The sequence below is a fragment of the Myodes glareolus genome, chromosome 8 (assembly GCF_982192425.1).
Source record: "Myodes glareolus chromosome 8, mMyoGla1.1, whole genome shotgun sequence".
Lineage (NCBI taxonomy): Eukaryota > Metazoa > Chordata > Mammalia > Rodentia > Cricetidae > Myodes > Myodes glareolus.
This window is the reverse complement of record NC_142033.1, coordinates 1,174,613-1,462,970: the sequence shown is the minus strand read 5'-3', so window position 1 is coordinate 1,462,970 and position 288,358 is coordinate 1,174,613. Positions and strand designations below refer to the sequence as shown.

Here is a 288,358-nt window from a genome sequence, read left to right as displayed (position 1 = left end):
ACACACACACACACACTCTTTCTCTCATACACACAATATACATATAAATAAAAATAAAAAGACAAAACTATAAAAACAATCTGGGCAGTGGTGGTACACGCCTTTAATCCCAGTACTTGGGAGGAACTCTTGTGAGTTCAAGACCAACCTGGTCTTTAGTGCAAGTTTCAAGACAACCAGAGCAACACAAAGAACCTTGTCTCAAAAATAGAAACAAAACAAACAAGCAAACAGACTACAAAGACAGGAAAACCCGAGTTGCTTCCAGGAGTTAAGGTGGGGACAGAACAGAAAGACAAAGTACAGGAGATATTTGAACAGAGGGACCACTCTGTGTGTTATTACCATTGTGGGTATACTCCATGTACCTGTAGAACTGTTGAACTTGAAAAGTGAGACAACGTATCCAAGTTAAAATAGAATTATCTCGAGGAGGGAAAATTCCAAGAAGGAAAGCAGACCAGGGCAGTAAAACCTAACATGTTATAAATAAGTGAAACTTTCTCACTGAAGCAGGTAGTGGGAGAAGGCACTGACCTTAAGTAGCTTTCAATATGTCTAGAATCCAAAGACAAAAGGCAAAAGCAATGCTCATGAGAAATCACTTTAGTTGATAGAGACTGTGCTGTACGTTTTTTTTTTTTTAACATTAACTTGATAGAGACTATAGCCATTTGAAAGTTGGAAACCTAAAATGAAAAAAAATATATCTCTAGCCAGGTGGCTGTGATGCACGTTTTTAATCCCAGAACTCAGGAGGCAGGAGGCTCTCTATGAGTTTATGGCCAACCTGGTCTACAGAGTGAGTTCTAGAATAGCCAAGACTACACAGAGAAACCTTGTCTTGAAAAACATAAATAAACAAATGGTGCGGGAGAATTGTCTGTATTCTGTCAATCATGTTTTAAATAAACGCTGATTGGCCAGGCAGGAGGTGTAGGTGGGGAAACCAGACAGGAAGTGGAAATGATGCAAGGAGAGCAGGAGAATTCTGGGGAGGAGGAAGTTGATTCCTCCCACTCCTGCCCAGACCACCGAAGCAGCAGGATGTAACCTGCCCCACTGAAAAAGGTACTGAGCCACATGGCTAAAATAGATCAGAAAAATGGGTTAATCAAGATGTGAGAGTTAGCCAGTAAGAAGCCTGACCTAAAGGGCCAATCAGCATTATAACTTATAGAGATCTCTTGTGTGGTTGATTTTCTCTGGGGCCTGCCGGCTATGGGGTACCAGGCGGGAACAGAAAACACAAACAAGCAGGCCCTACATGCTATAAATAAATAAATAAATAAATAAATAAATAAAGTGCATTAGGTTGAAGTTAATAAAATTAGTACATTAACTATAGACTTCAGTTAATAATGTATCAATATTGGTTCAACTTTTGTAACAAATGCAATGCATCCTATTAATGTTGGATGGCAATAATAGCAGAAACTAATTTCATAGTTTTTATAAATTTTGCTATTTTCTCAATTTTTCTGTGATTGATAATCTGTTCTATAAAATGAAATCTTTAAAACTTTTAACACATATTTATAATTAGATAATATGAAGTCTAATAACTTTCTAAGTTAGTGAAAACATAAATTATTGTCAGTATAACCTAAATATAATGATGGTCTTTGTTGTAATTTTAAAAAATTGAGAGGTGAGTAGATGGATAGCTCAAAATTAAGAGGATTAGTTCTCTTCCAGAGGACCTGGGTTTGGTCTCCGGCATCCACATGATGACTCACAACCATTAGCAATTCCAGTTTCAGAGGATCTGACGCCCTCCCCTGACTTCCGCAGGCACTAAGCAAAACATGGTGCAAAAACATGTGCGCTAAAACTCTTGTGTTTACACTAAACAAAATAAATAAATCTGGTTTTTTTTTAGAGGTTTATTTTATTTTCACTACCAAATGAACACAATTCAATATAGGATCCCTACCTAAAAGCAGCGCGCTCTTGAGGAGTCAGTACTCCTGCTTAATTTTCAAGCTACCTCTCCACCTATACTGCAATTTATTTAAAATATTTTAAATTTTTATTTTAAAATATTTTAATTTCTATGGTGGTTTCCCTTCCCCCAACTCCTTCCAGATCCTCTCTACCTCCCCATCCACCCAAAGCCACACCTTTTCTCTCACTCTGTCTTATTAGAATATAGACAGCTAGGTTCTCACTCAGCTACCCAGGCTGTCCTGGAACTCACTAAGTAGCCCCAGACTGGTGTCAAACCCTTGGGGATCTTCCTCCTCAGCCTCTCAAGTGCTAGGATTACAAGGGGGAGCCATCACATGCAGTCCTTATTGTAATGTGTTCCAATTAATTAGACAGAGAATTATATGATGCTTACTATGTGATAAATACTGTTTTGTTGTTGTTTCTCAAGACAGGGTTTTCTGTGTTGCCCTGGACGACCATGCTGGCCTCAAACTCAAGAAATTCACCTACCTCTGCCTTCCAAGAGCTGGGCTAAGGGCGTGTGCCACCATGTATTCTAAGTGTCCTATACATATTAACTCAGTCAATTCTATTATTCTTTTTATTTTCCAGTGCCGGCATTGACTGGATCGCTGAGTCCTAGTCCCAGCCAGGCGGCCTTTTTGTGTACAGAGATCTGAGACCTGGGCCAGTCACACAGCTCTTGCCCAGGTTCAGACAGCCAGTAAGTGTTTGTATCTAGGGAGCCTGAGTCTAGAGATTATGTTCTTAACTTCTAGACTGTATGGCTTCTCTTATTCAAAGAAAACTTTGGAAAATGATTTTAAGTGAAAGCCTTGCCCACTGCATCAGAAAAACACGTGCTGACGGAAATATTACCAGCCACTAGAGGGCGGCAAAACCCTTACAAGGTTGCCTTTAAAAAAGTCTCTCAATATTTATTTATTTATATGCTGTTTTTTCGACAGTGTTTCTTGCAGCCCAGGCTGGCCTCCATCTTTTTATGTAGCCAATGATGGCATTATGCGTCTGAACCATGCCTGATTTTAAGCTTTTTTTAGTGGGGAGGGGATGCGACAGGCAGGATGTCATATTTTATGAGACAGGGTCCAGGCTGGCTCTGGAATCATCACAATCCTCCTGCCTTCATCTCCTGAGTGCTAGGATTACAAGCACTGGCCACAAAACATGGCTTGAATTTCTTTTCTTAATGGTAAATCTGGAATCATGGGGATAGAAAGATGGCTCAGGCATTAAAGACACTTTCTGCCAAGTCTGATGACTTTAATCCAATTCCCAAGACCCACATGATTTCTGCAGATTCTCTGAGTTGTTTGAGTGTGTATATACACAAGCACATATGTGCATAAATACGTGTAGTTGAAAGAAGAAGAATCCCGAGGCTGGAGAGGTCCCTCCATGTGTTAAAAGCACTTTTGTTTTTGCAGAGAACAGGGGTTTGATTGCCAGAATTCACATGGTGGCTTACACTCCTTAACTCAAATCACACAGGAGTTGATGCTCCCTTCTGACCTCCTCAGGCAGCAGGCATACACATGATGTACAGATATGCATGTGAACAAGACAGTCATACATATAAGATAAAAGAAAGAAGGAAAGGGAGGGAGGGAGAGGGAAGAGGGAAGGGGAAAGGAAGGAAGGAAGGAAGGAAGGAAGGAAGGAAGGAAGGAAGGAAGGAAGGAAGGAAGGAAGAACCCTAATAAGCTCTTTGAGATGATGTACCCTTCAGTTTTCAGCACTCAGGAGGTAGATGCAGGAGGGTTCGAAAGCCAAGTTCATCCTCAGCTACATACTGAGTTTGAGGCCGGTGTATATTGCATAAGTCCCTGTTTTGTGGTGTTTCACTCTCTTGGCTTTCTGGAGGGACCACCACCCAGCTCCCAAATAAATCACACAAACAGAGGCTTCTTCTTAGTTATGAATGCCCAGGTTTAGCTTGGCTTGTTTCTTGCCAGCTTTTCTTAACTTACGTTATCCCACTTACCCTTTGCCTCTGGGCTTTTATCTTTCTAATTTATGAATATCTTACTTTCCTTCTTACTCAGTGGCTTGCTGTGTAGCTGGGAGGCTGTGTGGCTGGGAGGCTGTGTAGCTGGGAGGCTGTGTGGCTGTGTAGCTGGGAGGCTGGGTGGCTGGGAGGCTGTGGAGCTGGGAGGCTGGGTGGCTGGGAGGCTGGGTGGCTGGGAGGCTGTGTGGCTGTGTAGCTGGGAGGCTGGGTGGTAGAGTGACTGTGTGGCTGGGAGGCTGTGTAGCTGGGAGGCTATGTGGCTGTGTAGCTGGGAGGCTGGGTGGCTGTGTGGCTGTGTAGCTGGGAGGCTGGGTGGCTGTGTGGCTGTGTAGCTGGGAGGCTGGGTGGCTGGGAGGCTGTGTGGCTGTGTAGCTGGGTGGCTGGGAGGCTGTGTGGCTGTGTAGCTGGGAGGCTGGGTGGCAGAGTGACTGTGTGGCTGGGAGGCTGGGTGACTGGGTAACTGTGTGACTGTGTGGCTGGGTGTCAGGGAGGCTGGGTGACTGGGTAGCTGGCTGGCTGGATGGCTGTGTGACTGTGTGGCTGGGTGGCTGCGTGGTTGTGTGGCTGTGTGGCTGTGTGACTGGGTGACTGTGTGGCTGGGTGGCTGGGAGGCTGGGTGACTGTGTGACTGGGTGGCTGGGTGTCAGGGTGGCTGGGTGACTGGGTAGCTGGGTGTCAGGGTGGCTGGGTGTCAGGGTGGCTGGGTGGTTGGGTGGCTGGGTGGCTGTGTGACTGGGTGGCTGGGTGACTGGGTGGCTGTGTGACTGGGTGGCTGGGTGGCTGTGTGGCTGTGTGACTGGGTGGCTGGGTGGCTGTGTGGCTGGGTGGCTGGGAGGCTGGGTGACTGTGTGACTGGGTGGCTGGGTGTCAGGGTGGCTGGGTGGCTGGGTGACTGTGTGGCTGTGTGGCTGTGTGGCTGTGTGGCTGGGTGGCTGGGTGGCTGGGTGACTGGGTGGCTGGGTGGCTGGGTGGCTGGGTGTCAGGGTGGCTGGGTGGCTGGGTACTGTGTGGCTGGGTGGCTGTGTGGCTGGGTGGCTGTGTGTCAGGGTGGCTGGGTGGCTGGGTGACTGGGTGGCTGGGTGGCTGGGTGGCTGGGTGACTGGGTGGCTGGGTGGCTGGGTGGCTGGCCCCTGATGCCCCCCCTTCTTGTTCTCCTGTTGTTGTTCCTCCTCCTCGTTTCTCCTTTTATTCTCTCTGCTTGCTCACCCCACCTACTCTTGCTTCTACCTCGCTATTGACTGTTTAGCTCTTTATTGGGACCATCAGGTGTTTTAGACAGGCAGCTCCATAGAGTTAAACGAATGCAGTGTTAAAAAGTCACACACCTGAAAAATAATATTTCCCAACAAGATCCTGGTTCAACAAGTACAAAATCCCAACTTTGCTGAACAGAGTTCTTTGGAAGAATTCCTGGTGACTACAACACAGGATTACCGTCTCTTGCTGCAGCCCATAGGGTTGGTATTGTGAGAGCCAAAGTTATGTTTTAACTACTGTGCCTAAGAGATCCATGAAACAAAAATGCCTTTAGCCTGCAAAACCCCTGCCCAGGGACAGATACGTCCTGAAATGCTGGAGACTATTTATAGAAGATAACAAGTCACATGTTTTCACTCCCCTTAAACAAGTTTATTTGACCCAACTACACCCATGTGCTTGACCACATGTAAGCGGGAAGTACACGGGCAGAAGTATGTCAGGATATATGCTTGCTCCTGATTGGATGTAGGCAGGAGGTATCATCAGGCAGGAAACACATCAGGATATATGCTTGCTCCTGATTGGATCTGGTGGAGGATACACAGCCTTATGGGTTTGCCTGTTAAAGTCTCTGCAAAATGGGATTAATCGCTATTTTCTGAGAACCCCAAAATGGATTTGGCCAGAGTCCATCATCCTGGCGAATATTTAATTAAAGTTTGCTTCAAATGTGGCTCAAAATGGTGGTAGTAGTCTTATTCTCAACCGGTGGGATTACAGTACTTCTCTTTGGTCATTTCCTGAGGACGTTGGGATAGTTTGTAATGACTTAGTCATCTATTTTTGCTGTTTAATCTGGACACCAAATACATCCTCAGCTCCAGATGCAAACATAGGGTGTTAGGGGACCAATTGTTAACCTGGACACCAAATACATCCTCAGCTCCAGATGCAAACATAGGGTGTTAGGGGACCAATTGTTAACCTGGACACCAAATACATCCTCAGCTCCAGATGCAAACATAGGGTGTTAGGGGACCAATTGTGAACCTAAGCTTTTATTTCTCTCCAAAGTTAATTCAAAGAAAACCATTATTGTTGCCATCTGGGAGGGGTTTATGAGCTGTAAATTAAGTGCTCTGAGAGCAATTAAGCATTTAAATTAGAGCCATGTGTAATTTTAGCAGCTGGTGGATGCAGTCATTCACAGGCTACAAACCACCTGCTTAGCAGAATCTGCATACTGAAGAAAACAGATTGAGTAGTGAGAGTAGAAGATGAGTTAGGTAATTTAGGGCATAAATTCGGATTATATTTACAGCTAGGGCAGCTTTAAGGGGAGGAGTTCAAGGCCAGCCTGGTCTACACAAGGCTTTGTCACAAAACCACAAAAAAAAAACAAAAAAAAAAAAAAACAAAAAAAAAACAAAGGTTGTAATGAAAATCAAGAGGCTTATATTTATACTCAGGGTATCTTTCTTAGTTCGGGTTTCTCTTGCTATGAAGAGACACTATGACCATGGCAAATCTTATCAAGGAAAATATTTAATGGGGTGGCTTACAGTTCAGAGGTTCAGTTCATTATCATTGTGTGGGACATGCAGCCTGCAGGGAGACATGGCGTTGCAGGCAACAGGAAGGAGACTGTCTCACTTGGTGTGGCTTGAGCATATATGAGACCTCAAAGCCCACCTCCACAGGGACACACTGCCTCTAGTAAGACCACACCCACCCCAACAAGGCCACACCTCCTGATAGAGCCACTCCCTTTGGAGTTCATTTTCTTTCAAGCCCGCACAGTATCTGTAGAATTTATGTTTCTTTTTTGTTGTATTTTGTTTTGGAGACAGGCTCTTTATGTAGCCCTGGATGGCCTAGAACTCACAGAGATCTGCTTGACTCTGTCTCCAGAGTACTGAGATTAAAGGCATGCATCACCCATGCTTGATAAGAGCAGCGTTTTTGTAGTTCTCAGTTAACCAATGTTTCTAGACTCCCCCTTAGAGATGATCATTAGGAGAAAGAAAGGGAGTTCTTGGGTACTGGTATTTGACTATGACTGACCAACTCCTCAGTTCAGTATACATCTTGTTTTAAGGTTTGGATTTTAACTGGGCGTGGTGGCACATGTCTTTAATCCTATTCCACCCAATTCTGCTAATCCCTCCCCCCCCCCCAATACGGTTGCGAGCCTTGGAAAAATGTCCTAGGAGTTAAAAACAGAGACACACACACAGAGAGAGACTTGGGTCATTTGTCCAAAAGATAAATGCCAACTTTATTCAGCGAAATTCCAGGTTAAGTACCCTTTCCCAGAGGAGAGAAGGAGCCCCTCCCAGCCTGGTGTGAGATCATGGTGTTGCCGCTGAGTGGCAGGAGCTTCCAGGCAGGGGCAGGTGGAATTTACCATACCAAAAGAGAATAAGACTCTCTATGCTAATTCCCCTAGCCGGTGGAGCAAGCAGAGGAGATGACAGGAAGCTAGACTGGTTGGGTAAACAGTCCTGCATAGCACCTTGAGGAGCTGAGGAGCCAGGGAAAGCCTGGGATCCAACATAATCCCAACATTCAGGAGGCAGAGACAGTGAATCTCTGTGAGTTCAAGGCCAGCCTTGTCTACACACTGAGTTTCAGGACAGTTAGGGCTGTGTTGTTGGGGGAGGGGGCCTGCTTGTTCTTCCCAGCAGCCCAGCTAGCTTAGACCCAAAATAATCACACAGAAACTGTATTATTTAAAACACTGGTTGGCCCATTAGCTCTAGCTTCTTATTGGCGACCCCTTACATCTTAATTTAACCCATCTCCATTAATCTATGTATTATCACGTGGCTGTGGCTTACCCAGTGTCTGTCTCTGGCAACTCCATGGTTTCTCTCTGACTCTGCCTTCCTCCTTCCATGCTAGAGGCCAAGCCAGTTCTTTATTCATTAACCAATAAAATAAATAAAACATACAATATGTATGTGTGTTGGCATGCATGTGGGTGCACATGTTGTGGGGGCCAGAGCTTTCTGTCACTAGTTGTCCTGAAATTAGTATTGCAGACCAGGCTGGCCTCAAACTCACAGAGATCTGCCTGCCTCTGCCTCCCAAGTGCTGGGATTAAAGGCCTGTGCCACCACTGTCTGGCACTGTCGGTCTTGATAGCCAGCTTGTACCAGACACCCATCTCCAATCCTGAGTTCTAGGGTAACAGGCAGGAGGATATCCGACCTGCTTTTTCTGGGGACTGACGCTTCTCTCCAATCCCCTAAATATTTGTTTTAGGTCATCGGTAGCAAATATTTGTTGCAAGGCGTCGTTTGTTTGTCCCGGCCGCCCAGAACCAAAATAACCACATAGAAACTGTATTAGTTAAATCACTGCTTGGCCCATTAGCTCTAGCTTCTTATTGGCTAACTCTTACATATTAATTTAACCAATTTCTATTAATCTGTGCATCACCACAAGGTTGTGGCCTACCAGAAAAATTTCAGCACGTCTAACTCCGGGTGGCTCCATGACATCTCTCCGACTCCACCCTTCTCTTCCCATGCTATAGGCCAAGCCAGTGTCTTTATTCATTAACCAATAAAAGCAACACACAGACAGAAGGACCTCCCACACCAAATATTGGTAGTTGATAGAAATGAAAAGAGCAGGAATTTGTATTAATTGTTGATCTAATTCACATATTATTCCTTTTCATATTAAAGTCACACCTCCCTTTCCCCAAATCTCCATGTGTTCTATGAATTTAGAAAAGAGTATTTTGAGGAGTTTTTAGAGTTTTTAAGGGTTATAGTTTTGGTTTTTTTATTTTTCTTCCATTTTAGAACAGCCAGAAACACAGTCTTCTCTCTCAGGCATGCTTGAGCTCATACAACAAATAAACTGAATGATGGTGGTGCACACCTTTAATCCCAGCCCTCAGGAGGCAGAGGCAGGCAGATCTCTGTGAGTTCGAGGCCAGCCTGGTCTACAGAGCGAGTTCCAGGACAGTCAGAGCTAAACAATAAAACCCCGTCTCGACAAACTAGAAAAATAAAATAATAAGAATAAAAATAAAGCAAAGATAAAGAAATCTGGTTTTGCTTCAGGGAGTTGCCACAGCTGAGCAAGAGAGAAACAGAAAAACCTGGGGGTATCTAGAGTCTGGCTGCAGAGATAACGTCAACCTAACAACAATGGCTCCAGCATTGGGGATGTTTTGTCAGACACTCTAGTCAGTTTCCACATGCCATCCCATCTAAGCCATCTCCAGTCCTGGCACAGTTGCACACCAGCTCCTTGCAGATGGGCAGAATTGGGTTTAGGAGTGGCTTGCCTTTCTGTCGCCCTCCCTTGGGGCATTTTCATGTTCTCCTTTCTAAGGTTCAATTTCCTGTCTGTCTGCACCGTCAACTGCATTGCACCAGGATTATAACCCAGAAGGAGATCAGCTCTGTCACCATTCTCTCCTAGAGCATGATTTTCTGCTGTTCACATAAGACACGCCCAGTGAAAACTACTTGATTAAATAAAATGTGTCAGAGCTCAGATGTACTCCCGTGCAGGAACACATTTGCAAGCCATACTCTAGAAAGGAATCTGCACGCAAAAATTGTTAAAGGTATTTTATTTTAGTTACTACAATTATTTATTTTATTTGTGTGTGTGTGTGTGTGTGTTGAGGGGCAGGCACAGTGGTCCAAGAACAAGTTGCTAGAAGTTGGTTTCCCTTCTAACCATTTGGGTTTTGGGGATGGAACTTAGATCCTCAGGCTTGGAGGGAGGGACATCACACCCGCTCACTGGTAAAGTTTTGATAGCTGTGCACATGGATACTGCTGATGGCTCACTTGATGCACTCTCCAGTGTAGGTGTCCTGGGAGGATCACAAGGTTGGTGCTGGCAGATGCTGCCTATCTCATCGGTGTTTCAAGAGGAGGGGAGAGGGGCTGGAGAGATGGCTCAGTGGTTTAAGAGCTTTGCCTGCTCTTCCAAAGGTCCTGAGTTCAATTCCCGGCAACCATATGGTGGCTCACAACCATCTGTAATGAGGTCTGGTGCCCTCTTCTGGCCTGAAGACATATACACAGACAGAATATTGTATACATAATAAATAAATAAATATTTACAAAAAAAAAAAAAGAGGAGGAGAGATAGTAAGACAGGCACCAACACTAGGAACAAAGCTGACCACCTGACCAGAAGGGAGTGCCCTGGAAAGCCCGCTGGCTGGAGATAAGATTTAAGGCGAGGTTTTCAGGGTGACTATCCATGACCTAGATTGCTGGCTCTCTGCATAAAATTCAGCTTCAAGATCCATTTCCCAAGCCTGGAAGATGACTCAACAGGTGACATTTGCTGCCAAGGCTGACGACTCGAGTTTGATCCCTGGGACCTGTGAGGTGGAAGGAGAGGACCAATTCCTGAAAGCTGTACACATGCATGTGCGCACACACACATACACACGCACACACGCGCACACACACAGAGAATAAATATTTTTGCTTGATTTTTTTCTTTTTCTTTAGAAATTGATTTTGATTTTGTAGATTTGAAGAAACACAAGATCAAATCATAGAACGAACACTTTTAAAAACTTTTTTATATATGATCCATTTCATGTCTCTGCTCAGTGGCAATGTTGTGACCCTTGGTGCTCCATCATTTCTGTCATGCCAGAACCTTGTCCTCTCTATGATGTGAATCCTTTCCCCAATCTTATGAGTGCAGTTTTAGGAAATATGAGTGCTCAAGCAGGAGAAGATCAGGATGAGGCTCACGGGGAGACAAGATTTGGGATGGATCTAGATGGTAATTTGTCAATTTGAGAAAGCATTGAAGGAAGGATTCACTCACTCACTACACTGATGGAGAGAGCACAGTGCATTTGGTTTATGAGGACCACTGCATAATTTTGTTATCAAGCATGGTTGAAAGAGATCAATGATATCGGAGAGAACCAGAAAGCTAAAGCAACACCTAAATGTAAGTATTTGAAGTAACTGTTTGGAAGATGGAAATCTATTGACAGTTTTAAGCAGAGATATCTCATTTTGGTAGAAAGAACTGGAATTGGAATATATCAGTTCAATACCTACATTTTTCTGTTTTTTTTCCCTTTTTCTTTTTAGGTTTTGGTTTTTCAAGACAGGGTTTTTTTCTGTGTAACCTCAGGTGCCCTGGAAATTGCTCTCTGTAGACCACGCTGGACTCAAACTCAGAGATTCACCTGCCTCCGTCTCCCAAGTGCTAGGATTAAAGGTGTGCAATGCCACCGCTTGCCTAAATTTTTATTTCTTAAAACACAGTCTCATTATGTAGTTCTGTCTGACCTAGAATTCTTTATGTAGACCAGCCTGGCCTTGAACTTCCAGAGACCTGCCTACCTCTGTCTCCCAGTGCTGGGATTGAAGGCATGCACCACCCAGCCTAGCTTCAAGACTTAATTTTATTATTTGCTATGTGCTTGTGTGATCTTAGGGATTATCATGTCCATAACTTTTAAAATGAAAATGGTAGATATTGCGATGCAAAGCATACAACACAAACAGAAAGCAAAAAAAAAAAAAAAAAAAAAAAACAACTAAAACCAAACAACAGTTCTTATCTTAAAGGAAATAATAGATAATTTATACTAGACATAGTAGCAATGCCTTTAATCCTAGCACTTTGGAGGCACAGGCACTATGAGTTCGAGGCCATCCTGGTCTGTATGGTCATACCCTCTCTAAAAAGTCAAGAAGGAGAGAAACAAAGAGAATTATTTATTCTGGAGCTAAAAATGCGTAGTCATAAACCCATGAACACAAATTCAAATTGCTACAAATGCCATCTTCCAATAAGGTAAACAGTCTTATGAAGTGTAAAGTGTATGTGTATATATACATATATACATATATGTATGTATGTATGTATGTATGTATGTATATATGAACAGAACAAAGCAAATCATAAATTAAGGCACTTTTCAGATACACTGGTGGAAATATCAGGTAAGCAGGTTGCAGCAAAGAGAAGAAACACTCTCTGGAGCCTCAGGAGCTACCTGATGACCTTCTTAGCTCTTGGGTTGGGGGAAGCAAGGGTCTGTCTGTCCATTCCATAATGTTGGGAGAAGCAGAGACAGGCAATAAATGACTGTTAAAGGAGGCTAAAACAGCACAAGACAATTTGTCTCTGGACTTGCAACATTCTGTCTCTGCACAGTCTTTGTTCTTCATCAGCGTAGGTGTATATTTTCCCTTAGAGCTTCGGTTCACACATCCTGTCAGTCACCTCGGAGGATTGTGAGATCAAGATTCAGATACCAATAACATGTGTAGCTGAAAGTCTATTTGGAGTAGAGTACTAACCATCAATACCAGTCATTATTAAACTAACACATGTATGACTCTGCTAGGACTTCCTCATAGATATCACTGCCTGGAGAGCTCATTCTTTTAATCCCAGCACTTGGAAGGCAGAGGCAAGTGAATCTCTGTGAGTTCGAGGCCAGTCTGCTCTACAGAGTGAGTTCCAGGACAGGCTCCAAAGCTACAGAGAAACCCAGTCTCGAAAACAGCAAACCAAACCAAAACAAAGCAAAAGAAAACACAGCTGTCATCTCAAAGACAATATGAGATAGTTTATTCTTGAGTGACCATGGCCAAGAAACATGGATTCAGGTTTCCCAAGTAACATGTTCCAACATGGTGATAGCTTAAGTTTTTATGGTTACATAGCAAAAGAAAGTCATAAATCAATGCATTTTCAAATACTCTGGAGGTCATATCAGGTAGGCAGGTTAAAGTGCAGTGTGGAGAGGAATCTCTGTTATAGGTCTTAGATGCTATCTGTATCCAGCGTTTTTAGCTTTTGGATTGATGGAAGCTAGGATATGTTACATTTAATAATTTCAGAAGGCTTTGCATGATATTCACAAGGATATTATGTCAGAGATGTGGGCAATGAGGGGGTTAAAGATAGTCCAAGATAGTCAGGTGGTGGTGGCACACACCTCTAATCCTAGAACTTTGGGAGGCAGAGGCCGGTGGATCTTAGTGAGTTTGAGGCCAGACTGGTCAGCAAAGCGAGTTCCAGGACAGCCAGGACTGTTACACAAAGAAACCCTGCCTCAAAGAAACCAAAGGTGGCAGGGGAGAAGATAGTCCAAGATAACATGGCTCTGGATTGCAGTGTTCTAACTCCACAATCACAAATCATAAAGCTCTAATCAATCCATTGTCTTTGTAAAAATCTTTATCAAGTGTGTGCTCTTTTTCTGAGAACTTTAATTTACAAGAAGAAAAACAACATGTAGAAACTCTACAACGTCTAGTTTGATGATGCCCAATGAAAAATGAAAAATGAAAAATTCGTGTTAGTTTCTGACCATTCCATCCAAACAGGAGCAAAGTCACAGGCCTACTCTCCAACCTCTACTCCTAAGTACTGAATGGCCTGGTCAGAGGCCGTGTTGGATGAGATTCAGGTTTAAGGTCAGGAAAGGCAAGTTCATGTCTGCAATGAACTTCTCTCTGTGAGAACAGCTCACTGACCCCTGCAGGACAAAAGAGACCTTCTACCTGGCCTCCAGAAAGAAATGTTCATTATGAGACCTCAATTTGGTCTACATGACTGAAAATTTAGACTGGCCCTGGGGATTAGAAGTCCATGTTTTTGTCCATACTTAGTCCATCTCTGCCATCAGGGTCAGTCTGTGTTTATATTTGCCAGGCCTATCCTGGCGCTAACATTGGCTAAGCCAGGCTCACATTACCAGATTGAGAAATTTTGTCTACCTTGTTTAACACTTCTATTAGACAGGTACTTCTAGCAGCTATTAACGCATGACAAGAAAATTACCACACTTGGTGCTTCCTCTCTGTGTCCTTCCATATGTTCCTGCTCTGGGGTCTCCAAAGTCCTTTCCCCTGAAGTTCCTGACACACGGTCAGGCCATTAACTGCTTCCAGGAATCTGCCTAGGTTCTTGCCTCATATCCTGTTCCTTCCACCCCGTCTCTAAAGGTGACAAAATTAATTACCTGATTGGCAATTAATACATAATTGATAATAAGTGAAATTATCATAGTTAGTTCTCTTTCCAGAGAAGATACACATCCTGAGCTGCCACTTGGTGCACGAATGTTGACATTTACCCAGTAATTCCAGGATTATTTCCTAGCTGCCTGTGAGTGGCTGTATCAGCCTGTACAGTTGTCTGGTGAACTGCATCCTCCAATTAACTCTCCTGATGTGGGGTTTGCCTCTGTATGATATGAGTACCATTGGTTAATAAAGAATCTGCTTTAGGCCTATAGCAGTGCAGAATAGGGCAAGGCAGAAATTCCAAGCAGACAGAGGAGGACAGAGTAGGCAGAGTAAGAGAGACATCATGTAGCTAGCTACTGGAGAAGACAGACACCGGAGCCTTGCCAGTAAACCACGAGCCTTGTGGTAAATTATAAAATCATAGAAATGGGTTAATTTAAGATATAAGAGCTAGCCATAAATACTCTTAAGCTATTGGCCAAACAGTATTGCAATTAATATAGTTTCTCTGTGATTATTTGGGGCTGAGCGGCCAGGAAACAAACAAGCAGTCTCCGTCAACACCCTACTAAAATTAAGGTGATATTTGGCTTTCTTCCTGCCATATGCTTCCAACTTTCTCTTCACTACCTCTTCCCCCCTCCCCAGACAGGGTTTCTCTGATGTGGAATTCCCCTCTGTATTCTATGAATATGTTTTATGAATATTATTATGTTAATATGAATATTAACCATTGGTCAATGAATAAAGCTGCTTTGGCCTATGGCAGGACAGAATACAGCCAGGCTGATATATATATATATATATATATATATATATATATATATAGAGAGAGAGAGAGAGAGAGAGAGAGAGAGAGAGTAGGTGGGGTCAAGGAGATGCCATGTGGCTGCCAAAGAAGAAGGACACACCTGGGACCTTACGGGTAGTTCACAGCCTCTGATGATACACAGATTAACAGAAATGGGTTAATTTAAGATATAAGAGTTAGTTAATAAGAAGCCTGAACTAATAGGGCAAACAGTGTTGCAATTAATACTGCTTTTGTGTGATTTTTGGGGGTCTGAGCATCTGGGAACAAACGAGCAGTTTCTGCTTACATTTCTCTGTAGCTTTGGAGCCTGTCCTGGGGAACTAGCTCTTGTAGACCAGGCTGGCCTTGAAATCACAGAGATCCACCTGCCTTCTCTTCAGTATCTCTAAGCTCTAGAAATGATAGTGTTATACAACCTGAGACCCTAACAGACAGAGAAAAGCAAGAGGCTTGCAAAAGCAAATGGGAACACCATGGTGAGTTTGAGACTAGTCTGGGTTATGTTGTGTGAAGCATTGTTTCAAAAGTAAAAATAAAACAAAAAAATGGGGACTGGAGAGGTGGCTCAGTGGGAAAGAGTACTTCCTATTCTTGCAGCGTACCGGGGTTCAATTCCCAGCACCCACAACCATCTGTAACTTTAGTTCCAAGAGATCCGATGCTCTTTTTTGGTTTCCATGGGCACCAGGCACACAGGCAGAACACAGACATACATTCAAGGGGAAACACCCATACACAGGAACTGGAGAGATAGTCCAGTGGTTAAGAACATTGACTGTTCGTCCAGAGGACCCAGGTTCAATACTCAGCACCCCAATGTTGGCTCACAACTGTCTGTAACTCCATTTCCAGTCAGGGCCATCTGATACCCTCAGGCACTGCATAAGTGTGGGACATAGATGCACAGACACATGCAGGCAACATGCCCATAAACAGAAAATAAAAATGAATGGAAAATTAAATAAAAAAACAATACACATACAAGTACAATAATTTAAAAAGATGGCATTGTAGACTTAGCCTACCTGGTAGAGTGTTTGCCTAGCATGCTAACAAGCACAAAGCCCTAGGTCCAATCCCCAGCACCACATGAAACCAGGAATGGTGGCATATGCCTGTATTTCCATCATTTCAGAGGTGGAGACAGGAAGACCAGGAGCTCAAGGGCAGCGTCAGCTACATAGTGAGTTCTAGGTAGTCCAGGCTACTCTAAAACTCTGTCAAGAAGGAGGAAGAAGAGGACAAGAATAAGAATATAAGAATAAGGATACATTTGATGTTCACTCTTAATTTCATAGTACCAACTGCTGTCCAACACCTGGCATTCTGTGGCTATACACCTGGGGCATCACCAAACTGAAAAAAACAAATGGGGAAAAGTAAAAGTATCCAATTCCATCAGAGAGGTGCTGGGAACCTCACAGAGAGAAGCTTGTGTTTTAACCACAAGGTGTCAAGTTTGATCAAAGAGCTTACCCTGAAAAACAGAAGCCACAGACTAGTGGGGGCAGGGATGCTCTGTCTAGGAGGAATGTCTGGGAACTGGACGACTTCGTTCCCGGCACTGCCCTCTCACATGCAGGCCGAGTGGCCTGAATTCTCGGAGTGAGAAAACCTTAGGTGCTCACGCTCCCTTTTTTACCATGGCGTGGTCGTGATCCATGAACTGAAAAGCTCCTGAACTTTTCTACAAAATTATGGTGATAAGGACTTCCTTCTCATAGAAAGGGGAAGCAGTGCCTGTGTGAGATGACCGAGCCCTTAGCACAGTGGCTGGCGATAGCAGATGCTGAAGTCAGCCAGGCAGCCAGAGAGATGGCTCAGCGGGTGGAGGCAGCTGCCGCCAAGGCTGATGGCCTGAGTAACTGCCTCGCAACTCCCTCAAGTGGTCCCCTGACCTCTGTGTGCACTGTGACATGTGTGAGCCTCTCCCCCAAAGACTATGCTAATAAATGTTAAAAATAAAAAACAGTAGCCAATGTTATTAGCCTTGGTTGGGAGTTCCCTAATCTAGCTCTGTAAAGTCCTAGATGCATATACAAATCACAAAATTTTTAGTTACTTATTTATGTGTGTGATGTATGTGTACTTTTTTCTTTTTTCCTCCTTCCTTCCTTCCCTCATCCTTCCTCCCTCCCTCCCTCCTACCCTCTCTCCCTTCCTTCCTTCCTCCTTTCCTTCCTTTCTTTTTTGGGAAACAAGGTCTTTCGTACCCGAGGTTGGCCTGGGATTCACAGTGTGGCTGAGGATGACCTTGCACTTCCGATCTTCCTGCCTCTGTCTCCCAAGTGCTAGTCTTACAGTGGTGACTATATGCCAAGCAAGGCTTAATTCTTACCAATAAAGAATCTTATACACAATGTGCCTTCTACCTTGTCCAGGCCTAGTATGCCAATCTTAGAAATAAATATCTCACTGGGACTCAAGAGTTAGCCCAGGGGGTAAAGGTACTTGCCAGCAAGCCTAGCAACTTGCGTCTGATTCCTGAGACCCAAGTGGTAAAAGGAGAGAATTATTTCTACTGATCTCAGCACACATACACATACTCACAAATAAGTATGTACATGGAATTTTTAAAATATTTAAAAGCAAAGTTATGAATAGGGTTGAATTAATATCTGCTATTATTACATTAATTATATTAATACTTATTACTACTAATAAATACTAGTAATTAATAGAATTCCCTGAACGCATACTCTGATGCCATGAGAATTTATACCAATAAAATAAAGGAAATGGGAAAGTAAATGTAGGAAAACCTACAGTGTGATCCCTAGGAAGTTTATTTGAGAGGTAGATTTAAAATCTTAATTTCTGACATTAATCATTAAAAAAAATTAACTGCACTGAGTGCATCATCAGTTTTAAAGGTTAAGTCAATCATCTCTATAGCGAATGGTCCTCGTGCAGAAAATCCCAGGTGGGCTGTTGTTCTGTGCTTGGTGTAGTAAAAGTTGGTCTGAGATCGTATTTCCCTTGAGTCCACCCTTTTGTTATCAGTGGTGTATCAACCATCTGCACAGGGATAAAATTTACACATGTACCCTGTGGTTATCAAAAGATTAGCCTGTTCTCAGAGAAGAGCTTATGGCACAGGAAGACAATAAAGGTTTACTTTCTAATCACAAAAGAAAAGGGTCTAAAAGGTTAAAAAAAAAAAAAAGCAGGACTTGCAAGATGGCTCAGCAGGTAAGGGTCCTCACTGCCAAATACAATGACTTGCAAGTCTTCTCTGACCTCTGCGCCCCAAACAAAAGTAACTAAAAAACCAACCAGCAGCCCAAAAAACCCTGGTAACTTCTATTAATTACTTTTGTTATTGTTCTAATGATACACTTGATAAGAAACTTAAGGGTGGAGAGGTGTATTTGGTCCCAGAGAACATGCTGGTCAGGATACAGAGAGAAGACAGGAACGAGGCCCTGCTCTGGAGTCCTTTCCTCAGTGACTGACTGGCTTTGAAAAATAAAGCTCTACTTCCTAAAGTTCCTGCAGCAGCGTTTCAAAACAAGCAGCACCAACTGGAGACCAAGTGTTCAAACACAGGGAGCCTTTGGGGGGCATTTCACATTCAAATCCGAACAGTGCTAATTCTAAATCCAGTAGGTATGTTATTAAATTATATCAGTTATTTATTTAAATCATGAGGAGGATATACACTCCTACCAAGGCACACACGGGGGCCGTTAGAGGGCAACTCTTAGGAGTTGGTTCTCACCTCCCACCTTGCTGAGGTTTTTCTGTGCTGAGTATTCCTAGCCCACCAAGGCACTGGCAATTCTCCTGTCCAATCTCACAGTAGAAGTGACTGGGTTACAGAGTCGAGTTATCACGGGCTGTTTTCTGTGGCTTTGGGGCATTGTACTCAAGTTGTCAGGCTTGAGAGGCAAGTCCTTCTGTCCATTGAGCCATCTCCAAAGCCCCACAAATGCTTTGACCTCTTCTAACAGTTGTATAATGCTTGTTCTCTGCTTTATTGAATGAACCCAATGGAAGTATTTTCTAGTTAGGTAGCATTATAAGTAATTTATCATTGAGCTGGGAATGATGGCATAAGTCTGTGATCCCAGCACTTGAGAAACAGACAACAAGTTCAAGGCAAGCCTGGTCCATGGAAGACTCAGTCTGACCAGGGCAAGGCCTCACTCTAACAACATAAAATACTTTTTTAATGCTTCTCTTAGATAATCCGTGGAGATGATCTTTATTTATTAAGGACATCCAATTAGATATGGATTTAAAAAATTTAAATATTATTAAGCATCATGCTCTGTCTTAAAGATTTATTTTTAACCTTGTGTACATGTATAGGTCTGGCTGAGTGAATGGCACGTGTGTGCAGGTGCCCTCTGAGATCAGAAGAGGACATTAGATCCAGTCATTGAATACGTGGCAATACCATGTAAAGAAAAACTAATTCTTGGTGTCGTTTACCCAAGAGTGGGTCTGAGTTATTCCAAAGAGTTTTGGTTTCTTGTGTTCTAATCTAAGAGAATCCTAATCTTAAAAGTAGTCATCAACAAAGACGTCCTCTCTCTATTGGAGCAACACTGATACATACTATCGGTAATATACATCATGTACAGTAATGAGGAGAAATAAGGAAATTTTGTTTTAATCTTTCACAGGAGACTCATAAGGGAGAATAATATCCTTCTGGTCCTCCTAACTCAGAGCAGGACACAAAGTTACAATTAGATATATGATCACTTTGTATCTATATGCGTCTTAGGCCAGGTCACCACATCTCTCACACACATACTTTGTTCTGAGCCAGGGCCATGAAAGGAAGAGTCACAAAATAGGGAACATGGTGCAAGCAAAACTATGCATTTGTCTAAGCTTGTAGGGACATTGGAAGTCCAAAACATAGTAAGGTGGATTACAATGCTTTCCTTAGAGCTCAATTAAGTTTTAACAGGTTGAATATACGGTATGTGAGCAGAAATGAGTGCGTAGTCATAAATGATCTCAAAGCGCATTATTAAATTGGGTACAGGTTGGGTGAAAGTTAGATTTGTAAAGACAAGCTTCAAACAGCATTTCTCAGAAAAACCATTCCCACAGAACTGGTATTGCAGGTGGTTGTGAATGTCTGAGCTGAGAGACAGGAACTGAACTCAGGTCCTCTCAGCAGCAGGTGCTCTTAACTGCTGTGCCATCTTTGCAGCCCTCTAGGGATCTTAGTTTAGAAACGGCGGGTTCTCATCTTTTATTTTGGTGTTTAATCTGCCCTGAGGGGCTGGAAAGTGGAAATGACTTTGCATCAGATCATTCCTTGTTAACCTAATGCAGATATGATCAAAGACAGCCAAGAAGAACCACAGCCACTAGCCACTCCGACATCCAACTGCTCAGCCCCTTCTTTGTTTTCTCAGTCATCCACAATCCTTCTTGAGGACTGAGGCCTTTTCAAAGGGGCCAGCTATCTCCAAACTAAACGAATAGAGTTAAAGTACTCAGGAATTCGCCATTAAGAGAACATTCTGTTGAAATTTGTCTGTTCGCTTGCTTGTTTTCGTTTGTTTGTTTTTGTTTTTGGGAAAAGATCTCATTTAAAGCAATCCTCTTGGTTTCAACTCCCTAGTTCTGGGATTACAGGACTACGCCACCACACTGAAGTTATGTTTTGAAGATATGTTTGTGTGTGTGCTTATGTGTGGGTCTGTGCACTTAGCGTGGGTGATAAGTACAGAAGAAGACGCTGAGCCCCTTGGAGCCAGAGTTGCAGGTGGTCAGTGACTTCTGACTCCCACATGAGTACTGGGAACCAAATTCAAGTCCTCTGCAAGAGCGGTAACTGCTTTTAAACACTAAGCCATCTCTTCTGCCCCCTTTCTCACTATGTATGTACGTACGTATGTACACACACTTGCATTGACTTTTTTTGAGATAGGGTTTTATTATGTAGTCCTGGTTGGTCTTCAACTCACATAGATCTGCCTGTATTTGCTTCTGGAGTACTGGGATTAAAATTTGGACATCTTAGGTCTGCTGAACTGGTTGGTAATTGATCCCAGGAGTAGGGGTTCCAAGCCCTAAAAACTCTGCTTGATCACCAACTTTAATTTTTTTTTGTTTAATTTTATTTCAACTTCCATTACAAGAAAAGAGTGTGATTTTCCCTTAACAACACAGCACCTGCCTTTCCACTTTGCTTTCACTATGGGAAATTCTTTGTCTTCTATATCTAATTGCATGCACAGCAGTTAAGAACTTTATTTAAACTGGGCAGTGATGATGCACGTCTTTAATCCCAGCACTTGGGAGGCAGAGGCAGGCACATCTCTGTGAGTTTGAGATCAACCTGGTCTACAAGAGCTAGTTCCAGGACAGGCTCCAAAAGCTACAGAGAAACCCTGTCTTGAAAAACCAACCAACCAAACAAACAAACAAAAACAAAACAAAAACAAAAGTTAGAACTAAGCTGATGCCATTCACACGAGCTTGCAAGCCTTGTCTTTGGCACACCACGCATATACAATTCCTGTGGGGGCCCCTTTGTCACCTGTCTTATCTTCATCAAACAAATTAGCAGTCTTGCCACCTGCTGCTACAACTGCAAACTGGCCTCAACCAGCTCCTCCCAGGAGACTGCCTGGTCAGTTCATCCATACAATCAGCTTCTCCCAGGAGACTGCCTGGTCAGTTCATCCATACCTAAAACTCAGATTCCAGTTTGAAACCACTCTGACTCTAGTTACAAAGGATGAACGTGCTGCTCGTTGAAGCTATAGATTTCAGAGTTTTAAAATAGAAGTTTAATTATCAGATTTTCTTAAATAGGAAGACTTTGAAACTGAGGCACAGTTATGATTCTGCCATAGGACTTAAGTAAATAAACAATAAAGCCCCTGACTTGACCCTCTTCAGGTCTTCTCGCACTAACAGACAAAACCTACGAAGAACTTCCTTAATCTACAAGCTATAAAAAGACAGGCAGTCAAGAGATTGCTGCCACCTAATTTCTTTCTTGAGACTTAGAGAAGCACAAATACTGATTAGGCCTCTAAACGTTTGAAATGTAAAAGTCAGGCTTTGCTAACAGGCTTCCTACTGTGATAGGCAAGCTCACAGACAGACTTCAACAGAAAAACAAATTCAAAGCCACCATTGCTGTTGCTATTGACTTAAACTGGCTTTTTACTATTCTTTTATTCTCTAACGATGATTAAGACTTACTTTTCAGTGACTGTTCTCAATAATTAAATACCTATGTCAGACTATTAAAAATAAATAAATAAATAAGTTAAATGGATACAAAAATGGACCGCTTTAATAAAAAAAGATTTATATATAAAGCTTAAAATGGATGGCTATGTACAGATAAAAAAGGTAAAAAGTTATACAGGTATTAAGACAGGTTAAAATGAGTTAAAATATAAGTATGGAGAGAAAAATATGTAAAAGCTTTATACAAGTTATAAGAAGGCTAACATGTTTGGATGTTTCCAGATGGAAAGGAAAAAAGTTTCTACAAGTTGTGATAAAGGTTAAGATGGCTGGATGTTTTCAGAATGAAAAGAAAAAAAATAATAAAAGGCTTATCCAATTTGTGAATCTGAGGAAGGGATTTGATGTATGTGAGAGTTAAGACTTAAAGATGAAGTGCACATATTTAGTCCAAGCACTCTGGAAGCAGAGGCAGAGGCCAGCCTGGTTTATATGATGAGTTCTAGGTCAACAGAGTTATGTAGAGACCCTTTTCAACAAAGATAATAGGATATCAAAACTTCCAGTTTGGTAGAGCAAGTTGTAGGACAGCCAAAGCTACACAGAGAAATCTTGTCTTGGGACTCGAGAAATGACTCAGAGGTTAAGAGCACTGGCTGCTCTTCCAGAGGTCCTAAATTCAATTCCCAGCAACCACATGGTGGCTCACAGCCATCTTAAATGAGATCTGGTGTACTTTTCTTTCTTGCAGTCATACACACAGGCAGAGTACTGCATACATAATAAATAGATAAATAAATAAATATTTAAAAAATGAAATCTTCTCATGTCATGTCCAGACAGAACACTGTATACATAATAAAGTTTTTTTTGTTGTTTTTTTGTTTTTTTGTTTTTTGTTTTTAAAAAGAAGCTCTATTTTTGCTGGGCGGTGGTGGTGCATGCCTCTAATCTCAGCACTTGTGGCAGAGGCAAGCAGATCTCTGTGAGTTCAAGGCCAGCCTGGTCTACAAGAGCTAGTTCCAGAACAGGCTCCAAAGCTACAGAGAAATCCTGTCTCGAAAATCCCAGAAACAAAACAAAACAAAACAAAAAAAACAAAAAACAAAACCCTGGCTCGAAAGCAAAAACAAACAAAACTTTATCCAGATCCAGGTGTTTGTTGATTGGTGGTGGTGGTGCATGTTTTTAACCCCAGTTCTCGTAGAGGCAGATCTCTGAGTTCAAGGCCAGCCTGTGCTACAGAGTGAGTTCCAGGACAGCCAGGAGAAAAAAAGATTTAAAACTTTTGAAGCTCAAAGTTTAACACATTGATGTTAAGGCTTTACTTAAATCAGTGGAATTCTCCTAAGTCATCTGGACTTGGTAACAGTTCTAGGTACTGACTTCTAAAGCTTTATAAAAATAATTAAAATTATCACACCTCATGAACTGAAAACATTTTAATTTCCTTTGGTCATTTAAAAATTTTGTGTTTATGAGACCAGGCACACATTTAATCCCAGCCAACACTCAGGAGACTGGGGCAAGTTGTAAATTCAAGGCCAGGCTGGTCTTGGCAAGTTCAGGAACAGCCAGAACAGAGGGACCGTGTCTCCAAAAAACAAAACAAAACAAATATGTGTTTATACTTTTTCAGGCTTTATTTTTGTTATGGCTCAAATATATGAGTCTACTTGCTACTTGCTGACTCTTCCTGAGTACCTTCTCTCTTATGAGGGTCTCAAAGCAGACAATGGTCACACTCTAAACATCTAAAACTTTTAGTTCTTTTTTTCAACTTTGGAAAGTTCATGACACTCATGGCACTTTGGGACCTATAGTCCCAAAGATAAGTCATAATTTAATATGTTTATCTATAGGGGAGAATAAGGGAGGAATTACTCAGGAGTAACTTGACAAAGCAGCTCATACTTTAAAATTTTTAAATTGTTTCCTTCAATTTTACCCTGACACCTGAAGAGAAACATCACAAGGAGCAAGGAATTTTATCAAAACTCATGGTTTTGCATTTACTCCCCGAAGGACCTAACCAACGTCTGGGTCCAGCTCTCATGATTTGGAATGCAGGCTTTATCCTACAGGATTTCTTTGGATTCCAACAGGACTGGTAGAGCCACTCTGTGAACTGGCACCAGAAGACATTGTGGTAACAGAAGAGGGAGTTCCTGCGTTTCAACCACATGGAGACTGCAGGCCACTTGTAATTGTCCTCCCATATACCAAACTTCTCTTACACTGTGATTTTATCTCCTTGGTGTAGGAATTTAGCGGTCACTGTATCTGGGATAGCTATTAGAATGATTATTTCCTGTGATTTGTAGAATTGTTTTACTGATGGGGCATTGCAGCCGTCACATGACCCGGTCACAAGACGCCTCAGGTTCACCTAAGTCTCTCACTAACATGTGATGTTCTCCTTTGGTAAGGCATGTAAATTAGATTAGGGACCTTGGTATGAGGAAATACTTTGTATAACGATCAATGAATCTTTGTGTGGCTGTTCAGCGTTCAGTCCATCAGAGAGGCTGGGCCTTCCTGCTGCCACGTAGGCTTTAGAATTTCATCTTGGATTACCGTCTTTCTTCAACCAACCTGCATTCCACGGTGCACCCTGACAACTCCTAACTTTAATTCTTAGACCATAAGTGGATGTCTAGATTCCTGTTAATCAGACTGATCAATGGCATGAGGCACTTGCTTTAGAATAACTTAATTATACCCTGAAACAAACACCCCTGAAAAGATTGGCTAGAGTGGCTACTGTATAGATTGGCTAGAGTGGCTACTGTATAGACTGGCTAGAGTGGCTACTGTATAGATTGGCTAGAGTGGCTACTGTATAGACTGGCTAGAGTGGCTACTGTATAGATTGGCTAGAGTGGCTACTGTATAGACTGGCTAGAGTGGCTACTGTATAGATTGGCTAGAGTGGCTACTGTATAGATTGGCTAGAGTGGCTACTGTATAGATTGGCTAGAGTGGCTACTGTATAGACTGGCTAGAGTGGCTACTGTATAGATTGGCTAGAGTGGCTACTGTATAGACTGGCTAGAGTGGCTACTGTATAGATTGGCTAGAGTGGCTACTGTATAGACTGGCTAGAGTGGCTACTGTATAGATTGGCTAGAGTGGCTACTGTATAGATTGGCTAGAGTGGCTACTGTATAGATTGGCTAGAGTGGCTACTGTATAGACTGGCTAGAGTGGCTACTGTATAGACTGGCTAGAGTGGCTACTGTATAGACTGGCTAGAGTGGCTACTGTATAGACTGGCTAGAGTGGCTACTGTATAGATTGGCTAGAGTGGCTACTGTATAGATTGGCTAGAGTGGCTACTGTGCTGCGGACACAGCTACCATTCTGCAGCAGCCTTAACTCAAGAGCTGTCTTTAAAACATCACTCCTGAATTATAAGAACAAACCCAGATTCTCCAAAAAAATCCCTAAGAGATTCGATGCCCTTGAAGCAGAGGTCACGTGGCTTGGAGAACATCAAGGAGCCCTTTAACTCCGCCAGCAATTTCTGTGTGTAACACGGGTTTTCACATCTCTCCTGTTGACTATACTCAGAAATGGAAAAACACTTCTAAACATCTTGAAGTGGTGCTTAGTTCCCCCTTAGAATCACATATTTCTTAGTTAAACATCTTTCCCTCCAAATTAAAAAGCACAAAGAACAAGCCCAAAATGCGTCTTTATCTAGATTGACTGAATCAACACTTCCAGTTGGTTTTCAGGATTAAATTTTGAGATGTGATCTTTTACCTGGAGAATTATTCTACTTGTCGACCCCTCCTGAGTCTTGTCGTGCGTTTGCCAGCCTTTCACAAGGATGAGTTAGAGTGAGGTGACTCAGGTTGCCCTACAGTACCCCATGCCTTGTCTACCATCAGGAACTTGCTTGGTAGACCAGGCTGGTTTCAAAATCACTGAGATCCACCTGCCTCTGTCTCCTGAGTACTGGGACTAAAGGCCACTGCCCAGCTCACCTTCATTTTCTGTTGAGAAAACCAGAAAACTTCAGACACCATCAAGAAAGCCCAACCTGCCAATGGAGACAATGTATGTTTTCCTAAAGACCTCTGGCCAAGGACAGTGAAGAAGTTGGGTGTACTTAGGACCAAAATTCTGGTTGTGTGACTCTGAGTTATGGTACTCCCCCTCATTCCTAAATCTAAACAGCACCCACCCCTGCAATCTGCTTCATAGCTTTGCTTAGAGAAGGAAATTCTTTAACTTCTCACTTTGTTTTAAGTCACCCTCTGGAACAGTACTGAATACTCTGAATAGCTAGATCCCTTGGCTGTGAGCTGAGGGACTCTGTGAGCTAAAAACAGTGGAGGATTCTACCCTTAAAAGAACATTTCTCCTTTTATAGCTACTGGGAAGGTGAAAAGGAACAGAACAGACTGTTTTACTCCCTGTATACCCACGGTTGTTGAGGGTAGGTTAACACTGTGGGAAACTCTATTCTGCTCTGGTATTTACACATATAGAGTTTAAGTTCATTCCTGTACATGAATAGATTTTATTCAAGGAACAGTTGGTTCCAATATGTTGTTTTGGAGTATATTGCTTGAACGACAGTCGGTTCTGAGAGAAGTAAACAATACAGCAGTTTGTACTCTGAGACAAAACCAACACCAACAGCTTTCATATTATTGTAAAATTTAATAGTCATCACTCCCAGAGTTCACTATAAACCAAAGTGAGAATTTAGGAAAGGAAGAATGTACTCTCTGAAGAAATAATCATTAATTCTGACAAAAAGTCCTCACTGAGGGTTGGGGATAGCTCAGTCAGACTTTCCTAATATGCACAAATCCCTAGGTTGGATGCACACTAGACGGGGGAAATAAGAAAGGAAAAGATGGCCAGGAAGTAGTGACCAAGCCTTTAATCCCAGCACTTGGGAGGCAGAGGCAGGTGGATCTCTGTGAGATCAGTCTTGTCTACAGAGTGAGTTCCAGGATAGTCAGGTCTATACGGTGAAACCCTATCTCCCGGGAGAGGGGAACCCAAAATAATAATAAGAAGAAAATAAAATAAAATAGATTTTTTAAAAAAGATAAATATAATTTGAAACCCTCAGTTTAATAAACAAAGATTATAGAATTCAGTTTAGGAGAATTATATAGTCTGGATCATCTCAAAACTTGTCAGTGAAATTCATTTTTATTTCATTTAACTTTTTGAGGCATGGTCTCATGTATCTCAGACTGACCTCAAATTTCTGATGATCCTACCACCTCTGTCTCCCAAGTGCTGGGATTACAGGTGCAATTTAATCCTAGCTAAAACCCTCTACCTTATTCTTCCTGCTTTATATCTAGACATAAATAATGGAACAACAATGCCGTGCAGGCGGTGGTGGCGCATACCTTTAATTCCAGCACTCGGGAGGCAGAGGCAGGCGGATCTCTGAGAGTTCGAGGCCAGTCTGGTCTATAAGAGCTAGTTCCACGACAGGTTCCAAAGCTACAGAGAAACCGTGTCTCACCCCCCCCACCCCCCCCACCCCCCCACTCCCCCACCAAGAAGAAGGAGGAAGAGGAGGAGGAAGAAGGAGGAAGAAGCAGCAGTAGCAGCCGAGCAGTGGTGGCACACGCCTTTAATCCCAGTACTAGGGAGGCAGAGGCAGGTAAATTCCTGTGAGTTTGAGGCCAGTCTGGTCTACAAGAGACAGTTTCAGGACAGCTAGGACTGTTACACAGGGAAACCCTGTCTTGAAAACCAAAAAAAAAAAAAAAAAAAAAAGAAAGAAAGAAAGAAAGAAAAAGAAAAAGAAAGAAAGAAAGACAAGAAAAAAGGAACAAGGTCTGAGATAAAACTAGGAAAAGTGATAGTTGAAGGTTTGGTTTTTTGTTGTTTTGGTAAGGGTTTTCCTTTTACTTTGTTTAATTCCTCCACCCCCACTGCCCTTTGATTATTTTGAGACAGGGTTTCTTTGTGTAGTTCTGGCTGTCCTGGAACTTGCTTTGTAAATGAGGTGGCTTTGAACTCAGTGATCTTTCTGCCTCCCAAATGCTGGAATTAAAAGCATGCACTGCTGTGTCCGGCTGTTTGCTTGACTTTTATGTATTATTCAAGACAACAAAAAACAAAATTGCCTCAAAAATAGTTGGATCTGTGTGGAAAGGCCTGTAATTTGGGTACTTTCTGGCTGATCCAGGAGTATTTGTCAAGAAGGAAGGAAATAAAAAAGAAAGGAAAGGACAGGAGAGGAAAGGAGAGGGACTGGTTGAGAGGGTAAGTAAGCAAGATTCAGGGAAAATCAACAGATCTGAAGGATGCAGTTCACACACTGAAGGTCATCAGTACTGTGGAGAGCACCCTGAGAAGCTCCCGCTTTGTCAATTTGGGAGCTTTCTGGAACTCACTCTGTAGACCAGGCTGGCCTCAAGCCCAGAGATCCACCTGCCTCTGCCTCCCAAGTGTTGGGATTAAAAGCATGGGCCACCACCTCCTGCAAAGCCAGCATCTTGCCAAATCATGAAATCAAGGTGGCTGAGATGGTTCCAGGAACAGAAATGGCAATGGCAACGACAGGATTTAATTGTTTACGGGAACTAAAGCACAGTGTGTCAGGAGAGCCAGAGAAGTGGTAAGGTTAAAATAGACTTTGTGAACACAGCCAGGAACAGTGGTGCCGAGGACTCGGGGCTACAGTGACAAACATGTAGACAGTACTTAGATGTATAGGCAAAAGAAAATCTGGGGAACGTTACTTTAAGATGTGTTGCTTTTGTTTATGTTTTATTTGTTTAACTCTGTGAAGCTGTGATTCTTTGCCTGTCTAATAAAAAGCTAATGGCCAATAGCAAGGCAGGAGCAAGGATAGGTGGGGCTGTCAGGCAGAGAGGATAAATAGAAGGGAAACTGAGGAAGAAGAGCAGCAAGAGAACAAGGAGAGGGGGATGCTAGGGACCAGCCACCCAGCTACACAGCAAGCCACAGAGAAAGGAGTAAAGAAAGGTATACAGAAACAGAGAAAGATAAAAGCCCAAGGGCAAAAGGTCGTTGGGACAATTTAGGTTAAAAAAAACTGGCAAGAAACAAGTCAAGATAAAGCCAGGCATTCATGACTAAGAATAAGCCTCTATGTGTGGTTTATTTGGGAACTGGGTGGTGCCTCCCCAAAAAGTTGCAAGGAGTAAAACGTCACACAACAAAAATCCACTGTGTATGCTAAATAAGTATGTTCAGTTGGAGCTTCCCGCTTGCCCCTGCATGGACTGGGAAGCCCCATTGCTCCTCTCTCTCTCTTACCACGCCTATTCAGAGAGTTTCCAAACCAAGGAAAGGCACCAAAAGCTGAGTTCTGAATTCTTGGTGGCGACTGCAGCTTTCTTCCCAATGCTGCCAGCCGCCCAAATCCGCCACAAAGAGCTCAACTTTTTCCCATACTTGGGCACAAACCCAACTTGTGGTGGACACATCATCATCCCTCACCTACAATCTATAAAACCTTTCTGCTTAAGGTTGGGCAGGACTTCTCTAGCCTTGATCTCTGAGAGCAGAGAGCCAGCTGTGAGATGCTTTGCCCTCAATAAACCTGTTGTTATACTTTTTCAATTAAACTTGATCTGGCTTATCCCATCAGGGGAGAAACATTATCTGGGGGCAGAAAGCCTGTTAAAGTACTCTCCCAACCAAGGTACTCCCCCAGCCTTATTGATTTGTCTTGGTTTTTCTTGATAGGTCTTGAATAGCTTAGGTTAACCTTGAACATGCTATACAGCAGAGGATGACCTCATATCCTATTCCTCCTACTTCTACCTCCCGATTGCAGGTGTGTGCCACCATACCTGCCATATTTTGGTTTCTGCCCTGAAATGTAAAAGAGGATTAGATCTTTTTCGAGGAGGGGGATCTGAGACCTGGTTGACCTGGAACTTGCTGTACAGACCAGGCTGTCCTTGAACTCACAGAGATCCACCTGCATCTGCTGGGATTAAGGTGGTGACGTGGAGTGTTAGATATGTTTATATGTACATATGTACATTATTGTTGGTTCGGTCTATTTATGACAATAAACACATGTATGTATGTGTGTGTGTGTATGTGTGTGTGTGTGTGTGTGTGTGTGAGAGAGAGAGAGAGAGAGAGAGGCTTTATATATTTATAGTCTCTGTTTCTAGGCATCCACAAAGCAAGGTTGTTGGCTTCTACTTGTTCAGACTGCAGATGTGATTCCTAAAATCAAAATGCTCATCAGTATGGGGTTGGAGAGATGACTCAGTACAGTTCCTGGTGGTGTGGAGCTGGTGCCTCTTTTGCGGAGCCACAGAGGCAATGACAATGACCAATTATCGGTCATGAGAAGTCCACAGGAGATTGAGAACAGGAGCTGGGACAAGATTACTCAGCAGGTGATCGTACCAAGCCTGAATACCTGAGTTCAACTCCTGGGATCCACATGGTGGAAAGGAGAGAACAGACTCCTGGAAATTATCTTCTGATCTCCATTTGAGTGGGCATCGTGGTCTGTGAACATGCACACAAAACAAATAATTACAATAAGAAGTTGAGCTGGAGAGATGGCTCTGAGGTTGAGCGCACCGGATGCTATTCAAAAGGACCCAGGTTCAATTCCCAGAACCCACATGATGATTAATAACCATCTGTAATTCCAATTCCAGGGTATCTGATACTCTCTTCCGGCTTCTGTGGGCACTGAATTCATGTGTTCTACAGACATACATGCTGGCAAAACAGCCATACACATGAAAATGCATTTTTTTTTAAAAAACGAAACGAAGTGGTGGAACAGAACGGTTTTCTTCAGGAGCACACTCCACTCCATAAACTAATGAAATCTTTTTTTAAAAAATATTTATTTATTTATTATGTGTACAATATTCTGCCTGTGTGTATGCCTGCAGGCCAGAAGAGGGCACCAGACCCCTTTACAGATGGTTTGAGCCACCATGTGGTTGCTGGGAATTGAACTCAGGACCTCTGGAAGAACAGGCAATGCTCTTAACCCCTGAGCCATCTCTTCAGCCCCAAAACTAATGAAATCTTATTGTGAATGACAAGACTTGTCAAGCAAACAGTTAAAGATTCCAATTTTGCTGGGAGTGGTGGTGCATGTGGCACTCGGGAGGAAGAAGCAGGTAGATCTCTGTGAGTTTGAGGCCAGTATGGTCTACAGAGCGAGTGCCAGAATGAACTCCAAGGCTACACACAGAAACCCTGTGTGTCAAAAAAAAAAAAAAAGAAATAAAGAAAGAAAGAAATCCTGTGTGTCAAAAAAACAAAACAAAACAAAACAAAACAAAAGATTTCAATTTGACATTCAGTAGATGAAACAGACATACACGCGGAGTTGGCAATGGAGATGTGATAGGATGTGTTCTTGCAGCAGACAGGTGTCAATTAAAAGATACTTCATTCACTGCTACTTCTTTCCAGAACTCTGTACCTATAGCTTCCTGTCTCTAGATTCCTGCCCTGCTTCAGTTCCTGTCCTGACTTCCTCCAATGATAAACAGCAATATGGAAGTTTAAGCCAAATAAACCCTCTCCTCTCCAATTTCTTCTAGTCATGGTCTTTTATCACAGTAATAATGACTAACTAAGACACCGATCAACCAAAATTACACAAACAAAAAGTCTAAAACCCACTACAAAAAAAAATGAACAAAGATATGTTAATAAAGAAGGCTCTTTGAGCCCATGGCAGCACAGAATAGAGCAAGGAATAGGTGGGAATTCCAAGCAGAGATAGAGGAAAAAAGAAGGCAGAGTTGGATAGATGCCATGTAGCTGCCGAAGGAAACAGATGCTTACTGGAGCCTCTGGAACCTTGTTGGTAGGTCACGACCTTGTGGTGATGCACAGATTAATAGAGACGGGTTAATTTAAGATGTAAGAATTAGTTAATAAGAAACCTGAGCTAATAGGCCAAGTTGTGTTTTAATTAATACAGTTTCTGTGATTATTGCAGATGCCTGGAACCTTACCGGTAAACCACAAGCCTCATAGTAAAATACAAAATAACAGGAATGGGTTAATTTAAGATGTAAGAGTTATTGCATGCAAATGGATGGAAATAGAAAATGCTTTACTGAATGAGGTAACCCAGACCCCAAAAGAGGAATATGGTATGTACTCACTCATAAGTGGATTCTAGCCATAGTTAAAGGTCTTTGAGCCTATAATTCGTGATCCTAGAGAAGCTAAATAAGAAGGTAAACATGAAGAAAATCATATAGTTATCCTCTTGGATATTGGAAGTAGACAAGATTACCAGGCAAACTTGGGTGCATGGGGGGTGGGGTGGGAGGGGTGGAAGTAAGGGGAGATGGTTAGAGAGAAGGGAGAGGGGGAGGATTGGGGATGACTTGGGGAAATGGGATGGGGGGAAGGAAGGATGGATATGGGACTAGGGAAGTATATATCTCAACTAAGGGAGCCATTTTAGGGTTTGCAAGAGTCTTGATTCTGGAGGGGTTCCCAGGCCCAAGGAGAGGTCCCCAGATTGTTCCCTGGGCAGCAGAGAAGAGCGTGCCTGAACTGGCCTTGGCCCATAACCATACTGATGAATATTTTGTATATCACCATAGAACCTTCATCTGGCGATGGATGGAGATAGAGTCAGAGACACACATTGGAACACTGGACTTAACTCCCTAGGTCCAAATGAGAAGCAGATGGAGGGAGAACGTGAGCAAGAAAGGCAGGACTAGAGGGAACCCTCATCTGATGATAGATGGAGATAGAGACGGAGACCCACATTGGAGCACTGGACTGAACCCCCAAGGTCTAAATGAGGAGCAGAAGGAGAGAGAACATGAAAAAGGAAATCAGGACCGTGTGGGGGGCGTTCACCCTCCGATACAAGGGGACTGATCGAATGAGAGCTCACCAAGGCCAGCTGGACTGGGACTGAACGAGCATGTCATCAATCCAGAGTCTCTAAATGTGACTGACATGGGGGCTGACTGAGAAGCCATTGACAATGGCACTGGGTCTTGTTTTGTCTGCATGTACTGGCTTTCTGGGATCCTAGTCTGTTTGGATGCTCACCTTCCTAGACCTGGAGGGAGAGGGGAGAAACTTGAACTTCCCACAGGGCAGGAAACCCTGACTGCTCTTAGGACTGGAGAAGGAGGAGGAGAGGGAGGAGGGGGGAGGAGGAGAGGGAGTGGGGGGAATGGGAGGGTATGGGGAGGAGGGGAGGAAGTGGAAATTTTTATTAACAAATAAATTAATTAATAAAAAAAGGTGTAAGAGTTAGCTAATAAGAAGCCTAAGCTACTGGCCAAGTGGTGCTGTAATTAATACAGTTTCTGTGTGATTATTTCAAGTCTGGGCGGCAGGGAAACAAATGAACAGCCTCTTCCTACAAGGTGTGACCTTTTTTGGGGGAGAACTATGTAGCTAAGGATGACCTTAAACTCCTGACCCTTTGCCCCCATATCCTAAGTACTAGGATTACGGGCTTGGTTCAGCATGTCTAGTTGACAGTGTTTAAAATAATGACAAATAAATGTATCATATAATTCAGCAATAACTCAAAGAATCTACACAAAGAAAGAAAGAAAGAAAGAAAGAAAGAAAGAAAGAAAGAAAGAGAGAAAGAAAAAGGAAAAGAAAGCTGGAGTCCAGCGGTAGCGGTGCATACCTTTAATTCCAGGGGTGGATCTCTGTGAGTTCAAGGATAGCCTAGTATACAAAGTGAGCTCCAGGACAGGCTCCAAAGCTACACAGAGAAACCCTGTCTTGAAAACCTCCCAAAAAAAACCCCCCAAAAAATTCCCAACCCCCTCCCCCCAAAAAAAACAGGCAGAAAGATTCTAGGTCATTCTAGACATTACCTCTCCTTCTGTTTTCTAGATCAAAGTTACTGGGATGACTTCAAGGGTACAAGAGCAGAGTTTCACTGTGGGTCTAGAAAAAAGAAGAGGTGGCTGGAGAAATAGCTCAGAGGTTAAGAGCACTGATTGCTCTTCCAGAGGTCCTGAGTTCAATTCCCAGCAACCACATGGTGTTTCACGACATGAGATAAGGTGTCCTCTTCTGGCATGTAGGCATACATGTTGACTATCCACTGTATATATATATATATATATATATATATATATATATATATATATATATATATATAAAATAAATAAATAAGAAATAAAAATAAATTTAAAAAAAGAAAAAAGGAGAAACAATGCTTGAGAAACATAACAACATAAAGAGTACAGTTTATTCTGACTACAGTTACTTTGTTTTATCCTTTGAGGCATTTGACACCTCTTTCGTTTCTTCCTCCTTTCCTCCTTTCTTTCTTAATTAGTACAAAATTTGAAGCCGAGGGTTATATAGTCATTTCATTTATCATGACTTCTTTAGTTCTTTGAATCTCTGAGTACCAGTTTTTTTAAAGTAAAATTTTGGTTCTAATTTGATACTCTAATGTGTACATAGGAAAAAAAAACCTTTTAAAGAAATAGAGATGTTGGGCTGGAGAGATGGCTCTGTGGTTAAGAACTCTGAAAGCTCTTCCAGAAGATTTGGGTTCAATTCCCAGCACCTGCCGCGCCAGGGCAACTTAGATGCTGAGACTGGCGGGGGTGGGGGATGGTGATGGTGGTGGTGCTGGGATTGAGACAGGAAGGCTTCTTTTCAGGCGGAAGAACAGCAACCTTTACTTTGCCCTGAGCTAAAGCCTTTTATACCTCTACTACTTCTGTGGAAAACCACCAGCCAGAAAGAACACAAACATTCTTGTCAATTACAGACCACACGGAAGTCCCCCTGTCAGTCAGGGGGAGTGAGGGTAGCTAATCACACACAACAAGCACCCACATGGCAGTTCACAACTGCCTGTAATTCCAGTCCAGGGGATCCAACACACATGACAAAACACCAACACAAAATAAATATAAAATAAAAATAAATAAATTTTTTAAAAAGAAGCAAAGGCATTATAGGATGGAGAGAAGGCTCAGTGGTTAAGAGCACTGCTGCTCTTCCTGAGGATCTGGGTTTAATCCCAGTACCCACATGGCAGTTCACAGCTGCCTGTAACTCTGGCACCCTCACACAAACAGGGATGCAGGCAAAACACCAATGCACATGAAATTTAATAAATCCTTTACAAAAGAGAGGTGTCATAGTCATAAGAAGTTTAAGGTTAGCTGGGCAGTGGTGGCACACATCTTTAATCTCTGCACTCAGGAGGCAGAGACAGACAGATCTCTGTGAGTAAGTTCCTGGACAGGCTCCAAAGCTATTCAGAGAAACCCTGTCTCAAAAAAATAGTTTGAGGTTATCTTCGATGGCAGAGTGAATTCAAATTAATAATGTGTTTCATAAGACCCTGTCTCAATAATAGTAATAGTAATAATAATAATAATAATAAAAGCCCAGCAAGGTGGGTTAATGGGCAAAAATGCTTGTTGCACCTAATAACCTGAGTTTGATCCCTGATACCATGGTGAAGAAGAGCACCAACACCCAAGAGTTGTATTCTGACCTCTACAGGTGCATATATACACACCCTCAGTCTCCCTGAGTCTCTGTCTGTCTGTCTGTCTGTCTCTCTCTCTCTCTCTCACTCACACACACACAGTAATAATAATCTAAAAAGAAAACTCTGAAAAGAAAAATGCATATCAGGGTGGGGTGCCATGATTTAGAAATTATTATATAGAAACACAATTTTCTTTTCACCTACTGATCAAACTTTTGGCACCTTGGGGTCAGAAAAAGTGTTTTAATACCTTGTAATTAAACCCTCATGACACCCCTATTTTTTGTTTTTGTTTGTTATTTGTTTTGTCTTTGTTTTTTTTTTTAAGTTATAATGCTGATTGGCCTTTTAGGTCAGGCTTCTTATTAACTAACTCTCACATCTTGATTAACCCATTATTCTGATCTATTTTAGCCATGTGGCTCAGTACCTTTTCCAGTGGGGCAGCTTACATCCTGCTGCTTCGGTGATCTTGTCTTTGTTTTTTGAGACAGGGTTTCTCTGTGTAACAGCCCTGGCAGTCTTTGTAGATCAGGCTGACCTTGAACTCATAGAGATCCACCTGCTTCTGCCACCTTCAGTGGTGTTCACTACCACTGCCCAGCTAACCTTACACTTCTTATGGCTTGCTTCCGTTTCCCCAGGGCTGAGATCATGGATGAGTATCAACATGCCTGGTGTATATTGGAACCTAGACTTTTGTACATGTCATGCAAGCATCCAGATGAACTTCATCCCAGCCACCTAGATTTCACTTACCTGAAGTCAACTGTGACCTGAAAATATTAAATGAAAAATTCCAGAAATAAAAATAACTTTTATTTTTTCAAGACAAGGTTTCTTTGTGTAACCTTGGCAGTCCTAGAACTAGTTGTATAGACCAGGCTCGTCCCGCGCTACCGTCTCGCCTGCAAGAACGACGCAGCACACTTAGGATCCTTCTGCAGCAAAGCTTTAATGCGTCTTGAGAGGGAGAGCATAAGCTTACATTGCGGAGACCCAGAATGAGGGGAACCCAGCCCTTATAAAGGAAACAGTCCTCGCTTCTGACGTGTCACTCTTGGATTGGTCCGCTGCCCATTATCCCAGATGATGCCTCAGACGCAGCAGTAGTAAGTTACCAAGCACGTGCGCTGGGATTAAAGGCCTGTGCTACAACACCTTGAACTCACAGAGATCTGCCTGTCTCTGCCTCCCAGGCATTGGGACCAAAGGCATGTACTACCACACCTTGAGGTCACAGAGGTCAATCTGCCTCTGCCTCCCAGGCATCAGGACTAAAGGCGTGTACCACCACACCTTGAGGTCACAGAGGTCAATCTCTACCTTTGTCCCTTGAAGCAATGGAGAATGTGGTTGCGGCCCTCCACACAGGCTGGCCTCAAACTCACAGAGATCCACCTGCTTCTGCCTCCCCAGTGCTGGGGTTAAAGGCATGCAGCACTACCACCTGGCTTATTTTTAAAATACTTATAGAAGTGTGTATGTATCTGTGTTGGGGCATACACAGTGGAGAGTGTGGTTCTGGAGGTGTTTGGAGGTATCAGATTCCCTTGAGTTGGAGTTACAGGCAGTTGTGAACCAAGGAGATTTTCTGCAATATTAGTATGTGCTCTTAGTGGCTGAGTCATCCCCCCATCATCCACAGTAAGCTGTAAATTGTATATTATTCTGAGTATCTTCACAAAGTCTCACAGGGCCCCACTCTGCTTTGCTGGGATGGGAATCATCCCTTTCCACTGCAGGTTCATGCCTCTTACACTACCTGCTACACTATATGGTCTCCTAGTCATGCAGCTGTCCTAATAATTATTTAATAAGGGAAGACAAAAATGCTGAGCTTGCTCCAGTCTCTAGAAATTTTAGGGAGAGAGAAGAGATGGAGAGACTGCCCTCACTTTTTATTTTTATTTACTTTTTTGACCCAGGGTTTCACTCTGGCCCAGGCTAACCTCAAGTTCATGATGTAGCCCAGGCTGACAAAGAACTCATGCTGGTCATTTCATTTCATTTCATTTCAGACAAGTGTGGAGGTTATGGGTAAGAGTTGCCAACACATCTAGCTGAATTTTATTACAATATATTACAATTTTATTATTATTGCCAGTCTTTTCCTGAACTAACTAAATAAATTACACCTTTTCATTAGTGTGTTTGTGTAAGAAAAACGTATATAAGAGTTCATTGCTATCTGAAGTCTGTATGAATTTCAGGCATACAATGGGGTCTCCTCAGGATAAGAGGAGGCCACAGTATTAACTTTTGGAGATTGAAATGTCGACTCAGAAGCACTGAATTACGGAAAGTGAGGAAAATGAGGTTTGATGACTACTTAACAGGAATCTTGAGAACAACCAGTCAGGTATGGGAGTACATATCTGAAATACCAGCACTTGGAAAGTGAAGGCAGGAGGATTGAGAAGTTCAGGGTCAACCCGGGCTACATAACATTAACAGGAGCAGGCGATGAAATAACGGAATTGTAGCAAAGTGATAGTGGAACGTTAGATGCAGTGAAGCTATATATATATATATATATATATATATATATATATATATATATATATATATATATACACAACAGAAGTTGGGTGGTGCATTCTCTGCACTCAGGAGGCAGAGGCAGGTGGATTTCTGTGAGTTTGAGGCCAGCCTGGTCTACAGAGTGAGTTCCAGGACAAGCTCCAAATCTACACACACATACAAAAATTTAAACTAGGTGTCGGGGTTCACACCTACAATAACAGCAATCAAGAGGCAGAAGAAATGGGCAGTGGTAGTGTATGCTTTTCATCCCAGCCCTCCGGAGGCAGAGGCAGGAAGCTCTCTGTGAGTTCGAGGTCATCCTGGTCTACAGAGTTCCAGGACAGCCTGGACTGTTACACAAGGAAAGCCTGTCTTCAAAAACCAAACAAACAGAAAAAAGAAGCAGAAGCAGGAGAATCAGGAGCTGAGGGCCAGCATTAGTTACATAGCTAATTTGAGACCAACTTGGGCTACATAAGACCCTGTGTTGAAAGAGACACACACACACACACACACACACACACACACACACACACACAGAGGGAAAGGCAGAGAAAGATTGAAACGAACTGAATAAAATATTGTATAATACAAAGCTTTGCATGGTGGATTCAATGCCTTTAATCCCAGCACTGAGGAGAAAGTAGATCTCTGAGTTTGAGGCCAGCCTTGTCTACGTAGTGAGGGGCAGTCAGAGTTACACAATAGAGACCCTTTTTCCAAAGAAAAAATATTTGTAGTATATATGAATATGCTTATTTATCAGATTTTTCAAGAGTTTAGGTAAAGGGGACTCTTTTTTTCTTTTGATTTTTCGAGACAGGGTTTCTGTGTATAGTCCTGGCTGTCCTGGAACTAGGTCTGTAGACCAGGCTGACCTCAGATCAGAGAGATCCTCCTGCCTCTGCCTCCTGATTCCTGGAATTAGAGGCATGCGCCACCCGCCATCGTCCTCTAAGGGAGCTCTTGAAATACAAGTGAAAGTAGCATAGGCCACTTTTTCAGAGAAAGAAAACACAGTACCGACTGTCTCTGTGACGTAATCTGCGATAAAACTACAACTGAAGATATTTTCACAAAATATAAAGGTATTACAGGTGTTTCTATACGTGTTGGGTTACACCTGTATGTAAGTCAAAGAGATAAACGTGTCCTCCGTTTTTTTCCGTTGGAACTCTGGTCCGCAGCTGACAATAGTACGAAAGTTCTGTGTTCCTAGAACCAACTGTTCTGCAGGAAAGTATGCTCAGGTTTTGTTACAATTAGGAAACGTCGCGAAGCAGGTAAACAGAATAAAAAAGAAGTCCCTTTCGTTGTCAGAGGCAAAAAAAAAAAGAGTGAAAATCTCCCAAATAGATGCCAAATAAATTTGGGTTTGGAGAACAATCATTGAACGAGATTTGACATCCAGGGTCTCCTCCCCACTTACGGGAATTCTAACAGCAGGCCTCGCGGGGAAAGGCAGAAGTACTTCCTCAGTTATTATCTCCACAGAAAGGCAATCCGCCTAGCGAGATGTACTATTTTTGAGGACGTAAAAAGATATGCACATGATGGGCTGGACGCGATCCGTCCTTTAAAGAACGGCGCACTGCTAGCATCTGCGTCTGCAGGCGCTCCGCTCACTATTGTGTCTGCACCGGCAGCGGCAGCACTCAGTCCCACCGCGACATTAAAGAGTCCCTCTTTGTTCAGCGCCGGTCCGGGACGGAGGGCGCGGTGTCCTTCCGCGCTCGCCGCGCAGTCCCCGCCCCTCTGCGGCCCTGGAGAGCTGCCATTCGGCCTCGGAGTAGCTCCGCGCTCCCAGAATGCACCGCGAGTCCGCGGGAAACCAAAATGGCGAAGGGCCGTAGCGAAGTGGTCCGTGTTTGAAGCCGGTGTGAGAACGCACACTCTCCTCCCCAACCCTCGTCCCCAAGGAATTCGGTGTGCGTGTGTGTGTGCGCGTGTGTGCGTGTGCGCAGGGTTCCCGCTGGGGCGGGTGCCCGGTGAGTGCCCGGACTCGCGGGGAAGCGCCCACGGGGACGTGATTGCTTCTGTTTTCCTGTATGAAGCGGTTGGCACCACTTAAGTGACCGAATGAGGTGAGAGAACCTTGGCTCGGGAACCGACTCTCTTGGAGGTGGTAGGGATTGGGGAAGAGATGAAAGAAAGAAAGCAAAAGAAAAGGGAAGATGGAGGATCCGGCTTTGGGTAAGGGACTCCTGCGTGTGGGTGTTTTTGCACTGGTGCCTGTGTTGAAAGAATGGATGGAAAGAAGCAGTCAGTGGAATGTTGGCAAAAATAGGGACTGGGAGAACGAGCAGGGCGTTCGGGAGTCGGTTGGTGGAACTGGAGACGTTGAGACAGGGAAGCTGTGTTTGGAGGGCAGGAAGGAAGAACCTGGGGGCGGGAGACGGTTGGAGGGACAGGATGAACCTGGGGATGAGGGGGTGGGGAGCCGAGGGGAGGAACCGTCAGAATGTGGGGAGTCTACTCGAGGGGCACCAAGGGACGGAGCAGTTTGGAACCAGAGGGTGTTTGTGGAATTGTGTGGAATTGGAGTGTAGGAATCTAGCGGACGGGCCTGATGCAGTGTAAGGATGAGGGAAACAGCCTGGAAAGCAAATCTTGGAAGCTTAAAGGGGAGAAGTGGGATTGATATGGGGGAAGAGATACTTTTTTAAATTTTATTTATTAGGAGGCATTTCTTCTGTTCAATTAAAGTTTCCCTGCTCAGAGGTTTTTATTCATCGTCACAGCCTAGGTAATTACGGCTTTAAGGGATTTAACTAAACCAGGCTTTCTTCACGTATTTCCATAGTGCCAGAACTCTTAACTATGGTTTACAGTCTGATGTCCTTGGTTGTTAGAATTTTTCTTTGGAAGAAATTACAAGGAGCAGATGGATTTATTGAGTCATTCGAGAGTTTGTGAACAATAGAAAGCGATGTATGGGATGCTATTGTATTCTTTCAGTAAAACATTTAACTTTGGTTGAAGATGCTACTGTGTACTAGTAACTAGAATTCGAAAACCCAGACAAGTCTGTGAATAACCTAGAAAAGCACTCGTGAGATCAAAGCAGAGATAGAACTATGTAAATAGTGGTTGATTTGACTCCATTTGCTCTAGTAGTAACTTTCTCCTTCAGATAGGTTGCATTTAATATTACCTCGTCTGCAGACTGCTTTCAATTTCCATTTTTTCATTTCTCTTTTGGAAATTTCTTTTTTGGGGATTAAACTTAAAAGTAATTGTGGGTCAAATAAGGTAAAGTTAAATTCTTTTTTTAATAATTTATTTTTATTTTATGTGCATTGGTGTTCTGTCTGCATGTATGCATGTGTGAGGGTGTTTGATCCCCTGAAACTGGAGTTGCAGAGAGTTGTGAGCTGCCCTGTGGGTGCTGGGAATTGAACCCAGGTCCTCTAGAAAAGCAGCCAGTGCTCTTAACTGCTGAGCCATCTCTCCAGCCCTGTAAACTTTAAATTCTTTTTTTTATTTACTTATGTATTATGTATACAATATTCTGTCTTCATGTATGCCTGCAGGCCAGAAGAGAGTACCAGACCTCATTACAGATGGTGGTGAGCCACCATGTGGTTGTCAGGAATTGAACTCAGGACCTTTGGACGAGCAGACAATGCTCTTAACCGCTGAGCCGTCTCTCCAGCCCCCCAAAACTTAAAATTCTTAAGTGATCTTTTAGGATGCTGGATAATGCTTTAAATGGAGTCCCGCTTTTCTTCTTTTTTTAAGTTTCAAAGCAGGGTCTCCTTATTGTGTAACTCTAGCTGTCCTGAACTCACTATGTAGACTAGGCTGCCTCTGCCCAGAGTGCTGAGATCAAAGGTGTGAACCACCCTCAGTGATATTATTTCTTGATTCTGAGTTAACATTAGCAACTGTCATTGGGTGTCTGACTTGAAGTACTATACTTCCATGTATAGCATGGAGAATTATTTCCCTGGGTTGAATGTAGTTTTAAGTGTTAGAGTGATGTTGTTGAACAATAAACATGTTTGGTGCCCATGTATAGTATGAAATTTGACTTTGAGCAATAACATACACACACCCATGAACATATGCATAAACACACTCACGAACATACGCATACACACATATACCCATACTGCACCTCCAAGCTATACATTTGCTTAAACTGATGAACCTTGGCCTTAGCCATGATGAAAGTACAAATAGATTCATAACGGAGCATGATATCAAGTTAGTTGAGTACAAAACTATCACAGCTGAGATTAGAGATTTGAACATGCTGGTCAAATGATACACAAGTTTAATTGCATCCTGAATTTTGGGGAAAAAGTGTAGAGGACATTTAAAAATATTGTTTATATGAGCTTGGTGTGTGTGTGTTTGTATGTATGTATGTATGTATGTATGTATGTATGTATGGGAGGGATATATGTGCCAGTGTGCACAGAGGCCAGAGCCATTGTAGGCAGAGACTGTTTCTTCTTTTCCTGGCCACCCAGACCCGAATAATAAGACAGAAACTGTTTTAATTGCAACACTGTTTGGCCAATAGCTTATGCATATTTCTAGCTAACTCCTGCAGCTTAAATAAACCCATTTTATTAATTTGTGAATCATCATGAGGCTGTGGCCTACCGATAAGGTTCTGGCTGGCAGCTACATGGTGTCTACTTGACTCCCCCTACTCTCTCTATACAGCTCTTCCAGTTTGGCTATATTCTGCTAAGCCATTGGCCCAAACAGCTTCTTTATTAACCAATGGTAATAAAACATATTCACAGCATACAGAGGGGAATCCCACATCAAGCCATGACATCCCCTTGAGCTTGAGTTATAGGTGGTCATGAGCTGCCTAACAGGTGCTGAGAGCCAAAACTCAGTTCTTCTCCAAAAGTAATATGTGCTCCTAATAGCTGAGCCATCTCTCCAGCCCCATAAAGAATATTTTTTCACCTGTTATAGTGATTCTAAAATTTAACCTTCTGTGGTAATGAATGCATCTTTCTCTTTTTTTATTTTTTATGTGCATTGGTGTTTTTGCCATGAATGTTTGGGTCCCTGGAACTGGAATTATAGACAGTTGTGAGCGGCTGTATGGGTGCTAGATTTGAACCTGGGTCCTCTGGAAAAGCAGTCAGTGCACTTAACTGCAGAACCATCTCTCCAGCACCCCCTCCTCCCCTCCCCTCCCCTCCCTTTCTAGACAAGATTTCTCTGTGTAGCCTTGGATGTCCTAAAACTCACTCTGTAGACCAGGCTGGCCTCGAACTTACAGATTCACCTGCTTCTGCCTCCCAAGTGTGCTGGTATTAAAGGCATGTGTTTCCACCTCCCTGCCTCTTTTATTTGTATGGGTTTTTGCCTGTATGTATGTGTGTACCACATGGGTGCATTGTCCATGGAGGCCAGAAGAGGATGGAAGATCCCTTTGGAACTGGAGTTACAGATGTTTGTGAGTTCCCATGTTGATTCTGGGAATCAAAGGTGCTGGGAATGGAACCCAGGTCCTCTGAAAGAACAGCCACTGCTCTTAACTGCTAAACCATCTCTAACACATGAATGTATTTCTTCACAGTTAGTGGTGGGGGCAGGAGGATCAAAAGATCAAGGCTCTTCTCAACTATATAGGAGTTCAAAGCTATCCTGGAACACATGAGACCCTGTTGCAAAAAAAAAAGAAAGAAAAAGAAAAAAGTAAATTTGATTTACTAAGGTATAAATAGTATGATTAAAATTAGGCCTTTTACTTACACATATAGTGCTGGTTGATCTTCATTGTCCATTTGACATGATTCAGAACCGCCATGGAAACATACCTCTGGATGTGCCTATGATTGTTTTCAGAAAGGTTTAACTGAGAAGGGAAGACCCACCCTGACTATGTGAGGCAGCACACCCATGGGCTGGGGTCCTGGGTTGAATCAAATGGAGGAAGCAAGCTGAGCATGAGCCCTGATCTTCCTGACTGCAGATACAGTGATAGCTGCCCCAGCTCCTTCTGCCATGCCTCATCTTCTATGGTGGACTATGCCCTGAAACTGTGAGCCAAAACACACACTTTCTTATGTTGTTTTTTTCCCTGTATTTTACACAGTAATGAGAATAGTACTGATTTAGTACATATATTCCTAATAAAATTTAGAGCCATGAAGGATAAAGGAAGAAAGGACTGGCACTCAATAGAGTCCGATTTTTTTCATCATAGTACTGAGTGTAGTTGATGAATAGCACCGAACTTCTTGGGAAATTATTTACAACATAAAATTCTATGTGTAGGAATTTATTGAGCCAGTTGTCATTCATTGCCCAGCCTGATCTGGCAGTCCTGTGTTGAAGCTGTCTTCCTGCCTTTTCTAGCTAGGACCTTACCAGTGTGTTGTGATGAGGACTGAGGTGTTCTTAGGTCTAGAAGACCCCAGAGAAGTTTTATGCACATACCCTTTTATTGTGTGCCACTTCTGTAACCAAAGCATATGTGATCTGGAAAGCGTCATGACGCGAGTGTGACAGGAATAAGGCCTGGCCATCCCAGATTGGTGCAGGAACACTGAGCTCTGGAAGTAATGGTCACTCATGGAAAGGGAAACTTGGAAATTACCTTTGGTGATTTAAAATGAGGTGGGAATAGGATACATTAGGAATTCTGGGCAAAAGTTCGTTCTGTCCTATTCTGGTTTGTTTTCATTGTATCTTTATTCTTAGATGTGATGCCTGTATGCTAGTGAGAGTGAGAAAGAGTGTGGATTTCAGTGGGTGGAGAAGTGGGGAGGATCTGGAACCAATTCGGGGTGGGGAAACCATATCAGAATATATGAAGAAAAAAAACTATTTTGTATTAAATATGCGTATTAAGTATACTTTGTTGGTGGTGTTAAGACAGAGTCTCATGTAGCCCAGGCTGGCCACGAACTCCTGACTCTTCTGTTTTTACCTCCTGAAGTGCTGGAATTGCAGGTTGTGTGCCAGTTAAAACTACTTAATTTTCAGTGACTAATATTTATGGAGTAAAATATATTTCCTTTATTTATTTAGGTTATAATATAAGTACATACTTTCTTCCCTCTCAACCCTGCTGTATGCCTCTCTCTCTGCTCTCTTCCAAATTCGTGGCCTCTTTTGATTAATTGTTACGTACATATATGTATATACCTATACATATTTATTCCTAAATACATAAATATTCTTAGTCTGTATAACGTTATTTGTGTATCTTTTAAGGGATGATTGTTGGGTACTGGATAACAAACTGGTGTGCCGTTCCCCGGGTTAGGCTATTTTTACCACTCCTAGCAATTCCTTAATTGCCTGAATTTCTTTGTGTAGGGTTGAGGTCTTCTGGTTTTCCCTGTCTATGTTGACATGTGTCTCTGGTTTTTTTTTTTGGAACAGGTTCTCACTTTGTAGTGAACTCACTGTGCAGATCAGGCTGGCCTTGAACTCATAGAGATCTGCCTGCCTCTACTTCCCTGAGTGCTATGATTAAAGGTGCGTATCACCTTGTTCAGCTCATGTTTAGGCAGTCATATTGGTGAGACTTCATGGGGGAACCTTTGACATTCTTTGCAGACACATTGTCACAACAAACTGCCTATTCCTCTGACTCTTACAGTCTTTCTGTCCTCTTCTTCCTCAGTGTTCCCAGAGCCTTAGGCACAGGAGTTGTGTTGTAGAAGTAACTGTTGGTACTGGACTCCACAACTCTGGATTGATTGTGGTTTTATGTAGTGGGTTTCATCAGTTGATGAGGAGTGAGGACTGCACTTAACTCTGGGCTATTTAGAGTATAGTTAGTGATTATGCATGTTTAGTAAAGTGGCAGTTGTAGATTCTCCAAGGTCCGTGACTTTACTAGCCCTGGGTAGTTGATTAGGTTTCCAATACCAGGCAAAAGTTCCCTCTCCCCTGTGTGGGTCTTAAATCCAATTGGTTACTACCTAGGTATGCATGCCCCTCTGCACCCTCACAGTTACCGTGCCATGTTGATTGTTCTATTTCATAGACATAGTGGAGTAGGACTGTTGCTTCCTTTCTTTGGCAGCTTGCTTTGGCACCTTCTGGAACCATGAAAGTTAGTACTTAGGGAGCCTTTCAGGTTAGTTCTAGCTCAGTTGTCTCTAGGCCCAGTGTCTGAAGTTCATGGTATCTTCAGCAATAGAGACTTACTTTCTACCAAGGGCAATAGCAATAGCCTGTAATGTTTTAGGATTCTCTTGGACAACCCTGACCAACAGCTGCAGTGGGCTTCTCATGCATGGTATTGGGAATTTTATTAGATGTTTTTGGTTCTTGGAGGGAGCATTGTCAGCCCAGATGAAAAAAATTTCATGTAAACTATATATGCATATACATGACTTAAATGTATGTTTATGGAATTTAAAATTATTTATTCTGTATGTATGGTAGTTATACCGCACACGTGGAAATCGGAGGAAACTAACTTCAGTGAGTTAGTTTTACATGCGTCTGGGGATAACAATTTAGGTCATCAGGCTTGGTGACAAGCATCTTTACCTGTTGAGCCTTCCCACTGTTTCTTAAAATTTTATTTGTTTAGATGTACTTACTTTCATTTGATGTGTCTGAATGTTATGCCTGCATGTATGTATGTTGTTCACTGTGTATTTCCTTGGTGTCTGTGGATGTCAGAACAAGATACTGGGTCCCCTGGATCTGGAGTGTTGGTTGCTAGGAAACAGCTCTGCAGGAGCAGTGAGTACTCTGAACTGCTAAGCCGTCTCTAGTTTCTCTATAGAACTGTTTGTTTGTTATTGTTTTTGTTTTTCGAGACGGTTTCTCTGTAGATTTGGAGCCTTTCCTGTCTCTGTAGACCAGGCTGGCAACCAACTAACAGAGATCTGCCTGTCTTTGCCTCCTGAGTGCTGGGATTAAAGGCATGAGGTACCACCACCCGGCTCTCCTGGCAGTTTCTTACTATTTAAAAATTATTATTTTTTTGAGTCAGTTTCTCTTGCGTAGCCCTGGCTGTTCTGAAACTAGCTTTGTAGATAAGGATGACATCTAACTTAGAGTTTCACCTGAGTGCTGGGATTAAAGGTATGTGCCACTACTGCCTGGTTAATTTAAAATTTTTTTATGTATGATAATGTTTGTTAAACTCTAAACTTAAGAAATAGAGTAGAGCTACTTTTTCTAAAAAAAAAAAATGTTTTAAATGTGTTTTGTCTGTCTTCGTATCCATGTGTGCTTGTTACCTGGGAACGCCTTAAAGGGGGGGGTGGTATAGATCCCGAGGCTAGGATTGTAAACAGTTAGGACCTGTTGTGTGGAAGAGCAGCCAGTGCTCCTAACCACTGAGCTGTCTCTTCAGTGTTAGAGCTAGTCTGGAATCTGTCTGCCTTATGCTTTCTGATCTTTGTAGAACTTTGGCTTCTTTGATGTTAGATGTTCATATATTCCTCAGTTAAAAAGAAAGCATCCAGGCTCAGATTTTATTTTACTTTATCTGTCTCAGATAAGAGAATTACTTCTCCATAGGTTTGGTATAGGATTGACCTTAAGTAGATTGCTACTTCCTTTGTGCCTGGGTCCTGTGATGGCTCCACTGAGCTTGTGAGTTTCAAGATAATCTGGGCAAAAGATTCCACCAAAAGTGTCTCCCTCCTTTGTTACATTATGTCCTTCAGGTCACAGGGAGTAGAAGAAACTCTGGGAAAAAAATGTAGCCCCAGCAGTTTTGTGCCTTTGGAAGGGACTTAAGCTCTGTGTGGTGGCTCACGCCTGTAATTCCAACACTGAGCAAGCATAGGCCAGCTTGAGTTACAGTGTGACATCCTGTTTCAAAACATTGAAACTAAAAACCAGATCAAACCACATACACCCAAAAGATGAGTGCGCCTTCTTGTTCCTGGGGTTGGGGTAAGGATGGCATAGGTGGGGTTTATTTGTTTGCTTCGTTGTTGTTTTGTCCCCTAGTTGTGTTTCCCCTACTGTTGTAAGATCTTTTTGCTTTGTAAGTTGGTGGATCAAGGAGAAGTCCTTTATTGCAAGGTGGCAGTGTGAAGTAGGATTAGATTTTCCTTCCTTTTTTCCCTTAGCTGCCGAGTGGTTCATCATGGCCTAGAGTAGTGGCAAGGGTACTGGAAAACATGATTGTGGTGGAGGTGTCATGGCTGATGGCTGTTCCCAGAGAAGAGGAGGGAAAGTGGAGCGGCACAATAGAGGGATGAAGGTTCCTACTAGGGAGGTGAGTCCTGTGTTGGGCGGTAGCATTCAGCCCTTAGATTTCAGCTACTAAATCTAACCTAAATTAAACAGCCAGTTACTGCTGCTAGTTTACTGACTGCTTATTGTTTACCTGTGCAGTGTGCTCAGAACTCTGATATGGAGGATATGGTAAGCAAGCTTGGACAGTTTTCTACCCTTAGAACATAGGCTGTATGCAGGGTAAAGACCCATTTTTTTTTAATTGAAGCAAAAATAATTGAAATGACAGATTTTTTGTTCTTTTTATTTATTTATTTTGAGAAATTATACTATGCTAGATCCTTAAGCTGAATTTTTCTCTTTCTGTTAATTCTTTGAGAACTTGATAAAATGTATTTTGTTTTTTTCAAGACAAGGTTTCTCTGTATAACCTTGGCTGTCTTGGAACTCACTTTTTTTTTAACGCTTTGTTACCATTTGCTCTGAATAGAGTGACATTCTCTATCAAATTAGGTATCCCAGGAGCTGGAGAGATGGCTCAGTGGTTAAAAGTGTGTACTATGTTCGTAGAGTTTGGTTCCCAACATCCATGTTGGGAGGCTCACAACTGCCTGTAATTCCAGTTACAGGGGCTCTGATATCGCTGACCTACAAGGACATCTGCACCTATGTGCACATATTCCTATGCAGATACACACACATACACATAAATAAAGACAACAATTTAAAAAAAGAATTCTGTTACATTTACTCATTTATTTTCTTCTGATTTATTTATTTATTTATTTATGAGGCAGGGTTTCTCTGTATAGCCCTGGCTGCCCTGAAACTTGCTCTGTAGACCAGGGTGGCCTTGGACTCAGAGATCTGCCTGCCTCTGCCTCCTGAGTGGCTGGAATTAAAGGTGTGCACCACCACTCTGACTCTTCATACAAATCTGTATTGTCATGTTTTGCCAACCTCTTACTGGTTTCTTTTTTTTAATTTTATTTATTGTGTGTGTGAATGTTTGTATGTATATATGTGGGCCTGTGTATGTATATCATATGTGTAGAGGTCAGAGGAAATTCGTAGGAGTTAGTTCTTTCCTTCTACCATGTGGATCCTGAGGATTGAGCACAGTAGGCATCCTTTACTGCTGAGCCATCTTCCTGTGCCCACATTTTTAGTATTTACAACTTGTCAGTTTATGGGGTCAGTTCTTGCCATGTGGAGTTGAGGCGGGGAGTATTTCCCAGATGAGCCGTCTTGTGTAGTTCTCTCCCCAACCCCACTTTGTGAGACAGGATCTCACTAGCTGACCTGGAACTCACTGTGTAGAACTCAGAAAGATCTGCCTGCCTTTGCCTCCTAAGTGCTAGGCTTCTTAATAGCATTTCTAGAGATTTGGCTGTGGATAGGAAGGGAAAAAATAGGCCAAAGGGTAAGTGTAACTATTACTAGGTTGAGTTCTTGGCACAAAACACAGTATATCAGCAATTTCAGGAGAAGAGAAGAAACACTAGGGAGTGAAAAATTACAAAATTTGATGTTTGTTTGTTTTTCAAGGCAGGGTTTCTCTGTGTAGCTTTTGGAGCCTGTCCTGGAACTTGTTCTGTAGAACAGGCTGGTCTCGAACTCACAGAGATCCGCCTGCCTCTGCCTCCCGAGTGCTGGGATTAAAGGTATGCGCCATCACCTCCCGGCTAAGTTTGATGTTTTGATCTAAGAATGTGTGCAGTGTACATTGCTATCACGAAGAAGGGAGAAGGAATATTGAAATCATAGCAAAGAATATGAAGGTGTCTGGGAATGTTGGCCATTTTGTATAGTTTCCATTCCAGAATTAGGGAGCATTCCACTGACTTATTTTTCATACTTAATTATGCTATTCAAGTTTGGGTTAGTAATATAAGGGATGCAAGATTCCTGAACTTAAAATGGTTGCTTATTTATATAGAGTTAGACATATCCCAGGCTGGTCTTGAACTTCTCAAACTTCCTGTGTAATTGAGGATGACCTTGAACTTCTGATCTCCCTAGGCCACTTGCCCAGTACTGGGATTATAGGTGTATACCCCTATACCTGCACCTGGTTTTCTTTTGTTTATTTTTGTCTTACGGTGTTGGGGATGGAACCAAGGGCCCTTGTACACGAACATATTCAACATATTCTGTTGGTTTGAAGATTACTATACTTGTAGGTTTTGAGTTTGTTGGATATATACAAAAAATGTTGGATTAACATTTTTCAGCAATTTAGGGGGACGGTATCAGTTTTTAATTCTTTTCTGACATCTTTAAAATGCATTTCTTTCATCCTTCCTCCTACCCCCAGCTGCCTCCATGCTACTTCTTATCTATGAGTTTGTTTTATGTGTCTCATAAAGCCAGAATTAAACAGTACTTGTCTGTTTTCTCTGGGTTGTCTTACTTAGTGTCATGTCTTCAAGATCCCATTCTGTAGCATGGGCATGAATCCCAAAACTTGTGTTATTTTTAGGCATTGAAAACATGTTTCCTTTGTTCTTAACTACCAAGACTGTCTCCCACCTTTGGTTTCTTCCTTTCTTTTTTAAACTGAACTTTTATGCTCTCTTTTTTGTCTGTATAGTTTTATTAAATCTTCAATTTTTAATTTTATTTTTTATTTAAAGGCAAGGTTCTAGATATGTAGCTTAAGTTGGCCTGGAACTCCTAAATCACCTATGCTGGCCTGGAACTTGTATCCTTGTGCTCAGCCGCCCAGTGTTGATGTTCAGGCCTATCCACCGTACCCAGTTGTTTTCTGCTGTTGTTTTTGAGGTGGTCACCCTAAAATGTTTTGGTGAAATGACTGCTGAATCCTGGCTTCACTTAGGGTAGGCAATGAGCAAATATTATGAATTACTGCTCTTTTTAAAAAAATCTATTTAGAAAGCATTTGCCATTTGAGTTATTTGTTGTTTTTTTTTTTTCTTACAAATTAAGGCTTTATACCAAAAGTTTTGGCTAACATATGAAATATATCATTGATGTAAACCATTATAAATCTTATATTTGGTTTTTATTTCCTGACTAGAGACTCTACAGGAGCAGGTAACTCACTGGTCCACAAGCGGTCTCCTTTACGTCGAAACCAAAAGACCCCAGCATCCTTGAACAAGCTGTCTTTACAGGATGGACATAAAGCCAAAAAGCCAGCATGTAAATTTGAAGAGGGTCAGGATGTCCTAGCTAGGTGGTCAGATGGCTTGTTTTATCTTGGAACTATCAAAAAGGCAAGTTATCTTAATAGACCTCTGCTGTATTTGCAATAAACCTTTAAATAATTTAAAATTTAATTCGCACCTATAGTTTTAAGAGATACCTGAATTCTTTCTCTGTATTGCAGATAAACATATTGAAACAGAGCTGCTTCATCATATTTGAGGACAGTTCTAAATCCTGGGTTCTCTGGAAGGACATCCAAACAGGCAGGTGCTACTGTTCCTCTAGAACATGATATATACTGAAATTTAGCTTTCTTCAACATGGTATTTTCTGGGGCTAAAGAAATTGAATTCAGTGTCTTTCTACTACTCAGTAGCGTGTATGAGGAGAAGTTTAAGAATTTATTAATATACAGAATTATTTTCCTTGTTTACAAACAAAGCTCTCTATAGTTTAATTGAATCACATTGAGACAGGTTTCTCTGTATAGCTTTGGAACCTGCCCTGGAACTCTCTGTAGATCAAGCTGGTCTTGAACTAAGAGATCAGCCTGCCTCTGCCTCCTGAGTTCTGGGATTAAAGATGTGTGCTGCTGCTGCCTGGCTTAGGAGGGTTCTAATACCTAGTATTAATTTTTGTTCTGTGAAATAATATATTCCTGCATTGCTGTTGACAATGCAGATTTCTGTTTTGGCTATTTTTTCAACAGTTGCATTAAATGAATAAAAATATACTCTATAATCTGTTCAGCAGATCTCTTTCTAGAAGTTTATTAATAAAATATATTAAAAAAAAAGCTGGGTGGAGTGGTGAGAGATGGCTCAGAGGTGAAGAACAGTGACTAATCTTCCTGAGGACCTAGGTTCAGTTTCCCATCATCCACATGGCAGGGCACAACTCCAGGACCCAACACTTACACAGACATGCATATAGGGAAACACCAATAAAATAATAAATAAAAAAATATTTTTAAAAAAGAAACTAGGTGGCAATGTTTGCTATAGCTTTATTTTTATATTTTTTAATTAAAAATTGCATTTAAAAATAGAAAATAAAAAAAAGTGTATACATTTGTGTGTGAATGTAGGTAGGTGACTGAAGAGGCCTCATGTCAGATAAGCTGGAGATGGAGCTACAGGCAGTTGTGAGCCCATAGGTGCTGGGAACTGGTCTCTGGTCAGCTACAAGAACAATACCAGCTTTTAATCACTGAGCCATCTCCAGCCCTGATGTAGCTATTTATTTTATTTTGATTTTTTTTTTTTTTTTTGAGACAGGGTTTTTCTTTATAGCCCTGGACTAGGCTGGTTTGGAACTCAGAGATTCACCTGTCTCTGCCTTCCGAGTGTAATTAAGAGTGTTCCATCACTGCCCTGCATTTTTTTTTTTTTCTCCCAGACAGGGTCTCTCTACATACCCTCGACTGGCATGGAACTTGCTATGTTGAATAGGTTGGTTTCGAACTCAACAAAAAGTTGAGTTGGCTCTGCCTCCTGAATGTTAGGATTAAAACTGTTTGTCACCATACTTTTATAAAGAGACTTTTATAGCTTTATTTGAAACAAATATATGATAACTATTTTTTAAGATTTGTTATTTATTCATGTATGTGTGTAAGGGATTATGTGTGGTGGTCAGAGGAATGTGTTGGACATTGTCCTCTCTCACTTTCTCCCTATTCATTTGAGGCAGAGTCTCTCCCTGAGCCTCACTGACGTTAAAAGCCAGCAAGTCCCAGTGATTCTCCTGTCTCTGCACATACCATCCCCATTTGAGCTGGGTTTACAAGTGTTTGTAGGAATGCTTATGGTTGCTGGGATCTGCACTCACACTTGTGGTTGAGGAGCAAGTGTTCTTAACTACTGAGCCATCTCCTGCCCAACATTTTGGTATTACTAAGACGAAAAGGCTAAGACTTTGTAGATGCCTTAATTTGTAGTAAGGAAGACCATGGGCAATTATGCTAGACCAGGAATCATGTAAATTTTATAGTAAAAAGGGTGTTCTTGGATTTCACAGTTTTCTTAGGTTTGTTTCTTGAGGTGAATGCATACAGTTTATTGGATTAATAACTCCTTTTCTGCAGAATTGCTTACTTCCTCACCAGTCCATGTAGATATAGTGGGAGTCATCTTAGGCACCTACTCCTGGCTGGGGCTATGCAGCCCTTTCTTGTGAAACAACACATTTAGCATGAGAAAGCTAACCTCAGATTGACTATCTCTAATTATAGCCATAAACCCAGGAATTATTAAACAAGTCCTGCTAGGTGTACCAGGAAATTTGGAAGGGACAGAAGACCGAAACAAACAATCAATAATACAAAAGCAGGCAAAATAATAATTGGTACCTTCTATGTTACCTATGTAATATACATTAAGAGGTAATAAAGCAAATTTTTTTTCCACTAGATGGAATGAATGTTATGCAGTTATTAGAAGTTATACTTTTGAACACTGGTTGTGTGAAAATGCTTTGGTAGAAGAAATATTGTTTGGTAGAGAGACCATGGTTTTTGGCACATCTGGGTTTGAAGCCTAGCATTTCTAACTGAGGGTACATGGGCAGTTCCTCCATCTGCTTGACCATCACTTCCCTGTGGACTCAGATCTGTAAAGCTAGCGCTTGGGAGACTGACACTGAGATAATGTGACAGGAATTCAAGGCAAAGCCCTGGGCTGCAGAGTAATTCCAGGCCAGTTTGAGATTCATAGTAGGACTTTGTCCCAAGAAAACCACCCTGGTCTTCTGAATGCTGATTAAAGGTGTGTGCAACAATACCTGGCTTTGAAGTGTCTTGTTCATTTCTCCAGGTAGTTTTCTGTGTAGTCCGGTTTTGGAACTGGATGTATAGACTAGGCTGTCCTTGAACTCTGAGATCTGCCTGCCTCTGCCTTCCAAGTGCTGAGATTTAAGGCATATGCCACTACTGCCCAGATACGTTTTTTGTTTTTTTGGTTTGATTTGGTTTGATTTTTTGAGACAGGGTTTCTCTGTGTAGCCTAGGCTGTCCTAGAACTAGCTCCGTAGACCAGCCTGACCTGGAACTCATGGAAGTCTGTAGATAGAGACTGCTTGTTCATTTCCTAGACACCTAGACCTGAATAATAACACAGAAACTATATTAATTACAGCACTGGTTGGCCTATTAGCTCAGACTTCTTATTAAGTAACTCTTACATCTTAAATTAACCCATTTCTATTATTTTATAGGAGGCTCATGGTTTACTGGTAAGGTTCTGGGGCGTCTGTCTCCTTAGACAGCTACATGGCGTCTCTCTGACTCTGCCTACCCTCTCCGTATATCTCTTCTAGCCTGGCTTTATTCTGCCTTGCCAGAGGCCAGAGGAGCTTTGTGGGAGGAGGCTGCTTGCTGGTCCCGGTCGCCCAGAACCGAAATAATCACACAGAAATTGTATTAATAAGACACTGCTTGGCCCATTAACTCTGACTTCTTATTGACTAACTCTTACATATTAGTTTAACCCATTTCTATTAATCTGTATATCGCCACGTGGCAGTGGCTTACCAGCAAAGATTCAGCATGTCTGACTCTGGTGGCTCCATGGCGTCTCTTCAACTCCGCCTTCTTCCTCCCAGCATTCAGTTCCATCCTCTCCACCTACCTAATTTCTGCCCTATCAACAGGCCACGGCAACTTCTTTATTCATTAATGGTAATCACAGCACACAGAGGGGATTCCCACATCAGAGCTTCTTTATTAACCAATGATAATAAAACATATTCACAGTGTACAGAGGGGAATCCCACATCAGAGATCCACCTGCCTCTTCCTCCATGAGTGCTGGGATTAAAGATGTGAGCCACAACTACCCAGCTGAGAAAGTTTTTGTTGTTGTTGTTATTTGTTTGTTTTTGTTTTTTTATGAGATAGGGTTTCTCTGTATAACAGCCCTAGCTGTTCTAGAACTAGCTCTGTAGACCAGGCTGGCCTCAAACTCAACTAAGATCTGCCTGCCTCTCCCTTGAGTGCTAGACTTAAAGGTGTGTGCCTTTATTGCCCCCCCCACCTTTAAAACAAAAATATTAAGGTGGGTGGTGGTGCATGTCTTTGCAGAGGCAAGCAGATCTCTTGAGTTTGAGACCAGCCTGGTCTACAGAGCAAATTCTAGGATAGTCAGGGCTGCACAGAGAAACCATGTCTCAAAAAAAAAAAAAAAAAAAAGAAAACGAGGAAAGAGTAATTTTTTAGGTGAATTAACTGGCACTTCCAATTTTTGTTGTAGAATTCGCTTCGGGTACATTATTAAACATTTTATTTCTAGATTTCAGCCATGAAATACTTGCTATTCAGCCTCTTTCATAATTAGTGAATACAAAGAACTGTCTTAAGTCCAGAAAAGGAACACATAACTTCCTTGCCTATTCCCTGTGATCTTATGATGCTAATGTATAACACAAGTGAAGACATGAACCTGAGTCAGTGTGTGTTCTGCAGAAAACTTCTAGCATTAATAAGTCTCCCTCAGTGTCTTAGTTTTGGTTCTATTGCTGTGAAGAGACTCCATGACCACGGCAACTCTTATAAAAAGAAAACATTTAATTGGGGCTGGCATATAGTTCTGAGGTTTATTGCCATGAGGTAGGAAGCCCAATGGCTACACTGAGTCATAGAAGTTCTGTGGAATTCCTCATGACTGTTTAATGTTGCTTTACATATTTCAGGAGCCACTGGGAGTGGGGAAATGGTCTGTACAATATGTCAAGAAGAGTATTCAGAAGCTCCCAATGAAATGGTTATATGTGATAAGTGTGGTCAAGGTAAATATTCATTCTTCTTGGTTTCATATAAGTGTCATTAAATCCCAAGTGAGTCCATTGAAGACAAATGATTGTCAATACTTGTCTCGCTATTTTGAAACTTTATTGTAAGATCTATTTATCTTTTATAATGGAGGGAATGACAAAACTAGAACTAAAATATCATCTAGGAATTATATTCTGCAGTACTTGTTAATAAAATAGGATTCGCTCTGTGCTTTTTTGATATCAAGGGTATCATCAGTTGTGCCACACACCTCACATTGATTCGAGTGTGATTGATTCAGATGAGAAATGGCTCTGTCGGCAGTGTGTTTTTGCAACAACAACAAAGGTATCTTTTAAAAGTGTTTTGGATTAAAGCCCTAAGTGGAATTTGTAAGACATTATTTTTGAAATGACTGTACATTGAAAAGTTTGTTCTGAATGAAATTAGCAGCTAAAGCTGGTTAAAAAGAATTATTGTTTTACTAATGAGCCTTAAATGGCTTACGGTTATTTTTGTACTTTCTGATAGTGGTGTGGGGATTGGGACAATAAATTGAAAGAAGACAACAAAATATACTATTAATAACAAATCAGACAATATGATATTATAGAAGTTCAGAATGGAAATTATTTCTGTAGTGCCAGGAATTTTAAATTACAGAATTATAAATTAGAAAATTTGGTTAAAAAAATTTGACCTTCACTTTTTCAAATGTTTCCCTCTAATATATAGAGGGGTGGTGCGCTTAAGAAAGGACCAAATGCCAAAGCATTGCAAGTCATGAAGCAGACATTACCCTATAGTGTGGCAGACCTTGAGTGGGATGCAGGTCATAAAACCAATGTCCAGCAGTGTTACTGCTATTGTGGAGGCCCTGGAGAGTAAGTAAACAGTTATCTAATGTCCTTTGAAGTCATTTTTACTAACGTATATTACCTTCTTGTTCTTTTTAATTTTTTTTTTTTTAATGAAGACCTCTTTGTTGGTTTGAGACCCCGTCTCAATGTATATACTTCCAAATTTGACCTCACAATCTTAAGGCCTTTTCAAGAGCACCAGGAGTACAGGTGCTCACTGCCATGCTTGGTTTGTCTTACTATTGCTGAGTGTGGTGTAGCAATGATAGTGAATTGCAAATGTATGAACAATCAGTTAAAATAAAACCTCCAAGGAAATGCCATTACTGTTTTTCTTCGTTTCTCTTCTTTCTCATCCTCTTCTTTCTCTCCCTTCCCTCATCTTTTTTCTTATGCCAGATGTGTCATTAAAATAAATTATAGAGGAAAATATGTGCTCTGGAGGCCACTTTGCCACACTGGAGTGTGAAGTTGTCTCAGTTCATTTGATGTCATGTTTAGTGTGATTACACATTTGAAAATTGGTATATACTTAATATTATTTGAATGAGTAATTAAGAAACAGGTTTTAGTTAAGTGATAGAGCCCCAGGTGAGACTGATTAGACTGTATATGTTACTAGTGTTTCCTAAATATTATTTCCTGTGTATATATACAACAATATGTAATTTTCAGAAGAAACTGCCAAGTAATTTTTCTAAGTATTTTACTAACAAAATATACTGTCCAGGAACTAGAGAGCTATATTGGATGTCTTCTGTTTATTTTATTTTAAAAGACTTTAAATTATGTATATGTAGGTTTATTTGCACATGGATGATGTGCACATGAGTGCAGTGCCTACAGCGCCCAGAGAGGACCAGTTGAATTGAGTTCTCAGCAACCACACTGGTGACTCACAACCAACCACCTTTAACTCTAGTTCCAGGGGATCAGTCACCCTTTTCTGGGCTTTGTGGACAAGTGTACTGAATATGCATATGCCCTTTATAGGCACATAAATAAAAAAAAATAGAGACTGGAGGGGCAATGGTGACACATGCCTTTAATCCCAGCACTTGGGAGACATAGCAGGCAGATCTCTGTGAGTTCAAGGCCAGGCTGGTCTACAGAGTGAATTCTAGAACAACCAGGGCTACACAGAGAAATCCTCTATCGAAAAGTAAAAAAAAATAAATAAGGACTGCAGAAATGGCTGGGTGACTTGAGGATTTACTGGTCTTGCAGTTATAGGGACCTGGGTTATTTCCTAGTACCACTGGCAGCTCACAACTACTTATGACTCCAGTTCTGGGGAGAGTCTGGCTCCCTTTTCTGGCCTTTGCGAAGCTCTACATGCACTTAATGCATACACAGAAAAGCAGTCTACACATAAACCTAAAAAAAAAAAGCCATCTAATGGCCAGGCCTGGGGGCACATGTCTGTTCTTGTAGTTACTCAGGGGCTGAAGAAGGCAAGTGCTTAGTATAGGACAGTACTCAACCTTCCTAATGCTGTGACCCTTTAACACATTCTCTCAAGTTATGGTAACCCCCAGCCATAAAATTATTTTTGTGCCACTTCACAACCTAATTTTGGTACCATTATGAATTGTAAATATCTGTGTTTTCTGATGGTCTTTGGCGACCCCTGTGAAAGGGCTCTTGACCCACAGGATGAGAACTCTGGTCTATAAATTTGGAGCTCATCTGGTGCAGCAGTAGGAGCCTACATTTAGGAAAGGCTTTATACAGCTGGGTGTGGTTGTGAGCAGGAGGTTAAGGTCAACCTCAGAATGATACTCAAAAAAATGAAAAGAGACCCGAGGATATAACTCAGCTGTAATAGCCTGTCTAGCAGGCTTGAAGTCTTGGATTTGACCCCTAGCACCTCATGAATTGGGTGAAGGGGTAGTTCATCTCAGTACTAAGGAGAGTGAGTGACCCAGTTTTGATATCATCTTCAGTTTTGAGGCTAGTGAAACTCTGTTACTAAAAAACAAAACTCAGAGGAAAACAAAAATAAAAATAAAAAGAGCTATCTGGGTGTGTAGCTCATTGGTAGATTGTGTAACGGCCTGTTTAGATCTTATTACAAAAAGCAAAATCCTCTGAATCTTGTAATCTGAGAAAAATCAAAGACATTATTGACTTGAAATATCAGTTTTGCTTAAAGAGCATGTAAATTCCCATAAAAAAGAGGGAGGGATGGAGCTGGGCGATGGTGGTGCAGGCCTTTAATCCCAGCACTGGGAGGCAGAGGCAGGTGGATAGATCTCTGAGTGTGAGGCCAGCCTTCCTTGTTTGCAGAGTTCCAGGACCAGCCTCCAAAGCTACAAGAGAAAAACCATAACAGAAAAAAAGAAAAAAAAAAAAGAGGAAGAGGAAGGATGAAATAATTAATAGTACAAACATTTTTTTGGAGAAAAAAAATAGTATTAAGTATAGCAGAAATGTAATACTTTTGTCAGAACTATATTGGTTATTATATAATGTAGTTTTTTCCTTTTTTTTTTCAAAAAGAACCCTTGCTTCATTAATAAGTAGTAATTTAGGTAACAATGGTGGTGCACACCTATAATCTCAACACTGGCAAGGTCAGGAGGATTGTGAATTGGAGGCCAGTCTTGAACTATATAATAGAATATTGTTTTAAAAAGTATTAATTTAAACTTTTTTTTTCTTTTTGGTAGCTGGTATTTAAAGATGCTGCAGTGTTGCAAATGTAAGCAGTGGTTTCATGAGGCTTGTGTGCAATGCCTTCAAAAGCCAATGCTATTTGGAGATAGGTGAGAAGAACATTTGAATTTCAATGATTGGTTTGTCATAGATGCTTTGTAATTGTGGTTATTTTGCAGTTTTAGGTTTCCAAAAATAATTATGACAGTGATGTGTAACGGAATCAACTCAGAGGCAAAATACTAAATAGTCAACATACTTTATATATACTTTCAGTGCTTTTGAATACTACTCCAGGAAGCTTTGAACTGTTGTCTCAGAGAGTACATTTGTTTCTGTCACCACAGTTCTAAACTTCTCATTGGGAGCTTTCTTCAAGAGTCTCAAAGGAATACTCTGATTTAGAATTGGGAAATACTATAGGATCCTGTTAAAAACAATTTGTATATCAAGTTTAAAAACTTGGGAAAGCAGATATATTGTACTTTCTATGTGAGAGTATTAGGGAAGGGATAGTGAGCTATGTAAATCAAGATTGCTCTTTTGCTTGCTGTCCACACAGACATGAATAATCACACACAAACTATATTAATTACAACACTGTTTGGTCAACGGCTGAGACGTATTTCTTGCTAGCTCTTGCATCTTAAATTATCACATTGTTACTTCACATGTTGTTTTTTGGGCGGCTACATGGCGAATGCCTGACTCTGCCTTCTTTTTCCCTGCGTTCAGTTTAGTTTTTCTGCCCAGCTATATTCTGCCCTGCCATAGGCCAAAGCAGCTTATTAACCAGTGGTAATAAAACATATTTATGTCGTACAGTGGGGAATCCCACATTAGTTGTAGGAAGAAAAATTAAGACAGACCAGTAAAGCTAGCTTCCTGATTTCTTGAAGTGAATCTTGGTTTAAATCTAGGTGTACATAACTACTGTCTTTTTGACCTTGGTCTCTTTTGCTTTGGAGTTTATTTTACAGGTAATTTAAACTTTGGTGAAATACTGCTTATAGAAGTAGCCATCACGGATCTTGGCACACATAGGCTATTAGTGTGAATACTGGTGAATCAGTGTCAACTTTGAATTCTCTAATGGTTAAAAAAGTTTTCCCTTACCCCCAGATAGGAGTTTTAACCATTATTGTTGTTAGTGTCATAACTGAAATTGCGTTTTGATTTGTGTATCCGTTCCTTACATTATGAAGCCTTATATTATTTGCTGAATACTGGCTGTAATTGTTAACTAGTTTATATTTAGCTTTGAATACTTAGTATAAAACTTTTTTTTTTCCCCGTTTTTTAGGTTTTATACATTTATTTGCTCTGTCTGCAGTTCTGGACCAGAATACCTCAAACGTCTACCATTACAGTGGTAAGCATGAACTTTTCTATGTTTTTAGAAAGTACCATACCATATAAAAACTTTTATATGAAAAGTAAATAAAATTTTATTCTCTATACCTGGCTTTTATTTCTTTTTGTAATCCTTAAGGCTTATGCCGTCTTCACCAGGATTATCCATTTTATTGTTAGCGTTAATAAGACTGTTCATTATGGAAAGGTATTGGCGCTTTCAGTTTAGGTTCTTTGTGTTTTCGGCTTTTCATGCCTTCAGAGTATCACAAAAGAAGCAGATAAAATAATATATCAGTTTCTGCTTTGATGTAGTAATTTTTTTACGGTAAGTGAGGGATTTTAGCGATCTAATAAAATGTGTGTACTGAGATTTTACAAATTTTTATTGTGCTTTACATATTTAAGAACAGGTGATGCCTTAACTCATGCAGATGACACAAGGCCCAGTAATGTATAGTGTGCTTTTAGTGAGAAACACAGTGATGTTAGTTAGCAGTCATTTTCTCCTTTAGCCAAATTTTTTACGTTTTTTGATTTTACGAGACTGTGTTTCTCTGGGTAGTCCTGGCTATCCTGGAACTTGCTCTGTAGACCACACTAGCCCTGAACTCAGAGATCTTCCTGCCTTTGTTCCTGAATACTGTGATTAAAGGCATGCACCACCACTGCCTGATATCAGATCTTTTAAAAATTCATTTAGGAAGTAATTTGGGTACATCTTAGTTTACAATTATTCCACATGTGTTAAGCTAGTATTTTCTAGTTCCTTCATATGTAACAGTTTACTGTATTGTGATTTAGGTTATTGACTGCCTATCCACCTCCTAAGTATATCACTTTGGTTTTATTATAGTTGTTTTATATACTGGTTTCATTAAAAACTGACTTTTTAAGAATAATCAAAAACACTGTTTTCATATATTTTAATTAATTTTGGATTTCAGGGTAGATATAGCACACCTATGCCTTTACAACCTAAGTGTTATTCACAAGAAGAAATACTTTGACTCTGAACTTGAGCTTATGACATACATCAATGAAAACTGGGATCGATTGCACCCTGGAGAGGTAGGTGGTCTTAGAACTGCTTGATGTCTTTTTCTTTTTCTTTCTTTCTTTTTTTCTTTATTTCTTTTTTTTTTTTAGTTAAAAATAAAGGAGACACATGAACAAGTCAGACAATTAAAGTTTAAAATTTTCTTTTTTTTTAATAACTTTGGTAATGATATCACAACTAGCCCTCTTATTGTCTTATGTTCCTTGCCTTGGGAAATTGAACACATGGTGGAAATAAATTATTTACTTCTTCCATATTCTGAATCAAAAATCATTGTAGTTAAAAATAGAACTGTTAGAAAAAAAATCTTTGTATTAGGTGCCTTATGTATAATTTCGCTTTCTTTTTCAGTTTTCTATAGAAAACCTTAGAGAAGTAACCAGTGTTCATTTTCTCTTACGTATCTCTAATGTCTAGGAATGTTGGGATTCAGTCAGTAGTAGAATAATCAGTTACACAGTGACTTCTGATGTCTCTTTTGCTGGTTTTAAAAAGAGCTTTTGAGAAAGGAACATAGAACTGGATGTGGTGTAGGGCACCTGTGGCCCTAGCGGAGAGACTGAAGCTGGAGGGTTACTGCACAGTGAGAGCTGTCCCAGCAAGACAGAGCAAGGGGCTGGGCAGAGTGAGTTCCTGGACAGCCAAGACTACACAGAGAAACCTTGCCTGGAAAATCCCAAACAAACTAATAAACAAATAAATAATATAAAGTCAAGTGTAGTGTGATCTAGGCATGTGATTGCATACCTACAATCTAAGAACTCAGGTTGCTGATGCAGGAGGATCATAATTTCACAAGGCCGTTTTGGGCATATATATCTCAAAAACAAGCCCAACAAATCTCTTGAGTTCCAGGGCAGTTTGGTCTATAGAACGAGTGGCCCTGTCTCAAAAACAGAAACAAACAGAAAGAAAGAGAGAAAGAAAGAAAGAAAGAAAGAAAGAAAGAAAGAAAGAAAGAAAAGAAAAGAAAAGAAAAGAAACGAAACGCTCAAAGCAAGAGAAATGCAGTTGCGTGTTGGTAATACTCTTGTTTCCCCTCTCAGTCAGGTAGAACACCCAGCTTATAACAGAAGCAGTTCAGTTCATACCATCGTAGTTGCACTTCAGAAACTTACAGGTTTCAGAAATAGGGAGTCAGGTTTGTTGGTGGTTCTCAGTAAACTAGGAAGTTGATATTTTTTTTCCCTCTCTGTATGACACTTCTGCTTGTCCTGAAACTTACTGTGTAGACCAGGCTGGCCTCGAACTCAGAAATGTGTCTGCCTCTGCCTCCCAAGTGCTGGGATTAAAGGCATGCACCACCACCGCCCAGTGATAGTTGATATTTTAAATAAGTTAATTTTCAAGTTTTATAGTGTAACAAAAAACCCTTAGGGGTATAAATATTCAAATATTGTTCTTTCAGATATGCAACACTGCTTCATCAAATGTTATAGACCTGATATGGACAAATTATAAATTGATTTCAAATAAGATATTGAAATTCAAACTAATTAAAGTAAAAGTTAAGTGGATTTGTAACTGACTTGAAAAACAGTAAGAACTATTTTGGAAATCTTGATGGAGCTTGTAAAAGAGGGCCAAAGTTCTGTCTTTGTTTTTGGAAAGGATGTCAGGATCAAGAGAAAATATCTGTAAGTTTGAGCTGAAAACAGAAATTGGCACACAGCTTTGATGACAGCATTTGGGAGGCTCAGGCCGGCAGAATACTGGGAGTTGAATTTCAGTATAGTCTACATAGAGAGTTCTTGGCCATCCAGGTCTGCATAGTGAATTTTTATCTCCAATAACATAAAATAAAAATAAAGCCTGACCTGGTGTTGTAGTCCTATTATCCCAGCTACTCCAAAGGCTATTGCAGTAGTATCACAAGTTCAAAGCCAGCCAAGTCAATTTGGTGAGTCTGTCTCAAAGGCCAGCTGAGTATGGTTGTACACACCTATTGTTACAAGTTTGGGACCAATTGGGCTGTTAAGTAAAACCCTCTCTTTCCCTACACTCCAAGTTAAAAAAAAAAAGCGTATACTACTATGTCCTGCTTTTTGCCTTTAAATTTAAGCACAATAATATGTGAGTGTGTGTGTGTGTGTGTGTGTGTGTGTGTGTGTGTGTGTGTACATACAGATAAAAACTCATATGATTTCAGATTTGGATTACAAGAAGGGGGTAAAAGAAGTAGATGGAATTAGCCAGATGGTTTATATGAGGAAATCACATGCTGAGACCTTTAGAAACTTGATCTCAAACATATATGAATGCTGCTTTCAGATATTTGTAGATCTCTCTTGTAAAATGGGACAGAAGCATTTCAGAGAGCTTTTCCTAACTATAATGCTTATGAAATGGGGTTCAGTAACTGATTTAGCTTTTACCACTATTAATGCTGAATGGATAACTGGGTCTTTTTACAAGGATTGTGGTCTTGATGAAAGATTGAATTATTTCTAGGGCGTATTTTCTTGCTAACTTCAAAGTCTGTTTATTTCATTCTTTAAATAGAAATTCTGGATCTGAGAGTGTACTTCAGAGGGTCAAGCACGTGCTGTTTTTTCTTTAACTTTTTAAATTTTATTTTGAAACAAGGTCTTGGTCTCTCTCTCTCCCTCTCTCCTCTCCCTCTTTTTCTCCCTCTCCCAGACTGTCCTTGAACTCACAAACACCTACCAACCTCTCTACCCTCCTGATTGCTGGGATTAAAAGTGTGCACCACCAAACCCTGTGAACATGTGTTTTTGATACGTGAGAGCCTATTTTCAGTCCTCAAAACTTTCCCCCAAACTTGTTATTGGGTATCTCATATTGGGAGGACAGTCAGACGGGGGGAACGTGTAATTTACCACTTGACAAGTTCAGATTCTGGTGGTCTTTTTAGCTAGGAGAATTTGAGTGGTTTATTTCACTTTTGTATGGACTGTGACCTCTGAGGTGCTTGGTGGTTAGGATGTCCATACAAGATTTATCTTTTGCATATGATTGGCTTATTCACCTAAGCATTCCTTGTAGTGCCATACTAATATAAAAGTTAAACAGACATCTTACCAATTGGGGAGCAGGCAGGCAGACAGAAAATGCTGTACAGAGGTTCCACTGGGGGATCTTCTTGGATGAGGAAGCTTTGTGGACTTGAACCACATTCACTGTGAAGTCTTTCTGCTGTGACAGACTGGGATGATGGTGCTGGTGGAGGTCCAGACGGGCCTTGAGAGCATCTCCTAGGATCTAATGCTGACCGGTTGGCATGTGTGAGCTCAGCAGTGCTAGTTCAGTGCGTCCTCTTGCCAAAGGGTATTAGTGTAGAGGCTTGAGAACCGCATCTCAGGAGCATTGCAAGTGGAATCCTTGTGCCCACTTGTAAAAGGTGTCTTGTCTTCCCTTCCCCCTCACCTAAGCTTTCTCTGTGTAACAACCCTGCTGGCCTTGAACTCGGAGATGACCTGTTTGCTTCCCAAGTGCTGGGATGTTTTTATTGTTCATTGGACTAGCTTTGTGCTTCTTGTAGAGATTTATTTAGAGACTGTGTAACTTTAGAGGTGTTATTTCCCTAGGTCATAGAGTTAAAAGAAAAGTGAATATAACTACTAATATATCAGTTCTATAATGTTTATAATGTGCAGTTGCTTCACAAATACATTTTATTTCATGTAACCAACTAACAAAATTAGTATAAAATTTAGACATTTCTCTTGTAACTTAGAAAATAAGTCTTGAGAGGTTAAATGGTGCTGGGTAGGTCACATAGTGTCAGTGAGGACCCAGAATAGAATATTAATAATGAATGAAATTATAGTATGCTAAATTGTTTCTTGATACTTTGCAGCTGGCAGACACACCCAAATCTGAAAGATATGAGCATGTTCTGGAGGCATTAAATGATTACAAGACCATGTAAGTGGATTTATTTTACATACCCCTCTGAGGGAGATAGTGAGTATAAAGAACACAAGGGTATTAAAAATTTGGGATTGGTGTATGGGAACAGTACATACGATTTTAAATGTTTTAATGTCTTAGTCTCTCTTGGTTATAGTAAAGCAGGGATTCTAGGAGGCTGGGAGGGAAAGAGTAATACTTCTGAGAAGGGGTGTTTGGGAGGCATATCAATATCCATTACTCTGTTTTCCTGAAAAAACATTTTCAGTAATAACTTATGTTGTAATGCAGAATGGTGACGATAAGGTAAATCTTGTTAGCTGATGGGAATGTGCAAAAAAAAAGAGGGTCTTTTAAGATTGGTTATTGCCATTAGTCAGTTCCTGAGGAGTAGTAGTGTTGGTCTGAGTGATGATTCAGTGATAGGATCTTATGTTCTTGCATAGACCACCCTTCTTTACAACCAGCATGTCTGCATTTCTTGAAAATATTTTCAAAATCCCAAAGAAATTTATATAAATACATGTATGCAACTCTCAGACATACTATTAAAATTGTATTATAAAATTTTTGGTTTTGCCAAGTTGCTGTTTTGAACTTGACAATATTTTCTTATTAGATAATATTTTAATTACTTGTAACTAGATCTTTAAATTAGCCTGAAAAAGTGTAAGGTAATAATTGAGTAGCTAATTGTACTGATAAAATATTGTTTGAATCAATTCTTAATTCCCTCTTAAAGTATCAGAAATACACCTGTTACTGATAATGGTAGAAATGAGAGCTGCACATTCTCAAAGGTGCATACAGTGGAAGAACATTCGAACAGCTGAGGTAAAGGTTTTTGTGGCCAGAAAGACTCTAGCAGAGTCAGGTATAAGAAAATGTTTGTGAGTAAAGGTAGGCCAGGGAGAGTGTTCTTCTGAGACCTAAGTCTGTACTCACACCTTTAGGGTCTAAATTGCTTTCAACTCTTGTCTGTCCTTCTGTCTACTCATTTTAATTTCTGGGCCTTTAGAGATAGCCTTTTTAAAAAGTTATTTCTGGTCAGATTTTATGTACCACAAATATATTCTGGAATAGAATTTATTGGAACCAAATACTTGCTTTGTGAAGTTACTTATTTAATTATTAATTTGAGACAGGTTGTTACTGAAGTTACTTATTTAATTATTAATTTGAGACAGGTTGTTACTGATATATGCTCAGGCTAGCCCAGTCCTGGGTTCAGAGCCAGAAGCACTGAGGGAGGTAGAGGCAGGAGAATCATGGATTCAAGGCCAGTTCACCTTCATAATGAGATCCTGTTTTGTAACACTAGTGACCATAAAAACCTGAATTCAAATAGTTTCCCTTGTACTGGGACTGTGGCTGTCTATCACCACACCTAATCCAGAAGCCATATTTGGAAGAAGTTGAGCTATTGTTGTCTTATTCCTTCCACCCATGATAGCCTGAAGCTTGTAGCTAAGAATCAAAGACACCAAGGGGAAAATACTTCTGTGGTATGGGTAGCTTTTCATGTATAAGGGCCTAATTTGAAAGTTGTAAGTTAGGGTCTTCCATGTAAATGTGCAGCTTATAAAATTTTAGTTAATTTTTTTAAAAATAGGTTTATGTCTGGGAAAGAAATAAAGAAGAAGAAGCATTTGTTTGGGTTGCGAATTCGTGTTCCTCCTGTGCCACCAAATGTGGCTTTCAAAGCAGAGAAAGAACCTGAAGGAACATCCCATGAATTTAAAATTAAAGGCAGAAAAGCATCCAAACCTATATGTGATTCAAGGTAAAAGTTGATCTGTGATGTAGTTTTCCTTTAGCTTATTTGTTTGTAACTGATGATGTGTGTTATCTGGTCGCATCAGAGTATATTAGAGTGCCACAAAGACCTGCAGTAATTCCCAGCTCCAAACCCAGCCTATAATTTCCTTCCTAGACAAGGTAAGAAAATGTGTTAGATGTTTATTTATTTTAGGCCTTTGGCATTTAAGGAATAGACAGTTGATTTAAAGAAATAACTTAAAATATTTACATCTTTACTTGTTGATTTCCTTTTTATTCATTCATTCAGCACTTTTGTCAGCCGCCTTCCTTTCTCAGTGCTGTGGATATAATGACAAAACAGAGTTCCCCTGTGCTTAATGGGATTGCATTATAGCGAGAGACATATGAAATAAACAAGTAAAATAATTGATGATCATTTTGATGCCATTTAGAATTAATTCAGTGTTTTAGACCCCACTGGGTCAATGGAGATGAGGACATTGTACTTAAACGGGGGAGGCATAAGGAAGGACTATATAAGGTGATCTTGGAGAATCAATTTAGAGTAATTTAAAGTATGAAGAATAAAGGGGCAGAATACTGCAGGGTGCAGGAGTACAGGTGTGGAGGCTATGAGACATAGTCTACTTGTCTAAAGAAAACTAATTTGGTATGAATGGAAACTAGAGAGTCAGGATTGGATATTTGAAAGATTGGGTAGGTCTTGATCACACAGCAGCTTGTAGGTAGGAATCCCCTGTTCCCTCCAAACAATGGTAGCCATTTAAATGATGTAAGCAGATTTAATTATTCTTAAAAAAAATTATTTGGGGAATAGTTGAGCAGTTAGAATAGAAGTAGGAAAAGAAAGACGTGGTTTTGTAGATGAGATGCTTGCTTGGCCAGGAGTGGATGGGAGCAGTTAAGTGGAGTGAATAGGTTTGAGATTTCTCTTCAGGAGAAGAACTGAGATCAGATTTGCTACTGAACTAAATTTATGAGTGAAAAGGAGGAAGGATAAGTTAATAGATTCGAAAGTTATGGCTTGAGCAACTCATGGATGCTGGTTTCTTACTGAGGAAAAGGAGGAAAGTGATGGTGAGGTGGGTGGAGCGTTTCCTGTTTCTATTCTCACCACGCATCTGAATAGTTCCACGGAGGTGACTTCTGTTTGTACATGAGCAGCGCAGGTTGGGTCAGTACTGGTTATATAAACTTCAAAGCTGACATTAAAGCTAGGAGAACGAATAAAATGACGTAGGGAGTAAGTAGAGAAGAGAATGGTTCTTCAGGTGGTGTCTGGTCTTAGAAATGATAAAGTGGAAGGTGTAAATAAACGAATGAGAGTAAGTAGAGAAGAGAATGGTTCTTCAGGTGGTGTCTGGTCTTAGAAATGATAAAGTGGAAGGTGTAAATAAACGAATGAGAGTAAGTAGAGAAGAGAATGGTTCTTCAGGTGGTGTCTGGTCTTAGAAATGATAAAGTGGAAGGTGTAAATAAACGAATGAGAGCAGCACGACCGGCACGGCTGGAGACCAGGAGCGTTTGCTGTTAGGAAATCAGTAATGGTGTATACATTAAATGGCATTGGGAGCTAATAAATTGCAAGAGGAAAATGTTTACTGGACACTTAACATTTTGTTATTGCTGACCTTGACAAAAGTAGTTTATTTAGAGTAGTAAAGATTGGAATGAGTTGAATGAAGTGTGACTATCTGCACTTCCAGATTCATGTACAAAAATATGCTTCTGTCTGTCAGGGATACTAACATATTCAGAATAATAATGAAGATAATAAAGAGAAAAGCGCATAGAAGAATCCTGAATGAGGCAGAAAAGAGTGGAGAGGAAAATGTCATAAAGCTGAGGGGTTTTACTGTAAAGTGAAGCAGACGGAATGACAGTAGAACATGGCAGCAATTTTAGTAGTTGGGAAATAATTGGAATCCGTTTTTTGTGTCCTAAGAATGATTCAGTGGGTAAAAAAAGATGAGTGTAGGACAGAGTAAAGCTAACCTCTATTCCTCGGTCTGAGAACAGCTCTTGATAGCAGAGGACAGACCTTTCTGATGAATATAGATATGACTGTAGAAATTAGAGGTCAAAGTTACTGCTGGGAGTCTGTTTTCTCAAGGGAGTGTGAAGTGAAAGGGCTATATGCAGAGGGAAATTCAGAGAACAAGTTTGGAATAGTTATGCTGTAGAGTAAGAAATATGTTTACAAAACACTGCCTACATTAGCCGTTTGAAGGTTTTAGTAGAATACATACAACTGAGTGGTTTCGTTTAAAAAGGAAATGCTTATTTCTACCACTATCCAATTTGATCCAGTCCTTTATTATCAGTTGCTATTATAAATTAGAAAAAGGAACCCCATAAACATCACAGTCTATGATGATGGTAAGTAGGATGCTTCGTGTGGTAGCTCTCAGATTAATCCATGCTACTAAGAAGGACTCCAGCTACTTCAAAACACCTGCCTTCCTTCTGGCCCTATGCATACTCTGGTCATCTTAAGGCTGTGTGTGTTATCACTGTTAGCTCAGTGGTCCTCTTTATATGTTACATTCTCTGGTCCTCAAGATTTTTGACTCCTAGGCCTACTTCTCTGTCCTCCTCTGTCATCCTGCTTGCTTCCACCTGAGTTTTTACTGGCTTTATCTTATTTCTACTCTACTATAGTAGTGTTGCTTTTCTTTTTCTTTCGTTGTATTTTCCTGATAACATCCTCATTAGCTTTCTTGTTTATGTGGGAATGTCTATGATGGAAGCCCTTCAGTGCAAAGGAAGCACCTTTTTGAATCCCTTTTATATCTTTTCTGTAGCAGTTATTGTTCATGAAATCTGTATTCTGCATGTTCTCTTCTTTTAGAGATACCCCTGACTATTGAACTTTTTTCTTTGGTATCGCTTAGTACTTAGCTTTATTTTCTTGTTTGCTGTTTGACCTATCAGTGGCTGTATCCAGTATGAAAGATTTAAAGAGAAATTGGTGATACTGAAATTTTAATATAGGTATTTTCACTAGATTAACTAATTTTGTAGTCATTTTTTTTTTGTAGTAAATTCTTAAAATCTTCTCCTCCAAGTAATAAGAAACTAAAGTTTTAAAATTCAGCTAGTATGGCTATCTGGTGATTCATTATCTTTAAAATCTTGAAGTAATAAGCATTACTTAGAATAAGCATTACTTAGCATTATTGAATTAATAAGCATTATACATAGAGTTATAGTAAAGAACACTTTTTTTCTTGAAACTTTAAAAAGTGTGATTAAAGTTGTTTAATTAGCTATGTAAAGCGACTGTCATTTTGCTTTCTGCAAAGATTAAATACAAACTGGCTTTCTGTTTCAGGGAAGTAAGCAATGGGATAGAAAAAAAAGGAAAGAAAAAGTCTGTAGGTCGTCCTCCTGGCCCATATACAAGGAAAATGATTCAAAAAACTGCTGAGCCACCTTTGGTAAGAGGGTTTGTTTATAAATGTTCTCAGGAAAGGTTTGTGTGATGATTGAGTGTTTTGTTCCAATTAAAGCAGAACTGTCCTTTAAGAATGTTCCTTTTCTTTCTTTCCTTAATTTTTTTTTTTTTAAATTTCCAGGATAAGGAATCAGTTTCAGAGAATCCTGTGTTGGATTTACCTTGTTCTATAGGGTAAATAGTTGCTTTTTTCTTTCCTAGGACTTTTGTTTGCGAGGGAGTTAGTATTTCTATTGTTATGTAATATAGTTGTCATACCATTTGCATTCTCTTGTCTCAGGAGAACTGAGGGGCTTGCACATTCATCCGGTACCTCAGATGTGGACCTCACAGGAGCTTCCAGTGCAAAAGAAACTACCTCATCTAGCATTTCCCGGCATTACGGGTAGGTGCTCGTTCTGTAGACCAGGCTGGCTTTGACTCAGAGATTGGAACTGCCTGCCTCTCCTGTGCCTTGTGTGCCACCACTGCCTGGCTTTGTAATTTTTTTCTTACGTTTTAATTAATTATTTATTTTTTTAAAGATTTATTTATTTAGTTTACAGTATTCTGTCTGCATGTGTGCCTGCAGTCCAGAAGAAGGCACCAGATTTCATTACAGATGGTTGTGAGCCACCATGTGGTTGCTGGGAATTGAACTCAGGATCCCTGGAAGAACAATCAGGGCTCTTAACCTCTGAGCCATCTCTCCAGCCCTTAATTTTTTTTTTTTAAGCTTGGTGAGCCAGTGAGTTACTTTTCTGAGGGAGGATTGCTTATGGGAGCATGTGTGACTTAAAGGCAGCTGTGTTCCTGTGACAACTGAAAATCTCCGTTCCGGAGTGTCCCTGTGTGACGTGTGGACAGTTCCAAAGAGCTCCTCTCCAGTGATGCGTCACTGTTTTTATAACTGTAGGGGAAGCTTGTGAGTTTTATAAACTTTCTGTTGTTGTTGCTTGGTTTTTTGTTTTTTGTTTTTTTTGAGACAGGGTTCCTCTGGAATTCCGCATTGTAGACCAGGCTTGACCTTGACCTCACAGATATTCACCTGCCTCTGCCTCCTGAGTGGTCTTGTAATTTTTTATGCTTTCTGAGTTTTGTAAGTTTTCAAGTTTTCCTAGCTTCCTAATTTTTTTTATTGATTTTATTGAGCTCTACATTTTTCTCTGCTTCCCTCCCTGCCTCTCCCCTCCCCTTCTACTCTCTCCCATGGTCCCCATGCTCCCAGTTTACTCAGGAGATCTTGTCTTTTTCTACTTCCCATGTAGATTAGGTCTATCTATGTAAGTCTCTCTTAGGGTCCTCATTGTTTAGGTTCTCTGGGATTGTGATTTGAAGGCTGTTTCTTTCTTTCTTTTTTTTTTTTTTTGCTTTATGTTTAAAAACCACTTATGAGTGAGTACATAATGATATTTGTCTTTCTGTGTCTGGGTTACCTCACTCAATATGAAGTTTTCTAGCTCTATCCATTTGCCTGCAAATTTCAAGATGTCGTTATTTTTCTCTGCTGTGTAGTACTTCATTGTGTAGATGTACCACATTTTCCTTCTCCATTCTTTGGTCAAGAGACATTTAGGTTGTTTCCAGGTTCTGGTTATGACAAACAAAGCTGCTAAGAACATAGTTGAGCACATGTCCTTGTGGTACGATTGAGCATCCTTTGGATATATACCCAAAAGTGGTATTGCTGGGTTTTGAGGAAGGTTGTTTTCCTTCTGAGAAATCGCAACACTGACATCCAAAGGGGTTGTTACCAGCTTGGACTCCCACCAGCAATGGAGAAGTGTTCCCTTTATCCCACAACCTCTCCAGCATAAGTTGTTATTAGTGTTTTTGATCTTGGCTATTCTTACAGGTATAAGATGGAATCTCAGAGTTGTTTTGATTTGCGTTTCTCTGATGACTAAGGATGTTGAGCATTTCCTTAAGTGTCTTTCAGCCATTTTAGATCCCTCTGTTGAGAGTTCTCTGTTTAGGTCTGTACTCCATTTTTTATTAGATTATTTGTTCTTTTGATGACCAATTTCTTGAGTTCTTTGCATATTTTGGAAATCAGACCTCTGTCTGATGTGGGGTTGGTGAAGATCTTTTCCCATTCTGTAGGTTGTCTGTCATTTTGTCTTGACTGTGTCCTTTGCTTTACATAAAGTTTTCAGTTTTAGTTACTAATTTTTTAAAAAATGTTTAACTTATTCTTTCAAAATACAGATGCGCCAGGCAGTGGTGGTGCACGCCTTTTATCTCAGCACTCAGGAGGCAGAGACAGGTGGATCTCAGTGAGTTTGAGGCCAGTCTGGTTTACAGAGCTAGTTCCAGGACAGCTAAGGCTACACAAAAAAACCCTGTCTTTATTCTCCACCCCTAAGTACAAACACACACACACACACACACACACACACACACACACACACACACACAATCCTCCTCTTTTGTTCCCTTTTCTTTTCATTGTATCTCTACTTTTCAATAAGTCCTACATTTTATTTAGCCCATTGATTTAATTAGGATTGTTTGAGTGTGGGTAGGCAATGAATTGCCTTGAGCAAAGGCATTATGTTGTTTTTTTGTTTGGGTTTTGTTCTTTTGGGGCAGAGTTTCTCTTTAGCTCTAATTGGGTTCTGAGTAGCTGAGCGTGTAAGTTGTCGGTGTCACCGCTCATCTGAACGTTTTCATTTTAGAATTCAAATGCATGTTTCTCCTTCAGTTTTTTTCCTTTTTCCTAGAGAAATGGCTCAGTGATTTCAAAGTGCTCGCTATTCTTAGAGTGGACCTCTCTTTGGTTCCTAGCACCCACATCAGCCGGCTTACAACCGCCTGTAATTCTAGTTTCAAGAGATTTGGTGTCTTCTCTGCCCTTCCTGGGCACCTACACACATATGGCATCCATTATAGACACACACACACATACACACTCACACTGCTTCCATTCATCCATTTAATCTGCATGTAGGTGTGCACAAGCCTGTGTGCTTAGAGGCCATAAAGTAGTCAGTGCTCTCTTTCCATCTTGTTGGTTCTGGGAGTTGAATTCAAGTTGTCAGTTTGGTGCTCGGTGCCTTTATTCACTGAGCCATCTTGAGGGCCCCTACATTAAATGCTCTCTTTGCAACCCAGAACTTAAAACTCATGTTATTCCTCCTTCCACAATCTACTGAATACCAAGATTATAAGTGTACCAGATTTGTTAAGAAACATGTGGCCTGGCCATTATGTATAAACTGTGTGCTTTCTGTTAAAGCTGCCCCCCATCCCCTTTTGAGACTGATCTCCTTGTAGCTCTGGCTGTCCTGGAACTCGCTATGTAGAGCAAGCTGAGCTCAGAGACTTGCGACCTCTGCCTCTGAAGTTCTGGGACTAAAAGTGTGCGCCACCACACCTGGCTTTTGTTGAGAACTGTGATGCTTGCACTCTACGACTGTTCCTCGTTTCAGGGTTGTTTTATGTTTTCATTGTCTGAATCCAATACATGGCTTTTTGCTCATGCAAAGGTTTTTAAACTGCAGATCAGAAAATCATCTTAGGAGGTTTTTCTTTTCCGTTCTCTAGATTATCTGATTCTAGAAAAAGAACTCGCACAGGAAGATCTTGGCCTGCTGCAATACCACATTTGCGGAGAAGAAGAGGTCGCCTTCCACGAAGAGCACTCCAGACTCAGAACTCAGAAGTTGTAAAAGATGATGAAGGCAAAGAAGATTATCAGTTTGAAGAACTGAACACAGAAATCCTGAATAACTTAGCTGATCAAGAGCTACAGCTCAGCCACCTGAAGAACTCCATCACTAGTTACTTCGGTGCTGCAGGCAGAATCGCGTGTGGGGAAAAGTACCGCGTGCTGGCTCGGCGAGTGACACTGGATGGGAAGGTGCAGTACCTTGTGGAGTGGGAAGGAGCAACTGCATCCTGACCACAGGACTGAGCGTTATGTTCACTGCACTCATTTCCTGGTGGTCCAGGCTAAAGCCCTGAGAGAATGTGGGTTTTACTATCTTTCTTAAAAAAAACAAACAAGCAGAAAACACAAAAAAATTCACAAAAGGAGATGATACTAGCCTTAACATGTACTTGTCAATGTTACGGATGTTGTCATAAAAAGATATCTTTTAAAAATCAGAGGAGAGACTTAATTTTTTAAATCTTAAGATTTGTAGAATGTTTCTAGGATAGGATATTAAACATGATTTAAACCCATGCATGGTGTTAGATAATTTTTCTAATTATTCCATTGAGTCCATTTTTGTGATTAGTGGTTACCAGAGCAAACAGATCATGTAGATAGCACAAGTATTTGGAGAAATATTGTGTGTTTTGTTACCAAAATGTTGAAAAAATTTATTTCATACCCTTTAGATTTCATAAAGTGCAGTGTATATAATGTCTAATGAAAGACTGTAAAATATTGAAATTTCTTTCAAGCAAAATGTAAAAAATATATTGAGCCTGTAAATTGCTCTGTGACTAGACTTCATTGTCGTCTTAATATATTCTTTGCATGTACACACATATACATACGTGTATATGTGTGTGTGTGATTATGTGACCTATGCAATACAAATTATGGGAATGGGCAGCTTTGGAGCGTATATCCCATGATTCTTATTTCAGGAATAGTTGCAGTATTTACACAGCAGCGTTTCTTCTCAGGCTTGTATTGGGTGCTGTTGCTTGCTATGTATGAAGAGAAATGTGTCAAACAGTTCAGTGTGTACTGAAGAAGGGTGTGAACAACAGTGTTCATAAGCTTTTAGATTGCTTTCAGTCCTTGTAACTCCGCTGTTCAATACCTAAAACAAATCCAAGCGATAGCTACATTATCCTATTAGAAGTGACATTTTCAGTTTCTTGTGGCACATTATGATTGTAAATGTCTCAGTTTTAACAGTATGTCTGCAGGAGACCGGTGACGACTCCTGACATGTCTGTAGTCATTGCTAGTCATGTTGGAATAAGCGTAGTATGAACAAAGTGTTTATTGCACAGGGTTAACAAACAGTGTGTTGCTAGCTGAGGCTACCTGCTGTTTTATTACAACATTACCTCTTGTTTTTATAAAATGTACCAAGATTTAAAATGATATTTTTATTTTACATGTTAAAGTTTCTTTTATCATGTGTTAGAGTTGTCTTCTGTTTCATTTTGTTTTGTTTGTTTTCTTTCTTAGCCAAAGAGTAAACAGAAAAATATTGTTTAGGTAGCTCTTCAATTTACTTTTTTATGAGTGGTGGATTTTAGACTAAAAATTGGGGAAAATTTTGCCAAGATGAAAAATCTGTGAAGTGTATTGATGAAAGAATGGTAAAACTATGGGTTAGTGCTTATTTATTCCATTAATTGATTATTTGACTTTTTTTTTTAAAGAAACATGCTTTATTTCTTTAAGCATCTTCAAAAGATGACTTTTCTTGTCACATTATAGCCAAAAGAAGCAGAGAACTTCGTTGTCCTGCATTTGGTTCCTGGTTGACCAGGTATAGATGAGCTTTACAAAGTGCAAATTACAAACTGTCACTTCTGTTCACCGCCACCAAAACGTGATTTCCCCTAGTTATTAATTTAAGGTTGCCTTTCCTGCAGCTGCAATATTTTGAATAATACACAGAGATTGTGTTGAGTTTTGAATGTTTGTTTATCTAGGGGTAATGCAAAATGTAATTCCTTATTCGCTCTGGCTGTACCATATCTCATCTCCCCAGATCCTTTAATTCTAACTGAACACCAGCAGTATTTTAGTGACTCTTGAAGACACTCAGAAAACAACTTACCAAGCTGAACTGTCTCTAGACGTAATTATTGTGAATGTCTGTTTGCTTTTATCATGGTGGTTCACATGGCTCTGATGTTCAGTTTGTATTTTTGAAATTGCTATACTTAGAATTAAAGCAGACCAACATTAAATGTGTGTATTTTTTAAAGAGCTAATGAGTTTTTCTTCTGTATTTGCTTGAAAATACACACTGGTGCAGTAGTAAACTGCTTTTTATCTAAGGAGGGAAGGATTCTCTACTTTTACTTTATTTACTTGAGTTAGTCTTTAAAGACCTTTGCTTTCATTTCTTTTTTCTCCCATAATAACATTAATAAATACTTTGTGTTCATCTGAAATGATCTTTTAAAAAAGTTTATTTTTAGACAGCTTGCATCAAGCTTTGTATTTGAAAGACAGTGTGTCTCTGCTCTGTCCTACCCTGTTCCAAAATGAGAGAATTTCAGACTTTCTTCTGCACAGGGGTTGGTGCACATGTAAAACAAAATTCCCATTTTTGCTGAAATGTTTTTTTGCCTAAACTACAGAATCAAAATTGTAAAATAATATACCTTCCTTCCTTTTTCTTTTTAAGCATTTAAGAGAAATACAAAAGAACAAGCGAACTGTGAGTCTCGGCAGCTGCTGGACTAGGCAGATGTAGGAGAGGACGAGCCGGGCCTTTGAGATAGGCTCCAGCGTGTCCAACAAGCGGCAACAAGGCTAACTCAGAAGTGCAGGTAGACTAAGAGAGACTTGGTAGCAGCTCCAGAAGAGACAGTAGCAGACCTTATTTTAATCTCTGTCCCTTGTAATTTAAAATAGTTTGTAATGACCCCTGCTACTAAATGACAAACCAGTTCTTAGCAGAAGAGCTGTAAATTCTCAATGCTTGTCTCAAACTCCTGAGCTCAAACAGTCTTCTGGTCTTTGAAGAGCTGAGGTTACAAGTTTGTATAAATGCCAAGCCAGTCTGTAAGTTCTAATATATATAATGGAAGTCAGACCTTGCCAGGTAAGTGGAAATTTATTGTGTGAGTTGAGGTTGTACTGTCTTAATTTTTGTTGGCAGGTTAATGTTCAAGTATTTGCATTTGTTTTTTGTCGTGGATACATTTACATTCCTGTATATCAGTGTGGGATAAAATTGTGTTTTGGTTTACTTTATTGTTTTCCTACTAGGTGTTATTAAATTTTGGTTGGAATATATTCTGGCTTAAAATAGTTACTAGAGTTTGAAAGAGATTGTTTTATGACTAAGGAAGATACTGCCCCCCGCCGGCCCTCTATGGAGAAATTTTCTTTCTCAAATATATTTGACTACAAAAGTCCCATTCAGTTTCTCTTAAGGCAAAATTTGACATGTCATACAGTAGGGACAAAAAGTCCTTGCTCCAGAAAATAAACAAAACTTGACAGTTAAAAGTAAAGTAAGAACTTTATCTAATCATGGGTGTTTTTCTAATTGGTGATAATTAGGAAGTTTAGATGCCTCTGATACATTCTGACATCGGAGAAACTTTGTAAGCAAACTGAATCTCTGTAGAGAAAATAGATGGGAGTACCTAAAAATGTTGGTACATTATTATAATATCAGTGTTTCAGAGTAATAGCTACAAGAAATGAAATATTAATTTTCCTTATATTTAAAATTAGAATAAGCTCAGTGTGCTGAGGATTGCAAGTATCTCACTATTTGAGAGGCTGAGGTAGGAGGATTAAGATTCAATGCACCTTCATCCCACACTCAGGAGGCAGAGGCAGGTGGATCTCTCTGAGTTTGAGGACAGCCTAGTCTACAGAGTGAGTTCACAGAGATAACCTGTCTGGATAAACAAACAAAAATTTTGAGACTAGCCTGGGCTATGTACATAGTGAGACTCTGTCCCAATTAATTAAAAATTAAAATGAACAAGAATAAGATAAATAAACAAGATTACTGTCCTTTTGTACCTGACAGAATCTTGTTTTTTTAGCCCACTCCCTTGTTACATTTTCTGTTTCTGGAGATGCATATAAAAACTGGATTCTTAGTAATTCCTTTTCTCAAGGATGTAATTTGTCACACAATTCCCACAAGCATAGAAACCTTCACAGGGGATATGTTATGTATTTTGGGATAAAACAAATATTCTGTTCAAAATTCCTAGTTTAGCCATGTGACAGAAGAAAGGCCTGTAGTATCTTATTAGCACTTGAGAGGCTGAGACAGGTGATCTGGAGCCTGCATGTGATCCAGTATTGAGATTCCCTCAAAATCGTAGTCTATGTCCTGCTTCTTTTATTCATAGTCAGACATCTTTTTTGTTTCTACTGTATGACATGCATTCCTCTTGGATCTGATGGTAAGTTTTTGAATGTACAAAAATTGGTGTGTGGAGAGTGACTAATAATAGAACCTTGGATAACATTTTGCTCAACTAAATCTGACCCCCCCCTCAAAAAAAAAACCAACAAAAAATCCATTTAGTTAGAATTTTCTCAAATCTCATGTGAACAGCATTTTTTGGAGTTTATAGAATGTACTCAATGTGTATAAGATCAGTGATAGGAAACTAGCCTGTTAATATGTCTTTTCAATGGCTGAGTGCTCTGTCTTTAAAATATTTGAAAGGTGTTCTGTACATGCCTGTGGACTCACTACCACTGGTCTCCTAGTAATGTTGTCCTGTCTTCTTATAACCTAGTCTTTGGGAAATTAATACCATTTTATGTTGTCTTATTCTACCTTGATGATTCCATCCACTATGACTTTATGATGCGCCAGAAAGTTGATGCCCAGCTGTCCAGTGCTGGCACACTAGGGCCACACAGAGAAGTCCTGTCTGGGGTGATGGGGAGGGGATGGGGGAGCTGATGCCCATCTGTGAGTGCCTGCATGCCTGTGTTCGCACCACTTGAGTGGCTATGAGAGGTTGGGTGTCACCTAGAGCACCTAGGACCTCTGGGAGAGCAGCAAGTGCTCTTAACTGCTGAGCCATCTCTCCAGTCCCAAACCTAAAAATATCACTGAAGGGTAAGTCTTTAGGTTCATTAAGACTCAAGAGTGATTTCTATATTAATTAATTAATTACCTGATGTTGACCTCTGGCTGCCACACATTCATGTATGGGCGAGCAGCATTCAGTATCCCATTTTTGGCATATTAAGCTTTTCCATCTGTTGTGAAAATATGAGCATTATTGTATTGCTGTATATAGTGATCCTTAAGGAGATCTGAACTGGATCCTTACGGAGAGTGGGTAGGGACTCTTAGATACTTATTTTGACGGGTGCTGTGGCACATGCTTTTATTCCCAGCACTGAGTTCCAGGCCAGCCTTGAATACGCAGTGAAACCTGAGTTTCCATGGCATGTGTATGTGTGTGAATGTGTGTGCATGCTGCAGTGCATGTGTGGATGTGTGTCAGTCAGGACAAGTGTGCAGTCAGTCCTCGAATTCTGCTCTTGTATTTACGCAGTTAGAGTTAATTTTTTAAAATCTTATTTGCATTAGTTTTTTGCCTGCATGTATGTCTGTGTGAGGTTGTCAGATCTTGAAGTTGCAGACAGTTGTGAGCTGCCATGTAGATGCTGGGACTTGAACCCAGGTCCTTTGGAAGAGCAGTCAGTGTTCTTAACCACTGAGCCATCTCTCTAACATTATGGCAGTTAGATTTACATTGCAAGCATTTTATTACTGAGACATTTGACTAGCCTGCTGTATTTGTGCTGGGGTTGAACACGGTCCTTAACTGTGCTAAGTATATGTAAGTACTGATTAATAACATAGTCACCAAGTTTGCTTAAAGCAAGGAAAATATTGGAAAAAAATTAAGGATAATATACTTATAAAATATTTAATACATTTGAAAGCTGAGTAAAAATTTCATTTTATGTGGTGAGGGGCAACATTGGAAAAGACAGCAAAGGCTAAAGTAATTTATAGCAGCTTCCAGGAGTGCCTTCTAGGTTAGAGTACTTACTTTTGTCTTTGGGTATTTGGAAATAGTTTGGAAAATGACAGACATTTGTTGTAGTCTAATCAAAGAGAATCTTGCATACTAAACATTCAGAGCCTTTTTAAAAAGGATACAAACCTTGGTCCAGTAAGATGTTAACGCCCAAGCCTGACAACCTGAGTCCAATCCCTATCTCCTGAGAGCTGTCCAGCACTGCTCCCTGCTCTCAAGAATGCTGTGGTGTATGTTCACACACATGCACACAGTAAATTCAAAAATTTAAAAGAGAAAGCTCCAGTTCTGGATCTTTTATCATTTAAAGTTGTGTAAACATGTAAGCACGATGTGAAGGAAACCATCCTTTATCTGTTACTTCTCTGCTAACTCCAAATGATCATGTCTTTTTTTTTTTTTTTTAAAGATTTTATATATCCAGTGTTCTGTCTGCATGTATGCCTACATGCCAGAAGAGGGCACCAGATCTAATTATTGATGTTGTGAGCCACCGTGTGGTTGCTGGGAATTGAATTCAAGATCTCTGGAAGAATGGCCAGTGCTCTAAACCTCTGAGCTCTCTCTCCTGCCCCAAATGATCATGTCTCAGCTGGAAGTTGAAGAGCAGGTGAGTGGGGCAGATCCAAGGCGATGCAGGTGTGGTTAGTGCAGAGGTTGTGGCAATGATGCAACAGACAAAGCAAGAAATCCTTCTTCCTGTTTTTATACCACCTGAAAAGCTCAATTAAAATCAGTGGTGGGTGTAGTGATGCACACAGGTGATCCCAATACTAGGGCTGTGGAAGAGAGAATTACATATTAAGTCCTTGATATTGTGTAGTGTGGCAAATAGACACGTCTCTCCGTAGAGGGATGGCACATTAGTGCATTACAAGAGAAGGAGACAGATACAACCTAAGAATAAGGGTCTAGCAAAAACAAGAAATAGCAAGCTGATACTTGAAAAATTAGTAGTTAATACTGTGCGAAATTTATTACCACTGCTTTGGTTATGCTGGGAATGTCAGGTCTGTTGAGGATGACCTTTCCACACTGGTCTTCTGTTTGGAACTCATTGCATTTGATAATAAATGGGCTGTCTGCATAGTTTGTAGGCTTTTCTTATTCCTTGTTTACTAGGCATATCCAGTCTGTGGCCTAGGGTAGATATGAATGTGCCCCCCACAAAATAATAAAGTTACTTAAAACCTGATTTTCTGGGTGGGTATGGGTGTAAACTCCATTGCATAGTTTTCGAGTGTAAATGCTGTAGATGACAATGCTGTGGTACAATGTCCAAAGGCTGGACACGCTGTAAACTGTTGCCTACCTCCCTTGTTATTTGGCCAAGGAATATTTGCCAGCACATTAAAAAAAAAAATGTACAGGGTCAGCAAGATAGTGTGGGGGGAGAGGTGCTTTTAAACATGCCTGGTGAGTTTGAAAACATAAAATCTTTTAAAGAATCATGTTCCTTTTAGGAATTTGGGCTGGCGAGATGACTCAGTGGTTTAGAGCACTGGCTGTTCTTGCAGAGGACCTGGGTTCAGTTCTCATCACCATGGCTTACAGTCACGAGTAACTCCAGTTCCAGAGGATCCAATGCTCTCTTCTGGGCTCATGAACACTGTACACATGTGGTAGGTACACAGACCTACATGAAAGCAGAACACCAATATACAATAAAAAAAAAAAAAAGGAATTTACAGGGCTGCCACTGCCAATCCTGATGGAGTTCAATCCATGGTACTTGCATGATGGAAACAAGAGAGCTGACTTCAGAGTTCTGACCTGCTGTGGCTCCCATGAGCCTACCCACCTCCTCCCCACAAAATAGTGAAACAAGTAAATTACATACCAAGTTTATGCGTTACTGTCTTAATTTTGAGTCTTTTTTTGTGGTTATCTTTTTGTTTGTGCTCTAACAAAGCTTGCCTGAAGATGAGAGAGTGGAGCTAGCCACTAGTTAACCCTAGAGGCCTGGAGGTCTGTACTGACAAATAGGAATTGCCCTTTTATGGCTGAGGAGTTCGCAAGGTGAGAATTGGCTGTGGCTGCCTCCTTTGTCTCTCTGCTCTTTCAGCATTTACCCTGACATCTGGCTCTGGATTTTTATTATTAAGAACAATTAGAACTTGTGCAGCACTTTTTCATCTGGAACTCTGTAGGTGAAGGAATCACTTATTCCTGTTTTCAGAGTTTCTCTTTTCCCTGTGTATCATGATTGTTTGCTAAAAAAGTAAAGTGTTGTTGACCTGTTAAGTCAGAGAGTGATAACTACAATATTTGGAAACATACTGTTCTTTCCCTATCAATGTGTTGATGACCATTTTCAAAAGATCTTTATGTGTTGTTGGTGTATGCCACAGATGTGCCACATGTGTGTGTGCCCACAGAGGCCAAGGCACGAAACTTTGAAGAGTGTATGAGTAGAAATCAGGTATAAGCTTTTTACCAGGTAAGTGCACTTAGGTTCATCCAAGTTGTTCCAAGTATCACTGCTTCTCAGGGCTCGAGTATGTTGGAAATGCTTGCCTCACACATGCAAGGCCCTGGATTCTATCCAAACAGTAAAGAGAGGGGGGCTTATTTTATGATATACATATACAGTTATTCACTTGTAGAAAGAATTTGAATTATTCAGCTTTTTGATTGTACAAATTGGTGTTGTACATTTGTGTGGCAGTTTTATTTAAGTGTTAAGTTTTTGTTTCTCATGAATAAATGTTCAGTAGTACAAATGCTGGGTTACATGTTAGTTTTATTTGTGTGCAAATGTGTGTGAACAACTATGCCACAGTGCACTTGTAGATGCCAGAGATTGAACTCAGTTTGTTAGGTTTGCCAAGAGAGGTCTTTACCCACTTTGAGCTATCTTGCTAGCTCCATGTTACTATTTTTAGACAGATTCTATGTAGTCTTGATTGTCCTGTAACTTGTTACATAGATCTGCCCATCTTTGCCTCCTGAGCGGCGGGATTAAAAGTCTGATTCACCATACCTAGCCCTGCATTTTGTTTTGTTTTGTTTTTCTTAGGGGACCTGGAGAGATGGCTTGAGCTGTTAAGATCTGTTGTGATTATTGTTACTTCAGAAGACCTGGGTTTGGTTCCCAGCACCCACGTGGTGGCTCACAACCATCTATAATTCTAGTTTCAGGGGATCAAATGCCCACTTGTGGCTTCTGTAGGAAACCACACACAGCATATATTCACACACACTTCTGTAAAAAGATGTAGGGATTCAGTCCTGTGGCCTCTTATAAGTAACATAATGGCTTTGAAACTGTGCCCTTTCTTGGAAAGGCAATGATACTGCTTCAGATTACGACATGAGATTTCAAAATGTAGGCATATAAAAACAAAGGAATTCAGAAGTAGAAAAGACCCCAAGGGTTTCTGCCAGTGTGCGGAGTGTGTCTGGATGGTATGAAGAAACTAATCATTATATTCTTTTTTTTTTAGATTTATTTATTTATTATGTATACAGTATTCTGCCTACATATATTCTATAGGCCAGTAGAGGGCATCAGATCTCATTACAAATGGTTGTGAGCCATCATGTGGTTGCTGGGAATTGAACTCAGGACCTCTGGAAGAGCAGTCAGTGCTCTTAACCTCTGAGCCACCTCTCCAGTCCCTAATCACTATATTCTTTCATATAAATTTTGTGGCTTTTTTTTTTTTAAATTAGGGTGTCATGTAGCCCAGGCTGGCTCACAGTTACAGTACTCCTCAGTCTCTGGAGTCCTGGGATTAAAGGCATGTACTACCACATCTGTACTCAAGTTTTAATATGTACTTAAAATTATTTGTACAAATGAAGGGGTAGGCTCAAAGGAGTTTTGACTTCCTAAGACTGTCTGGCTAGTAAATGTTTAAGGTTAACTTCCATATTGTTTTGAATAGATATTGTTTCCTGAGCCATATTCTAGGCTTAAAGAATGGTAACATTTTATTTTTTCAAAGATTTATTATTTATATATATAGTGTTCTGCCTGCATGTCTGCATATATTCTATAGGCCAGTAGAGGGCACCAGATCTCATTACAGGTGGTTACGAGTCATCATGTGGTTGCTGGGAATTGAACTTGGGACCTTTGGAAGAATAGTCAGTGCTCTTAACCTCTGAGCCATCTCCCCAGTCCTGAATGGTAACATTAAAAAAAATATTTATTTTACTATTATCTTTTTTTTTTTCCCCTTTCAAGACAGGGTGTCTCTGTAGATTTGGAGCCTGTCCTAGAAATCCATCTGTAGATCAGACTAGCCTCCACTCACAGAGATCCACTTGTCTCTGTCTGAGTGCTGGGATTAAAGGTGTGCACCACCACTGCATGGCCTACTATTATCTTTTGTATGTACTCATGTTAGTGCATGTACAATGATGTACATATGGAGGTCAGAAGACAACTCTGGAGTCCATTCTCTCCTTCAACCTTCATGTGGGTCCTGAGGACCAAACTCATTGTCAGGCTTGCATGGGGTGGAACAGTGAACAAAGGCTTGAATGCTTGTGTAGAATCCCAGACTTTGGGCTGTGGGTGGTCTTTGTCCTCCCAACAGAGTTTCTCTGTGCAACCCTGGAATTAGCTCTTTAGACCAGGCTGGCCTTGAACTCACATCCACCTGCCTCTGCTTCTGGAGTGCTGGGATTAAAGGTGTGTGCTACCACCGCCTGTCCTGGTTTTTGCTTCTCGTAATCATAAGTACCTTTTAGGTAAAAATGTATGTTTGGGCGTAGAGATAACTGAGTACACTGGCAGTTCCAAAACAAAGTGGTATGACAGAAAAACTCAGAGAAGCTGGGCAGTGGTGGCGAACGTCTTTAATCCCAGCATTCAGTAGGCAGAGACAGGAGGATCTCTATGAATTCAAGGCCAGCCTGGTCAACAGAGCTAGTTCCAGGACAGTTTCACGGAGAAACCCTGTCTCAAAAAACTAAGTAAAGGAAAAAGAGAGAAAGAAAGAAAAGAAAAACATTACATGCTAAATTAATATGTCTTTAAATTTCTGATAAAAAATTTTCACTGAAGGTACAAAATTACAGGGACTTGGTTTTTGTTAATTTTAAGATAATAATGTTTAATGGTAAATATACCTAAATATATTTTGATTTATAATTTATTCAACAACATTTTCAGATGCTTATTTACCTTTCGTTTATTGACCTGGTAAGAGTACATAATCCAAATGCAACTCAGAATGATCATCTCTACACTTCTGTTAAACTACTGTAGTAATTTATACAATTAACCAGATAAGTCAGATCAAGTGATGGCTTATTTGATTTTAGTATAATTGAGAAAGTAACATTAAAAGACTTTTAATACAGTCTTTACAGTGAAGCAGATAATACACATTTAAAAATAAACAAACATTTTGGTTTTTGCTTACAATTTTTCTTTTTATGATTAATACAGGCAACATGGTTCTTAATACCTTTTTATTTTTATCTATAAAAATAAAATCTTTAACATTTGTAAGTTACTTTTTTCAATAAAGATACTATTACCATTTTAAATGGCAGGAAGTAACTGAATTATAGATTTAAAAATCAGTGGCACAAATTACATACATACAAGATGATGTTAGTAACAAGTACAGTGTTAGGTACAGTACAGTATCAGCTGTATCTAAGAGGTAGAATTCTTAATCACAGTCTTACAGAAAAGACACAGTAGACTCAAGTGTAGTCTGCTTTATCAGTTATGGTACCTATAGATTGCTTCCCTTCCACTTGAAAGTGGAAAAAAGGCTCTTTTAGGTCATGATCTCACTTTGTTCTGTGTGCTGTAGGAGTTTTGCTTACAATACTGGAGCATTTTCTTGGCCGGTTACTGATCATATATGACATTTATCTCATGTTTTGAAAAGCCTCTGAATAGGGAAAAATAAATCTCTAGTCTTCTCCCAAGAAGGAAAAATACAGTATATCTTTGTACTATTCTGAGTATAAACTGTAAATAAAGTATTTCTCTGAGTACCTACCATATGTTTTGTGTGTGTGTGTGTGTGTGTGTGCGATAGCAGAGTAGTGGAAGATCATTATTGCTCAGTAAGAGTTATAGCAATATATAACATATATAATGGGTACAATACCCAGATTTGATTGTTCATTATTTCTAATTGACAATACATTTTTCATAACACTATAATTGTGTGTAATTTAATTGTTTCATGATGAAATTAAATTACTAGTATTTGAATAAGATTGTACTACAGACTAATAAGCTAGAAAGACAGCGTTTTTGTGTGTATTGGCTTTTAGATTCACATTAGCTGTTTATAATTTGGGATTGTTTTAATCCTTCAAAGTCATAAGTGACCATAGGTAATTTTGTGAAAATTATAATAAATCCTATAATAAATATGTATAATCAGTACTAAATCTTATAGTAGGATGTACATTTTATAAAATCTACCTGAACATTTATAATTGAAAACAGTAACTAGAAAATAAAAACTATGACAAACATAATTTCTTCCAGTGAACTTCAAATTACCCTTCTCTGTTTTCTATTAGAATTGGGACAGCAAGGTGAGCTGATATGATTCTAGATCTTATGGTTCTACTTAGGTGAACTTTTGTATTTGGTATCCTCAAGTTTATCTAAGTTTTCCCTCATATTCTGATGATTTTGAGAACTTAGGAGCTATTTATTTACATAAGGTCAGATCTATTCAGCAGTGTGTCCCTCACACCTGCTGGTGACAATGTATTATCAAAACCAATAGCTACTGGCCAGGAAACACCTTTAATCCCAGCACTTGAGAGGCAGAACTCGGGAGGTAGAGGCAGGTGGATCTCTGTGAATTTGAGGGCAGCCTGGTCTACAGAGTGAGTTCGAGGATAGCCAGGGCTACACAGAGAAACTCTGTCTGGAAAACAATAACAAAATAAAAAACCAACCAACAAACAACAAACAAAACCGATAGCTGTGTTGAAACCAATACAACAGTTTTGATGGGTGGTATAAAAATACATTCATTTTTGTCTCAAATTTTATCTTAGCTAATGTCTAGACAGAATGCATCCTATTCATAAACATCGACTACCCTATTTATATCTTCACATAAGAAAACCTTTATAATGTCATTTCAATGAGAAAGACATTGCCTAATTTTTGAGGAAAGAATGCCTTTCCAATTTAATTATCAAAATGTTAGTTTTTGGAAATGCAAACTAAGTTTATAAAAACTAATACTTTTCTATAATGTTTCACATTGTATTTGGTTATAAAATTCTTAAAAATATCTGGGCAGTAGTGGCACATACTTTTAATCCCAGTACTCAGAAGGAGGAAGGTGGATCTCAGTGTTTGAGACCGAACTGGTCTACAGAGCTAGTTCCAGGATAAGGGCAATACAAAGAAAGCCTTTCAGTGGTATACATATATTTACTTTTTTTGGAAAGATGTAATAGAGGAAAGCTGACTTATTCAGTCCATAATTATAAAAACCTCAAATGATTTGCAAACTTTATAAATTACTTTGTACCAGCCAATTTACAGAGAAAGTTCTGTGTAAAAGCAAACTGGTGGTGTGCTTATGGATACTGTTCATTTATTTAATTTATACATATTTGGGAGAGATTTTTATACCTAAAAAATGCTAATTGCTCCAATCAAATTTAAATTATATATGATATCCTGTTATACACATTTAAGTGTATAACTGGGTCAGTAAAGTTATCTGGATATACAATAATTTTCTGTAGTAAATTTTACATATCTTATACTTAATTTCTGAAAATGTTATGGAAACGACTACTAATGATCTTGACTGTAACAGTGTATTAGAATTTTCTACCTCTTTTTTTCTCCAATGTTAAGTAATCTATGTTGGAGTTTTAAGTTCTACTTTTCCTCTTGTCTTCAAACAGACTTTTCAGCATATAAACCTGAATGCCTGACACTACCACCATGACCATCAAATTCACTACGGACCAGAAGTTGACTCTGTCAAAGTTGCTTTCTTGTATGTTTCGATCACGAGCTTCAAATGCTCTAAGCAGAGTTTGTATTTGGCCACTTTTGCTCAGTCTGGACTTGATGCTGTTGATGGACTCCTGGAAATAAATACAGTAATTTCTCTATTAAAAATACTAATATGCTTTATGCTAGTTTTCAAAACCAAAACAATTTTTAAAATATATGAGAATATAATTCAGTTAAAGGACCGGTATGACTTGTGTCACCTGGAGATCCTCCATGAGGCTTTAAAATAGTAATGATAAATTTAAATTTATTTAACAGAGGAATAAAGATACCTTGAATTGAAGAGTCAAGATCAAATTGCATTAACATAGCACCAGGACTTTTATACATATCTCTCTTATAATTCTGACAACCATAAAATATTTTTTTAATCACAGTTTTCAAAAGACCAACTGATTATATTTTTAGTTATTTGGCAGTTTTTACCTAATGCATTGTGTGTCTATAATATTTTGCTATTTGAGTGTTTATGCCATCCAGGGAGGTCCAACACACATTATAACAATGCAAGAGTGTGGAGTGATATAAGAGGCACAAGGCATGGAATGCCAGCAGACCTTGCAGTGAAAAAGGTCCCAGCCCTGTCAACACCTCTAAGACTGTAGATCTGTGAAATTCACTTCAGATTTTTGACCTCTGGAACTATGAGAAAATAAGTTTAAACTTGTTTTTTATTTTTTAAATTGCACTGTTTCTTAAAAAAAAAAAGTAGTTTTAAGATAAGATTCAACTGAGATAAGTGATTTGAAAATCTAATAAAAAGCTAAACGTAAGCTAAAATTGAGATTTGAAATGATGTAAAAATATGGAAAAACCAATAGTTTTTGGAAAATATGGTTAAGAATGCTTACTTTAATCCCTGCCATACACTAAAATATCTGACCAATGAACTGTCATTACTTATTAATGTTCTACTAACCAGGATATCCTCTAGCTTCATCTCCAGCACATCCGTGTCAGAAATATATTTTTTCCAGTCTTCTTGTTCCTGAGCTTCTTCTCCCATGTTATCCAGGATCAATTCAAAAAAAATTACCTTCTCAGAAATGGTGCTAAATGTATTATCAAAGCAGAACATGTAGTCACCAACTTCAGTCTCCACACTATATTAAAACAAGGGAACATTTTTAGTTCATGGGGAGTGGCCTTGTTGGAAGAAGTATGTTACTGAAGGTGGACTATTAGATTCCCAATGCTCAAGCCAGGCCCAGTGTCTTTCTTCCTGCTGCTGCCTGTCAATTCTCTCTGGATGCAGAACTCCCAGCTACCTCTCCAGCACCGTGTCTGCCTGTGTGCTGTCATGCTTGCTGCCATGATGGTGATGGACTAACCTCTGCACCTGGTTTCCCTTCATAACGGTTGCTGTGGTGTCTGCACAGCAGCAGAAATCCTAACTAAGACAGTAACAACCATCAACTTACATCTCAAAATAAACCTTGTTTTTTTTAAGTTGACTTTCTCATATATTTTGTCACAGCCTGAGCAAATGCTGGTGAACAGAGTGTAGAACAATTATAAAAAGAAACAATTATTTCCCAAGAAAAACTTTCTATCATACTCAGTGTATATCAGTTGATGGCTCTTGTGAAGGACACGCCATTCATTCAGGAGTGTCTCACCTGTGGCTCACAGGCTGTCTGTGTCGTCAGAGGAAGGCTATGAGTGCAGCTCAACACAAAACACTAAACTTGCTAAAAACGTGAGCTTTTTTAAAGAAATAATTTCTTTTTTATAATTGATTATGCAGTTTTTGAGTGTAAACCCTGGCGGTTGTATTGCAGAGTCAAAAGGTAGACACACCTGGATGATATGGCTCCAAAAAGGGTAAGAAATACATAATTTGTGATCCTCCAACGTTTGATTTTACTTGAGTTTTTATTTTATTACTGTCATTAGGCTTGCCTAGTATCTCAAAAGCATCAAGAATTCACAGGCAATACAGAAGTAGTAGGCAAGAATGATGCTATGGGGGGGGCACGAGGCATGCATTGAGATGGTTTCACAGTGTGGCTGTGGCTCTCCTGGAACTCATTCTGTAGACCAGGTCAGTCTCAAACTCAAAGATCTTTGCCTGCCTGTCTCCTGAATGCTGGGATTAAAGGCATTAGCCACCATGCCCAACTTTATACATATTTATGTTTAATCCTTAATATTTTTCTGGATAATAAAAATAGATTATATTTTATTACCTAATTTTAGAGAGGTTGTTATTCAACTCTTCATTAATTATGCTAAATGCTGAAAAAATTTATTAATATCTGAACTAAGTAATTAATGTTTCCTATCTACAAAGCAAATGTTAACTTTCACTGAAATAATTCTTTAAAAAATTAATGTAATTTTTAAATCATTTCACATGTTGAAAATAAAACTTTTGAATGATTTAAAAATTATATTTCATATAAACTACATATCTAACTGGCATAATATATATGTGTACATAAACTACAAGTTACTCAGAAAAGTTATGATGAAGTTTATAGTATTATAAACTTTAATTCATTTCAAATGAATTGTAATCTTAATTGAACTTAGCCATTTTAACAAATGCATTGAACAAAAAGTAAATTATACTATTCTACTGGGTATATACCCAGTTTTTGGATTTATTCTATGTGTATTAGTGTTTGCCTTGGTGTATATACATGCACCATGTGTGTGTTTCTTGCCTATGGAGATCAGAAGAGGGTGCTTGATCCCTTGGAAATGGCGTTACGGTAGCTGAGAGCCACTTATGGGTATCTGATATCAAGTTCTGGCTTTTGCAGGTACCTGTTACACATGTGGACCACATACATACATGCAAGTAAAACATTCATACACACAATTCCTCTTGTTTGTTTTTGAGACAGGGTTTCTCTATGTAGCTTTGGAGCTTGTCTTAGAACTCGCTCCGTAGACCATGTTGACCTCGAATTTACAGAGATCCACCTGCCTCTGACTTCTGAGGGTAGGGATTAAAGGTGTAAGCTACCACCGCAAGACCCATACACACAAAATTTTTAAAAAAAATTAAAACATCTGGGCAGTGACGGTTCGTGCTTTTAATCTCAATCCTTGGGAGGCAGAGGTAGGCTGGTCTCTGTGAGTCTGAGGTCAGCCTAGTCTACAAAGCAAGTTCCAGGACAGCTAGGGCTGTACAGTGAAACCCTGTCTGAAAAAAAAAAGGAAAAAAGGCCAGACATGGTGGTGAATGCCTTTAATCCCAGCATTCAGGAGACAGAGGCAAGCAAGCAGATCTGAGTTCCAGTCCAGACAGTTACATGATTGAACTCCTTTCTCAAAAACAGTAACAACCAAAAAACAATGTTTTTAAGCCAAGAAGGCCGATTTAAAATGTTAATAGATTAACCAAAGCAAAGGAATTAGTTAGTTGGGTGTGGTGCCCTTGCTTGTAGACGCCTATGATCGATCACAGCACTCACAAGGCTACAGTACAAGGATTATTCTAAGTTCCAAGCCAGCCAGGGATATATGTAAATATATTGTGTCTCAAACAATCAACTTACGTGTGAACACCATCTGATTTTCTTTGCTCAAAAACTAAGGTTCTGCCCTCTGGGGAGGTAAGATGGAAATCAATATCTAATCCTGCTCCATCTAAAACCTATAGAAGAGAAAAAAATACATATTACAAACCCCGAAAATAGAAACTTCTATGAGTACATCATGTGATGTAAAGGCTTTTAAAATATTTTACCTATTTATTTACTTATTTATTGGACACAGTGTTGTTGTAAGGAGGCCGTCTGCTCAGTTCCAAAATAATCACATAGAAACTATATTATTTAAAACATTGACTGGCCCATTAGCTCTAGCTTCTTATTTGCTAACTTTTACATCTTAATTTAACCCATCTCCATTAATCTGTGTATCACCATGTGGCTGTGGCTAACCAGGTAAAGTTCCATTAGGCTCCAGAGGGCTCTTTTCTCTGACTGCCTCTTTTCTCCCAGCATTCAGTCTAGCTTCCCTCCCCACCACTTACCTCTGTTCTGCCCTATCAGGCCAAGCCAGTTCCTTTATTTACCAGTGGTATTCACAGCATACATACAGTGGGAGATCCCACATCACAGTGTCTCTTTATGGGCCCTGGCAGTTTTGGAGCTCACTGTGTAAACCAGGCTTGGCCTGCCTGTGTATCCCTCAGAATTCTGGGATTAGAGCCATGTGCACCATGTCCTGCCTTTAAAAGCTGTGCAAGTGGAGGCCAGAGGTTGACATCCTCCATTGTGTTCCAACCTTTTGAGAAGGGTCTCCTCACAGGCTGGCCTTAAGCTTGTCATTCCTTGCTCTCAGACTCCTGAGTGTTTAGAATTACCAGCATTTGGCACCATTCCTGGTTTTCAAGGAAATCTTTGATTAATAAAAATTATTTTCCCATCTAGACTCACTAACTCCATAGTTGGTTTCTCTGTGTCTAATTTTGCTTCCTTTAAGTCTGCTTTTCACACTTCATCCAGCAATCTGCTTAAATTTTATGTGTCTGCTGGGTAGTGGTGGCAGGTTGTGGGATATTTATCTTTTTGTTTGTTTTTTTCGAGACAGGTTTTCTCTGTGTCTTTGGAGCCTGTCCTGAACTAGCTCTTGTAGACCAGGCTGGCCTCGAACTCAGAGATCTGCCTGCCTTTGCCTCCCAAGAGCTGGGATTAAAGGCGTGCACCACCACCGCCTGGCTGATTCTCTATTTGTTCCTCCTCCCTACACAATTTCTTACACACAACTGTTCGATAAATGCTGAATTTTTGCTCACATACCGAAATCAAACAATACTAAGCTGTAATCTCAGTTTTGCTTAGATTTTAGATACTATAATTTCTGATACTTAATGTAAGCTATAAATCATCCTAAAGTTTCTTCATATAAAATTGGATATTAAGTTTTTTTAAAAGATTTAATAAATGTATTTGTCCACGTGAGTGTACATTTGTGCACCACATGCAAACAGTAACTTCTGAGCTTTCACTCCATTCCACCACATGCATTTTATTCTGCTCTAATTAATAGCATTTGGAACTTAATTTTAAAAAAAGCCTCAAAGATAAAACACATCAACATATGTTTTGGTGCAAGGCTATTAGGAGGCACAGAAATTTGCCAGGTGGAAACTTGTAGACTTTAATTAAGACACTTCTTTCTACTGCCGTATTCTGCTGATATTAAAAAGAAAAAAGGGAAGAATCTGATGTTACATTGTTTTAATATACTATTATCTTATTTGATTTGACAGTAATGGATATGCAGCTGGAACGGAAATGTACCACTAAACACGGCAACAGCTTCCTTGAACACATTTCAAAATCTGACTTAGATATATTCACATGGCCACACTTCAAAATTCCTTAAGTAAAGCAAACACCGTGATGATTTTTATAATACTGGAATCTTGTGAAAGTGGTGAGGGTAATTCAAACGGTGTCATCATTTCGTCCAATAATTAAAAAAAATTATAAAGAACGTGTACCAGCCCCATACCGTGAAACTCTTAGAACTGTAGTGTATACTCGCTAGGAAAGCTATGGGTGAATTAAGAAACAAAGACTAACGCCACCGACGTCACCAGTGCTGGCTTCTTTCCGACCAGAGGAAAGGGAAGAGAGGGTAAGTGTCAATTTTAGGACTGGCTAAATTTGTGAGTTACAGACACCCAAGAGCCTCGCCTGTGCGCCTGCGCTGAGCAGGCCAGCTTCCCTGACGACCCTCTTGATTCACCTCGCTCGAATTCCGCAAGTTTCCCAAGCCCGTGAGCGGCGAAGGCCAGTTCGCTCCCGCACCTACCTGGTACTCGATCTCCAGCGAGGCCTTCAGGGGCATAGGCTGGTAGAAGCACTCCTTCTGGCCGGCCGGGAGCGTGAAGGTGAAGTCGCTGTCCAAGGAGGGCTTGAAGCCGGCCGCCCCCGGCAGCAGCGCTGGGGGCAGAGCGGCCAGGAAGAGCACTGGGAACGGCAGCCAGGTCCTGCCGCCCATCCCGGCCGGAGCGATCTCCAGGAAGCGTTTAGCGAGGTGTGGGATGCTGGCGCCTCCGCTCCGAACTCCCGAGCTCCAGGGAACTTCAGGCGACCGCGGCTCACGCCGTCTCCGAAGGGGAAGCGCTGCCCTCGTCTGCGCTGGGTGAGGGCGGGGCTACTCCTCCCTTCCTGCCCCCCTCCTCCCCCACCCCCGCCTCGCCGGGTCTCGGATCCGTGCTTCATACTGGACTTGTAGGTTTTGTCTTCTCTCACACAGACACACAGACACAGAGACAGACATACACACACACACACACACACACACACACACACACACACACACACACACACACACATCAATGAGTATCGCCGGAGGTAATGATGGGAATTGTAGTCCAAAATGAACTCGCCGTGCAGACTCCCCCCCCACCCCCATGCACACACACACAAAATCGACGAGCATCGGCGGCGGTAATGGTGAGAATTGTAGTCCAATATGAACTCGGCGTGCAGCCCCTCCGCCCCCCTGTTTCGGATACGTGCTTTATACTGGATTTGTAGGTTTTGGCTTTCCTCACACAGACAGACACAGAGATACACAGACACGCACACAAATCAATGAGTATCGCCGGCGGTAATGATGGGAATTGTAGTCCAATATGAACCCGCCGTGCAAATTCCCTCACCCCCCACCCCCCAACCAGGGTTTCGGCTACGGGCTTCATACTGGATTTGTAGGTTTTGGCTTCCCTCACACAGATACACGCACAGACACACACCAATGAGCATCGGCGGCCCTAATGATGGGAATTGTAGTCCAATATGAACTCGCCGTGCAGCCCATCCGTACGTCCAGCCTCATTTCCCGGCACGCTCTGCGCTCCGGCGACGCCGTGGCGGAGCCTGCGCGGGGGCGGGGCTCGTGGCCCGGGAGGCGCGTCCCAACGGCTCCCGCGGCGGTTCGAACTCGGCGCCTCAGAGGTTCGCTGGTTCTCTAGGTCGTGTGTTAGAGGCTTCCACGACGCGGCCTTCGCTGTCCTAGGCTTCCGAGCGCAGAGGAGCCGCGCTGCGCCGTGGCCTGGGGTCGCTAAGTACAGCTGCGACCTGGTGGTGAGCAGATGCCCCCTGACTGGAAGCGGGCTTGCCTGATGTCTCGGCTCTCAGTGTGCTGCTCCCGGGCGGTGTGTTGTGTTTGAGGCAAAGTCAGAGAGAAGGGTGCCAAAAGCTCTGCTCCCTCCAGGCAGATGGAGCCCCTCTTATAGTAGTAGAGCGAGCGTCCTTAAGATGAAATACTGTATAAAACCATGGACTCTTTCCCAAGCGGGAAAGCCTGTCTCATCCGGGGAGTATAGAGTGCTGGTTCTTCCCTTACTGAGAGTACAGCTAGAACGCTTTTTTTCCCTCCCAAGTAGGCTTGAAGATACCGTTGTCAGGGCCCTTAGGTAAGATGATGAGCCTTTCCTCGTACACACGACTGGCAAATGGTCCGCAGGAAAATGAGGACGTTTGAATTCTAAACGTATTCACTGATGCTTCAGAACGGTTAGAAAATTCTTACATGAGAATGCAGAAGTTGTTGAACAAAAAAAAACTTAGATGGTGTTATACAGTGTTGAGCAGCATTTTTTGATCTAATTCTTTTTTTATCCATCTTTGTCCGATATGAAGCTCGAGATATTGTTGAACAGATGTGACTGAAGCAGAATGGGGACCCGAGTCACTCTCTGACAGGGGAAATCTTCGAACTTAAGCAGAAGAAGATTTGTGAAAACAATATCGGAAAGACAGTAGAAACATTTTATTTTCTAAATATCTTATTTAATTTCAATACTCAGCTTTTTACAACAAGGTGAGAGGTTTTATTAACCAACCCCACTCTTGCAAAATTTTGAGTTGAGAATAAATGCACCAAACTATTTTATCAGAATAGCGACGGAGAAGGTAGCTTATTCATTTATGCATTCAAAACCTTGAGCTTTCCTAAATACATTTTTTTACATTATAGTCTTAAACCATAATACATGGGAATTATATTGGTTGCCAAGATTTTAAGAAGGGCGATAAAAGAGGCTCCTCAATGAAAAAGAGTAAATGAAATGTGAACAAGAGGTGAAATTATAAGAAGTTCTATAGTAGGAGTAGAAATTCTAAAGCTTTTAGTGTTATTTTAATAATTAAAATAGCAAAATATCCATTGCTATGGTTTTAAAGATATTAATTTTGCTTTGTGTGTGTGTTTGAGTTCCTCTGAAACTGGAGTTACAGACTAGTGTGAGCCACCGTGTGGGTGCTGGGAATAGCAATAGCAAGCCTTTGAAAGAGCAATCTGTACCCTTGAATTCTGAGCCATCTGACCAGTTGCATCATGATTCTTTCCTTTTAGTTAATCCTAGACCTGCTTGCCCACAGCTGATGCAACTGAAGGTTCCCCCATGTAGTTCTGTGAGTTCTTTCTTTTTGTTTTGTGTCTTTTTTGAGAGAATGTCTTAATATGTAGACCAGGCTGGCCTTGAGCTCACCGGCCTGTACTTCCCAAGAGCCAGGATTAAAGGAGTGGTAACATTATCCAACCTCTAGATGTCATTTTGATCTGTGAATATGACTTGTGAATGTGAGTATATTTAAATTTTACAACCACTGTGAATAGAAGGAGATAACTTATCTGGTAATGCCACTTTTTAAGAAAATATGAAAGATTGTAGTGGTAACATTTTATCGGATGCCTCGGACTTGTAAAATGGTTATTTGTAAGGAGCCGTCTGATTATCGCCATTACAAGATGGCGCTGGCGGTCCTGCAGCTTGGAGGTATACAAGTCCTTATTTGGTATTGCCGCGTGGGGCTGAGCGCCCTTTGCCTGCACATGCGCAATTGAGCCTTGTCCCTGGCCAATCCCGAGGCTCCGGGCATCAGCAGACTGGTATTTACCAATCAGAGCAGTACCCGAGTCCCCTCACCCTATTTAAGCAGATGCCACTTGGCTTCTTGCTCTCTCTCGCTCGGTGACCGATATGTTGTCCGGCGTCTCGGGTTTCGGCACCAGTTGTGGCACGCTCCTTGACCAGCAAGGAAGAACAACCACGAAGTCGAGGATCCTTCTCAAATCACACTTTATTGGAGCCTCTTGGTTGAAGGGAGAGCGGAAGCGAGAGAGAACGAGAAGTGCAAGAGAACAAGAAGAGAGAAAGAGAGAGAGAGAGAGAGAGAAAGAGAGAGAAAGCGATAGAGAGAGCAAGAAGCCAAGTGGCATCTGCTTAAATAGGGTGAGGGTACTCGGGTACTACTCTGATTGGTAAATACCAGTCTGCTGATGCCCGGAGCCTCGGGATTGGCCAGGGACAAGGCTCAATTGCGCATGTGCAGGCAAAGGGCGCTCAGCCCCACGCGGCAATACCAAATAAGGACTTGTATACCTCCAAGCTGCAGGACCGCCAGCGCCATCTTGTAATGGCGATAATCGGATGGCTCCTTACAGTTATTAAATTCTAACACTCCATATTGAAGTTAATTAGAAAAGTATACCTTGATTCAGATCTTGGGTTGACTCTCCAAGGTTTGCATGACTTTGAATAAATTTTTAAAAAATTACATCAGTTCATTGTGTGTGTGTGTGTATGTGTGTGCAGGCGCGCGCATGCACATAAGTGTACAGGTCAAGGGACAAATCTTGTGTGTGTCTGTGTGTATGTGCACACAAGTGTGCAGGTCAAGGGACAAATCTTTGTGTGTGTGTACACATGAGTGTGCAGGTCAAGGGACAAATCTTGTGTGTGTGTATGTATGTGTATACATGAGTGTGCAGGTTAAGGGACAGATCTTGTGTGTGTGTGTATGCACATGAGTGTGCAGGTCAAGGGACAAATCTTTGTGTGTGTATGTGCACACGAGTGTGCAGGTCAAGGGACAAATCTTGTGTGTGTGTGTGTGTGTGTGTGTGTACACATGAGTATGCAGGTCAAGGGACAAATCTTTATGTGTGTATGTGTGTACACACGAGTGTGCAGGTCAAGGGACAAATCTGTGTGTGTGTGTGTGTGTGTGTGTGTGTACACATGAGTATGCAGGTCAAGGGACAAATCTTTATGTGTGTATGTGTGTACACACGAGTGTGCAGGTCAAGGGACAAATCTCTCTGTGTGTGTGTGTGTGTGTGTGTGTGTGTGTGTACACATGAGTGTGTAGGTCAAGGGACAAATCTTTTGTGTGTGTATGTGTATGTGCACACAAGTGTGGGTCAAGGGCCAAATCTGGGACGTCTGTTCTCTCCTTTGACCTGTGGTTTTTGAGCGGAACAAGATTAGATTGTGTGTCTTGGTGCCAAGCACTTTCACAATTTCTTTCTAAATTGTACTGCTATGAAAATATTTTGGCTGATAGAATGAAGTCTTCAGGCAGAATATAAGAAATATCTTTGTTTTCTTGTTAAGGAAATGGAATCTAGTTCATCTGACTACTACAATAAAGACAACAACAATGAGGAAGAAGGTTTGCTTGCAAATGTTGCTTCATTGAGACATGAACTGAAAATAACAGAATGGAGTTTGCAGAATTTAGGAGAAGAGTTGTCCAGGCAAGGAAATAAAATCACATGTATAAATTAAAGCATTAATTTATAAACATAAAATGACCAGATTTTATTATATGTTATGTTTAATATGCCTCTGGACTAAGATATATTTTTCTGTACTTCTTAATATAATTCAGTTTATGAAAATGGAAATATTAACAAATATTTACATATTAAGAAAACATCTTGCTTGGCAAGCACTGGTCAGCCTGGTCTACAGAGGTCCAGAACTGCCAGAGATACACAGAGAAACCCTGCCTTGAAAAATAAACAAAATCAAGCAAAACCCAAATATCTTTAATATATCAGGAATCAGTATAAAATATATATTCATAATTTTTATTACTCTTTCATTATTGTAGCTGCTTTTTTTTCACTCCTGAAGTAAAAGAGATTCAGGAAATAGATTGCTAAGTGTTTGTGTGCTTACTTGGGACGGGGCAGTCAGGGCAAAAGAAAATCTCTACCTCTGTTTACACTTATGCTCATAGCTGTGAATTTAATTTCTGATTATTACATGTAGAAATTTGTGGTGAAAACTATTGTCAGACTGAAGTATAATTTTTCTTTGTTCTGTAGTGTTAGTCCAAGTGAAAATTCTGATTATGTCTGCAATCCTTCAAGATCTGAAAGGCTTATTTTGGAAGAGCTTACTCAGCCTAGCTGCCTGGAACTTTTAAAGTACCCACCTTATAAGAAAGTTTGTAAAACGTCTGGTAGTACTGATTATCAAAAGAAGACAAGAGATAAGGTTATTATTTTTATACCTCTTTAAAATGATTTTTTTTGCATGTTATCCATAGTCTTTGACTACAGTGTTTGAGAGGGGACTATAATTGTTCTTTTTCAGTACTATTATATGTGTATGAGTGTTTTGGCTGCAATTATGTCATGGAGGTAAGAAGTGGGTATTGGATCTCTTGCAACCAGGTTATAGATGGTAACTTCGCATTGTGAGCTTCTATGTAGATGCTAGGAATTGAATCAGGGTCCTTCAGAAGAGCAATCAGTGTTTTCATTGCGGGGCCATCTCTCCAGCTCTATAACCGTATCTTTTATATCCTAATCTTTCTTTCATGCAGTGAAAACTCTGCAGTTAAGAGGAAAACTGAATTTTTCCAATGTGTTTGTTATGGAGAAATTGTCAGTTTATATTATTTAAATAAAAAAGATATATGAGGTGTGAGAGTTTTCGTATAAAGAGAAAAGGCAATTGAGTAATTATTTATATAGGAACCACTAGAAAACTAAACTGTAAAGTTAAAGTAAGACGTTAGGCATGGTCGTGGCTCATGTCTATAATGCTAGCACTTGACAGACTGAGGTAGGAGAATTGCTTTGAGTACCTCATAAATTGAGCATGATGACTTTGTCCAATAACCCTAGTACTCAAGAGTTAGAGGTAGAGCCAGGCGGTGGTGCATGTCTTTAATTCCAGCACTGGGAAGGCCGAGGCAGGTGGATCTATGGGAGTTCAAGGACAGTCTAGTCTTTAGAGCTAGTTCCAGGACAACTAAGATTGTTACACGAAGAAACCCTGTCTTGAAAAACATAAACAAAACAACAAAAAACAAAACAAGGAGAGGCAGGAGGATTAGAAGTTTATAGTCATCCTTGCATATATAAGGAATTTGAGGTCAGCCTGGGTTAGAGAACCTGTCTCAAAAAAAAGTTAATGTGGGGGCTGGAGAGATGGCTCAGTGGTTAAGAACATTGCCTGCTCTTCCAAAGGTCCTGAGTTCAATTCCCGGCAACCACATGGTGGCTCACAACCATCTGTAATGAGGTGCCTTCTTCTGGCCTGCAGAATATTGTATACATAATAAACAAACAAACAAACAAATATTATAAAAAGTTAATATGTAAAACAGCTACTAAGGATGGCAGGTTGTATTTTTATATGCCTTTTCTTTTATGTAGCTTGACTTTATAGTCTGTACATATATGTTCCTCAAAATTTTGAAAATAACATTGAAAATGTATTGTAAGATATATTTAACACCATAGTAAAATACATGCATAAGTTAAAGAATATTTTGTCTCATCTTGATTGGCATATGTATTCCTTCCATATTCTCTTTTGTATGCAGGGTAGCTGTGAATATCTTTATGTGTAGAAATACAAAGACTTCTGTCATATTTGTACTCAGGAGTGATATTGTTGATTCTTTTGCCAGTGTATACTTAGTTTGCACTACTACAAGTGGAAAGGAATGTTCTCTCTCTTATTTTTATCAATACTCACTAATGCTCATTGTGCTGAGTTCAATGATTTTAATGTAATTGTTGCTGTTTTCTATTAATTATATGTAAACATCAAAAAATTTAATGTACATTGTTATTTTATTTTCAGGTTTCTTTTCCCTCTGCTTCTGTGGATCAAGAGGTTAAAAGCCTTCGAGAGAAACTTAATAAACTTAGGCAACAGAATGCTTGTTTGGTCACCCAGAATCATTCCCTAATGACGAAAATGGAATCTGTGCACTTTGAATTGACTCAGTCAAAAGCAAAAGTACGTTTTTGATGTGTTAAGAGAATATTTGTAATATTTTATGGTTTGTAAATGGAAAATATTTATATTGCCTATCATTAGTTAGGAAATTTTATATGTTACTTGAATATTAACAAGGAATGAAATCATTATACTATCTGAAGATAATTTAGGAGAACTTTTAATTTTTTTACTTGGATAAGTCAACTTCTTTAAAACTGATAGAAACTTAGAAAGCAGAAAATGAAGGGGTGCTTAGTGATTAGAGAGCCCGAGTTCATTTCCCAGCACCCACATAATGGCTCACAACTGTCTGCAACTACAGTTCAGGCTAACTCCTCTGCCCTCCGAGGGACCAGGCACTCATGTGCTGGGCAGATGGACACACAGGCAAATCACCATACACGTCAAATAAAGATAAATCTTAAAAGAAGAAAAATCCTATTTTCCCTTTTTTTCTATTTAAAAACTTGTTTTATTTTGTGTATGGGTATTTTTCCTGCATGTATGTTCCTATATTATGTGTAGGCAGTACCTGTGAAGGCTGGAAAAGGTGCTGGATTTCTGGGACTGTCGTGGTGGTTATGAGCCACTAGGCTGGAAGAGCAGTCATTGTACTTAACTGCCAACCAAACCCAGAGCCTAGTTTTTACTTTACACTCTTAGGCATTCTTTGGTTCTTTTATATGGCTTTTCCATTTTTTTTCTTCTTAGTGGTATATTTCATTATGTGATACCATAACTCAATTTTCTTGTTTAAATTATTGCATTTTTTACTATATTGTATATGTATATGTGTATACATACATATTGATATTTATGTGTATGTATATATCTGATTGTGGTTGCACATACAAATACACCTCTCCTTTTAATAAAACACCCCAATGTCAACTGGTATGTCCATAAAATAGATTGTAAAAAAGCCTTTTTTAAAATTGATTTTTATTGAGTTATACATATTTCTCTGCTCCTCTCCCTGCCTCTCTCTTCCACTTATACCCTTTCTTATGGTCCTCATGCTACCAACTTACTCAGGAGATGTTGTGTACTTCCCATGTAGATTAGATCCATGTATGTCTATCTTAGGGTTCTCATTGTTGTCTAGGTTCTCTGGGATTGTGATTTGTAGGCTGGTTTTTCTTTGCTTTATGTTTAAAAACCACTCATAAGTGAGTACATAATGATATTTGTCTTTCTGTGTCTGGGTTACCTCACTCAATATGAAGTTTTCTAGCTCTATCCATTTGCTTGCAAATTTCAAGATGCCATTATTTTTTTCTGCTGTGTAGTACTCCATTGTGTAAATGTACCACATTTTCCTTCTCCATTCTTTGGTCTAGGGGCATTATGGTTGTTTCCAGGTTCTGGCTATGACAAACAAAGCTGCTATGAACATAGTTGAGCACATGTCTTTGTTGTATGATTGATCATCCTGTGGATACCCAAAAGTGGTATTACGGGGTCTTGAGAAAGGTTGTTTCCTAATTTTCTGAGAAATTGCCATAGTGATATCCAAAGGGGCTGTACCAGCTTGCATTCCCACCAGCAATGCAGAAGTGTTCCCTTTACCCCAGAGCCTCTCCAACATAAGTTGTCATCAATGTTTTTGATCTTGGCCATTCTTACAGGTGTAAGATGGAATCTCAGAGTTGTTTTGATTTGCATTTCTGTGATGACCAAGGATATTGAGGACTGGAGAGATGGCCTAGTGGTTAAGAACACTTGTTGCTCTTGTAGAGGTCCCATGTGTAGTTCCCAGCATCTTCGTGGTATCTAACTGTCTGTACCTCTACTTCCAGAGAAGCTGATACCCTCTTCTGGCCTTCATGGACACTCTATACATGGGCATAGACATTTATATGCAGGCAAGACACTCATACACATAATTTTTTTTTAAAAAAAGAAAAAGTAAGCTGGGTAGTGGTGGTAAACTCCTTTAATCCCAGTACTCAGGAGGCTGAGGCAGGTGGATCTCTGATTTTAGGCCAGCCTGGTCTACAGAGTAAGTTCCAGGACAGCCAGGCTAGAAACAGAAACTGTGTCTCAAATAAAAACAAAATTCCTACCCCCCCAATAAAAAAAGAAAAGGTAAATATATCAGGACTAAATGCAGAGTTGCTTGATTTATATGAAAGACTGTGAGGTTAAATGATAAATGATTACAGATTATGGGAGTTGAAAAAGAAATCAGATACTCAAGGTCATTCTAGTTATGTGTCATCTCAAAACCAGCCTGTGCTACATTCTATTATTTTGTTGGTAGAAAAGCATTGTCTGTCTGGTTGTGAAAGCTCACACCTGTGATCCCAGCACATGAGACATGAGGGTCCACCATTAGTTTCAAGGTAGTCTGGTCTACTTAGGAAGTTCCATATCAGCCATGGCTATCTCCAAAAATCATTATGGAGTTATACACATGTAAAAGTCTCAGTGTATTTTGTTTTTGTTTTGTTTTTTACACTTTGGTTTTTGACGGAGGGTCTTATATATCCCAGTCTGTCCTTAACTCACTATAGTTAAAATGACCTTGAATCTACTTCTTTCACCTCCTGAGGGCTAGGGTTATAGGCAAGTACTGCTATATCCAGTTTTTGAGGTGCTCAAGATAGAACTCATAGTCTCCTGCATACTAGGCAAGAACTCTATAAACCAGTCTAAATCATTTGTCCTTGTTTTTTGTTCATGTTTTTGTTTTCTGAGATTTTATGCATTCTGTATTGATCTTGATCTCAAGTAGCTAAGGATGACCTTGAACTCTTGATTCTCCTGCCTGGTCACTATTAGGATTTCAGGAATACGTCTTCATGCCTAGCCTTTAAGTTCTCCTTTCGTAAAATCTACTCATGTTTTCTGTGTGTGTGTGTGGGTGTGTGTGGGTATGGGTGCAGGTGCTCGTGTGTACGTTCAAAAATAATTCATGTTATCATATCTTTAAATAGTCCATTATTACTTATATTGAGTACATGAAGGGCACCAGTAGAGTATGCAGCTAGTTTTTCTTTTATCTTTTTGTATGCTAATGGAACTGTTCTTTCTTTTATTTTGCCTACTAAGTATGAAGTTACTTGTGTTTTCTCCCAAATCTTCAGGATTTGTTGTTCTATATAAATCAAAGTGATTTTTTTCCAAGGATATATTTTCAGTATTATTTTAATACTTCCATTGAGTCTTTTGCCTGTCACTTTATTTCTTCCTTTTGTGAAGCTCTTTGTTCTACTTATTTCATGTTTTATAACATCCAGGTGCAATATAAAATGTAATGATTTTTTGTATTTTCTGTACTGTTGCAAGCTTCTTTTAGAAAAATGATGATGCTTTGATTATTCATATTTATATATCATCTATCTATCTATCTATCTATCTATCTATCTATCTATCATCTATCTATCTATCTATCATCTATCTATCTGTTTAAGACAGGGTTTCTCTGTGTAACATAACAGCTCAACTATTCTGGAACTCACTTTGTAGACCAGGCTGGCTTCGAATTTGCAGAGATCCACCTGCCTATGCCTCCGGAGTGCTGGCACTAAAGGTACCACCACATCTGGCTCATTATTCATATTTAAGAGAAAGATAAATCAAAGTTAATTGTAAGTTGTTCATGTGTTGACAAAGTCTGTTCATTTATGAATGGTGGTTTATAGAAGTGGTCGTTTTCTAAGAAAAGTATTCACCGACCCCAGTGGAGGACTAGGATGTAGTGGGCTTCACTTGGAGCTAATATCTTCAGTGAGTTTGAGGCCAGCCTGGTCTACATAGGGAGTTCCAGGGTAGCTAGAGTTCTATAGAAAGGCCCTGTCTCAAAAACAAAACAAAAAACTGGAACAAAAACAACAAAAAGCTTTGGCTTTTGCATGTGGGATAGCCCCAAATGAGATAGGAATAGAAACTTGTGAGTGACGGCTTTATATGGATTTCATTATTTATGTCTCTACCTCATCTCTGAGGTCCTCTGTGCTCAGTATCTTCATCTGCTTTCTCTTTCACTTTGCTGTCGGTGTTCTAGGAGTGAGAGAAGTGACAGTGATAGCTTATTTGTAGAGTCTGTGGACTAATTTCTCTTTTCTATTCAGGATGTCTTCCCTGTCCCCTACTTCGTGTCCTAAATTTACTTTTCAAGTAAAAGCAGATTTCATTGATATTTTGATTATTGACTAATTCAAGAATAATCAATTATTGCTGGCAGTTGTGGTGTCTTTAATCCCAATACTTGAGAGGCAGAGGCACGCGGATCTGTGTGATTTCGAGTCAGTCTAGACTTCATAATGATTCCAGGACAGCGATGACTGTTTCACAAAGAAACCTCCTCTCAACAAAACAAAACAAAACAAATCAAGACAAAAAGACTATTCTTCACTATTTATATTGTGTATTCCTTTTTCGCTTCAGTAGTTTTGCTGAATCTTTCTGGCCGTAGGGCTACTGTGCTTTTCTGAATTATCTAGGTTTTCTCTATTAAGCATGATTACTAAAATCAATTTTTTGTTTTGTTTTGTTATTTGAGACGGTGCCCTGTCTGTCCTGTAACTTACCCTGTAGTCCATTCTGGCCTCGAAATCACTGATCTGCCTGCTTTTGTCTTCCAAATGCTGGAATTAAAGTCATGTACCACCACTGCCCTGTTTCTAAAATTAGTTTTTAAGTTTTAAAATTAGTTTTTAAGTCATAAAAATTCAATATATATATTTTTATCTATTTTTTCACTTTGATCATATATATATACATATATATGTATATATATACCTAATTTATGTGAAATTAATCTTCATAGATGGTGTCAGGAGTTTATACTGAGGTTTTGAGGACAGTGGCAGGTCATATGTTGAGTTTGTCTTCTGATGATGATATGTACATATGAACGTTGATTAAAGGAATAGGTGAGGTTGGCTTTAGGTTTGGCAGTGACTGGAGAGTCCTATTGTACTTTCTCATGTGACAAAGAAAGGCTAGAATCCAAATAGATTGATTTACTTCCTGAAACTTAGTACTATAAAAGTTTTTATCTTTTAGATGTCTTTGCTTGAGTCTGCGCAAGAGCAGGCAGCCAACATCCCAATCTTAGAAGAACAGATTATAAATTTGGAAGCAGAAGTTTCAGCTCAAGATAAAGTTTTAAGGTAAATACACTTGTGTAACTTGAAAATTTTTATTTAGTATTTCTGTGCGTTGTATCTTATTAAGTATTGTCCCTTACCCCCATTCCAGTGGATCTTCAGTGACCTAATAAAGTCTTAACTCAGCATTAAATTCCTTTCAGTCAATTATAGCTACTCATTGCATTCAGGGTACAGGAACTAAAGATGGATTATTTTAAGATGAGGTTCTTATTTGCAAATTTTATTTACCATAGCATGAATTCAAATTGTTCTTAATAATAAAAACCCAGAGTCAGATTTAGGGGTTAATACTGAAAGATCAGAGAAGCAGAGTGACAGACACTAGAGAGTTCTCACCTCTACCAATACCCAGATCAAAGAGCTGATCCTGTTTCTCCGAATCCTCAGACTGAATGCTATCTCTGTGAAACCTCAGACTACATCTGTCTCTATGAATCTTCAGACTGCATCTCAGAATGCATCTGAGCTCCTCTCTCCTTCTGCCTTATATTCCTCTCTCCGCCCAGCCATATCATTCCTGTCTCTACCTCTCTAGTCCTGGGTTTAAAGGCTTGTGATCGCAACTGCTGGGATCACCTTTGTGTGAACTCTGTTTCTCTTTTAGATAGAGTCAATCTCATGTAGCCGAGGATGGCCTGAACTCACAGAGATCGTCTGCCTCTGTCTTCCGAGTGCTAGGATTAAAGGTGTGTACTATCCTACCACCCAGCCTCTATGGCTAACTAGTAGCTTAGTGCTGCACTTTGATCTTCAGCACTACAATTTAATATGAATTACCCTGTAATGCAACACAAACTCATTGTTTTAGTATAGTTTAAGGACAAGAAATGGGATATTTTATCTTTTATTCTTATCTTCTGCTTTGAATGTAATGTGTATTGAGCATCATGTTATATTTGTGTAATTCCTGTAGTGGGAGATCCCACAGAGCATTGTATCTGGCTTGAATTCCAGAGTGTTAACATCCCAGCTTTGAACTGCCTTTTGTGATGCTTCCTTTTGTTACTGTTACCTTTTGTTTGAAGTGTTTGATTCTTACTTGAGTTCTTCCTGAAGGCTTCAAAACCTTTACACAACTTGTTTATGAGAGGACCTGGAAAACGAAGAGGTCTGGTGATTGAGAATTTCTTGGGCATTTGGTTCCTTTAAACATCTCCAGAAAAGAGGTTTTAGTATGTGGAAACGATTTACTAATTATTCTTTAGAGAAGCAATGGGAAGTCAGTTCACCAGCAGCTGATTCCCCTGCTACTCCTAAGCCAAAATTCATCTTGGAGTGACCCTAATTTTTCCATGGACCCAAGAAAAACAGGACACTGACAGTTCTCACTACAATTCTGGGATCAGCAGTATTAGCATTATCTGGGAACTTGGTTGAGTCCTATCTCAAACTTACTAAACCACAAACCTGGAAATACGAAGCTCAGATACACACACACACACACACACACACACACACACACACACCCCTTTTAAAAGATGAAGCTCAGATATGTGTGTGTGTGTGTGTGTGTGTGTGTGTGTGGTGGGTATGTGTATTTGATATATTTGGACTTTTTTGTTTGTTGTTTTTGTTTTTTAAGATAGGGTTTCACTGTGTAGGCCTGGCTGTCCTAGAACTAGCTCTGTAGATCACTCTGGCCTCTAACATACCGGGATCTACCTACCTCTGAGTGCTGTGATTAAAAGTGTGTGCCACCACCGTCTAGCTTTTGTTTTTTGTTTGTTTGTTTGTTTTTGTTTTGTTATTTTGTTTTGTTTTGTTTTTTTCAGATATAAGATTTTCTGTGTAACTCTGTCCTGGAACTTTCTGTATAAACCAGGCTGTCCTAGAACTCAGATATCCTGCTACCTCTGCCTCCAGTGTTCTGTGTTTAAAGGCGTGTACCACCATGTTCAGCTAAATTTAGGAAGTATCATAGGTGATTCTAATGTATAAGCTTTTCGGTTTTAAAACTTTTTTTGTAATACACATATTAAATTGAATGTATTTTTGGTTTTGTGAATTTTTTATGATTAGTTTTTTTAATTCTTTTTGAGAATTTCATATAGTGTATTTTGATCATCTTCATCCACCTCTTCCAAGTCTTCCCTGATTCACCTTTCCTTCCCTATGCATGCAGCTTTGTGTGTGTGTACGAGGTCATTCACTTACCTGCTCCCCCCTGACTCTGAGTCTCTTTTGTGTTGGCCAACTACTCTTAGACTTTGGGCTTGTCCTGGAGTTTGGTTGATATACCAGAGTTTACACCATTAAAGAAAAATGATTCTCCTTTCAGAAGTTTCAAGTGCTAATAGCTCCTCAGTTATGGGTAGGACTTTGTACTCTCTTCCTTTTTCTGTTCAGGAATTTCATGACTTGAGTATATAGAGGGCTTGTGTATGCTCTCATAATTGTTGTGATGTATGTATCTTCCCTGTTATTTATAGAATATGCTGTCTTCCTTAAAGTCACACACTCTTAAAATCTTTCTGTTCTTTCTTCCATGAAGATACCTGAGCCTAGATGTTCCATTTAAGCCTGACCACACCAGTTGGGATCTCTGTGTTAATTGTCATCTACTGTAAGAAGAAGCTTCTCTGATAAGGGTAGATCAACGCACTTTTGAGTATAACAACACATTAGGAATGGTTTTCATGTTATGTCCATTTCTCAGAATAATATTAGTATATTCTCCCCCAGGGCTTATGACCAGTTTAGCCACAAGTTGTTAGCTTGTTAACAGTGGCAGGTATAGGTTATCTCTCATAGAGCAGGGCTTAAAGGATAAAGTGGTGGTCACTTCCACAACATTTGTGCCTGTCTTGCAGCAGTGGGCAGATCTTGAGAGGCAGGTCATTATTGTAGCTGGAATTATTCAGCTTGGTGTTTTCTTCTTCAGTAGTGATGAACTTCCCATTGAGTGGTAGCTAGATTTCTCCATATTCCATGACTCAATTATATAATATGTTCAGCAGTAGGATCTTACCATCAGATTCTGGAGGGTAACTAAGAACAGTGGCAGTAGCCTGTAATCTTTGGGGTTCCATGAGCCCATTGGCCAATAATTCAAAAAGAGGTAACCTGTTACTGATATGGGGACCTGGTACCTTTTTTCCCCCTTTTTGGTAGAGTATGGTATCTACTTAAGGAACTTCCCTTCCCCATCATAGAATAACTCCATTTAAACTTTTGCATATGTGTATATTTTAGGAAGTTTCTGCAGTAGTATGTTTCCATGTGGCTTTCTCAAAAGGCCTGCAGTGTTAGTTATCCATTCCTCCCATCTTCCATGCCATTTAATACTTCCTGTCTTATTTTTTCACTTTCCCTGTTATAACAGTTTATTTCCCCTCTCTTTAAAGATCTTTCCTGTGTACCCTTATAACCTCTATGGGTTTAAGAGACAAGGTCTTGCTATATTGTCCAGGCTGGTCCTGAATCTTTGGGCTCAAGTCATTCCAATGCCTCAATATCCTAAGTGTTTGAACTAAAGGCATACATTATTGTATCTGGCTTGATTTTTGTTCACATATAATAGTTACTTGTAATTGAATATTTCTTTTTTAAAAATGTTTTTATTGGGCTGGAGAGATGGCTCAGTGGTTAAGAGCTCTGCCTGCTCTTCCAAAGGTCCTGAGTTCAATTCCCAGCAACCACATGGTGACTCACAACCATCTGTAATGAGATTTGGTGCCTTCTGGCCTGCAGGGATACATGCAGGCAGAGCACTGTGTGCATAATAAGTAAATAAAATAAAAATGTTTTTTATTACATGTATTTCTTCACTGGGGGTGTGTGGTGGTGTGAGCGTGCCATGGCACACATATAAAGGTCAGGGAGTTACTTTACTAATGCCATGTGGGTTCCAGGGCTTGAACTCAAGTCATCAGCCTTAGTGGCAAGCACCTTTACCTCTTAGCAGTCTTGCTGGCATTTGTTTGCATGTTAAGATAGTGTGTCATTGTGTAGGGCAGGCTTGCTTTGAATTTAAAGAGATCTGCCTTCCTCTGTCTCCTAGGTGCTGGTTATAAAGGTGTTCCTGAACTATTTCTTGTATTCTTATTTATTCTAAATATTTTATGTGTATATGTATTTTGTCTGTACGTTTGTCTGTGAACCATGTGCATGCCTGCTGCTCAGGGAGGCCAGAAGAGGGTGGGTGTTAGATTCCTTGGACCTGGAGTTATAGGTGCTAGGAATAGAACCTTGGTCCCCTGGAAAAGCAGCAAGTTTTCTTAACCATTAAGCCATCTCTCCTGCCATTGTTATTCTAGTAATTTTTCATTGTGATCATTCTCAATATTCTAGGTAACTAAATTATAATTACTAGCAAATAATAAAAATTTTCCTGCTCAGCATTTGTACTTCTTTCTACTTTTCCATTTTTATGTTTTTCATTGGGTAGAACAGTCAAAGATATCTTTGGTTGTAGAAATGATATCAATTATATTTGCTTTGTTTCTGAAGTATATAGTAGTGCTTCTAGTTTGCATGAAATATGTTTGCTTTGGTAAAGACTGTAGCTAAGGATGACTTTAATTCCTGATCCTTTTCCTCTTGAATGCTGTAAATATGAGCATGTTCCACCATGCTCAGTTGTTGAATGTGAAATCTGGTGTGAACTTTTACTTTATGTGGGTTTTTCATTTGATGAAAGTATTCTTTTATACCATATATAGTCTTCCATTGATTATAGTACTATATTATTTGTATTTTAATAAATAAATCTTGCCTGAAGACGAGAGGCAAAGATAAAGCCACTAGAGGTCAGGCAATGGTGATACACACCTTTAATCTCAGTACTAGGGATTCACATGCCTTTAATCCCAGCACCAGAGGGGATATAAAATGGGAGGAGCAAGAGGCTTAGTGTGCGGTTGCCCAGCTTTAATAGAGGTAAGACTTTTCTAGTGGCTTGGCTGCCTTACTGTTCTGGTCTTCAGGCAAGATTTATTTGTTCAAATACAAATAATCTACCACTGTACTTAATGGCTCATGGACACGTGCTGTTCATCGTATATTGTCTTTAACTCGCTGGCTTAAACCAATTGCATTCCTATTGTCACATTATTGTATTTCTCCAATATCACTTTCATAGTTCTTAAGTTTTTTTTCTTTATTTATAGAGAAGCAGAAGATAAATTAGAGCAGAGTCAGAAAATGGTGATTGAAAAGGAACAGAGTTTACAAGAGGCCAGAGAGGAATGTATAAAATTGAAGGTGGACTTACTTGAACAAAGTAAACAAGGAAAAAGGTATGTGAGATTTTCTTACGTGTTTTGTAACACTGAGTTGTACCTGTGCATTCTGTTCAACAGTTGTACCACTGAGCCATATCTTCTTTGAAAACAAATAACTTATTTTTGAGATAGGTTGTTGCCATGTAATCTTGGCTGACCTGGAACTTACAGGGTCGCCCAAGCTGGCCTCCAATTTGCTATAGTCCTCCTGCCTCTCCTTTCTTCCCTTTCTTCTTCCCTTCCCTTCCCTTCCCTTCCCTTCCCTTCCCTTCCCTTCCCTTCCCTTCCCTCCCCTCCCCTCCCCTCCCCTCCCCTCCCCTCCCCTCCCCTCCCCTCCCCTCCCCTCCCCTCCCCTCCCCCCCCTCCCCTCCCCTCCCCTCCCCTCCCCTCCCCTCCCCTCCCCTCCCCTCCCCTCCCCTCCCCTCCCCTCCCTTCCCTTCCCTTCCCTTCCCTTCCCTTCCCTCTTTGGCTGTCCTGGAACTCATTCTGTAACTCATTCTGTAGACCAGGCTGGCCTTTAACTGAGAGATCCACTTCCTGAGTGCTGGGATCAAAGGCGTGCGCCACCAAATGACCACCTCGATTCCTCTGTACTGGTGTTACAGATGTGGTAGAGGGTTTGTCTTTACCTCCCGAATGCTGGGATTGAAGGTGTGCACCACCATTGCCTGGCTGTCTGTTATTTTCTTATTTGACACACAGATTATTTTTCTTATTTGCCAATGCCTTTTACCTCATCCAGTACTCAGAACATTTTGCTTTATATTTCTGCTTTTTTGTTTTATTTCAAAAATACATTTTTAGAAACACATTTTCCAACAATTGCATTGCATGTCATCATGTGACTCAATCACGTTTCATTTATTTTCCTATTGTTGAACATTTGCTGTTTTCCCGGTATTGATAAGACTGTGTATGTCTCTCATTTCATATATGTAACTTTTTTTTTTTTTGAGACAAGGTTTCTCTGTAGCTTTGGTGCCTGTCCCGGAACTAGCTCTTGTAGACCAGGCTGGCTTCAAACTTCCAGAGATCCTCCTGCCTCTGCCTCCTGAGTGCTGGGATTAAAGGCATGCACCGCTAATGCCCAGCTCATAAAGGTAACTTCTAAGAAGTAGAATCTCTACCTCAAAGGACAATGTTTTGATATATACCAAATATACCAAATTGCCCTTCAGAAAATTGTGTTTGTCTTTTACTTTTTTATTAATTAATTTTAAAAAATTTAAATTTATTTATTTTGCCTCCTGACTGCAGCCTCTCCTTCCTCCTCTCCTCCCTCTCTCCACCTCCATTCTGCTCCCTCCTCAGTCCACTCCTTTGTATTCTCTCAGAAAGGGGCAGGCCTCCAATGGGCATCGGCAAAGCATAGCCAGCTGCAGTAAGACTATTCAGATTGGACAAGGGGATCCAGCATGAAGGATAGGTTCCCAAAGCTAGCCAAAGCACCAGGGACAGCCCTGCTCCCATTGCCAGGACTCTTACAAATAGACCAAGCTACACACTGTCACATATCTAGAGGACCTAGGTCAGTCCCATGCAGACTTCTTGGTTATTGGTTCAGACTCTGAGTTTCCATTTCTATAGGTTTCCTCCAGTGTCCCTGACCCCACTCCTGTATTCTACACCACCTCCCTCTGCTCAGCAGGACTCCTCGAGCTTGTCCCAATGTTTGCTGTGGTCTCTGAACCTTCTTCCACCAGTCACTGCATCTAAGGCTCTGCTGTAGTCACCAATCTGATCACAGGGGATGGCCCATTCAGGCTATACATCCATTGTGCCAGGAGTCATAGCTGGGGTCATCCTTGTAGACTTGTACAAGTTTCCCTTGCATCAGGCTTCCACTGAACTGTAAAGCCTCCCCACCTCCTTATTTTGTTTTTCAAGACAGGATTTCTCTGTGTAGGTTTGGAACCTGTCCTGGAACTTGCTCTGTAGTCCAGGCTGTCCTCGAACTCACAGAGACCTGCCTGCCTCTGCCTTCCGAGTGCTGGGATTAAAGGCTTGCGCCACCACCGTCAGGCATAAAGCCCCCCTTTCCATTCATCTCAGCACTCTCCCCCTTTTCCTATCCCTCTAACCCTATTCCTTAAGTTCTCATGTACACCCGTCCCAGTCCAACCAGGAGATCTCTTCCCTTTCCTGGGAGATCCATGTCTCCCATCCCTGGGCTCTCCTTTATACCTAGCCCCTCTCTCTCTGCGTCCACAGACACAGAAATTATTTTTTACTTTGAAGTTAATGTCCACTTTTGAGTGGGTACATACACTGTTTGTCTTTCAAAGTTTGGGTGACCTCACTCAGGATGATGATTTTTTCTCCTTCCATCCATTTGCTTTCAAATTTGTTGATGATGGGATTACAGATCTAAGGTACGAAACCTTGTTGGAATGAATGAGCAACTTCAAATCTAATAAATTCTTACATTAATAAATATTTGATTTCAATATTCAAATCAATGAAATTTATAGCAACTACTAGGGAGTTTTTGTTTGACTTTATTTTCTTTGTTGGGGTTGGGCTCAGTGCCTTGTGAATTTTAAGCAAGCACTGTACCACCTGAGTTGCGTCTGTAGTCTACTGCAACTTTTATATAGGATTAAATCATAATCTACATGTGAAAATTTTTTATTTAATGTGTATGAGCAGTATGTCTGCCTATGTATATGTGCACTACATGTGTGCCTGGTGCCCATGGAAGTCAAAATAAGCCATGAGATCACCTGGAACTGGAGGTGTTGGTGGTTGTGAGCTGCCATGTGGGTGATGGGAACTGAAACTGGGTCCTTTGAAGACCAGCAAGTGCTTTTAACTATTATTAAGATCTATTATTCTAGCCTCATAATCTATATTTTTATGTTTGACAATAAAACGTATCTTGTAGATTTATTATGACATATATTGGATTATAGAGAAAGTAACCATAGCTGCTCAGGAGCCTGAGGAGGTCCACGAGTTTAAGACTTAGCTGAGCTACAGAATGACTTCACCTTCAGCCTTTCAACTTAGCCCATGTTTTAAAAGAAAGTAGTTTAAAGAGTGCTGGTGATACACCTCAGAACATCACCACGTTGTACACCTAATTCAGTCCTCAGTGTCACAAACAAAGAAACAATCACATAAATGGAAAGGTAAATTTGTCTTCAATAGGCTAAGTATTTGCTTTCATACACAGCACTCCTAAAGACGACGGCAAACATATAAAGAAGTTATTTTTTCATCTAAATAGGTTTGGAAGAAAATTTTTACAGCAATATTTGTTATTTGTTAGACATTATTTTGCAGTAAAACATATTTAAACTTGGGCGGCAGCTAATTTTACCTCTCATTGTCTTGTTATCTTGGAAAATCATTTAATTTTTAAAACTTCAGCTTTTCATCGCTGTAGTTAGACTTTCTTGTCAGACTTTCTTTGGACCACCAGCCCCCAACTAAAGATGGAGACTTAGTAGTAATTATGAAAACTTTGTCTTTAGCTCAGGCTTGTCCCACTACATCGTATAACTTAAATTAGCCTGTTTTTATTAATCTATATTTTGCCATATGGCTCTTTACGTCCTCTCCAGTCTGTAAGTCTAATTCCCTCCATGTCTTACTGGCTTTTTCTGCCATGCCAGATTCTAACCTTTGAGTTCCTCTCTCTACCTGGAAGCCCTGCCTTTTGTCCCCTGCCTAGCTATTGGCAATTTAGCTAAACCAATTACTATTATTGGCAATTTATTAAACCAATCAGGTGCTTTAGGCAGGCAAGGTAAAACAGTGACACATCTTTACACAATTTGCGCAAATATCCTGTAACATATCTTTTAAGTTGATACTTCCTTGGTATGCATGAGATAAAAACATGTTGGATGCCTATTATATAATTAAGTACTAACAAATATTAATTATTATATATGTTATGCAGTTTAATATCTGTCTTAGTTACGGTTTCTATTGCTGTGAAGAGACACTATGACCACGGCAGTTCTTATAAAGGAAGACATTTAATTCAGTAGCTTACTGTTCAGAAGGCTAGCTCATTATCATCATGGTGGGACATGGTGGCACACGGGCAGACATGGTGCTGGAGAGGCAGCTCAGAGTTTGACCTTGCACAGGCAACAGGAAGTAAGCTGTCTCACTGTGCATAGCTTTGAGCATATATGAGACTTCAAACCCACCTTCACAGTGACACTTCCTCCAGCAAGACCACACCTCTTAATAGTGCCACTCCTTTGGGGACCATTTTCAAATTACCACAGGTGTGATTTTAAGTATAAAAAAATGTTCTTATATGGGGGTAATGTTAATGAATGAAACTTAGTGCTCTCAACTAAGTGAGAAGTGTGAAGAAAATTAAGCTCACCCAGGAGGTAAGGAACAAGGTCTGATTTAAATAGTGCATTGTGGTGGTTGGTTTTGTTGTTCAGTTTCATGTTAGTAAAAATTATTGGATTTGTTTATGTTTTGAGACAGGGTCTCACTATGTAACTCTGGATGTCCCAGAACGTAATATGTAGACTAGGCTGGCTCCAAACTGAAAGAAATCTGCCTGTTTCTGTCTCCTGAGAGTTAATGTTGTTTTTGTTGCTTGTTTTTGTCTTTTGAGTACCTTTTAAAAATTAACTTAATCTTTGCATGGGTCATAAAATTGATATCTAATATTCTATGCCATAGATTGAGTATGGAAGACTTAGAATTTATTTTTCAGTGTTATGGTGCTCCTTTGTCTGTTTTCCAGACGAGGGGTGGAATTGCCTATACATAGGAATTTATGTATGTTCTTGAGTTGATAAGCGCTTCATGCTATATTTCATTTAGGAGAAAGTTATTGCAGTGAAATCAGCTGTCATTTCACAGTAAAACCTTCTACTCTTTTAAGTTTAAAAAAAAGGAAATTTATTCTGGGCCTGGAAAGATGATTCAGTTGGTAAAATCTGTTATGTAAACATGAGTACCTGAGTTTGGATTTCCAGTACCCGCCTAGGCCCTGCAGCCTGCATACATATATCTGTAATCTCAGCACTGAGGAGATGGACACAGGTGGAGTCTTGGAACTCATTGACTAGCCAGCCAGGTAAAAACAATGATCCCCAGGTGCAGTGAAGGGAACCTGTCCCAGAAATGGAGTGGAGAACCATTGAGGAAGAAACTGGATGTTTACCTATAGCCTCCAAATTCATGTTCAAACACATGGGCATGTAACCACATACACATGTGTACACATACACAATAACATATATACCACATATGCTCATACATACATACAACACATACCCATATGGCCTGCACACACATGCACACAAATTTGCTTAAAGATTAACTTCTCAATGTAGAGAATTCCTTACTTTTTTAAAATTTCTTTTTAAACTTTAGAGCTGAACGACAAAGAAATGAAGCGCTGTATAACGCTGAGGAGCTGAGCAAAGCTTTCCAGCAATATAAAGAAAAAGTGGCTGAAAAACTAGAAAAGGTGAGAGAACTGTTTGTTCAAACTCAGTGTCTTAAACTACTGCCCATATCTAAAATTAGATAATACATAGAATATTTTTATGGAATGATAATTTTTTAAAAAATATTTATTTTAGCTCATATGTATGGGTTTTTGTATGCACGTCACATGTGTGCTTTCCAGAATAGTGTGTCAAAGCCCCTGGCCTTGGAGTTACAGATGGTTGTGAGCAATCATGGAGGTGCTGGGAATTGATCTTGGGTCCTCTGCAAGAACAGTAAGTGATTTTAACTCCTGAGCTATCTTTCCAACCCTGGAATAATACTTTTAAAGATTTTATTCTTAATAAACTAATTGAAATAAAACTTTTATTTTAAATTTATTTTAATTTTGTGTTTTTTTAAATCATTATAATTTTTTAAATTACATGTCTATTTGGAAGGGGGGCTATGTGCATGAATGTTGTGCCCATATAGTCCAGAAAAAGTGTTGGATCCCCTGGTGCTCAAGTTACAGGAAGCAGTCAGCTGCCTGATGTTGGTGCTAGGAGCTGAACGTGCTCTTACCACTGAGTTATCTCTCCAGCCCTGGTGTTTTGAGATAGGTCTCATGATGTTGTCCAGAGTCATCCCAAATTTATATTCAAGGTCCTACTGACTCAGCATCCAGAGTATCTGGGATTATAGCTATTTGGAACATCCAGCATCATAAAATGTAACATGAGGGGGCCAGCTTGTTGGGGTTTCTGTCCCACCTGGTACCCCACAGCTGGCAAGCCCCAAAGAAAATCACACAGAGGACTCCATAGGATTATAAACTGATTGGCCCATTAGGTCAGGCTTTTTATTAGCTCTTGTAACTTATATTAACCCATTATTTTTATCTATGTTAGCCACATGGCTTGGTACCTTTCACAGCGGGGAAGGTCACATCTTGCCTCTTCTGAGTCTGGGCAGGAGTGGGTGGAATGGACTTGCTTCTTCCCAGAATATTCCTGTTCTCATCGCCCCGCCTCTACTTCCTATCTGGTTGACCTGCCTATACTTTCTGCCTGGCCAATCAGCATTTATTTAAAATATGATTGACAGAATATGGACAATTCTCCTGTACCAATAAAAAGTTTGAAAATATTAGTTAAGGAAGATACTCACCAGTATCTTTCCTACTAGGAGATAATAGTTAAGGAAGATATTCACCAGTGTTTTTACTAATAGGAGATATTAGTTAAGGAACTATTAGTTAAGGAAGATGTTCACCAGTGTCTTTACTACTAGGAGATATTAGTTAAGGAAATATTAGTTAAGGAAGATGCTCATCAATGTCTTTACTACTAGGAAATATTAGTTAAGGAAGATGCTCACCAGTGTCTTTACTATGAGGAGATATTAGTTAGGGAAGATGCTCACCAGTGTCTTTACTACTAGGAAATATTAGTTAAGGAAGATGCTCACCAGTGTCTTTACTATTAGGAAATATTAGTTAAGGAAGATGCTCACCAGTGTCTTTACTACTAGAAGATATTAGTTAAGGAAGATGCTCACCAGTGTCTTTACTACTAGGAGATATTAGTTAGAGAAGAGGCTCACCAGCGTCTTTACTACTAGGAAATAGAAACCTTTACTGAAGGATTAGAAGGGCAGGTACAAGAAATAGAAAAAAATAGAGAAAGGAGTGAGCAGAGGTTAGAGTTAGAGAAGCAGAACCAGGAAATTCATTCCCATTTTCACTGAAAATGGAAACAGAGATCATTGTTCAACCTTTTCACTGCTCTCTTGATCTATTGTCCTCAGAGGGACTCACTTTGCCTCTTAGAAGGGACATCTTTTCATCTGATCCTATACAGAAATGCAGTGATTTAATTATCAATTTAATATCTTTAAATAATACAGTATCGTATACTATAAGCCTATATCATAAACCTATATCAAAAAAGACCACAGGTTGAGGTATTGAGCTCAGGACAGAGGTCTGATGAAGTGATATTGATAAGAGAGACTTCTATATTGAGATTATAAAATAAACAAAGGAATATAATGGTTCTGTTAAAAGAAACAAGGTCAGAGAATGCGTTCTTTAAGGAAAGTGTTAGAATAAGAAGTTACTAGCTGGGTGTAGTGCACACACCTTTAATCCCTGTACTTGGGAGGCAGAGGCAGGCAAATCTCTGTGCGTGAGACCAGACTGGTCTACAAAGAATTTCAAGACAGCCAGGGCTATACAGAGAAACCCTCTCTTGGGAAACTAAAACCCAAACCAAAATAAAAACTGGTAGATAATTTTATCTTGAATTAAAATAGATAAATTGTGGGGAAGTGAATTCTGTTTTGGAAATCACTGCAGGACATCCAGCTGTGGGTCTCTACTGAGGACTCACACTCCCAGGCATAGTGTAGAGGTTGAAATCTAGACTAGAGCTCCATACTTAACAATTGACAGTATTTAAGTGGTAGCAATCTTGGGCATTAAAAATTTTGTTCAGAGTGAGAGAAGGATGAAAGGTATAATTATGGAAGATAATAAATAGAACAATTTTTGATATATATTGACAAATAAGTTAGGGAATTAGGTAAATATAGAAAAATCGAGTATAAAAAACCCAGCAATCTAAAATACATAGATGTATGACATTATTATAATGGAACACATCATTCTATATAATTAATATGTACTAGTTCAAAAATTATGAAAGAGGTAGTTGTGAGTGTCAGATGTTTCAGCACAGCCTTTGATATGGGAGAAGAGAGAGATCAGTGGAAGCAGCTGACTATTCCTTATATAAGGAGGAGATAACTAGTTGGTGGCGGGACAGAAAGAAAGAAGCTGGAGTAAGAAAAGAGATTTAGGCCTAGGAGTACCCTGAGCCAGTTAGTAGGTTTGAAGGGAAAGAGCCAATAAGTGGAGCCACAAAGAAATATTGAAGCTATTGGAATCACAGAGAGTGGGAGTTGGCATATGTAAGGTTATTCAAGATGCTATAATTTTTGGGGGGGCTAATACACTTAGTGTTCTTCCAGAAGACCTGAGTTTAGTTCCCAGCATCCATATCAGGCGCAATTCACAAATGCCTGTGACTCCAGCTCTGAGGGATCTGACACCTTTTTCTGGCTTCCAAAAATCACCTGTATATATGTGTCATATACACACATCTAAAAAAGAAGAAAAGATGTTATAATTTTAGAGAATATGTTTGTTTTGGTTTTAGGGTGCTCCTATCACTGTGAATTCAACTGTCCTTGAACTTGCTGTGCATCCTAGACTGCTTAGGATTCATGCTTTTTCCTTTTTTAGCTCGTAAGTGTGTGCACCACCCATACCTGCCCAAGGTCCTCTTTTTACCCAAATGAGGACATTCTTTTGGAACAAGGGAGCTGCTTGTTGGTTCCCAGCCACCTGACTAGCTTAGATCCAAAATAATCACACAGAAACTATATTAATTAAATCACTGTTTGGTCTATTAGCTCTAGCTTCTTAATTGGCTAACTCTTACTTATCAATTTATCCCATTTCTATTAATATTGCATATTGCCACATGGTTGAAGCTAATTCCAAAACTCTAGAATTGACAGAGACATCTTACTGCCTGGACAGTCACCCAACATTCTTCTGTAATGTTGGTGCATCCATCTTCAGCCTAGAGGCTCATAGTATGCAGGAGACTTTTCCATGAAGCAGGAAATTTCAAAGACAGGTCCACCTATATTGGAAGTTTGTCAGTCACTTTCTTCTGTATCCTGCAGAATGTCTAGCAGAATCTTTCATGAAGCAGGAATCCAAAGGATCGTCTAACCTTTAGGCAAGTTCAGTAGTCGTTTTTCTACAGGTCCTGCATGTCCAGTTCGTAAAGCAGTCTAGACAAGAAGTTTCTTGCCCAAATGGATAACCAGTGTCATAAGGAGGCCTCTTCAATGTCCATCTTCCTCTTGAAGTAATTGGTGCTGCCAGGAGCAGATGTGTCTCGAAAAGTCCTAATTTATTAAAACATTTAAAATGCCATATTTGTGAAGGTCTTTGAAAGATTTGAAGAATACCTATCTATCTGAAATACATCTCTGTACTAGAAAATCTAACATGACTACAAGCTTGACTATTATAGATGGCTATCTATTAACCTATATTTATTATATACATTAATTATACATTACATTTTAAATAAACTACACAATCACAATATCTTAAGAGCATAAATATATGTATAACAGGATTAACCTTAAATTTGCATCAATAAATCAAGATCCATACCAATGCAAATCTCTATAGCATATATATAATATTCTTTAAATATATATTCTTTAAATATAAAGAAACATTTATAAACAATATTTGGGAATTTGGACGTAGTTTTATTCAAATTGTTTCCTGCTGTTTGGGGACATTGTTAATTAGGTCTTTCATGGTATATCCTGTGTGTTAGGTTCATCTCAGTCAGCAGTTGGGTGAAGTAATTTTTTAGGGATGTTCACAGCAGCCTTTCAGGGGTTCGTGATTCATCAAACCATATTAGCCTGGAATGAATGTGCAGGTTCTCATCCTCTGTGGAGACAAAAGAAGAACCTCTTTTCCAAAGCAACACATCCTTAGACCCAAATTGTGAAGTCAAGATATTTTTATGTTGTTTTAATTTTGCAGCCCATACAGTGAAATGTGTCTCTGAACTTAGCTCCTTTACAGTCAAAAAATTTAAAGAAAACACAATTGTAGAAAGGAGCCGTGGGCTGCATTCCCACCTGGCTCGCGCACGGCTAGCTTTACACCTGAAATAACAACACACAAATTATATTCTTTTAAACACTGCCTGGCCCATTAGTTCCAGCCTCTTATTGGCTAACTCTCACATCTTGATTAACCCATTTCTATTAATGTGTGTAGCACCACGGGGTGGTGGCTTACCAGGAAGGATCTTAACCTGCGTCCATCTTGGAGAGGAGAGCTATAGCATCTGCCTCACTTCCCTTCTTCCCAGCATTCTGTTCAGTCTACTCTGCCTACCTAATTTTCTGTCCTATCAAAGGGCCAAGGCAGTTTCTTTATTAACCAATGAAAGTAACACATAGACAGATGACCTTCCTCCATCATTTCCCCTTTTTCTGTTTAAACAAAAAAGAAAGGCTTTAACTTTAACCTAACAAAATTATATATAACAAAACAATTATCAGGTAAGAATTATAGTTACAATATTTATATCTATTTTATCTTTATCATAACTAAAGAAAACTATAACTATCCATTCTTCAACTCCATCAAAGACTCCAGAAGGATATAATATTACCTAAGCAAACAAGAAATAAGCACCTTCCAAACTCTAGAAATGACAGAGACATCTCGCTGCCTGGACAGTCACCCAAAGTTCTTTTGTACCGTTGGGGTATCCATCTTTAGCCTTCAGGCCCATAGTTTCCAGCAGATATTTCCATGAAGCAGGAAATTTCAAAGGCAGTTCAGTCACTATCTGCTGTGTCCTGCAGAATGTCTCGTAGACTTTTTCATGAATTAGGAACCCCGGAAGACCATCTCACCTTTAGGCAAGTTCAGCAGTCCTCTCCCTGTGGGCTCTCTGTGTCCAGTTTATACAACAGTCCAGGCAAGAGCAGTTTATTGCCCAAATGGATAACCAACTCCATAAGGAGCCTCTTCGATGCCCATCCTCCTCTTGAAGTAGCTTGGTGTTGCCAGGAGCAGATGTGTCTCATTGTCATGAAAAGCCCTAAGTTATTAAAACATTTCAAATGCCATATTCTGTAGTCTTTGAAAGATATGAAGAACGCCTATCTAACTGAAATATATCTCTATATATCCAGAAAATCCAACTAAGATGACTACAAGCTTGACTAATATTGATGATTATCCATTAACAACCTATATTTCCTAATTATACATTACACTTTTAAATGAACTACACAATCACAATACCTTAATCAAGATCAGAAATACAGATACATATAACAAAATTGACCTTAAACTTGTATCAATAAGCCAATATTTATACCAATGCAAATTATTCATACCTATATCATATCCCCCTTTAAATGTAAAAGAACATTTATAAACAATATCTAGGAATTTGGATGTAGTTATTTCTCTCCAAACTTCTTCCTGCTGTATAGGGGCGCTGTTAATCAGGTCTTTTGTGGTGTATCCTGTGTGCCAGGTTCATCTCAGTTGACAGTTGAGTGAAGTAATTTTTTGAGGGTGTTCACAGCAACCTTTCAGGAGGGCGTGGTCTGTCATACCATATTGGGAAAGAAGCAATCCACAGGGTCTCATCCTCTGTGAAAACAAAAGAAGAATCTCTTTTCCAAAAGTATCATATCCTTAGATCCAAATTCTGAAGTCATAATACCCTTATATCCATTCTGGTTTAGCTTGGCAGCCCATATAATGAAATGTCTCTCTGTACTTAGCTCCTTCACAGTCAAAAATTTTAAAGAAAACACAATGTACATAATCCAGACTCTCTGAATTTTCTATCTTTATGTGGCTTATTTTTCTTTATTTTAATCTATAACTATCTGTACTCTGTCTCTTTAAAGACTTTACCCTTTTTTTTAAGGTATTAACTTTATTCTCTATATTCTTTTTCTTCTCTCTCCCAAGTCTATGTACACTCATCCAACACTGTGACCCACTTAAAGGTCTTTTATGTCTGAATCTGTCCTATTGTGAATCTGTAATTCTTTATTATCTAGGAGCATTTTTGTTTTGCAGTTTTAAATCACCAAGCACTTAAGAATCTAAGCTGTGACTTTCCTAGGTCAAAAACAGGTACTTCCTGCTTGCTCCGCCCAGCCCAACATGGCGGAGCTGCTCGTTCCTCTGAACCTTGCACATTGCACTGCTAGCATGGCTGAGGCGCTTGTGCCTCTGAGCCACAGCACATAATGATCCCCTTTTAGGCACCGAGCAAGTCTAGTTGCCATCAAACAGATCGTAGCACTTTACCCCAAATGTTCCATTCAAAAGCTCTGTCTCCGGCAGGAGTCAGAGATTGCGATGGTGGCACAACCCAGAAACTGGTATTTCAAAACTGCCATGTTCTAGTAGACCTGATCCCACTGCTTACTCAGGCAGGAAGAGCCAAGCCATGGGCATGGTCTCAAGCTACTTTGTTCCCAACCTCAAGTGGGCACACAAACGTCCGAACCCAGAAATGCTCCATAGCTGGAGATTGCACTGGTGGCAGGGCCCAGGAAGCCGCATTTTAAAATGGTGCAGCTTTTTTCTGCCGCTATTGCTGAAACAGGAAATCTCTCTACGGCACGTCCTAGCAAACAGCAAAAAGCTGTGTTAAACTCATCCCTCCCCCCCCCCTTTTTTTAAAGCCCTCTCAGGTTTTACATGGAGTTCATTACCAGGCTGGGCGCCAATCTGTTAAAGGAACAGCAGGCTGTGTCCCTGCTCCTGGCTAGCTTTACCTGAAATAATTACATGGAAACTGTATTCATTTAATCACTGCCTGACCCGTTATCTGTAGCCTCTTATTGGCTAGCTCTCACATTTCTAATTTCTCACATTTCTCAACCCATTTCTAATAATCTATATGTCACCACGAGGTCGTGGCTTACTGGGAGAGATTCAGCATGTCTGACCTGGCGGCTGGTTCTATGGCGGCGGCTCTCTGCCTCTGCCTGACTCTGCTTCTTTCTCCTAGAATTCAGTTCTGTCTTCCCCGCCTATGTTCTGATCTATCAGGCCAGGCAGTTTTCTTTATTAATTAACCAATGAAAGCAACAAATAGAAATATGACCTTCCTCCATCACATAATAATATTCATAATCTAGACTCTCTGTGTATATTTTATCTTTATGTGTCTTGTTTTTACTCTATTACTTTTTACTATTTATCTTTATTCTTTTAATCTATGATTATACTCTGTCTCTTTAAAGACCTTGCTTTATTTTTTAATGGAAAAATATAGATGAAAATGTATAAATGTAAATTGTAAAAATGTAAAAAAAAATGGTAGATGTGTAAAAAATTTAAAAAAAGTTGAGCTGAGTGATAGTGACATGTCTTCAATCCCAGCACTTGGGAGGCAGAGGCAGGATCTCTTTGAATTCGAGGTCAACCTGGCAGAGTGAGTTCCAGGGCAGCCTAGGGTACTCAGAGGAAAAAAAGTAAAAAAAGTTTTACATAGAAAGTTGAAGGTTTTGTACTGCATATTTTTGGTGTGCTGAATACGCTGCTAAGATGATTTACATGGCGTCCCTAGGGAGTTATGGGAGGGATTTTAGAAATTTAGGAGTGAGTGCTTCTCATAACAAAACTGTAAGGAGAGGGAAAGTAACCAAAGTTTTCAAAGGTATGTGCAAAAAGACAAAAGCATAATGAAAATTCAACAACTGGTAAAAGAAAGTAAGAATGGCTAGAGTCTTGTAAGTCTAGTTAATACTGACATGATAGTCAAAGAGAAAGAGTTCAAGAAGTTGCCAGTCATTGGGTACTAAAGGAGAAAGAGTTCATTTGACATTCCTTTTCAGGAAAGTTGTTAATACCATTTGCATTATCTGTCTCTGTCTCGCGACTGTGTGTGTCTGCGTCTGTGTGTGTGTGCCATACTGCCCATTTGGAGATCAGAGGACAACTTGTGGGACTGAGTTCTCTCTACTTACGTGAGTCCTAAAAGTGAAATCAGGTCATTAGGCCAAGCTGAAATATCTTGCTGGCCTGTAAGCACCATTAAACGACACAATGTTAATAACTTAGTATATGTTGAAAACTTAAGTATGACTTAATCAGAAAACGTTTGATTTTTAAATGTCTTTGAGAGGGTTCTCATGGGAATGTATATCTTAGAAGGGACATTTAGTAAGGTGACATGTGGCAGAAAAGTACTTTTAGGAGAAAGAATGAAAAAGGAAAATGTAATTGATTTTTAAAAATTTAGTTAGAGTTAATAGTTTGTAATTTTGCTCAGCAAAATCCTGTAGTTGGATTAATATAACAAAGGATAACACAGGGAATGTAATAGGTTATTTCAGTCCTCCACTCTTTTTGCTCCAACCTGAGTGCTATTGTAACTTGTTATCGTGTGTGTGTGTGTGTGTGTATATGTTTGTTGGTGTGCACAACACTGTACATGAGGCAGTCAGAGAACAACTTTGTTGAATTGTTTTTCTTTTCCACCTTTACCTGGTGCCTTAGTTCTTTTCAGCTGCTCTGACCAGGGAGGGCCATCTATAGTAGAAAGCTTTCGTTTGGGGCCATGATTCCAGATGGTCCAGCGTAAAAGTCGGGTAAAGTGGAAGGCAGAGAACACATTGGAATGGCCTCGGTCTTTTGAAACTCCAGTGCCTGTTCCCAGTGACACACCTTTTCTAATAAGGCCATGCCTTCCCATCCTTCCCAGACAGTGTTCAAAGATGAGCCTCTGGGGCCATTCTCCTGTAAACCAATGCACTTGGGTTCCAGGAAACAAACTTAGGTTGTCAGACTTGCATTACTAAACAGCAAGTATCCTTACCCTCTGAGCTATCTTGTTGGCCGCTTGGGTTTTTATTTCATTAGGAGTGTTTTAAAATTAGGTTTCTGAAACACTTGTACTGAAGGACAGTTCTTTTTTTTTTTTTCAAGACAGGGTTTCTTTGCATAGCCCTGGAACTAGCTCTGTAGACAAGGCTGGCCTTGAATTCACAGAGATCTATCTGCATGTGCCACCACCTGAACTAAGAGCAACGAGGTTTAATTACTTGGATAAATAATCCCTATTTGAATTGCTTACATTTTGCTTTCAGGTGACATTGTTCTTGCCAATCTGTTACTGGCCCTTAAGGATTTCTGAATAAGTAGTGATACCCTCTTTCTGTCTTTTGTGTTAGGCCGTTTCCTTTCATTGCAGTACCAGGGACTGGAATGTATATGAGATATTTATCCTGTTCTGTTTCCTTCCAGAATCACTGCTCACAGTTCTAGTTTAAACAAAGTGAAACTTGTTATTTGATTAGTGTACTCACTTAAAACAAATTTTTGTTTTAGGTTCAAGCTGAAGAAGAAATATTAGAGAAAAATCTTAGTAACTGTGAAAAAGAAAACAAAAGGCTTCAAGAAAAGTGTAATCTGTATAAAAGTGAACTTGAAATTTTGAAAGATAAATTCAGGTACATTATTATGGAAAAAATTTAATATGCAAATGGGATAAAGGGAAAGCATTTTTTTTACTGTAAATATAGAGTTTTTAATGTAATGTAGAAGGCTAAGATTCATGACTAAAATTTCTCTAGGTATAAATCAATCATTTTTTAAATTGTTTTTATTGAGTTATATATTTTTCTCTGCGCCCCTCCCTTTCTCTCCCCTCCCCTTCTACCCTCTCCTATGGTTCTCATGCTCCCAATTTACTCAGGAGATCTTGTCTTTTCCTACTTCCTATGTAGATTATATTCATGTATGCCTCTCTTTCAGGGTTCTCATTGTTGTCTAGGTTCTCTGGGGTTGTAAAGTATAGGCTGGTTTTCTTTACTTTATATCTAAAAGCCACATATGAATGAGAACATATTATATTTGCCTTTCTGGGTCTGGGTTACTCAATAGGAAAGTTTTCTAGATCCATCCATTTGCTCACAAATTTCAAGATTTTTTTCTGCTGTGTAGTACTCCATTGTGTAAATGTACCACATTTTCCTTATCCTTTCTTTGGTCGAGGGGCATTTAGGTTGTTTCCAGGTTCAGGTTGTGACAAATAATGCTGGTATGAACATAGTTGAGCACATGTTCTTGTGGTACTATTGAGCATCCTTTGTATATATCCAAAAGTGGTATTGCTGGGTCTTGAGGAAAGTTGTTTACTAATTTCCTGAGAAATTGCCACACTGACATCCAAAGTGGCTGTACCAGTTTGCACTCTCACTAGCAATGGAGGAATGTTTCCTTACCCTAATCCTTTTTAGCATAAGTTGTCATCAGTGGTTTTGATCTTGGCCATTCTTACAGGTATAAGATGGAATCTCAGAGTTGTTTTGATTTGCATTTCTCTGATGACTGAGGATGTTGAGCATTTCCTTAAGTGTCTTTCAGCCATTTTACATTTCTCTATTGAGATTTCGCTATTTAGATCTGTACTACATTTTTTTTTACTAAATTACTTTATAAACCCATCATTTTAAATATAATAAGATATGTTAATTCTAACACATTGTAAATGTAGAATAATAAAGATCAATACAGAAAATGCTCTTGGAGTGTAATCACATCAGCTAGCTACTAAAGATCTTTCAATAGGAAGAAAATTATCGAGTGTAATTTTCTTTCTTTTTTATATAAAAGAAAAAACAGAGGCTCAGAGAGTAGCCACTATTTTTCCATAGTCAAGAAGGTAGATTAGGTAATGGCTTGGTATGGTAAAGGCACTTGCTGCATAAGTCAGCTGATGTGAATTTGATTGCTGGCACCCACATGAATGTGGAAGGAGAGATCCAACTCTTCATAGATGTCTTCCAGCCTGTATGTGAGTGCTGTGGCTTTTCTCTCCCTCCCTCACACACATTAGTAGCTTCTTGTTGACTAACTTTTACATATTAATTTACCCCATTTCTATTAATCTGTGTATCGCCATGTGGCTGTGACTTACCTGCTAAAGTTCCAGCATCTTTCTTGGCAGGGCTACATGGCTTCTCTCTGACTCCACCCTTCTTTCCTTTTTAAAAAATATTTGTTTGTTTGTTTATTTATTCATTCATTATGTATTGTATGTCTGCAGGCCAGAAGAGGGCACCAGACCTCATTACAGATGGTTGTGAGTAACCATGTGGTTGCTGGGAATTGAACTCAGGACCTTTGGAAGAGCAGGCGATGCTCTTAACCTCTGAGCCATCTCTCCAGTCCTCCCCCCCCCACTGCCCTTCTTTCTCCAAGCATTCAGTTTAGTTTTCTCTGACTACCTCTATTCTTTTGCCCTATCAGGTCAACCCAGTTTTCTTTATTAACTAACCAATGTATTCACAGCATACAAAGGGGAATCCCACATCACCAAGTTAATATCCATTTTCATAACCTTAGACTATTAAGGTAGAGAGAGCAATTAAAATAATTTTTTTGTAATTGTATAATTGCAACACATTTTTCTTAAATTGGGTATTTTAAGTATTTTGTATTTTGCCTTGGTAGATGAGATAAAATTACTCGAATAGTCCTAGAATCTGATGTTATCAATTAAAATGTATGATTCTAGACATGGGATGCTGCTAATTATTCTCCGATAAAATATTTGATCACTAAAATTTTTGTCTTACATTTTATAAAATAACTTTTAAAAAGATTTTGTCTGTATTTTAAATTGTGGATATATTTGTGACTGTATCCAGGTTGGGGTGGTGTTGTGTTTGTCAATATGATATCGGAGGTTAGAAGAGGGCATTGAATTTCTGTAGCTAGAGTTACATATGGTTGTGAACCACCTAATATTGGTACTGAGAACTGAACTTGGGTTTTTTATAAGAACAACAATACCATTGAGCTATATCTCCAGTACCTATAAAGTAATTTTTATACTTAGACATTTCTTTTGTTTCCTGATGCTTCCCCATATGCTAGTACTGGAGATCAACTCCATGACCTTGCAGATGTCATGCAAGTAATCTACTACTGACCTCTGTCCCTCGTCTAGTAATTAGACTTCTATTTTTATTAAATTTTGTTTTTTGACAATTTAATATGTGTGTGTATATACATAATATATTCTGATTACTCTCTTCCTCCAATCTCACCTCCCCCTCCTACTTCTTTCAGTATCACTCCCAAGTTCATGTCTTCTTGTGTTGTGTACAACTGAGTTTAAGCAGGGCTATCTCTGTCCATGTGTGAGACTATCTGATGGAACTTGATATTCTCCCCAGTGGTATACAGATCCAGTCTTACACACGTGTAGTGTAGGCAGAGCACATGTTGTGAATCCACGATTGCAGTGGATGGTTCATGTGCAACAGGTGATATTTTGAAGACCTTTGTGTTTTTTCTGTTTCATATAATGTTGGCTATGAGTTTGTAATATTTAGCCTTTATTGTGTTGAGCAGTGTTTCTCTATACCCGTTTTCTCCAGAAATTTTAGTATGTAGAGATGTGGATTTTGTCAGAGATGTTTTCCGTATCTATTGAGATGATCATGTGATTTCTGTTTCTATGTCCATTTGTATGACTTATTATATTTGCATAAATTAAACCTCTGCATGTCTGGAATAAAGCCACTAATCATCTCTAATTTTATTAATTTGAATCTTCTCTTTCTTTTGGTTAATTTGTCTTACAGTTTTCCAGTCTTTTCGTCTTTTTCTTTTAAAAAATTATTTTCATTATTTGTGTACATTCTTTTAAGTGTGAATACAGGTACATGTCGTGGCCCACAAAAATCAGGAGATGGTATTAGATCCCCTGGAGCTGGAGTTATTGCAGTTGTGAGCCACCTGACATGGTTGCTGGGATCTGAACTTCATTCCCTGTATTAGGAGCAGCAAATACTTTTAATTGCAAAGCTGTTTCCCCAGCCTTTGTTTATCCTTTCAAAGAACCAACTCTTTGATTTCTTGTATTTATTTGTTTCCATTGTATTAATTTTTACCTCTCCTCTCTCTCTCTCTCTTTCTTTCTGGTTTTTCAAGATAAGGTTTCTTTGTGTAATAGGCCTGGCTGTCTTAGAACTTTCTTTGTAGAGCAGGCTGACCTCAACCTCACAGAGGTCTGCCAGCCTCTGCCACACGAGTACTGGGATTAAAGGCATGCTTCACCACACCCAGGTATTTCTGCCTGGTTTTAATTACTTATCCTAATTATTTTTTTTTGAGTTTGGTTTGTTTTTTCAGACTGTCTTTGTTGTCGTTTTGTTTTTTTGTTTTTCAACACGGGGTCTCTCTCTGTGTAACCCTGATTATTTTACTGAAACTCACTTTGTAGATCAGTCTATTCTTAGATCTGCCTGCTTCTGCTTCCTGAGTGTGGGGATTAAAGGTATGCACCACCGTGCCCAGCATAAATATTTTTCTTTGTAATCTGTCCTCAAGAAATTCAGCCAAAAGACATACAATTTAATCAGAAGTTTACTTAGAAAAGCAAAGTAAAACATACACGGCAAAGAGAGATGGGAGTGGGTTGTGCTGAGGGAGTAGGACAACAGCCCCTGCTTTTATGTTTAGATATTTACAAATATTTGTGAGGGGAATGGCATTCTCAGGGGGGTATGTTGGTGTTTCCCCTGCTTCCCAGATCATGGTTAACCTGATCTTCCTTCAATTCTGTTGAAAGTCTACAAAGATGAGAGGGGCGGGTGTCCAAACAGTAATGTAAATAGTATAATGATATCAGATCCTTTGAGTACATAGCGTTTTGTTAGTATGCATGTGTGGCAGTTAGGAAAGTGCCCTGGTACCTCAGTTTCTCCTCTTATGGGAAGAATGTATCTCCAGCTTTAAGAAGGTTTAACTATAACAAGGCATTCTTACATTCACAACACAGCTCCCAACAGTTCCCTGCTATCCTCAGTTCTGTAAGCATCTGTTTCTCTTTTCTTTAGTTCAAAAGATAGATTTACACACTGTAGCCTAGGCTGGTCTGCATGCACAGTATAGCACAAGCTGGCCCCAAACTTGCAACAGTTCTTTTACCTTCACCTCTTAAGTACTTGTAATACATGTGAGCAACCGTGCCTGGCCTACCGTCCTTGTACCCTTGGGATAGATGTGACGAATCTTCAGCATCGGGTTGTGTTCAGTGTATGGCATTTTGTTGAGAATATTTGCTATTTTCATATAGAATATTGGCCTCTACTTTTCCCTTTTTTTTCTTGTTGTGCCCTTGCTTTAAAGTGAGAGCATGTATGTGACTATTGAAAATGTATGTTCATTTTATTTTCAGTTTAATGTTGTTTTCTTTATAGGCAGTTAAAAGAAGAGTATAACAGTGGAAAAGAAAAATTAAGAATTATGACAATGAAAAATTCAGAAGTCATGTCACAGTTAACTGAATCTAGGCAAAGTATCCTGAAGCTAGAGAGTGAGTTAGAAGACAAAGATGAGGTATTGCGAGAAAAATTTTCTTTAATAAATGAAAACCGGGAATTGAAGGTTCGTGTTGCAGCACAGAATGAACGATTGGATTTGTGTCAGCAGGAAATAGATAGTTCAAGGTTGGAGCTGAGGAGCTTAGAAAAACTGATGTCCCAGATGCCGGTAAGTGTGTGTGAAGAGAAATGCAGTTCACTTGACTGCTGTGGAAAAGGAAGCCGCTGTGGTACAGAGCATCATTTGTGGCTGCTCTACTGGCTTACGTTCTCCTTGTCTGTTCAGCCAGTTGTTCCCCTCACACTTACCTTTCTACTCTTTTACCATGTCTTAGTCTCTGAGATGCCGTATAGAAGAACTGCACAGAATTTTAAAAGATTTTTGTTGAAGTATTATTTATATATTGAAAATTCATTCCTTTAAGGTATGCTATTAAGTACAATTACAATTAGTACACCTGCTTCAGGAAACCAACTATAGTTTTGTTGATTCTTGACATTTCATATGAGTAGAATTATAACAGCATGTTATTTTTTCTGTATTTTTCATATATTGAGGGTCATTCACATTGAGATATTAGTATTTCATTTCTTTTTTTGTGTTGAATAGTGTCTTAGTTAGGGTTCCTATTGCTGTGAATAGACACTATGAGCATGGGAACTCTTATAAAGAAAAACGTTTATTTGAAGTAGGTTCTTAAAATTTTCAAGCTTTAGTCCATTATCATGGTGGGGAGCATGGTGACGTGGCATTGCTGGAGAAAGATCTGCTACCTGTTGATATGCAGGCAACAAAGAAGTGCTGCTCCTTTGTGATCATTTTCTTTCAAACCACCACAGAAAGTATTCAGTTGAATCTATATACTATATCTTATTTAAGTACCAGTTGGTGACCATTTGGGCTATTTCTGCTTTTAGTCAGAATTAATAGTGCTTATGTGAGTATTGGCATAGAAGTGTTTTTGATGACATGTTTCAGGTTTTTTTTGTTTTTGTTTTTGGATAGATAACTAAGAGTAAAATTTCTGGGAAATTCATATCAAAATGTTTCCTAAAATTCCTACACAGTTAGAACTCTTCTAGTACTGATTGTTTCTCTTCATTTTTGTTGACATTTGTTGTGTCTCTCTATATCCTTCTTAGTCTGTGAGAACTAGTGTTTCACTATGGTTTTACTTTTTATTTTTCTGATGGCTAATGTTCAGCAACTTTACATATACTTATTAGACTAACATGGAATTAAAAATATTCATGTATGCCAATGAGATTAGAAAGGCCAGAAATTTGACATTGATAGGTATGAAATAAAGGTAAGAATGAGGAAATTACGTAAGTGTGTCACAGTTTGTTTTACTTAAGAGTGGATATAGACTGCATGCCACTTTCTCCCCAGTATTAAAGTGTCGTCAGTCATAAGACTGTGAGGCTGAAGTAACTTGGAAATCATCAGATTTGGTAATATCATTTCACTGTTCAAAAATGTGGTTGCAGAGAAATACTAACCTAATGAGCAATTAGCAGGAACAGGTTCTAAGCTCCTTGCCTTTGCTTTATCTGCTTAGGCGGTATTTACCAAGATGTTAGTTTACAATTTGTTGCCTTTTAAGAGTGAAACATAATATGCAGATATGCTTATTTTAATATACTCATTTTAAATTGAAATTTGTGTTTGTACTCAATGTCAAGTGTGATTTCACATGATTCTAAAGGTGGCTATAATATATGTTTAGTTCTTTGTTTTATAAAATGCTAAGTCTGACTTGGAAATATGGAATTTTTTTCATTTCTAGAAAACGTGATTTGGTTATAGCTTGAAGCTTTTAGTCATTGAGGCTTTGCTTTTTGTCACAATGACTACGTTTTAAAGTCCTGTATTATTTTGAAATTCTTGTATATCTTTTCTACCTATATTTCAAGTATTGCTACATATCTACATGCATCTAGAAAGACTTTGCTTCATGAGTTTTTTAAAAATGTATTTAAATACTGTAATTCATTTTAATTAAGTATTATGTTTTGAAATGTATTCATATTGATTTGCACAACTCAAACATGCCTATACAATCTACTGATAGATGCCAGATTATTTCCATGAAATTCAGTTTTTTAACCTGAGAATTCTAAGAAAACAGCTGTATCTTATACATAAGTTTATAAACATTTGTTTTTATACTTGCAGTTAAAAAGAGAAATAGTTGGCTTTAAGTCATCTCTTTCTAAGCAGCAGATGAATACTTTTTCTAACAAGGAGGACAATTGCCTTGGCTGCTGTGAGGCAAATAAATTGATGATTTCGGAATTGAGGTATGCTTTTCAGTTTTGAAAGTTATAGTAAATAGAATGTTTTGTTAGTCTTGAAGTTAAGATGGTTAGTTGAGTAGTTTAAAAAACATAGGAAATTTCAGAGAATCTTATAAAAATGTAGACTTCCCAAGTTAAAGTTGATTCTTAATATTATCTACATTGTAAATGTTTATATTCTTGCATAGTCATAAATATGTATACTAATGTTTATATTTGCTTAGCAACATTTAAAAAAATCTATTCGTTAGGGCTAGAGAGAGCCCGCTTAGTGAGTGAGAGCATGTACCGCTGTTGCAGAGAAGGTTAGCGTCCCGGGATTGCTGTCAGGCTGCTAACAACAACTTGAAATTCCAGCTCTAGGATATCCAGTACCTCTGACTCTGCCAGCACCTGCATTCATGTTTACATACTTTATCCTATAACAATACATATACACATAACTAAAAATGAAATAAATCTTACCAGGTGGTGGTCGTACACCCCTGTAATCCCAGCACTTGGGAGGCAGAGACAGGCGTATCTCTGTGAGTTTGAGGCCAGCCTGGTCTATAGAGCGAGTTCCAGGACAGGCTCCAAAGCTACACAGAGAAACCCTATCTCTAAAAACCTATATGTAGGTGTGTATATATATATATATATATACATACATACATACATATATATACATATATATGTATATAATAAATCTAAAAATTTTTCCAACCTTATTGAGATAGAGTAATTGGTCAAAGGATACATTTGTTTGGTTACTTTAATAGTTGTAGGAATTCCAAAGACTCAATAAAGAATTATGTTTAAAAAATAGTTGTAGTAATCTTTCCTAGAACTGTGTCACAATTAATTTATCCATCTTCTCTGATAGTTACCTAGTTTTTAATGTTTGTTCCATTATTAACAGAGCTTATAGGTTGTAGAGTATTTATATTTTCAATTTTTTTTTAAAATCATGTTTAAAAAATGGCTGAAGCAGTTTCCTGTCCAAATAGTGGTTTGTTAGAAAAATCCATTTCCTGGGGCTGGAGAGATGGCTCAGTGGTTAAGAGCACTGCCTGCTCTTCCAAAGGTCCTGAGTTCAATTCCCAGCAACCACATGGTGGCTCACAACCATCTATAATGAGATCTGGTGCCCTCTTCTGGCCTGCAGGCATACATGCAGACAGAATCCTGAGAATACTGTGTACATAATAAATAAACAAATCTTTTAGAAAAAATCCATTTCCTAACTAGCTGTGTGCATACTTTTGATTCCAACACTTAGGAGGCAGAAGCTGGGACTGGAGAGATGGCTTAGTGGTTAAGAGCACTGATTGCTCTTCCAGAAGACCTGGGTTCAGTTCCCAGCACCCACATGGCAGCTCACAGCTGTCTGTAACTCTAAGATCTGACACCCTCATGAAGACATCAGGCAGGCAAAACACCAATGCAAATAAAATTAAATAAATAATAAAAAAAACGAGGCAGAAGCTGGTGGATTTCTAAGTTTAAGGCAAGTCTGGTCTACATAGTGATTTTCAGGACATCCAGAGCTATATGGAGAGATCCTGTTTCAAAAAAGAAAAACAAAAATACCAAACGAAGAATTTGTGTGTCTTGCATAAGAGTTGACTGTTATCAGATTTTTAAAGTTTTTACTCATTTCATTATTTTATTACACACACACACACGCACACACGCACACATGTGCGCGTGCAAACACACACGCACTCACCCTAGCAGTTATATAGAGTTACAACCCCACTTCAGGAGTCATTCTCTCTTACTGTAGGATCCAGGGCCCAAACGCAGGTCCTCAAGCTTCTGAGGCAAGCACTTTGCCCCCGGAATCATCTTGTTGACCCAGTATTTGCAGTTTTAATGGTGAAAAATGCTACTTTAAAAATAGAATCTTAGTCATTTCTGGTTTCTTTCCTTTTGTTCTAGGATTAAGCTTGCAGTAAAAGAGGCTCAAATTCAAAAGCTTCATGCAAACCTAACTGTGAATCAGTTGTCTCAGAAGCCTGCTTCTTGTGATGATTTTCAAGAAGGTAGCAAAGTAAATACTTTAGAAACAGAGCCTGTTAAACTAGGTGGTAGTCAATTTGGTGAGTATTTTATATTGAATTACTTTAATAAATAACAATTAGTTTTTGCTGATAGTATCCTAAAGGAACAGATTATTGATAGCATTAAAAAAAAACAGGGGGCTGGAGAGATGTCTCAGAGGTTAAGAGCATGCCTGCTCTTCCAAAGGTCCTGAGTTCAATTCCCAGCAACCACATGGTGGCTCATGAACCATCTGTAATGGGGTCTGATACCCTCTTCTGGCATGCAGGGATACACATACAGTATATTGTATACATAATAAATAAATATTTTTTTAAAAAACACAGTCTCCTGTTATGGTTTGAAAAGACAGCAAAAATTGTTATATAATTGTTAGACTATGCATTATTTAAAAAATATATTGCTGAAAAAAATTTATTCAATAACATGTACCTGTTTCAAATATATAGTCAGGTTGCCAATCATGGAGGCACACATCTTTAATCCCAGCACTTGGGAGGTAGAGGCAGGTGTGTTATTTTTACTTTGACACAGTGACTGTGCCTTAATCTACTGCTATCTCAGTCAGCAGTTGCAACTCTGCAGTCACTAGCCTGCTTCTCTGGCAGCGGCCTGGCTGCTCAGGCTGCACCTGATAAGAATTCTGCTGCCACAGGCACTGGCTTTGTTTCTGCCAATAAATGTCACTTTAACTAAATCTCAATCATTCTAATTGTGAATAAGATTCAAGATTCATAGGCTGGTGGGGGGAACCTGAGAACTCAGAAAGGCTGACTAGCAACGACCTAACCTTCTCTCCTTGCTGCTCGTGTCTATCAGAGCAGAATTCTCACAAGGCTGTGGCCTGAGCAAAATAACAGGAATTAGCAACCACTGGTCATTAATATCTCTTGATATGAATGGACTCAATTCACCTATAAAAAGACACAGGCTAACAGATTAGATATGAAAACAGAATCCATCCTTCTGCTGCATACTAGAAACACACTTCAACCTCAAAGACAGACATTATCTGTAGCACAATTAATAAAAACCCAGAGACAGATATTGGGGTTCAGCCTTAAGGTCAGAAACGCAAAACAGCCAGCCACTGGCTCATACCTCTACCTCAGTCTGAAATGGCGATCCTGCCTCCAGGAATTTCAGAATGAGACTATGTCTGAGACTTGTCTTCTGTCATCTGTTCTTCTCTAGTGCTTGGATTAAAGGGATTCACCACTACCACCCAGTTTCTACGACAAACTGGTGTGGCTAGTGGATTTAAAGGTGTGTGGCACCACTGCCTGGTCTGTAAGGCTGGCCAGTGGGGCTTTTTTACTCTCTGGTCTTCAGACAAGCTTTATTTATTAAAATACAAGTAAAGTATCACTACAAAATATCTTGGGGTAACTGTAACCAAACAAGTGAAAGACCTGTATGTCAAGAACTTTAAGATTTTGAAGAATGAAATTGAAGAGGATATCAAAAAAAAGGAAAGACCTCCCATGCTCATGGATAGATATGATTAACATAGTAAAAATGACAATTTACAAGTTCAATGCAATACCCATCAAAACCCTAACACAATTCTTCATATATCTCTGAAGAACAATACCATATTTAATATGGACAAACGAAATACCCAGGTTAGCCAAAACAACCCTATACAATCAAGGGCTATCTGGAAGCATCACCATCCCTTCAGGCTCTATTATAGAGCCACAGTAATGAAAACAGACAGGTGTACTAATGAAATTGAAGACCCTGGTAGTAATCTACACACCTATGAACACCTGATTTTTGACAAAGAATCTAAAAATATAAAATGGAAAAAAGAAAACATTTTCAACAAATGGTGCTGGTATAACTGGATGTTGACATGTAGAAGAATGAAAATGGATCCATATTTATAACTATGCACAAAACTCAAGTCCAAATGGATCAAAGACCTCAACATAAATCCAGACATACTAATCCTCATAGAGGAGAATGTGGGAAGTACTCTTGAACACATGGGCACCTGAAAATACTTCCTAAATATAACAGCAGTAGCATACTTCAATCAACAATTAATAAATGGGACTGCCTGTAACTGAGACCCTTCTGTAAAGCAAAGGACACGGTCAACAAGACAAAACAACTGCCTACAGAATGGGAAAATTTTCACCAACTCTATGTCTGACAGACGGCTGATCTCCAAAATATACAAAGAATTCAAGAAACTGGACATCAAACTACCAAATATTCCAATTAAAATGGGGTACTGATGTAAACAGAATTCTCAACAGAAAAATCTCAAGTGGCCAAAAGACACTGAATGAAATGCTCAATATCCTTAGCTATCAGAGAAATGCAAATCAGAACAACTCTAAGATACCATCCTACCCTGATCAGAATGGTTAAGATAAAAAACACCAAAGAGGATGTGGAGTCAGGGGAACACTTCTCTATTGCTAGTTGGAATGCAAACTTATACAGCCAGTTTGGATATCAGTATAGCAGTTTCTCAGAGAATTGGAATCAGTCTACCTCAAGACCCAGCAATATCCTTATTGGGCATATACTCAGTGGATGTACACTTGTACTACAAAGACATTTGTTCAACTATGTTCATAGCAGCAATATTTATAATAACCAGAAGCTGGAAACAACTTTATGCCTCTCAACTGAAGAATAGGATAAAGAAAAGGTACATTTACATAATGGTGTACTACTCAGTGGTAAAAAACAATGACATTCTGAAATTTGTAGGCAAATGAATGGAACTAGAAAAATTATCCTGAGTGGCGTAACCCAAACCCAGAAAGACAAATGAAATATGTACTCACTCGTAAGTGGATATCATACATAAAATAAAGGATGACCAGCCTATAGTCCATAACCCCAGAGAAGCTAGCACCCTCATCTAGAAACAGACAGAAGCAAATGCAGAGATCTACAACTGACCACTGGGCCAAGCTCCCAGAGCACAATTGAAAGAGGAATAATAATATGAACTGTAGTGGGGGGCGAGGGGGTCGCTTGTTCGTCCCTGCTGCCCAGAACCAAAATAATCACACAGAATTATTATTTAAAATCAGTGCTTGGCCCATTAGCTTAGGTTTTTATTTGTTAACTCCTATATCTTAGTTTAACCCATCTCCATTAATCTGTGCATCACTACAAGGTCGTGGCCTACTAGCAAAATTTCAGTACTTCTGTTTCCAGCAGCAACTCCTTGGCTTCTCTCTGACTCCGCCCTTCTTTCTCCCAGCATTCAGTCCAGTCCTCTACACCTAGCTCTGCTCTGCTCTGCCCTGCTCTGCTATAGGCTCAAAGTGGTTCTTTATTCATTAATGGTAATCACAGCATACAGAGGGAAATCCCACATCAGTGATCAAAGGGGTTAAGACCATAATTGGGAAACCCACCGCAGAATTAGCTGATCCCGAAATAGTAGGAGGTCACTGACTCTGGACTGACAACTGGGGAACCTGCATAGGAAAGAACTAGGCCCACCCCCTGAATGCAGGTGACAATCATGTGGCATGGGAAGTATGTGGGTCTACTGCCAGTGGGACCAGGATCTAACCCTAACGCATGAACTGACTTTGTTGAGCCCATTCTCTATGGAGAGATACCTTGCTCAGCCTAGGTGCTGGGAGTGGGGGTTGTGGGGGAGCCTTGGTCCTGCCTCAACTAGGTCATGAAACAGACTTAGTTATCTTCCCAAGGGAGTCCTTACCCTCTCTGAGGAGCAGATGGGGGTGGTGTAGAGTGGGGGCAAAGTTGGGGGAGTTGGAGGAGAGGAGGGAGGGGGAACTGGGATTGATATGTTTTTTTTTCTTTTTTTTTTTTTTAAAAAAAAAAGGAATAGTTTTTTTCATTTCTGTGAAAATATCATTGGAATTTTGATGGGTATTTATCAAATTAGATCTCTAGTTTGTTTTGTGTTCTATGATCATTTTCACAATTAATTCTGCCAATCTGTGAACATAGGAGATCTTTCCAACTAATATTGTTGTCTTTAGTTTTTTCTACTTTCTCTTAATTTTTTTTTTATTGTAGAGGTCTTTTGTAGCAAGACTTTTTCTGTCTCATCAGTCAACTCCCAAATAATGACTCAGAGACTTCTTAATAATTATGAATGTTTGCACTATAGCTTAGACTTGTTCCTACCTAGCTCTTATAACTTAAATTAACCCATTTATATTAATCTGCATTCTATTCTGTGGCATTACCTTTCTTCCATCTTGTATCTTCTGTTTCCTCTCCATGTCCTCTGGTGTCTCTCCTGCACCTAGGTTCATCTCTTCCTTCTCTCTTTCTGCCCAGAAGTCCTGCTAAACCTCTTCTTGCCTACCTATTGTCCATTTAACTCTTTATTAAACCAATCAAAAGATGCCTTAGCAAAGATACTTCTTTACAGTGTACAAAAAGATTATTAGACAACAGTCTTTTGCCACCTTAGGTTGTTTCTAGTTACTTTAAATATTAGGTCATATTGTCTCCAAATTGGGACCTTCCCCTCCCTTTTTTCTTATATTATTGCTCTAGCTAAGACTTTAAGTACTGTTTTAAATAAGAGACAAGACAGTGAACCTCCTTGTCTTGTTCAAGGTTTTGAAGGAAATATTCTTTGTTTTCTCCCATTTAGTATAATGTTGGCCAAAGGTTTTGTTGTATAAAGCTTTTATTATGCTGACTTATATTCCTTCTATGCCTAGTTTCTTCAGGTATTTTTTTTATTGGTTTTTTGAGACAGGGTTTCTCTGTAGCTTTGGGGCCTGTCACGGAACTAGCTTTTGTAGACCAGTCTGGTCTCGAACTCACAGGGGTTCATCTGCCTCTCCTCCTGAGTGCTGGGATTAAAGGTGTGTGCCACCACTGCCCAGCTCAGGTTGTTTTATTGTGATAGAATATTGAACTTTGTTGAAGGCCTTTTGTACATCAATTGAGTTTTTGTCCTTACAAGTCATTTTATGTGCTGTATTACAGCTACTAAGTTGCATATTCTTTAATTATTTAAATAAGAAAATAATCTTTATTATTAAATCTTTCAACTAATTAAGTCAATTTTTGACTCTTAGAACTTTTATTTAGAGCAATTTTTCTTTTGTGTTAAATTTCAGAAAATGTGAAGGAGAGAAATCAGCATACTATGAACAAACAGTATGAAAGAGAAAAAGAAAGACTTGCTACGGGAATAGAGGAACTGCGTGCTAAACTAATACAAGTAGAAGCTGAGAATTCAGATTTGAAGGTTGACATGGCACACAGAACTAGGCAATTTCAGCTAATTCAAGAGGAACTACTAGAGAAAGCTTCAAATGCTAGCAAACTGGAAAATGAAGTAAGTTTGGATTTATCCGGGTGTAAGTGCTAAACTTTGAAGTAGAAAAACAGTATTGCTATGGGGTTTGTCAATGTTGAAGTCTAGATTTGTAGGGCTTTGGAAAATGGTACCATATCTCTTAAAAACATAATGAAAATGTATGTTTAATTTATATTGAAAGTAGGAAAATACTACCTAGTAGCTAAAAGTTCTCAAATTTGATAAAACTGATAAAATGTGTTAATGTAAAATAGTACACGTTTATTGATCTTAGATTGTGATTGGAAGAAGGAGTGGGAATAGAGAGTTTCAAATTTCAACCCCACCTAGGAAAGCTGTGAACGTGTAGATTTCTGGGCTTCTAGCTGTAGACTGATATTTCTTTGGGCCTCCAGCTCACAAAAGAACAACACGAAGCCAGGACAGTGGTGGCACATATCTTTAGTCCTAGCACCCAGGAGGCAGAGGCAGGTGAACCTCTGTGATTTCAAGGCCAGCCTGGTCTATGAGAGCTAGTTCCAGGACAGGCTCCAAAGTTACAGAGAAAGTGGGACAACCTTATGATATAGACTGACCTTTTATAGTCAATAATAAGTTTCCATGTTGTTCCACTAGCTCTTTTGACTTAATTTAACCCACTTTTATTCATCTACATGTTACCATGTGTCTTGTGACTTTTACCTTCCTTCCTGTATGTCTTCTTCCCCTGTGTCTTGCTGGCAACTCTGCCATTCTTCCTAGAGCTTTCTCTGTCCAGAATTTCAGCCACACCTCCTGCCTAGCTATTGGCTGCTTAGTATTTACTAAACCAGTCACAGTGGCATATTTTTATGTACTGTAATAGAATCTGTAAGTTGTGACTCAGCAGGTATAACTCAGGAATCTAATTTTAAAATGTTACATGTGAATCTAATACTGTGGGTTATATTCTGAAAAGTAACTATGCATGTTTTTCAATTAGGTAATCTTTTTAAAGAAATTATATATTTATCTCATTAATTTCTGTATGGTATATTGCTTCTGCCTTACAACTTCTAAAGTTTCCCAGTGCAAATCTATCAGTAAATAGGTTTTGTCTGAGAAAATTTTCTTCTTCATATTCTGAAAGTTTTTTATTCATAGACTAGAGAATGTCCCATAAGCCCCTTAAAATAAACCTTTAAATTTGAATATTTCTTCTTAAAATACATCCTGATCATACTTTTTCTTTCTTCCAAATTCCTCCCAGATCCTACCCATCTCCCCACCTACTAAACTCTATGCCATTTCTTTCTTTCTCTTTCTTTCTTTCTTTCTTTCTTTCTTTCTTTCTTTCTTTCTCTCTCTCTCTCTCTCTCTCTCTCTCTCTCTCTCTCTCTTTCTTTCTTTCTTTCTTTCATATTAGAAAAAAAAACCAGGCAAACAAAAGGAAAAACACCCACACTCTCCCCTAAGTCACACAAGAAACATATACATATTAAGAAATAAAACAAAGAATAATAATTTAAAAAAACCCCTGATCTTTGTGTTCCCATTTACTGCATGAAGAACCTTCTCTTATAATGGATGAATGAGACACTAATCAGTGGGTATATCAGATGTCTTTAGGAGTCATTTTATTGATCTGTTAATTTAGCAAAACCAGCAGTATTTGGTTTTTACCTAAGTCCATGGCCTATCTAGTTCCACTTGGATTCTTGGTCACCTGAGCAATATCAGGCGTGGGTTCCAGCTTGTGTAGTGAGCCTTAAATCCAATCAGATGGGGGTTGGTTACTCCCACAACATGAGCCGTGATTGCAGAAGCATATCTTGCCAACACCTCAGCATTTTAGATTACAGGGTTAGTAGCTGGGTTGATGGTTCCCTTTTCTTCTGGAGTGGCATGCAGAATACCTTTCAGTTGTATGAACACTGGTCAGTAGGGTTGAAGGCTTTTCCATGTTCAATGAGATGCATAGGTGTTGTCTTCAGAAATAGGGCCTTACCATCAATTTGTGGAGGGCAACTACTATCCATGGCAATAGCCTGAGATGTTTGGGGTTTCCATGGGTCCCCTTTGGTGAATGACTCAACTAGATTTAACTCATTCCTAACACTGAAGGTTTCACTTGGTGGCAAAAGATGTCTAGTTGAGGCGTTGTCTCCCTGTTATTTATATTTCTTTCATTTATGTATCTATTTTAGGAAGATTCTACTTAAAACTGAATAAATAGGTTTCCATTTGAGCCCTCAAATGACCTTTAGTGTTAGCTGTTCCTCACTGTATTCCCTTCCCTACTATTCTTCCATTCCTCTCCCCATTTAGTCCTCCCATTCCAGTCTCCCCTGCCCTCTAGAATTATATATTCTAGTTTTCCTTTACAAGATAGCCAACTCTGTTGTTATACGGATTGTAGCACACTGTTTAAGTCTTAAAGGCTAAAAGCTACATATAAGAGAGGATATACAATATTTTGGGGGGGGGGGGTCTGTGTTATCTCATTGGGATGATTTTTTTTCTATCTCTATCCATTTACCTGCAAGTTTCATAATACCAGAGATCCGCCTCTGCGTCCTGAGTGCTGGGATTAAAGGCATGTGTCACCACGCCCAGCTAACTTTCACTAGCTGAACAATATTCCACTGTGTAAATGTACCACATTGTGTAAATGTACCATCCTTTCACTGACTGATGGACATCTAGGCCATTTACAGTTTATGAACAGAGCAGCAAAAAATATGAATGAATAAGTATTCTGGTAGTAGGATGCAGAGTTCCTTGGGTATATGCCCTGGATTGGTATGGCTGGATTTGGTGGTAGACCTATTATTCCCAGCTTCCAAGGAACTGCCAAACTGATCTGTATAGTGGCTGTACTAGTTTATATTGCCCACTGGCAATGAATAACTCCTTTTCTTACCCCACATGCTAGCCAGCATGAGCTATCAGTTTTAGTGAACTTGGCCATTCTGACTGATGTAAGATGAAATCTCAATGTAGTTTTAATTTGCATTTCTGTAATTGTAATGGATTTGCTGCCAGTCCCCGGCAGCTAGCTGCGGGATCCCAAAAGCAACCCTGGCAGCTTGCTGTGGGATCCTAGCAGTGGCAAACAGTGGGTCCCTGGACGGTGCAAGTGAGCCATGTGGGGCGGTGGGTGGGAGACACACAGATAGGAATATCCCAAGTGGAACTGGATATTTATCTAGTGATTATGGAAGGGAAGGGGGAAGAGAGAGAGAGAGAGAGAGAGAGAGAGAGAGAGAGAGAGAGAGAGAGGAGAGAGAGAAAGAGGAGAGAAAGAAAGAGGAGAGAGAGAAAGAGAGAAGGGGAGAAGTGGGGAGAGACAGAAGCTGCTTCTCCGAGAGGAAGACTAACAATTTTGAACATTTAAGTGATTCTCAGCCATTTATGTTTTATCTTTTGAGAACTCTGCTTAGTTCTGTACTCCATTTTTAACTTGAGTTATTTGTTTTCTTGATATCCAGGTTTCTAGTTCTTTATATATCTTAGATGTTATCCCCCATTGGACGTGTAGTTAATAAAGACCTTTTCCCATTCTGTATGCTGCTGCTTTGCCCCAATAATGTATTCTTTGTCATATAGAAGCTTTTTAGTTTCATGGGGTTCCGTTAATCAATTGTTAGTCTTATTTCCTGTGCTATCAGTGTTCTGTTCAGGAAGTCTTTTCCTGTGCCAATGAATCAAGCCTATTCCCCACTTTATATCCTATCAAATTCAGGGTATCTGGTCTTAGATTAAGGTCCTTGCTCCATTTGGGGTTGAGTTTTGTACAGGTGTCCTGACCAGCGGGACAGGAATAGAACCAAATTTGCCCTGGAGGGGAGGAATGAAGGACAAGAGACACAAGAAATGGACAGCAAGTCTGAATTCTGATCAAACTGCAAGCTTTATTTTTTCACAGGAGCATTTTATAGCAAAAGGGCAGGGGAGGGTAGTATGCTGGAATGTCAGGTCTGGAGACTTCTTTGGCTGAGAGAAAGAGATAAAGGGAATACTGAGGGTCTGTGACTATAAACTAACAAAGGAAATGCTGATTGCTTCTGAAGCCTGGGGCCTGCAGGTCTCACAGGTACTGGGTTAATTTCCAAGGCCAGGAACTTGCCCTGCAGAGGTGAATACCTTACTTAATTTGTGACTAAGATGGCTATAACCAAAATACAGGTCTTTGCTTCCAGCATACAGAGTGATAATTATGGATATATTTGCATTCTTCTATATATAGCCTTCCAGTTTAACCAACACCTTTTGTTGAAGATGCTGTATTTCTTTCAGTATATATTTTTGGTTTCTTTGTTAAAAATCAGGTGTCTATAGGTGTGTAAACTTACTTTTGACTCCTCAATTAGATTCACTGATCAATGTGTCTCTTTTTATTACAATATTTTGTTGTTGTTTTCATTCCTATAGTACAACTAGAAATCTGGAATGGTGATATGTACAGCATTTCTTTTATTATCCAGGATTGTTTTTAGCTATCCTGGCTATTTTGTGTTTCTATATAAAACTTAAAAATGATTTTCCACTTTGGCAATGGTTTTCAGTTCTGTGAAGAATTGTATTGGAATTCTGATAGGGATTGCTTTTGGTAGGATGGCCATTTTCACTTTATTAACCCTACTCGTCCATGAGTATGGGAGATCATTCCATTTTCTGAGGTCTTCTTAATTTCTTTCTTCAGTGTCTTAAAGCTTTTATTACTGAAGTCTTTCACTTGCTTGGTTATTCTAAACTTCTTTCTGTCTGTCTAATTTTTGAAGATACTGTGAAAGTACTTACCACCTGTAGACTATTGTGGGAGGCTGCTTGTTTGTTCCCGGCTGCCCAGTACCGAAATAATCACACAGAAACTGTAATAATTACAGCACTGCTTGGCCTATTAGCGTATACATATTTCTACCTCACTCTTATCTCTTAAATTAATCCATCTCTATTCATCTGTGTATCGCCATGAAGTTACAACTTACTGGAAAGGTTCCAGCTTGGTGGCGGCTACATGGTGTCTCCAAACTCTGCCTTCCTTCTCCCAGCATTCAGTTTAGTTTCCCTGCCTAGCTCTACTCTGCCCTATCACAGGCCAAGACAGCTTCTATATTAACCAATGGTATTCACAGCATACAGAGGGCAATCCTGCATCAGTAGAGTTTAGTGGAATTTTTAGGGTCTTTTTGTTTGTTTGTGCTTTTTTTTCCAAGGTAGAGTTTCTCTGTGTAGCTCTGGCTATCTTGGAACTTACTTTGTAGACCAGAAGAACCTCTCACAGAGATCTTCCTTCCTCTGTCTCCCTGAGTGCTGGGTGATGTGGGATTCCCCTCTGTATGTCGTGAATACCATTGGTTAATAAAGAAACTGTTTTGGACCTGTGCAGGTAATAGTTGTAGGTGGGGAAAACTAAACTCAATGCTGGGAGAAAGAAAGAGGAGTTAGTGAGAAGCCATAGAGCCTCTGACAGAGACAGACATGCTGAAACTTTGCTGGTAGGCCACGACCTTGTGGTGATGCACAGATTAATGGAGATGGGTTAAACTAAGATATAAGAGTTAGCCAGAAGTATGCTTAAGCTATTGGTCAAACAGTATTGTAAATAATATAGTTTCTGTGTGATTATTTCTGGAGTCTGGGCAGCCGGGAAACAAACAAACGACCCTCCCACAACAGCTGGGATTAAAGGTGTGCGTTATCATGGCCTGACTTTCCCCCACCTTTTGATTTACTGTTCTGGGATTATTTATTCCTTGTGTTTTCTTAGGTGTGCTAAATCTTCAGACTGAAATTTTCCATTTAGTTCCTTCTATATAGCTAGATTGGTAGATGGATACTGCTTAAATTAGGTTTTATTATCAATAATTTTTTTCCCTCTGTATGGTTGATTATTTTGCTGGCTATAGTAATTTGGGTTGTGAGCGTGTTATGGAAGCACTCTACTGCTGAGTGTATCACCAACCTAGTTCTAGTCCTTAAGTATATACATTAAGAGATTATTTGCTGGGCATTGGTGGCACATGCCTTTAATTCCAGCATTCAGGAAACAGAAACAGGTGGATCTCTGTTCAAGGCCAGCCTGGTCTACAGAGCTTTTCAGAGCTGCTTATACAGAGAAAACTTTCTGTTTTGAAAAACAACCAAAAAAAATTTTTTTAAAAATTTCAATGTATTTTTTAATCTATTACAATAAATTTCTCCAGTTTATTAGCTATAGTGTATTTCAGTTTTGGAATGATGAGTAGGTATTTGATTTTAAAATGTATGTCATTTCTTTTAAAGCTGCATTTTTTTGTTGTTGTTTTTCAGATGACAAAGAAATGTTCTCAACTTTTAACTCTAGAAAAACAGTTGGAAGAAAAAATTGTTGCATATTCTTCTATTGCTGCAAAAAATGCAGAACTTGAACAGGAGCTCATGGTAAAATCTGCCATTTTATTTTGCTTTTTAATTGTTAGTCTTTTTGATCTATTATGTAGTATTGTAGCAGCAAGGAACCACTTGTTCATCCTGGCTGCCCTGACCCAAAATAAGCACACAGAACTGTGTTTATTCAAACACTGCTTGGCCCATTAGCTCTAACTTCTTATTGGCTAACTCTTACATCTTAATTTAACCCATTTCTAGTAATTTGTATATCTCCACATGGCCGTGACTTACTGGCAGAGATTCAGCATATCTGTCTCTGGTGGCTCCATGACTTCTCTGACACTGCCTTTCTTTCTCCCAGCATTCAGTTCTGTCTCCCCTGCTTACCTAAGTTCTGCCCTATCAACAGGCCAAGGCAGTTTCTTTATTCATTAACCAAGAAAGCAACACAGATGGAAGGACCTCCTACACCATAGTATGTCTTTGAAGGTTCTTTGTTGGTTTCTAATTGCTATTACCAATTTAAAGATGATAGTACAGTGTTGGAGTCACTTACTATTATTCTGTCAGAACTTATCTAACCTTTTATTCCTTTTAGTGCTTGGAATTGCAGCCAGAACATTTAGTGTGTGTATATTTACAATTGTTACGTCTTTGTGTATACAGGCGTACTTATCCATGTGTGCATATGTACAGTCCAGATATCAACATTGGGTATCTTTTTTGTTTGTTTTGAGACATGATCTCACTATGTAACCCTAGTTTGCCTCGAACTCATGTAGATCCTCCTGTCTTTATCCCCTTAGAGTTGGGATTGAAGGCATCTGCCACCTGACCAGGCAAATACTGGCTATCTTCCTTTTCATGTGAAGTCAGAGGACAGTTTTTATGAGACAGTTTTCTCTTCTTGCCATGTGGATCTCAGGGATTTAATTCCTGTCTTCAAGTATCTTCAAGCTTTGTATCAAGTATCTTTACCCCTTGAATCTTCTTACTGGATTGTCTTTGCTTTGTATTTTTGAAATACTGGGTAGAATATGTTTTAGAGAGTCTCTTCTTTGGTCATTTGTGCTTATGGTTCTAAAAGACTCTTGGATTTGAGTGTTTAACTTTTTAAAATTTGTTAAGTTTTCTGCAGTAGCTTCAGGAAATAGATGTTTTTCAGTGGCTAAGTTTTTACTTCAGTTCCTTCTTCTACCCAATGTATTCTTAGGTTTGGCATCCTCGTTAGTATCCCAGCGTTTCTGGAAGTTATGGCTGTCCTGCTGCTGCTTCCTTTCTTTTTCCTTCTCCTCCTTCCTTCTCCTTTCTTCCTTTTTCCTTCTTTTTCTTCTTCTTCTTCCTTGTCCTGCTGCTTCCTCCTCCCTGTCCCTGTCCACTGGTGTGTGAAAGTAATATTTCTTCAATTTGATCTTCATCCCTAATATCTCTCTTGTACTGATAATTTGTTTATGTTTTAACAAATAAAGCTTGCCTGAAGATCAGAGTGCAGAGCTAAGCCACTAGAGGCCAGGGAGTGGTGGTACACACCTTTAATCCCAGGGCTCAGGAGACAGAGGCAAAGGGATCTCTCTTAGTTCAAGGCCAGGGCTACACAAGATTGAATCTGTCTAAAAGAGAAACAGCTCACACAAAGGTGATCCCAGCACTTGGAGTCTATGTGTTTAATCCCAGCACTAGAGAAGTGGAGACAGGACTGGTATGGCTGGGTGGAGAGAGCAATATAAGGTGGGAGGAGATAGCAGCTCAGTGCAGACTGAGGTTCTGCTGGAGGCAGATGGTGTCTGAAGATGCAGTCTAAGGACAAGATCTCCCCTTCGGTCTAAGTATTGGTAAAGGCAAAAAACTTTCTAGTGCCTGGCCTCTCTGCTTCTCTGATCTTCAGCATTCACCCCATATCTGACTCTGGGCTTTATTATTAAAACCAACTAGAATTCGTGCTATACCTCCTCTACTTCCCCAAGTCTGTAAGTGATGCTTTCTTTATTTGACCCATTGTGTTTTTTCACCTCACACATTTATGTCTGAATCTCCAGATTGCTCTGATTCTTTGTTATTTTATTCCATGATGTCAACTTTGTTCATATTGATGATTTTCTTATCTATTTCGCTGATATTCTTTGTTCTGTAGCTTACTTTCTTCTAGAAGTCCTGGATTGGTTTCTCTAATTTATTAATTTGCTTATTTGTATCCTCTTCAAGGTATTTGATTTATTTTTAAGCTTTTCTGTTTCTTTCATTGAAAATAGGTTTTTAGCCAGGCCTTTGACTTCAGCACTCAGGAGGCAGAGGCAGGTGGATCTCTGTGAGTTCAAGGCTAGCCTGGTCTACAAAATGAGTTCCAGGACAGCCAAGCCTACACAGAGATACCCTGTCTCACAAAAGTTAAAAAAAAATCATAAAATATATTCTGGTTACAGTTTTCCCTTCTCATCCTCTTCCCTGTGCCTCCCCATCTTCTCTCCCATCCAGATCCATACCCATAACAATAAATAAACTAATTGGAATATGACCCATAACCAAACATAAAAAAAGAGCTGAAGACGTGCATATAGATATAGAGGCACACACATAAATTCCATAAAAATCCAAAACTATAAGTCATAATGCATACTAAAAGCACCTGTAAGGGTAAATTTTAAAAATGCCCTAACTTAACATTATGAGACAAAGAACTTTCCCAAATGTCACTGGGTTCACTTTGTGTTCACCATTCACTGGTGGGCGAGGAGCTGACCATAAAGAGTGGTTTGTTTCTCCAGTGAGGCTCCCTTGAAGAAAACTAATATTTCATTTCTTCGAGGCTGTCTATTGGAGATAGCTTCTGAGTTAGCGATGGTGTGAGTGTCCTCTTCTCCTCTCAGCTCTAGGGTCCTGTCTGGTACAGACTTGTGTAGGCCCTATGCATTCCGCCACAGTCTGTGAGTTCATATGGGCAGCCAGTAATGTGTCACAAGGCCTTGATTTATTTATTGGTATCCTCCATCCTTTCTGGCTCTTATATTCTTTTTTTTTAATTTTAATTTTTAAAACAATCTTATTTTATATACCAATCCTCGTTCATTCTCCGTCCATTCCTCCTGCTCTCCTCTCCTCCCCACCTCACCTCCCCATCTACTCCTCAGAAAGGGTGAGGCCTCCTATGGGGAGTCAACAAAGTCTGTTGGATCACAGGACCAAGACCCTTACCCTTGTTTCTAGGCTGAGCAAAGTATCCGTCTATAGGGGATGGGTTCCAAAGAGCCAGTTCATGCACTAAGGATAAATACTGGTTCCACTGCTAGTGGCCCTACAGACTGCCCAAACCACACAACTGTCACCCACGTTCATCCACTGCTGGTGGACATCTAGGCTGTTTCCACTTCTGGCTGTTATCAGCAATGATGAACCTGGCTGAGCAAATGTCTCTGAAGGAGGATGAAGCGTTCTTTGGTTATAAGCGTGAGCGTGGTAGTCAGTTCCCATCTCCCTTTGCAGCTGCCACCTGATTTTCATAGGATATACAAGTTTGCACTCACACCAGCAATGGATGAGTGTTCCGCTTATTTCACATCCTCACCGGCATGAGCTATTATTTGTTTAATTTTCTTGTCTATTTTGATTGACTTAAGATGAAATCTCAAAGTAGTTTTGCTTTGCATTTTCCTCATGACTAAGTATGTTGAACATTTCTTCAAGTACTTCTCAGCTGTTTGTGTTTCATCTTGTGAGAATTCTGTTTAGATCTGTACCCTATTTAGCTGGGTTATTTGTTTTTTTTTATTGGTGTACATCTTTTATTTTAAAATTTGTTATATATTTTGGATATTAGCACTCTGTAGGATTTGTAGTTAATGTAAATCTTTTCCCATTCTGTAGCCTTCTACATTGTCCAAATGATGGTGTCCTTTGCTGTAGAGAAGCTTTTCAGCTTCATGAGATGCCATTTATTAATTTTTGATCTTAGTGCCTGAGCTATCAGTGTTCTGTTGAGAAAGTCTTTTCCTGTATCGTTGAATTCAAGGATGTTCCCCACTTTTTCTTTGTACTTCAATGTACTTGGCTGTGTGTTGAGATCTTTGATCCACTTGAAGCTGAGTTGTGTATAGGTGATGAGTATGAGTCTATTGTGTTCTTTTATATGCAGTCATCCAATTCCACTGGCACCATTTGTGGAAGATGTTGTCTTTTTTTCCAGTCTGCTTTTCTGACTGCTTTGCTTAAAAAAATTAGGTGTCCATAGGTGTGTGGACTTATTTCTGAGTTTTCAATTTTATTCCATTGATCAATGTCTTTTTTTGTGCCAATATCATGCTATTTTTCTTACTATTGCTCTGTATTACAAATTGAGGTCAAGGATGGTAATACTTCAAGCAATTCTTTTAAAAAATGTTATTAAGGATAGTTTTAGCTATCCTGGGGTTGTTTATGTTTGTTTGTTTGTTTGGTTGGTTTGGGTTTTATGAGACAGCCTTTCTCTGTGTGTAGCTCTGACTGTCCTAGAAGTCACTCTAGATCAGGCTGAACTCAAACTCACAGAGATCTATCCACTTGCCTTTTCTCCCAAGTGCTGGGTTTAAAGGTATGTACTACCTCTGCCCAGGCTTTATTTTTGTTTTTCGTTGTTGTTGTTGTTGTTGTTGTTGTTGATGGTGGTGGTGGTGGTGGTGGTGTGTGTGTAAAATTGTCTGATCAAGTTCTTTGAAGAATTGTGATGGGAACTGCATTTAACCAGTAGATTGCTTTGGGAAGAATCTGATCCATGAGATCTTTCCATCTTCTGATTTCGTCTTCAATTTCTTTGTTCAATGTTTATATCATACAATTCTTTCATTTACTTGGTTAGAGTTATCCCAAATTTCTTTTTATGCCATGATGAAATGTATTATTTTCCTGAAATTATTATTTTCGTGATGTGATTTCCCTCTGTGTGCTGTGATTACCATTAATAAGTAAAGAAACTGCTTTGGCCCTATAGCAGGGCAGAACTTAGGTAGGCAGGGAAAGCTGAGCTGAATACTGGCAGAAAGAAAGACAGAGTCAGAGATTCCATAGAGCCGCTGCTGGAGACAGATGTGCTTAGACTTTGCTGATAGGCCATGACCTCGTGGTGTTGCACAGTTTACTAGAAATGGATTAAATTAAGATATAAAAGTTAGCCAATAAAAAGTTAGAGCTAATGGGCCAAGCATTTTTTAAATAATACAGTTTCTGTGTGATTATTTTGGGTCTAAGCTAGCTAAATGGCCGGGAACCAACAAGCAGCTCTGCCTCCTCCAATATTTTTGTATCCTGCTATTTTGCCGAAAATCACTCACTGTCAGTGTGTGAAAATCGATATGCGATTTAAGCTGTAGTAATGTTTCTCGTATGATTTTGGATACCCCTTGTATTTGTTGCGTAGTTGTTAAGAATTGCAATATCCTCTTGGTATATTTTTTTGTTTTTTGGATGAGTATGTAGTGTTCTTCCCTATCTCTTCTGATTAGTTTTGGTTTGAAAAACTAATTTTCTATTTTGTCAGATTTTAAAATGGTTACTCTACACCAGCTTGCTTCTAAGGTCTATTTCTTGGAATTTTTTTCCATTCATTTATTCTGAGGTGATGTCTATCTTGATGTTAAGGTTTTTTGGTTTTTTTTTTTTTTGGATGCTGTGGGATAATGCTCTTGTACACTGTAAAGATTTGTCACTCGTATTAGTTTAATAAAATGCTGATTGGCCAGTAGCCAGGCAGGAAATTTAGGCAGGACATCTAAACTAAGAGAATTCTGGGAAGAGGAACAGCAGAGACTAGTCACAAGTCAGATGCAGAGGAAGCAAAATAAGAATGCCTTACTGAGAAAATGCACCAAGCCACATGGCTAAACATAAATGAGAATTATGGGTTAATTTAATTGTAAGAGATAGTTAATAATAAGCCTGAACCAATAGGCCAAACATTTATAATTAACATAAGTATCTGTGTGTTTCTTTGGGACTGAATGGCTGCATGACAAGTAGGGACAGAAATTTCAGGCTACACTTGGATGCAGCACAAGGGTGAATCTGTTTTTGAATCCTTTCTGTTAGTCTGTCTTTTTAGTAGGTGAATTAAGACTACTAATGTTGAGAGTTATCAGTGAGCAGTGTTGATTCCTGTTGTTTTTCTTGTGGTGTGTATGTGCACGCACATGTGTTTTTCCTCTTTTGATTTGCTGGTCTACAATTATTTATTCCTTAAGTTTTCCGGAGTGTGGCTAACTTCTTGTATTAATTATAGTTCTATGGGTTAACAGAATTTATAGAACAAATATCTTTATATATTTGTATGTATATATATATTCTATATATACATTCCTTTTTATTAGAATGACTTACAGGCTGTGGTTCAGCTAATCCAACATTGGCTGCCTATGAATGGAAGGTTCAAAATTCCAGTGGTTGTTAAGTTTAAAAGGCTGAGTGTCTCCGCTGGTCTTCAGTGATGTCAGCATACTGAAGAAGTAGGCTCTAGAGCCAGTGAAGCAGTGGACTTGCTATCAAGGGTGAGAACAGGCAGGCAAAGAGAGAACACTTCCTCCTTACATGCCCTGTATGTATATACATACTGCCAGGAGATGGTAGGGTCCAGATTACAGTGGTGGTACACGCCTTTAATCGGGAGGCAGAGGGTGGTGGATCTCTGTCAGTTCGAGGCCAGTCTGGTCTACAGAGCAAGGTTCAGGACAGCCAAAGCTACACAGAGAAACCCCGTCTCGAAAAACAAAACAAACAAATGAAAAGGTGAATCTTCCCATTTCAAATGATTTAATTAAGAAAAAAGATCCACTGGGTGGTGATGCACACCTTTAATCCCAGCACTCCTTAGGCTGAAGCATGTGAATCTCTGAGTTCTAGGCCAACCTGATCTGCAGACAGAGTTCCAGAACAGACTCCAAAGCTACACAGAGAAAACCTCTCAAAATACCAGAAAGAAAGAAAAGGAAAAAAAGTTTCCTCACAGATGTACTCAGTCATCTGGGTTTTAGTTAATTCCAGATGTAGTCAACCAACTGTTGGATCCCAGGATTGCACAAATAATGGGATACAGACCATCAAAGGCTAAGAACTTTATTCCAGTGACCATGGGGCAAAAAAACAAAAACCAAAAAACTTCAGCTCACTGGAGCCGCAGGTCAGCGTTCCAGCCTCTGACACTGTGAAAATGGGATCAGGTTTTGAGACTTTTCTTGTAGTAAAATCAAGCACCAGGTGCAGGTCAAAGAGCTTTTATAATCTTGAGGTCAGGCTTAAAGTCACATTAGATTTTAAGATTTACAACTTTTGATTATAGAGTGCCAACTTAAGATATTTTCAAATGCCTGTGGCCCTCTTGACGAAGCTGTTTTTCACTGTCCCTGAAAGACTGCAAGACAGAGGGTCACATAGGACAGTTAAAGGTTGCAGGAATGCGATGAGGGAGTTACATAGACGCAATAGAAGCTAATCTTTGTCCACCATAGCTTACCTGCCTGTATGGCAGGAAGCAATTGTTAAAAGTTTACCTCTGTATACAGTAACTTCCAGGCTCTGTATACAGTAGCTTCCAGGCTATCTGCTGTAAGACAGAAAGCAATTGTTACAGGTTAACAGTGGCTGCCAGTTTCAATTTCCCCTGAATATAAATATCCTGGGCTTTCCATCAAGTTGACAACCAAGAATAGCTAATCACACTTCTTTAGGCTGGAATTTTCTTCTAATACCTTCTGTAGGTATGGATTTGTAGATTAATATCATTTAAATTTGGTTTTTATCATGAAATGTTTTTCTTTCTTCATCTGTTGTGATTGAAAGTTTTAATGGGTGTAGTAATCTGGGCTGGCATCTGTGGTATTTTAGTAATAGGTTTTCTGTACCCCGATAGTAGGTTTCTCTGCCGATGCATTAACCCAGATCAAGCTGAATTGAAAAAGTAAAAGAAAGATTTATTTGAGCAAAGTCACTCTAGGGTGAGTTCTCCAGCTCCAGAGATCGAGGCAGGAGAAGTCACACACCTGAGTTAAAGCAGGGAGCTTATGTAGCCTGTAGGTGAAGGGTACAAGCTGGGTTTGTGCCTGGGCATGGTCAAAAACTGGAATGCTTGTATATGACTTGGGCTGCTAGCAACTTCAGGGGAGGAGCTGCTGCGGCCACCAAATATGCTGAACTGCTCTTTTTGGTGCCTTCCCTTTGTTTGGAGATTCTCTGAGAGGGTGTGGTTTGGAGAGAGACAGGAATGGGGCTTTCCAGATCAAGCAGGAATGAGCTGGAGTTTCAAACCAAACACTTAGTCTATGCAGGCCCTTCTGGTGTGCCTTTATATGTTACTTGGTCTCTTTCCCTTGAAACTTTTAATATTTTTTCTTTGATACAATTATTGTTTTTATTATTATGTGCCAAGGGGAATTTCTGTTCTGATCTTGTCTCCCTTGTTCTGTGTGCTTCTTATACCTTGATAGCCACCTCCTTCTTTTGGTCAGGGAAGTTTTCTTCTATGATTTTGTTGAAAATATTTTCTTTGCCTCTGACCTGTGTTTCTTCTTATTCCTTTATTCCTATTATTAGTAGATATGGTCTCATAGTGTTCCAGACTGACCCGTCATTTTGTGCCAGGAGCTTTTTTAGATTTAACATTTTCTTTGACTGAGGTATCCATTTCTTCTTTCATGCCTGAGATTATCTCTTGCATTCTGTTGGTAAGGCTTTTCTCTTACCTGTTCAAGTTCCTAAATTTTTCACTTCCAGATTTCCCTCAGTTTGTGTTTTCTGTACTGATTCTATTTTCATTTTCAGGTTTTGAACTGTTTTTTTTCATTCCTTCCATAAACATGCTGGTTTATGTTTTCATAGATTTCTTTAAATGACTTATTAATTTCTTTTTTAAGGACCTCCATCATATCTATAGAGGCTGTTTTAAGACCTGTTTGTTATGCGTCAGCTATGTTACAATAGTTAGGGCCTGCTGTGGTTTGGTTGCTGGGCTCTAGTGTAGGTTTATTTTCTTTGCTTTTATTGCATTTTCACACTAATGTCTAGTCCTCTGGATTTGGGAAGAGTTAGGCCCAGATTCACAAAGTCCCCCAAAAGCCAACAAGGAAACCGAATCCTGTATATAAAAGTAAAGAGCCTTTATTTTATACAAGTTTGCAAACTCGGTCTCTCCACATGTCCAACGTTTTGTACTAATCAGAGATCCCTGAGCTCAGTTATAGTTGGGTTTTTATACTAGTAAAGATGGGGGTGAGGGATTTCTAAGGTTCAGGACCCCTGATTGGCTGACATTTGTGTAAGGGTGTCCTGGTGAGTGTGTACTGGAGGGTGATCCTATCTACAGCGGTTGGGTCATTAGTCATTTCCTTTGGATGGTCTGTTCTTGGGTGGTGTTTGGGTAATCTCAGTTTATGATTCTTCCTGCAACCAGGTATTGCTTCAGGGTAAAGTCCTGAGACTCTTATGGACGGCTGAGTCCTACATTGTCAGATGATAATGGTTGGAAGTAAAGAGCTTCCTTTGGGTGCTCTGTTTCTATTTATCTTATCATGGCTGGCTCCCACAGGAAGATTGGAATTCTATGACTTTTTTTTCAAGGTTTTAATTCTAGATGCTGATATCTGGTCTTGTCTTTGTTGGGTGGATGTTTTGTTCCCTAGTTTCTGTTGCCCTCTAGTTCTTAGGAGCCTCTGGTGGAGTATGTTGCCTGACAGGAAATTTTCATGTATTTCTGGGTATTGGGAGGTGACAGGTAGGAATGGGAATGGGCTGGGTGGGGGTAAGGTGGAATTCAGGAATCCACAGAAGGAAGGTGTAGTATGTGGGGGCTGGCTTGTTGGGGTATCTGTTCTGCCCAGTACCCCACAGCAGGCAGGCCCCAAAGAAAATCACGCACAAGACTCCATAAGGTTATAAACTGATTGGTCCATTAGGTCAGGCTTCTTGTTAACTCTTATAACATATATTACCCCATTATCCTTATCTATGTTAGCCACATGGGCTCGGTACCTTTCTCGGTGTGACAGCTTACATGTTGCCTCTTCGGTGGTCTGTACAGGAATGCTTGAGAGAGAGCTTCTGCTTCCAGAATACTCCCAGTCTCTTTGCTCCACCCCTACTTCCTGTCTGGCTTTCCCGCCTATACTGCCTGCCTGGCCAATCAGCGTTTTATTAAAATATGGTTGACAGAATACAGATAATTCTCCCGCACCATTTCCCTCTTTTTTTTTTAAACAAAGGAAAATACCCATAATCCATTTGTTGGGAATGTGGGCGTAGTATTTCAGGCTACTTCCTGCTGGTTGGGGGCGCTGATAGTCTTAAGGGGACCTAAAGAAAATTTAGAGTTATAATCAAGTCATGACTGGAGTATCCTGTGAGTCTCGATCATCTCAGGCAGCAGTCTTGGATCAGTTCTGGATGTAGACCTCTGTCATCTGGGCCATCTGTTCCTATCGGAGATTTTTCAGGTGGCCTCCCTTGGTCAAAGGTGATTATTCTTAACTCTGAATAAATCCAGAGTCTCTCGTTTTCTGTGGAAACAAAAGCAAAATCTCTTCTCCAAAGTAACATACCTTTTGACTTCAGTTTTGAAGCCAAGGTATTTTCAAAATTCCTATCTTGGGTTAGTTCAGCAGCATTTATAAACAAAAGTCTTTTAGCAGTTATTGCTCCTTCCTCAGCAATCAAACAATTTAAAGAGAGCATAATAGCATACAGTATGAAGATTCTCTGTGCATTTTCCATCTTTATGTGGCTTTATTTTAACCTCTATTTCTTTTATTTTTACTTTTACTTTTTGAGACAGGATCTTTGTATATCTTTGTCCTGGAATAACACTGTAGACCAGGCTGTCTTTGAACTCACAGAGATCCTCCTGTTTCTGCCTCCCCAGTGCTGGGATTAAAGGTGTATGCTACCACACCTTGAACTCACAAAGATCTGTCTCTGCCTCCCAGGCATTGGGATTAAAGGCGTGTACTACCACACCTTGAGGTCACAGAGGTCAATCTACCTCTACCCCTTGAAGTCACAGAGGTCAATATGCCTCTGCCTCCCAGGCATTGGGATTAAAGGTGTGTACCACCACACCCAACTACTCTCTTTCTTTCCTTTTAACTTTAAGAACTTTAACTTTTAGCCTGCATATACACACTGTAAACCATTTAGAGGTTTTCTTCCTCTTTGAATCTCTCTTTATTGTATATTTTTCTTTTTCTGGCTATATGAGTCTAAAACCGTGGCTTTGACGGCCAGACTCATGGTAGAGGTACCACTGGAGCCTTTTACTGCCACAACTCTATGGCGTTTCAAGGTCCTTGCCAGCAAGCTGCAGCATTCTGCTCACAGACCACACTCAGTCGGACTGCCTGCCTGAAAGAGTCAGAGTTTGCCCTGGCAGGACAGCCAGCATTTTAAAACAGCGCAGCTTTTTTCCTGCTATGGCTGAAAACCGAAAAGCATGCGTTCAGCTTTTCCTCAACACAGTTTAAGTGTTTTGTGGCAGGACCTCTTAAAAGAGCTGCAGGGTTTTGCAGCTAAAGCTGAGTCAGGAAGCCTCTCTTATTTGAGAGCCTTGCTTGCCTCTAGCAAGCAAAGTAGACCCGAGAAATTGCTGCTATCAACAAAACATGCTTTACTCTATTCGATCCCAAGCTTTCTCAAGCTTTCTGTGGATTCAGTTATCCACGTCTGGGCGCCATATGTAGTATGTGGGGGCTGGCTTGTTGGGGTATCTGTTCTGCCCAGTACCCCACAGCAGGCAGGCCCCAAAGAAAATCACGCACAAGACTCCATAAGGTTATAAACTGATTGGTCCATTAGGTCAGGCTTCTTGTTAACTCTTATAACATATATTACCCCATTATCCTTATCTATGTTAGCCACATGGGCTCGGTACCTTTCTCGGTGTGACAGCTTACATGTTGCCTCTTCGGTGGTCTGTACAGGAATGCTTGAGAGAGAGCTTCTGCTTCCAGAATACTCCCAGTCTCTTTGCTCCACCCCTACTTCCTGTCTGGCTTTCCCGCCTATACTGCCTGCCTGGCCAATCAGCGTTTTATTAAAATATGGTTGACAGAATACAGATAATTCTCCCGCACCAGGAAGGAAAGCTTGATGTGTCACTAATCTCTCCTTGGTCCACTGAGAATGGAGAGTCCATGGCAGGTGATCTGGTTAGAACTGAGGTGAGAATGGGGGATTGGACTTGGAGGAACAGAGGGAGAGGTGAAGATCCACAGTCAGCCCACCTGCTTCCCTGGCCAGAGTGGCCTGCAGAGTTCAGAGCTGGGATAAAACAGTGAGTGTGGGAAAGGAAGTTTGCAGGGGAAGGTCTATACCATCCATTGGAGATGCCTTGTAGATACCAAGGAGGGACAGTGGAGAGCTATAGATCACCTTCCTGCTTTCCTGGCCAGCATGACTGGTAAGTTCCCAGGGAAGCTGCCCCATTTGAATGCCCCCCACCGTGTGTGTGAGTATGTGTTTCTGGAGGTCAAAGGACGGTTTTCAGGATTCAGTTCTCTGATTTCACTGTGTGATTTCCAGAGATAGAACTCAGATTGTAGACTTGATGGCGAGCACCTTTACCTACTTAACCATCTTGATGACTTCTCATCGGTTATTTTTATTAGTAAAATTTGTATTTTTTGTTTGCCTGTTACACATTTCAGTGTCTTTGAATTCTGTAATCGAGGAATGATCTTTTGGAGGAGTCAGTGCTATGATACGGCCTAGAGGGACCTAGCAGATTGGTCCAAACCCCTGCAGGTGACAAAATATGCCCTGCAACAAAGTTTGAGTGTGGAGTTATTGAAAGGAGAGGAGGATGGGGAGAAAAGGGAAGGGAGAGACACGGGCCGGGGTGGGGGAGGACCTTTGGAAGATGAGGGGGGGGGTAGGGGTGGGCAGAGCTTGTCTCTCAAAGGTACGTTTGCATCTGCTTTTGTTAGGGAACTGCTTGCCGTAAGCAGTGGGTACCAGGTTCCCAAGAGGCCCAAGGAGTGCCTGGTTACTCACAGCGAGTGCCCTACTTTCTCATGTTTCTTATCTTTCTGAATTGTAGTTTGCACATCTGTTGATATGGAACTCTCTTCTAACTTTTTTAGAGATCTTAGTGAGTAGCCTACATTTGAGGGCTATGTCCTGTACTATTTAGAGGAGAAAACAAACAGCTATAATAGCAACACCACAAAACATGCAAGGTGTAGAAGTGTTCTTAAAATTGACTAAAGCCAAGCCGGGTGTTGGTGGCGCACCACTTTGATCCCAGCATTCAGGAGGCAGAGGCAGGTGGATCTCTGTGAGTTTAAGACCACCCTGGTCTATAAGAGCTAGTTCCAGGACAGGCTCCAAAGCTACAGAGAAACCCTATCTCGAGAAAACAAAAAACAAAAAACAAACAAACAAAAAAAAAACAAATAAAAATTGACTAAAGCCACAGTGGCTGTGGTGGCACGTACCTTTATTACTTGTTCACGGGAGATGTAAGTTCAAGACCAGCCTGGTCTGCATGTGAGACAATTTCCTAAAACAACACAAAAAATTGATTAAAACCTACTAATACCTACCAGTGACCATAAAACAGAAAATGGCATTAAGTAGAGTATTAGCTTGAAGTAAAAATTATTTAGGTTAAAGTTAGAAATAGAAATGAATGATATTTAAAAAAGATAGGGAGAAAGAGCCGGGGGGGGGATTATAGCCTTGGTTCTGCAGCTGTCCACAGTTCTCTACAGGACCACTGTTCAGATGGGCTTCTTTTAGAGCATAAATCATTTGGAAACATTAAAAATATAGTTAAAATAGTTAATAAGGACTGTTTGGTTGCAGCCTATAACTAATTTTTTTTGTACGTAAACATTTCAGGGGTATTGAAAATTACAGGTGGGCGGTGGTGGAGCACGCCTTTAATCCCAGCACTCGGGAGGCAGAGACAGGTGGATCTCTGTGAGTTTAAGGCCAGCTTGGTCTACAAGAGCTAGTTCCAGGATGGTCAGAGCTGTTACACAGAGAAACCCTGTTTTGAAAAAAACAAAAACAAAAAAAAGAAAGAAAGAAAAAAAGATAGTGTAAGTAAATTGAGCACGTGAAAAATATTAATTTAATGAGAATAAACCCAAAGAAACTAAGACTGAAGAGGAACTGAAAGAGAGTCCACCAAAATATACAATATCTGTTCTAAAAAAAGGGGGATAAAACCAACTTTCCCCCAAACTTGGTCACTTCTGCTGGTATTTAGGACACTACAGAACAGGTCTATCTTTGCTTCTAATTGTTAAACAAGTTCAAAAATGAAGAACAATACCTAGCTGTTAAGTTTCAAGGCTCCTGGTGAAGTGCCTCTGACTGTGAGGAAAGGAGAAAGGTTGAGTTGGAAATTGAACCAGGGTAGCCATGGGGAGAAAGGACAGCTGGCCACCAAAATTCCACCAAATGCAAAACTCATTTTGAAAAAATACTGAATTTTGGTACCAGAAGATCCATTGGAGGGACCCCTCATCTGGCAATGGATGGAGATAGAGACAGAGACCCACATTGGCGCACTGGATTGAGCTCCCAAGGTCCTTATGAGGAGCAGAAGGAGAGAGAACATGAGCAAGGAAGTCAGGACTGAGAGGGTGCACCCACCCACTGAGAGGCGGGGCTGATCTAATGGGAGCTCACCAAGGCCAGCTGGACTGGGACTGGTGGAGCTTGTGATCAAACCGGACTCTCTGAACGGGGCTGACAAGGAGGGCTGACTGAGAAGCCAAGGACAATGGCACTGGGTTTTGATTCTACTGCATGGACTGACTTTGTGAGAACCTAGTCTGTTTGGATGCTCACCTTCCTAGAACTGGATGGAGGAGAGAGGACCTTGGACAGGGAACCCTGTCTGCTCTTTGGACTGGAGAGGGAGGGGGAGGGGGAGTAGGGAGAGGGAAAAGGAAATGGGGGGAGGGGAGGAGGTGAAAATTTTTAATAATAATAATAAATAAAAGTTAAAAAAATACTGAATTTTGTGTGAATGGATGTTTTGCCTGAATGCAGCCTGTCTGTGTACCACTTGTGTATCCCAGCACTTGGGAAGCAGAGGCTTCTTTAAGTTCAGCACCAGCCTGGTCTATATAATGAGTTGTAGGCTAAACAGGGCTACATAATAAAACTCTATCATTTAAAAAAAAAGTATAAGAAACGAAGCAGCAGCAAGCAAGATACTAGAAAAAATTAAAATGAAAAAGGATTTTTCAATAATGAAAAAAATCGTAGTTACAATTAGAGAAATACAAGAATAGAAAGAAAAATAAAAACAAAGAATTTTAAATTTTGTATAAGCCAGTAGGATAAAGTAAAAATATAAGTAAAACTATGGTAGAAAAAAGAAATAAGGGAGAGAGGGGGGAAAGAAACATAGGGCAATGAATAATAAATAACAGATTATTGTGCAATGATGCAAAAAAAAGTGATAACTTGCTGGGTGTGGTGGTGCCTACCTGTAATTTTAGGACTTGGGAGGCAGAGATGGGTGGATCTCTCAGTTAAAAGCCGGCTTGGTCTACATATCAAATTCCAGGCTAGCCAAGGGAACACAGTGAAACCCTGTCTCACAAAAACAACAACAAAAAGTTTCAAAAAGAAATATGATCAAATTTCATAAATGTTTTAAGCAGACTATAAATAAAAAATAAAAACATGATTAAATGAAAATAATAACATAATAAAAAGAAAAGAGGGAAATGAGGGGCAAGAAAAACATAATATAAGAAAAAATTGATATCCTTTATCAGTTTCTTTCTGGCTCCATGAAAATTGGAGTTTGTTGGGTACCTGTGGGAGAAGGAGTGAGCTGAACTTTACTTAGACTCTGGTGTTTCCTGTGACTGACACTGAGCCTGTGTGGTACTGGTGTCTGGCCAGAGCTGTTGTCTCTTTAATAGGCTCCCTTCTCACAGTAAGAGTGTCTGCTGCTTACTCCTGTGAGCTGGGCGGGTTCTCCCATCTTGTTGGAGTGGTTAATGATCTCCCAAATACACTGGAAGTCGGGGTGGGGGGGTGCTGAACACTGAGATGTATAAGGGTAGACCTGAGTGAATGAGCTGTGGGTTTCAAACAGTCCATTGGAATTTCAGAGTTCTCTGCCCCTTCATCAGTAAGCGCCAGTACAGAAACGGCTCCAGAGATTTATCTGTTCCCACACTCATCCACTTGGAAGCTCATGGCTGTCATTCTTTTGAGTTACTCTCAGCTGATGAAGCCTGTTTCTGGCTGCTAGTGGCAAACTCCTTTTCCAGCACAGCTGACTGCCCAACAACCTCCTGCTTCCTCCCTTCATCTTGTCAGCGTTCTACCCTCATGTTTCTGCAGCTGCATCCCAAGTCTGTCTCTCAGCTGGAGCAGGGGATCGTTCCCTTTGTGCAGACCCCTGAGCGTTTTAGTTTTAAACAATAGGTTCCCTGAAGATAGTGTCCAGCCACGGCCAGGAGAACTCCTCTACTCCTGATCTGTCTTATCCAAGGCCAGCAGCTGGGTTTGAGGCTTCTGAGAGCTGTGGGTTTGTCTTGTTAGCAGGACTCTCGGTCTCATATTTACTAGAGTTGTCTGGTAATGTTTGGATGAGGCCTTCCCTCTGCCATGTCAGTTGAAACTGCTCTGTGGAGCTCTATCTTGTGGTGTCGCGTCCTGTCTCTCCGTGTTGCTGAGCGGTCCTAGCGCTCCTCTTCCTGCTTTCGCTCATCCTGATACTTCTTCACAGAGACAATTTCTAGTCGACCATGTTGTCTGGAAATCAATCTTCTTGTTTAGTTATTGATTAAAGTGTACTTTAAGAATGGAATGTGGCAGGTTTATTGCTTGATTCATGTATTTTTATCTTAAACAGCTTTTGGTTATATTCTTTCCAATATTTTTAATTCTAGGAGAAGAATGAAAAAATAAGAAACCTTGAATCCAATATCAATACAGAACATGAGAAAATTTGTTTTGCTTTTGAAAAAGCAAAGAAAATTCACCTTGAACAGCATAAAGAAATGGAAAAACAGATTGAACGAGTAAGTACTGTATTTTGTTTTTGTTTTTTGTTTTTGTTTTTCCAAGACAGGTTTTCTCTGTAGCTTTAGAGTCTGTCCCAGAACTAGCTCTTGTAGACCAGGCTGGCCTTGAACTCACAGAGATCTGCCCGCCTCTGCCTCCCTAGTGCAGGGATTAAAGGCACATGCCACCACCACCCGGCTAATGTATTCTTTAGTAGTGAAAAGAACCTTAATGTAGCAGGAGGCCGCTTGTTTGTTTCCTTGCTGCCCAGACTCCTGAAATAACCACATAGAAACTGTATTAATTAAATCATTGCTTAGCCTATTAGCTCTAGCTTCTTATTGGCTAACTCTTACATATTAATTTAACCCATCTATATTAATCTGTGTATCACCATGAGGCTGTGACTTACCCGGTAAATTTCCAGTGTCTGTCTCCTGTGGGGCTACATGGCTTCTCCTCACTCTGCCTTCTTCCTCCCAGCATTTAGTTTAGTTTACCCTGCCTAGTTAAGTTCTGCCTTGCTATAGGTCCAAAACAGTTTCTTTATTAATTTATGGTAATCACAGCACAAAGAAGGGAATCCCACATCACATTAAACATTCTAACCCAATCTTTAAGTGCAAAAAAAAAGCATTAAAAAATTAACGGCAAGACATATAATAAGAATCTTACTCTTTCTAAATAATTTTTGTTTCTTGGGGGGGGGTGTTACTGGTAGATCGGGTCTCACTATGTATCTGGCTGTCCTGAAACTCTCTATGTAGACCAGGCTGGCCTCGAACTCACATAATCCCTCTTTTTCTGCCTCCCAAGTCCTGTGATTAAAGACTGTATTACCACTACACTTGACTTGACTCCAGTGTTTTTATTATTATTATTGTTATTATTATTATTATTATCATCATCATCATCATCATTTTGTGGTTCTAGGGATGGAATCCAGGGCATTGTACATACTAACCAGGTACTCTATTAATTTGGCTCAGCAGATAGAGCTGCCTATAGCCAAGCCTGAATAATGGAGTTTAGATTCCAGAATCTACACCGGGGAAGGAGACTGACTCTTGGAGGTTGTCCTCCAGCCCTCATGCATTTAAACATACTTTCACACAAAATGAAATAAAATGTGATACCATCCCCCTCTTTTTTAAAAAAAGAATACATCAATAGCGAAAATCTCTAAAAATGTTCAGTAAAAATTACAAACTGGTAATCAGTTGGAGCTAGAAGTGTAAAAGAATTAGGAATAAAAGAACTATATTGTGCAGGGTGATGGTGGTGTGACAGTGGCTGTGGCTGCTGCTTGGGAGGCAGAGGCAGGCAGATCTCTGAGTTTAAGGACAGCCAGAACTTAAAAAAAAAGACTGTGAAACACAGTGCCCAAAAACTTCAGAATGCACTTGGTAGGCCGAGACAGGTGAGTCTCCATGAACTCAAGGCCAGTGCGTCTACGCAGCAAGTTTCAGACCAGCCAGGAATCCATAATGACTTCTGATATTTCCAAACACAATAAAGGAAACTTAGTTTCACATTTTTTCCAAAAAATTTCAGGTCTATATGGTTTACTGGCAAATTCTTTCAAACACGTAAGAAAGAAAGAAAGAAATAACATTATTATATAGTATACTAGAAGATGAATTACTTTCAAACTCATTTGATAAAGAAGGAAAGTACTTTAAATCCAAAAAATGAGACAAAGACAATAAATACCATTTTATTCTTATTAGAACATGAAAGTATGAAATAAGAGGAAAGACAAAGAAAATAGTACAAAAATTGTAATTGTTGTTTGTTGTTGGTATGATAGATTGGCACTCAGCCTTAAAAACCAGAAATAATAAAGGGTGAAGGCAGAGAGAAAAATGTTTTGATCTACTTGGAATAGAATATCTTCTGAAATGAAAATGTTACAGAAATCAAAGCAAGATATCAAAGTAAACCTTAATTTCTTATATAGAGTCTAATACTTCCTAAAATAAACAAACTAGACCCATATATGTTAACACAAACAAACATCTGAAACTATATCGTTAAAAGAAAAAGCAAATTATCTGGGCAGTTTTGGTGTAAATCTTTAATCCCAGCATTCAGGAGGCAGAGGCAGGCAGATCTCTGTGAGTTCAAGGCCAACCTGATTGACCTACAGAGTGACTTCCAGGACTGGCTCCATAGCTGTTGAGAAACCCTGTCTTGAAAAATCAAAAGACAAAAAAGAAAATTGTTAAAAGTTAAAAATATTGTTATAATAAATTAAAATTTCAAGAGAGAAAATTGGATTCCATATTGTTTATGACTGTACATTTTTAATAAAAGCATGAAAACAGACCAGTCAATAATAAGAATAATGAAAGAAAGGGAAAAGAGATTTATGATTTAATTTTTTTAATTAAGAGAAATTGAAGGAAATTTCTAAAATGCAAAAATCTAATGTAAAAAAAATTTATATTTAAAGTGTTCCCAATGTTTTAAAACTATATAACATGAAAATCTTGATTTTATATTTAGCTTGAAACTCAACTAGAGAAAAGAGACCAACAATTCAAAGAACAAGAAAAGACTATGTCCATTTTGCAGCAAGATATACTATGTAAACAGCATCACCTTGAATCACTAGATAGGCTCTTGACGGAAAGTAAAGCGGTAAAGTCATCTTTTTAAAAGTACTATTTGAAAGCTAGCATTTTAAGTTTATATGTCTGTAGCATATATTGAATATACTCTCAATATTTATTTGCAATCATGTTTTTTCTACCAAAATTTGTTTACAGGAAATGGAAAAAGAAAATATGAAGAAAGATGAAGCTTTGAAAGCATTGCAGATTCATGTATCTGAAGAAACAATCAAGGTTAGTATAGTATACTTTTTGTGTGTATGGATGTGTACGTGTGTGTTTGTGTGCATACACATGCCATGGCACGAGTGTGAAATCATAGGACAGCTTGCAAGAATTAGTTTTTTCCTTCTATCATAAATGGATCTCAAGAATAGGATTCAGGTAATTAGATTTGGAGACAAGAATCTTTATCTGCTAAAGCCATCTTATCAGGCCTCTGTTTTACTGTTATAGACATTTTTATGGCTTTCTTCCCAATAAATTATTAAAATTGTAATATATAAACATCAATTAAATGGTTAAGGAATTGGCTCAGTGATTAAGATTGTGTATGCCTTTGGGTTTTTTGTTTTTTTTTGTTTGTTTGTTTTTGTATTTTGGGGGGGGGTTTAGATATGGTTTCTCTGTGTAGCAGTTCCAACTGTCCTGGAACTAACTCTTGTGGACTAAGCTAGCCTCAAACTCACAGAGATCCACTTGTCTCTGCCTCCCGAGTGCTGGGCACCTGGTTTGTGTATACTAATCTTGCACAGGACCTGAGTTCTGTTCTAGCAGCCTGTTGGACAGTTACAACTGCCTGTAACTTCAGCTCCCACACCCTTTTCTGGCCTCTGAGAGTACTTGCATGTGTAAACACACAAATAAAATTATGAATGTTACCAAAACTTATTAGTGTTATGAAGGAGCAGGGTTCATGCACACACATCTCCCCCACTGACACACAAATAAACATAATTTAAACAATTTTTTAAAAAAAAGTACTAATTTTATTGTTGTACCTCACAGTATAATAGCTGTAGTCACAGAATGCTTAATTAGCCACATAAATGCTTAATTAAGATGGAAAAGGCATTAAATGCATGTCTGTCTGTATGAAAAAGGAGTATATTTAGTATTCAATCGTATAATCTTTGAAATGTTTCTCTTGTAAAAATGTAAGAACTACTATGTATTCCTTATATTTTTATTTGCGTTAGTAGGTCTAAATATGCTGTCATCTTGTACCATAAATACCTTCAATATAAAGATGGCTACTTTTTCCTAGAATTCTTTTTATAACCTGTTTTATGATTGTATATATCTATGTAGACAATTATGTGTTAAAGGCAGGAGGGGGAGAGAGTGAGAGAATATGTTTGTGTTGTGTAAACAGAGGTTTCTGTCCTGCCTGGTCCTGCAGCTGTTTAGTCCCAAAGAAACACACAGATACTACATTAATTATAAACTGTTTTGCCTTTTAGCTCAGGGTTATTATTAACTAGCTCTTACAACTTTAATTAACCCATAATTCTTACCTATGTTTAGCCACATTTCTTGGCACCTTTTCTCAGTGCAGCATTTTCATCATGCTTCCTCAGTGTCTGGGTGGCAACTGCCTTTCCTCTTCCTCTCTTAGTCTGGTTGCCCTACCTATAACTCCTGCCTTGTTACTGGCCAATCAGAGTTTTATTAAATCAATATGAGTGACAAATCTTTAAAGTGTAGGAGAATATTTCTCACAGCAGTGTTGTATGTGAAATATATATATATATATATAATATATATATATATATTTATGCATATGTGTGATTGGAGGTTAGAAGTTGAATCAGGTCTCTTCTTCAGTGGTTTTTGTTTTGTTTTGTTTTGTTTTGTTTTTTTCTTTTGAGATAGGATATGCCATCAAACTTGGAGTTTGCCAATTCAGCTATTTAGCCTGGCCTCTGATCTGCTTATCTCTGCCTCCCTAATGGTAGAATTGTATACACATGCATGCTGCCATACCTGGCTTTGTACTTGAGTGCTGAAATCTGAACTCTGATCTCCATGCTTATTGTGAGCTATCTTCCCAGCCCAACAATTATGTCTTTATATGTTGTTATGGGTCTGGGGTTACTTAGAGATTCACTATGACCATAAATACATTTTAATAATAGGCTTTATATTTTAGATACTGTTGTACAATGTGGGGCCAGGACTGCACCTGAATACTCTCCAGATTTATCACGTAGCCATATCAGCCCAAAGCTTCTGAAGGGAAAGCCACGAGACTGATGTGTTTTGTCTACGTGTAGGCAGGGTTAATTTATGTGCACTTGTCCTAGTCATCTTTGAGCAGAGTAGCAGTTTGATTACAAAAGCGGAGATAGAGTTAGTCTACTATCCTGCTGGAACAGTTCTACTATCTTACAGGACCAGTCAGTTTAAGGATACTCTTTAATGTCTGGGGAAAGGGAAGTGGGCTGCTGTGACACATACGTGTACAAGCCAGGAGCTAAAGCTGGTCTAGCATGGACCGCCAGCTCCCAAATAATCATATGGCAACTTTTTATTAAGTATGAAAACTTGTCCTTTGCTTAGACTTGTTCCCAACTAGATCTTAAACAAATTAACCCTTTTATATTAATCTACATTCTGCCATGTGGCTCATTATTTCTTCTCCATATTGTATATCTTCCTCTGTGTCTCACTAGTGAATTCCTACCTCTCAGATTCTTTCCAGAGTTCCTGTCTCTGCCCAGAAGTCCCACCTATCCTCTCCTGACTAGCTAATGGCCATTCAGCTCTTTATTAAACTAATCAGAAGGTGCCTTAGACAGGTGAGATAAAAACCTCACATTTTCACAATGTCCAGGAAGATTATCCCCACAACAAGGAGCTTATATGTTAGAGGCATTTTTTTCTTTTTGGCCTCTCAGGCATAGTAACTCTAAACTTTAAAATGTAATGTTGACTATCACATTATCGTTATTCCTATAGAATTAAACAATTCTTTAACATTTACTGTCATATCAGTTTATTTACTTATATAAGGGTAAACTAAATTTTAAAATATTAGCATGCAAGTCAATCATAGTAGCCCCTGTCTGTAACCCTAGCCTGTGAGAGGAGAGTCTAGAGGATTTCCGAAAGTCTGAGACTGGCCTGGTCTATACAGTGTTTTCCAGGCCAGCTAAGGACCTTGTTTTGAACAAGAAGGATAAAATAAAAAAGGTAGATAAATATTAATGTTGTAGACATGAAATTATTTCATTAAATACTATTCAATAGCTATTAAACTTTTGGTTCTTCATTTAGTAAGGAATTTCCGTATATTAATGGCCAGATAAGAGATAAGAAATCCGAAAATGAATGAATCATACATTGAATTTTTTCCTTGATGCTTTTAATAATTTTTTTAATTTGGGGAAAAATAAATATGAGGAAGAAATATAGAAGCAAAATTCCTTAGTTCAAATATAAATATTTTTGTAATTTTACTTATTTATTTTGCTTTTTTGGGACAGGGTTTCTCTGTGTAACCCCTAGGTGTCCTGGAACTCTCTTTGTAGACCAGACTGGCCTTGAACTCAGAGATCTGCCTGCTTCTGCTTCCCAAATGCTAGGATTAAAGGCCTGCACTATCATCATCATCATCATCATCATTCATGCCCCAGCAATGCTTAATCGTGCATGGGCAGCCCTTTTATGGCGGGTCCCCAAGTTGTTCCTATCCCTGGCAGTCCTAGATGCTGTGCTATTGTCACACCCAGGGTTCTGCAGTCTTCCTTATGCTGCCCATCAGCTTCCTGTCCTCAGCAGTGCAGCAGTGCCTGAGCACCGACCGCCACGCTGGCTCAGTACAAATCATTTCAACCTGGAATACCTGTAGCTGTAAGATAACAGTCCTGATTATGTTATTATCCTTTCCAAGCTCCTTTGCGTGATTCTGTTTGTTAATTTCAAGGCTCATATATGAACTGTGTGTAGGAAAGTTAAAACTGTATTTTCAAGTGTGGTCAGTGAGAACTAAAAGTTTGATGAGTCTGCAGATGTTGCTCAGTGTTAGACCCCTTGCCAAGTGTGGTCACAGCCCTGCATTTGATTCCTAACACCAACATAAATAGAATAATTCTGAACAGGTAACAGTATCCCACAAAGTAAACAAATGTGTTTGTTATCTGTTAAATAGATTGTTGAAAGAGTATGCCTTAGGTTTAGATTATATTTCTTTTCTATAATTTCTGTTTACTTTCTCTTCTGGATTCTCCGCCTCTCCCAACGAATACAGTGGACAAATGAACCTTTACTGAAGCTGTTAATGACCCCCACACTGTGTACAGAAGATTATTTGGCTCAGCAGAGTAGTTAATTTTTGTTCTGATTTTATTCATATATAAGAAGTTTATATACAGTACATGCTGATTATTTACATAGGATTGAGACAAATTTTGTAACATAAGAAATCTTTTTGTTATTCATTGGTTTTGCTTGATGTGTTAATTTTTTACATAACTCTGTTTTTAAAATGTCAAACCTACAAAAGAATTCAAAGAATAGTACAAGGAACACCTAGCTACTCTGTCCCTAAAGCTATAGCTATACTTACATCACCCATTTCCCTCTCCACATCCATGCGTGGTTCTGTATGCACCACTTTTCCCACACACATTCTTACTTTTTGGTAGCCACCTGAGGGAAGGTGTTGTTTAACAGTTTCCCAATTATCTAAAAATATTCTTTGTAGTCTTGCTAGTTAAGGCATCAGTATAACCTAGGAACTTGTTAGACTTCCAGAATATCTAGCCATCTTCCGTGTTAGTCTTGGCAACTTCCTGAACGTAGACATTTTTTTAAAAGGTCAAATCCAGGGCCTTACGTATATACTATCCTTTTTTATTGATTTTTCTTGGTTTGTGTTTGTTTGGTTTGTTTCTTGGTTTTTGAGACAGGTTTTCTCTGCAGCTTTGGAACCTGTCCTGGAATGCACTGCAATCTGTAGCTTAGGCTGACCTCGAACTCACAGAGATCTCTACCTTCTGAGTACTGAGATTAAAGGCCTGCACCACCACTGCCTGGCCTTTTTTGTTGTTATTTTCTCATAACATGGTTTTTCTCTGTAACAGCCTTGGTTGTCCCTGAACTCGCACTATAGAACAGGCTGGCCTCAAAATCACAGAGATCTGCCTGTCTCTGCCTCCCAAGTGCTGAGATTAATGGCGTGCACCATCACCGCCTGGCTGATTACTGTTTTTTCGAAACAGGCTTCTTCTGTGTAGCCTTGGCTGTTCTGGAACTCTCTCTGTAGACCAAACTAGTCTCAAATTCACAGAGCTCTGCCTGCCTCCCAAGTGTTGGGATTAAAGGCATGCGCTACCACTGCCCAGCAAGTTTGCTGTCCTTATGTATGCTGTGTTCTTCCACTGAACCACAGCCCAGCCCTCAGATGTCACTAGTTTAAGAGGAATTTTATTAGACTGTCCTTGGAGAGGTTTATCCCATGTGAATGTCTGATTCCTCAGTAACCTTATAACAATGGGTTTATCATCTTTTAATGAATCCTATCAGAGTAATTTATTGTATTATTATCAGGTACTAATGCCCATTCTCTTGCTTAAGAAAGATAACATAACAAGGGTTTTTTCTTTTCTATCTTCTGTCTGTCTGCCTGCCTGCCTGCCTGCCTACCATCTATCTATTTAGACAGGGTTTCTCTGCATAGCACTGGTCACCCTGGATCTCTCTTTAGACCAGGCTAGCCTCAAATTCAGTGGTCTGTCTGCTTCTGCCTCTAGAGTGCTGGGATTAAAGGCCTGTGCCACTATGCTTGTGTGGATTAACACAACTGTTAATTTAATGTTTTAAAACTAAGGACTGCAGAGATGGTTTTCTCTCACAGATAAACTTCTTTTACAAAAGACTCCAGTCTGGTTCCCAACACCCACCCTGGGTATTTTTGCACCTGCCTCTTAACTTCAGCCCCACGGGATCCGACACCTGCATTCACGTGTGTACAAATCCACAGACAGACAGACAGACAGACAGACAGACACATACACACAATTTAAAAAAAGTTAATCTTTAAAAATTGTTGTTACTAGGACAACAGTTTCGCTTGTTTTTTTTTTAAACTAAGATATTCATAATGGCAGACTTCTTGGCTGTCAATAGTTATATAAGCAAACTGAGATAGTCTCTCATAATGGTGGCTTCAGAATTCTCTTTTAGAAAGAATTACTAGGGCGATATTTTAGTGTCAAATTGTGTAAGCCACATGGCTTGGTACCTTTGTCAACAAGGGATTCTCATCTTTCTTCCTCTGCAGCTGGGTGACGACTGCAGACTGACTTTTCCTCTTCCCAGCATTCTCCTGTTCTGGTCACCCCGCCTCTGTATCTTGCCTGGTCACCTCATCTATACTTCCTGCCTAGTTACTGGCCAATCAGCATTTTATTAAAAATAATACAAGTGACAGGACCATGGAACCATTGATCCATAGCATCAAATAGTTCTGAGAAGAAAATTTCTCCTTTTTCCCTACAATCTTGTTGAAATTTCTTTCACAGTTTCAAATGTGATGTTTTTATTCAGAGAAAAGGAATCTTCCTGTGCAAAATTAAAGCTCAAAATTATAAGGGGAAAGAAAAAAGCAAGGAAAGAATCTTAGTAATAGATGGGTATGGACATGTATTTTGAGCTAATTTTTTAAAAGTTACTAAATTTGATTTGCTCTTTAATATTAGATAACACAAAGCATTATACACGAACACATAAACACTTGAGTCAAGTTATTGGTTTTTTTTTAAGAATATTTTTCACAGGTACTAAGCAAAGAATATGTTTTTCCTGTGTGATAAATTTTTTATCTTCTTCACAAACCAACATTTCCAAATGTTCTCATCTTAGCAACATTTCTAGGATTTCTGTACTCACTTTCCTATTTCATTGGTCTAGGCCTAAGAAATAAGTAATACGCTTGCCTTTTTAAAGGAGTGTTTTTGGGTTTCTACTTGACATTCTTTCAACTGACTTATTTCTTACAAATTTGGACTTCTAGCGTTTCACTGTTGTCCTTCCTACTGCCTTGCCCTGAGCACACCCCCTCATTTTAGAATGTGCTTCTGTACTCATGTTGTTCAGGACCATTCTGTGCTTCCTTTTTAGTGCCTGGTTTGCCTTGATGAATGAGTTTTTTCAGTCAGTCTCTACTGTCAGATCATTTTACACTCTAAATAGACCTATTTTAGAGGTTTTGTCAGATCATTTTATATTCTAAATAGACCTATTTTAGAGATTTAAATTTTTGTTTATTACTCTGTGCGTGTTGCAATTGTGTGTTGCAGTGCACATGTGCAAGTGTTACAGTGGATGGTTGGAGGTCAGGAAAGCTTTGCTGAGTTGATTGCTTTCTTCCACTGTAGGTTCTGGGAGTCAATCTCAGGTCACCAGGCTTGTGCAGGAAAAGTGCCTTTTCTGACTTAGCTATCGTACTGACCTGATTTTAGTGTCTCAAGAAGTAAAGTAACCTTAGGAGATAAATCTGTAAAATATTGTACAAATAATAAATATTCATTAATTAATAATTCAGTGTTTTGCTTTTTGAGACACTGTCCACCGTCCCTCTACATAACCCTGGATGTCCTGAACTCACTGTGTAGACCAGACTACCCTGGAACTCATAGAGATTTACCTGTCTCTGCCTCCCAAGTGCCTTGATTTTTCATTTCTTTCTTTCTTTCTTTTTTTTTTTTATTTTATATTTTGCTTTTTTTTTTTTTTTTTTTTTTTACTTTAGGTCAGACAACTGGATTCAGCTTTAGAAATCTGTAAGGAAGAACTTGCTTTGCATTTGAATCAGTTGGAAGGAAATAAGGAAAAATTTGAAAAGCAGCTGAAGAAGAAGTCTGAAGAGGTAAATTATTCTTTTATTTATAAAAATTTCAAATGTTTGTTGTTATTGTTAATTTTAAAATTTTGTAACAGTATTCTCAATATGCTTTATTTTGTTTGGGTTATTTAAAGACAAGGTTACCTAGGGTATCCAAGGCTAACCTCAGACTCGCTATATAACTGATGGTGTAGAATTTATGATCTTTCTGCTTCTGCTTATCAAGTGCTAAGATTACAGGTGTGTACAAACATACGTGGTTTATTTGGTGCTGGGAAAGGTGTGCTAGGTATCAAATTACTTTTCTACCACTGTGATAAGACACCATGACCAACGCAGCTTAGAGAAGGATGGTGAGTTGGAGGCAGGTCTGAGCTACTTAGTTTTAAGCCATCAATGACTACACAGTGAGATACTATTTTTTAAAAATTAGGTTTAACAACTAAACTTTATTGAGTAAAATTTTTAGTTACTAAAGACCTTTCTTAAAAGGCTGAAGAGTTGGCTCAGTATGTCAAACCTGTGTGCCATTTCTAGAACCCACTTGGTGGAAGGAGAGAACAAACTCCTCCAAGTTGTTCTCTTACCTCTACATGCACACAAACATATAACAAAAATTAAGACTTTAATTTGTTGTTTAAGGTTTCGGTCCTTCCCGGTTCCCACAGCCATTAAATCTCAAAGAAATCACCCAGAGGTCTACATTAGTTATAAACTGATTGGCCAATTAGCTCAGGCTTCTTATTAACTCTTATAACTTATGTTAGCCCATTATTCTTGTCTATGTTAGCCATATGGCTCAATACCTTTTTCAGTGAGGCAGTCACATCTTGCTTCTTCTGTGGCTGCTCTAGGACTGCAGAGGAATGGGCTTCCCTCTTCCCAGCCTTCTCCTGTTCTCCTCGACTCTCCTTTACTTCCTGTCTGGTTGTCCTGCCTATACTTCCTGCCTGGCTACTGGCCAGTCAGCATTTGTTTAAAATATAATTGACAGAACATAGACCATGGACCTACACCATTCATTAAGAGTTGCCTTATTATCTCTATAACCTCAGCATCCACCCACGTACATAGGCAAGGCCTTGCTGTGTAGCCTCTAGGCAGCTTCTAATTCATAATCCTCCTGCTTTAGCCTCCTAAGGGCTGGGATTTTATGTATGCCCCATCATACCTACCTTAAATATATCTTTTAAAGGAATTTTGGAGACCAGCATACTAAGATATTTGTAGTGAAGTTTCATAGTTGATATTATTACTTTATGTGTTGGAATATGAATATTCTGGATCGATTTGTTGTGATATTTTTTTCCAAACTATTGTAATATTAACACTATGTAGTATGATAAATGTAATATGATCTTATTATGTAGTAATTTTGGTTTTATGTCTGTAAATGGGAAAGAAGGTTCATCAAATGTAGTGTAGATCAATCCAGAGCTACCTCTGTCTTTCCCTTTCTGGGATGGGTTGCATAGAGCATTCTCCTTCCTGTTACAGTAAAAGATGAGATGATGGTGTGTGGTCTTAGTACCTAGAGGAAGCTGTTTATGTCTTCACAGTAAAAGGTCACATAAGAATGCTTGATCAACTGTCTTAGGGGTTCTATTGCTGTAAAGAGACACTATAACCATGGCAGCTCTTATAATGGAAAACATTTAATTGGGGTGGCTAGCTTAGAGTTCAGAGGTTCTGTCCATTATCATCATGGTGGGACATGTGAAGTACAGGCAGATATGATGCTGTACCTATAGCGAAGGGTCCTGTATCTTGCAGGCAACAGGAGGTGATCTGTGTGACACTGACCGAAGCTTAAGCAAAAGTGACCTCAAAGCCCACCCCTACAATGACACTATTCCTTCAACAAGGCCATACCTCCCAATAGTGGCACTCCCTATGAATTTATAGGACCCAATTACATTCAAACTACCACACCAGTCCTTAGGTATTAAAAATGCTTTCCTTCTCAGAAAGAAATATGTTTCAGAATCCTAGCCAGCCAAAACAATGTATTGCATAGGAACATTTCAAAATGATGCCAAACAAGTGGGAACCCTATAAGCATCTTCCTGTATTCATAACCTTTTATAGGAATAGCCCTATATTCATCTCCCCAGTCAGAATAATGAACCATGCCCTTCTCCGTGACCAACTAGAATACATGAAAAGTGGGATAATTAAGGAGCTGTTTTTATTTGAAACATTTCATTGTAACAAGGCATGTATATCTTTGCTAGGTATATTGTTTGCAGAAAGAGCTAAAGATAAAGAGTCATAGTCTTCAGGAGACTAGTGAGCAGAATGCAGTTCTGCAGCACACTCTCCAGCAGCAGCAGCAGATGTTACAGCAGGAGACACTCAGAAACGGAGAGCTAGAAGATATTCAGGCCAAACTTGAAAAGCAGGTATATTGTTGAGTAAAAATAGTTAGAATTTTTTATGGAATAGAATTTAAAGATCATTTGCAGATTTTTAATCAAGAAAATGTAATCAGATCTAAATCTCATACTATGGTGACAATATTTATAATGCCACAAAATTTTATTATAATTTAGACTCCTTGACTGAATTTTTTCTTGAATCTATAAATTTAATACCTATATGAATTCTTATATCTTCTGATGTCTCCTTTTTGAATACCACATGTGGTATAGCATCCTTTAAAGAACTGAAAAAGCAATACAATAAAAGAAGAATCCCTTCCCTCCAAAATAGAACTGCTGCTGAGCTGCATAAGTAAGTTATGATCGTGGGATTGTAACTTGTGGTACAGTGGCTGTATAGAACACACAAGACTGTGGATTCAGTCTCCAAGACCACAGCAGAGATTTGTTTAAAGAAAATAAGGATGTCATCATTCCACTGAAAGACTCCTAAACAGTTTGATTCTAGAGTCTTAATCTTTCTTTTTCTTTCTTTTTTATTTTTGTCTTTTTTTGTTTATTTTTCAAGATAGAATTTCTCTGTAGCTTTGGAGCCTGTACTGGAACTCACTCTGTAGACCAGGCTGGCCTCAGATTTACAGAGATCTGCTTGCCTTTGTCTCCCAAGTGTTGGGATTAAAGGTGACTAATCTTTTTTCTTTTATCCAACATCAACTTTATCTCAATTTCTTTCATAAATATTCTGTTTTTATCTTTCAAAAGAAAAAGTTATAAAAATATATACATTTTCTGATTTCATTTTAGTATAGCCATAACTTTTTGTCATATATATGTATATGTATGTACATGTGTCTATATATGTGTGTTTATGTGTCTATATATAGACACATATGTGCGTGCATATATATATATATATATATATATATATATATATATAGAGAGAGAGAGAGAGAGAGAGAGAGAGAGAGAGAGTCTGAATTCATCTTCAACCACCCTCTCCCTTTTTTTGACATGAGAAGGAAGAACTCTGTTTTGTTTTGTTTTGTTTTTTTGAGACAGGGTTTCTCAGTGTAGCCTTGGCTATCCTGGAACTAGCTCTGTAGATCAGGTTGGCCTCGAACTCAGAGGGCCACCTGCATCTGCCTCCTGAGTACTGGAATTAAAGGCGTATGCCACCACTGCCCAGCTCAAAAGAACTCTTCTCATTGGGATAATAGGAAGGAAAATTTTTACTATTTTGCTCTTCCTTTCTGTTTCCCTTTCCTTCCTTTTTCTTCATTGTTGTGCTGATGAGTGAATTAAGGGTCTCACTTGTAGCACACAAGCACCCAGACTCATCTGAAATTGTTCAGTTCTTGTAACTGTCACTTTACTGTTAAATATGCTCACTTCTATATAAACAGTAAGTGAGATATGAATAATTTAGCTCTATTAAAAAGTTAGTTATGCTTTTCTGGTTTCAAAGCATCCTGATTTATATTTTGATTATACTGTTATTATTAAATTTAATTTTTGAAATCGGGTCTTTTTATATTGCCTAGACTGGTTTTGAGTTCCTAGACTCAGGTAATCAGGCAGTCTCTCTGCCTCAGCCTTTCCAGTATCTAAGACTATAGTTAAATTCTACCACACCAAGCTTACTTTGATTTTTAAAATAAATCTTGAAACTAAATGATAGGTTAGCCTATAATCTTTTTTTTCTAAATATTTATTTATTTATTATGTATACAATATTCTGTCTGTGTGTCTGCAGGCCAGAAGAGGGCACCAGATCTCATTACAGATGGTTGTGAGCCACCATGTGGTTGCCGGGAATTGAACTCAGGACCTTTGGAAGAGCAGGCAATGCTCTTAACCACTGAGCCATCTCTCCAGCCCTTAGCCTATAATCTTATGAAAGTATTTTTCTTCTGTGTAGTGTTGGGCTGTAATTGAATTTAAGCACTTAACTGAAAACTGGCTTTTCAGGTATCAAAGCAGGAACAAGAGCTTCAGAAGCTAAAGGAAAGCTCAGCAGAAAAGTTGAGAAAAATGGAAGAGAAATATGAAACAGCCATACATGATGCTGATTTGAAAAGGCAAAAAATTATAGAGCTTACTGGTACTGTCAGGTAAAACTTGAATATAATAGTTTTATTTCCCTTCTCAATTTTGTATAAATAATATCTGAGTTTCAGAGTTTGATAATAATCCAGTGAGATATTTATGTGAGGAATTAATTTCTTCATAACCTATGTTCCCATAGCATTTTGTTATATCTCCCTCATAGCCTTCATCATATCCTTTTTTTTTGTAATATAATACAGTACTTTTGCTTTCTTACCTTGAAATAAGCAATCTATTTAACTTATTGTAGGGTTTCCTTTAACATTTGGTACAAATAGCACAGATCCTTATACTTTATAGGCACTCAGCAACTGCTGTATTAAATTACAAAGAACACTGCAAGTTGCAGACAAAGATCTCCTCACACCGGGGAAACTCTCAGGGGACCTAATTAGGTTTTTTGTTTGGTTGGTTTTGTTTTTGTTTTTTCAAGACAGGGTTTTTCTGTGTAGCCCTGACTGTCCTGGAACTTGCTCTGTAGACCAGCTTGGCCTCAAACTCAGATCTGCCTGCCTCTGCCTCCTAAGTGTTGGTGTTAAAGGTGTGTGCCACCATCATCTAGCTAGGGAACCTTAATGTGTTTAGGATAAATAAAATAGTTGTCAGCTTTGACTGGACATTCAGAAACATCTCAGTGAATCTGTGAGGTGAAATAGATATATACTTAGCTTATCTAGATTCTACTTTGTCAATAAGAATTAACATTTTTCTACTCCTTTTTATACCATCAGCAGTCAAGTGTGAACTTATTTCAAAAACTAAAACCTTATGTCCCCAGATTTCTTTTCCCATCGACAGGGATTAAGTATTAAGATAGGGTCTCTGGGCTTAGAGTGGTACTTGCTTTACCAGATAAACTTCTCTTAACAGTGACAGTGACATATTCTTTCTTCAAGATTTTTTTTTCCTGTGATGATGTTTTGTTTGCTTTAACAAATAAGGCTTGCCTAAAGATCAGAGAGCAGAACTAAGCCACTAGAGGCCAGGCAGTGGTGGCACACACTTTAATCTCAGGACTCGGGAAACAGAGATAGATGGTTCTCTCTCAGTCAAGGCCACCCTGGGCTGTACTATATTGATTCGGTCTCAAAGATAAACAGAGCCAGGCAATGGAGGACTGTTCCCTTTACCTCACAACCTCTCCAGCATAAGTTGTCATCAGTGTTTTTGATCTTGGCCATTCTTACAGGTGTAAAATGGAATATCAGAGTTGTTTTGATTTGCATTTCTTTGATGACTAAGGATGTTGAGCAAGCATTTTCTTAAGTGTCTTTCAGCCATTTTAGATTCCTCTGTTGAGAGTTCTCTGTTTAGGTTTGAACTCCAGTTTTTGGGGGGTTGTTTGATTTTTTATTTGATTATTTTTTATTGTATTACTTGATTATTGTTTAATTTGATTATTTATTTATTTTATTATTTGATTTTTATATTTGGCCTCTTTTAGTTGGTTATTTGCTGATGATATGATAGTTTACATAAGCAACCCTAAAAATTCTACCAAGAAACTTCTACAACTCATAAACACTTTCAGTAATGTAGCAGGATACAAGATTAACTCTAGTCACTTTTAAAACTAAAAAAGACAACCTAATAATAAGTCTTAGATAAAAATTACTGGTTCCATAAAAGTAATGTGTTAATTTGATTACTTAGCCTCTTTTTTATTATTTTAGATAATTAAAATATCACTTGGTTATCCCTGAATGTTCTCTCTCTCTCTCTCTCTCTCTCTCTCTCAATATATATATATATATATATATATATATATATATATATATATATATGAAACTTTGTAAGGCTATATGTAGTTAGATTGAGAATAATGCTGGCCTTTGAGTGGTGTTGGTGTAAAGAACAATAATACTTCAGTTGGAGTAGTTTTAAAAGTTTAGTATATGACTTAAGATTCTGAGTAGAGATCTTGATAATATTTAACCTAATAAAATTTTCAGACTTAAAATTAGAGACAAGACTTTACCTGTTCTATTGTTTATTTTTAATTAGACAAGCTAAACTTGAGATGGATCAGTATAAAGAAGAGCTGTCTAAAATGGAAAAAGAAATAATACATCTGAAACGAGATGGGGAAAATAAATCCATACATCTTTCTCAGTTAGATATGATTTTAGATCAGACAAAAACAGAACTTGAAAAGAGAATAAATGCAGGTGAGTAGCTAGTTAGCTTAATTTGACTTACATACAATTATATTTGTATGTGATGGTTTGCGTCAGAGTGACCTCTATGGGCTTATATATTTGAATGCTTAGTTATCAGGAGTGGTGGAATTTGAGAAAGATTAGGAGGTGTGACCTAGTTGGAGGGTGTGTGTTAGTAGGGGTGGGCTAGTGCTCCATTGTCTGCCTGAGTGCCACCAAGTTCCCCATCACAATGATAATGAACTAAACTTTTAAAACTGTAAGCAAGGCCCCAACTGAATGTTTTCTTTCCTAATTGTTGGCTTGGTTATGGTTTCTCTTCACAACAGAACATTGACTAAGACATTAATTATATTTAAGTGGAATAAAATCACCAGTGGGGTGGTCAGGCTAAAAGGGATAGTGTTCAGTATTTTGTCTCTTATAAATTAATAAAAATAGATAGTCTTATTTATTTGTAAAGTTCTATCAGATTTTTTTTTTTTTTTTTGCCAAGACCTCCTTATGTAGCAGAGGAAGACAGTGAACTTCTGATCCTCCTTCTTCCCCCTCTTTAGTGTTAAAACTATAGACAGGGACCAGCATGCTTTGTGTATGCAGTGCTGGGGATTAAGTCCCAGACCTTGTGCATTCTGAGCAAGCACTCTATAAACCAAGAGTTTTATAGATTCCAGCTCTCAGATCAAATGTTCTTTTGTTTGTATTTTATTTACATGTCCTGTGATAGTGTGTGTGCACTTTTGTGTAAGTGCATGTGGAAGCCAGAGTTTGAATTTAAGTATCTTCCTAGATTGCTATCCATCTTATTTTTTGAGACAGAAACTTTATGATTGGCAAGGCTCGCTGGCCAATGAACTCCAGCTCTCTGTTTGTCTCTACCAGCACTTAATAGGGTCATACACAGTTTTTGTATGGGTGCTTGATATCTAACTGAGGTCATCATGATTGCAGGGCTGGTGTTTTAGTAACTTATTCATCTTTCCAGCTCCTTGAATATTGTTAATTATACTTATTCATAACGTTTTCAATAAAAATGGTTTACATATAGTTCTTAAATGATTCCTTATTCTTAACAGCGAAGGAGTTAGAGAGCTTACAGCACCACACTGAAGCTGAACTAACAGATACTGTGCAGAAACGGGAAGCCCTCGAAACTGAACTACAGAATGCTCATGGAGAATTGAAAAGTACCTTAAGACAACTACAGGAACTGAGAGATGTTCTACAAAAGGCTCAGTTATCATTAGAGGAAAAGTACACTACAATCAAGGACCTCACTGCTGAACTTAGGTGAGTTAGATAATAAGAAAGGACACCATAATTGCAGGTATCTCTTTGATTACTTTGAGTCCATTGGACCATATCACAAAAACTGTTGTTGAATGTCTTGTTTTGTTTTTGAGCATCCCATGATTCATCTAAGCAAGTGAGAGAAGCTCCTTTTAGCTGCTAATATTTCTGCCCTCGTTCTGTGATCAGTTCCACCACACTGTCCAAGTAGCTTTTTAAGAAAAGCTGGGGGGGGGGGGGGATGGAATAGGTGGAGCGTAATTAAAGGAGGCCCATGTGAGCCCATAATAAAGGATAACAAATGTTTATTGGGGAACACCCACAAAAAGAAGGCTGCTGCATCCTCTGCTCTGTTGCCACTGGGAGCTGCGAACCAAACCCCAGCCACTAACCTAGCGTAAAAGGAAAAGTGAAGAGCACACAAGCTTCTTGTCTGTGCTTACAGTACCTCAGACCACGCCCTAATGGGCACCTCCCCCTTTGGTCTAAACCTATAACAAAACTATACAATAAGAACAGATATAAAGTATTGTCCAGGAAAATAAAAGGCATAAACATACACAAAAATAGAACTACAACCAACATAAACAACATTAAGCAAGAAACATGCTAAATGTCTACTTGAAGGTAATTAGCAAATAACAGAGATTATTTCAATAACTGTCCTATCCTGAGGAGTCTGAGTCTTATACTAAAATGTATTAGCTAAATTTTGAGACTAAAATAGTTATGACTGTCTAGTCTTCAACCCCATCAAAGACTTGAGAAGGGAAAAAATATTACCTGAGTAAGCAGGAAGTACAAGCAGGCAACTTCAAAAAAATGCAAGAAATGACAGAGATAGCTGGCTACCTAGAAAATCACCCAAAATCTCATTTGCAGTGTTAGAGCAACCAACTTTGGCTAAGGCCTAAAGTATCTAACAGACCATTTTCAGAGGCAGGAAAATTTGAAAGACTGTCCTACGCTGCTTGACAAGGTTCAGTAGTCATTTTTGCTTGTATCTTCCTCGTGCAGTTTGGATAGCATGCATATCATCAGTAGTTGGAGCAAGGGCAGTTCTTCGCCCGTAGGCCAGTTCTTCTTAGAAGAAAACAAGCTCCAAGTATTTGGTGCCAACATTCTCTTGGGAATAGATTGGTGCTACCAGGAACAATCGTGTCTCATGTCAACAGAATCCTGCATTATTTAGATGCCAGATTTCCTATCTATGCAGAGTTCAATCTCTGTGCGTCTGACTAGCCTGACTGATAAGTATGACAGCATGGGTGACTGTTGACTTGTAATTCTTAATACCTATATAGCTTAAACTCTAAAGTTTCATGTTATAAAATTAAACAGTCGTTAAACAGATGTGCAGCAAGTGAGGACAATAACCCCAAAATGTAAACAATATATCTTGATCAGAGGTAGACATGTTTAGTGCAATATGATAAATATATCCTAAAATTGCATCAATATATAAAATATCTTAAGTAGAGATAGAAACATGCATGAATACAATTTGACAAAATAACTTTGCATAGGTGTACAAATATTGTAAACACAAATAAGAGCATATTCAATATAACAATTATAATTTGAATATTTTTCAATATATAACTTATCTTAGACAGGGATACAAAGACAATTTTACATATGTATCAATATATAAGAATCCATATCAATATAAATTATCTGTAACTAATAGTTCACAAGTAGATATACTAATCTGCCTATAATCTCATCCCATTCATCCCCGCCTATCCCTGAGCCTACTTCATTTCCACCCCCAACCCTATACAACTTATAACCATCTGTTAACCCCTAACAGGTGACAGTTGTCCCTAACCCAAATTCTGTTGGAAGAGGGGGTGTCATTTTCTAGAATTACTTCCAGCTGTCATGGATCCTGTAAAAACTAAAATGATGTTTAAGTCTCAAGATTACTGTCTGGTACAATTACAGATAGTCTCTGAGTAGTCGGTAGGGTTTTTCTGAAGTTCTGGCCAGATTGTTTTAATCTCAGCTGCCAAGTTGGATTCATCTTAAGCAGTTTGTAGCCCAAAACCGATCTTAGAATGGTGCTATCAGCATGATGACATCGTATGAATGAGGTGGAATCATTGTTGCGGGGCCCCATCTCCTCTCTGGAGACTTCAGAGATTTCTGTAAGAAAATTTCTGTGGAAAACTTGAACATTATTAATATCAAAATGGAAATTTTGAATTTTGATAGACATGTTTTAAAAGAAAGGTACCATAGAGGCAAAAATAGGTTTGGGGAGAAGTAGAATTTTTGAAAGCAAAGTTTTGATAACTTTAGGCTTTAGATTTTATCTTCCTTCTGTCCCACACCAGGTGGCTCTCCTGATTTGAGACAGAAGCTCTGAATTTTTCTTTTAAGAACGTGCGTGGATTTAGAGAAGGTGAGCCACAGTCCAACTCCAAAGCCAGCTCTGGTTTGTAAGCGAGTTGGGACTACCACTACTGAGAAGGAAGGAAATATGGATGGTTACGTAGTGAGATCTTACTCTGCAGAGAATACTGGTGTCATGAGTCAGATTTGTCCTTGCTTGGTGATTCTTTCTGGGTAGCTAGCTTTTCTTCTTTAGCTGTCTAGATATCCAAGGTCTCTTGACTTCTCAAGGATGGGTAGTTTCTATTTTCTTGCAAAGACAAGAACAGAACCTTGACCCAGCCCTGCTGAGGTTTCCTTACAAGTTCTTGGAATGTTACCTTAGTGGAAGAGCTGTCATTTCTCTTCATCCAGAAGTTTCTCCTTTTAAAACCAAATCTTGATTAATTTTGATGGTATCCGTAGCTTTTCTCTTCCTGTGGAAAGAAGAACAAAACCCCTGACACAGCACATCTCCTGGCTGATTTAATTCAGAAGTTTTTTTTCTATTGTCTAAAGTCTCTCTGTAGCTGTTGTTCCTTTCCCATTATCATTAAGAAAATTCCAGGCTAATAAAACATTATGCAGTCTATTTCTCAGGGTCTTTATCATTCCTTTCTTTTTATTTAACATATCCCTTATAGTTCCGTGTGATCTTTCTGTAACTGACTGACCTGTAAGATTGTGTGGCATGCCTGTAGTATGCTTTATATTAGAATAAGAAAAACAGTGTCATTTTCTTAGAAACATATGCTGAAGCATTGTCTGTCTTTATTTGTGTAGGTATACCCATGATGGCCATAACTTCTAATAAATGTGTGAAATGAGCCTTTCCCAAACTCAAAGCTTTTGCCCATTGGAAACCTGAATAGGTATCAATGGTGTGGTGTACATATTTTAATCTTACAAATTCTACAAAGTGGAACACATTCATCTTCCAGATTTCACTCATTTGAGTACCCTTTGGGTAACTTCTTGCATGTAATGGAGTTTGCTTGTAGAAAGAACAAGTAGAACATTTCCTTATAATTTCTTTGGCTTGTTGCCATGTGATGGAAAAGTCCTTTTTAAATGCTTGCTATTGACTTTTTTTATGAAATTCTGACGCCTTCAGCACATTTCCAATCAATAATTGATAAATTTCTGCATTACCTTGTGCTAGAGGACCTGGCAGACCCGTATGGGGTCAGATGTGTGTTATGTACATGGGATGATGCCTATTCCTGTTTGTATCTTGTACCTGAATAAATAATAAAGTCAATTCTGTATTATCTGGTTTAAACTAGAGGTTTCAATATGCAAAACACTTCTTCCTGCTCTATAAGACTGACCAGTAGGACTGTTTTCTCTCTGTTCTTCAGGCAAGCTTTATTTATTAAAATACAAATGAAATGCCACTACATTTCCCCTTTGTGTCTAAAATTTAAAAAAGGCTATAACTAATGTAAGAAAAATTATATACAATAAGTATAATATGTACAATATATGCAGGCAATAAATACATCAACAATATCTAGGCCATTTGCTTTTGATAAATTCACAGAAAATACTCCATATCTGTCCTATTTTTGTGAGTCCAAAGTCTTGTACTTAATTTACTTTCTGTCATGACTTGTTTTCTGTGTCAGGTGAACAAGGAAAAGTATAACTATCTAGTCTTCAACTCCCACAGAGTCCCAAGAAGGAAATATATTAACTGAGTTGTTGTAGGAGGCTGCTAGTTAGTTACCAACCACTCACATCCAAAATAATCACACAGAAACTGTATTAATTAAATAACTGCTTGGCCCATTAACTCTAGCGACTTTTTTTTTAATTGGCTGACTCTTACATCTTAATTTAACCATCTATATTAATCTGTTGACTGCTATGATGCTGTGACTTATAGGGTAAAGTTCTGGCATCTGTCTCTGGCGGAGCTACATTGCTTCTCTATGACTCTGCCTCCTTTCTCCCAGCATTCAGTTTAGTTTCCCCTGCCTAGCTCTACTCTACACTTCTCAGACCAAGCCAGTTTCTTTATTAATTAACGTATGGTATTCACAGCATACAGAGGGGAATCCCACATCACCTTCCCTTTTCTGTTTATATAAAAAGTTAATCTGTTTAAATAAAAAGTTCAATACTTTATTTATTTAATTTTCATTTATTGTTAAAAACAAATACTAAGTTAAATACTTTAACATAGTAAAATTACATAAAAGAGTTATCAATATTTGGGAATATGAGTATAGTTCTCTCCAAACTGATTCCTGCTTTTTGTTGGGCGAAGTAATTTTTTGGGGGGTGCTCATGGAGACCTTTCAGGGACTCTTGGTCCATCAAACCACATTAGTCTGGAAGGAATCCACAGGTTCTCATCCTCTGGAAATAAAAGAGGAACCTCTTTTCCAAAGCAAGAAATCCTTAGACCCAAAATTCTAAAATCATGATATCTTTAAAATATATATACTGGTTTAGCTTAGCAGCCCATACAATGAAATTTCTTTCTATACTTAGCTCCTTCACAGTCAAAAAATTCAAAGAAAACACAATAATATGCATAATCCAGACTCTCTGTGTATATTCCATCTTTATGTGGCTTTTTTTCTCCTTTTAATCTCTGACTGTCTGTACTCTTTTTAAAGACTTTACCTTTTTTAAAAACTATTTACTTCTTTTTATAACTGTCTATATTATATTTCTTCTCTATCCCAAGCCTACATACATTTTTAAAGCATACTGTGTTTCATTTAGAAGTCTTTTATGTCTGAATCTCTCCTTATTACATATCTGTAATCTTTTCTGACCAGGATGGTTTCTTAAAATGCTAAGTGCTCTTAAGAACCCAAGCAATGGCATTGCTGGGGAAATACAGCCCTACCTGCTTGCTCTGCCCAGTCCAACATGGTGGTAGAATTCCCTTCTTTGCCTGAGACTGCCGGGTAGAAGCTGTCCTCACCAACTCAACTCTGATAACCAGTTGGCCCATTCGATCACCAAATAACTTGCAGCATGCTGTCCATAAACCCCATTTAAATGCTCAGCCTCCTGAAAGAGCCAGAGTTCGCACAAGCAGCACAGCCCAGGAAGCTGCCATTTGCAAATCTTCTTGGCTTTTGTTTCTGCTACCACTGAATCAGGAAAACCTCTCTTAAAGGAGCCATGGTGTTAAGCTGTGCTTAACTCTGCTTTTTGTGTGTTTGTTTGTTTGTTTTGTGTGTGTGTGTTTAGAATTCCTTTCCAAGATTTCTCAGGCTTTATGTGGATTTAGCTCACACATGTTGTGTGCCAATTTGTTGTAGGATGTCGGGGTCGCCGTTCCACACCACCCACCTCCCACGAGGTCTATATTGTCCTAGGGGTTAAAACACAAGACGCACACACAGATACAGAGTTCGAGTCATCCTCAAGAAGAGAATGCCCAATTTATTCAACTTAATCCAGGGTTAAATACTTTTGGCCCCAGTAAAGAAAAACTCCTCCCATCCAGAGGGGGCTGGGGAAACTGGCACCTGTGAGAGCTTCTCCCCAGGCAGGTGGTCGAGGGTGCAAGGCAGTGTCAGACAGGGTAGATGGGCCTTGGTGCCTGAGCTTCTTTCAGGCAGGTTGAGAAATTACCATTTTAAAGTAAAATAGACCCCTCAGGCTATTGTACCAGGCTGTAGCAGAAGCAAGCATGGAACTTAGCAGGAAGCTTAGCTGGTTAGCATAAACATTACTTGCATCCTGTGTTTTGGCCTCAAGGAACAGGGAGGACAGGACCTCACAGTAGGAGGCCGCTAGTTATTTCCCAGCTGTTCAGACCTGAAATAATCACACAGAAACTGTATTAATTAAATCACTGCTTGGCCCATTAGCTCTAGCTTCTTATTAGCTAACTCTTACATCTTAATTTAACCTATTTCTAATAATCTGTGTATCACTATGAAGCTGTGGCTTATTGGGTAATGTTCTCACGTCTGTCTCCAGCAGGGCTACATGGCTTCTCTCTGACTCTGCCTCCTTTCTCCCAGCATTCAGTTTAGTTTCCCCTGCCTAGCTCTACTCTACACTATCAGGCCAAGTCAGTTTCTCTATTAATCAACCTATCATAGTCACAGCATACAAAGGGGAATCCCACATCACCAAGGAAGGAGGAAGTGCAAGCAAGTGATTTCCAAAAACTGTGAATAATGACAGAAAAAACTGGCCACCTCTACAATCACCCAGAGTTCTTTCTGTAATGTTGGGGCTCCATCTTCAGCATATAGGCCCATAATATCTGGGAGACTTTTCACAAAGCAGGAAATTTGAAGATATGTTCTGCCTTGTAATGGCAATGTTTGTCAGTTACTTTCTTCTGCTGTGACCCTCAGAATGTCTGGTATTGCTGGATCTTAGGGGCTAGATCTATTCCTGAGGAATTGCCACCCTGATTTGCTGAGTGACTGTACAAGTTTGCATTCCTGTCAATGAATAAAGTAAACCCTCTCCTCATATCCTCACCAGCATGAGCTGTCATTTGCTTTATTGATCTTGGCCGTTCTAACGATTAGAAGATGGAATCTTAAAAGTAGTTTTGATTTTCATTTCCCAGATAACTAAGGATATTGAACGTTTCTTTAAAGGTTTCTCAGCCCTTTGTGATTTATCTTTTGAGAACTTTCAGCCTAGTTCTATACTCCATTTTTTAATTGGATTATTTGTTTCTTGATTTTTTTCTTTCTTTTTCTTTCTTTTTTTCTGGTTAGTTTTTTTTAATTTATTTATTTGTTAAAAATTTCCACTTCTTCCCCTCCTCCCATTTCCTTCCCACTCCCCCCACACTCCCTCCCCTGCCCTCTCCAGTCCTAAGAGCAGTCAGGGTTCCCTGCCCTGTGGGAAGTCCAAGGTCCTCCCCTCTCCATCCAGGTCTAGGAAGGTGAGCATCCAAACAGACTAGGCTCTGACAAAGCCCAGTGCCATTGTCCTTGGCTTCTCAGTCAGCCCTCATTGTCAGCCACTTTCAGAGAGTCTGGTTTGAACACATGTTTGTTCAGTCCCAGTCCAGCTGGCCTTGGTGAGCTCCCATTAGATGAGTCCCACCATCTCTGTGGGTGGACGCACCCCTCGCGGTCTTCCTTCCTTCCTTCCTTCCTTCCTTCCTTCCTTCCTTCCTTCCTTCCTTTCTTCCTTCCTTCCTTCCTTCCTTTTTTTGATATTTTAGATATTATTCCTTTACTGGATGTAGTAGGTAAAATCTTTTTACATTCTGCATCTTGCTGCTTTGCTCCAGTGATATATCCTTTGTCATGCAGAAGCTTTTCAGTTTCATGAGGTCCCATTATTTTTTATTCTTTGTGCCTGTGTTGATGGTGTCCTGCTCAGAAATTTTTGCCTTGTGCCAGTGAGTTCAAACCTATTCTCCACTTTCTTTTTTGTCAGATTCAGGCTATATGATCTTATGTTTTTGTTTCATTTGGTATTGAGTTTTGTATGGGGTGATAAATATGGATTTATTTGCATTCTTCTTCGCACAGCCACCTAGTCTACCAGCACCCATTATCAAAGATGCTGTCTGTTTTCCAGGGTGTATTTCTTGCTTCTTTATAAAAATATCAGGTGTCTGTAGGTGTGTGGATGTAAGTTTGGATTGCCTGGGTGCTCCTGGGCTGAGGGTGATAATGGAGTGCAGGAAGAATGAGTGTTGCCTGCCTGAGTCTCAATCAGAAATGACCCCCTTTGATTCCTGGCAGAGATGCTTCTAGGTATCAGCGACTGACATAGAGGAATGGAGGTGGACTGAAAGGAAAGGCTGGGAAGGTCTGCAGGGAAATACTCGACTGAATCGTATTAAATTTTTATTTATTTATTTCTGTGCACATAGGTGGATTGTGACACGTATCATGATGCACATGTGGAGGTTAAAGGACAAATGGTAACAATCAGTTCTTTTTTTCCGCCATATTGGTCTCAGGGATTAAACCCAGGTTGTCAAACTTGGCAGCAAGTGTGTTTTCCTGTTGAACCATCTTTCCAGCCCTTTATAGTGGACATTTTTAGAGGCATCTCAAACTTGGCCAACACTTTCATATATTTTCTTATAAGTCTGCCCCTGTCTTTCTAATATAATTGCTCAAACCAGAAGGCTGTAGCCTTATTCTCTTCTGTTTTTCCAATTTATTATCAGGTCTTGTCAACCTTATTTCTAAAACATATTCTAAAACCCATGGAGTTCCTGTTACCACTGTTCACAGTCCATCATTGTTTCTTCTATGGTGTGCAACTGAGTCTTCATAATGGGCTCCTTGTGTACTTCATTTATTGCTAATCCACTTTCCACAGGATTCATTATGTTTCTGATTTCAAACATAAGTATCTCTAGACTTCTGATAGCTTTCTAAAACATTCTCAGTAAAATCTTAAGTGCTTTGGAAATGAAAAACTGAAGTATTGAGACACAAGTTCATTACTCAGTAGATCCGCCCTTAAGAAAAAAAAAAAGAAACAGCATACCAAGTGTTGGGAAATATGTAGAGAAATGAAATTCTGATTCATTCCTGGTAGGAAACAAATGTGGTGACAGCCACTGTGGGAAAATAATTGCAATTTCTCAATGAGTTAAATATAAAATTATCATTTAGTATAATAATTTCCTAGTTATATATCTAAAAGCATTAAAGGTGAATATTTAAACAAAAATTATACAAATGTACATAGCACCTCTGTTCACAATAGCCAAAAAAAAAAATAGCAAGAAACCAACTTGCCACAATGATGAATGGATAAAGAAAATATGATATATCCATAAAAGGAGTATTATTAATTCAGAAAATACAATAAAATAGTGATAATCCATGCTACAAAGTAGAGGAACACTAAGAGCATTGTGCTAAGAGAAGCTAGACACATTTAGTAAAATTTGGTTTATATAAAATTTCTAGAATTGATAAGTTCATAGAGATAGGAAAGATTGATGGTTGTCAGGAGCAAGAAGACAGAATATGAGAAAAAACATGATCCCTGAAGCATATGGTATTTCCTTTTGTTGTACAAAAAAATGTACTGCAAACGGATAATAGTGATGTTGCATAACATTGTAAATGTAGTTAATTCAGTTGAATTAATGCACTTTCAAATGGCTAATAGGATATTTTATGCTTGTTTGACCACAGAACACAGTTTTCAAAAACTCAAGTCTGTAGAATACCAAGCCCTATATAAGGTTCTTAATTTCCTAGCCTCATTTCATACTGCCTTTTCTCTGTTCTGTTTTGTGGTGTGTGCTTGTATGTGTGATGGGTGTGTGTGCATGTTCCTACATGTGGAAGCACATGGTGCGTATGGATGCAGGTAGAAGTCAGAGTGATGTATGTGTCTTCCCCAGTTCCTGTGCACCGTCTGTATTAGGATAAGTCGCCACCGTGATTGCTCCAGAGAACCCATTTCTGTGTGAGTTGACTTTTGTTTTCAGTCACTTTTTTTATACATTGTTCCTTTGATTTAATCCTTTCAATTTGAATTAGCTACATTCCGTTGCTTTTAATTTATGGGAAACAATAACTCAAGTTTACCTACCTTTAAAAATTATAGTAGTTATATTATCTGCTTTATCTTTTTCTTCTGACAAATTTTAGAGAATGTAAGATGGAGATTGAAGACAAAAAACAAGAACTCGTTGAAATGGATCAGGCGCTTAAGGAGAGAAATTGGGAGCTAAAGCAGAGAGCAGCTCAGGTTGTTTTTTCTTAATTATATTTGAATAAAAATTTCTACCATGGGACAATTATGAAGGGTTTTAGAGGTCACCAATTTTGTTTCTGGTTATAAATATTTATAAAGTTAGAAATAAATAGATTTTTAGTTTATAATCCTCTAAATGCTGGCAGTGTAGATGCCTGGCTAAAAGTGCTTTTCTTCTGGGAGCTGAATAGGCAGGTAAGTTCTTTACCATGAAACTTCAGCTCAGCCTGACCAGTAAGTTTTGTGTGTAAGGGTTCGCTTGCTACCCTTCAGATTTTTTAAATTTTGTATCAAAGAATATGCAGTTGAACATGTTGCTGTGACCTAAATGTTGGAGAAACAAAGCATTATTTAGCAGTTTTTATTCCAATATAAATTGAAACCTGAGTCATTTTCTCTTATTTTCCATTTTAACTTTCTATAATATATAATACATATGGGATTCAAATCCTACTTGAAAAAATGCTTTATTTGAAATAAACTTATCATTTGTTGATAAAAATACCTGTTGTAAAAGTCTGTTCTGACCACACCAGTGTTTGCACTGTAATAAAATGGAACAACTAGCTTGCTATTTCTTGTGTTTAGGTCACACATTTGGATATGACCATTCGTGAGCACAGAGGAGAAATGGAACAAAAAATAATTAAGTTAGAGGGTACTCTGGAGAAATCAGAATTAGAACTTAAAGAATGCAACAAACAGGTAATTATCTTAAAATTTCATATTTTAAATTGTTTAAAAATTAACATCATTAAAATCAGAGTGTTTTTGTTGTTGTTTGTGATGACACCTGCTGTTGTGCTGCCCAAATTGTCCTTGAATTCCTATGCCCAGGTGCCCCACACATAATACTGTAGGACCCAGGACATAATACTTGGTACACACCTGCCATGACAGGCTCTATAGACCAACAGGAAGTTAGGCCTGAGTTTCAGTTTATCCTAAGGTAATACCTGGTTCCAAAAAAGATTACAAACTGAGACCACCCATGCTCCACCCAGTAACAGATCATTCAAAGAAAGTTTCTAACTTTCCAGCTGTTATAAATAGGATCACTTGATGTCCCTTTGCCCAGCACACACCCATCTCCTGTTCGCCAGGGTACTCCTAGACAAATGTCAGCCCATCAGGGGTCCTGGACCTTAGAAATTCCTCTGCTCTTATAAAAACACCATCCCAACTCAGGGCTCTCTGATTGTACCAATATGTTGGGCATGCGGAGTCCGAGTTCACGAACTTGAATAAGAGTAAAGGCTTTTGCTTTTGCATACAGGACTCAGTCTCCTTGTTAGTTTTTGGGTAACTCTGCAGGTCTGGGTATAACAACACTGAACATGGTTGTATTTTATGAAATGCACGTGATAGAAACACTGGATACTTTTATTAGTCTGGTATATTCTACTTTACTATTCATTTTGTCCTCGGTGTTTTTATTATAATTTCTTATATCAGTATTTGTATATACTTACCACAATATGTACATGTTTGATTAGCTATAAAATATTACTGAGAGGATGTAGCATGAGGGCTGGCTTGTTGGGGTTTCTGTCCCGCCCAGTACCCCACAACCGGCAAATCCCAAAGAAAATCAATCACACAGAGATCTCTATAAGTTATAAACTGATTGGCCCTTAGCTCTGGCTACTTATTAGCTCTTTTAACACATATTACCCCATTATCCTTATCTACATTAGCCACATGGCTCAGTACCTTTTCTAGCTGGGCAACTCACATGTTGCTTCTTCGGTGGTCTGGACAGGAATGGCGGAGGGAGCTTCCTCCTCTCTAGCCTTCTCCTATTCTCATTGCCCTGCCTCTACTTCCTGTCTGGTTGACCCGCCTATACTTCCTACCTGGCCAATCAGCGTTTTATTAAAATACATGATTGACAGAATACAGACAACTCTCCCACACCAAGAGGATTTATAAATAATTCTAGAATCTAATTGAAAGAAATCATGTGGGAAGGAAGATCTGTGTTCTCTATATGTTTTATCTTATGTGTATATCACCTTTAAAATTATAAAGTTGTGTTTTGTTTAGTTTATTTGTATAAAATACTGATAGAAACATTTGCTGATGGGAGGAAGTGTCAGACTTATTCATAAAATAAGCCAAGGAATGCTAATATAAAAGGAATGGATAAAAACAATTTTTTTAAAAAATGAAAGAGAAAGAGAGAGAGAGAGAGAGAGAGAGAGAGAGAGAGAGAGAGAGAGAGAATGGTGTCTATAGCCATAGGATAAGCTCATATTCTCATAAGCCTTAAATGAAGTTGGAGTATTTGATTCCTCATGCCATCATTGGAAAAGAAACAGAGGGCTATAGCTAGGTGCCATCTTCAGAGGAGAACTATTATTTGAAACTGAGCTGCTCTGGACTCCTGAAAACAATGAACAACAACAAGCCAGGGAACCTTGTGGCCACAGTCTGGGTGGGAAGTAGTTGCATTTAGGCAAGATGAACAGGATAAAACATGGACATGATGAGAACTGTTATGTGGTGGGAAGCTTAGACTATGAGCATAGTACTTTCGTCCTGCTCTCTGGTGAGAAGCAGACTCCAACATCTGGGATAACGGAAGTGTGATAGCCCCAGGCCTGTAGTCTTCCAGGGATTGCTGTTCTTCCCTGTGGTTTCAGCTAGCGGGACTGTAAACTGAAGTCCAAGTCCAGTGGACGGACTCAGTTCCCAAAGGATCCTTCCTCCTGTCGGGTATTTAATGTTGAACATGGTTGAAACTTGGACTAGCCAGATGCACTCAGGAGAATTAGTAGTGTCATGGCACAGGGGTCCATGGAAAGAAGACTCAGAGATACCTTAAGAATGAATTTAACATCAGGCGGTGGTGGTGCATGCCTTTAATCCCAGCACTTGGGAGGCAGAGACAGGCGGATCTCTGTGAGTTTAAGGCCAGGTTGGTCTACAAGAGCAAGTTACAGTACAGCTAGGGCAGTTACAGAGAGAAACCCTGTCTCGAAAAATCAAAAATAAAAAAAGAATTTAGCCTTTCTTGGATGCTGGGGGATTCAGCCTCTAAGGACTGAACTGCCTTCCCTGTTTTTCTTTTATTGGTCTCCAATTTACACTTCAGCCAGATGATTTCCATATGCTCAAAATGATAGGAAGCTTCCAAAGGGACAATGCCAAGTACAAATTTTCTATAAAGGAGGGTACCACAGTTTTCTGGGTTTCCCTCCAACCAAGTTGTACATAGACTTTGTATCCTTGGGAAACTTTCAGACAAGATTCACGCAGGGCACTAAGAGAAACAACATGGTATCTGCTAAAGAAAAGATGGATTAGGGCTAGCTGCTAGCACTTGGAGTCAGACCAGCTGTAACCCAACAGGGATGCTCCCACGTAGTAGCAACTCTAGGAACTACAAACTGGGAAGTCTTTGGAGTTTGTGAACCCTACTGGTTTACAAGCTACAAAACTGAATCCAGGCAGAAGTGAAGTGGCCTTTGGTATAAAAGAAAGAAAGAGAGAGAGAGAAAGAGAGAGAGAGAGAGAGAGAGAGAGAGAGAGAGAGAGAGAGAGAAAATGCAGCCTTTTCAGCTGACTCTTCATTGGTCCCAAGCATCTCTTTGAATAGTACAAAAAGTAAGAAATTCAAACTTCAACGAAATACCTATTCCCGCCTGATAGACTCCAATACTAGAGCACCCAGAAAAGAAGCTACTCCAATGCTTTGTCATTTAATTAAATGCTTTTCTAAGGACACTGTCATTAAGACAAAAAGGCAACCTACTGACTGGGAGAAGATCTTCACCAACCCCTCATCAGACAAAGGTCTGATCTCCAAAATATACAAAGAACTCAAGAAACTAGACACTAAAACTCTAATTAACCCAATTAAAAAATGGGGCACTGAACTGAACAGAGAATTCTCAACAGAAGAAGTTTGAATGGCCAAAAGACACTTAAGGTCATGCTCAACCTCCTTAGGCATCAGGGAAATGCAAATCAAAACAACTCTGAGATACCATCTTATACCTGTCAGAATGGCTAAAATCAAAAACACCAATGATAGCCTATGCTGGAGAGGATGTGGAGTAAGGGGAACATTCATCCATTGTTGGTGGGAATGTAAACTTGTGCTTTTCTACATCCCTTGATTTGCATCTGTGTTTCCCTCTTTATTATACTTTTAACGTTATGTTTATTTAGTAAAATATAAAGCATATACAGTTTTTACATTTATCGTCTAATCAAATTTTGTTTACACATTTTTGCTGCATGATCAAAATTTATATCGCTTGCTTTTTTTCATTCCATGCTTCTATTATTTTTCTTTTTTTCTTTTTAAGATATCTTCTTTCTTTTTTCTCTTTTCCTGTCCCCTTTCTTCCTTCCTTCCTTCCTTCCTTCCTTTCTTTTTTTCTGAGACAGGGTTTCTTTGTACCTTTGGAGCCTGTCCTGGAACTCACTCTGTAGACCAAGTTAGCCTCAAACTCACAGAGATCTGCCTGCCTCTGCCTCCTGAGTGCTGGGATTAAAGGTGTATACCATCACTGTCCGGCTTATTTATTATTTTTCTATGCTTACTTAAATCAAATTTTTTTCTTTTTTCTTTTAATTGGTTTTTCAAGACAGATTTCTCTGTATAATAGTCCTAGCTGTTCTGAAACTCACTCTGTAGACCAGACTGGCCTCAAACCTACAGAGATCTGCTTTCTTCTGTCTCCCAAGTGCTGGGATTAAAGGCCTGCACCACTCTCCAGCTTTGACCCAAAATTTTAACTTCATAGCTTACTTTAAATGATTTTTTGTGGGTTAGAGAGATGGCTCAGCGGTTAAGAGCACTGGTTGCTCTTCCAGAGGTCCTGAGTTCAATTCCCAGCAACCACATGGTGGCTCACAACCATCTGTAATGGGGTCTGGTGCTCTCTTTTGGCCTGCAGGCATACACACAGACAGAATACTGTATACATAATAAATAAAATAAATATTTAAAACATGATTTTTTGTTTCTTATTTTCATGTTCATCAGTATGAAAACAGATGGAAATGAAAATTGTTATTGCTTGAGTTAAGGCTTCACCCCAGGCCCTGGCATCCATATACCCAAAGAGTTTGGAATGTTTGGGTGGAAATTCTATCTCAAGCCCCCTCCCCTGGGAGTTGCCTCAGTCCAGATTCCACCTCTGAGAAAGCCTGCCAAACAATGACCCCTCCCGAGAGATGCTCAAGACCACTCCCACAGGCTATTTAAATTGTTCCACTCCCCCCCCCCCCCACCAGAGAACAAACAGGTGATTTTTCCAGTCTTCCTTTCCCGTTTCTTCTCTGGGGTACTGGAAGGCCTCCCCAGAACCTTAGTATCCATTAAACCTGGGATTTTTTATTATTTGCATTATTGCATCGGTGGAGAGGTTTATGGGGGTGCAAAAACTTTTCAGTTATGTAAAGGGAAATAAACTTCAAAATAAAAGCAAGTATTGATTGTTTACTCTCATGGGTAGGATCATTTCAGAACAGAATTGTGGGGTTGGAGATGTGGCTCAGTGGATAACTGCACTTGCTGCTTTTGCAGAGGACCCAGTTTGGGTTCCCAACCTGCCCATGGTAGCTCACAGCCTTCCTTAATACCAGTTTCAGAGGATCTGATGCTCTCTTCTGACTTCTATGGGTACCTGACTTGTGTGCCATGTACATATATACAGGTAGCCAAACACTCATACATATAAAGTAGTCTACATTAAAATTTAGAAGAGGAAGTAGCCAAAGTAGATGACCAGAGATGTTAAGAGGAGGTAATTGAAGGAAACTATGAGTTAGCAAAGTACAAGAATCTCTCTCTTGAAATTATATACAGACCCATTTTTATATGCTAACTAAAAGGAAAATTATGATTTAGGTTTTCATCTTTTAGTGGATTTTAAGTGTTTATAGAATATATAATCATCTTATTAAGTAGAATTCTAAATTATGTTTGTCTTAAGAAAGGTTGATTTTTTTTTTTCGGTTTTGAGAAAAGGTTTCTCTACGTAGCCCTAGCTGTCCTGTAACTAACTTTGTAGACTAGACTGGCCTCAGTTTCATGTAGATCTGCCTGCCTCTGCTTCTTGAGTTCTGGTACTAAAGGCATGTATTACCATACCTCTAAGAAAACTACATTTTAGACATTTAGTCTTATTTTATGTGAGTGGGTGTTTTGCCTTCTAGTATGTCTATACATCATCTACCCAGAAGAGGGCACTAGATTCTTAGAACTGGAATTACATATGGTTGTCAGATGCCATGTAGGTGCTGGGAATAGAACCCAGGTCCTCTGCAATAGCAGTAAGTGCTCTTAACCACTGTGCCATCTCTTTAGTGTTATGATTTATGGTGGCAGGTGTGACCTGAGGCTGCAGTGGGTGGGAGACAGACAATTATGCCATGTGGCAAGAGCTTGAGCATAGAGTTTATTTAGTGAGTATTGGGAGCTTATAAAGGAAAAGGGTTATGGAGGCAGAGAGGGAGAGAAAGAGAGGGACAGAGAAGAGAAAAGAAGAGGGAGGAAGGGAGAAGCAGAGGCTGCCTGATGTGAGGTGCCCTTCTATATATGTGTTGCTTTTATTGGTTGATGAATAAAGCTTTTGGGGCCAGTGGCTTAGGAGAGTAAAGCCAGGTGGGAAGTCAGAACAAAGAAAGAGAGAGAGAGAGAGAGAGAGAGAGAGAGAGAGAGAGAGAGAGAGAGAAGGTAGAGTCAAAGAGATGCCATGTCTATGCTGAAGGAGGCAGAACTGAAACTTTACCCGGTAAACCGCAGTCTCATGGCGATACACAGAATAATAGAAATGGAGCCAGGCATAGGTGGCGCACACCTTTTTAATCCCAGCACTCTGTGAGTTTGAGGCCAGCCTGGTCTACAGAGCTAGTTCTAGGAAAGGCTCCAAAGCTACAGGGAAACCCTGTCTTGAAAAATAAAAACAAAACAAACAAACAAAAGGATAATAGAAGTGGGTTAAATTAATATGTAAGAGTTAACTTAGAACACAGTTATGAGTAACTGTATTTTCTTAGTTGTGTTAAAAATGATCATCTGTTTGAAATTCAGGTAGAAAGTTTAAATGAGAAGTTGCATAATGCCAAAGAACAGCTTCGAGAAAAGGAGTTTATAATGCTCCAGAATGAACAGGAGATAAGTCAACTGAAAAAGGAAATGGAAAGAACACAACAAAGGATGAAAGAAATGGAAAATGTAAGTAAATTATTTTCACATAAAGGAAGAATAATTAATATCTTTTAAATACCCTTGTTCTATTTATTTATTTATTTATTTTTAATACCTTGGTTTTAAAATACAGAAACTGTGCTCCAACTTTTTAAAAGCTAATTATTTGTGCCAGATGCTATTAGTTCTTTTGATCTTTAAAAAGATACTATTATGTGAAGCATGATCATAATTAGTCTTAATAATAGAAACCTGGAGTCGGATATTAGGAAAGCTGAAAGATCAGAGAAGCAGAGCATCCAGCCACCACAAACTTCTTGCCTCTACTAAATCTAAGACCTAATGGGAGCCCCTGTTTCTCTGAATCCTCATACTGAACTGGGCTGAGATCCTGTTTCTACCTCCCTGGTGCTGGGATCAAAGGCATGAGCCTCCCATGTGCTGGGGTTAAAGGCATGCTCCTCCCATGTGTTGGGGTCAAAGGCATGCTTCTTCCATGTGTTGGGGTCAAAGGCATGCTTCTCCCATGTGCTGGGGTCAAAGGCTGTTCCTCTTTTATAGCCCAGGGTGGTCTTGAACTCCACATCTTCCTGCTTCCTCCTCTCAAGTGCTGGAATTAATGTGTGTGCCACCACTGCCTGGCCTCTATAGTTATCTAGTGACTAGCTCCATCCTCTGGTCTCCAGACAAGCTTTATTTGTCAGAACACAAACAAAATATCATACAACAATTATGCTGGCTTTGGTGTAGACAAGGGCACTGTCTTATGTACCTTGTATTCTCTAACTTTGTCATGTTATATTTTACAGAGTAAATCCTCAGTATATGCTTTTTATCAATAAATATTCAATATGTAAATATATTAGGTAGTTGAATTGGAGATATAGATAATAAGAAGTTATAGGAACTTGAGGAACTTTACACAGAAACTGACAAAAGATAACAGTATTATTTCATCCAAGTGCAGTATGTTATCAGAGAAACATAGTTACTTGATGACTTGATATCAATTTCCTGTGTATTGATGGTTGAATGTATTCAACACCCTTGTATTTTTTAAAAGTGAATTTGTTTCTGTGAACTCTAATGGATATAACATTCTCGTCAAAAACTTTGGAATTTCAACAATAACTATTGTGTTTGATTGCTTCTGTTTCTCTCTGTAGAACATAAACTGTGTTAGGGAAGGCATTTTGTCTCCTTTTTCATCCCTGTTTTCTGACCACCCAGAGTTTTTATTTTTTTGTGTTTTGTTTTGTTTTTTTTTTCAAGGTAGGGTTTCCCTGTAACTTTTGAGCCTGTCCTGAAACTAGCTCTTGTAGAGTAGGCTGGGCTCAAACTCATATAGATCCATCTGCCTTTGCCTCTGTCTCCTGAGTACTGGGATTAAAGGTGTGCCCCACCACTGCCCAGCTCCTGACTTGTATATATTAAATATAAGTTATTATTTATTGGGTTACTTATAAACATAAGTGAAGCAGAGTCTTTAAGAGCAAATGAGGACAACAGTGAGGTGGAAATGATTAATGGCCCTGCCATGTTGGTTCCCTACTTGCCCCGCGCTCGGCCTCGCCAGCAAGAACGACACGGGACACTTAGGATTCTTCTGCAGTAAAGCTTTATGCGTCTTGAGAGGGAGAGCATAAGCTTACATGGCGGAGACCCAGAATGAGGGGAACCCAGCCCTTATAAAGGAAACAGTCCTCGCTTCTGACGTGTCACTCTTGGATTGGTCCACTGCCCATTATCCCAGATGATGCCTCGGGAGTAGGCAGGGACGCAGCGGTAGAGAGTTACCAAGCACGTGCGCTGGGATTAAAGGCGTGTGCTACATCACCTTGAACTCACAGAGATCTGCCTGTCTCTGCTTTCCAGGCATAGGGGCCAAAGGCGTGTACTACCACGCCTTGAGGTCACAGAGGTCAATCTGCCTCTGCCGCCCAGGCATCAGGACTAAAGGCGTGTACCGCCACACCTTGGGGTCACAGAGGTCAATCTCTACCTTTGTTCCTAGAAGCAATGGAGAATTTGGTCCGGCCCTCCACACCTACTAGTGAATGGCTGAAATTATTTGCATACTTAATTATACTCATTTATCTCTTGGACCTTCATGACAAATACCAGGATCCTAGTAATTAGTACTGACTTTTTCCCCTCCTTCCTTGAAGTCAAGTGTCATTAGCTCTGTCTAACTTGCCTCATGTGCTGAATTAGGACTGACTTTGCTTCCCATAAACAAAGATTTTTAGTTAGAATTGTTTGTAGTTTGAGTTTATGTGGATTTTGGAGTACTTACATATTCAAAATTACTCAAATCTGAATGCATTTCTGTTTCATATTTACCATATGTACCTCATCTGGAGATAATTTATAGATTGTTTTAATAAGCTTACTTATCAAATGTAGACAGAAGTTTCTGTCCTGCCTGATTCTGCAGCCATTCATTCAGTCCCAACAAAACACACAGAGGCTTATATTCATTATAAATTGGTTGATCTATTAGCTCAGGCTTATTATTAACTAGCTCTTACAACTTAAATTAACCCATAATTCTTATCTGTGTTTAGCCATGCTCAGTACAGCATTCTCTTCTTGCTTCCTCTGCAGCTGGCTGGTGACTGCAGACTGAGCTTTTCTCTTCCCAGAATTCTCCTAGTCTTATTACCCCGCCTATACTTCCTGCCTGATTACTGGCCAGTCAGCATTTTATTAAACCAATACAGGTGAAAAATCTTTACAGGGTACAAGAACATTATCCTACAGCAATCAAACAGTTTCATACTGTGAAATTTTCTCTCTGCCAAATTAATATTCACAACGTGTTTTGGGGGGAAGCATGGGGAGTTGTATCATGAATTTTAGTTTGTTTGCGTGGAATTAGTAATAAAAGCTCAGAGTCAGATACAGTGGTTAATGCTGAAGATCAGAGAAGCAGAGAGTCCAGCCATCGGAGAGTTATTTTACCTGTATTGATGCTCAGACCAAAGGGGTGATCCTGTCCTCAGAATCTCTTCTCAGACTGCAGGGCCAGTCCTCAGCCTATAACTGTCTCCGCCTCAGACTGCAATGCTCCTGTCTCCTTCTACCTTATATTCCTCTCTCCGCCCAGCCATATCACTCCTGTCTCCACCTCCAGAGTGATGGGATTAAAGGCGTGGGATTTCAAGTGTTGGAATCACCTTTGTATGAGCTCTGTTTCTCTTTTAGACAGATTTAATCTTGTGTAGCCCAGGGTAGCCTTGAACTAACAAGAGATAGATCCTTCTGCCTCTGTCTTCTGAGTCCTGGGATTAAAGGTGTGTGCCATTATTGCCTAGCCTCTAGAGGCTTAGCTCTGCCCTCAGATCTTCAGACAAGCTTTAGTTGTTAAAACATAAACAAAATATCTCTACAGGGAGTATTTCAGATTTTGGGTTTTCAGATAAGAAATACTTAACCTGTTACCTACTAGGAATTTAACTAATTAATAACATTTCAGAGGAAATAATAGCTGCAGTGATATTTCACCTTCATAGAGTGTGGCGCGCCCCTGACCAGCAGGGGAAGAAAGACCACCGACACGAGGATTCTTCTCTGATCACGCTTTATTGAAGCCTGCTTGGTTGAGGGAGAGCTGGAAGTGAGGGGCCCCGAGCTGGGAGGAGTGGCGGCTTATATGCAGGTTGAAAAGATGTTCCCCCCTAACAGGACACTAGTCAGGCTAGGATTGGTGCAAAGCTGTTGCTAGGCAAACTAAGGCAAGACTTGCGCCAGAAATAGAATTGCTTATCTTGTTTACCACGCTTCTCAGCGCCATCTTGTAATGGCGGATCTCAAACACGTGTGGATCCCCACACTTCCCCCTTTTGTTTTAAATTGTATGAAAATGTACCGGTCATAGCTGGGGATAGTGGATGCTGCCCTGAAAAATATTGCCACTCCTTTTTCCAGGGATAGGGTAACATTGAGGGCGACCTATATGCTCAGCATCATATCCCCCTGATAGGATCTGATCAGTGCACTCTCAGGTGCAAGCTATCCGTGGTAGCCTCTGACCGGTGCCAACCGGTCCTCCAGTCCCTCTGGGTGCAATGGCAACAAGGCCTCCAGGTGCAAGGGCACTGGATTAGAGGTCTTGAAAAATGCTGATCCATGCTTGGGGGGACTGGCCGGCTTCCAAAGCTGCCAAAGCTCGAGCAATTGCAACCTTCTCCCGTTTCCTAACATGCAGCATCCTACAGAGCAGGAACAAGACAAGTATCAGACCTGCAAAAATTATCATGCCGAACATGCCAACTCCAACCCACTCTTTAAAATAGGTGAATGTAGCCACTAACCAATCAGAAAACTGTCCCAATGTAACAACTTCTACTACTGTCTGGTTAAGCATGTGTATCTTAAGCGTAAAATTAGCTTGAAGCTGTTCAAGTTCTCGGGACCAATTTCCACTTAATAAGGCTGATATAGTTTTGGAATCATTAAGGGTAGCAGGATAGGGGGTAATACACATATGAGTAGTTCTATCTACACAGCTCATAGTCATGACATCAAAAAGATCCTGTACTGATCTTTCTATCAAGTCCATTCTTTTGTTAAGCAATAATAAACCAGAAGCTAAGTGCGTATTAACTTTCTCTTGGATATATAAAGCATTGGAGGTCTTTTGTATAACCTCATTAATAGTGGACACAGTCTGCACTTGATTGGTCATAGCTATCCCCGCGGTAACAGCTGCACCCGCAGAAATCGCAATGGCAGTGACAATAGCTGCAGTAATGCCAAAATCTCTCTTTTGTCTAAATATGGTGGTCAAAGGAAAATCCTTGGGGTTAGCCTTAACTGGAACAGGCACAAAGGTAGGCAATCGCATGACCAAGGCTGTGTCATGTTTCTTTCCCCAACATTGAGTAAGATAACAGGTGGTATTTCCACAATCCACGGCATCTTGTGAATAATTAAACACCAAAAATATGAATGGTGGATCTAAGCATAATCTTCCTCCTTCATAGGAAATATTATGATGTTCTTCTTTACTATTAATAATCAACTTATTATTAGTAGTATTTAATCTGCCAGTTACATTAAATAATTCCACAAGGCTCTGGTTAATATTGACTATAGGTGATAAATCACATGCTACGCCTCTGGAATTGACCAATACCCAAGCCGTTAATGGCCAGCCTGTCTTAGTGCTATTTTTGTTCAGAAAATAGCGTTGCAACTGAGGGGAAAACCACCATCCAGGCGTAGCAGCTTTAAATTTGTCATATTCCCCTTTGCAATCTAAAAATTCAGGTGAGTATTCTAAATAAATATTGGGACAATTGCGCATAGGTCTGGTTTGGTTGTAGTTTTCACCAGAACCATTGCCGCTGGTAGTTTGAATAAAATTAGGAGTGGTAACAGTAATATTCATCAAATATGTTGTAACATTAACTTCAGTGGTGCCATTATTCCCTTTTCCAGTGCCTGAACCCACACCTGTTGAAACTTGGGATAGGGCTTCTGTTAACATCTTAACAGACAGACCTGAAACTATAAATCTCAAAGGATTCTCAAAAGCTGACAGCACCTTTTGTTCAAGAATAATACATGTTTGACTGGTTTGATTCCTAGTCAGGCACAATGTTCCTGCTAATGACATCTTAGTCTGATTAAATAATGACTCCTCCCTGTCCACGTGTGCTTTACATGGCACCCCAAATTGGCAAGTAGTAGAATAAAATTGCGGCAAAAGAGTAGATTCATTATGAATGGGGATAGGTATGGGCCAGGTTCGTGTAAATGCCCAAAACTGGTTCTCCTCAGCATTCAACAGATGGATCAGAGGAATCAGCCACCATAGTCTCTTCAAGCTTCTCTGCGTCATCCCTCGTCTCAGGCTCCTCTATCTTCCGTGTCAGCCTCTCTGGGATCCAGATAGGGTCGGGGCGACTCTGAGGAAAAACACAAACAGCTCCCCTGGATCTCTGTATCACAGGATCCGGTCCATACCATTTGTTATCTAGAACATCCTTCCACATGACTTGTTGTTTTACAATTGGTACCGACTGCATATGTCGATCAGCAGCAGTCTGCCGAAAGGTGTCAACAATTAAAAAATTAAGTGTAAAAAGGACTAGAGATATTCTCTCTCGTGGGGTAGCACCTTTAGCTATTCCCCCTTTTTGCTTTTGTAATAATTCTTTAATAGTTCTATTGGCCCGTTCTACCACACCTTGTCCTTGTGGGTTGTATGGGAGTCCTAGACTATGCAATACTTGTAAACGAGCACAGAATTCCTCAAAGCCACGAGAGGTATAAGCTGGGCCATTATCAGTCTTTAAGCCATGATGCTTACCCCATGCTGCCCAGGCCTCTAGGCAATGGGTCTTCACATGAGAGACTTTCTCGCCAGACAACGGCGTAGCATGAATTATACCAGAACAGGTGTCAACTGATACATGCAAATATTTAGATCGTCCAAATGCAGGAACATGAGTAACATCCATTTGCCAAAGAGACAAAGGTTTCAAGCCTCTAGGATTCACCCCGATATGAGGAGGATGTTGAAACGGGACACATGAAGTGCAGTTTTTGACTATATTTCTTGCATCATTTCGCGAAATTGAAAACTTTTGACGTAAGGTATTGGCAGGAATATGATATAACTGATGAAAGTGTTTGGCAGATTCTAATGGATCCAGGGCTATCATAGCTGCCTCACGCGTTGCCCCATCCACTAAATCATTCATAGCAGCCATCGGGCCAGGAAGTAATGAATGAGCTCTAATATGTCCAATGTAAAAGGGATTCGTCCTTTGCAAAATGTGAGATTGAATTTGTTGCAGCAATGGAGCTACTACACAGGAAGGATGAATATTAGCGGCAATTTCCAAGTTTGCCACTGCATTAACTACATATTGAGAGTCTGAAAATAAATTAAATGACTCTTGAAAGGTTTTAAAAACTTCCAATACCACATAGCACTCCACTACTTGGGGTGCATTAGGGCAAAACTGACATATCACTGGGTCATATCCCTGCACTGCATATGCACCTTTCCCAGTCTTTGAGCCATCAGAAAAAATAGTTATTGCTGACACAAGAGGTTTAACAGAGGTCACTTTTGGAAAGTAAACAAGATTTTTATCCACAAATGATAATAATTTGTCCTGGGGATAATGATTATCTAACTGACCAGCAAAGGAAGTAATCAACACGGCCCAATCATCCACCGTTCCAGCCAACACTTCTATCTGTTGTTTAGTATATGGAACAATCAATTTATCAGGATATTTAGCAAAATGAGTAAGACCAAATTTCAATCCTGTCAATGCTTGATGAGCCACCAAGTGCGGATAATACTGCAGAGTTTTGGCACCCAAGGAATGGCTATGCAGCCACCAAAGAGGGCCTCCTTGCCAAAAAACACCTGTTGGATAAACTACTGTTTTCAAAATGCAAAGCAGCAAAGGTTTTTCTGAATCAAATCTTTTTAACTGTGCTTGTGTAATGGCTGCTTCCACTCGAAGCAACGCAGCCTTTCCTCCAGGGGTAAGTGACCTGGCAGAATTAATATCTGGGTCACCTTCTAATATTGAAAATAGAGGTTGAAGGTCAGCCCGAGAAAAGGGTAAATATCCTCTCAACCAGTTAATATCTCCTAATAATTTTTGAAAGTCATTTAAAGTCCTTAAGTGTGATGTTCGTATACAAACCTTTTGAGGTTTCACCTGACTGGGGAAAATTGATGCTCCTAAAAACTTAATAATACTAGATTGCTGTACTTTATCCGGAGAAATGACCAGCCCTCTTGTTTCTAAGACCGCTACAAGAGCTGAGTAAGCTGCATCCAAGACTGACTGTGAAGACGCAGTCAAAAGAATGTCATCCATATAATGAATAATTTTAACTGATGGATAGCTGTGCCTAACAGGCTGAATAACATTATCTACGTATAATTGGCACATAGTAGGGCTATTGGCCATATCCTGCGGTAAAACTTTCCATTGAAACCGCTTATCTGGCTGTTCATGATTGACAGAGGGGACAGTAAAGGCAAACCTCTCTCGATCTCTAGGATGTAATGGTATTGAGAAAAAACAGTCTTTAATATCAATAGCATAAACAGGCCAATTCTTTGGCAAGGCAGTAAGAAGGGGAAGTCCCCTTTGTACAGCTCCCATTAATTGCATTTGCGCATTAACTGCTCTAAGATCATGTAACAACCTCCACTTTCCTGATTTCTTTTTAATAACAAAAATGGGCGTATTCCAAGGGGATATGGAAGATTCAATATGTCCTAATTGTAACTGTTCTTGTACCAAATCTTTAGCTGCTGAGAGTTTCTCCTGAGACAGGGGCCACTGGGGCACCCATACAGCTTTGGCAGTATTCCAAGGAATTTGTAACATTTCCTCAGTGGCCCCTAGGAAAAATCCAATCCCTTTCTATCTGATTTTTGGTTGAGCTCAATGGGGGAGCTTCGTCCTTGTAACCTAGCTCCCAATCCTGCCCCAGGTGCATAACCCTGGGCTTTCATCATCTCTTGGCTAACTCTGGAATAATCATTAGTTAAAATCAGCTTCATTTGCTGCTGCACATCCCGTCCCCAAAGATTAAGGGGAAGATCAACCACAAATGGTTGAAATTTGCCTTGCTGCTCGCTTGTTTTCCAGGTTAACTCCTTAGAACTCATAGAAGGAGTTTGTGCATAACCCAGTCCTTGTAAGGTCTGAGAGGAGTTCTGCAAAGGCCAACGTTTCGGCCATTCTTGTTGTCTCATGACGCTTCTGTCTGCCCCTGTATCCAGGAGACCCAAGAAGCTTTTACCTTCAATCTCTAAAGTTATTATGGGTCAATCATCAAGTTCCATGGAGAGACATGCTAAATCAACTCCAGTAGACCCGAAACCTTTCTCTCCTCGCACTTCCTGTCTGGCTGGGTACTTATCATGCTTTGAAGATATAATTAATTATATAACATTATAATTATATATATTAATAATATATATAAGTTATAAATACACTTAATTATTAATATTAACTATTAATATTATGAGTTTTTTTATTGGCCACCAATAAAATGGCATTTATTCTGAGGAGGGCAATAAGGGGGTGGAGCCGGCTCAGAATACGGAGCCGAAGGCGCCATTGGCCCCGTTCCTAATTTGACTCGTCTGCCCCTTACTGGCGGATCATACCTCTCCTCCTGATAACTTGCAGCTGCCTCCTCCAAATCCTCCTCTTCTTGCTCAGTTAATTCATCCTCCTCCTCTGACTCTGTTATCTCGAGGGAGGCAAATTCTTCCAGCCCCGGATATAAGGACGCTGGAGGCTTTTTCTTAATATTATCCTTTTTTGTTTCAAATTCTTCCAGCACCAGATATAAGGACACTGGAGGCTTTTTCTTAATATTATCCTTTTTTGTTTCAAATTCTTCCAGCCCTGGATCTAAGGACGCTGGAGGCTTTTTCTTAATATTATCCTTTTTTGTTTCTTTATGAGGGTTCTTTTCTTCCCTCTCCTTTTTTTCCTTTTGGCTAGCCTTTTTCCTTTCTCTTTTATTTTTGCGCATGTTTTGATCCTCTCCTTTTGATTCTGCTTCTGATAAACTGTCCTGGTGCTCTGATAGTACCCTGCGTCCTTGCTTAATTACTTCTATATTTTTCCCTTCCTTAAGGCACGAATGTACCAATCTCCACAAGGGGAGCGTTCCTCTGCCTAATTGATCATTTTCCTCAAGGTCTCTGCCTAGTTTCTCCCAACAGTTGAGGGTGAGATCGCCAGAAACGGCAAACCACGGTGCAGTCTTATCTATGTCCTTGATGATGGCCTGAATCGTACTCGTAGAAATCTTTAAACCCCTTTGTTTCAACAAACTCTGTATTGGACTGGTGAAGTCACAGGCTCCTGACTCAGTACTATGACTGTGTCCCATACTGCCCACTTATTTACGAGGTTTTTGGCATCAGTCGAAAGCCGCTTTATCTACAGCGGACTTACTTTCGATGTCTTTATTTACGAGGCCTTGGCATTAGTCGAAAGCCGCTTTATCTACAGCGGACTTACTTTCGATTTCTACACCCAACAACGACACTCTTTTCCAGGTTCATCACACCACAGCCAAAAACAACAAAAATAGACCACAAGGGTTAACAGAATAACAAACAGAGCAAACCACAGCGTACCTGAGAGGACTTACCGACGTTGTCCGCTTCATGTGTAGAGTTCTGAATCCTCTTCGGCCCCTCACAGGTGTCTGCTAGATACTCAGTCCCACGTCCGGGTTTCTGGCACCAGCTGTGGCGCGCCCCTGACCAGCAGGGGAAGAAAGACCACCGACACGAGGATTCTTCTCTGATCACGCTTTATTGAAGCCTGCTTGGTTGAGGGAGAGCTGGAAGTGAGGGGCCCCGAGCTGGGAGGAGTGGCGGCTTATATGCAGGTTGAAAAGATGTTCCCCCCTAACAGGACACTAGTCAGGCTAGGATTGGTGCAAAGCTGTTGCTAGGCAAACTAAGGCAAGACTTGCGCCAGAAATAGAATTGCTTATCTTGTTTACCACGCTTCTCAGCGCCATCTTGTAATGGCGGATCTCAAACACGTGTGGATCCCCACAATAGAGAATCCACAATTCAGCTGTATAGATTAATTGTGAATTTTAATTTTATATTTCATGGCAGTATTTACTTATTATTTATTTAGGAGTATGTACTCATGTTTGTGTAGGCCTGAAAACAGTCTGGAGTGTTATTCCTCAAGAGGTCATTTCTCAGGAGCAATCTACTTGTTGGTTTGATTTTTGTTTTTTTGAGACAGGGTCTTAGGTAGCTCAGACTAGTTTTGAACTCCCTGTGTAGTAGATGATGACCTTATGCTCTTTTCTGGTCTCCTCCTACCGCAAGTCACAGGATTACATTGTGTGGTACCATACTTGGTTTTATTTGGTGCTGAGGCGAGAACCCAGTGTTAGTATCCAGGCACACTTTGGCCCTGCCCCTTGGGCACAGCTGCCCCTCTGCAATGGCACTGTTTGCAGGTGCAAGCCCCCCCCATAAGAGAAGCTCCGCCCACTCCCAGTCTATCTCTTCCTGCCTTCCTCTGAGGAGACAGTTCTCTGTCTCTCCCTTCTTTTCTTTCCTCCCACTCTCCCTCCCCTCTCTGTTTGTCTCTCCCTTCCCTCCTACCTTCCCAATACACTCTTCCCAAACAAACTCCACATTCAAGCTCTCTCTGCATTGTCTATGACCATTAATCATTTATAACCAACCCTTTTAAAATAAAGACAAACTTTTATAAACAATCATTTTGGGAGTTTGGGTATAGTTTTCTCCAAAGTGCTTCCTGCTTTTTTGGGGGGGGGGGTCAAAGTATTTTTAGGGTTCATAAAATATCTTTCAGGGGGGTCTTGCTCTGTCAAGCCACATTAGCCTTAAACGAATCCACAGGTTCTCATCTTCTGTGGAAACAAAAGCAAAACTCTTTTCCAAAGTAACACGTCCTTAGACTTAAATTTTGAAGTCAAAATACTTTTAAAATATATATTTTGTTTTAGCTTATCAGCATGTACAATGAAATGTCTCTGTGTAGTTAGCTCATTCACAGTCAAAAAATTCAAAGAAAACACAAAAATATACATAATCCAGACTCTGTCTATTTCATCTTTTTTTTTAAGTTATTTATTTATTTATTTATTTATTGGTTTTGGTTTTGACTTTTCGAGACAGGGTTTCTCTGTAGTTTTGGGGCCTGTCTTGGAACTAGCTGTTGTAGACCAGACTGACCTCAAACTTACAGAGATCTGCCTGCCTCTGCCTCTCAAGTTCTGGGACTAAAGGCGTGTGCTACCACCGCCTGGCTGTATTTTCCAATTTTACATGGCCTTTTTATACTCTATTTCTTTTATTTTTATTTTTTAATGTTTTGGTTTTTTTCAGACAGAGTTTGTCTGTGTATCTTTGGCTGTCCTGGATCTCACTCTTGTAGACCAGGCTGTCTTTCTACTCACAGAGATCTGCCTGCTTTCACCTCCCAAGTGCTGGAATTAAAAGCATGTGTCACCATACCCAACTACTCTGTTTCTTTTTTTTTTTTTTAAGGACCTTCTCTATCTTTTTTCTTTTCTTGCCCAAGCTTACTTAGATATTTTAACATACTATAAACTGTTTAGAAATTTTTTTTGTCTGAATCTGTTTTTACTGTATATCTTTATCTTTTTCTGATCCCTTGAGTCTTTAATTTGCTAAATGATATGGGTTAGCAATATGGCTTAGCATGTGGTGGTACATTAAGGCTTTTAAAAATATTAACTTAGAGTGGGAGATGCTCATTTTATTGTAGTTTTATAAAGATAATTGTAGGGTAATTCTCTTATGAAAATAAAGAAGCAAATTGTAACTGTATACTTCATAACTATATATTTCATTTTGACATCACAAATGTTTTATGCTTTCCAGGTTATAAAAGAGCAGGAAGAGTACATTGCTACCCAGTACAAGGAGGTCATTGATTTGGGGCAGGAATTGAGGGTAACCCAGGAACAAATGCAGAACTCCCATTTGGAACTGGCAGAGGCTCGTCGCCAAGAAGTCCAAGCACAGAGAGAAATAGAAAGACTCTCCAGCGAATTGGAGGATATAAAGCAACTCTCTAAAGAAAAGGTAATCCTATTCTAAATAGTTTATTTTACTGAAGAAGTTTTAAATTTTAACTCCTTTTTAAAAGAAGGCAGATAGTAATGCCCTTCACTGGACCACCAGTGCTTAATCTTTGTATTTTGTACTGTGTTCCACACAGTGTGAATGTATTTAAGCTTCCCAAACTGTCTGCTTAGAAATGGTTAGACTAGTGGAACCAGGTGTGGTGGTCCACGTTTGTAACCCCAGCATTTGGGCAGCAAATAGCATAGGCTACACTGTGGGGTACTATCTAAAAAGTAGTTACTTTTGTGTTATATACATGCTACCACAGGTTTCTTAAAGAAAAAGTTTAACTGTATTATACTTAGATTTTAAATTCTTTGTAATATAACATTTTATAATAAAAACCCTTCATAACTGAACTCTGGCTGCACTAGTTCTCAATTAATTGAGTTATTTAGCACATTTAGATTTGCATGTGTTTGAACCTGCCTTCTAAGTAAAAACCTCATTTAGTTCTCTGTGATGAAAGTATATTAAGAATCAAGATTACTAGTAAAAGGTTTAATTCCTTAGAAGTTAGCAACTCATTTAAAGAGTATTTAGATTGATATACTTGGGTTAATTCTTAGACCATAAGAAAAGTGTTTATTTTTATTCTGAAAGTCTTGTTAAGTTTTCTGCTTTCTCTTACACTAACTAGTTCATCATAGGTATGTAGTTAAAAGATTTTTACTTTTAGTTTTTGTTAGGTGTAGTTATATTTTTATTCAAATTTCTGGATTATTAGAGCAATTAAGCATATATAGGAAAATTTATTAGTACTATAACAGATATTTGTGTGTTTACATAAAAAGGGAAGGTATCTACTTTTATCTCATTTTGGTCCTTTGTTGATAATTTCTGAGTTTAGTATAATTTGTTTTATTTGATAAGATAAACTCAGTTCTCAAAATGAGTTTAAATGGGAGATTGCTTAGATTGAAAGTTTTATAATATTTTAATCCCAAACTAAATATAGATTCATGTTTATCTTTTGGTTTGATTCAAACCTTGATTGTTTTTATGAATAATCTGATTTGAATCTTATTTAGTCTTTTTACATAAGCCATACTCATATTCCATACTCTGTAGTTACTTTAGTTTCCTTCAGGAAGAAGGAGAATTAAAATAATAGAATATCTGGTTTTGTTGTTGTAGACAGAGACTGCACTTCCCTTTTCCAGCTGACCAGTCCCGAGTAATCACACAGAAGCTATATTCGTTAGATTAGCTTCATTCTACAGTTGTGGTTTGGGATTTTATAACAGTTTTGATTGGTTCTAATTGAATAGCAGAAGTTTGTAACTTTTGTTCAGTTGTTTAAAACTTTTAGCTTAGTTTTTACTTTAAAATTGTTCCATACATATTTCATCAATGTTTCCCCTTACCCATGATGGATGCATATTTCAGAGACCCAGCTTAAATTCCCTGCATCTTCATGGTGGCTAACATCTGCCTAACAACTACCTATAGATCCAGTTACAAGGGATACAACACTCCCTTCTGGCCCCCATGGGTACCAGGCACACAAGTTGTTCAAATCCATACATTCAGGTCAAACACCCCTAGAGATTTTAAAAAGAGCACAAATTATTCTTGTAAAAAACAAATAGTCCATGTGGTGAAAAAAGTGCGCAGGAACACCTGAAAAGGCTGTTATTGGCCAAAGTTAGCCTTTTATGGGTCTTTGTTTCACAGAAGGCATTGATTAGTGAACTTATATAGCAAATAATGTACTACTGCCTTCTTTTGGTCTTCTCTGAAATGTCTGTATTTTAAACTGTACCGTATAATAAGTTAGTTTGGTGGGCAGGAGAGATGACTCAGAGGTTAAGAGCTGGCTGCTCTTCCAAAAATCTTGACTTCAATTCCTAGCAACCACATGGTGGCTCATAGCCATCAATAGTGGGATCTGATGCCCTCTTCTGGCATAAAGTCAGTAGAGCACCTATATACATAAAATAAAATCTTTTTTTAAAACGCTTGGCACATGTGTTTACATAAAGACTAGCTTCTTTCCACTAAGGTTTTACATTTATTTAGCTTTACTAAACCAAATAAGCTACCTATATAATTTATATTCAACATGTCGTTTTTAAGGAAGCTCATGGAAATCGTTTGGCTGAAGAACTAGGGGCTTCTCAAGTACGTGAAGCTCATTTAGAAGCAAGAATGCAAGCAGAAATAAAGAAATTATCCTTAGAAGTAGAATCTCTCAAAGAAGCTTATCATATGGAGGTAAAGAAAAATATAATTTGTGTCAGTAGCCCCCACTAAAATGAATTGACCTACTAGGATGAAAGTATAAGTCTAGTTCTTGAAGTGTTGATTATAAATTAATATATTGTGATCTTCATTTTAAACTAAATACATACCTTGCATTTAATATCCTTTCAGTTAAAAGACTAATAATGTGCCCTGGAGTTAAGAGATCTCATTCTTGAAACAAGCATCCTAAGTTTCAAGCCTGTTTTCTAACTGTATGATCTTGGATAAGCTATTTAATCCTCTCCAAGATGCGTATAATGACAACAGCTATTTTATAGTACTGTTATAAGGAATAAATTAATTACTATATGTTAAGTTCTTAGATCAGAGTCTTATCATTTTTAATTATAGAACTTGTGGAAAAACAAACTGGAAATACTTAATTACAGACAAAAAACATTTTATGTGATGTAAAAATACTGTAAAATACTTTGTAATTTCTAACCTCTGATCTGATAGTAAGTTTGAGAAGCATTACTAGAACCGTTTTATCAATATGTTCTGAGTCTTTATAAAAATTAACAGTATTATTAATTAGAATACTTTTATCTGTAGTGATATTTTGTTTACGTTTTAATAAAAAAAAAAAAAGCTTGCTAAGTCACTAGCGGCCAGGCAGTGGTGGCACACACCTTTAATCCCAGGGCTCAGGAGACAGACGCAAAGGGACCTCTGTTACTTCAAGGCTACCCTGGGATACACAAGATTGAATCTGTCTAAGAGAGAAACAGAGCTCACACAAAGGTAATCCCAGCAGTTGGGATCCCACGCCTTTAATCCCAGCACTAGGGAGGTGGAGACAGGAGTGGGATGGCTGTGCAGAGAGAGGAATTTCAGGCGGGAGGAGGCAGGAGCTCAGGACACTCTGAGGTTTGGTGGAGACAGAGTTTGGAGTTGCAGTCTGAGGATAGGATTGCTCCTTTGGTCTGGGCATTGACAGAGGTGAGAACTCTCTGGTGTCTGCCGCTCTGCTTCTCTGATCTTCAGCATTAACCTCTATATCTGACTCTGGGTTTTTATTATTAATTCCAACTAGAAACTGTGCTACATTTATCTTTTTAAAACATTTGAAAACATTACCCCAAATCTTAATTGTTTTGACAGTATTTATTGAGTTTGGTGCTAAAAAATAATTTTTTATACATTTATATTCAACTTTTCTTTTTTTCCTTGAAACAGTGTCTCATTATGTAGTTCTGGCTATACTGGAACTCACTACATAGACCAGGCTGGCCTTGAACTGAGATTTTCCTGCCTCTGCCTCCTGAGTGCTGGGATTAAAGAAGTGCCACCATACCTAGTTTCTGTTAGACACCTGGGGTAGGGGCAGAGACTTGTAACTTATGTCTTGTTTAAGTGCCTTTAGATTCAGATCTCTTTAAAAACATAATTTGGAGTGAGAATGATTTTGTTAGTTTATATTATTTGCCAACCATGATTTCACTTGCTACCTGGAGAAATAGCTGAAACAATGAGTCATTGCCCTTAACAGCCTGCTGACTACTGCATATGCGTCTATAAATTATAATCTTTCTTGCTTGTCCACTCCACCTTGTGGTTTTAAAGTATAAAATAAGAATGCAGACCTAAACCCAGAGGCAAAGCGTGTCAGGAGCTACCCTGACTTTGATGATATCTCTGCTTTTCCACTCTCATTGGCGTCAGAATGTTTATTCCAGAAAGACTCCTGCAAAGGTAGTATTTATGGAGCAGAAACTATTGTGTTTTAAAAGATCATAGCCATTTTACTACAAGATAATTTTACTTATATCAGGACTGTCCAACAAAAATATGTTGTTTGTAACAAATTCTCAGTTGTTCAAGTTTACCAGTAAAGACTTGGGAGCCAGATGCTGGGGTGAAAGGCTGCTAGCTCAGTGAGGCCGAGAAAGTACCCATCTGACCTTCGTCCTCTGCCATTGTCCCATAAGCCCTCTCTCTCCTCCTTCTCTGCTGCCTACAATCACCTTCCTCAGACTGAATGCCCCTCACTTCTACTGCGTTTATCTGTCTTCTTGGCTCCTTCTTACTCTCTATGTTTTTTTCTTAATAATCCTACATTCACTTCCTCCAAGCTGGTTGCTTGCTCCTCTTTTGACCTATCATTGTCTTTATTTAATCCTGTTTATAACATTCAAGCAGAAAACTCTTGGATTAAAGGTGTGTGCTAGGGTTGAGTCACACCACAACTAAAACGTTTTTTTTTTTCAGTAAATAGTGCTATCTTGGACTCACAGCATGACCACATATCCTATAACAAAAATATCCTGTTAGTTATTCATGATTTTAATTCTGGTGTGTCAATTAGCTTAATTTAGGATACACATTAAAAGCCATGAGAAATTTGTTTTGTAATACATAGGGCAATGACAGCTGTTCATTAGTAGCCTTTTTAAGATAAACTAGTACGTCTGCCCTTTGTCCCTGTCTTTGTTATGGTTACTGTTTCTATGATGAGACACCGTGACCAAAAGCAAGATGGAGAGGAAAGGATTTATTTGGCTTACATTTCCAAATCATTGTTTATTATGTAAGGAAATCAGAACAGGAACTCAAACAGCACGGGAACCTGGAGGTGGGAACTGATGTAGAGGCCATGGAAGGGTGTAGTTTTCTGGCTTGGTCCCTATGACTTGCCCCAGGAACAATGGGCTGGGCCCTCCGTTATTAGTCACTAATTAAAAAAATACCCTACAGACTTTTCTATAGTCTGGTCTAATGGAGGCATTTTCTTAATTGAGGCCCCCTCTTCTCCAGTGACTCTAACTTGTGTCAGGTTGTCAAAACTAGCCAACACACTCTTCTTGATTCTGGAGATCACTTTTGTTCCACAGATGTGCGTTTTGGGATTCTCCAAATGTCCTGTTCTCAGACAGTACCTAGTCGGCATAAGATGACCTGACCTATCGTCCAAGCAGATCACAGAGATCTGGTCCAGTTCTGTTCTTGCCTCCTTTCCCACAGTGTAGCCCAGGCACACTTCTGAACAAAAATCAACTTGCCGTTCTCAGCATCATCTTTGTTGTTGTTGTTTGTTTTGTCTTGTTTTCAAGACAGGGTTTCTCTGTAGCTTTGGAGCCTATCCTTGAACTCACTCTGTAGATTAGACTTCTCTGTGAGTCTGCCTGTTTCTGACTCCTGAATGCTGGAATTAAAAGGGTGTGCCACCACCTCCCGGCAATATCATCCATTTTTAATTTGCTCCCTGGTGTTCAACACCACCGTCATTATGAAGCCAGAGATGTTTCACTTTCTCTCGAGTTTTTCCTTCCTTCCTTCCTTCCTTCCTTCCTTCCTTCCTTCCTTCCTTCCTTCTTTCTTTCTTTTTCTTTTTTGATTTGGTTTTAGTTGTTTGTTATTTGAGGCAGAGTCTCTCTATATAAGCCCTGGATGTCCTGAAACTCACTATGTAGTCCATGTTGTCCTGGAACTCAAAGAGATCCACCTGCCTCTGCGCCTGGAGTGGTAGAATTAAAGACATGTGCCACCATACCCAACCCAATGTCCAGTAAGTGTTCAGATTTCTCCAGTTGTCTAAAAAATTTCATTATAGTTTATTTAGGTAAATCATAATCCAAATTTGGTATATGTTTAACTGTTAAGTGAATGTAAGAATGTGTTCTTTTCTCTTTTTGCCTTGAATATTGTAGTGTCAAATCAGATATTTATAGCTATAAATTTGATCTCTTAAGAAAAATAATAGTAGCAATTATTAGAATGTTGTTGAAACAACTTCACTCTATTTTCTTTTTATACTTTTGGGATTTAAAGATGATTTCACATCAAGAGAATCATGCAAAGTGGAAGATTTCTGCTGATTCTCAGAAGACGTCTGTTCAACAGCTAAATGAACAACTAGAGAAAGCAAAACTAGAATTAGAAGAAGCTCAGGATACAGTAAGCAATTTACATCAACAAGTTCAAGACAGGAATGAAGTCATTGAAGCTGCAAATGAAGCATTGCTTATTAAAGTAAGTAAACATAAAAGTAATGAAATAACATTGGTGAACAGTAAATGATTTATTTTTCTTGTTCTTCTCTCTTATAGAGGTCTTCATGATGTATTAATGACTTGAAACAAAATACATCTTCTTTAGAAGACAAAGATGAGATATTATTAGTATGATATGCATCATATTACCCCAAAATAATTTTAATATGTTTAAATATAAACACTTCCATTTATAACATTTACTATAGTGGGTTTTATACCTGATGTGCCTTTAAAAAATTTGAAGCATTTTTCAAAATCAGTAAAGTTCCTTTGAAAATTATAAAGTAAAAATATAACGTTATATTCAGAACTTCTTTTATACTGGGTCTAAATACAGATGTTTTAAAATGACAGGCTCTTTTCATTTGTTTTCATTATGGCAATTTGTCTGGAGTTTGAAGTTAACAGTATGGATGTTTAAGTACTCATTTAAAACTGCTAATGAAACAGAGTTGTCATTGAAACCTTTACAAAAGAATAAAATAGTAGCAAAGTAGAAGTTATTAAAAAAGAAATAAAACTTACATTACCTTATATATATTTCTAGTTCTGTACTTAGTTGAGTCATTCTTTTATAATACAGTTTATATTTATAGTATTATGTACATATGAATAGACATGATCTAAAATTATATTTAGGACCTGGTAATATAGCTCAGTGTCATTGTTTGTGCTTGGCATGTAGGATGCTCTGGATTCAGTATACTGCATTAATAGAATGTTTAGGCTAAACATTATGTATGTGTATGTTTGTATGTGTATATATGTTTGGTCAGGCAGTTGGGAAGCAAGCCTTTAATCCCAGCACGTGGGAGGCAGGCAGGTGGATCTCTGAGTTCAAGACCAGACTGGTGTACTGATTGAGTTCCCGGACAACCAGAACACAGAGAAATTCTATATTGAAAAACAAACAAACAAAAAAAGAATGAGCACTATTGGTGCTTTTATTAAGATGATATTCCTACTGCTGGTTATAGCTCAGCGCTAGAATACTTGGCCAGCATGTATCATGTATGAGGTCCTAGGTTGACCCTTTGGTCAAGGCACTTTTTTTTAAGTGTTCTGGAAGTTTATAAAATTTGCAGATCTTCGTTGTAAAAAGAAAAACCTTCGGGGCTGGAGAGATGGCTCAGTGGTTAAGAGCACAGGCTACTCTTCCAGAGGTCCTGAGTTCAATTCCCAGCAACCACATGGTGGCTCACAACCATCTGAAATAAGATCTGGCGCCCTCTTCTGGTGCACGGGGATACATGGAGGCAGAATGTTGTATACATAATAAAAATAAATAAATCTTTAAAAAAAAAAGAAAAACCTTCAAAAATTATAGTAGTCTACATTGTATCCCTAGTTACTGTAATTATTTTGTTTACTCACTAGATACTGTCCATGAGATTAGTGCAATTTGATTGCTGGTGGCAACCATTTACATTTTAAGTTTAGCTATTTATGAAACTGCCAAAATATTGATTGAATGGTAGCATTACTTTAAAAAGAGAAACATTTCATATCTACAGAGTGAGTTCCAGGACAGCCAGGGCTACACAAAGAAACCCTGTCTTGAAAAAAACAACAAAAAGAGAGAGAGAAAAATTATGTTTTGCCTCTGAGCATTCTCGCTGCATATCTATATGCACACCATGTGCATGTAGTGCTCACAGAGGCCAGAAGACAGAAGCAGATTCCCCAGAACTGGAGTTATCAATGGTTGTAAGCCTTCTTGTGGGTACTACAAACCAAACAAGTTTTTCCACAAGAGCAGCAAGTGTTCTTACCTGCTGAACCATCTTTTCACCCATCCAAATAGTAGCAGTTCTTGAATAAGCCATAGATAAAGAAATCTTAGAGAATGTGTTGTGGTTAGTTCATGTAGCTAATATAGAGTGGTAACTAGTTTTAAAACAGAATTTCTTTCATGGTTGACATAGCTCTCAAAGTCAACCCTAGCTAGCTTTAATAGTAAAGAGTACAGAAGAGAAAAAATAAATGCTGCTAATCTAAGAATTTAGAAGGTGTAACTGTAGCAGTTCTGGGAATGTAGCTCAGTTGGTAGAGTGTTTGTATGGTGTGCACAGAAGCCCTGATGTTGACCCTGAGCACCACAGAAAACCAGATGAACTGGTGTAGTTCGTGCACTTGGGAGGTGGGCGCCTGAGGCTCGGGAATTCAAGGTCATGGTTGGTGGCTAAGTCAGTTTAAAGCTAACTTCTCAAAGACTAAAAACAAAATTCCCTGTAGCTGAAGAGTAAAAAGCAGGCAGTGACAAAGAGCAAAATCAGAAGTGAGGGAAACCACTCACTTCGAGGCAACTTGGTTTTTCCATAAGTCCAATTATTATAGTGCCCTAATTAGTATTCAGTGTTTGAGGGCAATTGGAGCAAGTACAAAGCTAAGGTAATTTTCTGAGAGCCCTAATGGTATAAGTATCTTATAGCACATCATAATGTTTACACGGTGACATCTGATCCTAAGAAAACGTTTAATGCCTAATGTTTTGTTCTTTAAAAAGATAATATGTTGGCGGGTGACCAAGGCAGGCTAGTCCAGGCAGAGGCTGCCGCCAGAACGGGTGCAGGTTCCACACAGCGAGTGGCAGAGCTGGCGGGTGGAGTTGGCGGATAAAAGGCGTACAGGACGTAATAAATAGACGTAAGGCTAAACATGAAGCTGAATATTTATTACTTAAAGAAGAGGGAGACAGAGGGACATGGAGACAGACATAGAGAGACAGAGACACGTGTGCACACACCAAGAGATAGAGGGGGGGAAACCGAAGAGAAAGGGTTAAGATGGCTACGAGGGAGGTCAGAAGTGGCTGGCAAGTGGGCGTGGTTAGCCCTTAAGGGACTGAAAAGGAATAACATAATGTTATTCTGCATAGTGCATTTTATTGTGAAGTTATCCCTATCAGTTATCAAAAGAGAAGAGGAAGATATATGTAAATAAGCAACTACTTATATTATTTCTCTTATGAAATTGAAATTATACAACCAGTTATAATTGTGCTTGTGTATAATCCCATCATACTGAAGCTGAGGAGGAGAGTCAAACCCAAGTTTAAGGCCAGATTGTGTTAGGTAACAAAACACACACTATTTGTTTCTCTCTCTCTCTCTCTCTTTCTCTCTCTCTCTCTCTCTCCTTTTATTTTTTTAATTTTTTTTATTAATTTATAAAAGTTTCCACTTCCGCCCCTCCTCCCAATACCTTCCCACTCCCCCCACTCCCTCTCCTCCTCCCTCTCCAGCCCTAAGAGCAGTCAGGGTTTCCTGCCCTGTGGGAAGTTCAAGTTCTTCCTCCCCACTCCCTCCAGGTCTAGGAAGATGAGCATCCAAACAGACTAGGATCCCAAAAAGCCAGTACATGCAGAGGAAACAAGTCCCAGTGCCATTATCAATGGCTTCTCAGACAGTCCCCGTGCCAGCAACATTCAGAGAATCTGGTTTGATCACGTGCTCGTTCAGTCCCAGTCCAGCTGGCCTTGGTGAGCTCTCATTCGATCAGTCCCCTTGTATCAGTGGGTGAACGCACTCCTCATGGTCCTGCCTTCCTTGTTCATGTTCTCCCTCCTTTTGCTCCTCATTTGGACCTTGGGGGCTCAGTCCAGTGCTCCAATGTGGGTCTCTGTCTCTATCTCCATCCATCGCCAGATGAAGGTTCTATGGTGATATGCAAAATATTCATCAGTATGGTTATTGGCCAAGGCCAGTTCAGGCACCCACTCTTCTGCTGTCCAGGGAACAATCTGGGGATCTCTCCTTGGACCTGGGAACCCCTCTAGAATCAAGTCTCTTGTAAACCCTAAAATGGCTCCCTTAGTTGAGATATATACTTCCCTGCTCGCATATCCATCCTTCCTCCCTCCCCCCATCCCAATCCCCCAAGCTTTCCCCAATCCTCCCCTACTCCCTTCTCTCTAACCCTGTCCCCTTTCATCCCCGCTTTCCCCCCCCCCCCCCCCGTGCACCCAAGGATGCCTGGTACTCTTGTCTACTTCCAATATCCAGGAGGATAACTACATGATTTTCTTCAGGTTCACCTTATTTAGCTTCTCTAGGATCACGAATAATAGGCTCAAAGACCTTTAATTATGGCTAGAATCCACTTTATGTGTGGGTACATACCATATTCCTCTTTTTGGGTCTGGATTACCTCACTCAGTAAAGCATTTTCTATTTCCATCCATTTGTATGCAAAATTCAAGATGTCACTGTTTTTTACCGCTGAGTAAAACTCTAATGTATATAAGTTCCACACCTTCTTTAACCATTCTTCTATTGAGGGGCACCTAGGTTATTTGCAGGTTCTGGCTATTACAAATAGTGCTGCTATGAACATAGTTGAACAAATGCTTTTGTAGTATGATAGAGTATCTCTTGGGTATATTCCCAGGAGTAGAATTGCTGGGTCCTGAGGGAGGTTGACTCCCAGTTTCCTGAGAAACCGCCACACTTATTTCCACAGTGACTGCACAAGTTTGCATTCCCACCAACAATGGATGAGTGTTCCCCTCACTCCACATCCTCTCCAGCATAGGCTATCATTGGTGTTTTTGAGTTTAGCTAATCTGACCGGTGTAAAATGGTATCTCATAGTTGTTTTGATTTGCATTTCCCTGATCGCTAAGGATGTTGAGCATGACCTTAAGTGTCTTTTGGCCATTCGAAGTTCTTCTGTTGAGAATTCTCTGTTCAGATCAGTACCCCATTTCTTTATTGGGTTAATTAGAGTTTTAGTGTCCAGTTTCTTGAGTTCTTTGTATATTTTGGAGATCAGACCTTTGTCTGATAAGGGGTTGGTGAAGATCTTCTCCCAGTCGGAAGGTTGCCTTTTTGTCTTACTGACAGTGTCCTTTGCTTTACAGAAGCTTCTCAGTTTCAGGAGGTCCCATTTATTCATTGATTCTCTTATTGTCTGTGCTACTGGGGTTCTACCTAGGAAGTGGTCTCCTGTGCCTATGTCTTGTAGACTACTTCCCACTTTCTCTTCTATCTGGTTCAAAGTGCTCACATTAATGTTGAGGTCTTTAATCCATTTGGACTTGATTTTTGTGCATGGTGATAGATATGGATCTATTTTCATTCTTCTTCAGGTTGACATCCAGTTATGCCAGCACCATTTGTTAAAGATGCTCTCCTTCCATTGCATACCTTTAGCTCCCTTGTTGAAAATCAAGTGTTCGTAGGTTTTTGGGTTAATATCTGGGTCTTCTATTCGATTCCATAGGTCAACTTCTCTGTTCTTATGCCAATACCAAGCTGTTTTCAATACTGTAGCTGTGTAATAGAGTTTGAAGTCAGGGATGGTTATACCTCCAGAAGTTCCTTTTTTATATAAGATTGTTTTGGCTATCCTGGGTTTTTTGTTTTTCAATATAAAGTTGACTATTATTCTCTCAAGGTCTGTGAAGAATTTTGATGGGATTTTGATGGGGATTGCATTGAATCCATAGATTGCTTTTGGTAGAATTGCCATTTTAACTATGTTGATCCTCCCAATCCAAGAGCAGGGGAGATCTTTCCATTTTCTGGTATCCTCTTCAATTTCTTTCTTCAAAGAGTTAAAGTTCTTGTCAAATAGGTCTTTCACTTCCTTGGTTAGAGTTATTCCAAGATATTTTATGCTATTTGTGGCTATCGTGAAAGGTGAAGTTTCTCTGATTTACCTCCGTGCTTCTTTATCCTTTGTGTATAGGAGGGCAACTGATTTTTTGGAGTTGATTTTGTACCCTGCCACATTACTAAAGGTGTTTATCAGCTGTAGGAGTTCTTTGGTAGAGTTTTTGGGGTCGCTATTGTACACTATCATATCATCTGCAAATAACGAGAATTTAACTTCTTCCTTTCGAATTCAAATCCCCGTGATCCCCTATGTTGTCGTATTGCTATTGCTAGAACTTCAAGCACTATATTGAAGAGGTATGGGGAGAGTGGACAGCCTTGTTGTGTTCCTGATTTCAATGGAATGGCTTTGAGTTTCTCTCCATTCAGTTTGATGTTAGCTGTCGGCTTGCTGTAAATAGCTTTTATTATATTTAGGTATGATCCTTGTATCCCCAATCTCTTCAACACCTTTATAATAAAGGGATCTTGAATTTTGTCAAATGCTTTTTCAACATCTAATGAAATGATCATATGTTTTTTTTTTCAGTTTATTTATATGCTGGATTACATTGATAGATTTGCGTATGTTGAACCAGCCCTACATATCTGGGATGAAGCCTACTTGATCATAATGGATGATTTTTCTAATGTGTTCTTGGATTCGGTTTGCCAGAATTTTGTTGAGAATTTTTGCATCGATGTTCATGAGTGAGATTGGCCTGTAATTCTCTTTCTTGGTTGTGTCTTTATGTGGTTTTGGTATCAGGGTAACTGTAGCTTCATAAAAAGAATTTGGTATTGACTCTTCTGTTTCTATATTGTGAAATACATTAAGGAGCATAGGTATTAGCACTTCTTGGAAGTTTTGGTAGAATTCTGCATTGAAACCATCTGGTCCTGGGCTTTTTTTTGGTCAGGAGGTTTTTGATAACAGCTTCTAATTCTTCGCGACTAACATGTCTCTTTAGATTGTTCACCTGGTCTTGATTTAACTTAGGTAAATGGTACTTATCTAAAAACCAGTCCATTTCTTATACATTTTCCAACTTTGTGGCATATCAGCTTTCGTAGTAAGATCTAATGATTCTCTGAATTTCCTCTGTGTCTGTGGTTATGTTCCCCTTTTCATTTCTGATCTTATTAATTTGCATGTTCTCTCTCTGCCGTTTGATTAGTTTGGCTAGGGGTTTGTCAATCTTGTTGATTTTCTCCAAGAACCAGCTTTTTGTTTCATTGATTCTTTGGATTGTTTTCTGTGTGTCTATTTTGTTGATTTCAGCCCTCAGTTTGATTATTTCCAGTCTTCTACTCCTCCTGGGTGAGTCTGCTTCTTTTTTTTAGAGCTTTCAGGTGTGCTGTTAAGTCTCCAATGTGTGCTTTCTCTGTTTTCTTTAATTGGGCACTTAGTGCTATGAACTTTCCTCTTAGAACTGCTTTCATTGTGTCCCATAGGTTTGAGTATGTTGTGTCTTTATTTTCGTTAAATTCAAGGAAGACTTTAATTTCTTTCTTTATTTCTTCCTTGACCCAGGGGTGATTCAGTAGTTGACTGTTCAGCTTCCATGAGTTTGTAGGCTTTCTGGGGTTAGAATTGTTATTGAATTCTAACTTTATTCCATGGTGATCCGACAAGACACAGGTGGTTACTAATATTTTTTTGTATCTGTGGAAGTTTGCTTTGTTACCGAGTATGTGGTCAATTTTTGAGAAGGTTCCATGAGCTGCAGAGAAGAAGGTATATTCTTTCCTATTTGGGTGGAGTGTTCTATAGATATCTGTTAAGTCCATTTGATTCATTACCTCTATTAATTCTCTTATTTCTCTGTTGGGTTTCTGTCTGATTGACCTGTCCATTGGTGAGAGAGGTGTGTTGAAGTCTCCTACTATTAGTGTGTGTGGTTTGATGGCTGCCTTGAGTTCTAAAAGTTTTACTTTTACATATGTGGGTGCTTTTATATTAGGGGCATAGATATTCAGGATTGAGACTTCCTCCTGATGAATTGTTCCTGTTATGAGTATAAAATGTCCGTCTCCATCTCTTCTGATTGATTTTAGTTTGAAGTCAATTTTGTTGGAAATTAGAATGGCTACACCCACTTGTTTCTTAGGTCAGTTTGCTTAGAAAACCTTTTCCCAACCTTTTACTCTGAGTAGATGTCTGTCTTTGTGGTTGAGGTGCGTTTCTTGTAAACAGCAGAATGTTGGATCCTGTTTTCGTATCCATTCTCTTAGTCTGTGCCTTTTTATAGGTGAGTTGAGTCCATTAATATTAAGTGATATTAATGACCAGTGGTGGTTGACTCTGGTTATTTTTTATTTTTGTGTCGTAGAGTTTGTGTGTTTCCCTTCTTTGAGTTGTGCTTGTGAAGGGTCGCTAGATGTCTGAGTTATTGTAGTGTTGGCATTGTTAGATTCCTTGGGTTGTGATTTTCCTTCTAGTACTTTCTGTAAGGCTGGATTTGTGGCTACTAATTGTTTAAATTTGTTTTTATCCTGGAATATTTTGTTTTCTCCATTGATAGTGAATGATAGCTTGGCTGGGTATAGTAGTCTGGGTTTGCATCCATGGTCTCTTAGTTTCTGCAGTACCTCTATCCAGGACCTTCTGGCTTTCATGGTTTTCATAGAGAAGTCTAATGTAAGTCTGATAGATTTACCTTTATAAGTTACTTGACCTTTTTCCTTTGCAGCTCTTAATATTCTTTCTTTAATCTGTATGTTTTGTGTTTTGATTATTATATAGCGAGGGGATTTTTTTTTATATTTAAATGTCTTGTGAGGCATTTATGCCTTCTCCCAGGAGTACTGCTTCTAAGCCTCCTCAGGACAGTCCTGAGCACACTATTCCCTCCACTTTTTTTTTAAATAAGTTTTTATTTATATTCTTTTTAAAAATATTTATTTATTATGTATACAATATTCTGCAGGCCAGAAGAATGCACCTCATTACAGATGGTTGTGAGCCACCATGTGGTTGCCGGGAATTGAACTCAGGACCTTTGGAAGAGCAGGCAGTGCTCTTAACCACTGAGCCATCTCTCCAGCCCGGGGATTTTTTTTTTTTTTTTTGATCAAGTCTGTTCGGTGTTCTGTATGCTTCTTGAACCTTCATAGGAATATTGTTCTTTAGGTTGGGAAAGTTCTTCTATAATTTTGTTGAATATATTTTCTGGGTCTTTGATCTGCAATTCTTCTCCTTCTTCAATCCCTATTATTCTTAGATTTGGTTTTTTTATTGTGTCCCAGATTTTTTGAATGTTTTGTGGTGAGAATTTTTTGGATTTGCCATTTTCTTTGATCAGAGCGTTTATTTTCTCTATGGTATATTCAGAATCTGAGATTTGTTCTTCTGTCTCTTGTATTCTTTTGGTTATGCTTGATTCTGTAGTCTCTGTTCATTTACCTAGATTTTCCATATCCAGCCGGCCCTCGGTTTGTGATTTCTTCATTGCCTCCATTTCAGTTTTCAATTCTTGAACTGTTTTCATTACCTGTTTGATTGTTTTTTCTTGGTTTCCCAGGGTATCATTTACGGATTTACTCATTTCTTCAAACTTTTTGTTATACTTCTCATCTATTTCTTTATTCATTTCTTCAAACTTTTTGTTATATACTTCTCATCCAATTCTTTAAGGGAGTTATTCATATCCTGTTTAAGGGACTCTATTGCTTTCATAATGGCACTTTTTTCCACTTCTTCTGGATTAAGGTGTACGAGTCCTTCTATTGTAGGGTCGCTGGGATCTGGTGTTTTCATGTTGTTTTTCAGATTGTTGGAGGAGTTCTTGCCTTGGCGTCTGCCCATCTCTTCCTTCAAATGCTCTCTATTGGATCTTCTGATACCGGGTCAGGTTCCCTTGTTGGGTAGGGACTTTACTGACAGAAGGCCTACCTTTCCTCAGACAGGCTATTGAAACACGGGAACTGCCTCCTGCCGGGTTGCAGGGAAATTTTATGGCCCCAGGGGGAAGGGAGGAATAGAGGACGGTGTACCTGGGTGAAAGCTGGGATGGGAGGCAGGAGAGCTTAGCAGGGTGGAGCCACACCTGCAGGGTGACCAGGGAGTCAAGGGGGTCTGGGAAAGTCTGAACTCCTCCTTGCCGAGTTTCTGCTGTGGGCTAGGAGCAAACTCACCCCTCCGATAGATGTCTGCTAGAGGATCAGTGCCCCTTGCTGGCCAGGAATGTCGCTGAGCTGACATCGGGCCTACCTGTCCTCAGGCAGGCTGTTGAAACACAGGAACTACCTCCTGCAGGGTGACCAGGGAGTCAAGAGGGACTCTCTGCTTTTAGGTCTTGTGGGTTTTCAGTGTATCCTAAATTATTTTCTAATATCTAGTTTAGGAAAGCGTTTTTGTAATAAGGATATAAACACACAGTGGGGTTTGAGTGGGGATGGCCCTTCTAGGCTCATGTTTGAAAACTTGGTTCCCAGTTTATGGAACTATTTGGGAAGGATTAGGTGGTGTTGCCTTGGTGGAGGTGAATCACTGGTGGTGGGCTTTGGGGTTTCAAAATCTCAGGCCATTCCCAGTTAGATTTTTCTCTCTGCCTGCTGCTTGTTGATCAGGATATATGCTCTCAGCAATATGCCTGTATGCTGCTGTGCTCTCCGCCATAATTGTCATGGACTCACTCTCTGAAACTATAAGCTCCCATTAAATGCTTGCTTCTATCAATTGCCTTGGTCTTGGTGTTTTGTCACAGCAGAAGAAAGGTAACTAAAGCAGAAGATGATAGCGGGGAGTGTACTATTGGTGTGACACGCCTGAACATGCTGTTTTTAATTTTGTTTTTGAGGAATGTTGAAGACTTTGGAATTTTGAACTAGAAAAGTAGTTGAACACTATAAGCAGAGTTTCATGGACAACCCTAGTATGAACTTGCAAGACAATAGTCCTGAGTGCAGTGTGGACTATGGAGGCCCAACTCAAGAGGTTTCAGAGGGAAACAATATTAGCAATGGGTTATATCTTAGGGTTTCTATTGCTGTGAAGAGATACCATGACCATGGCAACTTTTATAAAAGAAAACATTTAATTAGGACTAGCTTAGAGTTTCAGTTTAGTCCATTATTGCAGTGGTGGCATGCAGGTGCTGGAGAAGGAGCTGAGAGTTCTACATCTTGATCTGCAGGCAGCAGAATCAACTATGTGCCACACTGGGCATAGCTTAAGCACAGCAGACCTCCAAGGCCACACCTACTCCAGCAAAGTCACACTTCCTAATAGTGCCACTCCTTATGAGGGCCACTTTCTCTCAAACCACTATAGCTAGGAACCTTTCTTGTGGTTACTTTGGTAAAGAATGTGGCTCCTTTTTGCTCTTGTCTTAGAAGTCTACTTGAAGCTAAATTGAATAGTTTTGGACTAATTTTGTTGACAGAGATTTCCAGATAGTCGAACGTTGACTCTGTCGTGTGGTTATTAGTGATCACTCTTACACAAATCTACATTGATAAGAACAAGTGGGGCAATAAAAAATATAAAATGTAGTTTGAAGAGAATAAGAACACCAGGAAATTTAATGTTGGAACCGAAGCTTGTACTGAAAGAGGCATGAAGAAATGGAAGATAGGGAGTGGTACCCTGAAGTGAGACCCTCACCCACCTTAGGAAAGGCCTAAGGAATTATCTTTTCTTAAAGAGCAACAACAAATCAAAGCTTATGCAAATATAATTCAGGTAGGGGCCCAGGTTCCATCTAAAGCAAGCAATCAAGGTTGACTGCTTCAGCCACATGGTTCTGGTTTTAGACTCCTGAAGAATACAGGAGTAAAGGGGTTAAGGAAAGTCTCAGAGGCTAGGCACAGGTCAGGGGAAGGAAGCTGGGAAAAGCCATTGCCTAATGCTGTGAAAGTGAAGCCTGGATTGTGTTGGAGTCCAAGATTTTGGAGAGCAGTGGGATAGTTGCCAGGGAGAATGGTTGGCAGAGAGGGAATTGTGTTGCACTCAGCAAAGTTGGAAGGGTGAAGCCTTCTAAGCCTTTTGACAGGATTTGGAGTTTGCCCTGTTGAGTTTTGGTTTTCTTTAGGTCTAACATTTCCTCACTATACCCTCCTATCTTCCTTTGGAATGGCAGTGTATATTCTGTGCCATTGTGAGTTAGAAGTATAATTTGCCTTTGCTTTAATAGGGAGTGCAGTTAAGAGATTACCTTTAGTTCAGAAGAGACTTTCAACTTTGAGACAGTGTTGAGACTATGAAAGACTGTAAGAGCTTTTGAAGAGTACTTTTGCATTATGATAAGGTCACAAACTTTTGGGGGCCAGGAAGTGGAATACAGTGGTTTGAATGAGAACGGTCCCCAAAGGCTCATATGTTAGAATACATGGTCCCTATTGGTGGAACTGTTTGGGAAGGATTAGGTGATGTGGCCATTTTGGAGGAAATATGTTAGTAAGGTTGGGCTCTGAGGTTTCAGAAGTTCTCACCATTCCCAATTATAGCTCTCTTTGTTTGTCTCATGCTTGTGGATCAGATGTAACCTCTCAGCTGCTACTTCAGTACCATGCCTACCTGCCTGCTGTAATACTCCCCACCGTGATGGTGATGGATTCACCCTCTGAAATGTGAGCCTCCATTGAGTGCTTTCTTCTAAAAATTGCCTTGGTCATGGTGCTTTGTCCCAGCAGTAGAAAAGTGACTAAGACAATAACCAATGTGTATTTACTTCCTTTTAGAAATTCTAAAAGTAGTCCTTTATGTATACCCATGTTAGATTAAGAAGAAAATAATTCACCTCTATGCTGTCACAGATAAACTCATGGGTATAAAATTAAAATCTTTAACATTAAAATATTCTATATGGAAAATCTAGTTTTTTATGAAATTAGAATATTGGAAGTGATTTTCAGATAAAAATACATAATTATTTCTAAATGCAGCTATCTTTAGCAGTAGAAGGTTTGAAAAACACTTGTAAATTTCTCAAGATTTTCCATACTGAGACAAAGGCTCACCAAGATGACTTGTTTGTTTGTTTGTTTTTTGCTTTTTTTCAAGACAGGGTTTCTCTGTAACTTTGGAGCTTGTCCTGGTACTCACTTGGTAGACCAGCCTGGCTAGCCTGGCCTCGAACTCACGGAGATCTACCTATCTCTGCCTCCCAAGTGCTGGGATTAAAGGGGTGTGCCACCACTGGCTGGCCCAAGATGACTTCTAAGAACCTATGATTTTATAGTAGTTTATTAAAGAGAAATATATTGAGTATGTACGATGTACTGATTTTTCTACAGGAATCAGAATTAACCAGATTGCAAGCCAAAATTTCTGGACATGAAAAGACAGAAGACCCCAAGTTTCCACCAGCTTCATTTACAGCTCTGACAGAAATTATGCCTGATAGTCAAGATTCTAAGTTTGCCAAACATTCTCAGGTATCATTCTTCAAATGTAGAAAACTACGTCGCTCTATTAGTGCCAGTGACCTTAGTTTCAAAAGTCATGACAACGAAGATCTCTCTGAAGAATTGCTACAGGACTTAAAGAAAATGCAATTAGAACAGCCTTCAGCAGCAGGAGGTGGTCATAAAGTCCTAGCTTTCAACCGTTCAGATTCATCTAAACCACTCCCGTATAACCTGGAAGATGATAGTTCTGAAAATAATGACTTTAGTACTCTTAGTGGGATGCTGAGATATATAAACAAAGAAGTGAGATTGTTAAAAAAGTCTTCTCCACAGACAGCTGCTGGTTTAACTCAGGTATGTATTTCACACATTACCAGATAAGTAATTTGTACTAGGCATATTGTTGGCATACCTGTGATCCCAGCACTTAGGAGAGAGAAGCAGGAGAATTCTTGGGTTCAAGATCCTCACCGGGGGGGGGGGGGGGTAATATTTTTTCTTCAGTGAATATAATTTTATTACTTGAGGGAAAAAAAATCCCATATAGGGTTTGGAGAGATGGCTCAGGGTTAAGAGCACTGATTGTTCTTCCAGAAGTCCTGAGGTCAGTTCCCAGCAACCACATGGTGACTCAACCATCGAATGCCCTCCTCTGGCCTGCAAAGCATACATGCAGACAACACTGTGTACATAATAAATAAATCTTTAAAAAAAAATCCCATATAGATCGACCCTCTCTCATCCAAAGTGTTTGAGACCAGAAGTTTCAGGCTTCCTCGAATTGGAGATATTTGCATAGTATCTGGGAGATATTAATGAGCAAGTGGGTTTCTGAAGATAAAGTTTAGAATTTAAGTATCATTAGCAGATAGATGATATTTAAAGCCATAATGCTGGGTTAAACCAGTGGAGTAAATTGAGACAGAATCAGTCATTTCCTAAGTATTTTGCTTTAAGGAAGTGTTCAAGAAATTGAAGATTCTAGGATGGGAAATGTAATTCAGTTGATAGGGTATCTGCCTAGTATGACCGAAGTCTTAGGTTCACTCTCCAGCTCTGCGTATACTGGGCATTCACCTTTATAGGATTATTAGATGGTATTATATAATAATATTACATATTATTGTTATAGGATTATTCCTGGCACCTGGGAGATGCTAGGACCAGAGTTTATGGTTGTCCTAGGTTACTGAGTAAGTTCCAGGCCATCCTGAGCTACAGGAGATATTGTTCAAAAACAGAATAATAAAATAAACAACAAATCATCCAACCAAACAAAAACAACTTGGGAAGCAGAAGCAAGGTGTCTATCTCTGAGTTCCAGGACAGCCAGGACAATATAGTTCCCGACCATCTGAAGGAGGGAGGGAGAGAGACAGAAAGAGGGAGAGAGAGATTGAAGATTCACTATGGTTAACTGGAAAACAAATCTTTTATGAAATAGAAGAAAAAATAAAAGTACAAAATTGTTCACAAGCCTTACTGGAAACAAAACATATTAAGGAGATCAGGAGACCAGGCTGTGTGAATATAAAAACAGTGGTGGGAGAGAAATTTCTTTATTGATTGTCTCTGTGAAAAAATAAACAACTTTAGACAGTATCTAAATCAGGGTAAGGTAATGGAAGTTTGAGTTTTGTTTTTTTGGTTTTTTGTTTTGGTTTGTTTTTAACTATCTATCTAGGCAGCCTGGCTGGGCTCCAACCCCCAGAGATTCCAAATGATAATTTGTGCTACAGATACACAAGACTGGTTTTGGTAAAAATAATAATATTTTATACAGGATAAATATGACCCAAAGTGAAAAATTTGTAATCATAACATATAGCATTGACTATATGTGTGGTACTATTCTAATTTTTTTTATATAAACTCAATCCTTCAAACAACCCTGTGATATATACTATTATATTAGTAATAGTAACTAATGTGCTTAGTATTTCTTCTATTGTAGTGATGTTATTATCTTCATTGTATCAATGAAAATCTGAGTCCCTGCTCTTACTCACTTTGCTATATTGAGAATATTAGTGAATAGTAATCCTACTTCTTCTGGCCTTGAAACTGCTTACTCAGGGTTCAGAGAGAACTTAAACTGGGTTTGGTGATACATAACTTTAATTCCAGCACTGGGAAGGCAGAGGCAGGTGGATTTCTCTGAATTAAAGTCAGCCTGAGCTACATAGTAAGACAGTGTAGAAAGAGACAGGGAAGAGGGAGACACTTGAATACTGTACAACTAATAAAGTTATTTCTTATTTTGTATACCATTGAACTGTATACGTGTACTTTTAAGTCATCTTACTTATTCAGTTGTCATGAAAGTTTGGTGCCAAATTAAAATATTCAAAATACTATAGCTGGTTTTTTAAATTAGTTTTCTCAAGACAGGGTTTCTTATGTAGCCCTGGTTATCCTAGAATTTGCTCTGTAGGCCAGGCTGGCCTAGGCCTCCCGAGTGCTGGGATTAAAGGTGTGCGCCATCACCTCCTAGTGCCAGTTCTTAAATTTAGAATTGGATTCATAAAACCTAATGTTAAGTTCTGTACTCAGGTGTTTTGTTTGTTGTAAATGGTGTTCTACTGAGTTTTAAATGCATTAACCACGATACTTACAACTTTATACTCATGTAATTCACGAGACTTGATTGCATTGACTGTGTTGTTTTAATGAATTTTCTCTAATTCACAATACATAAATTGTGCCTTAATCTTAAGAGTAACTGAAGACATCATCTCAATACTTTTTCTTAAGGGCCTGTATCTTTTCTTATCTAATTTACTGTTACCTTTCTTTTAAAGAGAAAGTAAGAAGATTCATAGCTAAGATTGTTAATTGTTGAATGAAATTTTGAAATCATTGTTTATTATTTAGTCATTTATATATGTTGAATTAATAAATGCTTAGTGGTTTATAAAATGTGACATAAGAAATTTTTCAAATTAGGATACAGAGCCTTGATCTACAGGCTAGATCTGATTCTCAGTTTATTTTGCGTACTGTTAAGTATGCATTACACTAATTTCCAGTTTAAAAGCAGGATTTTAAAATTCTCTTATCCCAGGGAAACTTAAAGTGTTGTTACAACAAAGCCTAGTATGCCAGACTGATAGAAAAACAATTTATTTGATTAGAGATGGATTTCTTTCAATTTTGTTTTTCTGTTTCATGGATGATTTCCCCCAAGCTCTAGGACAGCACTGGATTAATGACTGAAGATGTTAAGTGGACATTTATGGCACCACAGTAAAGAGAACCCACAGAACTTTTTGTCCTGGCTGCCATTTTTTACTCTTTATTGCTACACTTTTTAAAATAATTCCCTTTATCTTTCATGTTCAGATTTAATATGCACTGCTTGATACATCAATTTTTTTGTTTTGTATAGTGAATGCTTTACCGTCAAATTTTTAGTTTGAAGAGGGCATGAGACACTCTATTTGTTTTCTAGCTATGGTTAGAGAATACCGTCTTAAAGCACAATTAGCGCACCTGACAGCTGTCCCACACCACTCTTCAGTCTTCATCTGTCTTTCTTTCCTGTGCTCTGCTGCTTTACCTGCAGATATTTCTCTGTTGGCTTCATTTTTCCTGTATTCATATCACCGGTTGCCCTCCTTTACTGTGTGTGTTAATCTAAACCATAATGAGATGTTATCTCTACTTGTGTGTATGTCTTGATGTGGCTTTATGCACAGGAGAGTACAGGTGTCTTCAGAGTCTAGAAGAAAGCATAGGATCCCCTGGAGGTGGGGTTACAGGCACTTGTGACATTGATGCCAGGAACCAAACCTGGGTGTCCTGAAATAGCAAGGACTACTCAACTGCTGAGCCTCTCTCCAGCCCTGTGTCTAATTTTCATGTCTCCTAGTTGGAGTTTAAAACCTGGTTTAACCATATGCTCCTATATTAGCATTACCAGAATTACTTGCTTTTTTATAACCATGTGATACATTACTGACATTTTCTGATTTTTTTAATTGGTTAATATTTCCCGCTTTATCTTTAAATTATGTGCTTGAATGTTATGGTAGATTTTAATGCTAAGTAATTTTAATATTCATAATATTAATCTATTTTGCATTCTAGGGAGGAAAATTGTAATTAAAAGAAGATGTCTATGTCATGAAAAATGGAATTGGTACTGTACTGGTTTTTATATATAGTACATATTTCATAGAATGTGTTATTTTATTGTTTTTGAATAAATTTTATTTTAATATTTTAAAAGAAACTTTCTAAGACTTAATTATATTTTTAGTGAAATTAATTAATTTATTATTTTTGGTGAAAATTGCTGGTTTCCTTGTCTTTGTCTTTTACATAAAGATAATGGCTAAAATACTAATAAGAAAATTTAGTGTTTGCATTTTTAGTCATGCTGCTGTATTGTCTGCTATTTTGTAATATTTCCTTCTTAAGTTAGTAACATGAATTCACTCACTCTGTGAGTTCTTCAGACTTGTTGGGTGTTCGATGTTTACCAGGAACTTTATATTTAATCATCACAACAGCCCTATGAAGTAGATATGTTCTTATTTCTCTTTTCAGATAGAATCATTTAACATGGTAGAATTATATGTTCTAAAGAAAGTTAATCGATACAAGTGTTAAGAGATAGTTTTGTGTTAGTGACTCTGTTTATACATGGTAAGCATGAAGAACTAGACATTGAAGCCCTTAGTATATGTGATTAGTCGTCATGTGGGTGCTGGGAGTCAAACCCATATTCTCTGGAAGACAAGTCAGTGCTTTGAACCATGGAGCCATCTCTCCAGCCCTGCCCATTAGTGTGTCAGTAGTGTAATCTGAACAACACTGAAAGTCTAGAACCAAAAAGTATATTTGAAAGTTTAAAACACCCAGGATGAGAATAACAGAAACGGTAACAATAGGTAGTTATAGGAAGATTAGTTCACTTAAAGATGGTTGGATGGCAAATAGCTGATCTGAAGAACCAGAGGAAAAAAATCTTAGGATAAATATGAAAAGAAAATACATAATGTTTGGAGAGCATTAAGGTTAAGGTGAGAAAGAGGATAGAAAATGTAGAGTTATAGCTTAAAATACCTCAAATTTAGTGAAAATAAATTAGAACCTGTAGACATAAATTCAGTAAAGCTTTAGTAGGACAAACACATACACACAATCCTACTTAGTCATATAGTAACAAAATCCTGAAAACCAAAATATAAAGAATATCATAAAAGCAGATTTCAGAAGTCTCATGTAGGAAGGTAGCAATCCAAAAGAAGACAGATTTCTAATTATTAATTATAAATAATTTGACTTTTTTTGAAAATGTCTTATTATGTATTATTATGTAGCCCTGGCTGGCCTAGCACTTCCCATGTAGGCCAAGTTGGACTTGAACCCACAGAAGTGCTGTGTATATGTACCCTCCTGACACAGAGGAAGAAATCTTACAATTATTTATAGTTTATTGCTAATAAGCAGCTAAATTTGTGAAATGGAGCTCAAATTGTAGTTGCATGCTACTACAGAAGTAGATTTATAGCTGTAAATGCTTGTACTAGTTTTTTTAAAAAGTTTATAATCAGTGATCCAAGCTTCTATCTTAAGAAGCTAGAAAATCAAGGCAAATTAAATCTAAAACCAATTCAAGGAAATGACAAGTGAAGGTAATAACAGAAGTTAGTAACAGAGAAAATTAATAGCTAAAAGTCAATTCACTAATAAACATATCAATAAAATGGATAAAACACTAGCAAGGCTGGTCAATAAATAGATAATACAAATTACCAATATTAAAATGGAAGATATATTAGTATGGATCCTCCCAACATTAATTTAGACTATTAGGCACACCTTTTATGCTATTAATTTGACATATTAGATGAAATGAAATTGAAAATCTAGCTATTCATTTTCATATGTAACATGAATTACAATTGCAGTAAAGAGCATTTCTGTAAGAATACTTCAGGGCCAGGTAACTTTGCTATTTTATTTTTGCTATTGCTATTTAGCTTTATTGCTATTAATAAAGGCTAGAGAACATCTAAGGAAGAAATACGAACTATTTTAAGGAAACTTTTCAAAAAATAAAGGAGAGAAAAAACCTACAATTTATTTTTGGTATCAAACGGGAACATTATATGAAGAAATCCCATATGAATATAGCCATAGGGCAGCACACCACATCCATGAGACCAAATTTGGCCTGTCTCTGATTTGAAAATAAAATGTGTGTTGCCGGGCAGTGGTGGTGCACGCCTTTAATCCCAGCACTTGGGAGGCAGAGGCAGGCAGATCTCTGTGAGTTCGAGGCCAACCTGGTCTATAAGAGCTAAGACAGGCTACAAAACTACAGAGAAACCCTGTCTCAAAAAACATAAATAAATAAAATAAACTTTAAAAAGAAAAGAAAATGTGTTTATATTAATATATTATCTATGGCTGGTTTTGCACCATATAGTTTTTTAAACAAGTAGTTGTGGCAAAGATAGTGTGGCTATTAACAATGTTTAAACTGCTTTTAAAATTATTATAAATTTACCAAATTAATAGGACCAAAGAGAGAGTCCTTGAATATATCAGTTGGATAAAGTAGATTGCATATAGATATTTTATATACATAACTAATACCTATCCATATATGAGTCCCATATATATAAAAGTATATATTTTATATATTTACGTATTTGTGGATTTTTTGTTTGTTTTGAGACAGGGACTCAAACTATTGCCTAGGCTGCCCTGGAACTAACTATACCACCCACCAGTTTGGCCTTGAACTCATAACAGTCCTGCTTCAGCCTCCAACTGACCTCTTAGGTCTGGCAATGAACAGCTGTTGGGGCTTGGCCTTCCTTGGCCCAGTACTGCCATCTCCAACAGGGAGCCTTTTAGGTAGTTATCACAGTATCGGGGCTATCCATCTCCTACGTTCTGGACATGGAGACAACATTTTTGGTCCTGATAAAGCTTTGGGAATCTACCTCTCCTCATTCCTTTATTGGAGTAGAGGGACAGTCTCACCAAAATCTACCACTTAGCTGTATCTTTAGGGGTAGTCTCCTTACCCACTCTTTCCTAGTGGTGCCAACCTTTTCCATCCCCTTGCTGGTAAAGGAATTCCTAGTGAAAATGGGAGCCTCTATTTCTTTTGTTTCCATCCCTTTGCTTGACCCCAGGCTCACCAGTCATTCTCCTCCTCCTCCAAACCACACAATCTGACACACCTTTTCCCTTAGCAGCCTCTTCTTAGGTAGACTCCTAGGTATGAGAGACCCAAAACCTCTCTATAGGCAAACATCCCCCTCTCATTCAATTACAAAACTTCATCAAATATGTCACCCAGGCTCAGTACCGTCTCTCTCTCTCTCCAAAGCCTTAGGTAACTTAAGAAAGAATCTTCTGTGCCCATATCTTTCCCCTTTAATTCGAGGTTTAAAAACAAACAAACAAATGGAACCTACTACTTTCTTCATAACCTCCAACTTATTAACTCAGTAGTTCCCCTTCACCCCATAGTACCCAACCCCCACACTCACCTCTCCACCATCCCCTCAGAAACCTCCCATTTCTCTGCCCTAGACCTCAAGGATGTCTTCTTTTCTATACCTCTGGACACCCAGTCACAAAATATCTTTTCCTTTACTTGGGCAGACCCAGATACTCACCTGTCTCCCCAACTCACTTGGACCATTTTGCCCCAGGGTTTCTGGGACAGCTCACATCTCTTTAGCCAGGCTAGGCTCTAGTCTCTGACGTAGTCTCTTTGTTTCTCCCTACATCCAAGCTCATAGAATACATAGATCATGTTCTCCTTTGTGGTCTGTTCTTGTAAATTAGCCAGGAAGACACCTCTACCTTATTAAGCTTTGTGTCCAGCTAGGGATATGGAGTCTCACCCTCTAAGGTCCAGCTGTCCACCCCTCAAGTTACCTATCTGGGAGTAGCTATTACTCCAGCTCAGGTAGACTATTACCCTAGATATAAATCACTTAGTTCAATTACTCCTGGTCCTGTCTGTCGGGGTCCGATGCCCCAACATAAAACTACTTTCCCTTCACTGGACTGGTGCGGAGGCACGGGAAATAATAAGACACAGTTTACACTGCTATATCGGAAGGGAGTTTCAGGCTTCAATCATTCCTGAAGATCCCCCGCGTTTATTATCCAAATACCTTTTATTCCCCCAGGTAAACCAAGGTAGAAACTCATTAATATTCTCTTTCTGGGGGACATGGAGTACAGTCACACCCGCAACTCAGTCACCAGCTTGGAATCCACACCTCTCCCCAGGCGATCTACATAATAACAAAAGAGAGGGAGCAATACATCCTGAGGCCTTTGTTAGGTGGCTACAGCTTGTCTGGCAGGACAGCACTGCCCTGGAAACCAAGCATGGCTAGAGAACCTGGCTGCAAATATCTCATATGAAATATGGGCCTACACCTGTCAAGGGTAAAATTCTATCATTTCTAGGGTGTTGGAGGAGGCCACTTGTTGATTCCTGGCTGCTCAGCAGCTCAGCCCCGAAATAATCACACAGAAGTTGTATTATTTAAACCCCTGCTTGGCCCATTAGTTCTAGCTTCTTACTGGCTAACTCCTGCATATTAATTTAACCCATCCCCATTAATCTGTGTATTGCCATGAGGCTGTGGTTTACCGGATAAAGGCACAGTGTCTGTCTTTGGTGGAGCTACATGACTTCTCTCTAACTCTGCCTTTCTTTCTTTCAGCATGTAGTTTAGTTTTCCCTGCCTATCTAAGTTCTGCCCTATCAACAGGCCAAGGCAGTTCCTTTATTCACCTATGGTATTTACAACTTCCAGAGGAAAATCCTGCATCACCTCCCCTTTTCTGTTTAAATAAAAAGTAAGGATTTAACTTTAACATAGTAAAACTACATGTAACAAAACAGGTATCAAGAATTATACTTATAATATTTATATCTACTTTACCTTTTATCATAACCAAGGAAAACTATAAATATCAATTCTTCAAGTCCATCATACTCCAGAATGATATAATATTACCTAAGTAAACAGGAAGTGCATTGTAAACAACTTCCAAAATTCTAGAATTGACAGAGACATCTCTTCCTGGACAGTTACCCAAAGTTCTTCTGTACCATTGAGGCATCTGTCCCATCTTCAGCCTACAGGTCCATAGTATCTGGCAGACTTTTCCACAAAGCAGGAAATTTCAAAGACAGTTCTGCCTATATTGGCAGTTTGTCAGTCACTTTCTCCTGTGTCCTGCAGAATGTCTTTCAGACTTTTTTATGAAGCAGAAACCCTGAAGAATCATCTCATCTTTAGGCAAGTTCAGCAGTCATTTCTCTGTGGGTCCTGCATGTTCAGTTCACACAGCATACCATCAAGCATTCCAGGCAAGAGCAGTTTCTTGTCCACATGGCTAACAAACTCCATGAGGAGCTTCTTCAACGCCCATCTTCCTCTTGAAGTAATTGGTGCTGCCAGGAGCAGATGTGTCTCATTGTCATGAAAAGTCCTAAGTTCTTAAACACTTTAAATGCCATATTCTATAGTCTTTGAAAATCTAATTAACATGATTACAAGCTTGACTATTTTAGATCATTATTTATTAACCTATATTTCTTAATTATACATTAGATTTTTAAATGAGCTCACAATCATAATACCTTAGTCAAGAGCAGAAATACATATACAAAGTATAATAAAATTGACCTTAAATTTGTATCAATAAACCAAGATCCATACCAATGTAAATCTTCATAGTATATCCCCCTTTAAATTTAAACAATGTTTGGGAATATGGGCATAGTTCTTTCCAAACTGCTTTCTGCTGTTTATTTGGCAAAGTAATTTTTGGGGCGTGTTCACGGCAACCTTTCAGGGGATCTTGGTCCATCAAACCACATTAGCTTAGAATGAATCCACAGGTTCTCATCCTCTGTGGAAACAAAAGAAGAAACTCTTTTCCAAAGCAACATATCCTTAGACCCAGATTTTGAAGTCAAGACACCTTTAAGATATATATGTTGGTTACTTAGCTCCTTTACAGTAAAAAAATCCAAAGAAAACCCAATTATATGCATACTCCAGACAGTCTGTGTATAGTCCATCTTTACATGGCTTATTTTATTACTCTATTACTTTTTGATATTTATTTTATTATCTTTACTTCTTTAATCTATGACTGTCTGTACTCTGTCTCTTTAAAGACTTTACGTTTTTAACTCTCTATACTCTTTAACTCTCCTTTTCTTCTCTCTCCCAAGCCTACATACTTTTTAAAAACATACTGTGTCTCACTTAGAGGTCTTTTTTAAATCTGGATTTGTCTTTATTGCAAATCTGTAATTATTTTCTGACCAGAAACGCTTCTAAAAATGCTAAGTGCTTCTTAAGAATCTAAGCTGTGGCATTGCTAGGGTATATGCAGTACTTCCTGCTTGCTTCCACATGGTGGAAGTCTGTTCACTGCCTCTGCACGTCATGCACATTGCCCCAGTTTTAGGCACACAGTAGGTCTATGTTGCCATTAAGCAAATTGTAGTACGTTGCTCATAAACCCCATTTAAATGCTCAGTTTCCTGAAAGAGCCAGAGTTCACACTGACTGCACAGCCCAGAAAGCCAGCATTTCAAAGTGACAAGGCTTTCTTTTCTGCTACCGCTGAGTCAGGAAAACTTCTCTTTAAGGAACTGTGGCACACTGCCAGCAAACAGCAGTAAGCTGTGTTAAGCTCTGTATTTTTGTGTCTAAAATTCCTTTTCAAGCTCTCTCAGGTTTCTAAGTGGATTTTAGTTGGTCATGTGGTCACCAGTTTTTTGGCAGAGACCACTTGTTGGTTCCCCACTGCTCAGCAGCTCAGACCCTAAATAATCACTCAGAAACTATATTATTTAAACCACTTCTTGGCCCATTAGCTCTAGCTTCTTATTGGCTAACTCTTACATATTAATTTAACCTATCTCCATTAATCTGTGTATTGCATAAGGCTATGGCTTACTGGATAAAGTTCCAGTGTTTGTTTTTGGTGAGGCTACATGGCTTCTCTCTAACTCTACCTTTCTATCTTTCAGCATTCAGTTTAGTTTTCCCTGCCTATCTAAGTTCTGCCCTATCAACAGACCAAGGCAGTTTATTTACCAATGGTATTTACAGCATACAGAGGAGAATCCCACATCACTAGGGATGGCTTTTTCCCCTTACACTTCTGGATTTTTTCTTTCTCTCTTTTCATCCACCCTCTATATTAGGCAGCCCTTGGCCCCTAATAAAAACCTTTTTTGCACCCACTACCAAGCCAGATCATAAGCTTTAACAAGCCCTCCAGGCCCCAGCCTCACATCTTTTGGACTTAATTCATCCTTCTCTCTATGTAAAGGAGTGATATGCCCTCGGGGGCCTGGGTCACCAACTGGAACCTTCTTTAAGCCCCTTATATACTTAACAAAAATAAATAAATAAATAAACCATACTATCCAAGGATGGGCAATCTTGTCTGCATGCTCTGACCATAGGTGAATTCTTATATGTGAATCAAAAAAAGTTAACGTTTGGGTCACCTATTACTGTTCTTTCCTCACCACCTCCATACTTAAGTTTTTAGCCATGCCCACCTCTTACATTTCAAATCTCCCCCACCAATCCCAAAATACTCCCTATCTCACTCTTACTTTGAAACCCTAAAGGAGTTATTATCTCATTCTACACATTTACACAAGGGAGCACTACCTCAGGCCACCTATACTTGGTACTCAAATGGCATCTCCTTCCTGCATGGAGGAGAATGAAAAGTGAGATATGCTATTGTTTCAGATACCATAGTGGTTGAAGCACAGATCCTTCCAGCCCAAACCACAAACCAACAGGCTGAATTAATAGCTCTTATTTGTGTCTTTCAACTAGCAAAGGCACAATCCTTAAACCTTTATACAGACTCCAAGTATGCTTTTCACATTCTCTTGTCATTTGCAGCTATTTGTAAAAAGTGTGAGCTACTAACAACAAAAGGAGGGTCCATAACCAATTCAGACCAAATTATAGCCCTGCTAGAGACCTCTAATCTTCCCACAGCCAAATTGTCCACTGCAGATTGTACCAAGCAAATAATCTGCTATCTCCAGGGCTGTAGCTCTCAGAGACCTGGGTCCATTTCACATGTCACAGGGCACTCTCATTTTACAACTGACATTTTCATTATCATCCCCAGATACTCAACAATTTTTTTGAGACAGGATTTCTATGTATAGCCCTGGCTGTCTGGAACTTGGTTTGTAAACCAGGGTAACCTCAAACGCAGAGATCGCCTGCCTTTGTCTCCAAAATGCTGGGATTCAAAGCATGCACCACCAATGCCCTGCTCATGACAACTTTTATAAAGGAAAAACATTTACTTGGGATGGCTGACATTTTTAGAGGCTTAGTCCATTATCACTATGTTGGGACATGGTGCTGGAGAAGTAGCCAAGTGTCCTACATCTTGACTTGTAGGCAACAGGAAGTGGTCTATCATACCGGGTATGGATTGATCATATATGAGACTTCAAAGCCCGACTCCACAGTGATACACTTCCTCTAACAAGACCACATCTACTCCAACAAGGTCATGCCTCCTAATAATGCCACTCCCTTTGAGGGCCATTTTCTTTCAAACCACCACAATAGGAGATCATTTTATGGTATCTTCTCCCAATTTCTTTCTTCAAAGACTTGAAGTTCTTGTAATACAGGTCTTTCAATTACTTGGTTAGAGTTACAATATGTATTTGTGACTATTGTGAAGGGTGTTGTTTCCCTGATTTCTTTCTCAGCCAGTTTAACATTTGTATATAGGAGGGTTACTGGGAGGGGGTTGTAGTTAAATTTGTATTCAGCCACTTTGCTGAAGGTGTTTATCTGCTGTAGAAGTTCCCTGGTAGAATTTTTTGGGTTGCTTATGTAGGCTATCATAACTTCTGCAAATAGTGATACTTTGACTTCTTCCTTTCTAATTTGTATCCCTTTGATCTCCTCTAGTTGTCTTACTGCTCTAGCTAAAACTTAAATTACTATACAAGTGAATACATGTGATAATTGTCTTTCTGTGTCTGGATTACCTCACTCAAAATAATGTTTTCTATCTCCATCCATTTTCCTGCAAAATTCAGGATGTTGTTATTTTTTTGTGCTGTGTAGTACTCCATTGTGTAAATGTGCCACATTTTCCTTATCCATTCTTCGGTCGAGGGGCATTTAGGTTGTTTCCAGTTTGTGGCTATGACAAACAAAACTGCTGTGAATATAGTTGAGCACATGTCCTTGTGGCACCACATACCCAAAAGTGGGTCATTAATATGAGATCTCTCTCCAAATTTTTCATGAAACCACTTAGTGCTATGAACTTTCCCATTAGCACCACTTTCATTGTGTCCCATAGTTTGGATATGTTGTGGATTCATTTTCATTGAATTCTAGGAAGGCTTTTATTTCTTTATTTTTTCCCTTGACCCAGTGGTAATTCAAGAGAATGTTGTTCATTTTCCATGAGTTGTAGACTTTCTTTTGTTTCTGTTGTTGAAATCCAACTTTAATCCATGACTGTCTGATACAGTAGTTTATTTCTATTTTCTTATATCTGTTGAGACTTGCTTTGTGACCAAGTATGTGGTCAGTTTTAGAAATGGTTTCATGAGGTGCTGAAAAGAAAGTATATTCTTTTGTGGATGGGCGAAATGTTCTGTAGATATCTGTTAGGTCTGTTTGAGTCATAATATGTTAATTCCATTATTTCTCTGTTTAGTTTCTGTCTGGATGATCTTGTCCATTGGCAAGAGTGAGGTGTTAAAGTTTCTCACTATTTAAGTGTGGGGTTCAGTGTGTGAGTTCAGCTTTAATAATGTTTCTTTTACAAATGTGGGTGCCCTTGCATTTGAGGCATAGTTGTTCAGAATTAAGACATCATCTTGGTGAAATTCTTTCTTTAAATGAGTATGAAATGCCCTTCTCCATCTTCTTTGATTAATTTTAGTTTGAAGTCTATTTTGTTAGCTATTAGGATAGCTGCACCAGCTTGTTTCTTAGGTCCATTTAATTGGAAAATCTTTTTTAATTAATTTATTTTTTAAACAATCTTTTCTCATTTTACATACCCATCGCAGTTCCCACACCCTTCCCTCCTCCCACTTCCCCAATTTCCCCTCTACTCCCCATCCACTCCTCAGGAAAGGAAAGGCTTCCCATGGGGAGTCAGCAAAGTCTGACACATCACTTTGAAGCAGGACCAAAGCCATTCCCCTATATTTAGACTGAGCAAGGTCTCTTTCCAAGAAGAATGGGTTCAAACAGCCAGATCAAGCACTAAGGATAAATCCTGGTCCCACTGTCAGTGGCCTCACAGACTATTCAAGCCACACAACTGTCACCCATATTCAGAGGGCCTAGTTTGGCCCTATGCAGGTTCACCTGCTGTCAGTCTGGAGTCGGTGACCTCCCTCTAGCTCAGGTCAGCTATTTCTGTGGGCATCCCATCTTGGTCTTGACCCCTTTGCTCATATTATTGCTCCTCCTTCTCTTCAACTGGTCTCCAGAAGCTCAGTCCAGTGCTTAACTGTAGATCTCTGCATCTGCTTCCATTAGTTGCTGGATGAAGATTCTATGATGACAATTAAGATAGTCATCACTGATTACAGTGGAAGGGCCAATTCAGGCACCCTCTCCACTATTGTTTAGGGTCTTATCTGGGGTCATCCTTGTGGATTCCCTGAGAATTTCCCTGGTGCCAGGTTTCATGCTAGCCCCTTAATGACTCCCACAATCAAATTATCTCTTTCCTTGTTCTCCCTCTGTCCCTCCCCCATCTCAGCCATCCCATATTCTTATGTTCTTTTCCTCTCTTCCCTAATCCCCTCCCTTCCATCCTCCCCCTCATGCTCCCAATTTTCACAGGAGATCTTGTCTATTTCCCTTGATTAAAAATTTTTCTCAACCCTTTATTCTGAGGTAATGTCTATCTTTGATGTTGAGGTGTGTTTCTCATATGTAGCAGATAGGATAGATCCTGTTTTTGTATCCATTCTGTTAGCCTGTGTCTTTATTGGGGAATCGAGTCCATTGATATTGAGAGATATTAATTAATTGTTGTTAATCAATTAATGTTAATTCCTGTTATTTTGTTGTTGGTGGTGGTAATGGTGGTGATGGTGATGATGGTGGTGGTGGTGGTGGTGGGTGCGTATGTCTATGTTTCCCTTCTTTGGATTTTGCTGGTGTGAGATTCTCTGTTACCTATGTTTTCATGATGTAGTTGACCTCCTTAGGTTGGAGTTTTCCTTCTAGTACCTGCTTTAGGGCTGGATTTGTGAATAGAACTTGTTTAAATTTGAGTTTGTCATGAAATATCCTATTTTCTCCATTTCGGGTGATTGAAAGTTTTGCTGGTAATAATAGTCTGACCTGGCATTCATGGTCTCTTAAAGTCTGCAAGACATCTATCTGTCTGGGACCTTCTGGACCATTAAGAAGTCAGGCATAATTCTAATACGTCTGCCTTTATATCTTACTTGGCCTTTTCCCCTTGTAGCTTTTAATATTCTTGTTCTTCTGTATGTTTAGTGTTTTGGTTATTATGTGATATGGGGACTTTCTCTTTGATCCGATCTCTGTGGTGTTCTGGGAGTTTCCTGTCCTGTTATTAGCATGTCCTTTTTTAGGTTAGTAAAATTTTCTTCTATGATTTGTTAAGTATATTTTTTGGGTTTTTGATCTGGGATTTTTTTCTCCTTCTTCTATTCCTATTATTCTTAGGTTTGGTCTTTTCATGGTGTCCCACAGGGTAGTCATTTTTCCTGGGTGTTTTGTGTTAGTAGTTTTTTAGATTTAACATTTTCTTTGACAGATGAATCTATTTCTTCTCTACTTCAATACCTGAGATTCTCTCTTCCATCTCTTGTATTCTGTTAGTAATGCTTGCTTCTATAGTTCCTGTTCACATACCCAGATTTTCCATTTCTAGAATGCCCTCTGTTCATGTTTGATTTGTTTCTTCTACTTCAATTTTCAGGTCTTGATTAGTTTCCTTCACCTAATTGTTTGTTTGTTTTCTTGGCTTTCTTTAAGGCATTTATTGATTTCTTCCATTTTTTGCTTGTCTTTTCCTTGATTTCTTTAAGGGAATTTTTTGTTTCCTCTGTAAGGAAACATCTGTATCATCTTTGTAAAGTTGTTTTTAAGGTTGTCTTCTTGTTTCAGCTGCATTGAAACATTCAGGACTTGCTGTTAGGAAAGTTGGGCAGTGGTGGTGACTGATTGCCCCGGCCATTGACCATATTCTTACACTGGCATTTAGGCATCTGGGTTTGGGATGATTAGGTCTAGGTACTGATTTCTGAGTTTGTCTTTGTCGGCTGGGTGTTTGTTCCTTGTTTTGTTTCCTCTTTGGTCATCTAGTCTTTGTGGCCTGGATTTCTGACAGCTGGTATGACCTCTAATCTAGTAGGGAGTCTTTGTTCAAGTTGGAAGTTGACCTTCTGGAGGTTAGCTTGGCTTTTGGTGCCAAAAAAAAAACAGCAGCAGGGTCCTTGTTCTTCATACTAGTGTGGCCTGCACCTGAGCAGGAGGAGTTGGGAGCAGGACCTGGCCTCAGGGCTCACAATGAGGTGGGAGGGGGTAGGAAGTGGAATGGGTTTGGGGGAGCAGAATCTAGGGGGTAGGGCAGTTCAGCTGGCAGGCGGGTCACTCACCTAAGCAATTGAAGTCTGCCAGGGTTGAGGCCAGGGCCCAGGAGCAGCATGGGTGATGATGTAGGAGGGCAAGGGCTGTGGGATGGGTCTTGGTGAATGGAGTGAGGAGTGGGGCAGTTTCTGACAGGTGGGTCACTCACCTGCTCTTCTGACTCAATGGATTTTTGTTTTGTTTTGTTTTTTTGTTTTTTGTTGTTTTTTTTTAAAGAAAAATTGGGGCATACTGAATAGGCATAGAACATCACATAGTTGTAAATTAAAGCCACAGTGTAGGTGTGTGCACTGTAGGGTAAAAGGGACAACTGAAGCAGAAAACTGGCCAGTCACTGAACACCCTGACTCTGAACCCAGAGTCAGAGAAAGAAACACACCCTGTATTTGAGACCTGGGCTAGGGAGAGAAACATCTTTATCCCTGAACCCAGGACTAAAGCCATGTGCCCTGGCTCTGAAACTAGTGTCAAAGAAACACACTTTGTTCCCAGAATCAGAGCCAGTGAAAGAAATATGCCCTGGTTCTAAGATTAAAGTCAAAAAGCTAAAAGGGACCAGTGAAAGAAACACAGTTTTGCCATGAAGTCAGAGCCATCTCTGCCCCTGACCAGCTAAACTGACCAATCCCTGAGCAGGAAAAGACTAACCACTCTTCCTTCTCCCTGGGAAAACTCCGCCCCTAAGAAGCCCTAACTAAGCCTCTCCACTCCTTCAGTTGAGAGCTGGCACTAATCCCTCCCTGGCAGAGGAAGCCACCCTCCTGAATTCCTCCTTCACAAGTAAATCTCTTTCTCAATAGAATCTTGGGTGGCAACTGTGGTGACCACCTTCATTCGCAGGTGCAGAGCAGAAGAACCTGGCTGGGACGTCCCTTAGGGAACTGAGTTGAAAAACCTTGCTGAGACGCTCCCTAGGGGACCTCAACAAGGTGACTTAGCAGAACAGCAGAACCTTGCTAGGACGCTCCTTAAGGGGGCTGAACAAGGCCAGCGGAGGAAAAGAGGAAATTGCTACATTTCTGCAGGGAACTTCGCTTTAGTGTTAGCAGAAGAAACATCTTGGGTCAGAGAAGAAGCAGATAGCTCTGCGAGGAACAGAGTTGAACTCAGCTGTAGCGGGTCTTCAGGAGAAGAGCAGGATCCCTATATCCTGCGGGGAGACCACCCCCCACTGCACCCCAGCTTCAGGTAGCCTGGCTTCCCCATAGTCAGGACACCTTTCCTCCAGGATTGAGCTGTCCCCTTGTGGTTCCACCCCTCCAGCGCTGTCCCATTGCGGCTCCACCCCTCCAGAGCTGTCCTGTTGCGGCTCCATCCATCCAGAGCTGTCCTATTGCAGTTTTACCCCCTCCCCTAGAGCTATCTTATTGCGGCTCTAAACGCCCCCCCTCAGCTGTCCTATTGTAGCTCTACCCTCCCCCCACACACACACCATCTGTCCTATTGCAGTTCTAAGTATATCTTGGCTTCCCGATAAGTCAGGATATAAGTCAGGATATCCCAACAGCACTACTGTGCCACATTCCCCTATAGGCACCACAACCAGGACTTAGGTGGTCTGTGTCACTCCAGGGATGGCTGGTCTTGGCTTTAACCTGATGTGACCACTAATGTTGAATTTCAGGAAACAGTGGTTGTTGAGCATCTTGATTTTGCAGAAGGATGAATCTTCATCTATTATTTTTTTTCTGTGATTCTTAAAGCAAACCTGAAATGCTATTGGATTATATTCATTTTTGAAGTCATTTCTTTCTAAAAGTGGGTGGTATCTGGGTATGGGTTTCTGTTTAAGTTATTCTTCCAGTTGCTTCTCAGTGAACATGGTTCATTTCCTTTGGCAAAGCTTTCTCAGAACTTGATACCAGATGTGCTCCTGTGCTCAGTCCCAGCAACAATACTGATCTGGAGTCTTGATTAGAGAGCTTATTTTTAGAGTTGTCCATATTTGGTTAATAACCACAGGTATGAAAGGAAATAGTGCATCATTATGTCTTTGATCGTTTTATGTTGAAAGCATTTGAATGCTGGAAGTTTCCCTTATTTATTTCCTTAGCTCAAAGCAGATCTAGATATAAATGCTTCCTGAACTAAATTTTAGTTTAGTTTTTATGACTGCCTAACAATTTATAGCTTGCTTTGGGATGCCACAATTATTACTCCAAGCCACCAAATGAAGCTCTGATTTTCCAAGCCATACTTGCTGCTTTCAAGTGTGTGAATGACAAGATTAGTGATGACAACCAAAATTTGACTAATGCCAAGTGAGTTTGGCTCCTTTTTTGAGACCATCCAACTTCTGAGGTTTTTCCATTTAACAGGTCTCAAGTAGCAGGAGAGGCATCAATAGGATGCTAAGATTCTGCATCCCTTTTCAGAGTTGAAGGGGTCGGGTGGTGGGGTACTCCCTGCCCTTTGGTAATACTTATACAGCAACCTTAGATGTAATCCTTAGTGGAAGCCTCCAAGAGGCAGCCATTTTCTTCTTAGCACTGTTCTTTTGGTCAAGAACTTAAATTTCCTCATAGAGTAGTCATTAAAATATTAGGAATCAGAAGCAATTAGTTTGATTCCAGTCTCTACCCAAAGAGCTAAGCATGCTGGGTAGGAAAAAAACCTGGCACTCTCCCTTTGTACATGAACTATGTAGTGTACTAGACTAAAATAATGTCTCTGAGAAGAGTCTACTCCTTGGTCTCCCAAATCTGCACTGCAAAATACAACTATAAAGCGTGTATCATTCAGCTGTGCCTGTTATAGATTGCTTAAATGTTGCAACCATTTTTTCTTTCATTCCAAAAATTACCAAATACTTGTTATAAAGCCAAGCAGAGGTGGCACAGCCTTTAATTCCAGCAGTCTGGAGGCAGAGGCAGGTGAATCTTTGTGAGTTTAAGGCTAGCCTGGTCTACAGAGAGAGTTCCAGGACAGCCAGGGCTACATGGAGAAACCCTGACTCAAAAAACAAAACAAAGAATACCTATTATATGATATATATATATATATATATATCATACAAGTTATTAATTAATGGCATAATTTTATAAACTAACATATATTTTCAAAATAGAATACTTTGGGGGATATTTTCTAAAAGAAAACAGACCAGTATGACGTTGCTCACCTACAATCCCTTGTGATGTCACTCACCTGTCCTCCCAGTGTGATGTCACTCACCTGTACTACAGTATGACATCACTCACCTGTACTCCCAGTGTGACGTCACTCACCTGTACTCACAGTGTGATGTCACTCACCTGTACTCACAGTGTGATGTCACTCACCTGTACTCACAGTGTGATGTCACTCACCTGTACTCACAGTATTTAGAGGGCTGAGACAGGAGGATTTTGAGTTCCAGTTCAACTGAGACTACAGAGCAAGACCTTGTCTCAGCAACAATAAAAATGATTATTTTTCAATATGTCTTACCTATGACCCTGCCCATGTCTCTTCTTTCCTCTTTATTTCACTACAAACTGTGCCTCAATGAACAAGAAAGTTAGGTGTTTCTGGGGAAGCAGCAAACAAATAAATTCTTGCTACTTTCTTCATAAGTGGGAACTAAAATACCAGAATACAAATTCATATTTAGGAAGACATGATTTGAATCAGCCTGTTTACAAACCTGTAAACTTGTCACCAGTTCTTTTGAGCAAAACATTAAGGGGATAAAATTCTTTTTATATGTATATTTTTCATTAAAAGTTTCATACATATGAATAATAGATCCTATCTGTTTTCACCGCCCATTCCCCTTTCTTACCCTCTTTTTCCACTGAAACCATTCTTCTCAACAAATGCCCTCATAACCTTCATGTCTTTTATGTATCTGGCCTACTCAGTTTAATTTGGGCTGCTTTCATAATCATGGGGAGGGGGTTTCTTACTGGAGCCTGAGGAATTTTCTAGTTGGGCACACCCAAGTGCTATCCTGTCCCTCAGCCAGCAAAATTAATATTTTTTTTTATTTTTCAGGACAGGGTTTTTCTATGTAGTCCTGGCTGTCCTGGAACTCTGTCTATAGACCAGGCTAGACTCAAACTCACAGAGATCCCCTGCCTCTGTCTCCTGAATTCTGGGATTAAAGGCATCTTCCACCACTACCTGGCTGCAAAATGAATTATTTTGAACAATCCTGATCATTGTTGCTTGTAAATGATTAATCACTGCTTATTTTTCTAGAGGATATATTCACAAATACCTATATTTTTCCCAGTTTGCCTGGAGTCTGACCTCAAACGTCAGATTCATCAAGAAGATACATCCATATAACTACAGAAAACTTCATTCTTGATCGTCTCTCAGCACATTTGCCTTTCCCACAGAGGGATCAATCATGCCTGGATCCATAGGGCATATAGTACGGAGCTTAGGTAATGGCCACAATGAAACAGGTTTACAGGTAGTCAACTAGAGACTCACACTGCTTGAAGGACAGAAAGGGCCATTGCAATGTTGACCATGAGAAATGGAGTTCAAACCTTTTCCTGTAGTGTGCTGTGGACTGCACATAGTAACAACCTGGTAAAACATAACATACTTGAATGTGACAAGTTACGTGAAGATTTATTGCTTAATATATCAGCGAAAGACAAACAAAGCTTGAGATCATTATGAACTGGTTCCACAAGACTTAAGTTGTCTTCATGTTCTATGATACACACACGTCTGCTAACCCTAGCTAGGAAGCCCATGACAGACCAGTGTACAGATACCACTAAAGTCCAGTTTCGTGAACCAGTGAGTTTTATTGGGTTTACTTACATGTTGACGGAGACCAGCTTGTTTGTTCCCAACCTCCCAGACTCGAAATAACCACACAGAAACTATATTAATTGCAATACTGTTTGGACAGTAGCTTAAGCATCTTTCTAGCTAGCTCTTATATCTTAAATTAACCCATTTCCATTATTATATATTTTTTACCACGAGGCTCATGGTTTACCAGGAAGGTTCCAGCATGTCTGTCTCCTCCAGCAGTCACATGGTGTCTCATTCACTCTTCTTACTTTCTCCCAGCATTCAGTTTAGTTTTCCCACCTAGCGCTATTCTGCCCTATCATAGGCCAAAGTAGCTCCTTTATTCATTAACCAATAAAAGCAACACATATACAGAAGGGCTTCCCACATCACTTACGGGAATCTGGGAGAGGGGTTTCCTGCAGGAACAGATATGACTCACGGGCAACTGCATCATTATATATCTCAGCATGGGTGATAGACAGCTCCCCAAAGCTGGGAACCTGGCGCATACTACACAGCCTCTAGGCAGCTCAACAGGCTGGAGTATCCTTCCCAGGTGGCTCAATTGGCCTAAACACCTTCTATGCAGTCCCACTGGTCTCTGTTTCTTTTAGGCTGCTTGTATAGTCTGCTTCTTTGCAGTTTGGCTTGTCTGAGACTGACTCTCAACATTGTTCTTGTTTACTGTTAGGAAAGGGGAGCCTAGTGAATCTGATCAGCTTCAGGAAGTCACTGAAACTTTTTTGAGTTGTTTACCTTCTGTCTTAAGGAGTGTATTAGTCATTACCAATTAATGTCCTTACTTCAACCAGGGACACCTTCCCAGGCTGGGACTTGAATTTTCACTGTAATCCAGCCAATCTTATAATGAAGACTTCAGTTTGATTTTCTGCAACTTGAGCTCTGTAGCTGCTGGAGAAACCATACTGTTTATGAGCATCTGGAGCCAGTTTTATCCCAGAGGTCACTGTTAACCTTCATCACCATGTCCTGAGATGCTGGAAGCTGGTTAATTTTTATCACAGTGCCCATTCTTTTTTTCTCTCAGTTTTTCCAGAGATACTAGAGGCAACCAACCAACATCATTATTTCCCTTTTTTGTCCCCACAGATTGTCAAAAGTTTATAAACAAAGTCACTAAATTCCTTGCCTCTCAAAATTGTGAACTCACTTTTGTCTTGCTGAGTTTGTGAAATAGTTCAGACTATGGATCTTTTAGTGTTCTCTGAACTTCAAAGGAGAGGCTTCTGTAATTCGGTATCAGCAAATTGGGAAGCCAATTCCAGATACGTTTTAAAAACCCATCCTTTAGAACTACTTCTGGTACTGAAATTTGTATTAGTTGAGATTCTCTAGAGGGACAGTAGGATAGATAGATAGATAGATAGATAGATAGATAGATAGATAGATAGATAGATAGATAGATAGATAGATGGATAATATCTAATCTCAAGAATCCAGTCGTTGTTAAGTCCATGAGGCTGGATGTCTCTCCTGGTCTCCAGTGAAAGGGCAGCATAAGCACAAGATGCACCATGACCAACTTCTCAGGACAATGGACAGAGGACTGTATCTGGATAGAGATGAAGCAGATGTAGCTCATAGGCAAATGGCAGTTTATAGCAGTAAAAGCGGAAACACCGTGTTAGGGTGAGGTGTTTAATTTTGATTGGCTAGGCTAGGGTAGCAAAATGGGAGCTTTTGATTGTTGGACTTTAATACTTTGCTAAGTGAACTTTGGTAGTCAGCCTCAGGAGGAGAAAGTGGCCAAATAAGGGAATAGACCTTGGTGACCAGCATTACGAATGTAATCTAATGGATTTTAGCAAGGAAGAAGGAATAGGGGAAGGGCAAGACCTGCCAGAGCCTTGTTTGTCATGCTCAGGCCTACTTTATACTTTATCCAGTATACTCTGGTATCCTAAAAAAGACTCCTATTCTAATGAAGGAATGAATTGGACAGAACAAGGACACAGAGGCAAAGAACAAGAGCTTCCTTCTTCTGTGTCCTTTACACAAGTTGCCAGCAGAAGGTGGGGTTCAGATTTAAGGTGGGTCATCTCACCTCAGAAGAGCTGGATTTAGGGTGGGTCTTTCCTTAGAAGTGTACCCAGCTGCTTGGGTTTAAGTTAATTCCAGATATAGTCAAGTATATACAAAGAACAGCCATCACAGGGAGCTCACCTGAAGAGTGGAATATTTCACTGTTGGAGGAAACTTTACACAATGTTTGGGTAGATTATTGACAGATCGTGTGCCACTGGCTCCATAGTTTAAAGAACTGGAAAAGGTAGCCTTCCCAAAGTACATTCTCTCGGCACAACATGAACCACTGGGCAAGGGTGCTGGGACCCACTGAGCATACCCCTGTAATTAAGCTACTCTGGAACCAAGATCAAAACTTTAGAGGACGTCTTGCTCTCAGGAGGGAGGCCTGACAGTGCCTCTCTGATCCTATGTTTCCTAGGATGAGCAGAAACAGGCCCAGCCTTTCTCAGGTAATTTCATCCCTGTAATGTCTTCTATAATATTCCACTTATTTTTGAAAATTACAACCTAGAAAGGAGATGAAAACTGGCTTGGTGTTAGGCCACCAGAGAACTATTTTTCAGATACATCTTGACGATTCCTGATACACTTTTAAAAATTAACTGTAATTTAACATCCCAACCTCAGTTTCCCCTCCCTCCTCTCCTCCCATTCCCTCTCCACCTCCACTCCACACCCCACACCCAGTCCGCTCCTCGTATGTCTCTGTTCAGAAAGGGTGGCTCCCATGGGTATCAACAAAGCATGGCTTATCAAGTTGAGGTAGGACTAAGCTCCTCCCCTTGTATTAAGGCTGAGGAAGGCAACCCAGTATGAGGAATAGGTACCTCAAAGCCCTCCAGAGTGTTAGGGGCAGTCCTGCTCAAGTACATCAAGCTACACAACTGTCGCACGTATGTAGAGAGCCTAGGTCAGTCCCATGTAGGTCTCCTAACTGTCAATCCAGACTCTATGAGTTCCTATGAGTCCAGGTTAGTTGTTTCTGTGGGTTCTCTTGTGACAATCTTGACCCCCTCCCCCCAGATTGTATACTCCTTCCTCCCTCTTTTCAATGGAATTTTTTGAGCTCAGGCCAGTGCTTTGTTGTGGGTCTCTGCATCTGTTTCTATCAGTTACTTGACGAAAGCTCTCTGATGACAATTGGGGTAGTCACTAATTTGATTACAGGAGATGGTCAGTTCAGGCTGCCTATCTACCATTGCTAGGAGTCTTAGCTGGGGTCAATCTTGTAGATTCATGGGAGTTTCCCCCAAATGCCCCCCATATCAAGACTTCTCTTGCAGTACTCTCCCCCTCCATCCACCCCAGCTCGTTCCCTCATGTTCCCATCCCCACCCTCCCTCAGTCTACCCAGGAGATCCCAGGGAGATCGATGTGTGTCTACCCCTTGGTCCCTCCTGGTTACTTAGCCTCTCTGAGTCTGGATTGTAGCCTGGTTGTTCTTTACATTATATTTAATATCCACTTATGAGTGAGTACATACCATATTTATCTTTCTGGGTCTAAATTACCTCACTCAGGGTGACTTTTTCTAGTTCCATTCATTTGCCTTCAAATTTCTTGACATCATTGTTTTTAACAGCTGAGTAAATACTACATTGTGTAAATGACCACATTTCGTTTATGCATTCTCTGATTGAGGGACATCTTGATATATTTTTAACTGATCCCCTTACCTATGTCAGGACTGTGTACAACATTTCTAACCAGTTATTAGACAGTAGCCTACTGACTCAACTTGAATGGTCTTCCCAAGGAACTTGGAACAGGTATAGAAGCAGAGAGATTTGAGTCTTTTTATATAACTGGAACTATGTTACAGTAGAAACTGAAGTTATAATTGTCATAGTTCAGCTGCCTGTAGTTTGAACAACCAAGAAAGCCAGATGCTGAGGAGAAAACTGAATGAGGAAAAATGAAGTTTTTCTCCTATAGTTCCCCCTTTTTTGTTTTATTGTTTTCTGGTTTTTTTCAAGACAGGGTTTCTCTGTAGCTTTTGGAGCCTGTTCTGGAACTAGCTCTTGTAGACCAGGTTGGCCTTGAACTCACAGAGATCTGCCTGCCTCGGCCTTCCAAGTGCTGGGATTAAAGGCACGTGTTACCACCGCCCAGCTTCCCCCTTTTAACTTAAAATAGTTCAAGTTGGTTTTTACTATTAATAAACATAAACCTTACTGAGTCCTCAGGAGATGGCTAGATACTGTTCTCACAGGCCCTCTGAGAAGTCTGTTGTCCCCTGGAGTCACCCTGGAATGTGTGTACTGTTTCTTCTAAGTGATGGAGATCCACTTGCCTCTGTCTTCTGAGTGCTGGGATTAACAGTATGTAACTGTACCCAGCCTTTAAAATGTTTTTTAAAGATTTATTTTATGTATATGAGCATTTGCTTGCATGTCTGTATGTGCATTGGGTCTAGGTTACCTCAATCAGGTTGATGTTTTTTCTAGTTCTATCCACTTATTGAGAACTTCATTTTTTTAATGGCTGAGTAATATTCTATTGTGTAAAGGTACCACATGTTCTTTATCCAGTCATCTGATAACAGACATCTAGTTTGTTTCCAATTTCTGGCTGTTATGAGCAGTAATGAGCATGGTTGATGGAGTATTTCCAGTAGGATTGAGCATCCTTTGGGTAAATGCCCAGAGTGGTAAGCTGGATCTTGACATAGATCGATTCCCAGAATTCTGAGGAATGGCTACAGTGATTTCCATAGTGGCTGTGCAAGTTTGCACTCCCGCCAGCAGTGCATGAGTGTTCCCCTTTTCCACATCCTCTCCAGCATGAGATATCATTTGTTTTATTTATCTTAGACATTCTGACAGGTGTAACAGGAAATCTCAAAGTAGTTTTGATTTGCATTAACCTGCTCACTAGGGAATATTTCTTTGGCTTCTTCTCAGCTATCTAAGGATGTTGAACATTTCTTTGGTTCTTCTCAGCTGTTTGAGTTTCCTCTTATGAGAATTTTTTGTTTAGATTTGTACCCCATTTTTTAAATTTGGTCATTTATTTTCTTGATATGTAGGTTTTTTAGTTCTTTATATATTTTGGATATTAGTCCTCTACAGGGTGAGTAGTTGGTAAGAATCTGTTCCTGTCCTAGAATGCTACAACTTTGTCCTTATGATGATGTCCTTTGCATGCAGAAGCTTTTCAGTTTCGTAAAGTCCAGTTTATTAATTGTTGATCTTACTGCCTGTGAAATTGATGTGCTGTTCAAAAAGTGCTTCCTGTGCTAGGTTCAGTGATCTGGGTTTTGTTTGTTTGTTTACGAGGTTTCTCTGTGTAACAGTACTGGCTAGCCTGGAACTTGCTTTGTAGACCAGGCTGGCCTAAAACTCACTGAGATTTGTCTGCCTCTGCCTTCCAAGTGCTGGAATTAAAAGTGTGCGCCACCACCACCCAGTTTAAAAGTTTTTTGGAGTGATCTGGTTTTATGTTGAGGTCTTTGATCCACTTGGAATTGAGTTTTGTGCAGGGTGATAGGTATGGGTCTATTTGGATTCCTCTACATGCTGACATCTGGTTTATCAGCACCATTTGCTGGAGATGTTGTCTTCTTTTCAGTGTCTATTTCTAGATTATTAAAAATCGGGTGTCCAAAGATCTGTGGATTTATGTCTGGGTCTTCAATTCCATTCCATTGATCAGCATGTCTATTTTGATCATTTGGATCTTCTATTATTTGCCTTTTAGTTATTTCAGCTAAGGGTTTATCAATCTTATTGATTTTCTTAAAGAACCAACTCTTTGTTGTAATGATTCTTTGCATTGTTGTTGTTGTTGTTGTTGTTTTGTCTTAAACCCTGAGTTTGATTATTTCTTACCATCTACTCCTTTGGGGTGTTATTTTTTTCCTCTTTGCTCTAGAGGCTTCAGATGTACTGATCTTGCTACAAATGCAATACAAAGATTTACCCTGTGAACTTTGTTCTCAAATGCCTGATTTCTTCCTTTTATTATTTTCTATTGTCTACACCATTAACTTGTTTTTGGAATAGCTTAATAACTAGTGTTTTTGTCTCTTCCATTGCATTCCATCTCACATGTCCATCCAGACTAATCTTTTTAAATATTGTTTTTTATGGTAGTGGTAGCGTACACACCTTTAATCCTAGCAAGGTCTTTTGCACACATTCCACATTACTTATATTACCACAGAATCTGCAGTAATGAACCCTTATTGGAATAACAGTGTAGCATGTGCTCTGTTGATCTACTACACCACACAACTCTAAAAAGCATGTTAAAAAGAAAAAGTATATATATATATATATATGTGTGTGTGTGTGTATGTATATATATATATATATACACACACATTTACCCCAGAAACAAGATTTGCATGTGGCAACTCTGGAGATAATTTTTGTTAGATAGCCTTTTTATACTGATAAATTAAGGCCCAAATAAATGTAGACAATATAATAAATCTTTTAAACAAACAGTAAACAATACTTCATAAAGGTGATACATCTGAACCAAGTTTCACTTATTTTGAAGAAAAAAAATATGTACTCTGTATATCAAAGATTAAGTTAATTAGCATTGATAATGAAGAATCTACACTTTCCAGCAAACATCTTGGAGAAAATGTTGGATGAAAACATTACTCAAGGCTGTTGTTCAAGCTCCCTGGTGAAAGTAGGTCTAATAGAGTGGGTGGGAGAGAGCGGCTGACAGTGAGGGTCTCCTGGAAACCAAACACCTTAAGAGAATATTGCCAACATCCCACCTGCCAGTCTATCAACAAAGAATACGGTGAACTGAACTGCACACATGCATTTAATGGCTTAGTCCTTTTAAAAATTACAACATTCCACTATTCACTAATGTGACAGTATGCGACTTTTTCGTTTTATGGTTTTCGGAGACAGGGTTTCTCTGTTTAACAGTCCTGGTTGTCCTGGACCAGGTTGACCAGGTTGGCCTTGAACTCCCAGAGATCTGCCTGCCTCTACCTCCAGAGTACTGGGATTGAAGGCGTGCGCAACTATGCCCGACTGTGAGTTTTAGTATATATATTTATTAATAATGCAACTTCTGTAATGAACCTGGCACTAGTTAGTTACAACCACCCTGGAAAGAAGTTGCTTGAGACAATCCACTATATTGGATCTGACTACTGGCTCCTAGTTACCGAGAGCCACTTTTCTGAAAGTTTCATTTCTTCCTCATAAATGAGAACAGGGAGCTCTGATCTGAACGCTGTTAGTTATAAAAATCCCTCCTCCGATCACACACAGGATCTGCTTGCCCCGAGTCCCATTCAGAGCTCCTGTCACTCAGTGCCCTAAGTGAAGGGAAGGAGGAAAAGGAAGTTCTGTGGTCACGACCAGGGCTCCTCCGCCACGTGGCCCTCGGTGGCTCTTCTGCCCACGCAGCCCTGCACAGGGCCAGCGAGCTCCCCTAGGGCCTGACCGCAGAAACGCCGGGCGGAAGCTGCGGGCTGAGCACCGGGAGCACCCGAAGCACCGCGGTTCCCGCCTCCCGCCCGCCTCGTGGGGGCAGGGCGGGGAGCACACCCGGAAATCCGTGGAGGAGGGAGGGTGGGACCTGGGGGGGGAGACTTCCGGCGGCGCAAAGCGTGCTGGGATCAGCTTGCGGCAAGCCTCCTTCCTGGCCTGTAGCGAGACCACCGTTAGCGCCGCTCCGGCTTCCGCAGCTGCTCCGGCCCCGGCGGCTGCCGCGGCTCTGGCTGTGCTCGGCCCCGTTCGCCTTGGTTCTCCGGCGGCCTCGGCAGACATGTTGTGAGGCGGCGGCGCGGGTGCCCAAAGGATGGTTTGGCCGAGGCGGCGGCAACCGCTGCTGGTGGCGGCGGCCGCGGGGGCTCCGGCTCTGTAGAGCCGGGCCTGTGGGTGTGCGCCCGGGCCTGCGGCCGGCAGGGCTCCCGTGCCGTCCAGGTCCGTGTGAGCCGGTACTGGAGGGCAGTCCCGGAGCCCTCGGCACCCCGACCTTCCCTTCAGACGCACACTAGAATCTCCCACACAGTGGGCGTTCTCGGCCCTCGAACCCACCTCTTCCTCGTTTCCGAGCTTCCCCGACCCCGACGTCCCTGCCCGAGGGCAGCCTGAAATCTTCGCGGAGTGGTGGACCAGAGTCAAGGAGTTTAAAAGTTGAGGCCTGAAAGACAGGAAGGTACGATGGCTTCCTCGTCTGGCAACGATGATGATCTCACTATCCCCAGAGCTGCTATAAATAAGATGATCAAAGAGACTCTCCCTAACGTCCGGGTGGCCAACGACGCCCGAGAGCTGGTCGTGAACTGCTGCACTGAATTCATCCACCTTATATCTTCGGAGGCCAATGAGATTTGCAACAAGTCGGAAAAGAAGACGATTTCCCCAGAGCACGTCATACAAGGTAAGTCATTTGTGTGGAACTTTGTTGAAATGACGGTCCAGGGGGGAGGTCTTGCTGATAGATAGCATAACCGCTTCGTGTCATTAGTAAGTCCTGTAATGAAGAAGTCAAAAAGGCATAGAGACAGCTTGCACCTTAAGAAAATACCTATGTAGCATTTTTCTGACATTTTTCATCCAGCTAGTGTAAATAAAGAATGCAAACATTAGGGTCAGCAAACATCCTCAATACCTAACTAGTACCGTTTGCAGTCAGGTCTTAAAGCAACAAGAGTTGACTGCCTACAGTTTAACTTGGATAATAACAGGTGAGAAAGGAGCCTAAAGGTTCTCTCTGGGAAAGTTAAATTTTAGACAGAACGTCAAGCATGCGTTGAGTCAGAGAGCACCTCTTCCTCACTTGACCCTTTTTTACCAGTGTAGAGGAAAGATTCATTTTGAACACACAAATAGAAAAAAAACTCTTGGACTGTGGATGTAGGTCAGTGGTGTATCGTTTACCTGGCGATCATGGGTCCTGGGTTTGATTACCAGTATGGAATTAATACACGCGCGCGCGCGCGCGCACACACACACACACACATATTAACTTGAGGGTTCAGTGTTGTAAAGTTTATTGCTTTCCAAAAAGGGAGCCTGTTTTTGCTTTAAAAATTGATAAAACAATCATCACCATGTTACCAAAGCTTTCTGTAAGAAAAAGGCAAAATGCCACATTTTTTTCTTTTAGACTTCCTCTAACTTTTGATTGTTTTATTCTTAGAAAATGTTGAAAAGCTTGTACCAAAAGCTATGCAAAAGGTGACAAGGACACCCACACCTCTTCCAGTACTGGGCCTTGAACTGTATCTGACACACACTAGCAGACTCTCTGTCCTTTCCTTGTGCTGTTCCCATTGGATGTGTGGTGTGTGTGTGTTATAGGGTTTTATTGAAAAGCATTTCTAAACGTCTCAACAGTTTCTTCCTTATCTTGGAAAATATTTGTAGTAGGGATTTGGGAAACTGTGTTTTTGATGGTCGCGGGAAGGGAGACAACACTTTTGGCAATTTTGAGGGGAAATACTCTCTGGCTTTTCATGAACTCCTAAGAGAAAGTTGCATCCAGTCTGAGGCAGTAACTTATATTTTTCCACTATCAGGATTGACAAAAAGATAGTGACTCCTTTTTGAGCCTTTTACCCTGTGCTGAAGGTAGGATGTAAAGCACACCCTGCTGTGCTGTGGTTGTCTCTTAGAGCTGCTCGCTTAGCCATGATATCGTATGTGTATACATAAGTATGTTACATACACATGTACTCTGCTATTTCAGTTCAGGGTAAGGAGAAGCAAGATGCTAACAGGATCTTACTGTGTAGCCCAGCCTGGTTTTATACATTCTCTTTTCTCTTGAGTTCTGAGATTATGGGCTTGCTGTAACCACCATTCCCTGCCGCTTATTTGATTCTTTTCTTTTTTCAAGACAGGGTTTCTCCGTGTAACAGTTCTAGCTGTCCTGGAACTAGCTCTGTAGACCAGGCTGGCCTTGAACTCACAGAGATCTGCCTGCCTCTGCCTCCTGAGTACTGGGGTTAAAGGCGTGTGCCACCACCGCCAAGCATTTATTTGATTCGTGTGTGTGTGTGTGTGTGTGTGTGTGTGTGTGTGTGTGTGTGTGTGTGTGTGTTTTAAATTTAGGGCTTTATATGTGCTAGGCAAGCATTGTACTACAGAATTGTATTCCCAACCCACCCAATTTGATTCTTGAAACTGGTTGGGTTTTTTTGTTTGTTTGTTTGTTTGTTTTTTAAATTGCTGGTTTGATTGCTGAGTGGTAAGAAAAATGGAAGCCAAGTTGTCTGGTTTTTTTTTTTTTATTTTTATGTTGTATATGTGATTGTTTTCCTAAGTCTTTGAGCAGATTATCAAACAAATAGCCAAAATTGTCTTTGACTCCTCATAAAGCATCAGTCTTTTAATGGAAACTGCAGAGGATTTCAATAGGATCTGCCTAAACATTTGTTTGTACCAGGAAAATGAGGATTGTTCCAAGAATCTAATAACGCAACCTGTCTTCTTGGGAAAAGTTCATTTTTTTCTAGGATATATTTAGAGTTCTGATTGACAAGATGATTGAATAAAAGTGCAGCCATAGCAAACAATATGCTAAATAGTGCAACTCTGGAATACACTAACTTTGGTTTAATGCATGACTCAGAAAGTTACAGTGAAAAACTATTTTCTGTGATGATGGCAATCTACTGATGTTAAAAACCTGTGAATCGACCTGTTGGCACTCATAAATTGACCTTTTTCTTGTAATGTTGCCAATAAGAATATAAAAGGGGCTGGAGAGATGGCTCGGCGGTTAAGAACACTGATTGCTCTTCCAGAGGACTTGGGTTCATTTCCCAGCACCTGCACAGTGGCTCACAACTGTCTGTGGCTCCAGTTCTAAGGGACCACACACGCTGACAGCCTCACACAGGCACACATGCTGCTAAAAAACCAGTGCAGCCAGGTGGTGGTGGTTTTCACCTTGAGGCAGGTGGATCTCTGTGTAGCCAGCCTGGTCTACAAGGACTAGTTCCAGGACAGCTATGACTGTTACACAGAGAAACCCTGTCTCAAAAAACAACCAAACAAATAAAAAGTAGTTTTGCTCCAATTAGTGTAATGTTAAGGTTTTTGGTGTTTTTTTTGTTTTGTTTTTGTTTTTCAAGACCAGGCTGGCCTGGAACTCAGAGCTCAGTCTGCCTCTGCCTCCTGTGCTGGAATTAAAGGCGTGCACCAGCCCTGCACATTGGAGAAATTTTTCTTTTGTTCTAGGTGTTTGAAGTATATCCTTACTGAGTAACTCTGGAAAACTGGTAGAATTATGATAGATACAACCTTTTCATATTGTTTTTCTGTGAGAGGCAGAAGCAGGTGAGTTCCAGGCCAGCCAAAGTGAAACCCTGTCTCAAAAAAAAAAAAAAAAAAAAAAGATTTTCTGTCTGCATTGATTATTTAGGAACAGAAGATACATACATATAATACACATTTTTTTACCCCCCCCCCCGTGTGTGTGTTTTATTTATTTTTATTTTATGTGTTTTGCCTGCAGGTATGTCTGTGTGAGGGTGTCGGAGCACCTGAAACTGAAGTTACAGACAGTTGTGAGCTATCATGTCGGTGCTGGGAATTGAATCCATGGTCTTCTGGAAGAGCAGCCAGTGCTCTTACCCACTGAGCCATCTCTCCAGCCCCTGCTTTTTGTTAATACACGTTTTTAAAAGGTTTTCATATTGAAGTTTGGGTTTTTAGTTATAAAGTTAATTAACTATACCTTATTTCAGGCCATTTTAATCACTCAGTTGCTACCTGGCTTTATCTTATTAGAACAAATTAAGCATTCTGATGCACTTTTGTAAAGTGTAGTTAGGAATTAATTTTATCACCAAATAAATTTATAAAATATCAGAATTTAGTTAGCTTTATTATTTTTCATCCTACTTTCTGTAATTTAATGAATATGTGTCCTACCCTATTTTTTTAATGGGACAAACTATGTCATTAACCTGTAAATTCCAAATATTTGCCTTTTTTGTATTCTTTAAGAAACGGACAGACTTAATGATGCTTGACTATTAATAAGTGGCATAGGAAAGATATTTTTCTTTCTCAAACCATATGTTCTTCTAAGAAATTTTAAAAGTTAAAGAGGGAAAAATAAAAACCTGTGCCTTGAAATGTACCATTAGCTTTTAACCAGCCTCTAGCCAAATATTAAGGAAGTAGGTAAATACGGGGCTAGAGAGATAGCTCAAAGGTTAAGAGCATGGTGCCGTTCTTGCTGAAGGACTTGGGTTTTTCACACACTCATAAGATGCCTTTAACCCCAGCTCCTGGGGAGTACTGTGCTCTCAACCTGGCCTCTATGGGCACTACACTCACGTGTACAAATCACACACACACAGAATTAAGAACAAAAATGGTTGATAAAAAATATTTTGTCTTAGTTAACCAGACAGTTGCTAAACAACTGTCTCTCAACAGGAAACTAACATAGAAAAGTAAATGTTACATGAATGAGGGAAAGCTATATTTTTTTTACCTTTCATTCTTTCATTTCTGCAGCACTAGAAAGTTTGGGCTTTGGCTCTTACATCAGTGAAGTAAAAGAAGTCTTACAAGAATGCAAGACAGTAGCGTTAAAAAGAAGAAAGGCCAGCTCTCGTTTGGAAAACCTTGGCATTCCTGAAGAAGAGCTATTGAGACAGCAACAGGAATTGTTTGCAAAAGTAAGTAGTGTGCTTTATATTATTTTCGTTGGCAATTTACCAAAGTCAGGGGGTTTTTGAAAATCACTTCATAAATCAACATATCTAGAGGATTCTTTCTCCAGCTTATTGCTTATTACTGAGTCTGATGTTTAGAACTTGGCCAGTTTGACTCTAGTTCATGTAAATGATTGCAACAACCAGTTTCCTTTCCATTTTCTCTTTCTATTGTGTAACATGAGGGGGCCTGCTTGTTTGTATTTCTGTCCTGCCCAGCCCCCCAGCTGTTTAGTCCCAGAGAAAAATCACACAAAGGACTCCGTAAGTTATAATGCTGATTGGCCCATTAGGTCAGGCTACTTATTAGCTAACTCTCACATCTTGATTAACCCATTTTTCTGATCTATTTTAGCCATGTGGCACAGTACCTTTTTCAGTGGGGCAGCTTACATCCTGTTGCTTCGGTGGTCTGGGCAGGAGTGGGAGGAATCAGCTTCCTTCCCCCCAGAATTCTCCTGCTCTCCTTGCATCATTTCCACTTCCTGTCTGGTTTTCCCACCTACACCTCCTGCCTGGCCGATCAGCATTTATTTAAAACATGATTGACAGAATACAGACAATTCTCCCACACCACTATTGTTGTTGTTTTGTTTTTGTTTTTTGAGGCAGGGTTTCTCTGTACAGCCCTGGCTGTCCTCCTGGATCTCTATATGTAGACCAGGCTGCCCTTGAACTTAGAGATTCACCTGCCTCTGCCTCCCAAATGCTGGGATTAAAGACCACCACCACCACTGCCTGGCCGCTACTCAATTTTATTGAGTGGATACAAGGAAAGTCTAACATTTTCTGTGTAGCAAGGCATTGATCTGTATCCCAAGCTGGTTTTGAATTTACAGTCCTTCTGACTCAGTCCCCCAACTACTGAGGTAATAGAAATTATGCCATCAAACCTCACTGCATTTGAGCCTTAAACATTGTCAGGCACAAGATACAAATAGCATTTATTAAAGTAGGCGAGAAAGAGTTTGGGTTAAGAATGTATACTATTCCAGAGGACCTGAGTTTGGATCCCAGTACTCACATTGGGAGGCTCCAAGGATATCCAACACCTTTGGTCTTTGAGCGTACCAATACTCATGTACATATCCCCAGCAGACACACACACATACATAATTAAAATAATAAATCTTAGAAAATAAACTAATAAGAAAAATGTTTTTCGTTATATATTGAGTTTAATATTTGTTAATAATATTCCTTAGCAATTTGTATATTTTAGCTCATTTAATCCTCATAAGAATCTGTGAGGATTATATAACGGGTTGGCAAGACGGCTCAGCAAGTAAAGGTACTTGCTTCCTTATTTCTGGAATTTTCCATTTAGTATTTGATTGATCCCAGGTAACAGAAATCACAACTGAAATTATGTGTGGGAAGACCATTGTACTGTGTACATATGTACAAAGTACATCAGCTTTGCTATCTGAAGTCCTCATTGTATTCTACTGCCAATAGGGGCTAGTGTAAGTAAACAGGCCTACATCTTTTCTTTCCTCTTCCAGTTCCTTTGACCAATCCAGGAACAGTTACTTGTAGACTAGGCTGCCTCTGTCTTCCAGTTCTGGGACTGTAAATATGTGCCTTCACACCCAGTGTCCAGAAACACTGCTGACTGCGTCAGTTTGTCTTATAGTAGGAACTGATTCTAGTATGCATTTTCTGTTACAGAACCAGCCTACACCCTTCTTGGGTGTTGGTCTCCATAGGTGTGTAACATGAAGGGGCCGGCTTGTTGGGGTTTCTGTCCCACCCAATACTTCACAGCTGGCAAGCCCCAAAGAAAATCACACAGAGATCTCCATAAGTTATAAAACTGTTTGGCCCATTAGCTCAGACTACTTATTAGCTCTTGTAGCTTATATTAACCCATTGTTCTTATCTATGCTAGCCACACAGCTCGGTACCTTTCTCAGCCGGGCAGATTACATCTTGTTTCTCGGTGATCTGGGCAGGAATGCGGAGGGAGCTTCCTGTTCCCCAGACTACTCCTGTTCTCATCACCCCGCCTCTACTTCCTGTCTGGTTGACCCACTTATACATTCTGCCAGGCCAATCAGCGTTTATTTAAAACATGATTGACAGAATACAAACAATTCTCCCGCACCATAGGTGGGTTCTCCATGCTTTCATACTTTAGCAAATATATCTGTTCTTCAGAGATCTGAGTTTAGTTCCACCTGATTGTTCCTCCAAACAAAAGGTTTAAATGTTCCACTCTTTGTTCCCAGATTAGATTGGAGACCACTGCTTGTCATTGGCATCTGCCTAGTGTCTTAGTATTCTTTTGTTTTTTCAGTTGCCTGTTATTAGTTTTGTTTGTTTTTTTTTTTTATTGTTTAAATTAGTTCCCAGAACTAGTGTTAATTCTCTCTCCTGAAAACACCTTGACTTAGGCAGGAAAGAGAAAACAGTATTTTGGTTTGACTTTTAAGTAAGGGTACAGTTTCATCAGTAAGTGAAAATTAGGAAATTTCAAGTAGACAAAATATAAAAACATTGAAAATGTAAAAGTATAGTATTCATTTGAGAAATATTTTATGTTTTAGGTTTCTTTTGAAGCATGAGGGTAGAGAATTATAGGAACTCAGTAGAAAATACCAGCACGACTGTTGTATTCACTATGGTACTGGAGACCTTTTACACCACAAATTATGTTTATATGAAAATTATAATTGAAGGGAAAGAAAAACACTGTAAAAAGGGCTGAAAAGCAACTAATGTGATCCACCACCACCAAGGTTTTGTTTGTTTTTTGTAGCCCTGGCTGTCCTGAAACTCATTCTATAGATCAAGCTGGCCTTGAACTCAGATCTGCCTGCTTCTGCCTCCCAAGTGCTGGGATTACCACGTGCTACCACCTCCTGGCTCTATCAGTTTTTTTTTTTTTAATATGTATTTATGTGCATGGGTGTTTTGCCTGCATGCAATGTATATCACATGTGTACGTTGCCTGCAGAGGCCAGAAAAAGATGTTGGATCCCTTAACAGATTGTTGTGATCTGCCATGTGAGTGCTAAGAATCAAACCCAGATCCTCTGGAAGAGCAACCAGTGCTTTTAACTGTTGGGCCATCTCTCCGGTCCCTTTTCAGTTTTTTCAGTTGAACTAAAAATATTAAGAGTTCTTGTTTTCTAGGTATGTCATAATTACATAGTACTTGGAAAATATCTATCTACATTTGTTGAGTAAGTCTGTTAGTTACTTTACTTTACACTTAACCAAAATGTGTACACTTGCTTTTATGTTTTTAATTCTCAGGCTAGACAGCAACAAGCAGAATTGGCCCAACAGGAATGGCTTCAAATGCAGCAAGCCGCCCAACAAGCCCAGCTTGCTGCAGCCTCAGCCAGCGCATCCAATCAGGCAGGATCTTCTCAAGATGAAGAAGATGATGATGATATCTGAAATTCACCATCTCGGCTTCTGTGTCCTCTATAAGAAAACAGTGGAAGAAATGCTTATCTGTAATTGTGTATGCATCTTGGACTTACCGTTGGTATTCTAGAGACGTCTGCTGTCAGGTTTCAACTGCTGTGCTATACATGTAAAACTGTCTCTTTCAACATTGAAAATTTAAGGTTCAATATAACATCAGCTTTGAATTTGTAATGGTGTTTCTGGAATCTATGAGCAGTGTGAACCCTTTATTTGGTCTATAAACAGTATTATAGAAAATGTCAGGTTTATAAAAATACAGTGAAATTTACACAAATGTCTTAATTTGTATTTGCATTTTCTCTGCCCTTTTAACTGAACTAAAATTGAGTTTTATATTGAGATGGGGCATGGTGTGATGCAGAATACGTTGAATCAGGTCAGCGAAAAAAATTCAGTTCTCTATAGTATCTAAATTTTTTTTTGTCTTTTAAAGTGAGTATATATGCAGGCAACAATTATATATGCTCAGATAAATATACTTGCTAAGAGAAAAACTCAAATAAGATATTCAAAACTAGAAAGGAAATGTATTCACTAATAGCTGTATAAATTTGGTGAGTTATGTTTTTGATTTTGTTATTGTTTTGTGTAACAGTAAAGACTAGTTTTATTATAGTATAATTTATCCTGAGCTACACTATGCCATTTCAGAAACTGGCTAATCTTGAAGATTGTTGTGATTCTTATTGTTTCACTCCAGTTTGGTAATTGTTCATAGTATTACTTGCTTAGTTCGTGTTTGTCATTTGAGTCTACAACAAAGTCTATAGGTAAGACTTATGAAACTGTTGCTTGGGTTCCGTTGGTTTAACTGAGGCTCATGGATATTCAGACTTGCTAGGGGAAATAAATGAAAACTAATGAACATGTTTGCTATGAAAGAGGGCTTTAAAAATATTATTTAACATGTAGTTTACGTATTGTTTGGTTTTAGCATAACATTTACATTTTCTTGACTAGGTGACCTTAAGAGTCCAGTGCTAATTCTTGATGACACCATCCCCCTCAAAATTGAGTGGCTTTAAAGTTTTGCGTTTAATTAAAAAGTGTCATAACTGACCAGCCCTGTATGAAGTGTTAACTTGCTTGTTAAAAGGGAGCAGCTTGAATTTGATTTCAGTGACTAAAGTGCGATAGTGTTTGTGAGAGGGACACAGTGTGTTTGGAGAAGTGGTGTATTGCTTGTGTTTGGAAACAAAACAATGCCATCTAAGGAAGTCATTAAGTTCCTATGTCAGTTGCCAAGTCACTTAGATTTCTGTATTCACCAAGCCCCAGAAGAGATTCTAGCTGCCACGGTTTTAATTTTAATTGGAGAGCTAAGTAGAGTTTATAAGTATTAGATTTCTTAATATTCATATTTTTCTGTTTTAGAAAAAGGGAAATATTGTTATGCATTTATCAGATAGATATACTTCCCCAGTATAACAGAAAAGGTAGTAAAAAGGATAGTAATTTTGCTGAATGCTTTATGTTGAAGTTATTTTAAGGTATTTCATGGATATGCCCATGAAGTGTTTGGAAAAAACTAGAAGGAATCGTTTTTTCAAAAAGGTTAAGTACCAAAGGTAGGTAGTTTAGTCTGCAAAAATAAGTTAGTCACTGTTGGCTACTCTAATTTGTACTGTAACATTCTTTTACTTTGTTTTAAGTGTATGTTTCTCAAACAATTTAGATATTTTTCCATACTTTTTTTCTGATGCAGACTTCAGGTTGATTAATATTTTACTGCATCTGATAATGTATTATATGTTTGAAGCCTAGTGACTTTTCATTTTGATGTTCTTGTGATTTCATATGCTGTATTCCTCAAGCAATAAAATTCTGATGTGTTTTATAAATTGTTTTTGTATTTAATGAGTATAGGGCAATTTCTGTTACGATTTTCAGCACTTTTGAGAATGACTAGTATGAAAGACATGGGTTATTTGGTATGTAGTGCCCCCTTTCTCATTAGTTTACTGCTATCAGAAAACATAGTTTTTCTTCTTTTTGATGAGCAGAGCAAAGCTCATCAAGCAGTATCTTGTTTTTAACATTTAAAAGTCACAATTATTTGTTGCTATAGTCATTAGAATGATTTAGTCTTAGAGAAACAAAATCCCTAGTTTTTGAGAAATATAGCAAATATTTTCTCATCTGAATATATATTTTTTTCCAGCAGATTGTAAGATTGCTAAACTAAAGGTAATTTTTTTTTTAAGACAATATCTTGCTCTGCAGGCCTAGCTGCCCTAAGAGTGGCAATCTCTGTCGGGAGCCATCTTTTTGGGGTGACTTTTGCCATGGTCCTACCCATGGCAGGTTTGTACATTTCAGGGTAGGGGCGTGAGAATTAGAAAAGTTAGGAGGAGGAACAGAAATAAGAATCACAGAGGGGGCTGGAGAGATGGCTCAGTGGTTAAGAGCATTGCCTGCTCTTCCAAAGATCCTGAGTTCAATTCCCGGCAACCACATGGTGGCTCACAACCATCTGTAATGAGGTCTGCTGCCCTCTTCTGGCCTACAGACATACACACAGACAGAAAACTGTATACATAATAAATAAATAAATAAATAAATAAATAAAAGAATTTCAAACATTCTCTTAAAAAAAAAATCACAGAGACACACCATAGTAGCAGGGCAACTCAACAAATTCTGAATGCTGAATTCTTTTTCTGAGTTCACTCATGTTTAATTTCCATGCACTTTTGACTGCTTTAATATGGTACAAAGGACAACCAGAACAGTTATTAGCTCCAATACTTGAAACATCAAGGCATTTTAAAAAAAAAAAAAAAAAACTTTTTAAAAAAGATTTATTTATTTATTATGTACACTGTGTTCAGCTTCCATGTATGCCTGCAGGCCAGAAGAGGGCACCAGATCTCATTACATATGGTTGTGAGCCACCATGTGGTTGCTGGGATTTGAACTCAGGACCTCTGGAAGAGCAGTCAGTGCTCTTAACCTCTGATCCATCTCTCCAGCCTCCAAGAAAAACATTCTTTTGTTTAGGCAATGAACCCACCCTAGACCAAGTGTCCTAAAGGCAGCTATTCCCTAAGTCAAACCTTGTGGGTGGAGACTGCTCGTTCATTTCCCGGCCACCCCGACCCAAATAATAACACAGAAACTATTAATTACAATATTGTTTGGCCGATAGCTTAGGCATATTTCTAGCTAACTCTTATATCTTAAATTAACCTATTTTTATTAAACGGAATCACCATAAGGTTGTGGCCTACCGGTAAGGTTCTGGCTAGCAGCTGGTGTCTCATTGACTTCATCTACTTTCTGTGTCTCTTTTTGGGTTTCCTGCCTGGCTTTACTAAGCTATTGGCTGAAACAGTTTCTTTATTAACCAATGGTAATAAAACAGCGCATACAGAAGGGAATTCCCACATCATCTCCCCTTTTGTGTCTAAATAAAAAGGTCTTAACTTTAACATAGTAAAATTACATATAACAAAATAGGTATCAAGCAAGAATTATTTATATCTACTTTTTTATAATTAAGGAAAACTATAACTATTCTTAAACTCCATCAAAGACACCAGAAGGAGATATATTACCTAAGTTAACAGGAAGTGTATTGTAAGCGACTTCCAAAACTCTAGAATAGACAAAGACATCGCGCTGCCTGGACAGTCACCCAAAATTTTTCTGTAACATTGGGTAATCCATCTTCTGCCTCTTGGCCCATAGTATACAGCAGACTTTTTTCATGAAGCAGAAAACTTGAAAGACTTTAATCTATTGGCAGTTTGTCAGTCACTTTCTCTTGTGTCCTGCAGAATGTCTGGCAGACTCTTTCATGAAACAGGAACCCCGAAGGACCTTCTCACCTTTAGACAACTTCAGTCATTTTTCTGTGGGTCCTGCGTGTCCAGTCCATACAGCCTAGCATCAAGCAGTCCCTGCAAGAGCTGTTTCTTGCCCAGATGGCTAACAAACTCCATAAAGAGCCTCTTTGATGCCCTTCATCCTCCTGAAGTAGATGAGTCTCATTTTCACAAAAAGCATATTCTGTAGGCTCTACCTCTATGGGCCATCTTAATGTTCATAACACCAAGTAACCACACCCTAGGTCAGGCTGTGTAACCACACTTGTTGTCAACAACTCTGAGCAAGCTTAAACTCTCTGACCTTCAAACAAGGTAGAGTAGACTCACATTTTTGGGCCCACATGGATCTGTTTCCTCAGCCTTCCAAGTCCAGTGTTGTACATGTGTACCACTGCCAAAAGGGGACCTATCTTTAAAACTATACCATATTTGCAGGAGAGTGCACAGATTAAAGTTTCACAAAGTAAACATTATCCTTGGATAAAAACACAGGACATTATGTATACCTTCAAAGTTCTTCTATCATATATGTATACATACATGATATACATATATACAAATACATATATACATATTGCCATATGGTTTGCAGAGTTGCTGCGGGAGTACCTTCCGCTCCTTCAGCCAATAGTCGCTGAAGTATGAGCCCACAATGCTGCGGGAGCGCCTTCCGCTCCTTAAGCCAATAGCCGCTGAAATACCAGCCCACTGGGGCGTGGTATATTTCTCTTTTAAAAAGAGCCGCAAGTCTCGGTTCGGCCTCTCTTGGTTCCGGCTCCTGCTCCAGCAGCTAGGCTCCTTTCCTGACGGTTTGTGTGTATGTAAGTTTTACCCCCCCCCCAAAATAAATACCCCTTTAAAACCTAACTGGTGTGGGATTGATTTGCCATTATCTGGTGCCCCACGTTGGGCGCCGTAAGTAACATGAGGGCCGGTTTGTTGGGGTATCTGTCCCGCCCGGTACCCCACAGCTGGCATGCCCCAAAGAGAATTCACACACAGGACTCCATAAGATTATAAACTGATTGGCCCATTAGGTCAGGCTTCTTATTAGTCCTTGTAACTTATATTAATCCATTATTGTTATCTATGTTAGCCACACAGCTCAGTACCTTTCTCAGCGTGGCAGCTCACATGTTGCCTCTCCTGTGGTCTGAGCAGGAATGGCGGAGGGAGCTTCCTGCTTCCCAGAATACTCCCGTTCTCTTTGCTCCATCTCTACTTCCTGTCTGGTTTTCCCACCTATACTTCCTGCCTGGCCAATCAGTGTTTTATTAAAATACATGATTGACAGAATACAGACAATTCTCCCGCACCACAGAGTAATTATAGTCAGGTACCATTTTAATGTATACCTTAATAATTAATTATTCTTTAACAGTTTAGCAGCCTGAGAATAGTTCTCAAAACACCTAAATTATAAATAAATGAATTCTAGCTCTAAAGTAGATCTTTGTTATTTAACATCATAAAGAGGAAATTAAAAGCAAACGTGAACTTGAGGGGTAGCTCAGCAGTCAGAAGCCCTAACTTTTTGCAGAGAACCCAGGTTTGTCCCCTGCACTCACATGGGGTTTCACAGCCATCATTAACCACTGTTCCAGGAGACTTGATGTCTTGACCTCTGTTCTACAGACCTCCTCAGGCCTTAGGCATGCCGGAGGTGCACATACATATATACATGCAGGCAAAACATTGATACAAATAAAAATAAAGTGAATATGTCATAAGCAAAAAAGCAAAAACAGCTGATAAAATGGCTTAACTGGTTAAGAGCAAAGTCCATGAAAACCTGACATCTAAGTTCATTTCTGAAAAGGTGGGGGGAGAGGACTGACTGCTCAGGGTTGTTCTCAGACGTCCATGTTGCATACCATATACATGCACACAGTAATAAAAATTTTAAATCATTAAGGCATTTGTTCTTTTTTAGATTTATTTTTTTCTATTTATTTATTTATACAGTGTTTTGCCTGCGTGTATGCCTGCATGACTGAAGAGGACACCAGATCTCATGGATGGTTGTGAACCACCATGTGGTTACCGAGAATTAAACTCAGGACCTCTGGAAGAGCAGCCAGTGCTCTTAACCTCCAAAACATCTCTAGCCCGGTGTTTGCTCTTACTGAAACAAAAGTATTAAGCACTCATTAGGTTATTACTTCTCAAAAGTAAAGCAAATTTTAGGTATTCAAATGGTATTTTGAGTTGTAGAAAAATGTAACTTAATTGCTTAATTTCTTTATTGTAGCTTTGAATACATAGCTATTCCTCAAAATGGACTCTGATACCTAACCAATCCAAATGACCATCAAAAAGAATTATTCAATTCAAATAGCAAAAATACTTTTTTTTTTTACTTTGATTCTTTGTCTCTAGGTTTTTGGTTCTAAGTCCTGTTCAGTTCCCTGTCCTTTCTCCCTTGCTGTGGTCCACAGACTAAGGTGAAGGAAGAGCTACGGCTGAATAAGTGACCTTCAGACGCTCACGTCAGCACCCGCCCTATCTGAGTTCTTCAGGTAAAATGAGGTCTTAACGATTGTTTCTACCATAAATCAAGAACTAACAATCGCTAGAACAGGATTTTTCAGCTTCAGCATTATTATTTGGAGCTGGCCTTTTTTTTCTGGGGGATCTCTCTTAAGTGTTATATTTTCCAGCACCCTTATCATAGACCTAAAAGCTAGCACCCCTTTTAATCTCCCCTTCACGGTGACCACAAAATATCTCTGTAAACAAAACATGCTCCTATGGGAAGAGAGAAAGAGGATTAAATTTACTCCTCTCTTCTACCTCATAATTACTGAGATTACAGATGTGTGCCACCACTTTGGGCTAATAAATATTTTTTTTCTTTAAAATGGAGGCCAAAACTGAGCGGTGGTGGCTCAGGCACCACAGCATTCAGGAGGCAGCAGCGGGCAGCTCTCTGAGTTCGAGACCAGCCTGGTCTATAAGAGCAAGTTCGAGGACACCTAGAACAGTTACACAGAGAAACCCTGTCTGGAAAAAACAAAATAAAACAAAACAAAACAAAATGGAGGCTAACTGTAGGAATTAGTGTGCTGTTTTCCTGTCTTTATAACAGCTTTTCTGGTTTTCATCTGCTAATTTTTCTTTTTCCCTGTGCATGTATGTATGCATGCCTGTACTAATGTATTGTATATTCAGGTAGGTGTGGGTGCATTGTGTATACTCTTGCCTGTCGAAGCCCAATGTTGGTGCCAGGAATCTTCCTTGATTGTTATTTTAGTTTGTTCATTCTTGGTCAAACCCAGAGGTCACCTATAAAGAGAGTCTCCTAAGTTAGCTCACTCCAGAGATTCCGCTTCTGCTTTCTAAGGCTGGAATTATTGGTGAGCTACCACACTCATGTAGCAGGCTTTCTTGGACCAATAACCCACAAAGCATGACACAGAGACTTACCAATTATGCTCTTGTCTTAGGTTATGTTTGTTTCTAACTAGCTTTTTTTTAAAAAAAAAACACTTAAATTAACCCATTTCTATTAACCTGTGTGCTGCCCTGAGGTTTGTTTACCTCATCCACATTCTGTCCTTCCAGCTTTTCTGCTTCCTCCAAGTCTTGCTGTCTAGCTGGCTCCCCTTTTCTCCCACCAGCCTTGCCTAACCCTCCTCTGCCTGCCTATTGGTCATTTAGCTTTTTATTAGACAATCAGGTACCTTAGGCAGGCAAGGTAAAACAGCAACACATCTTTACAAAAGCAACATATCTTAACATAGTTAAACAACTATTCTACAACACACCCACCTAACATTTATGTGGATTCTGGTAATCGGAACCTCTGGTCCTCTTTCTTGCTTGGCAACTACTTTAACAATTCAATCATCGTCCCTCATCATCTGTTTCTTCCAGTAACTTTCTAATTATCTTCTCTGTGTGTTAAGTAGTGGAGGATGACCTGGAGCTTCTGATCCTTTCTGAAGTGTTGGTGCTACAGGTGTGCCCCACCATGCCTGGTTTATGTAGTACTGGGGATTGAGTCCAGGATTTTGTGTATACTAGGCAAGCACTCCACCGAACAACATCTTCATCCCACAAAACAACAGTGCATCTCACAATTCTGAGCATTTCGTGAGACCAGTTGAGTGAAAAAAAAACTTTTTTTTTAAAAGATTTATCCATTTTATTTTATATGTATGTGTTTTATCTCCATGTATGTATGTGCACCATGTGTGTGCTTGGTGACTGTGGGGGTCAGAAGAGGATATTGGATCCTCTGGAATTAAAGTTACAGATGGTTGTGAACAACCATTTGGTTGCTGGTAATTTTAACCCAGGTCCTCTGCAAGAGCAAGTATCCATAAAATATTGGTTTGAAAGGTGAAATATGTTCAACATGATTCATTTGCATGTTTTAGTGGACATTTTTAGGTGAGTTCTTAGCTGGGGTAGTCAGTCGTAGCACCTTGGTTTTCAGTGTGCCATAGACTTCCGATATGTAGCATGGAGGGATATGTTTGTTTGGTTTTGGTTTTTCAAGACAGGATTTCTCTATGTAGCCTTGGCTGTCTTGGAACTTGCTCTGTAGATGAAGCTGGCCTTAGACACACAGAAATCTTCCTCCAGAGTGCTAGATTAAAGACATATGCCACTACTGCCTGACTTCAAAACCCTTGGAGGGATTCTAAGAAAGCATCCCAAGAGCATTCTCCATGAAAGGAAATGGAAATATCCAGTCACCTGGTTTTAAGGTAAGAAGTCCCAGAAAGTCTTCTATCACACTCTATTGGTCAGAGCAATTATAGCACCATCCTACATTCAAATGAACAGCATATAAGCATACATGAAGAGCTTACATCTTGGGAGATGTTTTTAAAGACTAGCTATCAATAAAACTTGTCTTTGCACGCGCTTCTTCCATGCTCTGGAATGTTCTTTCTAAAAAAAAAAAGTTCACTCTGCAAGAGCCAGTTTTTCTTTCAGTTCGTCTCTGATACTTCAAGTACACAGTAAATCTTTTCTCTGTATAAACTGTACCTACTATACACACATATATATATAATATATTATACATATAATATATATATATATCAGTCTTTTTGTGTATGTCATTCATTGTAATGTATTTGCATGCACATTGTACTGTCAGCGTCTGGGGACAGCTTGTTATCACCAGTGCTGTCATGGTAAAGCTTTTATGGTTCCATTTGTATCTGCTTCTAACCAGTACCAACTTTGTATGGGGTTTTATAAAATGTTCCTTGAACTTCAACACCAGAGATACTAAGTGAATATTCGGTCGTGATAATTGAAAGAAAATGTTCCATTTCAAGGATTCTATTCAGGAAGAAAAATAACACATCTAAAACATTTAATATAAAAGTTCAGGAAAACTGGTGTTTTGGTGTTGAAAAGTTTAAACTTACCTGAAAATCTGATTTTCCATGCCTGCACATTCTCTGGTTCTATGAAAGTGAGATAATATTATAACTTATCAAGAAAACAGAAGCCACTTGGATTTTAAGAAGGACAAAGTTGGATGCCAACAGTGCTGAGAGGGCAAGGATCGCCCAGAAATGCATAACGACATAGGAAGCTCCTGCTTCTCTTGGAATCTGTTGCCATCTGCAGGATTCAAGTCAGAGAGGAACACATACCACCCATGGTTTTAACAAGACTGTGCTCCTCTAGGCTCCCACGTGACAGTGCCACCATCATAAGGAACCACTGTTAAGCTGTGCCCAGGTAGAGGATCCAACTGTTAAACAATTGATTGACAGTCGGCTGGCATCCCTCCCTGACTGCACACAAGATTGTTTCTTCCTCTTTCTACTTTTTAAAAAATTTATGTGTATGGATGTTTTACCTGCATGTATGTTGTACCACTTGGCATGCCTGGTGCCTGTAGAGGTCAGAGAGGACATGGCATTCCCTAGAACTGGAATTATGGGTGATTGTGAGCCTCTATGTGGGAGCTGGGAATTGAACCCAGGCCCTGGAAGAGCAGCCTTATTTAGCCTTTTTAATCTTGGGTATATGCCTACAGTTCACAGAACCCTGAACAGAGGAAGCCTTACTGGCAACGATACCTGAAATAAGTAATTACTAATTTTGTCGGCCTTGAAATACAGTAAATTGAGTGGCAATGATGTTAAACACATCATAAAATAGCATACTCACCAGGCAGCGGAGGCGCAAGCCTTTAATTCCAGCACTCGGTAGACAGAGGCAGGTGGATCTCTGTGAGATCCTCCCCCTTCCTGTTTGATCCTTTCTTTCTCATCCACCCCTCCAATCCATTCATAACAGACTATTTGGTTTTTCCTTCCTAGGGAGATCCATCCCTCTCTCCCAGTTCCTTATACTATATCTAACTTCCGTGGTTCTTCTGATTGGAGCCTGCTTATTGAAGACTTAACAACTAATGTCCACATATAAGTGATTATATATCATATTTGTCTTTTGGGGTCTGGATGATTCTTTTCTAGCTACCTGGGAATTTCATGATTTCATTATTAACAGGTGAGTAATATTCCACTGTGTAAATGTATCACATTTCCTCTTATTTTCCCCACATATACAATTATGTGGTCTACAAATAAAGGCAGCTTTATTTTGTCCTGTACAAACTGTGTGTCTTTGTTTCTCTTTCTTTGCTTATTGCATTGACAAGTACTTTTACTACAATGTTAAAGACTTTTAGTGAAAGGGAACATCCTTGTCTTGCTCCTGATCTCAGCTAGAAAACCAAGATGCTAAGCTGCACCAAGTGTATGTCCTTATCAAACCAGGGAAGTTTGAATCTAGCTTTCCTGAATAGTAGTAAGAATATTAAAAATGAAAGTTATCCAAGATTACTTACTACTCCAGGTACTCAATAACAGTTCATGTATGATATCAACTACTTAAAAGTAGCCATTTGAAACTCTTCCATACTAAAGCTTCAAGTTTGGGAAGAACTATGATGATAACTCTAATTATCACATCCCTTTAGTATGCTTTATTTTATTTTATTTTATTAATTTTGGTTTTTCGAAACAGGGTTTCTCTGTGTAATAATCTTAGCTGTCCTGAAACTCACTCTATAGACCAGGTTGGCCTCAAACACACCGAGAGCCACCTGTCACTGTCTCCTAAGAGCTGGAAATAAAAGCTTGCACCACCACTGCCTGGCTACCTATAAATTTGTAAAACCAAAGTTTTTACTTAGAACCATAGTTCTAGTTACCCCGTTGATTACTCCGTGTTCCTGGAGATAGCTCAATGCTCCTGTGCTTTGCTCTGCTCCCTTGGAGTTTGCTGTCTCAGGTCTACTTTGGCCTAGGTTCCTGGCTTTGACCGGTTTCTGTAACTCCTGGTCTGGATGCCCTCCGACATCAGTCCTTGGCTTGGAGTTGATCCTGCAAAGGTTTCTGGCTCCAGTCTACTGTCTCAGAGTTCCCAGGCTCGGGTGTGCCCAGAACCACAGAGGACCTGGCTCAAGCTTACTCCCTCTGAGGTCCCAGACTCACGTCCAAACCCTCTGCAATCCCTGGCTCTGGCTCACCCGCTCAGCGCTCAGCAGTTATTCCCCTGTTCCAGTGGAGATCACTGATTCTGGATCAGGTCGCTGGCTCAGTCCTGATCTGCTGGTGTCCCAGGACTGAATTGGCTCCTGGCTTCTGCTCCCATGGAACTTGCCTCCTCAGGCCTGGGGAGGTGGCCCAGTGGTTAAAGCTCTTGTCCTAAAAGCAAGGGGGCTGGAGTTTGAATACACAGAACTCACACGAATGGTGGGTGGGCTTAGTGGCTTGCTTCTAATTCCAGCATCAAGCTGACTACAAAAACCAGCCATAGAGACAAGCGCTGGATTTGACTGGCAGCTCCTGCTTCAAAGGATAAGTAGAAGAAAAAGCAGTAGAAGGATAAATAGAAGAAAAGAACAGTAGAAATTGAGTCTCAACATCAGCCTCAACCCTCCACATGCTTGCACACGTACATACACATGTGCCCCAACATATTCATACACACAGACACATGAAAGGACAAAAAAATATGGAGATGAAATTACATTAGAGTCACCAAGGAGAATACACAACTACACTTGAGTGTGGGAATTGGGGACATTGCTGAGAATAACTTGGCATGACTACATTGACTGAACCTCACTTCAGAGGACACTAACTCACCTGGGAGGTTCCCCTACAGATTAGGAAATATCATTGTCTGTAGGGAGTAAGCACAAGATTAAAACTTTTTATTCCTTTGAAGAGCTGAAAATCAGTTAGGACAACATTAAATATAAATACATGCCTGGGATAGAATGTTGAGCTCTTTTAAACACACGGTCACTGCAAATCATAATAACAGTCAGATAGAAAACATCTTTCTGTTTAATGAGGTTATACTCCACTGAAAAGCCAAAGATGCTCAATTTTTCCACATAAATATGTTCTCACAAACTTGAGGCAGATAGAGTGCAGTCATGATATCACAAGAAACATCAGTACATGAGCAGAACTATTCCATAGTTAGATTTGGCTGTCAACACAGATGAGATACCTGTGAGAGCTTCAATCGAGGGATTGATTGGCTCAGTCAAATTGGCCTTGGGGATTGTCTATCAGGCATTTTTTTAAATTGCTAATTGATGTAGGAGTGTTCCATCCACTGTGGGTCGTGTTACACCTGGACACTGGGTTTTAAAAGTTGTCAGAGCATGGAACAGTGGGAGTGAGCAGAAACAGTGTTCCTTCATGCCTTGTCCTTTCGTTCCTGCTCAAGTTCCTGCCTTGACCTCCCTCAGTGGGGAACTCTGACCAGGAAGTATAAGCTGAAATACACCCTTACCTCCCCAGATTGCTTTTGGTCATGGTGTTTATCACAGCAGCAGAGAGAGAAGCAGAACAAACTACAAACATTACCAAGTCCAGTTGATGGTAAAGGGAGTAAAAGTGTTCAAGGAACTGACCAGACTCAATTTAATTTCAATAATAAAACCTCGCATGCTCGATGGTTACTAAATTACATATAATGTATGCTCACAGTTTGAATCTGAAATGTCCCATTCAGGCACCGAAGTTTGAACACGTGGTCCCCAGCTTGCACGGTTTTAAGAGGCTATGAAGCCCTTAGGGGGACATTGCTGAAGGTAACTCAGGGCTTGTTTTATAGTCTAACCCCATTTCTTATCTGTTCTCTGCTTCCTGAATGTGGATTCAATGTGATCCATGCTCCCACTCCTGCCAATGAGCCTTCTCTGACATGGTGGTCCTTAAACTGTGATCCAAATCAAATCTTTTTTCCCTTAAGTTTCCAGCATTTATGAGGCAGAGGCAGGCAGGTCTTTGTGAGTTCGAGGCCAGCCTGGTCTGCAAAGTGAATTCCAGGAAAGGCTCCAAAGCTACAGAGAAGCCCTGCCTCAAAAAAACCAAAAAATTGATTGTTACATAAGCATGAGGAACTGAGTTCAATCTCTAGTGCCCACATAAAAAAGTCAGTTTGTGCAAACAAACCCAGACCTGTAATTCCAGCACTGAGAGAACAGACAAGAGGATTCTGAGGACTTACTGGCTAGCCAGTCTTACCAAATTAAGCAGCTCCAAGTTCAGTGAGATACTCTGTCTCAAATAATAAGATGGAGGGAAATTGAGACAGATACCTGACATCAATCTCTGGCTTACACACACACACACACACACACACACACACACACACACTCACACACACACACGAAATAAAATCAAACAGGGTGTAGACACATACCAATAAACCAAAGGTTACTTTACCAGATTTTCTACTTGGAAGGAGAGTGGGGAAGGACTGAAAGGGAGAGTCAGAAACAGTCAAGAAACTAGGATGGCCACTTTCAGAACACAGAGGGAAAATGTAGGAATCAGGAAATAACCTAAAGAGAAAGAAAATAAAAGAAGTAGCAGGAACAGGTTCGGGTCCCAGTGTGCTGCATACAGCATGAAGGAGTTTGGCTCCCATACTTCCCTTCACCAGCAGATGTGCATATCTGTAAACAAACAGGAAAATATAATAATACTCAAACAATGAAGGGCAGAATATTAAGGGCAAGATGGAATCTGGAACCAGTGTTTGACATTTTTATAGTCCATATTTGAAGGTCTCCAACCAGGAAATACGGTCTACAGTTCAGGGAAAACCTAAGCTGAAAGGAAAGGTTGGACTGTAGTAGAACCTGAGATATTATAAGGGGGTTAAAAATGAGTATAGAATCTGAATAACATCAGCATTTTCTGATGAAAGAAGAGAAATGTCCCAAGACAACTGAGGAGGAACTTTTAAAGTTTATTCGAGATGGAAAGGCTCAGAAGTAAAAAGTCTGTTTCCACACAGTGATACCACTGTGGGCACAATAATGTGGCTAGAAAGGCTGAGGCAGGAAGATTATTTAAGCCCATGGTTTGAAGACCAGCCTGAAGAAAAGTATGATCCAGCCATCATACCTATAAAAACAAATAAAATAAAAATAAAATCTTGTGTTCATTGTGGTGTTTTGAAAAAGAATGGCCCGGAGCGAGTGCCTCCGCCCCAGGAAAAGGAGAAGAAATGGCAATGATGATTACAACCACCTCCCACCCCAGACAAAAAGAAGCAGTAGGAACCCCATCTTCCAGGACTCCTGGGACACAGGCGTTCATGTAAACTGAAAGCACTGGTGAATGTGGATATGAAGGTGGCAAGAAACTATGGCCTGAAAGAAAGAATTATTCTTCTAGAAGTGCACAGTGTGGCGTATGTGTGACACCTTTAGTCACACACTCAGGAGGCAGAGGCAGGCAGATCTCTGTGAAGCCAGCCTGGACCTACATAGTGAGTTCCAGGACAGCCAGAGCTTCATAGTGAGACCATGTCTCAAAAACAAACAAAAAATTAGCAAAAATAACCAATCAAATAAAAAACTATAAAATGATCTTCTTTCAAAGAAGAAGTCAAACTCACTATTTGCTGATGATATGATAGTTTACATAGTGACCCAAAAAATTCTACCAAGGAGCTTCTACAACTCATAAACACTTTCAGATTTAGCAGGATACAAGATTAACTTGAAAAAACTCAGTATCTCTCCTTTACACAGATGACAAATGGGCTGAGAAAGAAATCAGAGAAACATCACCCTTCATGATAGCCACAAATAACATAAAATATCTTGGAGTAATTCTAACCAAACAAGTGGAAGACCTGTATGTCAAGAACTTTACATTTTTGAAAAAAAAAATAGAAGACACCAGAAAATGGAAAGATCTCTTTGGTAGGCAGAATTAACAAAGTAAAAATGCCAATCTTACCAAAAGCAATCTGCAGATTCAATGCAATGCCCATCAAAACCCTAGCAAATTTTTTCACAGACCTCAAAAAAACAATAGTCAACTTTATATGGAAAAGCTAAAAACCCAGGATAGCCAAAACAATCCTGTACAATAAAGGAAATTCTGGAGGTGTCACAGTCCCCGACTTCAAACTCTACTACAGAGCTACAGTACTGAAAACAGCTTGTATTGGCATAAAAGCCAGACAGGAGGACCAATGAAACCGAATCGAAGACTCAGATATCAATCCACACACCTACAAACACCTGATTTTTGACAAAGAAGCAAAAATATAAAATGGAAAAAAGGAAGCATATTCAACAAGTGGTGCTGGCATAACTGGATATCAACATGTAGAAGAATGAAAATAGACCCATATCTATTACCATACACAAAACTCAAGTCCAAATGGATCAAAGACCTCAACATAAAGCCAGCCACACTGAACCCAATAGAAGAGAAAGTGGGAAGTACACTTGAACGCATTGGCACAGGAGACCACTTCCTAAATATAACCCCAGTAGCACAGACACCGAGAGAAACAATTAATAAATGGGACCTCCTGAAACTGAGAAGCTTCTGTAAAGCAAAGAACACAGTCAACAAGACAAAACGGCAACCTACAGAATGGGAAAAGATCTTCACCAACCCCACATCAGACAGAGGTCTAATCTCCAAAACATACAAAGAACTCAAGAAATTGGTCATCAAAGGAACAAATAATCCAATAAAAAAATTGAACTACAGACAGAGAACTCTCAACAGAGGGATCTAAAATGACTGAAAGACACTTAAGGAAATGCTTAACATCCTTAGTCATCAGAGAAATGCAAATCAAAACAACACTGAGATTCCATTTTATACCTGTAAGAATGGCTGAGATCAAAAACACTGATGACAATTTATACTGGAGAGGTTGTGGGGAAAGGGGAACACTCCTGCATTGCTGGTGGGAATGCAAGCTGGTACAACCCCTTTGGATATCAGTGTGGTAATTTCTCAGAAAATTAGGAAACAACCTTCCTCAAGACCCAGCAATAACACTTTTGGGTACATATCCAAAGGATGCTCAATCGTGCCACAAGGATATGTGCTCAACTACGTTCATAGCAGCATTATTTGTCACAGCCAGAACCTGGAAACAACCTAAATGCCTCTCAAACAAAGAATGGATAAGGAAAATGTGGTACATTTACACAATGGAGTACTACACAGTGGAAAGAAATAATGACATCTTGAAATTTGCAGGCAAATGGATGGATCTAGAAAACATCATATTGAGTGAGGTAATGCAGACTCAGAAAGACAAATATCCTATGTACTCACAAGTGGCTTTTAGACATTAAGCCAAGAAAAACCAGCTTACAAATCATAATCCCAGAGAACCTAGACAATCAGAGAGGACCCTAAGAGAGACATACATGGACCTAATCTATATGGGAAGTAGAAAAAGACAGAATCTCCTGAGTAAATTGGGAGCATGGGGATCATGGGAGAGGGTAGAAGAGGAGAAGAGGGAAAGGGAGGAGAGTGGAGAAAAATATATAGCTCAATAAAAATAATTAAGAAAAATAATGTCCCCCATAGGTGCATATATTTAAATGTTTGATCACTGCGGAGAGGGACTACTTGAGATGATTAGGGGTGTAGCCTTATTGGAGGGGTGTGTCACTGAGGTTGGGCTTTGAGGTTTCAAAAACTCAAGCCAGGTAAGTGTCTCTTTCTTCCTGTTGCCTGCTGATCCAGATGAAAAACTCTCAGCTTCATGTACTTCTCCAGCACCATGCCTGCCTGCATGCCACCATGCTCCCCACCATGACGACAAAGGACTAGACCTCTGAAAGTATAATCAAGTCTCAATTAAATGCTTTTTTTTGGTAAGAGTTGCTGTGGCCATGGTGTCTCTTCACAGCAACAGAACAGTGACTAAGACATTCATGCTTACAGAAAAAAAATCATGAAAACAAAAGTTGCCATTTCTCCACCGTGGAGCATTAGACATCAGAGCATCAGAAGGCTAAGAAAACAAGAAGAAAAACAAAGAGTGGGAGTAAGTCAGGAATATAAGTCAAAGAATTCACGTGCCCAAATCTGTTATAAAACCAAACAAAACGATTGGATAGCAACCAAACTGTACATACATGGAAGACCCTGAGCAACCAACAAAAACAGATCCTGAAAAGTGAAACATATGGAAACTCTGCTCTGAACTCTACAAAGAGTAGTCTGGAAATTGAATAAACTGATTTAAAACACAATCTTTTAAGTACCTTTCCTTGAACATTTTGCAATGTCCAAGATGAAATTTTTCTGGATGTAAGGAACTGGACAATGTATTTTCTCTGTTTGCGTTGGGGAAATGGATGGTTCTTAAACCAAATACTGCAAGGAACAGACAAGAGGTTAAGCAATCTAAACTGTCTTCAAGTACTTAAAGGTAGAAACATAAAAAAGAGGAAGAGCCATACGAAACTAGCAGAAAACACCTGCATTAATGACTTATAAAATTTAGAAATCATCTATGGTTTCACAAGT

General features: G+C 39.6%; 4 protein-coding genes across 12 annotated transcripts; 3 read left to right on the top strand and 1 right to left on the bottom strand.

Annotated features, from left to right (window-relative positions):
- Positions 1-39,958: 39,958 nt before the first annotated feature.
- Positions 39,959-77,171, top strand: Mtf2 (metal response element binding transcription factor 2). 3 transcript variants are annotated; one of them, XM_085691510.2, is made up of 16 exons: positions 39,960-40,240; positions 51,340-51,356; positions 51,437-51,538; positions 51,652-51,733; positions 56,157-56,252; positions 56,486-56,586; positions 56,974-57,122; positions 59,771-59,866; positions 61,060-61,128; positions 62,057-62,180; positions 65,990-66,057; positions 67,655-67,825; positions 71,159-71,264; positions 71,403-71,455; positions 71,562-71,666; positions 74,807-77,171. In XM_085691510.2, the coding sequence occupies exons 5-16, from the start codon at positions 56,177-56,179 to the stop codon at positions 75,162-75,164; spliced, it is 1,476 nt and encodes a 491-aa protein (XP_085547636.1). In that variant the 5' UTR covers positions 39,960-40,240; positions 51,340-51,356; positions 51,437-51,538; positions 51,652-51,733; positions 56,157-56,176; the 3' UTR covers positions 75,165-77,171. The 3 variants fall into 3 exon arrangements, with proteins under 3 accessions (XP_048303019.1, XP_085547636.1, XP_048303016.1); XM_048447059.3 differs by having other exon boundaries at positions 51,340-51,538; XM_048447062.3 differs by lacking the exons at positions 51,340-51,356; positions 51,437-51,538; positions 51,652-51,733 and having other exon boundaries at positions 39,959-40,240.
- An 8,900-nt stretch (positions 77,172-86,071) lies between these two features.
- Positions 86,072-95,044, bottom strand: Tmed5 (transmembrane p24 trafficking protein 5). 2 transcript variants are annotated; one of them, XM_048447057.3, is made up of 4 exons: positions 94,713-95,032; positions 92,444-92,541; positions 89,854-90,037; positions 86,072-89,005 (listed from the first exon to the last, which is right to left on the bottom strand). In XM_048447057.3, the coding sequence occupies exons 1-4, from the start codon at positions 94,899-94,901 to the stop codon at positions 88,787-88,789; spliced, it is 690 nt and encodes a 229-aa protein (XP_048303014.1). In that variant the 5' UTR covers positions 94,902-95,032; the 3' UTR covers positions 86,072-88,786. The 2 variants fall into 2 exon arrangements, with proteins under 2 accessions (XP_048303014.1, XP_048303015.1); XM_048447058.2 differs by having other exon boundaries at positions 88,792-89,027; positions 89,818-90,037; positions 94,713-95,044.
- A 778-nt stretch (positions 95,045-95,822) lies between these two features.
- On the top strand, positions 95,823-237,370 carry Ccdc18 (coiled-coil domain containing 18). 6 transcript variants are annotated; one of them, XM_048447047.3, is made up of 31 exons: positions 95,823-95,992; positions 96,551-96,731; positions 97,266-97,324; positions 99,310-99,452; positions 100,029-100,200; positions 101,803-101,961; positions 106,957-107,063; positions 112,172-112,300; positions 117,644-117,740; positions 127,689-127,810; positions 132,575-132,866; positions 134,877-135,001; positions 136,922-137,082; positions 142,135-142,355; positions 148,611-148,721; positions 165,539-165,670; positions 168,162-168,296; positions 168,425-168,502; positions 176,025-176,141; positions 178,352-178,519; positions 180,467-180,609; positions 182,609-182,772; positions 183,840-184,053; positions 194,007-194,106; positions 194,701-194,817; positions 201,164-201,307; positions 213,699-213,902; positions 216,024-216,161; positions 219,963-220,163; positions 233,023-233,490; positions 237,226-237,370. In XM_048447047.3, exons 3-31 carry the CDS (start codon positions 97,295-97,297, stop codon positions 237,238-237,240), a joined length of 4,407 nt encoding a protein of 1,468 aa, XP_048303004.3. In that variant the 5' UTR covers positions 95,823-95,992; positions 96,551-96,731; positions 97,266-97,294; the 3' UTR covers positions 237,241-237,370. The 6 variants fall into 6 exon arrangements, with proteins under 6 accessions (XP_048303004.3, XP_048303010.3, XP_048303002.3 ...); XM_048447053.3 differs by lacking the exon at positions 237,226-237,370 and having other exon boundaries at positions 132,575-132,713; positions 233,023-237,219; XM_048447045.3 differs by lacking the exon at positions 237,226-237,370 and having other exon boundaries at positions 233,023-237,219.
- A 24,842-nt stretch (positions 237,371-262,212) lies between these two features.
- Positions 262,213-272,552, top strand: Dr1 (down-regulator of transcription 1). The gene is made up of 3 exons (XM_048447044.3): positions 262,213-262,973; positions 267,071-267,234; positions 270,532-272,552. Exons 1-3 carry the CDS (start codon positions 262,754-262,756, stop codon positions 270,676-270,678), a joined length of 531 nt encoding a protein of 176 aa, XP_048303001.1. The 5' UTR covers positions 262,213-262,753; the 3' UTR covers positions 270,679-272,552.
- The last annotated feature ends 15,806 nt before the right edge of the window (positions 272,553-288,358 follow it).

Bases quoted from the DNA above. Each gene is read 5' to 3' on its own strand.
- Mtf2 (XM_048447059.3), top strand. The intron at 51,734-56,156 runs GCAGGTGCTACT...TACATATTTCAG, and splicing joins CTGGAAGGACATCCAAACAG to GAGCCACTGGGAGTGGGGAA. The intron at 56,587-56,973 runs GTATCTTTTAAA...TCTAATATATAG, and splicing joins TTTTTGCAACAACAACAAAG to AGGGGTGGTGCGCTTAAGAA.
- Tmed5 (XM_048447057.3), bottom strand. From the start codon at position 94,901: ATGGGCGGCAGGACCTGGCTGCCGTTCCCAGTGCTCTTCCTGGCCGCT. The intron at 92,542-94,712 runs GTAGGTGCGGGA...TCTCTTCTATAG, and splicing joins CGCTGGAGATCGAGTACCAG to GTTTTAGATGGAGCAGGATT. The intron at 90,038-92,443 runs GTAAGTTGATTG...GTTTTAATATAG, and splicing joins AAATCAGATGGTGTTCACAC to TGTGGAGACTGAAGTTGGTG.
- Ccdc18 (XM_048447045.3), top strand. From the start codon at position 97,295: ATGCAACTGAAGGTTCCCCCATGTAGTTCT. The intron at 132,867-134,876 runs GTAAGTGTGTGT...TTATACTTGCAG, and splicing joins AACTGATGTCCCAGATGCCG to TTAAAAAGAGAAATAGTTGG. The intron at 135,002-136,921 runs GTATGCTTTTCA...CTTTTGTTCTAG, and splicing joins TTGATGATTTCGGAATTGAG to GATTAAGCTTGCAGTAAAAG.
- Dr1 (XM_048447044.3), top strand. From the start codon at position 262,754: ATGGCTTCCTCGTCTGGCAACGATGATGATCTCACTATCCCCAGAGCT. The intron at 262,974-267,070 runs GTAAGTCATTTG...TCATTTCTGCAG, and splicing joins CCCAGAGCACGTCATACAAG to CACTAGAAAGTTTGGGCTTT. The intron at 267,235-270,531 runs GTAAGTAGTGTG...TTTAATTCTCAG, and splicing joins AACAGGAATTGTTTGCAAAA to GCTAGACAGCAACAAGCAGA.